This window comes from Rhinopithecus roxellana, chromosome 16, assembly GCF_007565055.1.
Source record: "Rhinopithecus roxellana isolate Shanxi Qingling chromosome 16, ASM756505v1, whole genome shotgun sequence".
Lineage (NCBI taxonomy): Eukaryota > Metazoa > Chordata > Mammalia > Primates > Cercopithecidae > Rhinopithecus > Rhinopithecus roxellana.
Genome location: NC_044564.1, coordinates 12,156,425 through 12,413,494, shown reverse-complemented (window position 1 = coordinate 12,413,494; position 257,070 = coordinate 12,156,425). Strand labels below are relative to the sequence as shown.

The following is a 257,070-nucleotide window of genomic DNA, read 5'->3' as shown; positions in this document are numbered from 1 at the left end:
ATCCCTCCCGTGTTTGGGGAGAGGCCCGGGAGCCACTGGCTCTTTTACTGCGCAGTACGTAGGCCCCAGGGCAGGGATTCCAGCCTCCAGTGACTGTTGGGGACAGCAGTGCTCAGGGAGGGGGCCACACAGCAAGCTGGTGGGGGAGGCAGACTGGATGCTGCAGCCTGACTCTGGGCTGGGGCAAGTTAGCCATTCCCAGGCAGAAGTGGACACCCAGAAGAGGGGTGCGGAGGAAATCCAGAAAGAAATCCAGAAAGAATACACCTCTGGGCCGGGCTCGGTGGCTCACGCCTGTAATCCCAGCACTTTGGGAGGCCGAGACGGGCGGATCACAAGGTCAGGAGATCGAGACCATCCTGGCTAACACAGTGAAACCCCGTCTCTACTAAAAAATACAAAAAACTAGCCGGGAGCGGTGGCGGGCGCCTGTAGTCCCAGCTACTCAGGAGGCTGAGGCAGGAGAATGGTGTAAACCCGGGAGGCGGAGCTTGCAGTGAGCTGAGATCCGGCCACTGCACTCCAGCCTGGGGACAGAGGGAGACTCCGTCTCAAAAAAAAAAAAAAAAAAAAGAATATACCTCTGGATGCCCAAAGAATCAGAACAGGTGCTGATGTAAAGTAAGATCACCTCCTCGCACCGGATCAAAGACAGGGGTATTTCAATGGCAGTCTGTTAACACTATAGTGATGCCAGCTGCCAATACTGGAAGTGATCATATACTAAACCGCTGTAATTAATACCAATCCAATCGGTGTGTTCTTATTCGCACCGAGGATGCCCGACTGTCTTGCTGCCAGCTTGTCTATCCTCTACATTTACTGAATGCCTAATGTTTACAAAGCACTGCTGGGAAACCGATAGTGACATCTAAGATCCAGCCCCTGCCCTCAAGGGGCTCAGGGTTCACGAAGCAGACAGATTCAGGGAGAGGCACAACACCACGAGGCTGGCTTCCTTCCACCAGGGAATCCAGGAGGACCTCTTAGAGAAGGGGGCCTGGGCTCTGGGCCTGACCACATGCTGACACCATTCTCAGTCCCTGCCTCAAAGGCAAAGGGCCCACTGGCTTAGGCCCCTGGCTGCCTAGTGGAAAGCTGGCCCCACCAGTTGGAGGCTTGCCTGGGGTGGTGTGGGGGTCCTGGGGCAGAGGACCTCCCCTTCAGATGGTGTGGCTTGCCCAGCAGCCTGAGCTAGGGCTGTGCTCACCCAACAGGGTGACAAATGAGCTCAAGAGGTCAAGGAAGGAGCATGGCCCAAGTTCTCCCAGGAGCCCTGGACGTGCAGGTGCATGGGAGAGAGACACAGCAGACACCGCAGCCCCAGGGCAGTGGCCAGGTAGCCCACACCTCTCCTGTCCCTGCCCTCAAAGACAAGTGGCAGCTGTTGCAAAATTGTTACAAGCCAAGAGGGCAGCAGAGTGACCCTGCACTTTGGACAAGGGGTGGTGGCTGGGGGCTGGCCCTGACCTGTTAGCTGTCTATTAGCATCGTAGGATTTTCATCCAGCAGGACCTGTTAGCACCCAGCTCAGGTCTGGGAGAGGCAGAAAAGCTGTCTCCCCCCAGGCACTAGTAGTCACAGCTCTGGAGGGGCCAGGGTCGGGACAAGGAGGCCAAGACAGGGTCCGGTATGATCTCGGGCTGGTCTCATCACCTCTCCCTTTGCTGAGACTTAGTTTTCCCATCTTGGAACCAGAGGTTGGAAGCCCTGCCATGTCAGTTTCACAGAAGCCTTGTAAATTTCCCTGAGTAAATTTCCTTCAGTCTGGCTCTAGACCACACCAACAGAGGGGCTGCCACCTCAAAGAAGTCACCTCCACCAGGGATAAAATCCACTTGATCATGGTGCATGATCTTTTAAATGTGCTGTTGAATTTGGTTTGCTAATTTTTTTTGAGACAGAGTCTCGCTCTGTCGCCCAGGCTGGAGTGCGGTGGCGCAATCTCGGCTCACTGCAACCTCTGCCTCCCCATTTCAAGCAATTCTTCTGCTTCAGCCTCCCAAGTAGCTAGGATTACAGGCACGCACCACCATACCCAGCTAATTTTTTGTATTTTTAGTAGAGATGGGGTTTCACTATGAATGGCCAAGCTGGTTTCGAATTCCTGACCTCAAGTGAGCCCCCCATCTCGGCCTCCCAAAGTGTTAGGATTACAGACGTAAGTCACCGCGCCCAGCCGGTTTGCTATTTTGATGAGTATTTTTGCATCTATGTTCATCAAGGATATCGGTCTATAATTTTCTTTCTTGTAATGTTATCTGGCTTTGGTATCAGGGTAATGCTGGCCTCGTAAAATGAGTACGACTCTCTGTTTAGTGCACTCTGAAGAAAACTGTGGTGCAAATCAAAGTCACAGTTGACACTACATTCAGGAGTGAGGGGCTGCCTTCAGGTCCACTGCCCTCCCCAGCCTCCCTGCCACCGCTCCGGTGGGGACTGTGATGGACTTGTTCCTCTGCCCTCATGGCCTGGACATACTTGGGCCAACCCCAAGACTCTTCCTCTGGCTCAGGCTGGCCCTCTCTGTAGGCCCCCACTAGCCCTTGGTTCCTACTTGCTGGCCAGGCTTCCAGGACAGAGGGAGGAGGTACCTGCAGGCTGCCCTCTGATGGGTCAGAAGTCCAGGGAGGAAGAAGCAGAGGCACTGGGGTAGGAGGCTCCTCCACCAAGCTCTGTGTGTAGCCCTTTGAAAGAGGACATGAGCAACAGTACCCCAACCCAAACTATAACAGCCAACATCACCACTGACCGGGAGGAAGGCAGTGCCCCTGTCACCTCTGAGGGCCTCCTGGGAGTCAGGCGGTGTGCTAAAGGCTTCACACGTGTCATCTCAAATGAGACAGCAACAACTGCTACCCATTGTGGAGCTGGGGAAACTGAGGGAGAACACAGCCAACAGGTGCCAGACCCAGGTGATTCATGGGCCAGGGAAATTTCCAGAACAATTTTCAAGGGCTGAATTTACACTGCCAAGATTTTATTTTTTCAATAAGAACCTCAAAAAGAAAACTACCACTGAATATCCTCTGTTTTCTATCCTCTGTCAAAGTAGAAGAGATGCCCTCCCAGGGTAAGGGTGGCCCTTCCTGAGAAGCAGGAGGCTGCCCCCATCTGCCTGACACCGACGCACAGGGGCAGGTGGAAATGGCTCCAGGTCTGAAGCCATCTGGGCACAGGCATTCCCAGGAATGAGCTACTGAAGTGACCCCCACCTGGCAGTTGCGGGCCGGGCAGTTGCGGGCCGGGCAGTTGTAGGCTGGCGCTCCTGAGGGCCTGAATGCAGACCCACATTCCCCGGAGCACCCTCTCCACTCCATGGCCTAACATTGTTTGTGAGTGAAAGAAACGTGATGGATGGAATCCGCGGTGGAATCCATGGAAACATGGTGGATCCCGGCGGCTAAGCCTGTGCCAGGCAGGTGCCAGGAGTGCTTCAAAAATCATCTCAGGGCCGGGTGCAGTGGCTCACGCCTGTAATCCCAGCACTTTGGGAAGCCAAGGTGGGCAGATCATGAGGTCAGGAGATCAAGACCATCCTGGCTAACATGGTGAACCCCAGTCTCTACTAAAAAAAAAAAAAAAATCAGCTGGGTGTGGTGGCTGGTGCCTGTAGTCCCAGCTACTTGGGAGGCTGAGGCAGGAGAATGGCATGAACCCAGGAGGTGGAGGCTGCAGTGAGCCGAGATTGTGCCACTGCACTCTAGCCTGAGACTAGACCTAGACTCCGTCTCAAAAAAAAGAAATCATCTCGGGACACTGTGTCCTCGGCCGCAGGCACCCCCACCATCTGATGGGGACACAGGCCATGGAGCTTCAGAAAGACTTCCTGTGCACAGTGGGGCAGGTGTAGGGCCCCAGTCTGCACTGGGGGTTTGGAGAGAAGGATGGAGAAGCAAGAGTGAGGGCAGAAGCTGGAAGCCTGGGCTCAGCCAGGGTCTGAAATCCACAAGCACCACCCAGACCCCTCGGCGGGTCAGCCAGACCTTCCAGGGCTCTCATGCCGCCTGCCCAGGAACAGGGGACTCCTGGCATGACCCATGCTGTGCTTTGTGTCTTTGAATGTGTTGCACTAGAAACTTCCTGTAAAAATCCAGATTTCCAAACTTCAATCTTGAAAAGCTGGCCACATGGGGCCCAAAATCCATTGGACACACTTAGGTGGGTCACTCCTAGTCCAGCTGGCCACAGTTCTTACCCTGCATTTTGCCCTTTTGCATTTTCCGCTGGCATCTGGGAGCTTTGCCTTTCCAGCACTGACCAGGACTCTCCATCCGGCTGGAGGAGCAAGAGCAACCCTCAAAGGAGATCCTGGTGTTGGCTGGGCAGCCAGGGAACTGTGGGTCTTGCACAGAACGGAGGGTGGGAGGACTGTGCAGTGCTCTCTTGGGCCCCAGAATCTGAATGCCCTTCCAGATACTCAGGTGAGGGCAGCAGCCCACCACTGGTCACCTCCAGGCTGTCAGGAAACACCGCCCCTGGTGGCCATATGTGAGTATTACAACCTGGGGGAGCTGGACCCAGGCTCAGAAGGGGACTAGCAGGCAGATAGGGGCTGATCTCACACTGGCTGGGAATGACAGCCTAAGGTCATCTGGCTCTTATCTTCCAGACCACACCAGCAGAGAGGCTGCCACCTCAAAGAAGTCACCTCCGCCAAGGATAAAATCCACTTGATCACGATGCATGATCTTTTTAATGTGCTGTTGAATTTGGTTTGCTAATATTTTGGTGAGGATTTTTGCATCTCTGTTCATCAAGGATATTGGCACAAAATTTTCTTTTCTTGTAATGTCCTTGTCTGGCTTTGGTATGAGGGTAATTCTGGTTTCATGAAATGAGTTTGGAAGTGTTCCTTCCTCTTGAATTTTTTGGAAGAATTTGAGAAGAATCAGCATTAATTCTTTCTTAAATGCTTGGCAGAATTCACCAGCAAAGGCATCAGATATCTTGGGCTATTATTTTTTGGGAGGCGTTTGATTACCAATTCAATCTCCTTACTCATTATTAGTCTGTTCAGATTTTCTAGTTTTTGTTTGTTTGTTTTGTTTTTGTGTGTGATTTTTTTTTTTTTTTTTTTTTTTTTTTTTTTTTTTTTTGAGGTGGAGTCTTGCTCCCATCACGCAGGCTGGATCTCAGCTCACTGCAACCTCCACCTCCCAAGTTCAAGTGATTCTCCTTCCTCAGCCTCCTGAGTAGCTAGGATTACAGGTTGCACCACCATGCTTGGCTTATTTTTGTATTTTTAGTAGAGACGGGGTTTTGCCATGTTAGCCAGGCTGGTCTCCTGACTTCTGGTGATCCACCCGCCTTGGCCTCCCAAAGTGGTAGGATTACAGGCGTGAGTCACCATGCCCCGTCCAATTTTCTAGTTTTTTTGTGAATCAATCTTGGTTGGCTGTCTGCTTCCAGCAATTTATTCATTTCTAGGTTATCCAATTTGTAGGCATAGTTGTCTATTATAATCTCGTATATTTCTTTGGTATCAGTTGTAATCTTTCCTCTTTCACTTATAATTTTATTATTTATTTGAGTTTTTTGGTTTTTTTTTTTTTTTTAGTCTAGCCTAGGGTTTGTGGGTTTTTACCTTTTCAAAAAAACTCAACTCTTAGCTGTGTTGATCCTGTCTCTTGTTTCTTAAGTCTGTATTTCATTTATTTCTGCTCTGATCTTTCTTTCTTTCCTTCTGCTAACTTTGGGCTTCATTCGTTCCTCATTTTATAGTTCCTTGAGGTGTGAAGTTAGGTTGTTTATTTGAGATCATTCTTAATGTAGGCATTTATTGCTCTAAACTTCCCATCTAGAATCACTTTTGCTGCATTCTATGAGGTTTGGTTGTTGTTTCCATTTTCATTTGCCTCAAGATATTATTTTATTTCCCTTTTGATTTCATATTCCACTCATTAGTTGTTCAGGAGTGTGTTGTTAAATTTGCACATATGTGTAAAATTTCCACTTTTCCTCCTGTTATTGATTTCTAGTTTTATACCATTGTGGTTGGAAACGATACGTGATATGATTTCAGTCTTCTTAAATGTGTTAAGACTTGTTTTGTGAGCTAACATATGATCTTTCCTGGAGAATGCTCCATGTGCACTTTACAAGAATGTGTGTTCTGCTGCCATTGGATGGAATGTTCTGAATCTATCTGTTAGGGCCATTTGGTCTGTAATGTTGCTCAAGTCTGCTGTTTTCTTATTGATTTTCCAGCTGGATAATCTGTCCACTGTTTAAAGTGTTGAAATCCTCTACTATCGTAATCTATTTTCCCTTCAGTTATGTTAATATTTGCTTTACATAGTTGGGTGCTCCCATGTTGGGTATATATATTATATATGTGTGTGTATATATATATGTATATATGTGCGTATATGTGTGTATGTGTGTGTGTGTATATATATATATATATATATATATATATTTTTTTTTTTTTGAGACAGAGTCTTGCTCTGTCACCCAAGCTGGAGTGTCATGGCATGATCTCGGCTCACTGCAACTTCTGCCTCTCTGATTCAAGTGATTCTTCTGTCTCAGCCTCCTGAGTAGCTGGGACTACAGGTGCGTCACACCACACCCAGCTAATTTTTGTATTTTTTTAGTAGAGACGGAGTTTCACCACATCGACCAGTCTGGTCTCAAGCTCCTGACTTTGTGATCCACCTGCCTCGCCCTCCCAAAGTGCTGGGATTATAGGCGTAAGCCACCGCGCCTGGCCTAGTATGTATATTTTTTGAATTGTTATATCCTCTTGATGAATTGATCCATTTATCATTATATAACAACTGTCTTTGTCTCTTGGGACAGTTTTGATTTAAAGTGTATTTTGTCTGATGTAAGCATAGCCACTTATGTTCTCTTTTGCTTCCCATTTGGATAGAATAACATTTTTCAGCTTATCTATGTCCTTAAAGCTAAACCAAGTGTCTTGTAAGCAGCATATAGTTGGATTTTGTTTTGTTCTTTAATCCATTCAGCTGCTTAGTGGCTTCTGAGTAGATAATTTAATCCATTTAAAGTAATTATTAATAGGTAGGGACTTACTACTGCCATTTTGTTAATTGTTTTCTGATTGTTTTGTAGTCTCGGTCCTTTATTCCTCTCTCACTGTCTTTGTGAGATTTTTTTTTGGTAGTGGCATCTTTGATTCCCTTTTATCTTCTGTGGGTCTACTACAGTTATTTTTCTTTGTGGTTACCAGGAGGTTTACCTACAACATTTTATAGGTGTAACAGTTTATTTTAAGCTGATAACAACTAAACTTTAGCCACATACAAAAACTCTACACTTTAATTTCTCCTCTCTCACATTTTGTGTTATTGGGGTCATCCTTTACATCTTTTATATAGTGTGTATCCCTTAACAAATTATTGCTGTAATTATTTTTAAATTTTTTATCTTTTAATTTTATACTAGAGTTAAAAATAACTAAAGGCCGGGCGCGGTGGCTCAAGCCTGTAATCCCAGCACTTTGGGAGGCCGAGACGGGCGGATCACGAGGTCAGGAGATCGAGACCATCCTGGCTAACACGGTGAAACCCCGTCTCTACTAAAAATACAAAAAAAAAACTAGCCGGGCGAGGTGGCGGCGCCTGTAGTCCCAGCTACTCGGGAGGCTGAGGCAGGAGAATGGCGTGAACCCGGGAGGCGGAGCTTGCAGTGAGCTGAGATCTGGCCACTGTACTCCAGCCTGGGTGACAGAGCGAGACTCCGTCTCAAAAAAAAAAAAAAACTTATGTGTCACCATTACAATATGCTATGCTTTGGATGTTTTTGTCTTCTACAAAATTCATATTAAAATTGAATCCCCAATGCAACTGTATTGGGAAGTGTGTCCTCTGGGGTTGTTTAGGCCATGATGATTCTGCCATTATAAAAGGGCTTGATGGAAGAAGTTTGTCCTCTTTTGCTCTTCTACCCTCTGCCTCTGCCATGTGAGACTGTGGCAAGAAGGCCCTCACCAGACACCAGATGCTGATGCCTTGATCTGGGACTCCCCAGTTTCCAAAACTGTGAGAGATACATTTTTATTCTTTATAGATTACCCAGTCCGTGTCATCCTGTTACGGCAGTGCAAAATGGACTAAGACACAGTGGCAGCGTACTCCCAATTGGACTATATTTTTGTCTATACAGAGATTTTATACTTTCGTGTCTTCATGTTGTCACTGTTCTTTCATTTCAACTTGAAAAACTCCCTTTAGCATTTCTTCTAAGGCAGTGATAATGAACCCCCACCGTTTTTGTTTATTTGGGAACGTGTTTCTCTCTCCTTCATTGCTGGACATCTTTCCCAAGGTTGACAGTTTTATCCTTTCAGCCCTGTGACTATATTTCCCTCACTACTTCCAAAGTTATCTGTCTTTGACTTTTGAGAATTTCTCTTTTTTGAAGATTTCTTTTATTTTTAATTTCTGTGGGTACACGGTAAGTGTATATATTTATGGGGTACATGAGCTGCTTTGATACAGTTATGCAATATGAAATAGGCACATCATGGAGAATGGGGTATAAATCCCCTCAAGTATTTATTCTTTGAGTTACCAACAATCTAATTACACTAAGTTATTTTAAAGTGTACAACTAAGTTAATTTGACTTCTACCTTTCCCATGTGGATACCCTTTACATCTTTCTCTTGTCTGATTGTTCTAGCTATGACTTCTAGTACTACATTGAATAAGAGTGGTGACAGTGGCATCCTTGTCATGTTTCAAATTTTAGAGGAAAGGGTTTCAGTTTTTCCCCATTCAGTATAATCCTAGCTGTGTGTCTTTTGTATATGGCTTTTATTATGTTGAAGTGTGTTCCTTCTATCCCCAGTTTTTTTGTTTGTTTGTTTGTTTGTTTGTTTGTTTTTTGAAATGGAGTCTCGCTCTGTAGCCCAGGCTGGACTGCAGTGGTGCAATCTTGGCTCACTGCAAATTCTGCCTCCTGGGTTCACGCCATTCCCCTGCCTCAACCTCCTGAGTAGCTGGGACTACAGGCACCCACCACCACACCTGGCAAATTTTTTGTATTTTTAGTAGAGACGGGGTTTCACCATGTAGCCAGGGTGGTCTCGATTTCCTGACCTCATGATCCACCCACCTCAGCCTCCCGAAGTGCTGGGATTACAGGCATAAGCCACCAAGCCCGGCCCTTCTATCCCCAGTTTTTTTACTTTTATTTTTAATTATGAAAGACGTTGAATTTTATTAAATGCTTTTTCAGCAGCAGTTGAAATGATCATGTGGTTTATATTCTTCATTCAATGTATCACGTTGACTGATTTGCATATGTCGAACCATTTGCATATGATGTATCCCACTTTGTTGTGATGAATGATCTTTCTAATGTATTGCTGAATTTGGTTTTAGTATTTTACTGAAGACTGTTACATCAATATTCATCAGAGATACTGGCCTGTAGTTTTCTTTTTATGACGTGTCTTTGTCTAGTTTCAGTATCAGGGTAATACTGGCCTCATAGAATGACTCTGAAAGTATGCTCTTACTGAATTGGCCCCTTTATCATTATATAGTGACCTTCTTTGTCTCTTGTCTCTTATTACAGTTTTTGTCTTGAAATCTATTTTGTCTGATATAAGTATAGCAACTCCTGCTCTTTGGTTTCCATGGAATATCTTTTTCCATCCATTTATTTTAAATCTATGTGTGTCTTTATAGGTGAAGTATGTTTCTTGTAGGCAACAGATCAATGGTCTTGTTTGTTCATCCATTCAGCCAGTCTATGTCTTTTGATCGGAGAGTTTAGTCCATTTACATTTAATGTTATTATTGATAAGTAAGGGCTTATTCCTGCCATTTTGATTTATTTTCTGGTTGTTTTGTGGTCTTCTCCTTCTATTTTTACTCTCTGTCTTCCTCTAGTGAAAGTGATTTTCTCTGGTGATATGATTTATTTCTTGCTTTTTATATGTTGTGTATCCATTGTATGTTTTTTGGTTTGAGGTTACCATGAGACTTGCAAATACTATCTTAATCTTATAACCCATGATTTTAACCTGATAACAACTTAACACTATCTGCATAAACGAGCAAACAAAAAGAAAACTAATAAAAACTCTGTGCCTCAACTTTGTCCCCGTTTTTTTTTTTTTAACTTTTTGTTGTTTCTGTTTCTGTTTTATTATACTAAGTATGTCCTGAAAAGTTGTTGTAGTTATTATTTTTGATGGGTTGTTTCATCTTTCTACTTAGGGTAAGAGTAGTTTACACACCACAGTTAACAGTGTTATAATATTCTGTGTTCTTCTGTGTACTTACTATCACCAGTGAGTTTTGTACCTTCCAGTGATCATTTATTGCTTATTAATGTCCTTTTCCTTCTGATCAAATTACTCCCTTTAGCATTTCTTGTAGGACAAGTCTGGTGTTGGTGAAATCCCTAAGCTTTTGTTTGTCTGGGAAAGTCTTTCTCCTTCATGTTTGAAGGATATTTTCACTGGATATATTATTCTAGGGTAAAAGGTTTTTTTTTTTTTTTTTTTTTTTTTTTTCTTTCACCACTTTAAATATGTCATGCCACTGTCTCCTGGCCTGTAAAGTTTCTACTGAAAAGTCTGCCACCAGACGTATTGGAGCCCCATTGTATGTTATGTGTTTCCTTTCTCTTGCAGCTTTTAGGATCTTTTCTTTATCCTTGACCTTTGGGAGTTTGATTATTAAATGCCTTGAGGTAGTTTTCTTTGGATTAAATCTGCTTGGTGTTCTATAACTTTCTTGTACTTGGATATTGATCTCCTTCTCTAGGTTTGAGAAGTTCTCTATCATCCCTTTCAATAACTTTCTACCCCTATATGTTTCTCTACCTCCTCTTTAAGGCTAATAACTCGTAGATTTGCCCCCTTTGAGGTTATTTTCTAGATCCTGTATGTGTGTTTCATTGCTTTTATTCTTTTTTGTCTCCTCTGATTGTGTATTTTCAAATAGCCTATCTTCGAGCTCACTAAGGCTTTCTTCTGCTTGATCAATTCTGATGTTAAAGGACCCTGGTGCATTCTTCGGTACACCAACTGCATTTTTCAGCTTCAGAATTTCTGCTTGATTCTTTTAAATTATTTCAGTATCTTTGTTAAATTTTTCTGATATAATTCTGAATTCCTTCTCTGTGTTTATCGTGAGTTTCTTTAAGTTTCCTCAACACAGCTATTTTGAACTGTCTGAAAGGTCACATATCTCTGTTTTTTCAGAATTGGTTCCTGGTGCCTTATACTTAGTTCATTTGGTGAGGTCATGTTTTCCTGGATGGGGTTGATGCTAGCAGATATTTTTTGGCATCTGGGCATTGAAGAGTTATTTATTATAGTCTTCTTTGTCTGGGCTTATTTGTAGCCACCCTTCTTGGGAAGGCTTTCCAGATTTTGAAAAGACTTGGATGTCATGATCTAAGCTGTATCTGCTTTAGGGGACACCCCAAGCTTACTAACTCTGTGGTTCTTGCAGACTCGTAGAGGTACTGCCTTGATGGTCTTGGAAAAGATCCAGAAGAATTCTCTGGATTATCAGGCAGAGACTCTTGTTCTCTTCCCACTCTTTCTCCCAAACAGAGTCTTTCTCTCTCTGTTCTGAGTCACCTAAAGCTGGGGATGGAGTGGCAAAAGCACCCCTGTGACCACCACCACTATGACTGCACTGGGTCAGACCTGAAGCCAGTACAGCACTGAGTCTTGCCCAAGGCCTGCTATAGACTCCATGGCTATTGCCTATGTTCACTCAAGGCCCTGAGGCTCTATAATCGGCAGGTGGAAAAGCCAGCTAGGCCTGTGTCTTTCCCTTCAGGGCAGCAAGGTCCCCTAGGTCTCAGGTGGGTCCAGAGGTGCCATCTGGGAGTCAGGGACTAGCATTAAAAAGTTTAGAAGTCTACTTGGTGTTCTACTGTGTTGTGGCTAAGCTTGCACTCAAACCACAAGAAGCAGTCCTTCCCACTCTTCCCTCTCCTTTCCAAAGGCAGAGGAGCCTCACCCCATAGTCACCACGACCCCAGGCCATGAGGACTACCAGCCAGTGTTCCCTTAAGACCCAAGGTCTCTTAAGTCAGCTTGTGGTGAATGCTACCTGGCCTGGGACTCACCGTTCAAGGCAATGGGCTCTCCTCTGGCCCAAAGCACATCCAGAAATGCTGTCCAAGAGTCAAGTCCTGGAATTGAGCACTCCAATAGCCCACTTGGTGCTCTACCCCACTGTGGCCATGCTGGTACCAGAAGCCAGCAAGTCTCAGAGGCTCGCCCAAGGCCCTCAACATAGTACCTGGGTATCACTGCTGGTTATTCAGGGCCCAAGGGCTCTTCAGTTAGCAGGTGATTGAGAATGCTTCCAGGACTGGGTCCTTTACTTCAAAGTAGCAGGTTCCCTTCTGACCCAGGGTGTGTCTAGAAATGTCATCTGGGAACTTGGCCTGGAACAGGGGCCTCATGACTCTGACCAGTGCCCTATCTTGCTGTGGCTGAGCTGGTATCCAAGATGCAAGACAAAGTCCTCCCCACTCTTCCTTGTCCTCTCCTCAAGTGGAAGAAAGGGGTCTCTTTTAGACCTACAAGGTGTGCAGCCTAGGGTTAGGGGAGGGCTGATGCCAAAACCCTCTTGGCTGCCCCAGCTGGTGTCTCAGTATGTTGTATGCTCCCCTGCCCCTGCCCCTGTCCCACGAGTGCACTGTCTCTGGGCCTAGTTCAGCACTGGGACTCACCTAAGAGTTGCAGTCCTTACGTTGAAGACCTAGATTACCTCTCAAGTTTACTTGCAGACACAAACCCCAGTGTCTCTTCAAATATTGCTTCTCATCCATTCTACTTTCTCATCCCTTTTACTTTCTTCTTCTGGAATTTGTCTAAATTATATGTACGTTGGAACTTCTCCTTCCATCTCCATCTTCATTAGTTTCATCTCTACATCGACAGGGATGTCATTAGAACTATTTTCCAGTTCACTGATTCTTTCTTGTCTAATCTGAGGTTAAACCCATACATTGTGATATAAATATCTGTGGTACAAAAGGGCTGCTTGACCTGAGACTTCACTGTGATGAACAGCAAGACACCAAGGGCCATTTTCCTTCTCTCAGAGAGACTGCTCCAAAATCCAGCTTCCTCCAGGACCAATAACTTCCTTCTTTTAGCAAAGGGAGGTACAAGTTCCCCTGCACTCCAAGGTCCTGGGGGGCTGGGCAGCAGGCATTTTTTGAAAACTCCCAGAAGCCACTGGAACTCAAGTCATTTCCATGTTTCCTCCACCTGACAAGCCATTTTCTCATGCTTCCACTATAAGAAGGTAGTCACGGGGTGGGGGCGACAGCATCTTTCTCTGGAATGCAAACCCACTGTGTGTCTAGCAGTGGCATTGGCCTTCCTGCGCACCTTGTAAATGTCCCCCCAACTGCACCTCTTCCTTGGGTCACACCATATGATGTAGTGTCCATTCCAAATCCAATTTCCTGCCAGTTCCAACCCAGATTTTGCAGCACTTGAAGTTCTGCTTGATCTTTTCCCAACTGACTTGGTTATTTTCAGTTTCTTGCTCTTTACACATATTTCCAATCCCTTCTATTCTACATTACACACAACTACTTTGTATTCTGCTTCTGTGGATCTGATTCTGCACCCCGTGGTTTTTGCTGCCTCTGTGCAATGCATCTTGTTTCCTTGTGTGATCTATGCTTTTTGACAGTTAATGTGTATTTCTTAGAACATTACCCCTGGGGATTATTGGAGGCTGAAAGTGGATTTGCATTTCCTTTTTCCAGGCACCCAGGAGAGCCAAAATCCCCGTATTCTACTTTAAACTCTGAGCTCCAGGTTTTTCAGAACCAAAGGAAGTGTAATTTCAGGCTGGAACCTTCTTAGGTGTCAAATCAGAGTTGCACATCGTATTACTGGCGTGGTGCAAAGTACCACACACTCCACAGCCGGAACAATTTGTTGTCTTATAGTTCTGGAGGCCAGAAGTCCAAGATACAAGCGTCGGCTGGGTGGGTTCCTTCTGGAGGCTCTAGGGGAGAATCTGTTCCATGTTGCTCCCCTAGTGCCTGGTGGTTGCCGGCAATCTTTGATGTTCCTTAGCTTGTAGATATGTCACCCCAATCTCTGTCCCCATCTTCACATGGTGTTTTGTGTGCAGGTCTCTGTGTCCAACTTTCCCCTTTCTACAAGGACCCCGGTCATACTGGATTGGAGTCCACCCTAATGACCTCATCTTAAACTGATTACATCTGTAAAGACCCTATTCCCAAAGAAGGTCACATTCACAGGTATTGAGAGTTGGAAGTTTCAAGATGGTGGGGGCACAATGCAATCTGTAACACGTACTCTCAGGTTAGTTCTGTTTCCACCTACTGTCAAGGTACAAGAAAGAGAATTTCCTTTGCAATCCCTTGGTGGTGGTGGTGGCGGCAGTGTGTGTATGCGGGTGGGTATATTACTACTCTTCCTGACATTGGGGGTGAGGCCTGTTGGGGGTCCCGGCTTTAAAGAGGGGCTTGCCTTGGGCAGGCCCTGGGTTTTGTCTTGCTCGCACACCCACTCAGGTGATAGAGATTGGCCCTTAAGCTCACCCAGCTGGGCAGACACCCATAAGGAGGAAGCCAGCCCGCGTGTCTGAATTCCTGCCTTTACTTCAGCATCTGTTTTTTGTTTCTTTATCACCAGCTCATTGATGGAATTACAAATACGTTCCCAGTGTTTTCGTTGTCTTGTCAGAAGGGTTGATCACGATATGTACCCTACTGCAGAAGACAGAGTAATGGTCCCCCTCCCCACCAAAGATATCCAGGTTCCAGACTATGTCACAGTCTGGAACCTGTCAATGTTACCTTTCACTGCAAAAGAGACTTTGCAGGTGTGACTCAGGGAGATTGTCCTGGATAATCTGGGTGGGTGAATCTAATTATATAAGTCCTGAAAAGTGGAGACCCCTTCCCAGCTGTAACCAGAGGGAGACAGATGTGACTTTGAAAGAGCGGTCAGAGATGTCACTATGCTGCCTTTGAAGATGGAGCAGGGGGCCATGATTCAACAGATGCAGCAGTTTCTAGAAGCTGCAAAAGGGAAGGTAATGGTTTCCCCCTGGAGCCTCCAGGAAGGAACGTAACTCTGCTGATGCCTCCATTTTAGTCCAGTGAGACCTAGGCTGGGCTTCTATGACCTACAGAACCATACAGCGATAGCAAAATAAATGCACTCACACACTGCTGGAAGCAGAAGGCAAGCCTCTGGAGACAGCATGCATTGCTCCTTCCGTGTGCGGAAACTGTATCATCATTAATTTTTTTTATCTTCCTCACCCTTCCTTTCGTTTGTCTTCATCCAACTTTAATTCATTATCTTTCTTGATGTTTCTATTTGTGCTGTGAAGTCTACTTATGCCTCCATCACGTGATTTTCCAGGTAAAAGTCAAGAAATATCATTGAACCCCGACAAACCGAGGAAACCAGTGCCCCGTCCTCCCCCACCCGCTCCTATTTCCCTTCCCCACTGTTTTTATGTCTTTTTGTCTTGCTTTCCTCTAATTTAGTCTTGAGGCCTCTCTCTGGAGAGGTCATATCCATGTCATCCACCTTCCAGGAGAGGCTGGACCCAGAGGAGAGTGAGGCTGGGGCATGTGGCTCAGGTGGACACAGAGGAGGCAGTGGCACAGGACACATGGAATCAAAGCAGTGCGCTCCTTCCAGATCCAGAGAGAAAGGGCTGTGCCTCTCGGGGCTGATAACGGTGGATGGTCCAGGACACCCACACTCCCACCGGTGAGGAGCGGGGGCGGAGAGGGAGAGAGGGAGGGGGAGAGAGAGAGAGAGAGAGACCAACCCATGACCAAAGCCTTTATTGGGGTCCAGGGTGTTACAGCTTTCCCACAAGGGTTCTAATTGGTGGGGATAGGACAGGCAGCCTCATGATCCGTGGTCGCCGACTATGACTGAGAGGCCATCACTGTGGCCTATTTGCACGGCCACACAGGGGGTGCCTCGGTCCGGCAGGTTGTTCCGGCTGTCCCACAGCGAGGTGGTCACCAGGAGGCGGTAGCACAAGACAGATGTCTGGATTGAGACACTGAGGAACTGGGGGAGTGCTGCGGGTGCAGAACCATCAACTGTGTCCAGGCACAGTGGCTCACGCCTGTAACACCAATACTTTGGGAGGCCGAGGCGGGTGGATCACTTGAGCTCAGGAGTTTGAGACTAGCCTGGCCAACATGGTGAAACCCCATCTCTACTAAAAATACAAAAATTAGCTGGGTGTGGTGGCGGACGTCTGTAATCCCAGTCACTTGGGAGGCTGTTCAGGAGAATCACTTAACCCAGGAGGCGGAGGTTGCACTGAGCCAAGATTGTGCCACTGCACTCCAGTCCGGGCAACAAAGCGAGACTCCGTTTCAAAAACAGAAACAAAAACAACAATAAAAAAAAAACTGTCAACTGTGCCAAGGGTGACCAAGCTCTGCTTCTGGTGTGAGAGAGTTAAACTTATATTCAAAATGGACATCAAAGCAACATACAGGTATAAGAGCTCACTATACTTCTTTACATTAGTGATTGCCTTCTGCAGGGCTTATCACAGTTGCCTAGCAGCACTACCTCTTCCACCGTGTTTAAGACTTGTTTCTGTGCTTTCTCCAATTTCTTTCTTTCAAGTCTGGTATTGAAGACATGGAATGCTCAAATACACAGAGGAGGCTGCACAGCCCGTTCAAGAACCAGAGCATCCAGAAGTAATTCACATGCTGTGAACTGGCTTTTCTTTTCTTCCTTTTCTTTTGACTTTTTTCTCCTTTGCTATTTGAAGTGTTTTAGTTTCACGAGAGTCTTGCAGGGTAGAAGTAATCTAAATACCTATGTGTCCGGAAAACATCATCTTTTTTTATAAAAATAAATGTTCTGTACAATTTATTAAAGGTTGATTTCCGAAACTTTAAAATCTTCAGGTTATACTTTTTTTTTTTTTTTTTTTTTTTTTTTGAGACGGAGTCTCGCTCTGTCGCCCAGGCTGGAGTGCAGTGGCCGGATCTCAGCTCACTGCAAGCTCCGCCTCCCGGGTTTACGCCATTCTCCTGCCTCAGCCTCCCGAGTAGCTGGGACTACAGGCGCCCGCCACCTCGCCCGGCTAGCTTTTAGTATTTTTTTAGTAGAGACGGGGTTTCACCGTGTTAGCCAGGATGGTCTTGATCTCCTGACCTCGTGATCCGCCCGTCTCGGCCTCCCAAAGTGCTGGGATTACAGGCTTGAGCCACCGCGCCCGGCCCAGGTTATACTTCTTATTCCAAGCTGTCTGTTTTCAAGGTTTTGGAGTGCTACTATAAGTTTGGAAAACTACTATGATGGCTGGGGGTGGTGGCTCACGCCTGTAATCCCAGCACTTTGGGATTTGGAGGCCGAGGCGTGCAGATCACGAGGTTAGGAGTTCAAGACCAGCCTGGCCAAGATGGTAAAACCCCGTCTCTACTAAAAATACAAAAATTAGCCAGGCGTGGTGGCGGGTGCCTGTAATCCGAGCTACTTGGGAGGCTGAGGGAGGAGAATCACTTGAACCCGGGAGGCGGAAGCTGCAGTGAACTGAGATCGCGCCACTGCACTCCGACCTGGGTGACACAGCGAGACTCCGTCTCAAAGAAAAAAAAGGAAACTATTATGACATATACTTTTCTAATCATTGTACATTTCCCAGAGTAGATAAAAATGTTTGACAAAGTCCTCACTTTTAAGGAAATGCAAAAAACTTAGAAATCTCTTTTGTTTGATTAAAAGAAAAAAAAAAAAGGACTTGTTTCCAGAGATTCCAGTTCCACACTCTCCCCCAGTCCTTAGGGCAGCTTCCCAGTCATCCAGCCGGAGTTTGCCCCCGGTCATTGTTCTAACAAGTTCTCCCCTGAGCAACAGCCCCTGAGCCTTTTTTTTTTTTTTTTTGAGATGGAGTCTCACTCTGTCACCCAGGCTGGAGTGCAGTGGCATACTCTCAGCTCACTGCAACCTCTGCCTCCTGGGTTCAAGCGATTCTCCCGCCTCAGCCTCGGAGTAGCCCGGATTACAGATGCCCGCCACCACATCTGGCTAATTTTTGTATTTTTAATAGAGAAGGGGTTTTGCTACGTTGGTCAGGCTGGTCTCGAACTCCTGACCTCAAGTGATTCACCTGCCTTGGCCTCCCAAAGTGCTGGGATTACAGGCGTGAGCCACCCCACCAGACAGCCCCTGAGTCTTTACATGCGGCAGTGCCTTACTTGCTACCTGACAAGTAAGCAACTATTTGAGCATCAAACCCTTGGGTCTCGCTTGCCATGAAGACCACGTGCGAATCGTTCATTGCCTTTTAGCGTTGAGTGTTAACTGGGGTAATGTCTAAAGCAAACCTGATGTTTTTTTTTTCCCCGTCCTTTCTGCTTGGATGCCCAGCAGATTACTTTTTATCTTTGAACTCCAAGGTTAACCATTCTTGGTTCATTTGGCATGGGGTATGGTGTGCCTGTTTATTCTGTTTCTGTAAACTTTAAAAAATGTTTTAAAACATTTATCCTGCTCCATGCTTTTGGCTTTGTTTTGCAGACACTCCCAGCTATCCATGTGTGTCAGTCGCCTCTGCACGACGGGGGTTCTCTGAGAGTTTAACTTTATGCAGGGGGTCCAGTGCTGGCTTCTGGCCTCGGGGGATCTGCAACGGTGGCTCCCAATGCCAGGAGAGTGTTGGAAGCGGTCCCAGGCCCAGAGGGGCCAAGACCCTGGAGACTGCCCTGGGGTTAGCTCCCAGTATCTCCTCGGGCTTCGAGTTCTTTTTCTCTGGAATGGGCCCTGCTTTCCAGCTCAGATACGCCTTATGCATGTTTTTTTTTCAAGGATTTCTGTGTTGGCAGTGGAGGGAGAGAGGCCTCCATGTCAGCTCAGCCTGATATGTCACTAGAAACTGGCTGGGACCTTGTTGGTCTTGTTCAATGTTGAATCTCAGGTAAGGAATCAATAAAAATTGACTGGATAAATGAGAGAATTTAGCACAAAATTCATGTTTTTGCAACACTTAATAGATAAAAGAAAACACCTAGGCTGGGTGTGATGGCTCACACCCATAATCTCGGCTTTTTGGGAGGCCGAGAAAATCATTTGAGGCCAGGAGTTCAAGACCAGGCTGGGCCAAGTAGCAAGACCCGTACACAAAAAGTAAAAATTAGCTGGGCAGGGTGGCACGTGCCTGTAGTCTCAACTACTTGGGAGGCTGAGGCGGGAGGATTGCTTGAGTCCAGGACTGTGAGGCTGCACTGAGCTAGGACTGGGCCACTGCACTCCAGCCTGGGTGACAGAGTGAGACCCTATCTCTTAAAAAAAAGAGAGAAAAGAAAACAGCCAAAGTGGGTCAAGTAGAAATTGTATGAGTCCTGTAGAAAATTGCAACACATTCAGGGAAGGAGGGGGAGAGGGACAAGCACCGGGAAAGAGAAAAGGAGCAGAAAAAAAAAACCAATCCAGAGCTTCCTCAATTCTGCCCCTACCCCTCCCCACTCCCCACATATCAGCTTCCTAGGGCCATGGCTTTTCCACTTGGTTTCCTCCTGGGTATCAAAAAGACACAGAGTAGGCCCTTGCTAGGACTGTGGAGTGAGTGGAAGTGATTCTTACTGCAAAGCTATCATGGAGAACCTGCTGCAAATGTGACTCTGAGAAGGACTCTGAAGAGGTGAGGTGACACGAGGCCCTGAGGGTGGCCTCTAATCCAAGAGGACGGGGTCCCCAAGGAGAAGAGGGAGAGACCTCTGGGATGAGCGTGCAGAGGCCTCAGGAGGAACCAATGACCTCCAGCACTATATCTCCAACTTCCAGACTCAGAACCATGAGAAAGGAGATTTCAGTTGAGGCAGCCGGGTCTGGGGCCTGAGCCACAGTGCTCATGGCAGCCTGAGCCAACCAGGACAGAGACAGAGCAGGGCAGGGACTGAACAAGGGGAGGAATGGAGCGAGGGGAGGGACAGAACAAGGGGAGGAATGGAGCAAGGGGAGGAACAGAGCAAGGGGAGGAACAGAGCAAGGGGAGGAATGGAGCAAGGGGAGGAACAGAGCAAGGGGAGGAATGGAGCAAGGGGAGGAACGGAGCGAGGGGAGGGACAGAGGGAGGGCAGAGACCGAGGGAGGGCAGAGACCGAGGGAGGGCAGAGACCGAGGGGGGGGAGGGATGTGCTCGCCCAGAGCCCCCATGCCTGGTAGAAGAAAACAGTCAGTAAACAGGAGCTATTTTATTGTCTCTCAGAATGCAGGGCCCCATCACTTCTCCCTGACTCAGCCTCTGATCACCAGCCTGGGACGCCCGCTCTACGGTCAGCTGTCCAGGGGCCGCCCTGCACCTACACCTGCCTGCCACCCCCAGGGGGCCAGAAGCAGCAGGGAGGGCTGTGTGAGGAGGGTGGGGCCGGGTCAGGCAAGGGGTCCCTCCTGGGGACTCGGCTGTCATACCAGTGAATGGGGGCAAGGCCAGGAGAGATGGGCATGGTCCAGCCTGCACGTTTGGGAGAAGAAGGCTCGGCCCAAGGGAGAGGTTCCCAGTGTTGGAAGCTCCTGGAGAAGGGGGTATTTTCACCCTGCCCATTGGGTCTGCCTCCCAGCAGCCTCAGTGGGGGCGAAGGCTGGCCAGGGTCCAGTCTGCAGGAAGGGTGGGAGACCCAGGGGCTGGCCTGAGAAGCAGAAAGTCATTGCTTAGGAGCTGGGTGCTGCCCGAACAGAAACGTGGACTCTGGCATCAGACCGAGCTGTGCAGGGGTCACGTGTGGCCTTGGACGAGTCACTTCACGTATTGCAGCCTCAGTTTCCACCTCTAGAAAATGGGCTGTTTCCTGACTGGGCACTGGCCAGAGCTGTAAGGGGATTTCTGTTCTCTCTCATGGTTCTGTGGCAGGAGCTCCAGCAGCCACTGTGGACCATGAGGCGGCCACAAGGAGGGAAGGGCATGCTGAGGACGGGAGATCAGGGAGGAAGAGCCTATGAGGACGAGGGATCAGAAAGGAGGAGCCTCTGAGGATGGGGGATCAGGGAGGATCCGCCTCTGAGGACGGGGGATCAGGGAGGAGGAGCCTCTGAGGATGAAGGATCAGGGAGGAGCATCTGAAGATGGGGGATCAGGAAGGAGGAGCCTCTGAGGACGGCAGATCAGGAAGGAGGAGCCTCTGAGGATGAGGGATCAGAAAGGAGGAGCCTCTGAGAATGGGGGATCAGGAAGGAGGAGCCTCTGAGGACGAGGGATCAGGAAGGAGGAGCCTCTGAGGATGAGGGATCGGGAAAGAGGAGCCTCTGAGGACGGAAAATCAGGGAGGAGCCTCTGAGGACGAGAGATCGAGAAGGAGGAGCCTCTGAGGACGGGGAATCAGGGAGAAGCCTCTGAGGATGGGGGATCGGGAAGGAGGAGCCTCTGAGGACGGGAGATCGGGAAGGAGGAGCCTCTGAGGATGAGGGATCAGAAAGGAGGAGCCTCTGAGGACAGGGGATCAGGAAGGAGCCTTGAGGATGGGGGATCGGGAAGGAGGAGCCTCTGAGGATGGGAGATCGGGAAGGAGGAGCCTCTGAGGACAGGGGATCAGGAAGGAGAAGCCTCTGAGGACGAAGGATCAGGGAGGAGCCTCTGAGGACGGGGGATCAGGGAGGAAGATTCCCCCTGAGGCAGGGGAGCAGGGAGGGGGGAGCCAGGGTTCCTGATGACTCAGGGACCAGGGCAAGGCAAAGGAGCCTAGTGCTGCTGCCTCTGGACGGTCCTCCATGAGGGGAAGGAGAAATAAATCTCTCATTTTCTATTTTGGTTTTCTCTATCATACACCACAGAACCCACCAAAATGGAGGTTTTTTTTGTTTTTTGGTTTTTTTTACATTCAGGGTCTTGCTCTGTTGCCCAGGCTGGAGTACAGTGGTGCAATCACAGCTCACTGCTGCAGCTTCGACCTCCTGGGCTCAAGTCATCCTCCCACCTCACCCTCCTGAGAAGCTGGGACCAGAGATGTGCACCACCATGCCCAACTATTAAAAAAAAAAAGTGTCGTAGAGACAGTGTCTCACTATGTTGCCCTGGCTGGTCTCAACTCCCTGGGCTCAAGCCATCTTTCCACCTCAGCTTCCCACCTCAGCCTACCAAAGTGCTAGAATGACAGATGTGTGCCACTGCACTGAGGCTATTTTTATCTTCAATATACGTGTAAAGAAACAGGGGCTCAGGAGGTACCCAAGTGATGGGGCAGGAATTCCAGTCCCATTTGTATGCCCGATGCCACCTGGAGAATTCCAGGGCACCGCATGGGAAACCCGTGGTGCTGTGCCAGCCGGGAGGTGGCCATGGCACCATTACCTCCTTCTCTCTCAGACCCTGCTGAGGTTGGGCCATGCTGAGATCCAAGCAACCCAGTCAGACAGACCCTGCTGGACTTAGGTGGAGGAATCCAGCCATCCCCTCCTCCCCTGGCATGAAAGGCTGACCACTCCTGCAGAAAAGAACTCAGGTTTATTTGCAAGTAAAAACCATGGTCTGAAAAAAACCCATTGGTAAATGTACAGTTTGTGTCCATTTGGGGTTGCCACCAGCGTGGGGGGAGGGGGGCCCAGATCCCTGACCCGCATGCATCGGGCTCCCACATGTTCACAGCTAATCTCAGGCCTCTGCAGTTTAGCCCCCGGCAGAGGACACCCCGTCTCCTGCTGAAAACCATCGGACTTCCCGGCTGCACTCAGCCCTCCAACCCTCCTGCCTTTGTGCAGTGCAAAAACCAAACCAAACCAAATACAAATCTCAAAACAAACAAACACAAAACAAAAAAAATTCACGAAAGGTCAGGGTTCTAAATTATTTTTTCTCAGTGTCCTTTGTGATCATGATGACTTATTTGTCAACAAACTAAAATATACATCATTTTCTTGCGATTATAAAATCTCTTATTATTCACAGATATATAACGGGAGATTTGGATGAAATAATTACAAACTTTTTTCCCCTTAAAAAAACAAACAAGCCAAAAAAACACAACACAACAAAAACCCCAAAACCAAAACACAAGACCTTTCTGACGACAGTCAACACAGGGGCTACTGGCTTCCTCCCCTCCATCCTCGACGCCTGCTGGGCCGTGGGGCACAAAGTGCTAGGTGTACCCTGACACGCAGGCCCCAGGGTGCTCTCTCCCAGGCCGACTCCTCGCTTCCCCTGCCCTGCCTCCACCTCCCCTCATTTCCCAAGCCTTTGTCGAGGGCCACTCTCATCCTGCCGCTCCCCATCCCCGTGACTCCTCCCACCTCTTCCCTACGCCCCAGAAGCATAAGGCTCAGAGGTCACAAGGCCAAACTCAGAAGAAGCCCGCAGGTCCCCAGCGCCACCCACAGCAGGGATCAGCCTCCCCCATACCCAACCTGGGCCAGGCACCTCCCATAGGCTGTGCAGCTGGCCAGAGGGATAAGGGGCTACAGGAAGCCCAGGTCTCAACAGAGGCTTTGGCAAGGAGCTGGGAGGGAGACACTGCTGCCAGGTAGAGAAACCAGGATCTGGCTAACCCAGCCGGAGGTCAAAGGCCAGGAGTTGTGGCTGGGGGAGGTAATGGGGTAGAACCACTCCCAAGAGCACTTACTCTTGAGTTGCCCAAGGCCCAGTTTGAAGGCTGCAGGGACCCTTGGAAGGAAGCCCTGCCAGGGGCTAGAACCAACCTCTCATGCCAAGGCTGGGCAGACCCTCAGGGACCACCCTGCAGGACAGCAGAGGGGCCTCCTGGAGAAGGACCTGGCAGGAATCTAGAGAGGAGAAATCCCTGTTTTCTTCCCTGCCCATTTCAGGGTTTTTACAAAAGATGTACTGACCTGGCAGCAGGGCCGGGGCCAGGCAAACACCTTCCCGGGACTCCAAAAAGGGTCTCTCAGAGAGAAGGCAGGAAACAGTACCACTGACCAGGGAGCAGGGTTGGAATTTCATCCTCCTAAAGGCTCCTCCCAAGAGAGGGGCCTGCCCTGTGGGGTCTGGGTGTGCCCCTGCCATGGAGGGGAGTGGGGGAGTCAGGGAAGTCTGGGGAGCCAGAGTGGCTGCAGAGGGCCACTGTAGTGCTCTCTCCTCCTGCGCCCTAGCACAGTGGGACAAGTGGGCCCACAGTGAACAGCCTGGCTCTGGTCCCATCTGCCTCCCGAGGCCTGACACCTCCCCCTGGGAGCAGCAGGAAAAGACAGGCAAGGCTGAGTCCAGGGGCTAAGCAGAGGGGCTGGGGGCAGGTCCCCTCTGCTGTCCCTAGCCCTTCCTGGGACAGCATCTGCTGTTCAAACCTAGGCTCCTGACCGCCATCTCAGTTGGACGGGGGCAGGCGATGGGCTTCCGGCCTCAACTGCTACCCAGAGCCTGGCTTGCAGTGCTGCTGGTGCCCCCTCCTCTGTGCTCTGGGTGGGGCGAGCCCAGGTTTCCTCTATGTACAATAGCATACCCAGTGATGGGTCGCCAAGGGCAGGCTGACAGTGAAACGGTTCGAGTTTAGGATTCTCAACACCCTTCCCATCCCTGTGGGTGGTGGAAGACTGGGAGGTTGGTATTTCCCCTCTGAGTCACAGAGGAGCTAGAGACAGACTTCAGGGCTGGAGTGACTCTCCCAAGAAAATCTGTGTGTCTTGTCCACGTTCCTGCCGTCACTGGATGCCCTCCTCTTCTACGTACGTTGAAGGAAACCAGCCAATCTGAAAAAGATGGCAGGATCGTGTCTGTGTGTGTGTGTGTGTGTGTGTGTGTGTGTAAGCAGGTGTGTGCATGTCTGTGTTGGGGTAGGGGCAAGTAGAGACTCATAAAGATAGGGGGTCCTTGGGAAGTCCAGAGTTCTCCGCAAGGCCTGCAATTCAGAAGCACCTGATGGAACCATTGCCCAGGAATAAAAGGAACCCAGAAAACCACCACCCTTGGCCAATTTAAGATGTTCTGCCCACCCTCCACCTGCCAGTCAGAAAAAAAATAAATTCTCCTGAGGAAAAGAACATCACCCAGAACAGCTACAGTTTTTTTCTTAATACACAAGCTTGGCATTCAGTCAGGACCAAATGACAAAAACCAACAGAAAAAGCAGGCAGTAGAAATTATAACCACAGGTATTGAGGTCATCTGTCAGGGGAGATAAATAACTCTAATTTGTACGTTTAAGAAAATGGATGAAAAGGCAGATAATTTTACCAGAGAACCTAAATCAGAAGTCAAATAGAAATCCTAGAACTGAAAAATATAATGAATGAAATGAAGAATCCAATAGAGGGATTTAGACAAAGCAGAAGAGAAGATGCATAAACGGTAAGATAGGTCACTAGAAAGTGACTAAATAGAACAGATAAAATTCATCAAGGGAAGATAAAACTAGTACATTAAAGTTTGAAGAGGAACAGGACATTTACTTAACTTCAAAGTGTTACCCTCCACATTTCTTGCTAATGACAGGCAACAGTTAACTTCACAGTAGAAGAACATAGCAAATATAATCTTAAACACATGATCAAAGTTAATGTCACAAATAATGAGACAAACTGGTATAACTCATCTCCTAACAGGACACTACAGCATTGAGAAAGTGCCAACGTCCCCATTGTGGTGTTCCCAATGCAACCTCAATCTAATCATGAAGAAACATCAAACCCAAATGGAGAGATATACTACAAAAATAGGTGGCTGAAATGCTTCAAAAATGTACAAGTCATGTAAGGCAGAGAAAGGCTGAGGAATATTTTAGATTAAAGAGAGTTAAGGATCACAGCAGTTCATGATCCCGGATTGGATCCAGGACCAGGAGAAAAGAGCTAGAGAAGACATGATTGGGATGACTGGTAAGATTTGAATCGGGACAGTGGATTAGATAATTGTATTATATCAAAGGGGAATGTCCTTGGTCTTAGGAAATACTTAGGGGTAAAGAAATACGATTTCTGCAATTTACTCTCTAATGAGTTAGAGAGAAATAGACACACACACACACACACAGTGCAAATGATAAAGCAAAGGGGGCAAAACATTCACAATTGGTAAATCTGGGCAGGTTACTCTCACTTTTAAGAGGAAATTTTGAAATTTTATGTTTGAAATTTTGTTTCAAAATTATAAGTTACAAACATTTTACAATGTGAATATTTAAAAAGAAAGTGAAATAAGGATGATTTTAGATTCAACAGAAACTGAGACTTCGTTAATAGCAGATAAACTTTAAAAAATATGAAAGAGAGGGGAGGTCAGCCAGCAGAGAAATGGTCTTGGGTGGAAATACAATAATGCAAGAGGAAATGGGGAGCCCTGGGAAAGGTAAACACGGGGTAAATCTAAATGAGCACAACTGCCTAAAACAAAAACAATGTCTTCTAAGGTTTGAACATATATAGAATTAAGATACATGATGACACTTGCACAAAAGTTGGAAGGAAAATGGATACAATCAAAAGTTGCAAGGTCCTTCCTTGCATTGCCTGGGAAATAGTAAAAAAGTACTCATTTAAGGGAACCTCTGGTGTAAGGTTACCACTTAAGAAAAAAAGTATGTAACTAACAAACCAATGTAGGCCAGGGGAAGTAGAATTAAAAATACGTTAATTCAAAAGTAGGCAAGAGAGAAGAAAAAAGGAGTAGATGTGACAAATAGAAAATAAAGTTAGATTACTTACTTAAACCCAAATAGCTCAGTAATTACACTAAATGTAAATGGACTACACATGCCTATTAAAAGTCAAAGACTGTCAGATCAGACTGGCTTCCCCAACTATTTATAAGAGACCCATTTTAAATATAAGGAAAAAGACAAGTTTAAGTAGTATGAGAGAAAATAATATGCCACACAAAGCGCTAATCCCAAGAAAGCTGGTGTCACTACAACAGCAGATAAAGGAGATTACAGCAAGAATAACTGCCAGAGAAAAGAAGAGATGTTTCATAATGATAACAGGGTCAAATTGACAGGAATTATCCAGTAATACTCAAACTAGTTGTTCTAAAACTTAATGCTGTATAGAAAATACCTGGATCTGGGAAAGGGCCCAGGTATGTGCTTATTATATTACAGCTTCAGGCACTTTTAATGCCAATCACACAAGGACCACTTTGAGAACAAGTGGTCCCAGCCCTCTAGGTGGGCTACCTACGCCTCAGTACCCTTGACACTTCTGCAAGGCAGTTGGGTAAAAACTGGATCAGACTTGAGCGCCTCCAAGGGGCAGACTGCCTGATAGGTGAAGGCAGAGCGAGCGGCTCCTGCCACTGGACAATGGAAGGGACAGCACTGGGAGCCAAGGTTAACTGGCCCTCTGCAGCCCCATGCACTTGCCCTGTGCACCTGCAGTTCAAAGAGGAAGCTGGGCATTTTCTAATTGGTGGCACGCGGAACTCTGGTGCTTGGATGGATACGTACTGAGAGACATGGGTCAAAGCTAGAGGTAGAGATGGGGTGTTGGGATAAAGAGGCCATGGACTTATGCAGAATCTTAGGGTGCCCGGGGCGCTCTTAAGCCCACCTGGCACTTGGGAAAGTGTGAAGGGATGGAGGTGGGTAGGGACACAATGTGTCCTACTGTCTCACCAGGGCATAGATGGGGCCTTAGAGAATGGCAGGAGGAGCCCAGAAAGGACACCGTGTCCTCCTCAGTCCTGTGACCTCCCTTCCTGCAAACAGAGCTTGGGGACTTACAAGTAATTTGAAGAGTGCAGCTGTGAGGGCAGCCCAGAATAAAAATGGAACAGGGTGGAGGGTCCTAGGAGCTTGGATCCAGATCAGACCTCTGTAGCCAATTCCTGGGCTATGAGACCTTGGGTTCGTGGTAAACATCTGGAGCCTCAGTTTCCCCTGTGAACGCCAGCCTTCTGGGCTGCTGTGAGGATGAAGGAGATTGCAGAGGGTGCCTGGGACAGGGCCAGGGATGTGGACATAGCTGTGGTGCTAGTCTGCCTGAGTCACCAGGTGGGGGCTGCAGCGAGGCCAGCCCCGCACCCTCAGGGTAAGGCCACTCACCCGTCCATTGGTCTCGCCCTTCCACCAGCCCTGGTCCCCGCCGATGCGGCTGTAGATCCTCACCACGTCACCCTCCCGCAGCGAAAGCTCTCTCATGTCTCGGGCGGCAAAGTTGTACCTGGCCACAGCCGTGCCAATGACGCGGGGCGTGAACACTGTGGAGAAAGATGGGCGGCATCACACGGCGGCAGTAGGGGCCCAACCAGGGATCGAGGAGGCCCTTGGGCCAAGCTGGGTCTCTCCCCTGGTGCCCAGCACCTTGCTCTGTACCCAGAGAGGAAGGATGTCAAGCATCCAGGCTCTGGAGGGACACACTGGCCTCCAATCCCAGGCCCTCTTGCCCCCTGGGTCTGGGGACACAGCACATCCAAGTCCCTGCAATGAGGATGTTCTTAGGGACACGAGCAGGTGCCCAGGCTTTGACCATCATCATTCCAGCGGTCCCCCAATTCCAGAGCCCAAATCCAACCAGCAACCCAGGGGAACCAGCTTGGCCCAGACACAGAATCCTGATAGACAGGTGACATGACCATGGCTGAGGGTGAAACACACACAGCTGCTGGGAAGGGACTTTGACTCTGGCAGCTGAAAGCCATGAGGTCAGGGCTGACTAAAACCCCCACCTCCCTGCACCCAAGTCCCACAGCGCCTCCTCGTGGCCACCTGTTTTCTGTTACCAGAGGCAAAGCTCTTGATGAACAAGGAGGAATGACAGTGGACGGGGCTGGGGAAGTGGCCATCAGGGTGGGCGTGTCCACAGGAGGTGGGTGGTGACAAGGGTGGGACCAAGCCTGACGTGTCCTCAGGTGCCTGCAGCAGCCTCTGCCCAGGCTCCCCAGCCCCTTCCTCCCCGCCACCCTGCGCCAGACTGCGGACAACTGTGGCCATGTCAGGCAGGGCTGTGGGGCCAGCGGGCAGCTCCGTGCTGGGTCTCCCAAGGCAGCTGCCACAGGCCTGGTCCCCCCACGCCCTGGGGAGCAGCGGTACCTGACCAGAAGGGAGCGGAGGGGCCCTGAGAAGCAAAGCTGAGGCCCTGAGGACCGAGAAAAGAAAAGTTGTAGGAAGCACAGGAAGCTGCAAAGAGGCGAGAGAGAACGTGAGGCGGGCAGCAGGGCATCCATGCACAGTCACGGTGGGCACAGCTACAGGCTGGGGGGCATGGGGCGGGGCAGGCCCTTTGGCAGGAAAGGCCCTATAGGGGGCAAAGGAGGCAGGGGGCAGCGTGGGTTGTCAAGCCCCACCCAGGCACAGGCGTCGCTCAGCCACACCTGAGCTACCCCTGGAGCCAATCTCTGCACCTGCGTCCTCGAGAGCAAATGGGGACCACCTCCTCTCATGCCCTCGTCTGGCACACAGCAGGTGCTCATTAAGCCCAGCTGTTCCTTTCCTGTCCAGCTCAGCCTGTGTGGGACCCATGGCCCTGCAGGTCCCTGCGGGCTGGAGGATGTAGGGTGACTCTGGACAGAGTCCTGAGCGGGAAGCCGCATGCTCTGGGCCTGCCCCTGCCCCTGATTCCATGTGGCCTTCCCTGTTCTGGGTTGAGGAGTCCAATCTGCAAACAGGCTGCCCCTCACAGAGGAGGCCCAGGGGCTGGGCACAGACAGGGATCTGGGAATGGGTGGGCCTGCCCTTTTCTCTCCCACCAGTGATAGCTCCATGCACAGGGGTCTCTGCCTGGACCTGGCCCCTCCAACCCCCACTGGTCTCTGGATGAGGGAGCCAAGACAGAGCAGCAATTCTGAGCAGGTGCAGAGCCCCGCCTGTCACGTGGCCCAGGAGATGCCACACGATAGCATCTGTGACAGCTGGGGGCGCAGGCGGGGGACCGGGGCTATGTTCCCAGGGGTGGGACTCCTGGCCTGGGTACGTGAGGGCAGGATCTGGGTCCTGAGAAATGGGCTAGGGCAGACCCCTCTGAGGAGTGCTGGTGTGCTGGCTGGGCTGGGGCGTTACCTGGGGACCGGCTGGAGGCCCTGGAGGCCGAGCGTTCCCGGGACTTGTAGGGGTACTTGAGTGTGGTGTCCAGCTGCTTGAAGCTCTCCTTGAGTGAGTGGCACTGGTAGTACTCCACCAACTCCTGCAGGGCATACACGCTCACTGACAGCTGCCACCTCCAGAAGTCCTCCCGCAGTGACCTGGCCTCCCTCTCCCACCTCCTGGTTCATGTGGGGGAGACTAGCTTCCTGGACTCCTCAGAACTCCCCACTGCCCCCCCAGCCCATGGTGGGTGGTCAGTACCTCGAAGGTACCAGCAACTCCCCCAAAAACTTTCTAGAAAAAATAATCTGCAAAAGATGCCGAAAGACGGACCAGCACGGATGCTGATTGCCAACAGCTTTTATAATGGAAAAACGGAAACTCTGTATCCAGCACTTGGGGCAAGCTTCTAGAAATAACAGGATCTCCAAGTGACAGAGAGCCATGCGGCCATCAGTCAGGGAAAGATTCATTGATGGTCAGTGTGTGTGGCCTTGAAAAGTCCACTAACAATCAGCTGGGGTATTGCCAGCATTATTATGTATATAATATAAAGCACACCTAAGCTGCGTGTAGAGAGGTCCTGAGGACTCACTGAAGTGCAAACACTCGTTTCCACTTTTGTTTTTTCTGGAGGTGGGGATGGGATATTATGGATTTTTTTTTTTTTTTTTTTTTTTTTTTTTGAGACGGAGTCTCACTCTGTCACCCAGGCTGAAGTGCGGTGGCGCGATCTCGGCTCACTGCAACCTCCACCTCCTGGGTTCAAACAATTTTCGTGCCTCAGCTTCCCAAGTAGTGGGGACTACAAGCATGTGCCACCATGCCCAGCTAATTTTCGTATTACTTGGGGTTTTGCGATGTTGGCCAGGCTGGTCTCGAACTCCTGACCTCAAGTGATTCACTCACCTCAGCCTCCCAAAGTGCTGGGATTATAGGCATAGGCCACCACGCCCAGCCGGAGATTATGGATTTCTGCCTGACCTTGTGCTTTTCTGTGGCCACAGTGGGGAAGCTAAGAGCTTGGGGGCCTCTAGTCAGGAGTTTTCAATATACACAACTTTTGTAATTAAGAAAACAAAATGTAGGCATAACTTTAAAATCATTTCAAGGACTATGCCTCTAACTGCATTCCGGCTGGGACGGAGGGTGGGGGTGAGTCAGGGAAGGAGTTGTTTGAAGCCATACATGTATAACGAGGCTACCCAGCCAGGCCCCAGCTGGAAGCCCTACTGGGCGTCAGTTTCTGCTCTCGCAGGAGGATGGGCACGAAAGGAATCTGGGGATGCTGGTGGCCTGGGCTGTCCTCACCCCACCCCTGCACTGTCCACCAGGGTCAACCACCTTGCCCAGGCTTTGGGGGTCAGAAGTCCCAATTCAGGAGGCTGTGACACAGCTCTAGCTGTCCGAGTGCCTTAAAAACTAGTTCCCTAAACCTTTCCCACACTGGAAAGAATCAATCCTCACAGGAAACATGGCCACTTGCTCAGGGCCGGGAGGAAGCACCTGTTCCCTGTGGCTGGGGATGGGAGCCGGCTGGAGCCGCGAGTCACCTACCAGGAGGCTGTCGAATTTCTTGGCTTCTGTGATGTGGATCCAGTTGTCCTTCTCCACCACCTTGATGTGCTTCACTTCATCATTGAACCTGGGCAAACACATGGCCCCGGTGGTCACTGCATGAGGGCCACGTGGCACCGGCCCCCTCGGCAGCCAGGCTCATTCTGTGTTTGCTGCAGCAAAGCCCCTCGTCCCCAGCCCCTAGGGCCACTCCCTGTCAGCTCTGTCCTACCCCAGCCCTTCGGGCTACCTGCCTGCCTGCCCTCCTTGCTCATTTGGGGCCCAGAATCCCTGGCTGCTCAACTCCCCGCCTCTCCTGGCCTCCAGCCCTGCTAAGGCCTCCTGTCCTGGGCTTCTGCTCATTTGCTTTTCGGCACCAGGAGCCTCTCCTCCTCCCTGTGGAGCAGCTGGGCCCAGGCCTGACATCTCCTGACATCCTTCCCTGCACGTCCACTTGGCCAGCCAGGCCTCGGGCCTGCTTCTCAGAGGTGCCAAGCACAAGCCTGTCTGGGCCTCGGCACCGGCTGCTGCCCCTGCCAGACACTCACCTCCTTCTGTTCTCAAGGCCCCTTTATGTTCTCAGGTCTCAATTCAAATGTGACCTTACAGAACAGCCCCCATACCCCTCCCCTGAATGCCACCCACCCCCTTGCCAGACACAGACATTACAAGAAAACTACAGCCCAATGTCCCTAATGACTATGGAGGCAGAAATCCTTAGCAAGCAGTTGGCAAACCAAATCTCTCTCCCATACCGTCAGGCGGTGCTTAACCACAGAGACCTGTTCTGAGAGATGCAGGCAGGCACTTCTATCACTGTACGAACGCCACGGAGTGCACTTATATAAGCCTGGATGGCAGAGCCTACTGCACACCCCACACCTAGGCTGGATGGCAGAGCCTACTGCACACCCCACACCTAGGCTGGATGGCAGAGCCTACTGCACACCCCACACCTAGGCTGGACGGCAGAGCCTACTGCACACCCCACACCTAGGCTGGACGGCAGAGCCTACTGCACACCCCACACCTAGGCTGGACGGCAGAGCCTACTGCACACCCCACACCTAGGCTGGACGGCAGAGCCTACTGCACACTCCACACCTAGGCTGGATGGCAGAGCCTACTGCACACCCACACCTAGGCTGGATGGCAGAGCCTACTGCACACCCCACACCTAGGCTGGATGGCAGAGCCTACTGCACACCCCACACCTAGGCTGGATGGCAGAGCCTACTGCACACCCTATACCTAGGCTGGACAGCAGAGCCTACTGCACACTCCACACCTAGGCTGGATGGCAGAGCCTACTGCACACCCCACACCTAGGCTGGATGACACAGTCTATTGCTCCCAAGCTAACAGACCTACTGAATACCATAGGCAGTTGTAACATGAGGTCAGCATAGAAAAGGTATGGTAAAAACACAGTAGAAAAGATTAAAAAAAAAAAAAGGACAGCTGTATGGGGCGCTTATCAAGACTGGAGCTTGCAGGACTGGAAGTTGCTCTGGGTGAGCTGGAGAGTGGTGAGTGAATGTGAAGCCCTAGGACATTGCTGTGCACCACTGTAGACTTTATCAACGCTGGACACTGAGGCTACACTACATTTATTTTTAAAATGTTCTTTCTGGCTGGGTGCAGTGGCTCACGCCTGAAATCCCAGCACTCAGGGAGGCCGAGATGGGTGGATCACAAGGTCAGGCAATCAAGACCATCCTGGCAAACACGGTGAAACCCCACCTCTACTAAAAATACAAAAATTAGCCAGGCGTGGTGGTGGGCGCCTGTAGTCCCAGCTACACTGGCAGCTGAGGCAGGAGAATGGCGTGAACCCGGGAGGCGGAGCTTGCAGTGAGTGGAGATCGCGCCACTGCACTCCAGCCTGGGCAACAGAGTGAGACTCCGTCTCAAAATAAATAAATAAATAAAAAATAAATAAATAAATAAAATGTTCTTTCTTCAATCGTAAATTAACCTTAGCTTACTGTCACTCTTTTACTTTACAAACTTTCTAATTTTTGTTAACTTTTTGACTCTTGGGTAATAATACTTAGCTTAAAACACAAATATATTGTACAGCTGTACAAAAATATTTTATTTCTTTGTATCCTTATTCTATAAGCTTTCTTCTGTTTTTTTTCTTTGTTGTTGTTGTTTTTACTCCTATGATAACAATGCCTTCTTCTGGAATGTCTACTGAAGGACTTGCCTGAGGCTGTTTTACAATTAAGTATTTTTTTGATGAGTAGAAGGAGTACGCTCTAAAAGAAAAAGTATTGTATAGTGAATCCATAAACCAATAACACAGTCAGGTATTACAATGATCACATACTATGTATGTGCAGAATTGTTTCTGCTATGCTTCTATATGACTGGCAGCACTGTAGGTTTGTTCACAACAGCATAATCACACTCACATGAGTAATGGGCTGATCTGTGATGTTACCAGGCCATGGGAACTTTTCAGCTCCGTTATAATCTTATGAGACCACCACTACATATGGGGTCCCTCACAGACTGGAATGTCATTATGTGGCCCATGACTGTATTTATCTATATAAACCAGACACATAGCAAGGACCCCACACCACAACCAAGTGGGACATTCCAGGAATGCAAGGTTGGTTTAACATCTGGAAATCAGCTAATGTAATAAACAGTTGTTAAACAAATGGTGGCCTGGCTGCCTGGTCCTCTGTGAGGCCTACATAAAGCACCCATCTTGTTTCTCCCTGGATTTAATGTGTACCATGAGTGTGTGTGACCCACCTCCAGCTCCCAGTCGGCAAGGCCCATCTTAGCCTCCTGCAGGCCAGGCATACAGAAGGCTTTCTGAGAATTTTCTTTCAGGTGAGCAATGTCCCACCAGCTCAGTGCTTGGTGGGCTCCAGCCCATCAGGGTCTGTCTCTTGCAGAGTTAACTACAGCCCCAGGGAGAGGACATAGGGCAAGAGGAGGCAGCTCCCAGGGAGAGGGCATAGGGCAAGAGGATGCCCAGACTGTGCCAAAGCTGCAAGGCAGCAGTAGTCACAGGAAACACCCTCCTAGGCCCCTGGCTGCCTCAGAGCAGTGTGACAGGTCCACTGTCTCAACCTGTGGGGCTGCTGGGAAATCCCTGAGCTCACACAGCATTTCACCCACCCACTTGTACCTGAGCTTATCTTGTTCCTATAACCCAGAAATGTCCAACCTAGCCCACAGGGCAGCCAGGAGTGATGTAAACTTGGACCATCTGTGCATGCCACACAGGGCTTCAGGCCCTGCCCAGCACACCTGTAGAGACCCCCTGAGTCCTCAGCACCACTTTCATCTCAATAATGTCCTCACTTGGGCAACAGATGACATGTCCACCCCAACCCCACAAGCTCAGGACGTGGAGAGGACAGTGGTCTCCACTTCAGAACGGCACTGGGGGATGGGTCTCCTCGAGCCCAGAGCCACCACTTACTTGATGCTTATTGCAAAGCGCTCAGCCTCAGCAGGCCGCTCCCTGATTAGGTAGGTCCCGCTGGCGTGGGACTTGAGCAGGTTGTCCGTCTGCTGCCTCTCCATGTTACCTGCAAACCTACAGGAGGGGGCCAGGAGGAAACGAGACACAGTGAGGACAGCGTCTGAGGGGCGCCCAGCCCTCCGTGCGTGGCAGGCCACATGAAGTACTCTGCAGTCCTCATCTGAGAGCTCACCTCCTAATGAACCCAAGAGAACAGGCTGGGTCCCTATGAGTGGGGCACCACTGTGGGTGGGGTCTGGCATCTGACCCTGCCTACAGTGGGATACAGTGAGGCTCAGGACGGATCTTGAGAGGGGTGAAAGAGAGGGGTGACTGTGGCCGCCAGCCAGTCCCATGCTCTGTCTTCTGCTCTACAGACCCCGAGGGCCTGCCAGAGGAGTACAGAGTATTCAGTAGATCCAATTTCCTTCCTAAAATATATTTTCACTATTTCAAAAGCAGTAAAGGCGTAACTGCTTATGTGGATTTTTTTGGTAACACCTTGGAGATTGCCAACATCTATGCCAGTTGAATTTTGAACAGACTTTGAAACGAAGCTCTTCCTGCCACCTGTACGTCTGGGGGGCATTGAAGCCCACCCTGGGAAGACGAGTGCCCTCCCAGAATCTGCTGCCACACTGTCAGGAGAGTTGGGACTTGTGTGATTTCAAACAGCCTCACTGTTCCCATCAAGCAACTGTATTAAGTCAGTAAGTGGATTACACCTGTGACCTTAAATATACCACTTTTACATAGTGCACATAAAATTTTAAAAGGGTTTCATTCCCTGAAATATCTGAGCCAGCTGAGCTGTTTTAGAGAGGGTTAACAGCCACCTACAGGAGGGGGACTCCCCCAGGCTCCTGGCAAGGATAGGCCAGGAGGGAGAAGGCATTTGGGAGCCACTGGGCTCAGTGCCCTGGAGACAGCAAGAGGCAGCCTGGGGCCTCCACCCTGCCGGGCCACTCACAGGCATCACCCAGACCCGGCGGGCATGCCTCCATAACAAAGAGGCCACCAGATGCCCACATACGCAGCTCACAATCCACTCACCAGGGGTATGCAGTGTAGTCGATCTCCCGGGACGGCGGCCGGCTGATGGGTGGCTGGTGGCAAAGCACAAGAGTGTTAACGTCCCCTCAGGGCCACCCAGAGAGCAGGGCTCAGAGGGGGTCGCTGTCGGTGACCCAACCCCCAGGCCCAGCATTGGCTGCCCTGGATGGGACCATCTGTGGACTTAGCCCCAGTGCTCCTGCCCTGGGAGGTGCCCAAGGGCAGTGGCCGGGACAACCTCATCTCTGGGTAGATGCCCCACAGGTCTGATGGAACAGATGCCGGCATAGCCACCAGCTAACACTGAGATGGTCCCCTGGGAGGGCAAGGACCGAACGTGTGGGGAGTTCCCAGCCAGTGGACGTGAGCACACCCACAGCCAAAGCTCCCTGCTCCAGAGGTCCCGAAGCCCTGGGGTGGGGGTCTGGTGGTGGCCACACTCAGGTGGGTGCTGCCGCTCCAGTGAGCAGGTAGGGCTCCTTCCCTAGCTACAGCCCCCGACCCTGGCCTCACTGGGCCACAGGCTGGGCACAGTCTCAGAGACTACCTCTTCCCTCGCACCCTATTCACCATGCAGATGGGATAACTGAGGCCTGGGGAAGGGAAGGGACCTGCCCCAGGCCACCTAGTGAGTTCGTGACCCTTGTCCTCCCTGGTGCCTGGTCCCCTTGGTCATCCAAAGCACCCTAAGTGCTGAGCACTTGCCCTTTCAGCAGAGGTGGCACAAAGGCTGACAGGACCGGGGCTGGGGTGGGGGGCACTGGGGCTGCCACACTGGGGTTGGGCACCCACCCCCTGCACCTTCAGAGGTTTCACACTTTCACTCTGACCTGTCCTTTTGGGGGTGGAGGTGGGGTAACTCATTTTACTCAAGGCTGACTGCTGCCTTTCGTCACACAGCTGAGAATTTGCTCCATACCCCTGAGATGAAAGCAATACCATATTGCCTTTGTTTTAAATAGCATAAAGTCTAGCTTTGAATCCATATGGTTGAGAGGAGCCTTTTTTTTCTTCTAAGGCTGCATAATAGTCCAAGAGAACTTATAGAGTCCCCGAAATCTGGTGAAAGGCAGCTGGCTGGTCTTCATCCCATTACAGCTGCTGCAGAGATGCCCGTTTTGGTGTTCTAAAACCACAACGAGATGCCACCCGATGGGCTGAGCCCTTTACACACAGGAGAGCGTGCAGCCCCGCAGCCCCCACCCATCTTCTCTCTGGGCTCCGGCTCCAGGAAGCAGCTCACAGCAGCCTAAATTTAGCAAGGACGTCCCGAAGAAGCCAAAAATGTCCACGTGAGAAGACAGCTCCCAGGACCCTCGGCACCCAGGCCACTGTGCTCCGGAAGCTTCTGTGGGAAAGGACTCACCCTTCCATCCACAGGGCAGGGCTTCACAGATGAGCTGGGGAAATACCCTGACTTCCTGGTTTGCACCAGACGACCCTGGCAGAGGAAACAGATGGTTAGGACAAGGGGGCTGAGCCTGGCCTATGGGAGTGTGGGGCCATTGAGATGGACTCAATCCCGGTCCTGGAGGGCAGCAGACCCAACATCTTCCTTCCCGACCTCAGCTGACCTGAGAGCCAGTTAAGGCAGGGAGGTGCCGGGCGTCCCACCCTAGACATGAGAGCACTAAGGCCTGGCAAATCGGCAAAGCACCTCTGCAAGGCCCTCCAAGAAGCTGGCAGTCCTGTTCATACCCAGGGAAGGACAGAGCAGGACTGAGACTCTGCACAGCACAGATGGCCTTTTGCGCCCTCTGAACCTCCTGTTACATGAATGTAGGGTCTGGGACAAGAAATTCATCACCGAGTATGGACTGAGAATGACCATGACAAAATGACCACAGCATCATTGTAACCTGAACATTGATACACATTCGGCTCTAACGTCAGCTCCCACGGGAGGCTGCCTTGCTGGGCTAAGTGCCATCAAGGTCCTGTGGTGCTCTGCTGACCTGCGGGTCTTGGGGCTCCCTTGAGCACTGGGGCTTGGTAGAGGGGCCCAGGAGCACGTGTCTGAGTCCTTGGCTCAGACGCCCCAGTGCCAGCATGCTCAAGGACATGGGGTCTCAGTGTGTCAGGAGGAAGGCAAATGCTCCCAGAACCCTTTACAACCCAGCCATCGGCTGAAGGTGGGGATGAACACCCACAGAGGTCTCCACTCTGCGCACCTTGGAAACAGAGCAGCACATTCCTGGCTCAAAACCATAAACCACATCACGATGACGCCATCTGTGCCCACCTGGGGAAGGAGTGAACCTGCCCACTCACCCCATGATCGCATGAAGGTTGCTGACCTGAACTGAGGTAGGTGTGGGGAGGAGGGTGGGCATGGCATGGCCAGGGCAGAAGCCTGAGGCGGGCCTATGGGACACAACAGAGGCAGGAAGGACAGGGGCCAATGGAGAAAGGCTTGGGTGCCAGGGCAGGAGGGCCTCTCCCGGGAAGGGACGCTGCATCCCCTACCATGTGAAAGCAAACACCCGGGGGAAGACCAGGTTAAGGTTCCCAAGAACGCATGCCATGGTGCAGAACGGGGGCACTGAGGCAGGAGAGGCCTTGCTAGCCACCCTGTGCCTCCTCCTCCCTGGTGATCTCTCGCCCCTCTGCCTCTGCCTGGGGATGTGCAGGACTTTATGCTTCTGCCCCAGGGAACAGGCAGGAGCCGGAGCTGGGGACCCTCGACCCTCCCAGGCCCTAGGACCCACCTCCCACCACGGAGACTCAGGGTCACCCCTCAGCAGCTCAAGCACGTCGCCCGTCTGGAAGGTCAGTACAGGCTTCCCGGGAGGGGCTGGGTTGCCATGGTAATTCTGCATGGCCACCATCTTGGGACCTGCAAAGGACAGGACAGCTCACTCGGTGACTCAGCAGCTCGCTCGGTGACTGACTTGGCCCCAGCCCGCAGCCCACCCCATCACCGAGCTCGGCCTCCCCCGGCACACACAGCCCTGTGCCTGCATCTCCCCTCCCTAAATCCTTCCCATAAGCCTCGTGTCTTTTTGATAAATATCATAAGCAAATTATTGATGCAATAAACAGACTCAGGGGTCATCACGGAACAGCAACTTATTTTCAGATGGCACTTCGTGCTTTCTTCCAACACCCTTGAGATCTGTGGCCCACAGGCAGCTGTGCGGGGCAGAAGACGAGGGATCCCTCGTGACAGAGACGGGCGATGGGTCAGCAGGCCCAGCACCTTGCCCAAGGCCACAGAGCTCAAAGAGGAGCTCTGGGCCTGAAATGGGGATCCTGACTGTGCCCCCAGGGAATCTGGAGGCTGCTCTTAGACAAGCCTTGCTCCGACCCAGCCCTGCCTGTAGCTCTCAAAGAGCCCACATGTCTCCCAGCCCAGTTCCTGCCTGGTCCCAGCAGTAGCAGTGTTTTTCATCTTTTGTCTTCTGCTAATGAGGGTGAGGCTGTACTGAGCACTGCACTCAAGTTTGCAGATAACACGATGCTTTCTATGCTGTGTCTAAAAGCATGTTTCCATTAAGCAACCCACGGCAAGGCAGGAAGGGGATGGAGGACGTAGTGGGAAGACGGCAGCACCTTTTGGTCTCAAGTCTCTGGCTGCAGCTCAGTGCCCCTCCCTGGGCAGAAGGCCCTTGCCCCTCTGCAGGCTGGGTCCTGTCCCCACAGCCTGTTGCTGCCTTATCAGAAACAGAGCCAACTCCCAAGGAGGTGCCACGGAGGCCAGAGAGGCAGGAGGGAGGGGCCCCAGGCGGCGGCATCCAGGAGCCTGGAGCAGCTGGTGGCTGGGCAGACCCGGCCATCACCACACCTGGGCCTTGGCTCAGCTCCCAGGTGACGGCTGACATGGGTGACAGCAGAGGGCCCAAGACCAGATGACTCACCTGGTCCTGCTCCGGAGGCGTCCTGTGAGGACAAGGACAGAACACAGTGATGAGAGAAAGCTGCTCCTTGACTGTGGCCAATGCACTGACCCACCCCCTCCTCCCTGTCCCCACTTGTTCCCAGATAGAGGGATCAAGGCAGGAGCAGGGGAGGAGAGGGACACTATGTGACTCCCACCCTGGCAATATACTCCACCTCTGTGCACCTCCATTCCTGAAGGTCTGTGCCCTTCCCTCTCCCACTCCTTACCACGAGCCCCCACCTCCTCCAGGAAGCCTGCCCTGACCACCTGCTCTGAGCCTGAGCTTTGTGGTCTCCATCTAGGACACACAATGCCAAATACAACGAAGTTTCCCTCCTCCATGAAGGCTGGTTCATGTGGACCTCATAGCTCAAGGGGTACATGAAGCCCCCAAAGTGATTCCATCCCCACATCAGCTAAAGAGAGGGCTCTGAGCCAACCGGGGGACTCAGGGACAGGAGGGCTGGCGCGCAGGACCCAGAGCTGTACCCACAGCTGCAAGCAGCCAGTGGGCAAGGGAATGGTAGGGGGGGCAGCTGGGATAGGAAGACACCGCTGGGGCCCCTAGGAGGACTCTACTGACACCCACCAAGGAAAGCAGAGGCCTCTTGTGACTGAAAGTGGCTCATCCAAGCCGGTGTGGCTCCAGGAGTGGTGAGAGGCAGACAATTGGGTATTTCTGGCTCTGGGCACACAGGGCTGTGGCGGGGGCGGGAGCAGAGGGAGGGGAAACAGTTTGCGGACTTACCAGATCTGCAGGAGAAGCTGGAAAGGAAGCAGGTCCGGTGTTAGAGGGGAGGCCACCGATGCCAAGGCCCCGTGCGGCTCTCACTCACACCGACCCAAGCCTCTGGGACAAGCTGAAGATGGTTAGTGAGCCAAGCTACAAAGTGGTCTGTTTTGGACATGGATCATGGACACGCAGGTCCAAAGTCATGGCTGTGAAAGCCTCTTGGTTACTTCTGGCAGCAAATTCTGAGCTCTGGCTTTAGGGGGCCCAGGGGAGAACTCGGACCGGATAATAGACCTAAGCTGGTGAAAAGGTTGTCCCGCCTGGGCCACCTCTTTTGAATGGCAGCAGCTGCCTGGATCACTGGGTGGTACCTGGCATGCAATGGGGAGATTTCCACAATCGCTTAGTGATGCCTGCTGGGGCAAGTGATGAGGAGGTACTGGTACGCATGCTACCCGCTTGCCGTCCTCAGCTCAGACACCCAGGTGCCAACATGCTCAAGGACACAAGACCTCAGCGTGTCAGGAGAGCCAATGTTCCCAAGACGTTTTAGGGCCCAGCCATCTGGCAAGCTGGCTGCCACCCACCACCAGAGGAGGCAAGGAGCCCAACAGCTTACACACATGGCTGACGTGACCTCCACCCCACCCAGCACTCACAGTGCAGACAGCCCTGGACAGACAGGTATCCATAGACACCAGAGAACAGGTTCCAGCTTAGTGGGCAGGGGTCAGGGGAGCCAGCTGGACAGCAGCTATGACTGTGCCTGATGAAGGCTTCCCACAGGAAAGGCTCTCAGGAGAGGCCAGTATCTCTCTGGAACATCTCAGCCCCCATGGGCAGCAAACAGCTAAACCAGCCTGGGCACAGCCCAGAGGTGAAAGCTACAATGGTCAAAGGAACACTGCCCAGAGCCAAACCACGGAGCAAAGATAGAAGCCTGGACCAGAGGGAAGGCAGCTTGGACATTCTTAAGGGAAAATGGCTACAAGTGGCAAGGACAGTGTCCCCCGGCAGAGGGATGAGGAGGGGGGCAAGGACACAGGGGAGTCCCAGGTCCCTGAGAATGGAGCTGGTGCCAGCCAGGGCACTGCCAGGACATGGGAGAATGCAGACAGCAACGCTGGCTTCCAAAAGACCTGCAGTTGCCTCTCTGGTGGAACCCTAACTACACATACTAGGAAAAACTGAAAACCGTACAGAGGTGGGGTGGGCGGGCGCGCACGTCCGCAGAAAGCAGGACAGTGCCCGGGGCCTCGTGGCAGCTGGCTTTGCCTGGGGATAGCAGGAGTAGTTTTTCTCTCCTCCTTTACACTTCTCTACATTTTCCAAATTTTCTATGGAAAATCAGTAATTAATAATCAGGGGCAAAACAGAAAAATCACAGAAAAAGAAAACTTGGCAGGAAATATACCAAAATCCTGCCTTTCAATATTTCTAAGTAAGTTCACAGGTGATGCTTTTTCTTTAAAATTTCATTTCTTTTTTTCTTTTTCTCCAAATTTTTGGTAAGTAAATGTATTACTTTTAGAATCAGAAAAAGAAAAAAAAGGTTCTAAGTGGCTGCAGCCCGTCGTCTGGGAGAGGGACATGCGGCCACAAGAGGGCAGTATTGATGGACACAGCTGAAAAGCCGTGTTCAGCCCACAGGCTGCCTGCAGAATCCTCCAGTACTAACTCCAGGGGCTGCAGGATCCTGCACACAGCTGGGGGACTGCATTGGGCCTGTGGTGGGGACAAGGGGGTCTGGGCTGACCTTCTGGGCCTCTCCTCCGGTTAGGGTACTGGGCTGGCACTCACAGTAAATGGTGAATTAACTATTGATCTAAAGTCACAGCTCAAAATGTATTCCGGGCGCTGGCGTCTCCAGGTGACAAGCTGGCTTTTTCTGTCTTAAAACACTTCCAGGAGGCCCAAGGAGACAAGACCCAGATACTCGGCCTGGGGCCACCGGGGGCTCTTTGTTGAATGGAAGCTCCGCTAATAGGTGTAGACATTGCCGAAAGTTTCAAGCCTCAGTTTCTGGGGCTGATGATGGAGGTGACATCCTGATGTCTGCAACTTCTCTGTAAAGAGCCATCTCAGGCTTTGCACCGCTGTCCAGCTGCCCTGAGCTGGGCACAACTCCAAATGTATGCCCCCCAACCCAAGATGCTTCAGGGGAGCCTCCAGGGCGCATCTCTGCCTCTGCCCACTGCCAGCCTGGCTCAACCCTCTCCCTTCCCTGAGCCTCAAGCCTCCCTAGAGGGGCATGAACAGAAAGGAACCACTGTAAGTGCCATGTGTGTACACGTGCATGTGCGTGTGTCTGAACCATTTACTGACATGGCTACAGCTACTGATGGCCAGACCTCACCCGCTGGGAGAAGCCAGGATGACCAGTGTTTCTGTGATGAGAAACCTCCATGCACCTATCGAGAACGTTCTGTGCCAGGTTTGGGGGTGGAGATTCCAGAAGCTTCCTCCTGGAGCGGGGCAGGGGATGTAGGAGATGGGGAGGGGTCTTCAAGTACCCATTAGGAGAGAGGGCTTGGAATGGAATTCATCCCGGCTGTGTCTACTGATAAGTGTGTGACGTGTGGCAGGTGGCTGCCCCAGGGCACATAAGCACCAGTGTCCTCATCTGGTCCCTGCCCCATGGGAGATGGTGTCTGAGACCTAGTACCCGGGTGGTAGGGGGCAGAAGTGAGTGGGCACAGTCAGGGACTCAGGGAGTACTCACTAAACTTGCAGGGAGGTATCACTTCCAGGCACTCCTTGTGTGCCCCGACGCCACACTTGGTGCACATGTATCCCTGGTAAAAGGTGCCCCTGCACAGGGGAGGGCGGGAGGTGAGGTCGAGGGTGGGGCCGGCTCCTCACGCCTCTCTGCCAAGGTCAAGGCCCTTGTTCCCACCCAGGCTCACCTGGCTGGCTCCCTCCCAGCACACACATCCCTCATAGCCCTGAGTATCCAGAACCCTCCTTTACCAGGCAGCCTGACACCTGCTTTCTCCTACTTACCCCAGCCTGCCTCTCCGCCCGACACAGCATCCCGGGCACCCAGGAACAATCACCCCCTGGCTAAATCTGAAACTCTAAGGGCTTGGCTGGGCCTCTTTTTTTTTTGAGACAGGGTCTTACTCTGTCACCCAGGCTGGAGCACAGTGGTGGCATCACAGCTTACTGGAGGCTCAATCTCCACGGCTTAATCAGTTCTCCCACATCAGCCTCCTTAGTAGCTGGGGCCACAGGTGCAGGCCAACACGCCCAGCTGACTTTTGTATTTTTTGTACAGACACAGTTTTGCCTTGTTGCCAGGCTGGTATTAAACTGCTGGGCTCAAGCAATTCGCCTGCCTCAGTCTCCCAAAGTGCTGGGACTTGAGCCACCATGCCTGGCACGGGCCTGACTCTTGTGGGATATGCTCCCTTAACCCCTCAAGGCCTCCCACGGGGAACACAGGACAGATAGAATACTAAGCTCCCTCGGGGACCTGGGGTGGGCGTGAGGGCTGAAGGACGGGGTTTCCTACCTGAGGAACATTTTGCAGGCTTTGCAGTTGGTGGTCTTGTCAAACGTGTACATCTGGAAACTGTGGTGATTGGCATTGGCTTTGTCCGGCTTGATGTTTGACCTGGCAGGAGGGAAAGAGAGCAGACGCTACACCCACCAGATTCCCCGAGCCCCGTCATGTGGCCATCCTGGGAACTAGCTGGGCTCCAGACCAAGGCTGTACAGAATCCGGGAGGGCCTGGACTCCAAGCCTGGCTCTGCCCCCAACACGGGGCAGACTCGGGGCCCAGACTCCCTGCTGGTAGAAGGCAGGTCAGAGAGGAAGCTTTAACACTGCTGCACTGGCCTGAGAGAACCTTCCAGGTGGGGGCGGTGGTCTAAGGTCCTGACTGGGATTGGATGTGGGCAGGTGTGGGCATTTGTTAAAACTCAGAAAACATATACTTAAGATTTGTTTGCCTCATTGGATATAAGCTTGAAATTTCAGAAGCTAAACAAATATTGGGCCCCTTGAGGTACATAGCGAGGCTGCACTGGTGTGCAATTTACTTTGACACAGACCCGCTGTTGGATGGCCAGGGGTAGGGTGGGGTGATGCGGATGGCGGCGGCGTGGTGAGAAGACGGCTATTCAACATCATGTTGCTTCAGTTTCCATGAACACTTGAACTTCTCCACAATAGGATGTTGGGGAGAAAATTACAGGCCAGGGAAAGCAAGTGGCCGAAGAGGAGATGCCCCAGGCCTCCCCCACAGAGCCTGGGTGCAAACCAGCTGGCTGCATCTATTCCCATGAGCCAGGCCCTGGCCCCGCTGTGTCCACTGGTTCCCTTTCGATCCTCCCAAGAAGTCCGGAACACAGGCCGTCCCCGCTCCAGTTCACCAGCGGAAACGGTCAGAGAGGCGAGCGCACCTGCCCGCAGAGCTCAAGCACAGACGACCCTGCTGGCCCTCCAGGGTCCGTGTTCTGGGAACCCACTCATCACCTTTCTCTGTTTCACATATCTAGGGGTACCTCTTGGATTTCATAGAAAAATAGTTCTGTGGCTTCAAAAACAGGTGTCAAGCCACCAGCCCATAAGACCCTGAAGACTGGGGTCACTAGGAATCCTCTGGCATCATGGCCACTCCCAGCCGGTCACTGTTCTGTGGGCCAAGCGTGCCAGGCTCAGCCTTAAGGGTGGGATGGCTCATTCCAGCAGGACAGCAGAGCCTGCCTGGGACAGGCTATGGCAGAGGGAGAGCCCTCTCACTCTGGATCGACTGTTAAAGAGGATGTCACCGAGGGAGGCTGGCGTCCCAGGGGTGATGGAGGTTGTCTGTGTCCCTGACATTCCAACTTTGCCTCCCTCCACCCCTGGTCTGACAGGAGTCACAGACACAATCCACCTGGGCTTCCACTCCCCATACAACTGATCTGTGTGGGACCTGGGGGCTGCCACCCTGGAACTCACATGGCCATCTCAAACTGCTCCATCCACTTCCTCTTCATATCTTCTGTTTTGCAGAAAAACTGGAAGCCCTGCTTTCCTTGAAGGTGAATTAGGTAGAAGCCGTAGGACCACTGCGGGGGAGAGGGGCCATGCTTGCAACGGACACGGCTTCAGACATCCTGGCACATGCCCACGTGTACTCTTGCCTATGCGGTATGTGCACGTGTGTATATGCATACACGCATGGGTGCCTGTGCCTGTGTGAACACATGTTCTCATGCGTATACCTGCACTCTTGCCCACGCTGTATGTGCACACGTGTCTCTGTATGTGTGCATGCATAGCTGTGTGCCCGCATCCTCACGTGAGAATACATATGCGCTTGTGCCTTCACCTGTGCATGCATACGAGTGTGCTGTGTGCATGGGTGTGCATCTGTGCCTGCACGCGTGTCTATGAGTGTGCACCTGTGCCTGAGTGTGCCCAGTGCTCCTGTGAGCATGTGTACACACACACTTGTGTCCTTCCCTGCAGGTACACACGCGTTCTAACATGTATGATGCATGTGCATCCATGCTGTGTGTGCTCTCCTGTGGTTGCACACACATGTGCATGGGCAGATCTGCACACCTGCCTGTGCCCGTGTGCGAGGATGCTCCACCGAGTGGATATGTAGATGTATGTTCAGTGCGGGCAGGACCCCAGGGAGGATGAGCTCAGGGCTCCACCCAGGGCCCCTCCACGAGGCCTGACCACCCACTTTCACTTCCTAAATGTGATGCTAAAAAAAACTCACTTCTCTGAAGTAGAACAATGACAACAAAAAGGCAGGGAACAGCCATGGGCCTGGGGCACCCTCTGCGAAGCCATTCCCCACTGAGCAACCCACACCTGCCTCCTTCCCTGCCACCCCACAGGCCTCGCCATCTCTCCAAGCTCTTGGACAAAGGGCTTTCAAAGTGGTTCAGAAAAAAGAGTTTGGCAAATAGGAGCCCACTGGGTTAGAAAAGATGGCGGGAAAGAGGAAGGAAGGGAGGGATGGAGAGAGGAAGGGCGGTGCGGGGATGGGAAGAGGAAAGAAAAAAGGAAAGAGAGAGGAAAAGGGGAGGAAGAGGGAGGGAGGAGGGAGAGAACAGAGAAAAACAAAAAGGATGATGGAGAGCTGAAGAGAGACCAAGAAACCCCAGCCTCTGGCCCGAGCTCCAGCGACTGAGGGTCATGGGGTTTTCCTTTCACACTGTCTTCCTGGGTCTTTCATCGTGAATACAAAACATTTCATCATTGGGAGAGGGGGAGAGGAGGACGGAGGACGAAGAAAACCAGGAGCCCGGGCCCTCAGGCCCCTGGGTTCCCTGGCTCCGGGCAGAAGTGCCAGCACCAGGCTGGGATGATTGAGGCAGGTGGGAGGACCTGGGCGCTAGGTGCTTACCATTTTCCCGTGAGACTAGGAAGCATGAGGAGAGGAGAGGAAGGGAGAGACAGTCAGTGAGAGGCTCAGCCCGGCCCTGTGGTGGGTGCTGCGGTGTGGGGGCACCAGGAGCCCTGGCAGGTGGGACATCCTCCAGTGCCCAGGCTGGGGGTGGGGCAGTCAGCAGGGAAAGGACTTTCTTCCCCGACTGTTGGGTGCTGGAGGCAGGGACTGCCTCGTGGGCCCATTATTTGTTTTGGGTAACAGGGCAGGGAGGGTCACCCTCAACGGCTCATCCAGCCTGCACTCGCTGGGTCTGGACCAGGGCTACACTGCTAGCCCTGGATGCCAGGGCCCGGACTTTCAGAACATGGGCTCCTGACCCCCCACCCCCCGCCCTACCAGGGCTGAACATGGTAGGTGCTCAAGTGCCATGGGCAAAAGCCTCAGCTGAAACAGGACTGAACCAGAGAGCCAGGCAGCAATAGCCCTGTAGCCAGGGTCCTGCCCCACAGCAGGTTTGGCCCCTCAGTCAACTTGCCATAGCCCTGGCCCCACCCCCTGGCAGTCACAGGCCCACCTCTGCAGTCCTGGCCCCGCCCTAGCAGCCACAGGCCCCACCCCTGCAGCCCTGGCCCCGCCCCAGCAGCCACAGGCCCCGGTCAGCTACATGTAGAGTCTTGGACAAGTCACAGCCAGACCTACCCATAGCCCTCCTCCAAGCACTGCAGGGTGGGACGGGAGAGGAAAGCCTGCTTGCTACAAGGGACAACATGGGCTAGAGTCAGGCTGGTCAGATGGAAAGCCAAGGTTGAAAACCCCACCCTCGCTAGAGGCCTTGGGCAGCCCTCTCCCCTCTGCTCCAGTCGCCTCACTGAAGTGGGAGTGGGATTCTGGTCTCGCTCACCCATCTCGCTGGGCCTGGCGAGGAGCAGGGGTCATGATGGTGAGGCAGTGACTCAGAGGGGAGGCTTCCTGCAGGGTGGGGACGCTCACCCCAACCCACCCGGCCAGCATCAGCGGCTGACTTCGAGTCCCCTTCCCTTGAGGTCTGGAACCCAGTGCCTCTCTCCAGGCCACCCCCACGTTCCTGGGTAGTGGGGGGCGGACCCGGAAGGCCCCACCTTCTTGACATCCTTGTTGTTCATGGGGTCGTCGGTCATCTTGTGGAAAAGCAGCTCGATGATCTCCTTGAGCTCATAGTTGTAACCCTTCCGCTTGCAGACGATGACCACCTTGTCAAACAGGAACAAGTACCTGGGCCAGGCAGCGCAGCGGGGCATCAGCACCCCAGCACTGTGTGCTCTGCTCCGAGGAGGCAGCAGGAGCTGAGCCTGAGGCTCTGGCACGCGGCTCCCTCTCCAGGCGAGCCCTGCCCTCACCTGGCTCACTAGGCTAATGCTGAGCCTCAGTCAGGTCTCGGCTGTTCCCACACTGCTTCTCCAGGAAGCTTTCCTTGGCTCCCTACCCTCGTGACTGAGGCTGTGTCAGGAGCCCTTCAAGGGGCTCCTGCATCCCCCCACGAGGGCTTCCTGTGCAGCACTGAGCCCTGACGGCCACTCCCAGTTGCTTCTGCACTGGACTGGGAGCCTTAAGAGGGCGGGACCCAGATCTGCTGTGACCCCTGCCCCAGCGCACAGTAGGTGCATAAGGAGGACCCTGGACAAGCCTGGGCCACCGTGGGCCTGGACACTCTCTGGCAGTCATTTGGCAAAGAGCTCATCCGGCCACTCTAGGCCTGTCTTGGGTCCCCGGAGGCTGAGCATTGGCAGTGAGAGGCCTGGCCCTCACCTTTGGCTGCCCCAGCCCAGCTTGGTGCCCGCCACAGGCACAAAAGCCCCACTGCTGTGGCGCCCGCTCGCTGACGAGAAGGAAGGAAGCAATTAAAACTGAACAGCACCAAGCCACCACCAGGCAGCTCTTTCCACAGGAAGGCCCGGCTTCCAGAGCCACTTAGGAGCGGCTCCCTGGCAGGGAGAGCCAGACCCTGGCGGGATGCCACCCAGCCCACAGCACGCCCCCCGCTCACCTGTCCTGCTTGGTGTGGTTGACTATGGACCGGACTTTCAGTTCCCCGTCAATCTTTGGTCTTCCAAATTCCTCCAGTTTCACTTGCTGGGAAGAAGGAGAGGGGGAGTCAGCCGGGGCTGGAACAGCCCCAGTTCTCCTGACCACACGGGCAGGGCAGACTATCGTGCACCGAAGGGAGCTCCCCACAGGCAGCAGAGGCGGGACAAAGGGAAACAGCCCCCGTGGCTCCCAGCTGGTGCTCAGGATCGACGAGGGAGGGTGCAGAAAACTGGGAAGGGACGGGGCCTGGCAGCTTCTGTCCTTTCCCTGGCCAGCCCCGCCAACGGGCTCCCTTCAGCTCTGGGGACAAAGGGCGATTGACGGCGCCAGTTCTGTTCACAGGCCGCCACTGTGTGGAGCCCCAAGCGGGACCCGGTCGGAAAAGCCAGACGCCCAAGCCCGAGAACCCACGTTCAGGAGAAAACAAACAGCGCCTATCTGCTGCAGGGCGGGTGGGGCCGGGGTCCTGCCAAGGGTGAGGCTTTGACTCAGACCCCCGTGTGGTTCGCTGAGGTTTCATTTTCGTTGTCTGTCTGGTTTTGTCTCTGACTCTTCTGGTTCAGAGACAGTTTCTCTTGACATGTCCCCTGCGTGGCTTTCAAAGTGTCCATGCAGACAGGAAAAGGTGGAGGAAAATGCTTGGGAGACGTGAACAGGGCCCTGCCTGGGGGGTGCTCGAGGCACGGGCTCAGCATTTCCTTCCAAGGTCTCAGCCCCAGAGGCCGCAAGGACAGCTTTGGTGCCACGCAGCCTCAGTCAACTTGCTCCAGGCCTCCGATCTCAGCTCTCACCACCTTCCTTGTGGTGATGGGATTTGGAGCCAGGACCGGATACAGGGACTGGCTCATGAGGACGCTTGGTGCCTGCTGGCCATGGCGCCTGCTGGCCATGCTGTTTGATTCTTGTTGTTGTCGACGTTTTTGAGACAGTCTCACTCAGTCACCCAGGCTGGAGTGCAGTGGCGCAATCATGGCTCACTGCAACCTCTGCCTCCGGGGTTCCAGAGATTCTCCTGCCTCAGTCTCCCGAGTAGCTAGGATTACAGGCACCCGCCACCACGTCTGGCTAATTTTTGTACTTTTAGTAGAGACAGGGTTTTACCATGTTGGCCAGGCTGGTCTCAAACTCCTGACCTCAAGTGATGCACCCACCTCAGCCTCCCAGAGTGCTGGGATTACAAGCATGAGCCACCGTGCCCGGCCTGTTCTTGTTGTTTAATGAACAAGTATTGCTCCTATGTAAAAACTTAAAAAACAAAACAAAATGAACTTTTCTCCTCACGTCCTGCTCACTGTACACATTTGCAAATGCCTTGCACAGGAGCTCATAGCAGCATGGACCCACCAGGTGCTGATGGCGCGGGGTGCGGCCATCCTCAGCCTCCTCTGCACCCACACACTTTAATTTCTTTCTTTCTTTTTTTTTTTTTTTTTTTGAGACGGAGTCTCGCTCTGTCACCCAGGCTGGAGTGCAGCGGCCGGATCTCAGCTCACTGCAAGCTCCGCCTCCCGGGTTCACGCCATTCTCCTGCCTCAGTCTCCCGAGTAGCTGGGACTACAGGCGCCGCCACCTCGCCCGGCTAGTTTTTTGTATTTTTAGTAGAGATGGGGTTTCACCATGTTAGCCAGGATGGTCTCAATCTCCTGACCTCGTGATCCGCCTGTCTCGGCCTCCCAAAGTGCTGGGATTACAGGCTTGAGCCACCGCGCCCGGCCCACTTTAATTTATTTCTAACATGAAAGATAAAGGGGGCAGTATCATAATGCCCTTCAGAAGCTTTTTTCTTTTTTCTTTCATTGCCGATGTATTGCGGGTGCTTTTTCATGCCCCGCGTTTGCGGAGGGCGTTCTCTTTGTGCTGCTAGCACCGGGTGGGTGTAGCCTGGGCATCAGGGACCTTCCCCCGCCGGCTTCATGCGAGTGAAATCACCAGGGTGAAATGTTTGTGATTCACAACCAGGGGGTAATCCTGCTACCCAAAGGACCCTCTGGCAATGTCCAGGGGCATATTTGGTTGGCATCAGTTGAGGGGGTGGGGGTGCTACTGGCATCTGGTGGGTGGCAGCCAGGGACATGGCTCCGCATCCCGTAATGCACAGGGCAGCTCCCACAGCCAAGAATGATCCGGCCCCAAACGCCAGCAATGCTGAGGGGGAGAATCCCGGGTTAGAACCGGCAGATCCTCGGCAAGTCCGTTCCGGTCAGTACAGACCAGGGAGCTTGCTTCCCGGGGTGGTGCATCCCCTCCCCAGGCAGGACGAGGTGACTGACTCAGCAGCCCAAGCCTGGCCTCTGCAGGGCCAGGCTTTGGGGAGTGTCCCGGGAGGTGGTACGCCTGCCTGATGGAGTCCGAGGAGCAGAGGCGACTGCCGGCCCCACCAAGCCTGGGCCCAAACCCTGTCCACTGCCCCTGGAGGGGAGAGTCAAGGTGAGGGTGGGCCAGGGGTCCAGGGACCGGGGCTGTCTCCTGCCCCTGGGAGCCACAGTTCTCCTCTTGGACTTGAAGGAGTCTTCTGTCTAGGCTGGGGGGAGAATGAATGAATGAATACAGTCCCTCCCCCGTCCCCTCCCCAACCCCTCCCCTGTCCCCTCCCCTGCCCCCTCCGCATCCCCTCCCCTGCCCCCTAAGTACAGGCCATCTTCAGGGCACAGGGCACTTGGGTTGGCCATGGTGGGCAAGGGAGGGTGGATGCTGGGGGGTCTGAGATCGAACTCAGAAGCTGCCGGGCGCCAGCCTCTCAACAGGCAGCCGTGGTGTGGCTGCCCATGGAGCTCACTCAATACTGCAGCTGTGAACGTGACTTTATAGGTACCGTCCTCATCAACCTTCCCTAGCCTGAAGAGTCAGTCCCACTCACCAAGTTTTCTATAGAACTCTGAAATTCGCTGATTTTCCTCAAGGTCTCCTTGTCCCGTTTAACTTCATTGATGTACATCGCCAAGTCCTTGAAGACAAGAGGCAGAGGGTGAGCGGGCTGTGCTGGGTGGGGAGTGTGTGTGTGAGCATGTGTGTGTGTGTGTGAGCGGGTTGTGCTGTGTGTATGTGAACGATTGAGAGCATGTGTGTGTGAGTGGGTTGTGCTGGGTGGGGTGTGTGTGTGTGTGAGTGAGCTGTGCTGGGTGGGGTGCGTGTGTGTGAGCATGTGTGACTGTGTGTGTGGACTGCTGTGGTGTGTGAGAGCATGTGTGTGTGAGCGGGTTGTGCTGGGTGGGGTGTGTGATTGTGTGCATGTGTGAGTGAGCTGTGCTGGGTGGGGTGTGTGTGTGTGAGCATGTGTGTGTGTGTGGGGGCTGTGCTGTGGTGTGTGTGTGAGTGATTGTGTGACAGCATGTGTGTACAAGCAGGCTGTACTGGCTGGGGTGTGTGAGCGGGTTGTGCTGGGTGGGGTGTGTGTGATTGTGTGCATGTGTGAGTGAGCTGTGCTGGTGGGGTGCGTGTGTGTGAGCATGTGTGTGTGTGTGGGGGGGCTGTGCTGTGGTGTGTGTATGAGTGATTGTGTGACAGTATGTGTGAGCGGGCTGTGCTGGCTGGGGTGTGTGTGTGTGTGTGAGCGGGTCGTGCTGAGTGGGATGTATGTGATTGTGTGTGTGAGAGGGTTGTGCTGGGTGGTGTGTGTGTGTATATGAGCAGGTTGTGCTGAGTGGGGTGTGTCGACGATTGTGTGTGTGAGCAAGCAGTGCTGTGCAGGGTGTGTGTGAGCGTGTGTGTGCACACATGCACATGCATGCAGGAGCCCAATCCTCAAGGACCTCCACCCACCCAGCATCCAGGCACTGGGCGTTTCTGGACCTCCTTCCTCCATCCTGCCGGGGAGGCCGCCCTCGAGACAGGAGGGCTGAAAAGCACCACCTCCACATGACAGATGAGGAAACTGAGGCAGGGAAGGGAACACACTGACCAAGAGCCACACCTCGTCAGTGAAGAACAATCCCAACAGCCCCAAACTCCTGGCTGGTGCTGCTTATTTCTACCCTACCATGTGGTCCCTCTTAAACATCCTAATAGAGGGAAGCAGCCCTGTGTGTTGGAGCCACATCAGGCCACAGAAGAGCCACCTAGGCTTGGGCTGACCTAGGTCCCCATTCTTGGGAAGCTTCCCCCTCCCCAACCTCTCCAAGCCACGGCCGCCCCTTGGAGCCTGAACACAATGAGGGGTCAGGAAGTCCCTCTCTCCATGGGTCTGGCCATCCCCAATCCAGCGCCTGTCTGCCATGCTGCAGTTCTTGTGCTGGCCACCAGGGAGCAGTGCCCACTTCAGTCCAGACAGAAAACGCAGTATCTCAACCTGGCCCGCGTGGGAACCCAAGGGAGCCGGCCACATGGGCGGTCCTGGCCCTGCCCACCCAGAGCAGCGGGCGGAATTCCCCAAAATGCAAGTGACCAGCCAGAGCCAGAGCCAGGTCGTCAGCAGGTTCCCATCCCTCCCGCCCTTCCTCGTTCCTAGAAGACTTCACAGTCGGCTCCCCACCCACCCCGCAGTGGGGAGCTTCCTGGGGAGGCTGCAGCACGCTGTCTGAAAGGGGTGTTTTGTTTTCTTGTCCACTTACCTTTAAAATGAGGAATAAATTCCCAGAGACAGGGACCCCAGTGGTGAGTCTAGAGCTCAGAACCACCCCTTCAACCCCAACAGCAGAAACATTACAAATCTGACCACCGTGGCCCCTGTGTGCACCTGGCCCAATGCCTGGCATGAAACAGGAACAGATGGAAGTTGCCCAAATGAATGAGCAGGTGAGGGAAATGTCTGTACTTTGATACAGAGGCAGGATTGCAGTCAGCTCATGGAGCTCAGACCTAAAACCACAATTCCCATGGAGACAGACCTCAGGCCCACCGAGGCACGGCAGCCGACTCTCAAAGACACTGCCTTACAAGGAGTGAGCTCTCAGTCCCAAGGGGAAATCAAGCCCAGGTACAGTGACGACTCCCATAGTGGCTGCATGAATGACTTCCTATATAAATTGGGAATCGATCCAAAGACTTCTAAAATCCCCCCTAGCCCTGAAGTCTCATGATGAGGTTCGGTGGCTCTCAGAAAGGCAGACGCACACCTGCAAGTCACAGAGTACTTCGTGCAGCACTGTGAGCTACACTCCTGCGAAACTGTCCCGTCGAGGGGCTCAGAGCCACCCGCCAGCCAGACACCAAGTGCTGAGAGTATGAAATGCAAGACCACACTCAGGGCCCGGGTGCACGGCCCACTGCACCTGCTGTCACTGTCTCAGAGGCCCCGAGGACACATCCGTGCTGGCTCACAAACCGTGGCTCACAGCAGACAGGCCAGAGCAGGTGTTGGAGAGGGGCGGCTTGGGGGCAGCAGAGCTGACACCAAGAAAGTTTTATCAGTCCGTCATGGCAGGAAGCTTTCCTGGAGCACTCCTCAGGGTGCTCGCTGCCCAGTGGAGCCGAGCGGCACAGGAGTTGAAGGTCTCTGGGACCACCTCCCGTGCTCACACATGAGTGCCCACAGGATTGGGAATAAATTTCTCCCAGAGGACAAGCCCTGCTCAGAGAACCTCCTAGCACCGGTGGCCAAGCATTGGTCTCCACTCCTGTCCCAGCCCAACAGCAGCTATAAACGGAGACAGATTACAGCCCCACCCCCGCCCAGAGGGCGCTCCTTAAATGAGGTACCTGGGAAAGGAAAAGGGGGCCCACAGCCCAGGGGGCTGCTCAGAGGGCAGGCGCCAGGTATCAGAGGGCAGGACTGCAGCCCTGAGGGGAGTTGGCAGAGGTGTCCCGTGTTCCCAACGAGGGAGATGCTGGGGGAGCCATCATCCCTCCATCCAGATGTGGCTGGAGGGGACCTACCCCATGCCGGGTGCCATGCCTGACCTGGGGACACAGGTGACCGTGGCTGACACAGGCCTGGCTGGGAAGGGGCTGGCATGAACAACTGTGTCCAGGAGTAAGAGTGCCACCCACGGGGAAGCCAGTTCCCTGAGGATGGAACCCAGTCAGGGGCGATCCTCCCTGGAAACCGTCCTGTCCATGGCGAAGGCAGGATGAGCAGGACGCAGCCAGGTGACGAGGAGGAGGGTGCACCTGAGACAACACGTGGACCCGGGGAAGTGCAGGGCATGTGCAGGAGCCTGGGAGGGATCCAATCTGCCTGGAACTGTGGTAAACACAGCTACAACGTTGGGGGCAAGCATCCTGCAGAAGGCCTGGAGTGCCAGAGTGAAGAGCCTATGCCTGCTTCATGGGCAGAGGGAGCCATGGAAGGTTTCTGAGCAAGGGAGTGACATGAGCTAAGCTCACTCGGACAAGGGGAGAAAGGGAGGCATGGCTGGCTTGATGCGGGAGGGGGGTGTCCTTGAAACAGCCAGGAGTGAAGGAGTTCCCCAGGCAGGTAGCAGAGAGATGGCCCTGAGGTAGCATTTTAGAAGCAGAAGGCTCAGAGCTGGGAGTGAGAAGCACTGGGCCAGAAAGCCCAGAATGGAGGCGAGTGCCTGGGGGGAAAGCAGGGGGAGGGGAGGTTCAAAGGAGGTCTTGTTGGACAGGTGACGTTAGGACCCGGGACACCTGAGGGGGCACCTGACCTGCAGTGCCCTTCCACCCGTCACCTCCACCTCCTGTGGGTCTCACCCCCTGCCCTGCCCCGCCCCAACTCCTGCTGTCCCAGGAAAATGTCTATAGTCACAATCACGGCTTGTTAATGAGCCCAGTTTCAGTCCAAGACCACACGGGCATGGTGTGCTAAGCTGCACGATGGCTTCTCCCCTGCCTCAGTTTACCCACTCACCTGCATAGCTTCCAGTGCTTCTTTGAGCTGCTGCCTCTCAGGCCGTTCTGCAGAATGGCTCAGAAGCTCCTGGAGGGGGGAGAAGAGTGTCATGTGTTACCACTCGGGGGTCCTGGCCTCTGCACTGACCCCTCCAGTGCAGGGGGTGAGCATAGAACAAAGTCCTCAGAAGAAAGCCACCCCACCTGCCAGCCCAGGCTGGGTTTGGCTGCCCACCACCAAAGGACAGAGAGTGACCCCTCCACAGGGGGACACCCCACATCTTGGTGGGGCACTCCCAGATCTTGTGGATAAAGGAAGGGAGTGACCGTGAGAAAGGACATGAAGGCAGCAAAAAGCAAGGCTCTGTGCCAGCAGTTCACGGGAAAAGGCCTCACAAGGTGGCTGGCAGAAACCACCGCCTTCCCTCCCAGGTCTGTCTCTCCTGAAGCCCTTCCATTTCCATTTCTGCTGTGGCCACCAGGAAGCTCAGAGATCAACCACAGTAGCTTTCTCTTTTTTTTTTTTTTTTTGAGACGGAGTCTCGCTCTGTCGCCCAGGCTGGAGTGCAGTGGCCGGATCTCAGCTCACTGCAAGTTCCGCCTCCCGGGTTTACGTCATTCTCCTGCCTCAGCCTCCTGAGTCGCTGGGACTACAGGCACCCACCACTATGCTCGGCTAGTTTTTTGTATTTTTTAGTAGAGACGGGGTTTCACTGTGTTAGCCAGGATGGTCTCGATCTCCTGACCTCGTGATCCGCCCGCCTCGGCCTCCCAAAGTGCTGGGATTACAGGCCTGAGCCACCGCACCCGGCCCACAGTAGCTTTCCTATTCCTGGTGTGAGGACACTTTTCTGTCTCCTTCAGTTTTCTGACCTCAATAGTGACTTGAGTTGTCTTCCCATGTATATTTACTGTGATAATCGTTCATCACACGCATTGAACAGTGATAATGAACTAAGCACGAACTGATTTGTTTATATTCAACTTAATCTGTCTGTGGGCTGCATCCCACACCCCCTGGAAGCTGCCAGCCCTCATCTAACTCTGGCAGTGATGACCCCACAGGCACCCGGGGCCCAGGGCCTCACCTTCAAGAGCAGGTGGTATTTGAGCACCCTCTGCATGGGGACCACCAGCAGGTCTTGTAGTTTAAATTTTCCATCCTGGACCTTCAGCGTGCACTCCTGGGAGGGCGACAGGGTGATGGGAGAGCCCTCCCTGAGGAAAGCCTGAATCCACCCACCTGTACCCTCGCCCACAGAAAGGGGAGACCTAAGCCCAGAACTCGGGCCCAGACGTTTGGTTCTTCTCTAGCCAGGCTCCCAGAACCAGCCCATGCACCCGGTGTATGCAGAGGAATGGGCTTCACAACACGTGGGTGGGGGCGCGCCACCTCTCCCACCCTGCCGTATCTGCACTGGCCAGGCCGGGACGCAGTGAGACACGTGCGATGCTACAGGAACCCTCCCAGAGCGCCTGCTGGGCCTGCCTGGATGTGGCTTTGACTCTTCTGCCAGGCCAGGTCCTTTGGAGAAGGGCAGCAGGGTATGCCCCGTTGACCAGCCCCTCTCTGGTCTGGCCTCTGGGAGAAGCAAGGTGGAGCGCCAGCTTGCACTGAGCTGTGGGGGCCACTCCCAGGAACCAGGGCATTCCCCCATTCATTGTCTGAACTTGGGGGGCATCAGGCATCTCCACTGGGGGGCCACACTGCCTCCACCACTGCTACAGCCAGAGGGCTCTACACCAGGCTCCACGCAGAAAATAGGGTGTACTGACCAGATGGAGCCTGGAAACTCCAGCTGGGAACAGGAGGGGCTGGGAGGGGCTCACGTGAGAAACTAGATGTTGATAGAGACTTGCCCTGGGCCTGGGGTGAGGATGCATGAGGGGTGGGTGGCCCCATGGTTCCCAGCAAATGTTACCCAGGGTTCCCTGGGGTCAGCAGAGGCCAGGGTCAGGGGTCAGTCAGAGCCCCCAGTTGATAGAGACTCGCCCTGGGCCTGGGGTGAGGATGCATGAGGGGTGGGTGGCCCCATGGTTCCCAGCAAATGTTACCCAGTGTTCCCTGGGGTCAGCAGAGGCCAGGGTCAGGGGTCAGTCAGAGCCCCCAGTTGATAGAGACTCGCCCTGGGCCTGGGGTGAGGATGCATGAGGGGTGGGTGGTCCTACAGTTCCCAGCAAATGTTACCCGGGGCTCCCTGGGGTCAGCAGAGGCCAGGGTCGGGGTCAGCCAGAGCCCCCTGCTGAGTTAGATTCAGTCCCAAGGCCCTATCTCCATGGGGAGTCTCGCTGTGTCCTGGCCTGGGATGGTGACCTCCACCCAACCCAATCCCCAACCCAACACAATGCAAAAAAGAAAAATCTACAAAAAACCATTATATCACCATCCCCGTCACCACCTTCCCAACAAATGGGCAAGAGAGAGGCTGGTACCTAATGAGCTCCGGCCTGCAAGCTGCAACCTTAGAGCCAAGGCCAGGGCCAGTGCCTGGCAGGACTTACCTCGACTTTCTGCCTGAAGTCCTCCCGGCTGGCCAGGAGCTGGTTCAGAGTGTTCTGGGCATGCTCCATGTGGCTGCAGTACTCCCCGTAGATCAGGAGCCTGGACATTGCACACACACGCACACACACACACAGGTTTAATGAGCTGCTCGGGGCTGCAGTGAGCCCGTCCATTTTTCCCAGCAGGCTGTAGGTGCGCAACCAACAGTCCCCTCCCCTGACAGCTCCCTGCGCGTGGACATATGCGACGGCCAGGAGGCTGCTTTACCCTTCCTGAAATGCTACCGGGCCGCAGGACGGCTGCCGGCGTGCTGGGAGAGGGGGTGCCCCGCTCTTCCTGAGTCCCAGGTGGTTCTAGGTCAGGTCCCGGCTGGGGATTCAGGGTGGAGCTCTCAACCCCCCACCCCACCCCTGAAAAGGGCCAACGCTGGAGGAAAGGATTCCTTCCTGGCATCGCCCCAGGAAGGAAGACCCCAGGAGGGCTCAGACTCTTGTCCCTAGGCCCTGAGCACCGAGGCCTGTGCTGGCTCAGGGCTCACCCTGGTGCTGTGCCAGCTGGGAAACCCCCAAGTGTCACCCTTGGTGCTTCTACATGGTGCCCGGATTCCACAAGCAGGGGACAACAGCAGTCAGTGACGGCCCCCTCCTCACCAGGGATGCAGGCAATCATGTGGCCCCCGGACCTGGGAGGACCAGCAAGGTCCCGGGAAGATGCCCAGGAGGACGGCCCTCGTGTCCTGCCCACCACCTCCTCCTGGCCCCGGCATCGCTCTCCCAGCCACTCTGCTTCCCAGTTCAGTGCCTTGTGCTGGTCTCTTCAGCCACAGCACCTTCTCCGTTGCCCTGCACTGGGCCCCCATCTCTACAAACTGGAACCCAGGGTTCCCGGCCTCTGGAGCCTCAGGGTCTTAGGTTACCAGCCTGAAATTTCATCTTGAAAACCCTGTCACCCCACTGACAGGGCAGTCCCAAAGAAGAAGAACCACGCCAGGTGACCATGTTGGTGACAAGGATGACAAGAGCCACCACTCGCCGAGGCAGCTGCTGCCAGGTGCTTTGCCAACAAGCCTGACGACTTTTTCTGCCCATTTGTAAAGATGGGTGTGATCAGCCTCACCCTTCAGGCAGGGCGACTGAGGCCTCCATGAACTTGCTAGGAGCTGACAGTCTGGCCTGCAGGGCTAGGCCGGACCCAGCGTCCTGGTGATGTGCTCTCTGGCAGGGCTGCGTGTTAGCGTCTGGAGCCTTCCCTGGCCCGGGAAGCCCAGTGCAGGTTCTCGGGACCAGGTCACCATGGCCTCTGGGCCATTTCTTTTTCCATCATGAGAGCTGCTTTGCCGTAGGGCACCCGGCCTGGGGCTCAGGGCAGGCAGCTGGGCCTGTAGCTTGGCTTTTGTGGAGGGCCGCCCTCGGGAAGAAGCGTCCTGATCATGGAGTCTTGATGCAGGGACAGGTTTCCATCCAGGTGGCTCTGCCACATGGGCCCTAGACAGGCCCCACTCCCCACACCTATGGGGTTTTGGACCACACAATGCTCACTTTCTTCCCAACTCTGGAGTTCTGGGCTCATAAGAACACAACCGTGGCTGGGAACACATTTTCTGCCTAGGGAGCACGTCCCTTTGTTGCTGGCTCAGGCACACGGACAGGCATCTTGACACACTTCCCACTCCCAACAAATGCTCAAGAGGCTGTCCTCACCGCGGCCAGGGGCGACAGAGGCCCTGACACCCTCCGAGCGCTGCACGTGGGGTCCAGTGGCTGGCACCTCTTCAGGCCGCCCGAGAATCCTCCCTCACAAGCCTGCAGGGACACTTCTGGCACTCAAGGCTGACGGTCCATGACTCTGATAAAGGACCTGAACCTGCTCGATGCTCACCTGGCCCAGCCACAGTCAAGCAAAGCACCCGTGGCCGGTCCCACAGGGCCCACATGTGGGGTCTGTACGGGTGTGTCCCGTGTCCACAGATCTGGGCGGTCTGTACAGAAGCATCACCATCATTGCAAAGGGCCTGCCTCCTGCCTGGTGCTGGGGCCGTGTGTTGACCGGGACCCACTTTAAATAGGAACCTGCTCCCTGGTTTCCACCTAAATGAGTCTGTTATTATACTGATCATTTTCATATAAAAGTTGGTGAAAACCTATCATCTCTGGAAGCAATCGAGAAAAAGGTTTTTCCCCTTAAAAAAAAAAAAAAAAAAGAACAAAAGCTTCAGAAGCCCCCGGTAGAGTAGGAGGGGGGAGAAGGAACAGAGGGACATTAAAGAGACCACCAGACAGCCTGAAAAGTGAGCAGACAAGACACCGAGCCCTAGCGGCTGCCTGCACCTGCCCCGCTCCAGATCGGTGTTTTCTCCACCGTAAGAGAATGATCAGAGCCAGGCACAGAAGACATGCCACACACACTGGGCATCAGTTGGTGCCAGGACCCGGGCTGGAAGCTCTGGGGCTGTGATTGTCACCGTTCTACCCATGGGGACACTGAGGCTCAGAGAGGCCCGTAGCTGAGAAGGGAATCACCAGCAGTCACCGACCCCAAAGCCCAGGTCCTTGGGCTGCACCCCTGCCTCCAGGCTGTGCCTCCCATCTGATGATGACACCAGACCAGAAGCACGGCAGGAGGTCCCGGAACCCTAATGCCCCCAGTCCACCCCTGTGGCCCCTTTGAAAAGTGCCCCTGACCTGACCTAAGGACTCCAGGTGGGGAAACCAGGGCAGGTGATGAACCTCGAGGCTTTCAGGGACAGGCCAGCGTGGGTTGAGGGCCACAGGCCATGGGCTCAGGTATGGACCAAGGATGCAGGAACAAGCGGGTCCACGGCTGAGCTGCCAGCTCTGGCCTCCGTTTCCCCATCTGGGAAGTGGGGGTTAGACAGAGCGAGAGCTAAGGCTTCTTGACTTCAGAGGTTCCCAAAGGCAGCCCTGCCAGAGGAGGTGGCCAAGCCAACCCCTACTGGGGGTTTTGAGGCCAGGGACTCTCCCTGCAGGTAGCACCCCGGAACCACCCAGCCTTGGACTTCGGGTAGGAACCATCCACAGGGCAGCCTCACTCGTTCCAGGATTCCGAGCAGAAGTCTCGGTGCACCAAAGCGCTCGCCTGTCTTGGATCCTTCATCTCCAAACGCACAAGGAAATCCCACACAGCCCCAGGGGAGGAGGGCATGGCCTTCATCTTGTTCTGTTCTGCTTTTCTCCCAAAAGTGCTTGTGCAAAGCTCCACAGAGAGCTCCTCTTGAAAGCCAGTCCGTGGCCTTCCTGCGGGGCTGCCAGCTCCCTGAGGCCGTTCCCTTTGTAGCTCTCCTGCCTCCACGTCCCCGTATGCCCCCACTCCCCCAGCATGACTCACTGCCTCACTCAAGGAAGCCACCAGGGGCTGGACTCCAGGCTCAGCCTGGCCAGCCCCAGCCACAGAGAAAAACCACATGGCTCTGTCTACATCCAGAGCTGCAGAATGCAAACTCCTTCCCAAGGCCCAGTGTCCCTCTGGGTGGGAGATGCCCCTTTTTAGGCCTACAGGGAAAGGCTAAGAGGAGCTCCTGCCTTGTCTGAGGACCAAGGCTACATTCATAAAGGCATAACGTCAAAAAGAGGGAGGTGACTGTCCCCTGCCATTCAGGGCTGGTCACGCCACACGGGGACGCTACTCCACCCTTCACCCCTGACGAGCTGCCAGAACCCTGTCACAAAGCCCCTCAGCAGCTTCCTCATGCCCTCGCTTTAAAAAAGAAAAATTCTAAATCCTTCCCTTGACCTGGAAGCCCCTGCAGAACCCTCCAGAGTCCTTCCCTGAAAGCTCCTGCAGGACCCTGCAGTCCTTCCCTGGAGAGCTGCCCAGTAGGAAACTACTGAGCTCCTGCCTCTCACCTTCCCCCAAGCTTCTGCTCCCCCACCCGCCTCACCCCACCCCTGCAGGACTGTGCTCAAGGGGACCCGTCCTCGGCTTAGCAGCCCTCACGGGTCTCCTGGGCTCTCCAGCAATGCCACAGCGCCCCCGAGCTCCTCTGTCTTGTCTTGGTTCTCATCCCTCCCAACCAGTGAGAGGCCAGTAGCTCTGTTCACTGCATATCCTCGGTCCAGAGCTCAGTGGCCATACACAGCAGGCACCCTATGAAAGCTTCAGGACTCATCCAGCAAGCGAGAACCAGGACCTTGGGGCCGACTCCAAAATGAGAGGAATGGGGCAGAAAAGCTGGATGCTGGGATGGAACCACGATGACTTGGTGATGAGCTTTGATGAAACGCTGCCAGCCCCTTCCCCAAACAGACCCTGACTAACGGGTCTGGCCACAGGCCTTGCTCCCACGGATGAAGCCACCTGTCCACAGAGCTCTCGGGCCGGGCCTGTGACTGGATGCGCTGCCCACACTGCAGTGGCACTCCAAGGCAGAGATGCCCGCTGTTCCTGGGCAGGAGCCACGCATGCAAGGTCCTGCTGGTAGGATGGGGCCAGGGGTGTCACAGGGCAGCCTGACTGCGAAGGGAGGCTCCCGGGAGAGGGCAGGTTATCCACCCTGTCACTCCACCTCACAGCCAGCCATTCCTGCTCCGGGGCTTCAGCCTTTAATGGGCCTCAAAGTAAACCATGCTTCATCCGTGGTTCCCTCCCTTCCTGGCCGAGGGACAGCATGAACAAGGCACTGAGAAGGTCCGCTGTACCCCACACCTGCCAGGGACTGAGCCGCCAGCCAGTGCGACCCGCCAGCTGGGCTCTATCGGCTCACCCGCAGATGAAGGGAACACCTTGCTGGGGCAGGTTAGGGAGCTGTCCTCCCCCGACCCCTGCCCACTCTTACGCCTCCGGGGCTGGCCAGTGTGCTCACACCTGCTGGGCCTCGTCAGCTCTCCTGGTCACCTCTGCCACCTGACCACAAGCACTGCCTGCTCCACTGCGTCTCCGGGAACCCCCCAAGCCATGGCCCCTGGAGAGCAGGTTCCGGGACCCTCCTCACAGGGGACGGGGGAGCACCTTTCCTGGAGCTACGGAGCACACGGGGAAGCACCTGCAGGGTTTCCCAGGCAACGTGCCTGAGAATCCAGCCCTGGGCCTGTCCCCGGCTGCCTGGACAGGGAGGGGTGTGAGCTATGCTGACAGTCACCTGGCGGATGATGCAGGGGACCCTCCTACAGATGAGGGAGAGATGGACCTGGGCATCCAATGCCTGGCCCAGGGCCGCGTGGTCAGACGCGCCTGTGGGGTCTTGTACAACTCCCCAGGCCCCACAGCAGACCCTTCCAAGAGTGGACCCCGGACATGGTATTTGTAACAAGCTCCCCAGTGGCTCTAGTGAGCAGCCAGGTTCAGGAAGCATTAGCATAGACCCCTTCGGGCACCTCCAAAGGATCTCCAAGGGACAGAGAGCTTGGTACCGTCCCCTGATGGGGCTCTCTCGCGACTTCCATGGCTGGAAACGCCATCTCCCTGGCCTCCGACAGCCTGGGCATTGTCTAACCCCCAGAAACGCCATCTCCCCGGCCTCCAACAGGCTGGGCATCGTCTAACCCCCAGAAACACCATCTCCCCAGCCTCTGACAGCCTGGGCATCGGCTAAGCCCCAGAAACGCCATCTCCCCGGCCTCCAACAGCCTGGGCATCGTCTAAGCTTCACGTGCCACCTCCTTTCATCCTTGTCCGCATCCTAACTTTAAAGAACCAGCCACAAAGGCACAGAAGGGAGAAGCAGGGGCCCAAGATCTCCACTGGGACAGCCAAGCCACTTGGATGGCGACCCCTCACAGCTAGGTAGAAACGTCCAGAATCTGGATCCTGCCCCTGCCGAGCTCCCACAGGATAGGAGGCTCCACATCCTCTCCATCATCCAGGCTGTGGCTCGGGGTGGGCGGCATCCTCAACAAGGGAGGATGGGGTCCAGAGGAGGCGGCCCCTGTCTCGGGACACCCCAAAACCCAAGAGTTCCACTTGTGTAAACTCTTCCACAGACAGGGAGGGGCCAAGGAGCCCCAGAGGGCCAGCAGCCACTCACCTTTCCTTGAAATCGAGAAAGACCTTGGCCAGCGTGCTGCCCCCCACCATCATGGACACGTCGATGGCCCTCAGGAAGCTGTGATGCACCTTGATCAGGTCCTGGGTTGAAAAAGAGCTGTGAGTGCCTGGCCAGGCCCACCCAAGGCTAGACGGGAGCGCCACCCTTAAGGCACCCCTGTGGTTCTGTGGTTCCTGTCAAGGGGGTGAGGGGCCCGGGTGCTGGGCCTGCACCCCACATATCTGTGCATGCCACGGTGTGATTCCGGTAGAAGATTCTATGGCAATGGTGCACAGAAGAGCCAGTATGTGCGGGAGGGAAGTCGCCCTCAGCCAGCATCAGCCCATCTGACACACAGCGGCCGACTCAGGGCAGGCTCTACAGACAGAGTGGGGCGGCACAGTGCAGTACCCCTGTGCCCAGGCCGCACCCCAGGACCCCCATCCCCACCCCAGGCCCCTTTCTGTCTGCCGTCCTCCATCCGGACCACAGCTCAAGGCCAGATGAACTCTGGGTCAGAGGCACAGACTACAGGAAGCTCTGGGGTCCAAGCCAGCCTTATCCAGGGCAGTGACCAGAGCCCACCCTTGCAGCTAATGAGACACCCAGGGAGGCAGGACACAGCCACTGCATGAGCTGCTGGCACCTGTGGCCACCAGGCCAGGAGGAAGGGCCAGGAGCAGCGTGTCCCTGGAGGAAGCCCACCCACACGTGGCCGCCGGAGCCTGGTGCCAGCGCCCTGCTCTGCTAACCATATCAAGGTGACTCTGCATGGGGAACTGCCTTTCTATGACAGCGTTCAGACACCCGCAGGGCAGGCAAGGAGGTCTGCTCAAAGGGATGGAGGGACACGCTTCTCTCTGGCCGCTGACAAAAACTTCATTTACATTCTCAGGGTCATCCGTGCCTCCAGCCATGCATGTCAGTGCCGCCCTCACCCCGCAGACAAGGGGAGCCCAGAAACCTGCTACCCTGGCTCCTAAATCCAAAGACCGTGGAGAGAGGGGTGGGGGCTCCTCCTTCTGGCCAGCACGAGCCACAACGGAGCTGCAGGGGTGCAGCTCTCCAAGGCCCTGGGGACAGCAGGACATGTGTGGCCAGTGCCGAGTTAGAGCCCAGAGCCCGGCATGAGTGAGGGGTGCCAGGACCCTTACCTCCAGGTTAATGAAGACAGCTGCCATGTCTGCTGGGCTCAGCACCAGCCGCAGGGGGCTCATGTAGTTCTGGAAGAGAGAAGTCCGCCAGCTGCTGTCGCCCACCCTCTCAAGGTCACAGCTGCTGGGGAGGGTCCCTGGGGCAGCTCCGAGGCAGGCACACTGGGGTGCTCCATGCTGACTGGGGTACACCTGTGTTCTGGCCACATCGGGCTCCATTCTCTGGGGATGAGTTCAGGGCGGGGAAGTGTGTGGGGGTAAAGATTCTAATGCTCCCAGCATGACAGGGGCAGAGTCCTGTGGTGGCCACTCATACACAGGGTGGACGTGGGTGCTATGGCTGCCCTGAGTTGGGCGTTGGGGTTGTGGCTTGCAGTGAGGGACTGAGACCCAGGAAGCAGGGCCATCACCCCGGGGACTCTCTGGATGGACAGGGCTGTGGTCCCCACCCAGCACTCAAACACTGAGCTTGTGCTCCTGAGCACGACCCCAAAACTGTCATCAAAAGGGATGCTTTCCATCTGGAGAAGTGCCGGCAGGGGTGCAGCCTGGGACCAGAGTCCTCCAGTCCCAGCCTCAGGCAGGATGTGAAGTGAAAATGAGGACGTGTGAGGCTGCCGACCCTGCTCTGGAGGCCTGGGGAGGCCCTGCCACCCTCTCCTCTCCTGCTCCCCGAGTGGCTTCTGGTCAGGGTGGCCAGCAGCTCTGCAGGCATCCTCTGGGCCCAGCTGCGGGACCACTCCTTGGCCACCCCATGACGCAGAGAGCATTGTCCAAGCAAACACACCCAGGTGGCGGCCCCAGGCAGGGTGCAGACAGACCCCAAGAGCCCTCCTGCTTTCTGAGGCAGCACTCAGCCACAGAGGGATGCAGAGGCCAGCAGGACCCCAGCAGAGGCCGACCTCAGAGCCAGGATTCTCGGAAGGGGCGGGACTCTGCCAGGGCATGAGCAGGGCTTCAAGGGAGCTGGAAGGACCTGGGCCAGGATGTACAGATGTGAGTGCAGAAAGGCCGCTGGCCAGGGACCAGAGGATGGGGCAGCAGGAGGGGGCCCGGCCGGAGCAAAGCCAGCCTGGGTCCAAGGGGGCAGACCAGGTCTCCTGGCTGGAGGCACCATGGCCACCCTGGACCCCACACCACAACCGGAGGATAGAAATGAGACTCCAGCTTTAAAACAAGGTTGGTTTTTCTCCCCAGTAAACACTAGCAGTTGGCAATGAAGACTCAGAAGTGCCGGGGAAATGTCCCAGAGCCAGGCCGATCAGGTGCCTACAGGAGGCCCGAATTGGGTAGGGCAGGTGAAGGCGCATCCTCAGCCCTCTAGGAGCTCAGCAGGCCAGCGGGAGAGGACTCAGATGCACCAGAGTGGAACAGCTGGAGTCTGCAGCTCTGGCCACCAGGCCCGACCATGCCTTGTGCAGGACACTCCCAGCTCCCCATGGGAGCTTTCTTCCCTTTTCCAGAGGCAGAGGCTGAGGGTGGAGAGGCTGGGGAGCAGCTCTAGGTGGGATGGGGGGGAATACATGAGGAGCTAGCTCAGCGCCTGCCTTAGAGCAACGTTCAGGAGCTGAAGCCGTAATCCCACCCCGACTAGGCTCGGAGGAGAGGCAGGGACAGGCGCAGGCTGGGGCTTCAGGGGTTGCAGAGGAAAGGAGAGGGCACCCTCCTTTTGGGTAGGGGATACCCGGAGGCAGAGCTGGGAGGGCCACCAAATCTCCTTCGCCTGTCAGAGAGGCCCTGCGGCCCTGCCTCCGGAATGCACTCCCAGGGGATGGACGGGATGCACTCCCAGGGGATGGATGACCACAGTGGCTGCTGCGATTTTCCAGCAGCCACCGCCCGCCCTCACCTTCTCTATGTCCTCCAGGGTGCGGTAGTACTTGGCCTCGGTCTCCTGGATCTCCAGCAGGCAGCAATTCCTTTTGTCATCCTCAGTCATGCTCATTTTCTAGAGAAGGGAAGGGGGTGTCAACAGGACCCCATGGGCCCAGCCACCTGCCACCTGCACATCTGCACCGTGACACCCGGACACCACCGCACACGAGGACACCTCCTCGGGTTTGGCCACGAGGTCACTGAGTGTGCAGTGCTGCAGCCGGAGGGGTGACAGAGAGGGCCAACCCCTTCGCATCCATTTTGCAGATGAAGAAACTGAGGCACGGGGAGGGGCCATGACATGGGGACAGTGCCAAGGAAGGCTTGGAGGCAGAGGCTTCTACAATCCCAGGCTCCTACTCCTCTGATTCTGAATCTCAATTCTTTGCCAGACTGGGGTGAGGGCCGCGGAAGCTATCCCCTCCCACACAGGAGCAGGAGTGAGTTGCTAAAGCACCTACTGCGTGCATAAGTCCTCCCTATACAGCAGACTGTGTGCTCAACTCCATGCAGACCACATCCACTGAGACATTGCATGTCTCAGTACCAGCCACCTGCAGGCTGGACTCTTCCCCCAAGTGTCCACTGGTTTCTAGCCAGGGGGCCTGAGATGACCCCACCTCCACCAGCAGGGTCCCTGGGGCCTCCTCCAGAGCAGGGCCTGCCCCCACCTCTGGTGGAATGTGGCCGGGGCAGGACTGTTCAGAGGTTGCCTGGCCAGTGGTCCAGGGTGAGGTGACAGGTGGGGGTCACTGTGGGGCAGTGGGGGATTTTCCCAACACTATCTTGAAGGTTCTGTTAGGCTGGGTGAACCACATCTGTCAGAAGGCTCTGGAGAAATGGTGCTGAGACCCACAGCACTTGTGTCAGCCCTAAGACCATCAACATCCTCCAAGAAATCCCCAAGGCTCCCCTTGGGTCTGCCAGGCTGCAGATCTCTAAGGCAACATGCAAGATGGGATACAGGACCACGGGGGTGCTAAGGGTCTGTGATGCCTGAAGTCACGTGTGTCTGACCATGTCTCCAGGGTCTTGAGTTTTCTCAGAGAGGTCTGAGCCCTCCCTGAAAGGTCAAGAAGATGGTGCAGGCAGGACGTCCCCAGCCTCCCCTTCCAGGCCACTCACCTGCATGTATCTAATCTGCAAGCGTGGAGAAAGAAACCAGAAACAGCACCAGTTAGCAGGGCCCACACTGTCCTTGCAACCTGGGCCTGGGACATCAGGAACACCACCCCACAACCAGCCAACAGACCTGAAGCCACATCACAGCCCCTCGTGCTGCCCAGCTGGGCAGGGTGACAGCTCAGGGGCCAGAGCCTCCACAACAGACCCCTACTCAGGCTCTGGAAGTGGCACCTGCCATCCTCTGGCTTTACCTTCCTTTGGGGAAGTCACCATCTCTATTACCTTCTACTGGGGCTGTTCAGAGAGCTCCAGACATGACAGGGAAGGACATGGAAGCAGCTGTTTTATCTCAGAGGACCCTGGTAGGAAGCAGGAACTGCCCCTTGCCCCCAGCCCTTGCCTGGATAGACTGGACAGCTCGAGACCAGCAGGACCAGCGCTGGGCACGAGGACACTATGCAGAGCTTGACAGCAGGGTGCATTCCACCCCAGACACAGGCAACGCTGTTACCCAGCCTGGCAGGTTCTGTGGACGCTCCACGTCCCTTCACATGTTTTCTCAAAGAGGTCAGACCTCTTCAGAACCAGGGACAGCAGTGGGCTCCAGGGAGCACCCACTCTCGCCAGGCATGGATGGGGGTCTTGAGAGAGAGGGGCTGCATGATCCAGGGCCAGGATCCCCCACAAAACCTCACAGGCAATGCACCCACCTGCTGAAGTTTACCTGCAGGATGCCCAGCTTTCTTTTCTTTTTTTTTTCTTTTTTTTTTTTTTTGAGACAGAGTCTTGCTCTGTCGCCCAGGCTGGAGTGCAGTGGTGCGATCTCAGCTCACTGCAAGCTCCGCTGCCCGGGTTCACACCATTCTCCTGCCTCAGCCTCCCGAGTAGCTGGGACTACAGGTGCCTGCCACCTCACCTGGCTAGGTTTTTTTTTTGTATTTTTTAGTAGAAACGGGGTTTCACTGTGTTAGCCAGGATGGTCTCGATCTTCCAACCTCATGATCCGTCCGTCTCGGCCTCCCAAAGTGCTGGGATTACAGGCTTGAGCCACCATGCCAGGCCAAGGATGCCCAGCTTTCAAACGACCTGGGGAGTGAACTGGCCTTGACCAGTCAGAGCTCATTCCCAAGTCCAGACAGCTCGCCGGCCACCTTGGGACCTCTCAGGCCAGCTCTGGGGAGGTGAGGGGAGCCCCCAGCAGCAGGGCCATGGGTCAGCCTTCCAGCCCAAACAGCTGCCCAGCCAGGCTCCCCAGGAAGGCAAACTGGAGGCCCTGCTGCCTCCACAAAGGGCCATCATCCCTGTGGGGAGACCCCCCGGTAATGGCGGGGAACAAAATTCAGCTCAAGACCCTTCAGGGACAAGCAGAGAAACCTGCTCTTAAGAGTCAGTTTGGGCCGGGCGCGGTGGCTCAAGCCTGTAATCCCAGCACTTTGGGAGGCCGAGACGGGCGGATCACGAGGTCAGGAGATCGAGACCATCCTGGCTAACATGATGAAACCCCGTCTGTACTAAAAAATACAAAAAACTAGCTGGGCGACGTGGCGGGCGCCTGTAGTCCCAGCTGCTTGGGAGGCTGAGGCAGGAGAATGGCGTAAACCCAGGAGGCGGAGCTTGCAGTGAGCTGAGACCCGGCCACTGCACTCCAGCCTGGGCGGCAGAGCGAGACTCCGTCTCAAAAAAAAAAAAAAAAAAAGAGTCAGTTTGGGGGCTGTGAGACCCCCAGCCCTGCACCTGCCTGTCTCTCCCAGCAGGATGCCAGCAGAGCGGGCAAGGCCTCCGGGCAAGGTCTCTTTAGGGACTGGTTTCCCCAGCTTTCTGCCTCTCCACCACCAGCTGGTTCCTCCCACACTAAAAGAAAACACTGAGATCAGCTTTTTGAGAAATTTCCCATTTCTTCGGGGAAAGACAGTGGCATCAAAAGCCTCCACGGTTGGCAAGTAGCATCTTGCCCACTCTCGGGAGCCTGGGGGTCCGAGGGCCTGTGACCTGCCCCACCAGGTCCCTGTCTCCCCATTCCAGCTTTGCTGGATCCCCACCTTCCACACAGCAGCTGCTGGCAATAAACCCACGCGGAGCAAACTGGTATCCGAGAGATGATTCGCCACTGCCTGCATGGAAATAAATATCCTCCAAACATAAAAGACGCACAGCTGGCTAATTGGGCCAATATTGGTCTCATCACTCTCCACACAAAGGGGGAAAATGATGTGTGCTTTAGACTGTGAGCCAAGTTACTATCTTAAGGCTCCCTGGGCAGGAAGGACTGAGGGTCCTGCAAACCCTTGGAAGAAGAATCCCATGCCAACACGGGCGGGGGTCACGACAGTGGTGGTGTCACCTCTGGGGCACCTGAGAACATCTCCATAGAGAGGAAGGGCACAGAGCGGACCAGGACTCGGTGAGGGTTTCCAAGGTTGCTCCTTGGAGGAGCCCCGAGGGGACTGGGAAGGACCAAGGGGTGGACTCTCTGGACATCCCCCTGCAACCAGAGGAGCTCCCCCTCGGTGGCTCAGACATGGGGATGGCTCAGTATTGTGTTAAGCAAGGGCCAGGCTGCTCTGCAAGGGAAGGGAGTGGAGAGGAGAGGAGGGGAGGGGAGAGCAAGAGAGGGGAGAGGACCGAAGGGAAAGGAAGGGGAGAAGAGAGGAGCAGGGGAGGGGAGGGGAGGTGAGGGGGTGGAGGGGACGGGAGGGAAGAGGAGGGGAGGGGAGGGAAAGGAAGGGGACAGGAGGGGAGGGGAGGGAAAGGAAGGGGACAGGAGGGGAGGGAAAGGAAGGGGACAGGAGAGGAAGGGAGGGGAGAGGAGGAAAGGGGAGGGGAGAGGAGGAAAGGGGAGGGGAGAGGAGGAAAGGGGAGGGGAGAGGAGGAAAGGGGAGGGGAGAGGAGGAAAGGGGAGGGGAGAGGAGGAAAGGGGAGGGGAGAGGAGGAAAGGGGAGGGGAGAGGAGGAAAGGGGAGGGGAGAGGAGGAAAGGGGAGGGGAGAGGAGGAAAGGGGAGGGGAGGGGAGAAGAGGGAAGGAGAAGGAAGGGAAGAAGAGAGGAGGGGAGGGGAGGGGAGAAGAGGGAAGGGGAAGGGAGGGAAGAGGAGGGGAGGGGAGAAGAGGGAAGGGGAAGGGAGGGAAGAGGAGGGAAGGGGAAGGGAGGGAAGAGGAGGGGAGGGGAGAAGAGGGAAGGGGAAGGGAGGGAAGAGAGGAGGGGAGGGGAGTGGAGGGGAGGGGAGAGGAGGGAAGGGGAGAGGAGGGGAGGGGAAGGGGAGGGGAGAGGAGGGGAGGGGAAGGGGAGGTGAGAGGAGGGGAAGGGGAGGTGAGAGGAGGGGAAGGGGAGGTGAGAGGAGGGGAAGGGGAGGTGAGAGGAGGGGAAGGGGAGGTGAGAGGAGGGGAGGGGAGGGAAGGAGCGGAGCAGGGCTCACCATGGGCTGCTGCACCTCCACCTTGATGATGTCCTCGTAGATGTCGTCCCCTCCATCCTCACACGGGACGCAGTCATAGATGTCCTCCCCCAGGTCATGCTCGCTGTACAGGAGGAGGCAGGTTAGAGGGGAGGGGAGGCTCCCACCACCCTGACCAGGAAGCCGCAGAGGACGAGGGTCCATGAGGGACGCAGGCAGCTGGGGCCACAGTGAGGTCACCTGCCCAGGGCCTCAGTCTACAAAGTGGGGTGGGCCCCACCTGCAGGGCTTCTGTGGGAGTGAACCGGGCAGCGCAGGGAGCATCCCCCAGGGCTCTGCCTGCTGCCTCCACAACGTGCATTTCAGAGGGATCTGCCAGGACAAAGCTCCCACTTCTCCAGCCCTTTGGTAAATACTGGGGACATAGGCCAGAGGTCCAGGGGCGGGACCCCTGCCCTCACCAGAATCTTCCCAACCCTACCCGACGGGAGCACCCGGCTCCTGCCTCCAGACCAGAAGCCTCTCTCCCCCAGCCCAAGGCTGTGACCTGGAGCCCGGAGTGCTCCCAGCTCAGCCCTGGCTCTTCCAGTCCTTGGAGCCAAGGTGCAAAGGTTCCAGGTACATGGAGGGTGACCCGGAGTTTATCATTTGCCTTCTGAAACCAGAGCCAAAGAAATTCCCACCAAAGTCTAATACGATAAAGCTTTGTTTTAGCTCACGGTCCTACTCCAACAAGCCACCCGTCCACCTGCAGGACTCAGTTCGCGGGCTGCCTCCTCCAAGACACCCACCAGGATCGCCACTTGGCCTGTGATCTGGACTGTTGCAGGCACCCGTGGACTAGATGCAGCTCCTTGGCTACGTTTGCAGTGACTCTGTGAGTGGCAGCAGATGAGCCTGGCCCCTCCCCACACTGGGCTTCCTCACCCCTCCTGACGCTCCACACCTGACCTGCTGGGGCTCGGGAAGTCTCTCATTGAATCAGCACCTGAGCCAATCTAACCACCCCCCCCCCCCCGGCCCCGTTTCCACAGGACCCGCTGGGGGCTCACTGCACCTGGGGGCGGAGGGGCAGGAGTCATCCCAGGTCCAGACCGGTGGTGTATTCAGCCCTGCAAGCCCTCACCCCTGCACAAGGACGCATCTCACAGCCTGGGCTCAAAGTGGGTGGCAAAGTTCAATGGGAGAAGGATGGAAATAAATGCAGAGCACCCCCTTCCACTGCCACCATGACCAGCACGCAGGGAGGCGAGGCAGGGACAGAAGCCGGGGCAGGAACCATCCCTGCGGCACTCAGGAACAGGCTCCCCAGCCACGCTGTATGCCATGGCCTCATCCCGAACCTGGTCTTTGAATATCAGCTGTCGCCTTTTAAGGCTTGGGTTGGGGAGGACCATTCGAGGTCTACTTGAGAGAGGGAGGGCACGTGTGCATTCGAGGAAGGCCCTCAGCACCTTCCCTGGAGGACACGCTGCAATGCACCTGCCACACGGCCTCTGTCTGTGGGCGAAGCATCTGTGCCTCTCTTAGAGGGGAAGCTGGGGGCGAGCCCAGCTCCTGCCTTGTGGAGCCTCCTGCAGGCAGGCGGGCAAAGGAGGAGGAGGAAGCTGTCACTCCGAGTACTTCATTTTCTGCACCACTACAGGTGTGAGTGAGGCGGCTGAAAGCCGGCCAGAGGAGCAAAGCTGGCAGCGAGCGGACGGCCCTGGGACAGACCAGGCTGATGGAACCCTCCAACCAGCATTCAAAGAGCCACCCACGCATGGGCAAGCCCTTCTGTGTGCTAGCACCTGTAGAAAAAGTTATTCTTTTGGGCCTCACAGAATCCTTGGAGGTAGACAGCACTGTGGCCATTGTGCAAATTAAAACAAACACACTGAGGTTAAATGGTCAGCAAGGGGCAGGGCTGTGGCATGCGCTCACTGTCCTCTCCCCTCCCTGCCCACCCTCCACCGTGAGAGGTCCGTCTGGGTGCTGCTCAGCTGTGCGGGAGAACTGAAGCCAGGGCAAAGGCAGCCGTCAGACGGGCTGGGCCCACAATCTGGTGACAGACGCTGCCCTGGGAACAGACATGAAGGCAGGAAGGGTGTTTGTGAGCTCATAGGTTTTCTTACTAACCCATATCAAAGGTCCGTCCCCAGCCAGGTCCAGCAACTGCCTTAGAAACTGTCACCTGTGATGACACAAATTACCTCCCCTACTCTCCAGATGCTGTCCCCAAGGAAACAGCCCCCACTGCTCTGCCTGCCAGGCTACCAGGGACGCAGGCAAAAGTGACGGCAGGGGTTGTTCTCAGCGGCTGCCAGCCACCCCACGTTTCCGTCACACGGCAGAGTGAGGCTGGCGGCAAAGCGTCTGTGGAGAACTCTTGACAGTTGGAGGCGAGGCGAGACGGGGAAGCTTCCAGGCTGCTGAACGAGACAACTCAAGGGCAGATGAGGCCACTCAGACTGTCTAGAGAAAGACGTCGGCTTTTCTCCAACAAGCCAGGTGGAAGGAGGGGGGTTGGCTGTGAAATGTTGCAAGAGCTGATGACATGGATCAAAAAAGGCTGCAAGCCGGACCTGGACAGGGGCCTGGAGGACATCCCGTGCAGGGATGGCAAATGGCCACACGGTGGGGCGTTCCAACAGAGCCCAGGGCTCCCCTCAACCACTCAGGAGCCTGTTCATAAAGGACCCTGTGCCACCTCCATCACAGGTCGACCAGAACCGGCTGCTGACGACATGCAACGTGTTTCCTCTCCCGCAGGAGCCCCAGGCTTGTCACGGTGCAGATGGGAAACCCAGCCCAAGCTGCTGCAGGTCTCTCAGATGTCATGGACACACATCCTTCGCTCGTGCCTCCCACCGCACTGGCCTAGCACTGCCATTTACTGAGTTCTCGATGACGTGCCTGGCTCTGACAAGGCCTGAGCGTATTCTGGGAAATACAGGATACAATCCACTGATCCCGGGATGCAGGAGGCACGAGCTCCATCCCGAGCCCAAACATATTAAGGAGGGAGAGGACAGGGAAGGCTGGGATGGTCAGAATCTTCCTGAACAGATGAGACTCAAAAGATGCTTTGAAGCCCGGGTGGACCTAGAAAAGGGGTGTGAAAGGCAGAGTCCCCCGCCCACCTGCTTCTTCCCTGGCCCAGTCAGAACTGTCACGCTGGGATCTAGGTACAAGTCCACATCTATGTAGCACCTGCTGCATCTCAAGCTTGGTAAGAAATGGCAGGCATAGGGTTTTCACAATATTTTTGTTAAGCTTTTTAAGGATCAAAATACATCCTTAGTGGTAACTTTCTGACAAGTGGATACACCTGGGTCACTCATGCCCTCCCACATCAGAGAGCACTTTCTTTTCATTTTATTTTTTTTGAGACGGAGTCTGGCTCTGTCGCCCAGGCTGGAGCGCAGTGGCCGGATCTCAGCTCACTGCAAGCTCCGCCTCCCGGGTTCACGCCATTCTCCTGCCTCAGCCTCCCGAGTAGCTGGGACTACAGACACCCGCCAACTCGCCCGGCTAGTTTTTTGTATCTTTTTTAGTAGAGACGGGTTTTCACCGTGTTAGCCAGGATGGTCTTGATCTCCTGACCTCGTGATCCTCCTGTCTCGGCCTCCCAAAGTGCTGGGATTACAGGCTTGAGCCACTGCGCCTGGCCAGAGAGCACTTTCATCTGACCAGAGCTCCTGCCCTTCTCCATCAATCTCCTTCCTGACCCCAGCAACCACCCTTCCGACTGTTCTTCACCACAGACGAGCCTTGTCTGCAGTAGAATGTCAATGGCATTGTGCATTAGTTTTCACGCCTGGCTTCTTTCCCTCAACATCAGGTCTCTGAGACATCCATTCCGACTTGCCCACATCTGCAGCTCATTCCTGTTTACTGCCGAGTAATAATCCACGGCATGAATAACAGCAGGTTACCCATTCTCCTTCTTGACAGACATTTGGGTTGCCTCCAAGTTTTTGGTTATTGTGAATGAGATCTGTTATATGAGCATTCAAGTTGTGTGTGTGTGTGTGTGTGTGTGTGTGTGTGCGCCTGTGCACGCATGTGTGGTGGGTGGGGGGGGTTACACAGGCTTTCTTTTCCTTTGGAAACTAAATTCCACTAGGAGTGGAACTGCTGGTCAACGAGAAGGTCTAGACTTAACCTCATAAGCAGCTGACAAATGCTTTTCTAAAGTGGGTGCATTCCACACCCCCAGCCAGCAGCGCTCACCAGCCCCAGCTGCTCCGCATCCTTGTCAGCTTCTGCTGTTGCCAGTCTTTTTCCATCCAGCCCCCAGAGTGCCTGTGGAGTGAAACAGAACTGTGGTTCTATTTGGCACTTTCCTGATGGCTAACGCTGCCGAAGGGTCTTCTGTGTCCTTACTGTCTACCTTCCTTTGTGAAGGATCTGTTCAAGACTTTTGTCCATTTCTAAAATTTGGTTGTCTGTCTTCTTACTGAATTCAGTGAGTTCTTTACATATTCTGGATACAGATATGTTTTATGATTCTTCCCCCAGTCTCTAGCTTGGCTTTTCATTTTCTTAATGATATTCAAGCATTCACCTTTAATTTAATAAAACCTAATTTATCACATCTTTCTTCAGTCACATCCTGGCTCTGTCCTGTGTCCAAAGAAATCCTTGCATCTTATCTAAGAAATCTTTGCTGTCTTTCAATCACGGTATATTTTCTTACAGGAGCTGCATAGTTTTTAGCCATTATGTTTAGGTCTCTGATTCATCTCCAGTTAATTTGTGTGCGTGATATGAAGTAGGGTTCACTTTTTTCCCATAGGAATAACCACATGTTCCAGAACAATTTCTCAAAACTTCTCTTTTTCAAGCAGGGCATGGTGGCTCATGCCTGTTCTCCCAGCTACTAAGGAGGCTGAGGAAGGAGGATTGCTTGAGTCCAGGAGTTTGAGGCTGCAGTAAGTTATGATCGTGCCACTGCACTCCAACCTGGGCGACAGAGTAAGACCCTGACTCTCAGAAAACAAACAAACAAAAACCTTGCTATTGGATTGCTTAGATCTCTGTCAAAAACCAATTAGCCAAATAAGGGTGAGTCTATTTTGGAAAAACTACTCTATTCCATCAGTCTATTTGTCTATCTCTACGCTAACACCTCTGTCTTGAGAGGTTTCATAGAAACTCTTGAAACCAGGTAACGTCAATCTCCTGACTTTGTTCTTCTACAAGACCGATTAAGCTATTCCAAGGTCCTCTGCATTTCCACGTAAACTGTACAACCGTCTTCTCAATTTTTTAAAAATGTCTGCTGGGATCATGACAGACACTGTACTGAGTCTGCAGTTTAATTTGGGGAGAACTGACATCTTAACAATAACACCTTCCAATCCACAAACATAGTATATACTTTATTTAAGTCTTCCTTAATTTCTCTCAGAGACATTTTGTAGTATTACGACAGAGGCTTTGGAATTTAGGAAGTATTGGGCCTTTTCTTTTTCAGCGTTTATTCTGCTTCCTTCATTCTTCCTCTTCTGAGACTGAGACCAGTGTTAGACGTCCTGACATCATCCCACATGTCTCAGGCTCTGTCTCTTCTCTCCAGGCTTCTTTCCTCCCTGTTATTCAAAGTGTGTAATTTCCAGCCTGGCGTGGTGGTGCACGCCCGTAATCCCAGCAGTTTGGGAGGCTGAGATGGGACGATCACCTGAAGTCAGGAGTTTGAGGCCAGCCTAGCCAACGTGGTGAAACCCCATCTCTACTAAGAATAAAAACTTAGCTGGGCGTAGTGGTGAGCTCCTGTAATCCCAGCTACTTGGGAGACTGAGACAGGAGAATTGCTTGAGCCTGGGAGGAGGAGGTTGCAGTGAGCCGAGATTGCACCATTGCACTCCAGCCTGGGAGACAAGAGCAAAACTCTGTTTCAAAAAAATAAAAAATAGGCCAGGTACGGTGGCTCATGCCTGTAATCCCAGCACTTTGGGAGGCTGAGGCAGGCGGATCACAATGTCAGGAGATCGAGACCATGGTGAAACCCCGTCTTTACTAAAAATACAAAAAAATCAGCCAGCAGGGTGGCGGGTGCCTGCAGTCCCAGCTACTCGAGAGGCTGAGGCAGGAGAATGGCGTGAACCTGGGAGGCGGAGCTTGCAGTGAGCCGAGATCCCACCACTGCACTCCAGCCTGGGTGACAGAGCGAGACTCTGTCTCAAAAAAATTATAATAAAATGAAATTTTAAAAATAAAATAAATAAAAAATAATAAAGTGCGTAACTTCCACTGGACTATCTTCAAGTTAAACAACTTCTCCCTGTGCCGTGTGCAGCAATTGTTCATTTCAGATATCGTGCTTTTCAGTTTGAGAATTTCCATTTGCCAGTTTTCGGTAGTTTCTATTTCCCTGCTGAGGCTCCTCATCTGTTCATTCATTCGTCGCACATTTTCCTCTAAGTCCTTGACTGTATTTGTAACAGCTGCTGTGATGGCTGATTTTGTATGTGAATTTGACTGGGCTAAGGACTCCCCAGAGAGCTGGTGAAGCGTTATTTCTAGGTGTGTCTGTGAAGGGGTTTCCTGAAGAGATTGACATTTGAATCAGAAGACCAAGTAAAGATTCACCCTCACCAATGCAGATGGGTGTCATCCACTCCATTGAGGGCACAAGTAGAACAAAAAAGGCAGAGGGCGGCCGGGCACGGTGGCTCACGCCTGTAATTTCAGGAATTTGGGAGGCCGAGGTGGGCGGATCACGAGGTCAGGAGATCGAGACCATCCTGGCTAACACGGTGAAACTCCATCTCTACTAAAAACACAAAAAATTAGCCGGGCGTGGTGGCGGGCACCTGTAGTCCCAGCTACTCGGGAGGCTGAGGCAGGAGAATGGCGTGAACCCGGGAGGCGGAGCTTGCAGTGAGCTGAGATCGCGCCACTGCACTCCAGCCTGGGCGATAGAGCGAGACTTTGTCTCAAAAAAAAAAAAAAAAAAAAAGGCAGAAGGCAACGAACTTGCTCTCTTCTGAAGTTAAGACATCCATCGTCTCCTGCCCTCAGACGTCAGAACTCCTCCTGGTTGTCAGATCTTCAGACTCCAGAACACACACCAGCGCCTGCCCACCCCGTACCAGGACCCAGGCCTTTGGCCCTGGGTTGACACATCACTGGCTCCCTGGTTCTCTGACCTTTGGACTCAGACTTAAGCTTCCCTGGATCTCCAGCTTGCAGGCAGCATATGGCGGGACTTTCTGGCCTCCGTAATTGCGAAAGCCAATTCCCATAATAAATCCCCTCAGCCATCTACAGAGATCCCACTGGTTATGCTTCTTGGAAGCCGCCAATTGCAACATCTGGGTCATCTGAAGGTTGGCTTCCATTGACTCTTCTTTTCTGAGCATGACTCACTTTCTTCTGTTTCTTGCGTTTGGTGATTTCTTTCTTGGACCCGAGATGCTATGAGCGATATTCAGCCTCCTGAGTAGCAGGGATTACAGGCACTCACCACGATGCCCAGCTGATTGTTTTCTTTTTCTTTTTTTTTTTTTTTTTGAGATGGAGTCTCGCTCTGTCGCCTGGGCTGGAGTGCAGTGGTGCGATCTCAGCTCACTGCAAGCTCTGCCTCCCGGGTTCCCGCCATTCTCCTGCCTCAGCCTCCTAAGTAGCTGGGACTACAGGCGCCCGCCACCTCGCCCGGCTAGTTTTTTGTCGTTTTTAGTAGAGACGGGATTTCACCGTGTTAGCCAGGGTGGTCTCGATCTCCTGACCTCGTGATCCGCCCGTCTCGGCCTCCCAAAGTGCTGGGATTACAGGCTTGAGCCACCGCACCCGGCCTGTTTTATTTTTCATAGAGGACGGGGTTTCACCATGTTGGTCAGGCTGGTGTCAAACTCCCGGCCTCAAGCACTGCGCCCACCTTGGCCTCCAAAAGTGCTGGGATTACAGGCGTGAGCCACCGCGCCCAGCCACACCTGTGTTGTTTTCCTTTCTTTAATCCATGACTACGAGGAACATTCCTTCATACAGGCTCATTCTTCATGCACCACTTTCCATTAACCTCGTCATTCGCCAAGGTTAAAAGTGAGCAACCTCACGCCTGTAATCCCAGCACTTTGGGAGGCGGAGGCGGGCAGATCACGAGGTCAGGAGATCCAGACCATCCTGGCTAACGCGGTGAAACCACGTCTCTATTAAAAAACACCAAAAAATGAGCTGGGCGTGGTGGTGGGCACCTGTAGTCTCAGCTACTCAGGAGGCTGAGGCAGGAGAATGGCGTGAACCCGGGAGGCGGAGCTTGCAGGAAGCTGAGATCGCACCACTGCACTCCAGCTTGGGCGACGGAGCGAGACTCCATCTCAAATAAAAAAAAGAGTGAGCAACCAAAAACACTAGAGGAGAAGCTGTATTTGCGAATCTTTGTCTGGGACAGAATCATCTTAAACATGCAGACAACATCCCTTCTCTCCCTTCCGTCCAATGTCAGTTATCCGAAGCCTGTTGATACTGGGGGCGTGGAACTTGGGGTCACCCAGTTCTGCCTGTCACACCCTTAGGCTCCCTTCCTACCAGGCCCTCCTTGTGGAGCCAGAGCACTGGCCGTCGGCCTGGCTACACGGATGGTACTTTTCATTCGTCAGAAGTACTCTCCCAACCATCTGTATTCAATGAACACTGGGAGAGACAGGTTCCTGCGTGTCATTTGAAATTCTAAAACAGTGGAACTGAAATTTCATGACACACATATTCTAAATTATGAGAGAGGGAGAAATAAAGGGAACAGTACAGACGTGGTTTTTTAAAAATAAAATTAAATTAGGAAAATAAAATCAAACGTATTTGATAAAAAAAGTTAATAATATATAAACTTAGTAATTAAGATAAAAATCTACCAGATTTAATGGGTTTAACCAATATTTCTCCTATGACCAATTCTGCATCAGAAACAGGTTGGGTCCTTGGGACAGAGGGGACAATGGCCATCTGTCCCAATGACCTCACAGTCTAAGTGGGGAGACTGACCGGGCAGCAGCTGCATCTGAATCCTGGCACCAGGAAATCTCCCAGGTACGGAACAGATCCTAGCGGCAGATGCTACTGGGGTGTAACAAGCTCTGCCCCCCAATAGCTCCTTTCCTTTGGCCATCACTGACGTGGAAATGCCACTGCTACCTGGCTTCTTGGCAAAGGTGCCATCTCCATAAACAAATTTCTGGCACAGGGAGGTGACACATGACCAGTCTTAGTCACCTGGAAGGCAGGTTCACTTACGTCATGACCAGCAGGCCCAGTGCACCTGAGGGCCACAGCCGTCCACTGGGAGGAAGAGGGAACCCTCAGGGTCTGGGTTGGGAGAGGGGTACACCATGAATGGGCCCTTCAGATCCACTGAGGAGTGTGAAGTCTCCTAGGAGTACGGGACAGTGACAGGGGAGGGGGTCCCATCGTGCAAGGACCCTCACCTCGGCGTTCTCACTAGACATGAGCTTGACGAAGGCCCAGCTAAGACCTGGCACACGGAGCCAGCCCCAGCCCCACATGACCCTCCACGCAATCCCAGAGGAGGGGCCGGGCCGTTGTGGCTTCTCTCTGGACCCAGCCCACTCTCCCACAGTTCTTGAAAAGCGCCCCAAGGCCCTGCCATGTCTGCAAGTGGCTCTGGAATCTCCGTGGCACAATTACATCACCTCCCGTAGCTGTGTGGCCGGTGGCCATGTCACACACTGATCCTTTTCACATCAGTGTCTCGGCTAGAAAGAAGTGTGTGTGGAGGCTCCGTGTCATCAGAGGCTACGCTTCATGGAAAAACTCCACGCCCATGCCGCACCAGAGTCTGGTCCACAGAGCTGGCCCATCCTCATCACTTCGGAACAGGTGGGCTGCAGTGGGTCTCTTGTTGGCAGGAACTCGACTCTCGCTCCTGAGCCCCTGGAGGGGAGGCGGTGAGGCAAACTAGGGTTGTCTTTGTAGACCTTCCTGTTTCTAGCTGTGTCACTGTGGGCAGGATAACCTAAGCTTCAGTTCCCCCATCTGCAACAGGAGGGGGACAGTTGCAAGGACCAGCCATCACGTACAAGACCAGTAGAGGCTGAGCATACAGTAGGTGCTCAGTAAGTGGGAGCGTGGCCTATCACCCCAGAGGGCGGAAGGAGGCGCTCATTCAATGAGACGGCATTGAGCACAGCGGCCGCGGTTCAACACACAGAGTGGCCAGCATTAAAAATGACAGATTTTTTTAAAACCTGGGAGACTAGAAAGTTGGACGGGGGGGTTGGTGCTGCTTTAATTTCTGCTCAGCCACTTTAATTCCATGGGTTTCAGGGGTGATTCTTCTCTGACCAGTGGCCCATGAGGAGGCCCGACATGGCCAGGCAGGAATGTGGAAGCCCAGATGTGAACGGACCTCCAAGGTCAGACCCGAGCCCAAGCCCAGCTCCCTCCACCCCGGGCCAGTGACCACCCCTCCTTCCTTCCTGCCCCGTCTCATCCTCTCGCTACTGCTGTTTTCCGGGAGTCAGCTGCGCTGACAGATGCTAAATCCCGACCATTATTTTTGTCCTCACAATAGCCTGAAATCTTCCAGCAGGGGCCCTGCACACGGCTGCGGTCCTCCAGGGACAGCAAAACCTGCCACCTTCACCTTCTGCCCGAGACCCTGAGGCCCCAGCCCAACAGCCTCGCCCGCCTGCCCCGATTCTGTTACAGAAAGGCAGCTGCTCAGAGGCCATCGCCCCCGCCGCCCACAGAAAATTAAAGAAAACCAACAAACTCTGCTTTCTGCCCCTGGTGAGCCTGGTGTTTACGACGGACATAAAATAGTGCTGCTGACAGGCTCGGATGCGCCGCACTGGCCCCGGGCTGTCTGATGCCGCCAAGCAGGGTACCAAGCTGCCATTAGTGTGTTACTAGGAAACCAAGTCGGACATTTCCTGACCTCAGTCCACACCACGGGGTGCTTCATCCCCAGGGGGCTGGAGTGGGGGCGGCAGAGAGAGGGCGCATCAAGCCTCTGAAGAAGCCGGCTGGGAACTGGATGGTGTGCATGTGGGGAAGGACGGATGGACAGATAGACAGACAGGCAAGAACCACTTTACACATCAGGGAGCTCGTTCTCACACGCCCTGGCAGACCCTCACCATGACCCATGAGGGAGGGAGGCCCTGCTTTTTCTACAGGTGGGGAAACCAGGACTCAAAGAGGGCATGGGAGTCACCCAGCTCGCCAAGCCATGTAGGCGCGCACCTGCACAGGCCTCGGCTACTGGATTCCCGGAAGGAGACCCGTCCACCGGACTGTCCCTCCTGGCCGTAACTCCCTCTTTTGGGGGGATTCTTTCTAAGCAGTAAAAGAGCCTCCCACCATCTAAAAATACTCAGGAGCCAAAAAAGAACAGCCCCTGGGGCCAGGTCACAAGGACTGGGCCCAGGGGAATGTCCCGGGCCACAACACACGGTTTCAATTCCTCCTTTGCCATGTGAAGCATGCTGTGTGACCTCCGGCAAGTCACCTACCCTCTCTGAGCCTTAATTTGTGCAACTGCAAAATGGGGGCTGGAGCACCGACCCGGAAGTGTTGTGAGGGCTGAGATGAAGTGGCAAAGCCCAGGGCCTGGCTCTCAGGGGACAGGAGCGGGGACCGTCGAACAGCGTATGGACCTATGGCTCAGATCCTCCAGTACAGGAATCATGAATGCTCTCAGGACCTCATTACCCCCAGCCCTTCCTCCTACCACAGTGCACCAGGCCCAGGCCTAGTTAGGCGTCCTCTCTGTGCTCCGCTCCCTCACAAATGACCCTTATGTTGCGTTTATCTCGGCAGTGAGAAACAAAAGCAGGAAGTCAAGGGAAAGTTGGTGGCAGAGACTGTCCTGCTGTCCTTTCTAAGCATCTGGTGAGGGTAAACTTCAATTCAGCCTGGTAGGGTTGGGGGCTACTTCTTAGAGAAGGTGACCTGTGGGCTGGGTTTTGTAGAATGAATAGGAGTTGGGCAGTCAATATAGGAGATACTATGTACATGATGGGACTTGTACAGTAAAACCCAGCATGTGACGCTTGTTCATTTTAGAGCAGTATTTGTTAAGTGCCACTGTGTGTCACTCAGGTCGATGCTGAATACAAGGAAAATAATGTCAAAAGGGAGAAGTCTTCCTCTTCCAGGAGAGTACCAGGAATGCGATTTAGTCGGGGCGGGACCTTCATCAGACACAACGCAGCCCCTTCATTCGGGCTGCAGCCCAGCTGTCTACTCCTTCCTGGAAAATGGCAAGATGAATGTGTATGTCTTTAAAGCCGCCTCTTCTGTGCCTGTCCCCTCCATCTGCAGAGACTACATTACATGAGACTGGAGAGTTGGTGTGACCGCATCGGTCCTGACAGCACTCGAGTTTAACGAGGTAATAAAAATGAAAGCCCCCGGAAGTCCCAGGCCATACCTGCTCTCACACCCACGGGAATGTGGAGCGGGTGGGGTGGTCACGCGTGCCTGCTCTGCGTGCGTCAGAGGGCTCCCCTGCCATCTCCCACTGAGAAGGAACAAATGGCCTCTCCCTCAGTGCTGGGGGTGGGGGAGCAGGGTTGCGAGGTCACTGAAGCCCCCAGACACATGGCAGCAGGGCCTCTGGAGACAGCTGGGGCCCACTGTGGTGCCAGAGTACCAAGGGGCCAACAGGACGTCCGAGGGGGGCAGGGAGAGCCCCTGAAAGCACGGCGCTCTCATCCCAACCAGCTGCGGCCTCCACAGCCAGCCCCACAGGGAAGTGCTGATGGCTCCGTTAACACGGAAAGTGAGGACAGGGAGCCCCTGCCCAGCAGTCCCGCAGCCACCTCCTGACAGGGACCGGGCTTGTCTAGACCACAAGAGTGAGAAAGGCTGGACTGTGTCCACAGGATCACCTCCGAGCCAGGCCCATTGGCCCTCAGTTCCTGAGAACAGACACAGCAGAGACCCAGACACTCCTAAAATCCCAGCCCAAAGCAAGGCAGTGGCTGGCCTGGCACAGGGGGCAAGAGCAGGTTTCCTAAATCACACTTTGGCAAATCCTATGCACTCTTCAAAATGAACACCTCCTCCAGGAAGCCTTCCTGCCCTCCTGGCTTGTCAGGGTCTGCCCCCAGAGGCTGCTGCCTGGATAGCACACGTGGGAGGTAGAGGAGCCTCAGGAGTGAGAAGTGCAGGGGCTCACAAAAGTCCCAGGTCCCAGGTCTGTGGGACAGGGCTCTTTTAGCCACCCCTGGGGTTAGGGAGGGGTGGTCTGACAATGACCCTCGGAGAGACAGAGCTGAGCTCAAATTGCAGCTCTGCACCCTAGTTCTGTGTGACCCTGACCAGGCGCCTGCCTCTCTCAGAGCCCAGTCTGCTTCCTGTCCAGGCAGAGGGCTCAGGGCCCCGCTTGCAGGGCTCAGTGAGATACAACTGGAAGCATCTTGACAGAGGCACCCTCCGGGGATGCTGGCTTCATTCACTCCATTCAACCAATCCCCACAGCCAGGCCTGGCCTCACAGTCACACCGAGCAGCAAGAGACCCTCGGCAGCATTTGAGGGAGCCACATGCTGCCAAGGAGAAGCCCGGGTGGGGCCAAGCATGCAGTCTTAAAGGGTCTGTTGTGCAAATGAGGTACCACGGCCAGCGGGGAGGCAGCTCCAAGCAGATGATGCCACATTCCAGCCACGGGGGTCCTTGTCGATGAAGGACCTGGCGGGGCAAAGGCCTTTCTGTCCCAGCCGTCACCCGCCTTAAGAAACCCCACCTGTCTTCCGTCCCTCCAGCCTCCCCTCCATCCCCGCACGAGCCTCGGGCCACCAGGGAGGGACAGGAGGACACCTGTCAACACCTCCGTTGGGGCAGGGGGCTTCATTCTGGCCTCCTTCAGACCACTGCAGGGTTTACGTGTGCCTGGGGCCGGGGGCTGTCTAACAGTGCTGGATTCATTTGCTTATTTGTCGTGGGGCCGTTTTCGTGGCGTCTGCTTTCAAACTTGTCCCCTTTGGAAAAACAATCCTCTGGGGTGGACATAAAGCATCCCAGACCCAGCCTCTCCCAGCTCAACTTAGGCTCCACACGCAGGCGTCCTCCACAACGTGGACCTCCCAGCGTGAAGATGAATGTACGTGAGCTCAGGAGATGGCATCTAAACAAACCTCCTTTGGGAGAAGTGGGCAGGGTGAGGACAGCAGCGGGGAGGGTGGGCCACAGAAGACAGTGATTTGTTCCTCACTCCCTGTCCCCCTGCAGACAAACGGCACAGCAAAGAGTGGTCAAGGCCCCAGGGCAGGATCCAGTGGGAGAAGCGTGGCCTCTCCCCTCCCAGGTCACCGCCAGCAGGCAGCTCCCACTCCCTCCCCGGGTAGAAAGAAGACATCCAAACCGCCTCAACACCAGAAACTCCTTCTACATTTTATGCAACCTAAAAAATTATCCCAACGATGCTAACATGACACATTTAAAGCTGCACAGTCATTTTATGATGCAATAAAGCATGCAGCTCTACATTCGCGGATAAATTACACTCCCTGCCGTGTCACCATCACATTTGTTTAAGCCTGAAAATCACTTCAGCTCCCAGGAAAGTGAAACCAGTGTTATGCAAAGCAGGCTCCTAAATCATAAAATTGTAGATTCGTCAAGCTCAGAGGGATTCACAGACCCTCCGGGCAGACGCTTTCGTTTCAGAGACCGGGAAACTGAGGCCCTGAGTGGCATTTAACCCGCCTACAGCAGCAGCCCCTTGAAAGGAAAGGAAAGGCCAGCTAGACGTCGGGCCCTGGCGACTCGCCACACTAAAGCAGCCAGCAGCCCCGGCCTCACATCCACGCCCTCGCCCAGAGCCCTGGCCCCAGAATCTCCCTCCCCGCTGGCACTCAGGGGCCGCTCTCCCTTCAAGGATGCTCCCGCTCAGAGGCTCTCTGGGGAGAAGCCAGGAGGGCAAGTGGTTCCCGACAGAGCCTGGCTGTGTCTGGGATCACTCCCTCCTCATGCAGCCACTGGAGTGGTGGGGTGCCTTCCCACAGCAGCCTCTGGGGTCACAGGACCCCGCTCTGCAGACAAGGATGCTCCTGGTGAGGCATGTTTACCAGCTGGCCGTCAAACATCTAGCAGCACACCCCGGGAAGAGGATCCAGGTCCAACCACCCCTCCCCCAGCCACACAGGATCAAGCGGTTGGCTAAATAAAGCTCAGTCTCATGTCCACGTCCTTCCTCTGGCCTCTCATCTGCCCCGAGTGAGAGCTTTCAGATTTCTCCCATGTCCCTTCAATTCCCCCAAGAATTCTCAGGGGCTTCTAACCTGCTGGCACCACAGGAGGGAGGGCAGAGGCAGGCGGCCTGGCCCTGCTGGGGACTGGGGTGTGCAGCCTACTTCACAGGCAAGGGCCGCCCTGCCACAGTGGCACCAGTGTCCTCACAAGACACACTCATCATGGCACTCTGTGGCACCCAATCCGGGTGCCCTTTCCAAATCCTCCTCCATCGAGACCTGGAAGCATTCCCAGGGCCTCCCACAGACTGCAGTGGACCATGTTCAGCCTCAGTGAACAGAAAATAGGAACGAGGAATGGCTGGCTGCAGTGCCAGGAGGGAGACAGAGGGCCCTGGAACTCCAGGCCAGAGCGATCAGAGGGATGTTTCTCGAAGCTGGAAGGAAGAAGCCACTGTGCCAGCTACCGCTGTGCCCACTGAGGCTGACCACTGAGTAAGATCATCGCCACCTACTGCTGTGCCCACTGGGGCTGACCACTGAGCACGGGCATCGCTGGCATGCAGCCACCTTCCTGGATGCCCAGCAGCGCTGCCCCCTGCAGCCAGCACAGGCTGACCCAAGGTGTCCTTCTACTGCGCGGAGAAGCACTGTCACTGCAGTGCCACCAGGTTGGGGTCACAGCAGGCATTTGGATGTGAGCCCTGTGCCTTCCTGGGGGAAGGGTGGTCCTCCCTATGAGTCCCCAGGGAACTTCTAGAATTCCCATACCTTGCAAACACCAAGCCTTGTCCCACAATAGCACAATATACCAGACTTGCACAGGAACAACCCTCAGCCACGCCTCCAGATGGGGAGCCTCACCTTGCCCTCCAGCCTCGCCTTCCACACCCTGCCCAGCTCCTCGTGCTGGGATACTGCCCAGGTCTTCAGCAAGCTCCTCCTTGGGTGCTGAGGTCCGGCTGTCCCCTCTTCTGAGAAGCCTTTCTTTCTTTCTGACCTAGCACTCCGCCAGCCCCACTCTGCTCCCACAGCCAACCATCTTGTGTCTGTCACTCTTCTGTGTACAAACCTGCCTCTGGACCCCAGGCTGGGAGCCCCCCAGTGCAGGCATCTAGCCCAGGGCCCCCAAGACTTGGGCAGGAACGAGAAGGGAAGCACAGTGCCTGCTAAGGAAAAGCCATTATGCAAACGCAAGGTACTGATTATTAGAGCAATTTAAAAACAGGCCGTCCATTTGGGCTTATTTTGCTCGATAAAGCATTTTTAAGTGGCAATATTTTGTGTTAATTTTTTCAACCAGCTGCTCTTATTATTTGATTATGCATTATTCAAAGCTCTCAAAAGCGAGCTTAGAGCACTTGAGAAAGTAACTTCAGTGTTATACGTGCCCACGCAGGGGACTGGTTCCAGCTCCCATTAAGACGTTCTGGATCCAAGACCCGTGCGACCCGGCACACAGCCACTGGCCACGTGCCATGTGTGGCTGCCCGGCTCACAACATAACAAGCTGTAGTGATCTGCACCCAAGTGCAAGCTCCATGCCAGATCAGAGGACTCAGTGCAACAACCACAAAACGTACGCTGCCCAAGGATGATCTGTGAAACTGATCACAAGGTGACCCAGATAATATTTTGAATATGCTGGAATATGCTGGGTTAAACATAAGACACTTTTTTTTTTCTTTTTTTTGAGAGATGAGGTCTTGCTCTGTTGCTCAGGCTGGAGTGCAGTGACACAATCTATGTTGCCCAGGCTGGTCTCAAACTTCTGGCCTCAAGCAATCCCAAAGTGAACTGCTGGGATTACAAGTGTAAGCCACTATGCCCAGCCTATAAAATACATTCTTAAGATTAGTTTCATTTGTCTCTTCTTATTTTTTGACGTGACTCCGCTGTAATCCCACCACACTGCCCTGAAACTGTCCTTCGGTTTCCACACTCCCCATGGGGCCTAGGTCTTGGGAGGCAGGAAATGTGTCTTCATCTTAATGTGTTTCCAGCTCCTGTCCCAAGACTGACACACAGAGAGTGTTTAGGAACCAGCTGACGATGGAATTAAGGATGATTGTGTGAATGAATGAAAGTATAAGGCCGGGCGCGGTGGCTCAAGCCTGTAATCCCAGCACTTTGGGAGGCCGAGGCGGGTGGATCACGAGGTCAGGAGATTGAGACCATCCTGGCTAACACGGTGAAACCCCGTCTCTACTAAAAAATACAAAAAACTAGCTGGGCGAGGTGGCGAGCGCCTGTAGTCCCAGCTACTCGGGAGGCTGAGGTGGGAGAATGGCGTAAACCCGGGAGGCGGAGCTTGCAGTGAGCTGAGATCCGGCCACTGCATTCCAGCCCGGGCGACAGAGCGAGACTCCATCTCAAAAAAAAAAAAAAAAAAAAAAAAAAAGAAAGTATACAGGCACTCACACGGTGCCCCTCGCTGGTCTCCTAAAACCACATTTCCAGGTTCCCTGGGAGACAGATGCATCTGTGAGCCAGTGTTTGACTTTCCCCAAACAGTTGCAGAGTGTCTGGGGTCTGGGTAGCCAGGGGAGTCCTTTAGACATTCAAAGTGACTCTCATGTTGGGCATTTGGCTATGGGCCCAAAGCAAAGAACAGGTGCGTTCTGCTCCAAACGTCCCTTCCCTCTCCTCACTTCTGTGCCTGCTGATATGGTCTGGCTGTGCCCCCACCCAAATCTCATCTTGAATTGTAGTTCCCATAATCCCCGTGTGTTGTAGGAGGGACCTGGTGGGAGGTCATTGAATCATGGAGGCGGTGACCCTCATATCCCTCATACTGTTCTCGTGATAGTGATCTGACGGTTTTATAAGGGGCTTTCTGCACTGCTCCTTGCTGCTGCCATGTGAAGAAGGGCATGTTTGCTTCCCCTTCCACCATGACTGTAAAGTTTCCTGGGGCCTCCCCAGCCTGTGAGTCAACTAAACCTCTTTCCTTTCTAATTCAAGGAATCTTTCAACTATAATACTAATGCACCTGGCTTCTGATTAGACCATTTCCCCAGCTCTAGCCTTGAAAATTAACAATTACATTCTCTCCCCAAGTAGGATCCAAGTAAGAAATGGCATGCGTTTGTGTCTTGTAAATTGCCGTAATGGCTAAATATCCACACCAAGTCCACAGAGAAAGGATAGGACATCTTGCCTTTCAGTGAAAGAAGGAGGGGGGAAAACAACATAAAAAATTTATTAAACTCGAGCCACCGGGACCAAATCGCAAGTTAAAGATTCAGATGCATTCCCCTTCCTTAGAACTGATGATTTACGTTTGCAATAACTGCAGTCATAAAGAGCTCATTGGATTAAGGAGGCTCAGTCTTAATGTCAGGGAATAACATTACTGGACGATGTAAAGCCACATGTTGCCGGAGTTGCTTTTCTGGGTGAGAGGAACTCCACCTTGCATTTTGGTTCAAGAGATCAGTCACAATCAGGATGGGCAGAGAAAGATGGAAAATGGGCAACCCAGCCAGGTGCGGTGGCTCACGCCTGTAATCCCAGCACTTTGGGAGGCCGAGGTGGGTGGATCAACTGAGGTCAGGAGCCCAAGACCAGCCTGGCCAACATGGTGAAACTTTGTCTCTACTAAAAATATAAAAACTAGCCGGGTGTGGTGGCGCATGCCTGTAATCCCAGCTACTCGGGAGGCTGAGGCAGGAGGTGGAGATTGTAGGGAGCTGAGATCGCACCACTGCACTCCAGCCTGGGTGACAAGAGCAAAACTCCATCTCAAAAAAAGAAATAAAAAAAAAAAAAAGAAAAAGAAAATGGGCAACCTGGGATCTAGCCTGACTCTCCAGATGAAAATCCTTGAAATTGAATGTGCTCTATAAACCAGCAGGGGCAGGCCTGGCCATGTGGGGGCTTAGTTCAGGGAGTGTCCAGGGCTTAACACCCAGGAGGCTCCTATGGAGTGGGCATTTCATGCCAGTCCCTGGCCACACAAGGCCAATGTGGTCCCCATCATCCCGAAGCCCTCCTGTGCTGACTGTCCAGAAACACTGAGGGATGTTTCTGGAGAGCACAGAACCCCAACCTCAGGCTGGTAACTTAGGAGAAACAGCAGGTCAGGAACTTGCCCTCACACCGGCCAGGAGCTCCCCAGGCTCTGCGGGGCACAGGCTCCGTGTGGTGGGGGGTTAGGGTCAAATCGTGGCTCTGCCACTTACTAGCTGGGTGACATGGGCCAGTGGTGTCCCCTCTCTGGGCCTCAGTTTCCTATCTGTAAAATGAGGACAACCACAGAACAGACCTCACAGAGCAACTGAGGTTGGGGGACGCGAGGGAATGAAGCCCAGCAGTGCCCAGCCCCAAAAAAGCTCGTAAGCACCATCCACTGTTGCTGTCATTGTCATGTGGGTACAGGCGTCCTACCACGTGCAGAAGGCTTGCCCTGCTAGGGCTGGACCAGGAGAAGACAGAAAGAAGACACAGGGTCTGACCCTCTGATAGGCAGGGGACAGGCATTTAACTCCCTAATCATGGTGCACCCCTTGGGCAGCCCAGAGGCCCAACAGAGGCATGGGTGCTGAGGGGGCGCTGGCCAGGATGGCACACAAGAGGCTTCACACAGTGGGAGACACCTTGGCCTGGACGTGGCAGAGAAGGATTTCCAAGGCACGGAATGCCGGGAAGGGTACGGGAGGTATGGTTCCAACTCTGTGCATAGCAAGTAGGGTGGCTGCAGACTCTGCTGGAGGCTGGGGTTTATCCTTCAGGGACTTCCCTCTGGCTATGCCACCAGCCAGAAGCCCTGTCCCATCTGAGCCTCAGTTTCCTCCCCCCTTACACGGTTGAGATGGACAGTCCCTCAGTCAGTCTCAGGAGCCTGCCTGCTGCAGTGAGCAGTTTTGGGAATTTTTTTTTTCCCCCAGACGGAGTTTCACTCTTGTCGCCCAGGCTGGAGTGCGGTGGTGCGATCTTGGCTCACTGTAACCTCTGCCTCCTGAGTTCAAGTGACTCTCCTGCCTCAGCCTCCCAAGTAGCTGGGATTACAGGTGTCCACCATGACACCTGGCTAATTTTTGTATTTTTAGTATAGACAGGGTTTCACCACGTTAGCCAGACTGGTCTCCGACTCCTGACCTCAGGTGATCCGCCCGCCTCGGCCTCCCAAAAAAGTGCTGGGATTCCAGGAGTGAGCAGCTGCTTTTGGGAATTTTCGAAGTCTCCCTCAGATTCCTGAGGCTGATCAGGGTGGACAGTGGCCTCCAGTGGGCGCCCCAGGCCTGGCTGTGACCTGCATGGCCCCTGTGCCCACCTCTCCCCTTCAGGATGCTCTACAACCCTCAGACCCACGTGGGGCCGACTGGATGTCTGGAGGAGCTCTGGGAGTCTGACCAGTGGGATTTCCCCAGGACCCCGTGGCCAGCCCAGCATCAAAGGGACGGGCTGATGGCAGCTACTCCAGCTGGTGGGTGAGGAATTTCTTCACAGAAGTGCATGAGACTGGGCCACCAGCGTGGCGCTGCGTGCTGATCTGGGGATGACTTGAATTGTGTCTACAGACAGGGATCCTGTGGGAATTATTTTCCTGGGCCCTGCAACGTAAAGGCAGCTCTGGACGTGGGCTGAGCAGTAAGACAGGCAAAGCTCCAGCCTACACAGCAGGTGCGCAGTACACGCGGCTCTCCCCCTTACTCCTCTCTTGGTTGCCATTCTCAGTCTGTGCTCCAAGATGAAAGGAGAGAGAAACCCTAAGAGTCTTCCCAGAAGAAACTGTGGTTGAGCTAAGAACACAGAAGCTGCTGTCAAACAGTTCCAGACGCCCCCAGGCAGCAAGGAAGCCTGAAGGCACCATGTCCCGGTGGCCTGGGAGGGCGGTGGATGAGCCAGGCTGTGAGCCCCCAGCAAGGACGCTAGGTCTCAGCCTGGGTCCCTCACCTGCAGGTGAGGCCCCTTCCTCCTACCCTCCTACCTCCCTCCTCCCGGAGCGGGTCATGTGATCCCACCCTGGTCACAGATTCCCATGGGTCCTGGTGGGGCTGTAGCCCTGGCGCAGTGGCCAGGCTTGGGCAGTGCCTGGGTGGAGCAGAGGCCTCTCAGAGGGAGGAATGAGGTGGACACAGAGAAGAGCAGAGGCGGGTCCACTGAGGCAGGGCAGTGCCTGCTGGGCCACGTGTCAACCCCGAGCCCACATACTCCTGTGCCCTGAGCCTGCGCTCCAGGGGCCTCTGCTTCTGGTAGCACCGCTCCCTCCTCACGACACGGCATCCCAAGACCCGGCTTGGGGAGCATGGCCAAGCCCCCTCTCTGCCCCACAGCTTCGCAGAGACAAGCCCTCTTGGAGGACCCTGGTAGGGCAACAGGCCAACACCTGGGCCAGCCATTAGACTGGCTTGGCAGCCTTCTAGAATGTACAAGGGGTGTGAAGATCTGCTCATCTCTGAGGCCTCTCAGATGCATGCCTTCCCACTCAGCATGGCAGCCCACGCCATGATCCATCATGAGGAGACACCCCGGTGGGAAGAGCCAGGGCCAGCTCTGCCTGCACTGTGGCTGCCATGTTTCCTGTTGACTCCCTGGACACCACCAGGAACCCCCCTGCCCCTCCCTCCTTCCCTCCTCCCCTCTTCCCATCCCTCCTCCCATCCCCCCGCCTTACTCAGCCAGCTCCTCCAGGCTTCGGTAGACGTCATCGTCATTCTCTGCGGTCTCCTCTGAGGGAAAAGGCCTGCGGAAGAGAAGGCGAGAGGGAGGTGAGCAGGTCCCGGCACTGCCAGCCAGTGGGACCCCAGCCGGACCCCACAGCAGAGCCCAGTGTGGCCCAGCCAGGAGCAAAGGGGCTCTTGTCCACTCTCTGGAAGGACACGGGGTGCGCGGACAGTGATCCGAGTCACAGAATGAGCCAACTGGGCCGTAGGGCAAGAGGAGACCCATGCCCAGCTCACCAGGGGACAAGGAATGTGTCACGGGCACTCTGGCCTCTGGGTGTCCAGTGGGCAGATGAGAGGCCCAGGTCAGGGCTGCAGAAGGCGTTCATCTGCCCAGTGACCTGCCTTCCCCTTTACCCGCACTCCCACTTCCAGGGGGTTCACAGTGGAGAGGAGGCTCCTCGCACACCTCCTGGTGGGCAGGTGGGAGGGCTGCCAGCTCAGTCCCTGCAGGAGAGGAAGCAGGAGGGGACTCCAGAAGGGAGGGGTGAGTTCTGAGGTACCGATGGTAGGGGCTCACCTACCCCACCCACCAGCCCCTGGCTTGAGGTCAGGAAGAGAGTCCCGAAAATGAAAAGCCCTCGGAACCTTCTGCACGGATCTGCAGCCTCCCCTCCTACAAAGGGAGCAGGAGCCCCATGGGCACTCCCCAGAAGGAACGTGGCACTGATCTCCCTCCCCCTCCGCCCCCAAGACGCCCCAACCCTGGTGCCTTTCTTCAGTTCAGGATGGTATATAAATATATTTATATATATAAACTTTCATCATCTGAGCTTGTCTTGAGTCTCATTTTTGTGGAACTCTCATGCATATGTATATAATTATAATTGTTTTTCTCCTGTTCATCTGTCTTATGTCAATTCAATTCATAAACCCGCCCAAGAACCTGGAGGGGTGGAAGGAAGCGGTTTTCCTCCCCCAGGACCCAAAGCATCGCTCTGCTCTGTCCTCTGCAGACAGACAGATGGGTGTAGCCCCGAGTCTACAGGCCTCCCTGCACAAGGCAAGCCTGGGCCAGCACAGGCCAACCACTCAGAGCTGAAATGCCGGGCCAGCCTCGGGGAGGGGGCAGAGGCGGAGGGGAGGGAGGGGTGGGATGGAGGAGAGGCAGGAGAGGTAGATCAAACACCCAGAAGAGGGGGCTGCAGCTGGTTCAACGCTATGGGCCAAATCCACTCATCTCTACAGGAGACCTGAAAGGCCCCTTAATTAAACCAAGCATCCCCTTGTAGCCCCCGGGTGCGTGTTCTGGTAGGAAACCTGTCACTAAGGATGGGACGGGAGATCCCAGCGGGGGGCTGCCTGGGCCCAGATGCCAGCTGGGATTGCTTCCTTGCCTGGGGTCAGGCTGACATTTGCTCAGCCCGAGATCCAGCAGGGACGCAGTCCATCCTGGCAGCCCTGCCCCACCTGGAGGCTGGGGGCCTGTGCTCCTGCGAGAGGGGCAGGGGGGAGTCCACTGAGCTGTGAGCTGGAGGCCTGGGTCCTACCTGGCTCTGTCACAGACCTGCAGGGACTAGGTCTCAGGTTGGAGGTCCCCAAGCCAGACCCACCAGGCCATTGGTCAGCATGCCCCTGTGGCTTCCTGGTAAAAGCCCGTGTCCAAGAGGGCAGCATGGCCAGGCCTGACCTCTGCATGGATGAGCTCGGCTCTCTCCTCCAGCCACTCTCCCTCCTTCCACCCATCACCATACAGCCACATTCCCCAGTGGAGGTGCGTGTCCCGGGTCACGGGCAGAGCTGAGGCTGCCACGACATCCTCCCCACCAGGGCTCTGTTGCTGACACAGCACCATTCACGGCCAAGAAGCCCCTCAAGGAATCCATCTCCTCCTGTGACATGCAGAGCCCCAGGCTGACACAGACCCCGTGCAGCTGATGGGGGTGGGGCTGAGAAGCCACAACCTGGAGGGACCGGCCCACAAGCGGGTGACCCTGGAAAGCACAGGAGCAGGTGGGGGGCCACGAGCCAGGGAGGCTCTGCCAGGCTGAGATGTGGCTTCAGGACCCAGAGGTGGAGGCTTCTTTTCCTTCAACATGAAGCCCCGCTGCCAGGACCAGCCCTGGGCCGTCGCCGCTCCCACACCAGCCCCTCGCTTACGTCCAGCCATCCCTGTCTCCGACCTCATCAGTCATTTCTGCTTTTTCTACATTTTCAGCGATGATTGGTACGACTTCCATAATAAAGAAAAACAGAATCAAAATTCTCATTATGAAAACGTGTCCTCATCGTAAGTAAATATTTTAAACCCCACTCATCTCCTATAAAAGTATGTTACGTAAAAAATGACATCGTGGCAAAGTATGAACGTGCTTTCTCACGCAGAATGTAGAGAGGGAAGAGAAAATACCAAACTCCTGAGGTTGTGCTCTTGTTCAAATCTGATCACAGAGTGTGGGCGACAGTTTAGGGAAATGGGGCAACCCATGGAATCCTGGATTATCAACAGGACGGCCATTCGGGGACTGCACTTCCAGAACCCGCCCTGCTAAGCCAACCGAGAGATGCATTCACACTTGGAAGGAAACGCACCCTAACGGTAAGTAAGCACACACACCTGCCTCTCACTCTTCCTGTGCCTAGGCAGACATCACTCATCAATCAAAGCTCTCCTATCCCTGAAGCACAGCGTTCTTAACACAGGGCTCTACTCCTCCATCAGTCCTGGGACTCAGACGGAACCCACCTGCCCTGCCAGGAGAGCTGAGCCCGGGGCAGTGAAGGAGAGGAAAAGCTTTGGAGCTGGGCTAACCCAGGTGTGAACCCCAGGTCCATCCCCTGCTCCCTGGGACCTTGGACAAGCTACTAAACCTCTCTGAGTGTCCGCCTTCTCCCCGTGGAAAATGGAAGTAATAGTGTCTTCTCAGAGGACTGCTGGGAAGAGCACCTGTAGGACGGCAGAATGCACTGGACTTAGTGGGGTCCAACAACGGCAGCTGTGATTTAGCGTTTCTAGTATCATCCTCACTCAGGGCACTTTCCGCTGTCCAAGAAAACTGCCTTCGGAAGCCTCGTGAGGAAGCCCCACTCGCCATGATGATTTCGGATTCTTGTTTCCTAACACAGAAAGTGAGAGCCCACTAAAATAAGGCACAACAGTCATTTCAAAACCTTTTGTCGGCCAGGTGCAGGGGCTCACACCTGTAATCCCAGGACTTTGGGAGGCCCGAGGCGGGTGGATCATTTGAGGTCTGGAGTTCGAGACCAACCTGACCACTATGGTGAAACCCCATCTCTACTAAAAATACAAAAAAATTAGCCAGGCGTGGTGGTGCGCACCTGTAATCCCAGCTACTCAGGAGGCTGAGGCAGGAGAATCACTTGAACCCGGGAGGCGAAGGTTGCAGTGAGTCGAGATTGCACCACTTCACTCCGGCCTGGGTGACAGAGTGAGACTCCATCTCAAAAAAATAAATTAAAAAAAAAAAAAAACCTTTTGTCTTTTAAAAAACCTGACCTTGAGCTGTGGTTGTTATAAATTTCCCTTCCCTGCATTTCATTTGGTGTCTTGTTCAACCCCTCCTGTCATCTCCTTTACCTGCCCGACCCAGAGGAGATAAAGCAGGAATGTTAAAGTCCAAAGAATTATACTGCTGCCCGTAAAATCTTTACTACTTTTATTCTAAGATCCCTATTTGAGGCCACAAATCCCCTTGAGAATGGAGCTGCAAATCCAATTAATTTCTGCCACAGCCCAACAAAGGCTCTGCCAGGAGGGGAAGAGCAGGAGAGGGAGGCAGCCTGTCAGGGACCATGCGGGGCCTCAGTGCCCGGCCGCTGGGGCAGGAATACGCGGGAGACTAGAGGAGGTTTCACCAGGTCCCGGTCCCCTTTCACTCCACTCCCCCCACACCCCTCACACCCACGCTGACTCTGGCCTTTGCACCTGCTCTGCTGTCTGCCTTCAGTCCCCTGCCCTCCCACCATTCACCCAAGTGCTAGCATCCTTCAGAGCTGAATCCAAGCCCTACCGCATGTGGGAAGACTCGATCAGTCTCTCAGCCTGGGTTGGCCTCTGCCTAGCACAGTGCCCGGCGCTAGAAAGGCATGGATGAGTACATGGATGGATGGGTGGATGGGTGGATAGATGGGGGGGATGGATGGTTGGCTGGCTGGCTGAGTGGGTGCCTGGGTGTGTGGGTGGATGGGTGGGTGGACGGGTGGGTGGGTAAGTGGGTGGGTGGGTGGGTAGATGGATGAATGGATGGGTGGGTGAGTGGGTGGATGGGTGGGTGAGTGGGTGGATGGATGGGTGAGTAGATGGATGAATGGATGGGTGGGTGGGTGGGTGGATAGATGGATAAATGGATGGGTGGGTGGGTGGGTGGGTGGATGAATGGATGAATGAACAGATGCATGAATGGATGGATGGGCGGGTGGTTGGATGAACTGATGCATGGGTGCATGGATGGATGGATGGATGGATGGATGGATGGATGGATGAGTAGCTAGATGGGTAAATGGCTAGATTGGTGGGATGGGTGGATAAGTGATAGATGGGTGGGTGGATAAGTAAGTGGGTGGAAAGACAGATAAATGGGTTGTCGGGTGGCTGGATTCATGAGTGCATGGATGGATGTCTGGGAGGACAGGTGGATGAGAGAGTAGTTGGACTTTGTGGGTTGATAAGACGGATGAGTGGATGGATGAACAAATGAGAGGGTTGGTGGATGGGATTAGTGGGTGATGGATAAGTAGACAGAAAGGTGGGTGTCAGATATTCTCAGGCTGCTCTTTAACCCCTGAAATGGCAGCCTCAAATTAGATCCAAGGAAGCACTTTTAAAAATTTTTATTTATTTATTTATTTTGTTTTTGAGATGGAGTCTCGCTCTGTCACCCAGGCTGGAGTGCAACGGTGCGATCTCGGCTCACTGCAACCTCTACCTCCTGGGTTCATCCCATTCTCCTCCCTCAGCCTCCTGAGTAACTGGGACTACAGGCGCTTGCCACCACACCTGGCTAATTTTTTGTATTTTTAGTAGAGACGGGGTTTCACTGTGTTAGTCAGGATGGTCGCGATCTCCTGGCCTCATGATTCACCTGCCTCGGCCTCCCAAAATGCTGAGATTACAGGCATGAGCCACTGCACCCGGCCCCTTCTTTTTTTTTTTTTTTTTTTTTGAGATGGAGTCTCACACTGTTGCCCAGGCTGGAGTGCAATGGCATGATCTCAGCTCACTGCAACCTCTGCCTCCCAGGTTCAAGCGATTCTCCTGCCTCGGCCTCGCAAGTAGCTGGGAATACAGGTGCCCACTAGCACGCCCAGCTAATTTTTTGTATTTTTAGTAGAGATGGGGTTTCACTATGTTGTCCAGGCTGGTCTCAAACTCCTGACCTCGTGCTCCGCCTGCCTCGGCCTCGGAAAGTGCTGGGATTACAGGTGTGAGCCATTGCGCCCAGCCTATACAAGGAGGCATTTTCATGGAAAGCTTGTAAGAGATCACAGAGGTATTCAAGTCACCCCTCAGTAGGGACTTTGTAACACTGACCTTGATTAAACAGTGGGACACACATTTGCACAGAGAATGTCTGAGCAGAGTTTCTGGGGCCACATCCTAGTTGTAACTTAAAGCCCAGTGGGGGTGGGTCGGGTGGAGACTGTGATCATTTTGCAACAAGGCCTAGCTCCACCCCACAACTCCCCTCCCGACCCCCAAGGCCATCTTCAGGCACCAGCTGATTTTCCTTCCCGCAGTTCCCCAGTGTCCCTTACCCACACCTTGCCCTGTGGTGTTGCCTTTAAGAGCAGGGAATGAGAAGCAGACAAGGCCAACTCGAGCCTATCCAGAAGTTGTCCTGAGAGCAATCATCCTGGTTCGCCAGGAGTGGCTGCATCCCTCTCCTCCCACCAGAGCCTTCCTGAGCCTGCATTTCCTCGTGCCTGGCTTTGGGAAGCGGCGTTTCCCACTGCACCGCGGAGGGGACGAAGCGGATGTCCGCACAGGAAGCAGAGAAGCCTCAAGTGCTGAGTGCAGAGAAATCCCCAGCAGAGCCTGCCGTTGGGCAGCAGCCGCTCCTCCCAAACAACCCGTCCAATCCCACTCCCCAAGCTTCCTCAGCACCCACTCCCCACTCCTGCCCCTGAGCCACTGCTTGCTCAAGGAGCTCCCCCAGCCCCCAGTTGGCCTCCCCAGTTAGCTCAATTCTGGGCAGGACAATCACAGTCCCAGTGCTACGGCCAGATGAGTCACCAGCCAGAGGACACAGACCGGGAAACAGAACACCCCACGGGGTGCCCAAATCCAAACCCCGAAGTAAGAGCAGAGGAAACATAGCTCCTGCTTCCAAAGGGCTCCTTCACTCCCCTCCTGTCCTTCCCCCGGGATTTACGGGGCACCCGCGTGGGGCTGGCCTGGGTGGCCATTTGTCACTGATTCAGGGAGAAGGAGTAGCTTGAATTTCGCTTTGGGATAATAAATCAGGCTCCTATTCTTGCCTTCAGGACTTCTGGGAAAAGATGACCTCTGCAGAGCACCACCTGTGCCACTGTGCCAATAGCTGCCTGGCGGCCCCACAGTCTGAAGGGAGGGGCACACTGGACACTCAGGGGTCTCCAAACTGAGGGTAGCAAGCACAGGTCTGTGTCAGCACAGACCCTCAGGATCTCAGCTAGAGGGAGGACAGCTTGGGTTTGCTTTCTTGGAAGGCCCTGAGGAGCCGGCAGCCAGATTTGTTTTTAAGACAAAGACCAGAGTAGCCGAAGAGAGGACCCTAAACACAGCTGCCCTCCTTCCCAGGCAGGTGGCAGGTGCCTGAGTTCTAGGGGATGAGCCCAGACACCTCACGTCTTACTGTGCTTCCATGAGGACTGTGGGGCCTCAAATGTGGGGTTCGATGGGGAACACATCCCCTTGTTGGCGCTGATCTAAGATTCCATAACAGCAGCGGTTACAGGGAGAGAAGGCTGGGCCCCCACAACACCACCGCCCCAGGTTCTACTCAAGCGCTTCAAAACCAGCTTGGATGCAGCACAGGGCCTGCTGACCTCATCTAGCAGCGGCCTCCTCTGCATATTGAGCGGACTCCGGGGCTCCATCATGCAGGTTTCGTGGCCACTCCTGCACCCCTGGAGTCCCGGCCCTGTTTCCCTAGGGGCTACTGCCACCTCAGAGCAGGGAAGCCCCTCTTGCCTCTTAAAGAGCGAATCCACCCAGCAGGTGTGCGTCTCATCCTGGAGTGAGTGTCCACAGACAGCCCTGCCTGGGGCCAAGATGCAGCTCCCAGGCTCCGTCCCCAAACACCCAGAGATAACATCAGGGAGAAGCCACAGCACAGACCCCAGCACCTCAACTGTGCTCACTTGAGGGGAGACCTTGTGGGGAAAGCTAAGAGCAAGGCCTCTGCAGGTAATGGGTCTGGGTTCAAGCCCTGGCTCTGCCCATCTCTGAGCCTCAGTTTCCCCCACTGCAGAATGGGGGCGGGTAGTAGCAATTGCTAAGACCAAGGGAGATGGTGCATAAGCCTTCTAGTGAGCATCCTGCATGTACTAGCGCGGGTCTCTCCCCTTCCGCTTTCCACCAGCTCAGCCTCTGAACCCACTCTGCCTCCAGAGCCAGCCGCAGCGGCACCAATTCCTAGATCACAGTTGGAAAAGTGCCCGCTCCCCACAGATGGTCCACCCGGCCCTGCCATGGCTCAGGCAGGGCACCCCACCGAGCCCTTCCTCCCACAGTACATCTGAACAAGAACGCAGCCCTAAATGAATGTTTGGATCCTGGGAGGTACTGAAGATTCCAGAAGGTACAGAAATCAGTGTTTGGCTCATCCAGCCGTCATGCACAGAGTCTGGGACACGGTTTTTGTTTCCCATACTCTGCTGGCATCTCGGGTGAAGGATCCAATGCTTGAGACAGTCCCTAATGCCTCCACTTGGCCGGTACAGAAAGAAAGTAGGACCCGACTAACAGAAAAAAAGGCCCTGCACGGTGACTGCCAAGGACCGTGTGCACCAGCAGTGCATCAGGGAAGCTGCTCCACCTGACCCTGGTGCTCCTCGCCCAGCCGGAGCCCTCCGAGAGAACAGGCAGAGCCTTGAGTTACATCCTGGAGGGTGAGACCCTCTCATGGCCCCAAGGGAGTGCCCTCGGCCTCTGAGGCCAGGTGTGACCAGCACTGACATCCACTGTCCTCGTTTGCCCGGGACAGGGATTTCTTAGGATGCGGGACTTTGGGTGCTTAAACTGGGACAAGTTGGCCGCTTTAGTCCTGCAGATGGCAGACAACAGTGTTTGCATTTACGTGCTGACACTATGCGGGGGAGTGGGGCTGGCTAACCCTCAGTTTCCAATTCTGAAACCAGCTTCCGAATCAGGCTTCGGGAGGGCCAGGCGCCGGCCTGGCACTGGAACACCACCAGGTGCAGTGGCATCTCACCCAGGCAGAGGCCATGGTGAGGAGAAAGAGAACAGCGCGGGTGGGGGGACCGTGGGACCCCACGCCCAGGGCATGGGAGCCGGGCCATAGCCCTTTTCGCACTGTGTGCCAGGGAACCAGCAGCCAGGCAAACTTAAAAGGCACATCAGGCAGAGCAGCCCGGAGGGCCCGCCAGGCCCGTTGAATTATTGAGGGAGTCACCTGGGTGCTGCCTTCTAATTGGCAGGGAGGCCTTGGGGGCTTCGCTTATTAGAAACGGTTCTCCTGCTAAACGGCTCCAACTGTCAAAACAAGCCTACGGATCGCGTTTCTTTTCTCGGCGCAGCATCCCACCCAGCCCAGAAGCGCTATCACGATGGGAGGAGGCCAGGTCGAACCTGGCATCCCACCCATGGCCACACCCGGCTCGGGGATGCCAGTGTCGGAGATGAGCCTGACACGCCCAGCATGAAGGCAGCACAGGGCCGAGGGGTGCAGGGAGCACACAGAGACACCTCGGGTGGCAGGGAGTCTGAACCTGGGGAAACCAGGAAGGGCTTCTCACAGGAGGCGGCAAGAGAGCTGGTGTGAAGAGTAAAGTCTAATTTTGAGTTCAGAGTTCTGACTTTGTTTGGGTTTTTTGGTATTTTTTTGTAGATATAGGGTCTTGCTATATTGTCCAGGCTGGTCTCAAGCGATCCTCCCACCTTGGCCTCCCAGTGTTGGGATTACAGGTGTGAGGCACTGTACCTGGCCCAGAGTTCCAGCTTTGTTTAAGACAGGCTGGGGTAGGAACCCTGGCCACAAACCTCCTAGCTGGGAGCTTACTAAGGGCCCTACATCCCCTGGACTCAGCTCACTCACTGTAATATTCAGACAAGCCACCTGCCTCAGATGCGATATGTGAAGGAAGGAGGGGGAATGTGATGATGGACATGGGCATGGTTTAAGGGCTGGAGGAGGCAGCCTGGGCAGAGGGTAGATGAGGACTCAAGTGCCAGGTGGGGCAGGAGTCTCATGGGGCTGGAGTCGAGAGTGACCAATGGGCTGGCCCGGTGTGGTTACCAGGATCTGAAACCAAAGTCAGGATGGAAGTAGGAGGGTCTGTCCCCCATGCGGTGGCAGGTTGGAAGGTGGGGGCACTGAGGCACAGCCACTGTCATAGCCCCGGCAGTGACCTTGACGTCTGCCATGGCAGGTCCAGCAAGGCGGGGGTGTGGCCAGCTCCAAGGTCACCAGGGGAGATGGTGAATATACCACAGCCCTAGAGGAGAGACCCCCCATGACCCCCAAATCCAGCTAGGCTGCTTCTGCCCTTGTTTCCAGAACCCCAGCAAGGCAGAGGAAGACACAGATCTCCCAGGCGGAAAGAAATGCTTGGTTCTCTGCCCACGCTACTTTGTCTGGGAGAGGAAGGGGCCTGACGTGGCTGCTGATGACACAGGAATGTGACTTCTCAGCAGCTGTAAAGCATAATATATATTTTTATTTTCCAACACGCTTCTCGTAAGGGAATCTTGGCTGGCACCGGTTTGGAAGGAAATGGCCAGCGGCCCACGGGGCGTCCTTCCCCGGCGAGCACGCAGAGCCTGCAAAGCCACTCTGCCTTTCACTCCATGCCAGGCCTCTTCCCAGGGGACACCTGCCCAGGCTTGGCAGGAAGCACCCTGGACAAACACTTAGGATTTGTCCATCAGGGAATGGGGCTGAGGGAGGAGACTCTGGGACAGGGGTGTTGCAGCCCACAGGCCGGCAGGGGTTTTCCAGGGCTGAGGCCTGCACCCCCAGGCCCCGGCACGGCTGCTCCACCCAGCTGTGGGTCAGGCCTCCGTGCATCTCACTTCTGCAAACCGAAAACTATGGTACACTCCCTGCAGACGCAGGACGGGGATCAGGACGCTTCCAAACTGGGCACTGATGGGCCAGAGCCCCAGCTGTCCCCCTGGCCTTGGCCTGAGGACCCTCGACCGAGCTCAGTCATGCTGGGCAGAGAAAGGTGGACAGAGTGACTGATGAGGACTATGGCACAGGAACTCAGACACAACAGGTCTGATTCATGAGGAGGAAACAGGCAAGGCTTGGGCCTGCCCACGCTTCCAGACTCCAGGCCTGCAGGTCAACACTCTGTGCCAAAAGGTGCCCATGAGGGCCCCAGACGGCTCCTCGGTTCTTCAGCAGCCCCCGACCAGGACAGCTCTGAGCTCCTCCTGTGAACATGGAACGCTCTGTCAGCTACTGGAAACACCATTCCTTTTCTTCCCTCTCCCTGAACACAGCAGTTTCCTGCCTTGGGCCAGTGGGGGTCTGTTGCGGGAGGGCAGCACACAAATGGCTTCCTGAGCTTCCCCGGCTCTCACGTCTGATGCAGTCGCCAGATCACACAAGCCAGGCTGGGCAGTTTTGGGTGGGTGGACACGAGCCACAGCGGCTTGTCTGCACGTGTGTCCCACCCTGGCCAGAGGCAGAAGGGTGGACACGCTGGGCCAGGCTGGGAACTGAATCCACGGGCTGCATGGCAGGGGCTCTGATCCGAGACCCAGGAGGAGGAGCCCACATGGCATGCCCAAGGCAACAAGCTTAAAATGCAGACCTTCCTCCAGCAAACACTCGGAAGCTGGGAGCTGCATGCAGGACCCCTACTTGGAGAGCTGGGGTGGGAGGGCCAGAGTGGGCGGCCACACTGGGGGTTCTCTGCAACTACCACTCTGCTGTGTCACCTCAGGCAAGATCCCTCTCTTCTCTAGGCTGCCAAGGGGGACTGGGCGACACAGCAGCTGAAGGCCCTCTTCCCCCTCCCCGCACTTCCTGCTGACTTGTCTGTTGGGAAATGAAGGGTCAGCTGGGTGGCCAAGCCTTGGCAGTCTCCCTAGTGAGAGAGGGCCTCGCGTTGGAGGATCGGCTGTGACAGGGACAGCAACCCCAGGGCCTGTCAAGGAGCAGCCACTACCCTTCCAGCCCCTGCCCATGGCAGGCATCACTAGTCAATCACGGTGTACTCTCTGAGCCCAGCTGGGAGGGACACTGGGATGGACACACTCCAGGTGGCCGATACATTTATCAGCCCTGGTGAGATAGTTAGGGATGCCAGTCCCAGCAGAGAGCAAGTTTCCGGGAGAGCCTTGGACAACCCTCCATTGTGGCAGCAACTGCCCGAGGTGGGGCCAGTCTCGGGAGTCCCAGGACAGCCTGGTCAAGCTGCTCCACAGACACCAGCCTCTGTCCACTGGTGGAGTCTTAGAGCAGGGATGGGGGCACACCTACCCAGCTGAAAGGGCACAGTGGGGACCCAATCTTTCCTTTGCATTCACAGAGCAGGGAAAAGGGAAGTCCTCACGGGACGGAAGCTGTGCTGATGCTCCCGACAGCACCACAACATGGGGTTCTGTCTCCATCCCAAAGAGGACACTGAGGCCCAGAGAGATGAAGGAAGCTGCCCAAGGAGGCCAGCCAGAAAGTGGCAGAGCTGGGCTGGCAGCCAGGACCTCACACCACCTGGCCATGTCTCGGACAGCAGCCCCGGGTCATCATAAGGGACGGACCACACCAAAGGGTCTGGGTGTCACCCCTGGCACCTCCTGTTGGCTACCAGCCCCACTCACCCTCTTCCTGCTACCTTGCCCCACAACCCTCCACCACTCCCACCTGGGCGTCCACAGCAGCCCCTCAGTGGCCCTGGCCTCCACCCTGGAGCCCCTCGAGGCCAGGCAGGGCTAGAGGAAGGCTCCGGACAAAATCTCAGAGGCCACTGCCCTGCTGGAACCCCCAGGGCTCCCCTCGCACGCTGCTCCCTCCCCTGTCCAGTCCTGTCCCTGGCTGCCCTGGCCCCGGCCCCTCTCTATCCAGGGCCACCAAGCACAGTTCCCCAGGGCTTCTGCCTGGGCCTCCCTGCCCCAGAACTCTCCATGGCCGTCAGGGCCCAGGCAGGGCATGGCTTCCTCAGTGAGGCGCACAGACCACTGCATCCGAGGGCTCCCACCTCGCCCCATCCCTCCGCTGCCACCCTGAGACCATGTCCCCAGGAACTCTGGGCCTTGGAGGGGCTGCACACAGTAGGTGAACATGACTGGCTGATGGGCGGCAGGGATGAGAGGGCACGACTTGTCCGCCCCAGTGATCGGGTCATCAGGCCACTGGGCAGGGGCTCCCAGCAAGCATGAGGAGGATGACGGAGCTCAGCTCTCCCACAGTAACCCTGAGGGGATGGACTTGGCTGGGCTCCTTTGCAGCAGAGAACAGGGCTTTGACCCCTGTGGGTGGTGCCAGCCCTGGGCCTGAAGGCGGCCCTGGGTGAGGAGGGGCTGGGCGAGGGCCAGCTATCCAGGTTCCCAACTACCCACCTTGGAGCCTCAGGCCTACAGCCTTAAGTTCCAACCAGAACTGGCCACACCTCATCTCTGCCTCCCTGAGATACCTGTTCCATCCAAACCCTCCTTGCTCCCAGAATGCCAGATCCCTAACCTGGAGCGACATACAGGGTTCCCATCCTGTAGCTGCCCCCTCCCACCAAGTGGGTGCTCAGGGAAGGGAGGAGGATCTAATAACAAAATTCTCCAAATAGCAGAAAACCCAGGACTCGGGAGTTACCAACCCTAGCTGGGACCTCGGGCCAAAGCCAGCAACGTGCCTCAGCGTGAGCAGCCCACCTCCCAGAGGGCTGGAACCTCGGTGCTGGACGGGGTCGAGACCCGCGTCAGTCTCCCCACCAGCAACCCTAAGGGGCAGTGGAGTGTCTCCTGTCCCCAGGGTCAGCAGGTGAGGCCTGAGGCTGGTTTTCCCAGCTGTCAGAGGCCAGTTCTACCAAGAACCAAGCGGGAAGAGCCCGGACACCCTGGGCCAGGGGCTCCATGCCTGGATCAATGCTGGGCCCGGAACCCTGGCCCCCTGACTCCCAGGCAGATCCCAATTGAGGACGTCAGATAAAGTTCCAGCCCCATGCTGCCCAGCGGGTTGGCCCTGGGCTAGAGGTGACCTCTCTGAGTCTCAGCTTCCTCCTCTGCAAAATGGCGGCAAAAATCTCTGACTCCCAGGATCAAGGGGAACATTTAATGAGCTGGCGCCTGGGAGGTTCACAGCCCCGTGCCGCCTGGTCACTGCTGCTATGATGGCGGGTGGACGGGGCAGCTCCAGAGGGGCCCCCGTGACAGACGGGACACAGAGTGGCTTGCCACACTTGTGCTGATCGCTAACAGGGAGGAAGAGAAGCAGGTCCCAGGAGTCCACTTCAACAGGGGTGGGTCTCTTCATGTAAAGATTCAAAGCAATGAAGATGAAACAAAACTGTATTTGAATTTTGATAAAAGTAAAGGGTAAACCCAAAATTCAGGATGGTGGCTACTTCCCAACGGGCGCTGGAGTGGCCGCAGCTCCTTTGTGTCCTAAGAGCTAGAAACTTCAAGCTTCTTGTCCTTGGATAGACTGGCCAGCTTGTGAGTGTTCAAAGTAATTACAAGTTAAATCAATGCATCAATAAAGATAAGGGAATGAGCGGAACAAAAGGCTGGAGAAAGCGACAAGCGAGGGAGCCAGATGGCCGATCCCAGGGTTCCTTCCTCTCTGTTGAAACGCTCCTAAGTGCTGCCTTCAAAACCAGGCCATGTGCTGGCGGGCACGGGCCCCTGGGAACGTGCCTCGCATGGGGCTGGGCATCTTTGGGGAAAGAAAGCCATGAGCCGGGGGTGAGGCAGACAGCTCTGGGCTCAGGCAGGCTCCTGCGTTGTTCAGGCTCCCCTGAAATCCTGGCTCCATCCCATGGCAGCCTGGCACTGGCTCTGCAGTCACCCAGGCCCATGTTTAGGTTTATTTCCATAACACCCTGAATGCATGACCACAGGCTTATCAGCCTCAGTTTCCTCAGCTGTAAAAAGGGGACAATCGGTCCCTCCTCTCAGGAATGAGCAGTGTCAAGTGGTGTGTGCCAGGCTGAACGCCTAGTGCCAAATATTCTGGTTTCACCCCTGCGGGAAGGTGATAATCCTGCCCTGCCCCTGCCTCCAGGTGAGGTCCAAGGACTCAGTTTGACCAAAGAGATGTGGGCGGAAGTGATCTATGAGACTCCGAGCAGCAGCTACAGCAGCCAGCACAGGAGCTGCCCTGTCTACTCCGCCCTGCCAAGACAACCCGCCCTGTTCCCGCTGGACACTATCTGTCAGTCTAGCTCCAGGACAAACGGCAGGGAGCAGAGCACAGCCCGACCTCTGACCGCTGTTGGCTAGTGCTGTGAGCGAGACACATTTGCTGCCATAAGTCACCAAGACTCGGGAGTTATTTGCTCCCGCTGCAGAGCCTTCTTTCCATCCTGAAACAAGCAGCCAGTGCCTGGGACACGATACACAAGGGCCACAGTGAGGCCACTGCAGGGGACGTTCAGGGGACTGTCCTGTTATTACTAAAGACTCTGCTCCAGTGGCGAGAGGAGCTGACACAGGAGCAGAACACTCGGGGCTACTGGGAGCATGAGGCTGCAGGGAGCACGGGGCCGCTGGGAGCATGGGGTTGCAGGGCGCACGGCGCTGCAGGGAGCACAGTGGGCGGGAAGGGGCTCGCTTCCGACCCACTTCCCGGACCACAGTCTCCCAAGACACCACCAAGATGCCAAGACGTCATCTTCTGTTCCTGGATATTTTTAATGACCGCACGTCTCATCTGCTTATGTATAAATCCCACCACAAAACATGATGCGTCGTTTCTTCTCAGTCTCTGAAAACGAGCCGATAATGTTACCCAGCTGCCCAGATAAATTTTTAATGGTGACAGTTGCTGAGGAGGCGGCCTTGGTTTATTTTGCTTGTTACAGAATAAAACCATCTTCGCTCCCTAGAGGGAAGGACAGGAATTGGAAAGGGCTTCACCTCATGCCAATGACCAGGCACAGGACAGTCCTCCTGCCCCAAACACACCGTGTTATTATACTTGGGACAGGACACCGGGAAGGAGGAGGACACTGTCCCCGAAGGCTCACATCTCATCCCTGCTACCTGGAGGGGGGCCCCTGAACCCCAAACCTCCCTCCCAGCTGCAAGCCTCCTCCTGGCCCAGGAGGTCTTGTGGATGCCAGGGCTACATTAAGAAGCACTGGTTAGCGGCCGGGCGCGGTGGCTCAAGCCTGTAATCCCAGCACTTTGGGAGGCCGAGATGACTGGATCACGAGGTCAGGAGATCGAGACCATCCTGGCTAACATGGTGAAACCCCGTCTCTACTAAAAATACAAAAAAACTAGCCGGGCGAGGTGGCAGGCACCTGTAGTCCCAGCTACTCGGGAGGCTGAGGCAGGAGAATGACATAAACCCAGGAGGCGGAGCTTGCAGTGAGCTGAGATCCGGCCACTGCACTCCAGCCTGGGCGACAGAGCCAGACTCCGTCTCAAAAAAAAAAAGAAAAGAAGCCCTGGTTAGGGCTCGTGAGGGTGCTGGTCCGGCCTCCAGGGAGTGCAGGCCTCTGCCCCACAGGCAGGCTAGGCTGAGGAGGCGTGGCTGAGGGACCCGCTCCTGGACCCTGCACCCCAGAGCCAGCCTTGCAGCAAAACCCATGTCCCTGCTATGTTTGTGTCCCGGGGCTGCGTAACCAAGCACCATCAAATGGGGGGCTTAAACCAACAGAAACTTCTTCTCTCCAGTTCTCTCAGTTCTGGAGGCCAGAAGCCTGAGATCCAGGTGCTGCAGAGCTGCGCTCCCTCTGGAGGCACTAGGGAAGGGTCCCTCCTGCCTCTTCCAGCTCGGGTGGGCTCCACGTGTTCCCTGGCCTATGGCTACATGGCTCTAACCTCTGCCTCCCTCTTCACATGACCTTCTCCTCTTCTCCCTGTGTCTCTCCTCTGGGTGGTTCTTATAAGGATACTCGTCATTGGATTTAGGGCCCAAGCAGATAATTCAGGATGATCTCATCTAGAGGTCCCTAATTTAATTACATTTGTGAAGACTCCTTTATCCAATACAGTCCCATTCACAGGTTCTGGGGGATATAGCTTTTGGGGGGCCACCATTCACCCCATACACCCGCTTCCCCCAGGCTTATCTGGGATCTACATGGAAAGCCAGGGGGCCCAGACGCACAGTCCTCAGCCCTTACTTTGAGAACCACTGCTTGGGGCTGCGCCTCACGGGCTGGGTCCCTCAGCACCAGCTCTGCCCATCGGGCCCACATGGGCCTCCATTTGTAGACGAGGGAACAAGCTCAGGTCTAAGGAACCTGCTGAGGGTCACACCAACAGCAAGGATCCCAGCTGGGCCTCGAACCCGAGTCTCTCAACCTCAGGCCAGGCCCTTAAACCTGAGCCTCCAGGTCTGGAACCCACCACGCCCTGCCCTGCTCTGCCCTGACCCAGGTACGGCTGCAGTGTGTTCACCTGCACATGACCAGTGGCCTGGTGTTCACTCCCCACAGAACCAGGCACATCCCAAGGCTGGCCAGCTCCTGCTATGTCCCAACGCCTGGCCCTGGGCCCAGCAGAACAAGGCACCAATAGAATGAGGAATGAATGAGGGAATAAGGGAACAAACGAATAAAGAAACAAATGGACTGCAATGGACTCCCTGGGCTAAGTATCAACATCATGAGACCTCAGGAAAGTGATGTTCCCTGGGCCTCAGTTTCCCCATCTGTAACGGGAGGGAATGAAAGATCCTTCTGATGTGAATGGGCCAGGCTCTAGGAGCTGGACACAGGCTCTGAAATGTGAGCCAGCAGGGCCCCGTGAGTCCACTGGCGTCACCTGGAGACACCTGCCAGGTCCCAGGACTTGCCCTGAATCCCTTTGTTTTCCCATCTCACTGCCCTGTTGTGCCTCAGCCCAGGAGGAAGCTCACACCCTTGGGCTCTTCCTCAAACAGAGGGTTCTCTCATCTTGACACAAGGGACATTCATCCACGAGGACCAGCCAGTGGTGGGCAAGGTACCACCCTGCTGTCGACTGGCACACCTAGGATGTCCTCCCCCACCACGGTGCCATGAAGAACAATCCCAAATTCCAGGCACCTGAGCTGCCCGAGTAGGCGTAGGGCAGGTGTGATGCTCGGGAGCTGAAAACTAGAGCAGACGCACAACTGCTCATGTACATTTTACTCCAGCATCTTCTAAAACCACTTCATGGACAGTCATGCCCCTGGAGCTCTGCGGGCTTTAGGGGATTCCTGAGTTCCGCTGCAGATGGAGAGCCACATGCCCTCCACCGTGCACTCAGGAGACAACGTTGCTGCCATGTGCCACATGGAAAGTCTGGTCACACGGCCTCCTTTAATTCTTGCAGCCTTCCAGGTGAGTGCTGGGAGATCCTCATTTGCAGATGAGGAACCTGAGGCACAGAGTGGCAGCTCCTCCTCCTCCTGACTCTCAGCTTTTGGACCCACTGTGTGCCAAGTACTATACTAAGACCTTTACAGACATATCCTCTGAATCCTCATAACCCAGTAACTCCAACCGACTGGTGAGGACACTGAGGTTCAGGGGCAAGAAACTGATCCAGCATCACATCACCACCTGAGTGAACCAAGTCAGCTCATTCATCCACCCACATCATATTATTCGGTGCCTACTATGTGCTGGGGAGCAGATGGGTCCTAACCTTATTACTCTTAGCCAACAAAGGTTGTGGCCTTAATGACTCTAGAGTACCACACTGAGACCAATTCATGTGAAATAGGGCAAAGGGAAATGGACAGAAGGGTGGGTGGATGGATGGATGGATGGATGGATGGATGGATGGATGGATGGATAAATGAATGGATGAACAGAAGGGTGTTGAATGGGTGGATGAGTGTATGGGTGGATGGATGGATGGATGGGTGGGTGAATAAATGGATGGATGGATGGATGGATGGATGGATGGATGGATGCATGGATGCATGGATGGATGGATGGATGGATGGATGGATGGATGGATGGATGGATGCATGCATGCATGCATGCATGGATAAATGAATGGATGAACAGAAGGGTGAATGAATAGGTGGATGAGTGTATGGGTGGATGGATGGGTGGATGGGTGGGTGAATAAATGGACGGATGGATGGATGGATGGATGGATGGATGGATGGATGGATGGATGCATGCATGCATGCATGCATGCATCAATGGGTGGATGGATGGGTGGATGGATGGATGGATGGATGCATGGATGGATGGATGGACGAGTGAATGGATGGATGGATGGATACATGGATGGGTACATGGATGGATGGATGGGTGGTGGAAGGATGTATGGAAGGAAGGAAGGAAGGAAGGAAGGAAGGAAGGATAAATGAGTGAACGGATGGACTGATGAGTGGACAGATGGACAAACTGAAGAAGGGACGGGTGGATGGGTGCTTGATGGGTTGTAGGGTGCTTGAATGATGGATGGGTGGGTAGATGTATGGATGTGTGGACAGATGGACAGACTGATGAATGGACTGGGAGATGGGTGGCTTGGTGTGTGCGTGGATGGGTTGTAGGGTACCTGGATGGGTGGATGGATGAAAGAATGGACAGGCAGATGGGTAGATATATACATGGATAGATGATGAATGAGTGGTAGATGGGTAGCTAAGTGGGTAGATAGAAGAATAAAAAGAAGGAAGGAAAGAAGGCAGAACAGAAGGCGGGGAGTGGGGGGTGGATGGGAAGGAGGGAATGAGACGAGAAGAGAAGTAATAATAAAATCCATTAGAGGAGCCGGAGAAGTATTCTCAGTGGGGAGAAGTATTCTCAGTGGGCAAACTGGCAGCTCAGCAAGTTCATCTGACAATAGCTGCGATGATCTCGGAGCTGAGCAAAGAGAGAAACTCAGCTGCATTTTGTCTTTGAAAGACAGACACAGGCAGATCCCTGCCCCACTGCAGAAGCTCAGGCTGGCTGTTCACGGCCCCCTGCCAGGCTGCCAGCCCTGCTTCTCCTGACCGTCTCCAGCATGAGGGAGCTCATCTACACCAGCCATGCAGTAAACAGCCAGTTACTGTATTTCTGAACAAATGTGTCTCCTTCACACCATCATCCTCATGGTGGCAACCGCAGAGAGGACACACCAGTGTTCCCTAGCCCTGCTGCTCGGTTAGGGGTGCAGGGTGGGGGCACAGCCCCCGTTGACCCATTGGGCCCCCCTCGCCATTTCTGTGCTGGACATAGACTCACCCAAGGTCGTACTGGCCAATGTGTGCCATGCACTTCCCATGTGCCAGACCCAGAGAGTCACCCGATTCTCCCACTCAGTCCTTATGAAAACCCCACACACAAGATGCCATAGTCACCCTATTCACAGACGACATCCCAGGTCTTGTAGGTGGCAAGACTGGATTCCAGCCGCCAACCACTCAGCTGTCAGGTAAAATCCGCGGCAGGCCCTGGACAGCGGGAATGGTTTCAAAGCCTTCTCTGTGGGGCCAGGTGCACACTTCTGGTGGCCAGTGGGCCAGGCTGTGACTTTAGTACAGCAAAGGTCAGTATTTGCTGTCTCTGCAGATGTGGCCTCCCTCTACCCCAGGGCCACTCACTCCTTCCCAAGTGTGGGTCTCTGGTCAGCAAGCATGGGGAGGGGGTCGTCGGCCAAGAGAGGGTGGAAGGCTTGGTGCAGAGCTGCCCCCATGCTGAGCAGCAGAACTGGACACTAGGCCAGATCTAGTGCATGGAAAGGGAATCCCTCAGGCACTGGGGAGGCCCTGCCCCAGCGGCCTCTGCTGACATCACCCCTTGCTTGTCCCCTCTCTGCACTCTGAGTACCACCCACCAGCAGCAGCTCCCACAGGTGTGGCAGGTTCCAACTGACAAGCACCCAAAAGGCTGGAGCGGGCCAGGGAGCGGCCGAGCACAGTCTGCATCACCCTGCACTATGGCCAACCCACACATGCCACGCCCCTTTGCTACACCAAAGCGCTTGCCCACCGACGGTCAGCTCTGTCACTAGCCTTGGCTGCCACATCAGCATTGGCATCCCTATATCAAAGAAACCAAGCCAGGCCTGAGTGCCCTGGGCTCTCCCTCCCCGTGCCAACACTGCCCAGACAGGACAGCCGAGCACCCTCCCTTCACCCGTCCTCACATGAGAAGCACCAGCCCTTGAGAACCTGCAACAAAGCCCCAGGGAGGATCCAAAACACTCTGGGTGCCTGCTGCTCCTGCTGGCATGATCCCTACATTCAGACTCAACTGCTGGAGATACTGGGATACAGAATGAGCAAGATCCAGGCCTGCTGGGAGCTCCCAGTGCAGAGATATGTGTGGGCACGTCAGCATATATACACACACACGTGCACACACACATACACCCATCTGCACATAGACACTCCATGAACCTGCACACACATCCCCATCTGCACATGCACACACACACCCCATACACCTGCACACACACACACTCCATGCACCTGTACACACAAACACATCTGCATGTGCACACATACCCCATGCACCTGCACACACACACCCCAAACACCTGCACACACACACTCCATGCACCCGTACACACACACATCTACATATGCACACATACCCCATGCACCTGCACTTACACACACATCTGCATATGCACACACACTCCATGCACCTGTACACACAAACACATCTGCATATGCACACATACCCCATGCACCTGCACACACACACACTCCATGCACCTGTACACACACACCCATCTGCACATGCACACACATACCCATGTGCACCTGCATACACACCCCCATCATGCATGTATACATACACACATGCACACACCCATACACACGCACCATCTAACACAGTTTGTTCTGCCTAAACTTGGAGGCTCCAGCCATGGTTGGACAAATGCAGAGGAGAGTGGTGCGAATGAGGCAGCGACCACGCCAGGCCAGAGTGCTGGGCCTGCCCAGTGCTATTCTTCACTGAGTTGCCGCTGGCTTGTGCTACTGACCAGGGCAACAAGGGTGTGGAACAGGTGCCAGATTGATGGAGCAAGCCAGCTGGTGACTTGAGCCTACCCTTCAGAGAGCTGGCTGCTGTGACCAGAAGCAGGCTGGAGGGGGCCGGACCCCAGCCTCGAAGCCCAGCAATCCAAAGGTGGCCTCTTCTGACCTCCCCTCTCCAGGAAGGAGTTTAATATCTTCCAATTACTCCCCTCCCACTCCCTATGCAGAGGAGGTTGAATCCATTATTGTAATGAAAGGAAAGAAAAAGAAAAAAAGACTCTCCAATTAGGCCGGCCCAGGGACTCACATGTCATCCTGTCCCCTCACAGCAGACCCACTGAGGACAGGTGGCCAGGATGTTTGATGTCACCAGGTGGGACAATTAAACCCATCTTGCTGGCGGGATGAGCTGCTAAGCATATAATGACTGCCACTTCCCGTCCCCATCTCCTCTCAGCCCAATTACCTGGAATTAAGCAGGCAGCACCAGATGGGAAAAGGGACACCAGCTCGGATGGAAGAAAGCGTTGAGAGCCGGGGATGCTGTACCCAAGAGAGAAGGCTACAGGAGCCACAGCAATGTCTTCAAACATACCAAAGACTCCGGGGAGAAGAGGCCGGGACTCTCGGGGCAGGACAAGGTGTTGGCGTGCTTATCCTTCACCTCGGATAACAGTGTGCACAGAGGGTAGCACATTCGTTCACGGAGGTGTAGGAACTGCAGAGTCTGCCAAGGTCCACTCACGGAGCCTCTGGCTGAGATGTCTCACTTGAGAGGTATTTGGTACCTAGTAGGTGATCCGGGAAGGCAAAACCAGGTTTGGGAGTGGAAGTCAAGGATGCAGCCCTCACCACTGCATAGACTTTCTCATTATCTGGGCCACCCAGCAAGGAACGGGGTTCTAGTGCCCTCCCGGCCACTGCAGGAGCAGAGGCTGAAAGGAAAGAACTCAGCAAGAGGCCGTCTCTGCAAGCTGCCTCTATATCCTGGGAAGGCACCCAGCCTCTCCCTACATGAGCCACATCTTAGGTCTGGTTGCTCAGTGCTCCGGGATAAAGCTCGCCACCAGCTCCCCCTGCACATGGGAAGACCAAAAGGCGGGTCCTCAAAGCCATAAGAAAATGCGAGGTCACCGCTTACAGTTCCTAAGGTTTTGTTGTGCTTAGATTCGACACGGGTATGTCCGATATTCTAAGAATTCACTTCATATTAAAACAGGAAGTTCCAGCTTACGTCCATTTCTCTCACTCCAACCTCAGCCTGACCCCTGTCCCCTGTCTTGCAGCTGTCACAGCAATGCTATTCACAGGAGCCAAAAGGTGGAAACAGGCCAAAGGTTCATCACGTGATAAATGGATATGCAAAATACGGCCCGGCCACACAATGGAATGTGACACGGCCATAAAGAGCAACGGCGCACTGACCGGCTATGGCTGAGTGAACCTTGAAAACAAGATGCGGAGTGGGAGAAGCCACGTGTGAAAGGCGCGCACGGTATGATTCCGGGGACACAAAACATCCAGAGCAGGCAGACAGAAAGCAGGCTGGGGGCTGCCCGAGGCTGGGGAGGGCGGTGACTACTCACGATAACGGGTTTCTTTCTGGGGTGTGAAGATGTTTTGAAAGCAGATAGAGGCGGTGGTTGCACAATACTGTGAACGTACTAAATGCCACTGAATTGCATACTTTAAAAGGGTTACATTTATGTGATATGAATGTATTTGAATTTTTAAAAGTCAGAAGCAGAAGAAAGGGTGGCAGGGCTGGGCCAGCATGAGACAATCAAAGCCAGGAGCCCAGCCCAGCAAGGAGCCAGGGCTGAGTCCCTCCATCCGGACTCCATGCTGGTATGTGCCCCCCACCGGGACCTCATGCTGGTATGTGCCCCCCACCGGGACCTCATGCTGGTATGTGCTCCCGACCAGGACCCCATGCTGGTATATGCCCAGACATGCCACATACTTGGGCCTTCAGACAGCCTCCCAGCCAATCCAGGGGCGTTTGCTGCTGCTCTAACAGGTCACCAGAGAGTTGAAGAGTTGGTGGCTACAAGCAACATAGACTCTTACAGTTCAGGGGGTCAGAAATCTGAAGTGGGCTCTAGGGGCTGGCATCAAGGTATTGAGGGTCTGGTCCCTTTCAGGAGGCACCGGGGAGAATGTGTCCCTTACCTTTTCCAGCTTCTGAAGAGGCCGCCTACATTCCTTGGCCCACAGCCCCATCACGCTAACTCCGCCTCTGCCATCACATCTCCTCCTTCCGACTCTGACCTTCCTGCCTCCCTCTTAAAATTATGTGTATTTACATCTGCGAAAACCCTTTTCCTTGTCACACTCTCAGGGTTTGGGGGTTAGGACATCCACCTAGCAGCCATGGGCCTTCACCAAGGACCAGGTGCTGGGCTGTACGGTGCACAGACACACAGCAGCCGCACGAGGCAGGGCCATGCTCCCAGCCTACAGAAGAAGAGACAAAGTTTCCAAGAGAATCCCTGCCCAAGGTTGTTTGGCTGATGGAAGTTTCCTTCATGGGTCCTGACCTCGTAGGCTGAGGGCACCTTTCGGCTTCCTTCTCAGGAAGTCCTACCCTTTACCATCTCCTCCCTCCCAGCTGTTCAGAGCTGTCATGACCCCAAATTAGGACACCCCCAATCTGGAGAGTTCGCTCTGACCACAGCAAGATCCACATCCCCACACGCCTCGCTGGGTGCCTTCCACAAACCCCTCTCCTACTCTACAACCACAATCCTCCCCCTCGCCCCACTTCCCCAACACGTTTGATCCCCCAGCCGGTACCAGGGTGGGATTCTTAGATTAAGTCTCCATCAGCCTCTGAGAAGTATAATTGGGGCTTTTATGGAAAATCAGCTCATTATGCAAAGTGCAAGGGTTGTGAAAATGATTTTTTTGAAGGAGCACGTTGGGCTCCTATCCAGCCATAAAACGAGGGAGAGATTCCTCAGGGCTGTGGGCTTGGTTTGCGGGTTTTCAAGAAGGAAGGGGTTGTGCTAAATTAGAACCTTTTGCTAATCACTAACACTACAAAACGCTCGAAACGAAACACTTAGTGTCTTGTGAAGTGCTGGCGGCTGACCCCAGAAGGTTCAATTCCCCACGGAAATCTCAGCCCATTCGGAGCAAGGTGGGACATTGCTCAGACTCAGCCACCAAGTAGGGCTGCCTGGGAGGGTTGCCTGTCACCTGTCTCCTGAACTCTCGGGTGAGTGTGTGAACCAGTGGAGGTCTGCGCTCAATCCCAAGGGCTGCAGAGGGAAAGGACCCAGGAAAAGTCCCAGAGTGGGGCTCAGAGGAGGGAGGGTGGAGGAGAAGGGCAGGAAAGCCAGGCCTCAGGGAGAAGGGCCTGCAGAGGTCTTCCTGTGAAGCCTCGCTGTGCACTCAGGCGGCCCTTTCCTTTGGCCTGCAAATACCTCCCCTTCGTCTTTCACATCTGCCTGTCCTGTGTGCAGAAAGGGGTAACTCAGCAGACGTGGGGTGCTCAACCCCTCTACATGCCAAAGAAAAGACTGGCTCTTGCCCAGCTCCTAGGAGATGACCTCTAACCTCTAAGTCCTGGAGTGTCCGCTGGATAAGCCCTCTGGATAAGAGCGTCTTTGTACAGCTGAGGCCTTGGGCCACACAGTGTACGCTCACGATGTGGTTTATGGCAGGGCTGTGGGCAATGCAGGATCAGTGTGGCCTTGGGAGGGGCTGGGGATGGAGTAACTAAGGTCGGTCTCACAGGCATGCCCAACCCCACCGACCACCAGTGAGGACCCCCACTCCAGGGCTTGGGTGGGCTTCCGTGGCTGGCAATGTTCTGTGGCTGTTGCCACACGTGCCTACTGTCACACACCGTTGCCGGGAGAACTAAGCACTATGCAGAAGGCTCCATGGGGAGGGGACAAATGCAAACCCACGCCCGATGTATCCTGGCTCCACCCCGGGGCCTTTTCCATTTGCTGATTTGAGTCTAGACCTTTCTCCGCAGCCATAATGGCTTCTCCTGGTGAATCCGAGAACCCGGGGATGGTCTTGGGGACCCCACACATACCCTGCTACTGTCACTGAGAACATTTAGTGAGCCCTTCTCTGGGCCAGGCCCTGTGCCCTGGGATTTACAGGTCTCATCTCAATAAATCCGAGACACCCCCAGTGTTGACCTCATCTTGTAGATATAAAAAGGGAGGCTCGGGGAGATATCTCCAGCACGAGCCCCACAGCTAACCAGGACACAGGCTTCAGAGCTGGGTCCACCGACACGCAGCCCTGGCTCATCATGCCTCCACTCAGGTCTCCCGTGGGGTGGCAGCCTCCAGGGCTGGGGTCTGTGTTCCCAGTCCCAGGGGCCAGTGTGCCCACACGCTGCCTAGGCAGTTCCCCGACCTGAGAGGGAAGAGGGCAGGTTTCCCACTACATCTGCCAGCCCCAGGGCCAGGGCCAGCAAGCAGGGCCAACCGACTGCTCCGCCCATCCTGGGAGGAGCGGCATGAAGCACCAGCATCGTCCTCTGGGGTTGGCTGGGTGGAGGGGCCAGAGAGGTGGTGGAGGGAGGGAGGGAGTGGCCCGGAGGGAGTGGGGGAGGGAGGGTCCCCACCCCGGGCCTCAAAGGGCCTCCCCATTCATCAGACAGCAGGACAGACATGCAGGATAGATGCAGGGCCAGCCCTTTCCACTGTCCTCACCATCCCCGAAGCCACCAGTGGGCTCCCGTTGCCACCTGTAAACCCCAAGGGACACAGGCCCTCGGAGCTTCAGACGGAGCACCTCAGCCTTAGGAGGGGCAGGGGCATCCAGAGCCTGACGCAGACACAGCTGTGACCCAGGACTGTGACCACGGACTGTCTGTAGCAGGAGAGGGGATATGGCTGTGGGCACCTGTGGCAGGACCGCGCCAATGCCAAGCCGGGCCACCAGCCTTCCCAGGAACAGAATCAGGTCACTCGTCTGACGTGGGGTCTGCAGCACCAGGCCTCCAGTTTGGGAGAATGTCTAATGGATTTGGAGAAGAGATAAAAAGTCTAGTATTTTGTGCAGGAGCAATTAAAATGACTGATTTTTTGTTGCTTGACTCTCTTTCCTTCCTAATAATATGTTAAAAAAAAAAAAACAAAACAAGAAAAAACAGGCTAGGGAGTATAACCACACCACTGACAGTATTGTATGTCACGGGCTGGTGGAAGGAAGAAGGAACCATCATTTCTGGAAACAAAAACGAACAACACATAGTCTTTGTATCCAGAAATGATACTTTAAAAAAAATTAACGTGTTTTAAATGGTGCCTATTACAAACTTTGCACCAGTTGGGAAACAGCCTACACATCTGGTGGAGGGACTGGTGGGGCCCCAGAAGTGTTAGTTATCCTCTAGAAAGTACTCAGGGCGCTGGGCACCAGGGTTTTGACTGTTATTCTTTATGCCCCAAATGTGTTCTAAATATTCTTTTGTATGTGATTAATATGGAATTTTAAGAGTCTATCCTATATTTCATATTTTCAAAAAACCTCAATTCAAAGGCATTTCCGAGTCCTCTGAGAATCCAACATCGGAAGTCCCCATGGGTTTAGGAACATTTAGCCCTGCCCAGAGTCTCTGTGAACCTGAACAAATGGCCCCCACCAAGGGGCAACTGTGCCACCAAATGCTCCAGCACCCTCGTTCTGGGACCCCCCCAGCCTGCAGTCACACATGGCGTCCCTCACGGATCACATCAGGGTGAGGCCCCTTCCCAAAATGAGGGCACCCTCATGATGTCACCTGTGCCCAGATGTGACCCCATCCTCTCTGCTCTCAGGCCAGGCTCTCTCTGCCATCCCAGCCTCTCCTTCTCACTCTGCTGCCCCTGTCCTCCCAAGGGTCTCCCAGACACACGTCCCCACCCCATCAGGAACCTGGTCTCCCTGACCTCAATCTGTGGGTCAGAATCCACAGTGCCCAGTTCTTATCTGGGGCCATTCCCTCCTCTCACAGATGCCCAAGTGCCATCCAAGTGTCAGAAGCAGAAGGCAAGATCACAGGGGTCAGGGGACCCTCTGAGGCTGAAGTCTGCAGTCCAAGCAGAATAAACGGAGAGTGGAGAAATTCCTTGGCTTGACTTGTCCAGATGCCCTGCACAGAGACCTGCAGCCCCTAAGCCAGGCAAGTCCACCCTGCTCCGGCCCCATCCCTGCAAACAGACCCCAGCTACCTCATTCTCGGCAGAGCCCCCGGTTCTGATGTGTGGAGAGTACATTTAGGTAGGCAATGATCTGTGAAAGGATTAATTTACTGATCTTATTACCTAAATCGAAAGAGATTTTGCAGCCGTCAGTAACATGCTTGCAAGATTTCTCCGGTGTGAGCTGAAGCCTCCCTCCCCCGCCAACAAGTTACTCGACAACACGCTGCAAATGTGTGATAAAGACACAGGCAGAGGGAGGGCATCTGCTTCCCACCCCAGTATCTGTGACAAGGCACGCCGGTGTCAACAGAGATGAAAGGACCTGGCCTCGGCAGCGCACTCCAGAGAGCTCACCTGATTCCTTTGTTCTGCGCAATGCTGTGCAGCGAGAGCCTTGACACCGCGGAGATGACCTGTGAGAGACAAGAAAAGACTCTCCTGTAATTTCACAAGAGACCAGAAAAGGCATCACAGAACTGGGGACAGTGTTTTGCAGGACATCGAGAACTGTTAACTAAGTACATCACATCTGGGTAAGAAACACATCTACAGTTTCAGAGATGGGGAAATGGGAGCCCAGAGAGGTCAAGCAACCCGCCCAAAGTCACCCAGCAGCCAGGGTACCATGCACATGCAAATATCCCAGGGTTCTGCTTGCTTCCCTTCAAGCCCTCCCCTGCGTGACATTTAACCAGATGCCTGGCTCCATGGAGGGTTCGGGACACAGAAGGACAAGAGCTCCAGGTGCACAGCGGCATGACGGGATCTCTCCTTGTCTCCCCTGACCAACAGATTGGTCAAGAGGAAGGTTTGGCGAGGAGCAGTAGCCGCTCCTCCTCCCTCTGCTGCCCCTAACCAGCCTGCCCTGTGATGTGGGCCTCCTATGGATAGGCAGGACCCACCTGTCTCCTGGCATTGAAAGCCCCAACACAGCTACTCCACAGATCTCCAAAGGGACGGGTGGCAAGCAGGCCGGAGAGAGGACAAGAGGCTCTGCAGATGAATATGAGGAACCTGGGGCAGAGGACAGGAGATGGCTGGCCCAGGGATACAGGTTGTCACACACATGAGATGGCCAAGAAGCTGTCACAATTCACAGGGTGAATGGAGCTCCTGCATGCCAGACTCAGGCCCTGAGGAGGCAGGTGCGGCCTCGATGTTGAAACTGCACCGAGTGTGAGTCCATGTGTGTGCACAAGTTCGCGTGTGTGGTCGTGTGTGCATGTTGCTTGCGTGTGCTCCAAGTCTGTGTGTGCACTGAATGGCTAGGTGGCTGTGTGTGCGTGTATGTACACGTGTGTCTGGGGGTGGGCAACCGGAAAAGGCCCACGACGGCCACGTGCTGAATTCATAAACACCCTCCACTGGGTGCTGGCGTCATAGGAATGGAGCCCAGAGGGCGCTCTGTGTGCCGCACACCACACCAGGGAACCCCACGAGGCCACCCTGCGGTGCACATTTGCTAGACAGGAAAACTGAGGCTCGGTCACTTGGCCAAAGCCCCCCAGCCGGATGTACCCCCCAGGCTTCCTTTCAGGCTGTTCCACTTCCAGCAGCAATTTTCAAAAGGGGGAGAGGAAAGAAAATGAACTATGGAGACGGCAGGTTCGACCCATGAGCCAGCGGCTGCATGCTGCCTTCCTGTAGGTGCTTGTGGTTAGGGGCCAGGGCCAGGGAAGCTGGGGTCGTGGAAGGACAGGGTTCTTCTGTGCTTCCTCAGACAACACTCAATGGGCCGATTATGCAGCCGGCCCAGCCGCACTCCCATGCTGATGCTACAAGGGGCCTTTCACAAATAATCAGGAACTTGGCTCTGCGAGTGTTTTTGGCTTTTAAGAGCTCTAAGCATTTACGGAAAACAAAAATTAAAGCAATATTGCTGTATGTCCTTACAGTTATTTGGAAGAATGTTAGATCTCAAAGGGTTTGGCAACTACAGGGCACCCAAGCCCCCCTCACACACCTCCCACAGCAGACGTGGCTGATCAACTCCTCCGACGAGCCGGGCACAGGCCCAGAGTCCTCCTCCATGGAGTCTAAGGAGGCACCAGCATTCGGTCAGCACTGACACACAAGAACATGTTTGTCAACCTGGAGTCAGCGCAAAGGCCCCAGGTCGGGTCGTACAGATGGAACCAGAGACAGAGAGGAGGCATGGTGGGTGAGCCAGCCAAGGCCAGAACATGGGTCTCCAGCGTCCGTGCATCTGTGGCTCCTGTGGACAATTTCTACAGCTGCTGTGACCACAGCAGCCTCAGCCCCGACCTTGGGGCGCTTTGCCCCAGGATGAACATGTCATGAGTGGCGTATGAAGGGCTCTGGAGGGCCTGCAGCATTGATGGGCAGCTCCTTCCATGGGTTCAGCATGACCAGCTATGCTAGAGGAGCCCTGTCCTTCCATCTGCCTGAATTTCAGGCTTCCTGGCTGGCACTGGGGACAGGGGGAAGCTCAGGGGCCCACCATGGGGGACCACACTCCAGTGACCCAAAACCCAGGGCAGGCGCTGCTGGAGCAGACACCGGACCACTGAGATAGCCATGCGGTCAGATGGGGCAGAGGCGGCCCCGTATGAAACCCACTGGCCTGAAAGGTTGGGAACAGAAGTACCTCCCTGCAGGAAGAGGGATGCCCCACAGTAGCTCCCCAGGGCAACTCTGGCTATGCCCGCCCCACTCCCAGGACAGAAAGCTGGTGTCCCCAGGGGCCTGGCTCTCAGGCAATGATCAAACACCTCTTAGCCCACAGCCCCAGCCAACTCTTCCGATATCGCAAATGTCAAAGGATGACATTTTCCCTACTTTCATTACCTCGTCTGTTCCGAGTGCCGGTTAACAAACGAATGAAGACGCACAGCCGCACTTCCCTTCCTCCTTCCCTCCCTCTCCTGAAGACAGCGCCGGGGCAAGAGGAAAGGAGCGTGTGTGCTGGGGACAAGGAACAGGGAGGAAGGACAAGGGGAAAGATGTGCCACTCGAAAGGACCAGGCCTGCTGGGGAGTCCACCTGCACTGCCAGCTCCCAAAGCTTCAGGCCTCTGTGCCATTCACCAATGTCCAGGCCTCACCGGGCTGTGCTCAGTGAGACTCACTGAGGAACGAGGTGGGGACTGGAGAGCTCAGAGGACAGGCTGTGGTGGTTGAGTCCAGATCCTGGATGGCAGCCCTAGCTCCATCCCCACCCAACCATGGCCTGTTCTGACCTAAAGGTTCTCAGACATCGGCAGCCCGTCAGCCACCACACAGCCGCAGTACAACCTTTTCAAGATGGCGCTTTAAAGGACAGACCCTAGGTCCTATCCCCCACCCCAGAGGCTCTGGGGCCTGGGAATCTGCATTTATAGTTCAAGGCCCACATGGCTGGATATGCAGCCCACTGGGGCCCTCTGTCCCCTAGGGACTGGCCAGATGGGTAACGCCACAGATTGAGTCAAAGCCTGCGGGAAGCCAGGAGCATGTCCCAATTGTCCACTTGTGGATGCCTCACAGAGGCAGCGTCCCTGAAGCCCCTACACACTGGACGGGGAAGCAGAGGGACCAGGAAGGACGTAGGGAAGGGGATGTGGTCTGTGAGCTCTTCCAGGGTAGGAACTAAGTTGGCTTTGCTGAATGATTTATCTCCAACGTCTTCACATGGTAAGCCCTTCAGCTACAACTCCACCTGAGAAACCTTTAGATCCCAGTGACCATAAATGTAAAGCTCTATGCTGCAGTTTCAGCAGAGGATAGGAAGCCTCAGTGACCCCAGAGCTCAGGCACCGAAAACTCCACTTGACGGTTCCTTCCACAAAAACACTTCAGCATCTTTACTTTACTGCATCGAGTTTCCAAACCGAGGACAGAGGTGCTGTGCTCACCGTACTTGCAACTTAAACATCCACAGTCAAAACTCAAGACAGGGCCATGAAGAAAAAGGAAACGTAGACTGTGGATTCACTGTTGGACAATCCCCAATTTTGCATGGCCTTCTGGAAAGAACCCAGATGTCTAGCTATTCACACGTGACCTCATCCCAGTCTCCACTGCACCTCTGCACCTTCTCTCTGCATCGTCTGCCTCACTTCTTTTTCACACCTCCTGTAACTTCATCCTTCTGTGCTGTATTCTTAGTGACTTCCTCGGTTCTATCTTCTGATTCATTAATTCTCCCTTCGGCTCCACCTAGACTACTGCTTAAGACACATATTGAGTTTTTCGTGTCAACAACCTCAATTTTCATTTTGAGAATTTCTATTTAGTTCTTTTCTCAAAGTCCATCTGTTCTTTTTGTCCTGCTTGTTTGCTCGTCATTTTCTCTTCTTTTCTTTTGCATTCTGTTCCTTTTTTCCGAGAATAGAAACTCTCTCTTATCAATTGCATCTGCTAGTCCCCTCCCCGATGCTGATCTGTTCTTTTTCAGCACCAGCTGGCTAGTCTGGTAAACATACATATATTCACAGATTACATGTATTGTGTATAAACACACGTCTATATCGTTCTATGCTGTAAGTGCATCCTCAGTGGGAATTGTTTTCAGTGGGTGGAGGGAGCCCCCAAGCTCTGAGAGGCATAACTGTGAGGCTCTCCTGGTTTCCCCCTGGCTTTCAGGCCCCACCTCGGGCCTGGTGCCAATGCAGGATGGATCCTGCCAGACACTGTTTCCCTGCCCAGCCTGGGATGGTCAGCTGCTTCTATGTGCCAGAGTACAGCTCTCTGGTCCCCACTGCATGGCCCTCTCGGCCTTCCTGGCTCAGCTCTCTGCACTGCATCCATTCCATCTCCCTCACCTCCACCATGACGCAACCCCAGCTGTTGGGGCCCAGGCCCTAGGGGGGGCCTGGTTCCAGGCCTCCCAGGGGGTGGGTGGGGAGCCAGGCTGGCCTGGCTTCTCTTTCTGTCTTTGACATTCCTCTTGGTTTCTGACAATTGAGGATTTCCCTTTCTAGTTCTAAGCCTAGTAATCATGTTTTAGTTTGCATTATTTCATTTAAAGAGGGACTCTATGTGTTGAGGGGAGGGGAGGAGCCCATGCTCACTGGACCACTGTGTTTCGTAGAAATCCCTACGCCTTCCACAGAGCAGGAACTCACAAAAACCTCCAAGCAAAACAGCCGTCAAATCCCCGTGAGCCTGGGGCCCATCGGTGGGAGTGAGGACACGTCTACTCAACATCAGTCAGTGCGGGGCAACTACACTGCGATGATTTTAAAGAGGAGCCTGGTCAGGCGTGGTGGCTCATGTCTATAATCCCAGCACTTTGGGAGGCCGAGGTGGGTGGATCACTTGAGGTTAGGAGTTCGAGACCAGCCTGGCCAGCCTGGTGAAACCCCATCTCTACCAAAACTACAAAAAAATTAGCCAGGCGTGGTGGCACACGCCTGTAGTCCCAGTTACCTGGGAGGCTGAGGCAGGAGAATGGCTTGAACCCAGGAGGCGGAGGTTCCAGAGGGCCGAGATTGCGCCACTGCACTCCAACCTGGGCAACAGAGCAAGATTCCGTCTCAAAAAAAAAAAAAAAAAAAAAAGAGGAGCCTGCCAATTTTGCCATTACGATGATAGATGATGGGGTGGTGTTTGTTTAGCACACATCACAGGGTGGCAGCGTGGGGCAGTGACATGGAAGCAGGAACTCCCGGCCACACAGGTTGAGGTTCGAATGTCAGCTTCCCCCTCAGAGCTGGGGTGACTCTCAGCCTCCCTGAGCCTGTCTCCTCAACTATAAAACATGGTCCTAACAGAGGTCTCATCACAAGGCTGCTGGGTCCTGCAGGAGGACACACCCCTAGACGGGATGCAACACTGCCCATGAGTGCCAAGTGAGGACAAGGCCATGGGTCTGCTGGTGGTCCCAGCACTCCCTGCAGAGTCAGAGCAGGCGTCCACCCACACAGGGGACCATGGGGTCCTCAAAGCAGGTCTGCAGCTGGGCAAGCCAAGGCCAGCATCAAGGCTCAACACCCAGTGCCCATCAGGCCTCCCTCCAGGAAGCCCATCTCGCCAGGCGGTGCGTGCGCAACTCTAGCTTTCTCCTTCTGGCGCCTCAGAGAGATGGAAGCCAAAAAAGTGACCCAATCACCCTGCACTTGAGCCAGTGAAGCCACTGAGGGCCCCCCATGGTGGGGCCGCCTGGGGCCCTAGGGAAGGGCGCCACGTGCTCTGACAAGGTTTACAAGTTCCCGGCACCCTGCAGGCCCCTCTCTGACCCTCGTCAAGCCTCCAGGAGTACTGGTTTTGCTTAGGGCCTCTGGAGGGAATCCCCCTTTCCATGACTCTCTGGCAGGGCCAGCCATACCCTCCTGGCCACCACCTACAGACCCCAATGCACCGGGTGAAGACAAGAGTAGCAGTGGCCAACAGTTTCCAGTGCCCCCCACACCCTGTGCAGTGCTAGACCCAAGATGTCCCATCCCAACTCTCGCCACCTGGAGCTGGAAAACACATGCACCTTCTCCCAGAAGCAAGGCTCTGTCGCATCCAGCGACTCATCCACGGTCCTCTAGCTGGACAGCCGAGGATGCTGACAGCTGCCAGGAGAAATGGTCCAGTGTGGGGCGGTCCACCTGGCCCCAACTCAGCTGAGTGCTGGGCTCAGAGTAGCCTCCAGCATCATTTCCTAAACCAATGGAAATAAGCGACTCCTCCCATACTGCCTACAGGAATTGCTCAGACAGGGATCTGAGGTCTCAGGAAGACCTCCCAGCTGTTCCCCACCCAAGGCCCCAAGTGCACCTCAGACAGACAGACCAGGAGACTTGGAATGAGGCAGCCACTGGCTTCTCCTTACGATTGTTAACTGTCTTGTTCCACGTTTAAAAGTCCCTTCGTCTTGAGGAAACTTCCCAAGGTGGCCACGGGCATCCTCGCTGCCCTCCGTGCTTCTTGATCTGAAGTGACAGTAGGGTCCTGATTCAACCCGACTGCAGTGAGCTGCCCGGGGCACAGGTCTGTGGGGCAACATGAGGCACAACCTGCCCACAGCACAGCAGGTGCCACAGGTGCCACATCCCCATGAGGTGGTGGGGCGCGGCAGGGAGAAGGAAGAGAAATGAGTCTTCTGGCTCTGGCCAGGAGATGCTCTGCAAAGAGGGAAGAGCCCAGACCGCCCTTGGTTCAAATCCGCCCTTCCCGGGCACCGTGCTGAGGCTCCCTGAGGCTGGGTTGACTCATCTGTGAGATGGGGATAATAGTGTCTACCCATGTGGCTGTAGGTGAATGAGACGGAGCCTGGCCCAAAGCAGGGACTCGCACGCTCTCAGCTTGTGGAAAGGGGACTGTGCCCGATCAGGAAGGCCCACGGAGGGACTCATGGCTACACTCCATCCTCCACTTGCTTGAATGAAGAAACGAAAACAGAGCAAAGTACTAGGCTCAGGGCCAGAAGCGCGCATGTTTGTTATGACTTTATAAGACACCCATGGCCGCTGAAGTGTCCCTCCATCTCCTGGGAATGCCGCTCTGGACCGTCCTATCCCTACAGCCTCACAGCTTCCCCTGGTACTTGGGATGTGAACCTGAGCACATGGTTCCTCCGGCCAAACCTCAGTCAAGACACTCAAGCCAGGCAACGGTGACCCAGAACCACCACCCAGGTGGATGCATGTGTGCCCTACAAAGGGAAATCGAGCTAGGTGCAGTGGCTCATGCCTGTTATCCCAGCTACAGTCTCACTTGAGATGAGGAGTTGAAGACCAGCCTCGGCAACACGGTGAGTCCCCATCTATTTTTTTTTTGAGACAGAGTTTCATTCTTGTCACCCAGGCTGGAGTGCAATGGCACCATCTCCGCCCACTGCAACCTCTGCCTCCCGGGCTCAAGCGATTCTCCTGCCTTAGCCTCCTGAGTAGCTGGGGATTACAGACAAGTGTTGCCACACCTAGCTAATCTTGTATTTTTAGTAGAGATGGGGTTTCAGCATGTTGGTCAGGTTGGTCTAACCTCAGGTGATCCACCCACTTCAGCCTCCCAAAGTGCTGGGATTACAGGCATAAGCTACCACACCCAGCCTCCATCTCTTAAACAACAACAACAAAAAAGTCTTTAGGGCCAGGTGCAGTGGCTCACACATGCAGTCTCAGCACTTTGGGACGCTGAGACAGGAAGATTGCTGGAAGCCAGAAGTCTGAGGCCAGCCTGAGCAATACAACGAGACTCCATCTCTACAAAAACTAAAAAAATAAAAATAACCAGACGTGGTGGCATGCACCTGTGGTCCTGGCTACTCGGGAGGCTGAGGTGGGAGGATCACTTAAGCCCAGGTGGTCGAAGCTGTAATGAGCCAGGATCATGCCACTGCACTCCAGGCTGGGTGACACAGTGAAACCCTATCTCAAAAAATAAATAAAAATTAAAAAGAAGGCCGGGCGCGGTGGCTCAAGCCTGTAATCCCAGCATTTTGGGAGGCCGAGACGGGCGGATCACGAGGTCAGGAGATCGAGACCATCCTGGCTAACCCGGTGAAACTCCGTCTCTACTAAAAAATATAAAAAAAAAAAAACTAGCCGGGCGAGGTGGCGGGCGCTTGTAGTCCCAGCTACTCGGGAGGCTGAGGCAGGAGAATGGCATAAACCCGGGAGGCGGAGCTTGCAGTGAGCTGAGATCTGGCCACTGCACTCCAGCCTGGGCGACAGAGGGAGACTCCGTCTCAAAAAAAAAAAAAAAAAAAAAAAAAGAAATTGGAGCCCTGAGCCGTGCTGGCGACCACGTGATGACGAGCCATCCGCCGACCCAGCCTGCTCTCAGAGGCTCTGCTGATCAGAAGAGCTGTCTGGCCCCGACCCTCCTGCTGTCATTAGCAATCAGTAAGCAGGAACTGCACAGACCTGGCCCCAGCCGCAGACCTTCCTTATCAGCCATTACCACGCATCTGGAAACACACACACACGCAGCCCAACGGAGCCAAATGGCAAGATTATCAAACTCATTTAAATATGTTGCCCCGGAAACTCACCTATCTGCCTTGGAAATCTACAGCTCCTATTGCAGCGTATTCAGAAGCAAATCATTATAAATTACTTTTTCTAGCTCAGCCTGTGTTATCCTTCATTTTTTTTTCTTTTTTCACATGGAAAGCAAGGTCAGAAAAACTTGGGGTTCTTGCCTTCAGAATGACAAGCGACCATCGAGCAGTGATAATTACAAAACATGTGCAATCACAGCTTCACATTCAGGTTTTGCCACCAGGAAGAGGCTGGAAAAACAAAAGCAAGCAGGAAAGGCACTTCTCAGCCATTGCATTGGGCAATGGCAGGGCTGTGGGGCCCGACATCAATAGTTTCTTCTTGGGAGCCAGCAGAGTGCAGAAAGAGAGGTGGGGGCCGCCCCAAGGCCCCTGAGCGGCAAAATGAAAAATGTCATTCACTCAGCCAGGTGACTGGCAGCAACTCTGAAGGGGAATGCATGAAAGGAGGGTCTGGTTGTCCTTACAAAGAAGATCAGGGCTCGAAAGTCATTTAGAAGGAAAGAAAAACGTGAGAACGTCTTCTCCGTAAATAAATAGCTCAGAATTGCCCCACTCCTCCTGGAGCTTTCAACAAAATGATACCCAAATATATGCTTCCTTACTCTCAGTGGGTCTGGTTCAACACCCTCAAATGCAGGAGTCTGAGAGACCACCTGAGCCTTGGGGACCAGCAGCCCAAATCTTTGTGCCTTACACTCTGTGGGTGCTCCTTGTCTACAACATAGATGGATAAGTGGGCTGGTGGGTGGATGGATAAGTGCCTTACACTCTGTGGGTGTGTGAACAGATGGATGGATGAGTAGATGAGTGGACAGGTGGGTGGGTAGGTGGAAAGACGGATGGATAGACGGATGGATGGATAAGGGTGTGTGGGTGGATAAGTGGGTGGGTGGGTGGGTGGGTAAATGAATGGAAGGATGGAAGGATGCATGGATGGGTAGATGGGTGGGTGGGTGGGTGGATGGACAGATAAGTGGGTAGGTGGGTGGGTGGATGGATAAGTGTATGAGTGGGTGAACAGATGGATGGATGGATGGGCAGATGGGTAAACAGATGGGTGGGTGGATGGATGGATGGATGGATGGATGGATAACTGGGTGGGTGGGTGAACAGATGGATGAATGGATGGGCAGATGGGTGGACAGATGAGTGGGTGGGTGGATGGGTGGATAAATGGGTGGGTGGGTGGATGGATGGATGGATAAGTGGGTGGGTGAACAGATGGATGGATGGATGGGCAGATGGATGGATAGATGAGTGGGTGGATGAATGGATGGCTGGAGGGATGGATAAGTGGGTGCGTAGGTGGGTGGGTAGGTGGGTGGATGGATAAGTGGGTGGGTGGGTGAACAGGTAGATGGATGGTTGGATGGACAGATAGATGGATAAGTGGGTGGGTGGGTGGGTGGATGGATAAGTGGGTGGGTGGATGGATGAATCGGGGGTGGATGGATGAATGGAGGGGCAGGTGGACAGATGGTAAGTGGGTGGGTGCGTGGATGGATGGATGAATGGATGAATAGATGGACGGATGGGTAGGCGGATGGATGGATGGATGGATGGATGGATGGATGGATGGATGGGTGGATGGGTGGATGGACAGATGAACAGATGGTGGGTAGATGGATGCTGACTCAGAGGGATCCCTTTGCCCCAGTCCCTTCTGATGAAGTAAGGAGAGAAGAGAGAGAAGAGCCCCTGATGGCCAGCCTCATACCTATCTCCCTGAGTCCCTAATACACCTTTGACATTTTCTGTACAAATGTCCTCCCTCATGGTGGGGGTCACAACTACCCACCATGGAGGCACCACTGACCCCGTTTTGCAACTGAGAAAACCCAAGTTCAGAGAGGTAACATGACTCGACCAAGGTCTCATTGCTGTGGAAGGCTGAAGCCTGGGTCTGACTCAAAGTCCAGCTCCTAACAGTAAGGTACCTGAGAGCCACCCCCTGCCCAGGAGCGGGGGCCAACCCTGCCCCTTCTGAGCCCTCAGCAGGTGGTTTGGGGACAGATCCTCCAGCTAGATCATGGCTCCATGGGGTCCTCGCTCCACCCTTCCTCTGAGTGTCTGCCCCACTGGGAATGAAAGGGTGGGATTCTAGTCTGGAAGGTTCTCCCAGCTGGAATCACATCCAGGACTCTCAGGCACTGGCACAGAGGGCAGACCTGAAGATTCTTGTGAGCTCCTCAAGGGGGTGGCTGAGCAGAAGCCCCCAGGGATGGCCCAGCTGTGAACGGGACACTGGCCAGGGCCAGGGATGTGGGGAGACTGATCGTCTGTGAACCAGGGCCTCAGTGACCTGGCCAACCCCAAGAGGGAAGAGAAGAAAGGGGCAGGGCCCAGCCCCAAAGAAAACTGCAAGCCCTGGCTTCCTCCCTGCATGCTTGGCTCCCAGCACCCACATCCTCCATGTTTCCATGGCTGTGCTGGATGGGTGATTGCAAGTCTAACTTCCCCCTCTTCTCTGCCATGATGTGGCCAGGCTAGAGGAAAAGGGCTGATGGCATCCTTACCCCACGCACCGTCCTTTCCCCACTGCAGTCAGTTACACTGGCCCAGCTGCCCCAACCAGCATGTCTCTCCTTGGCTTGAAGGGGACGGGGTCCTAGGCCCAGTTCCTGACACCTCTAGAGGAAACCCAAGGCCTAGAGCAGAGGCAGGAAGGCTGGCAGGGAAGCCCCGGGCGTCAACGTCGCTTTGTGCACCTTGGGACCCAGGGAAAAAAGAGGCTGGAGGGGAGAAGTGGGCCCAGATGGCCTCCTAGAGCACTGGAGGAGGCGTGTGCTGGTGGAGTATCCAGAGCAGTACGTCCTCTCCAGGCGGCCACTCCAACCATGGGGCTCTGGAAGCTTCTTGACTAAGACAGAGTCTACCACTCACGAAGAGGGGCAGACGGGTAGACAGAAAAGCACGCAAGGGGGTGGTTCATGCCTGTAATCCTAGCACTTTGGGAGGCAGAGGTGGACAGATCACTTGAAGCTAGTTCTAGACCAGTCTGGGCAACATGGTGAAACCCCATATCTTCTAAAAATACAAAAATTAGCCAGGCGTGGTGGTGTGCACCTGTAATCTCAGCTACTTGGGAGGCTGGGGCAGAAGAATCGCTTGAACCCAGGAGGTGGAGGCTGCAGTGAGCCAAGCCTGCACCATTGTACTCCAGCCTGGGCGACAGAGGGAGGTGGCGGGGTGGTAGGGGACGGAGGAAGGAAGACAGGAAAATACACAACAGCAATCGGACTCACATGTTAGCTGAGTGCCTGCTCTGTGCTGGGCATGTGAGGGAAGCTACAATTTAATCTGAGATGCCGAGCAAAACAGTACAGAAGCTCAGACCAGGACATTATGCCACAGCTGGGATCAAGTCCTAAGCCTGCCATGGATGATCTCAGCCACTCCTCTCTGGGCCTCGGTTCCCCTGTGTGTGGAATAAGGAAACTACAAGACATACAGATGGCAAGGGGCGTCCTGCCATCTCCCACTCCCACTGTGCTCACAGTGGAGTCACTAACCGGTCACCGTGCCCTCCTGAACACACTGGCCTCTGCAGCTATCTCTGCACAGTGCTCTGGGCAGATGCTGCCCATGAAAGTGATCAGCACCCAATAAGGGAGTGGCACTGCCCTGGGAAACACCTGCATCAATAGCCTCGGGTCCCCTGAGCGCTGACTGCCCACTGTCCCCAGTTCCTAATGCCAGCATGGAAGTCCTGTGTCCCAGTGCAAGCACAGACGAGGCATCAGGCGGCAGCTGCTCCCCACCAGGAAACTCTACAGGAATCAGTCGGGGGTCGGGGCTGTTGGGGGGAATTCCCCGTCCTTCGTGGAAGCAGCTTAGCAGCCATCTGGTCCAAATTCTCCAGTTGTGAGGTGGGAAACCTAAAACCCAGCTGGGGAGATGCAAGAGCTTCACAAGCCCACCCAGCAACTTCCAGGCAGAGCCCGGCCTAGAAGCAGGGGTTCCCGTTTGGAGCCTGAGGCTCTTCTCTCCCAGACATGGTGTCCTCCATGACAGCTAACCACCGTCTAGGCCTCCTGCCTGCCAGATCTTTCCCAGGTTTATTTCATTTTATTCCCTCGAAACCCCCATGAGACGGTTCTGTGGCTCTCCCGTTTCTGAGGAGGAGTCACTGGGGCTGGGGCAGACGGCTGGTGCCTCCGGCAGCAGAGCCCAGCTCTCCACGCCACCCTGTCCCGGAGGGCCGGCTATCCATCCTGGATTTGAAGCTGAGGGACAAACCATAGCCTCCAGGCATGAAAGCAAGGTTTCTGAGTGGGGCCCTGCAGCCTGCGAGGCCAGTAAACCTGTCCCAGCACGACTGGCTGGGTAGGCCTGGCCACTCACTGTCTGCGAATGCTGCTCACTCATTCCCAGAGACACGCCCCGGCCCCTCCCTGGGCATCACTCAGCGCTTCTGTGGCTGCAGGAGCCAGGCAGAGACGGCGCCTCCCTCCCCTGTCCACCAGGAAAAAGGGGGGATAAAGGTGGGTTCCAGTGTGGCAGGCATCCCAGACCCAGGCTGCAGACAAGCCGCATTAGTCCCTCTTTACTCAGAGGCAAGGCCAGAGACTATGACACAGATCTGCTGCCCAGCGTGTGAGTTACTGCCTCCAAGGTACACGAATTCCACAGGAAGCTCAAAGTACCCGCCCAGATGTGAGGCCAACGCGGGGTTACAGGAGCAGCACCGCAAGGGCAGGAGGGAGGGGTTCTGGCCTCCCCCCCGCCCCCCTCTCTACACGGATGTCTCGCCCCAAGAGCCTCCCGCACTGCTTCTTCCTTGGACCCTTCCCTCTTCCCAGAGGTGGACACAGTGAACCAAGGGGCTGGAACGCAGGCGTCTACACAGGCGGATTCCCATGTGGGACCCCAGGATCCATCTCCCTCCCCACCCCACCCCTGCAGAAGAGCTGTCCAGGCAGGGAGTGGGCCGTGGAGGCCTCTAGTTCCCTCTAGTACAAGAGGCGATAAAATGAATTGAGGTTTATGATGGCGAATGCTATGGCGCCATCCTGCCCGGGCTAAGGGGTGCCCAGAGGGCAGTAGGACATTATCTCCGGAGTGGCTGGGCAGGGATTCTAGAAGAGACAAGCATCTGACTCGGTAGCCGAGTACAGCAGACGCCTCCCATGCCCTGGGGCCTCACCCAACTGCGGGGGCCCAAACAGGGCAAGATGGCAGAGGAAGGGCACATTCACTCACTGCCCAGCGGACACAGCCATCACCTCCTGCCCTCAGACATCAGTGCTCCTGGTTCTCAGGCCTTTGGGCTCAGACTGGGACTCACGCCATCGGGGCCCTCGGGTCTCGGGCCTTCAGATCAGGACCGGAGCTGCACCACCAGCCTTCCTGACCTCCAGCTTCTCAGCAGCTGATTTCAGGACTTCTCAGCTCTCCGGATTGTATGAGCCAGTCCCTGGTATTAAATCTTCCTATCTAGGCCGGGCGCGGTGGCTCAAGCCTGTAATCCCAGCACTTTGGGAGGCCGAGATGGGCGGATCACGAGGTCAGGAGATCGAGACCATCCTGGCTAACACAGTGAAACCCCGTCTCTACTAAAAAAATACAAAAAACTAGGCGGGCGAGGTGGCGGGCGCCTGTAGTCCCAGCTACTCGGGAGGCTGAGGCAGGAGAATGCCGTGAACCCAGGAGGCGGAGCTTGCAGTGAGCTGAGATCTGGCCACTGCACTGCAGCCTGGGTGACAGAGCGAGACTCCGTCTCAAAAAAAAAAAAAAAATCTTCCTATCTATCCATATGCTATTAGCTCTGCTGCTCTGGAGAACCCTGACTGATACAATATTGGTAAGGAGCACACCTCTCCCCTGGGATGGCCCCATTCAAGCACGCCCTGCTCCCACTCCTACCCCCACACCCAGCACCACTGACTGCAGCCAGCAGAGGTGCTGTGGAGACAACAGTGGTAGGGCGACAAGGGACAGGGTGGGTGTGGAGCAAAGACAATTCCCCTAAGGCAGGCAGGCCCGCTGGGACTGAGGGAGAGCAGCCAGTCAGCCAAAGCAAGCAGAACATGCAGGGGGAGGGCCCACACACAGGCCCGGACAGCGGCTGTGGCCACACGGGGGACCAGAGAGCGGAGGCCTGTCGGATACAGAGCCAAGGAGCTGGCCTCACCTAGGGCAGTGGGAGTACAGGGTCAGGCTGGTGTTTGAGAGATGGTTCCAGCTGCAAAGAGGAGACTGGGTGGAGGGAGGGCAGGACTGTGGGAGGGGAGCGGCCCCAAGGAGTCTTCTGACCAGGCCAGGTGCAAGACGATGGCGGGAGGGCCCGGGCAGGAGGCCACAGGGATGGCCACGGCCAGACAGGACATAGCCAGAACTGTTTAAGAGGCTGATCAAAGCTGCCTGGGTGCAGGGATGAGGCAGGGAAGAGAGAAACCATCTCTGTCCTTTCTGCCAGGAGACACAGAAACAGCTGGCCTGAAGAAGGGGGACAATGGGGGAGGCTGGCCCCCTGGGTCTGGATGCACAGTGGCCAGCTATGGAGGGAGGGGCAGGGGATGCCAGGGCTGGCGTCTGGGCCAGGCTGAGCTTAAACCCTTGGTGCGGCCTTGAGCAAGTTGCTGCCTGCCCCGAGTCTCCCTCCCCACCCACCTGGGGAAAGGGGAGGCTGAGAGGTACGTGGTTATCTGAGCCACCGCCACCCCATTTCTGCCTCCCACAGAACCCCTGCCCGGCCTGCTAGACTCCCTTCTGCCACCTTCCTCTGGCCCCGGGATGCCCTGGCTGTATGAGGAGAGGCTCCCTCTGCCCTCAAACGGTTGCCAGCAGCTTTTCTTCCCAGCAGGTAATTGGCACCCTCCACACTCTGCACAACGATGCCACAACACAGCCCACAAAGCTGGGACCCACACCCCAGACACAGCTATCCACAGGCCAGGTGGACAAGCCCAAAATCAGCCACTGCCCACAAGCAGGGTGGGAGTCTCACACTGCCAGGAATCTTCTTGGAACAGCCAACGCTCGTGTTCTGGGTGACGCATTCGGCTCTGGGCTCAGAAGTTACCCCACTGCCTCCATGAATCCTCAGCCACCCAGTGAAGTCAGTGTTACTATGCCCCTTGTCAAATGATGAAACTGAGGGTCAGAGTGGTCACCTGCACACATCAGCTTGATGGTCTGATGCTGCAGAGGAGAAAGCAGTGCCTTGTGCTCTTTTAAAGGGAAAGCATCCAGAAGGAACAGCCTCAGCCTCCCGACTGAGCCTCGCCCCAGAACCCCTCTCTCATGGCCTGGTCATCCACTGTACGTTCCCAGTCTGCTAATGGGGACAGGTGACGGCAGCCGTCACCTGGAGGGGCTGATGAGTTTCCAGTGGCTTCACCAGCCTCCTTAATTAATGGCCATTTTAATGGGAAGGGGATCAACAACTGTATCTTTAACACTACGGCAATAACTTTCCAATATCGGCCGGGCACGGTGGCTCCAGCCTGTAATCCCAGCACTTTGGGAGGCCGAGACGGGCGGATCACGAGGTCAGGAGATCGAGACCATCCTGGCTAATACGGTGAAACCCCGTCTCTACTAAAAAGTACAAAAAACTAGCCGGGTGAGGTGGCGGGCGCCTGTAGTCCCAGCTACTCGGGAGGCTGAGGCAGGAGAATGGCGTAAACCCGGGGGGCGGAGCTTGCAGTGAGCTGAGATCTGGCCACTGCACTCCAGCCTGGGCGACAGAGCAAGACTCCGTCTCAAAAAAAAAAAAAAAAAAACTTTCCAATATCTACCCTTATGTCTGAAACGATGACTGAGTAACGTGGTTATTAAGTGCAAGCTTAACACGGGACATGGAGGTGCGTGAATCTCCTCTGCGACGTCAACTCCACACCTGCTCCTGCTCTGAACTCCCGCAGGAGCGCCTGGGAGGGCCTGGGAAAGCACTTGGCCCCCCGACACCCCCAGTATTTCTTCCCTAGGCTGTCTAAAGATGGCAACGGAGGGTGTGGGGCCCACCCAGGCCCTTAGGCTCAGCAGACAAAGGCCTCTTTGACCAGTCTCTTAGCGTAGGGCTGAGCTCAGCACTCTCCACCGGCCTGCGTCTCACGGATGCTCCAGGTGTACCACAGGGCGGGCACCTCTGCGGACATGTGGCAGCCGGGGGAGGCTCAGGGGCCAGGGACAGGTTGCTGGCACCACCACCGCCATAGGAGCCACACAAGGAAGGCCTCGGGCAAACCACACGCACTCTAGAGCCAACTGCGATCCAAGCACGATCGAGGCTGGGTGGGTGTTTCCGAAAGGACCTGACGGAACTAAGCACTAAGATTGTTTGGAGTCTGGCCGACGCAGCTCCCCATCCATCGCCAGCCAGGTGGCCCATGGTGAGCGAGGTGGACTCTTGGTGTCCTCAGCTGTGAGATGGGGGCAGCCGCACCCGCGAGAGTAAGGGAGACAACACACCGCCCACGGCTGCTCAGCTGCCATCACCATCATCGTTGCTGCCCCTCCTGCAGATGCAAGCCCCCACCTCCACCAGTCCAAGTCCTCTGTGCACGTCTGTCACAGGACAGAGCTAAACCTTAGAGAGGCCATCCCTGCTGACCTCACCTGCCGCCCGTCTCAGGAGGAGGACTCCCAGGAAGTCACCACCGCAGGGGGATCCCCCAAGCAGCAGCCACCTCCCCGCCACCCACACCAGAGGGTCCCCATACAGCTAGTGGGTTTCCAATGGGTGTGCAGAGCTGTGGGCAGTGGGGGCAGAGGCCAGGGACAGTGGCTGAGCACTTGGTGTGGAAGCGCCTTCGGCCCAGGCAGCCTGGCCTTCCTTGCACATATGCAGGGCTCCTCCACGAGGGCAGACACCCTTTCCCCAGGGACCGGGTCGTCCCATTCGAGAGATCCACAAATCCAGCCTTTGACTCCATGGAGCAGGAGCATGGCGGGGCAGGGGCAGGGAGGTGTCTACTTGGGGTTCCTCCAGGCATCATCTGCCCCCATCCCAGGCATCCTGTGACACAGCCTTCCAGAGGGGACCGGGCCAGGTTTGTGCTGCTGAACCTGGCTCTGGACCCTGTCTCCGCTGCAGACTCGCAGCAGTGCCGAAGCTCTCTGCGCCCCAGGCCCTCCTCTGTAACGAGGACCCTTAGGGGCTCTTGCTTCCTCACTCAGGTGTGCAACCCACTTTGAGCAGCTGCTGCGTCCCAAGCACTGTGCGAGGGTGACCTCTGGAGCTCCAAGGAACCAGCAGGGTGTGATCAATGCCGCAGGGTAAAGAACAGAGCAGCTGGGAAGCACGGAGTCCAGCACAGTCCCTAACCAAGCAGAGCAAGGGGCAGGAGCTGTCCAGGAATCAGAGAGGGTCCCCTGGAGGAGGTGCTGTCACCCTGAGGCCTGTGAGATGAGCAGGAGTTAGCTGGGTGATGGACAAGTGTGTGTCAGAGGCTCACCATAAATGTGGGCAAGCCTCCTGTAAGAAGGCATCGATCAGTAGGTGGCCCCAGGGCACTGCCACGGCCTTGAGTACCTGACATTACAGACCCACAGGGCAACCAAGTGCACATCTGAGTCCTCTGCCAAATGCAAATCTAAGTAACAAGCCGCACACACCAGGACGAACAGCACTGCTGGCTCAGATGAACCACCAAGAACCTGCTCTCCTTTCCAAAGCAGAACCGATCCGAGAATCCCTGTCGCCTCGCGAGCTGCAAGTCCGATCTGTGCAATATGAGCCCCTGCAGGAAAAAAGTCTAAAGTGATCTTTCCTCCCCTGTGCTTTGTGTTTATGGAAACAGATGGAAACCGGCCGCAGACGAAGCTCTGGCGTCCAGATTTGCTTCCAAGCGGTTTTACCTTGATGACTACTTAATCCTGGCCCATCAAGGGACTTCACAAAACGGCCACTTTATGGATTTTTCTTTTCCTGTCTAAGGGTAGGATTCAAAAATGAACGTTTTCCAGAATAGATTATCTAAGACCACGAGGGTGAGGACACAGATAAGAACAAGGCCATCTGGAAGTGGAGGAGAAAGAAGAGACGCTGCGTGGGGAAGACAGGCCAAGGAAGGGCCCACCTGGAACCATCTGCGCTGTCTGCAGGAGAAAGGGCTAGGCATCCCTCCACCAGCCCCTTGCCCACCTGGCACTCACGAGCAGCCCCGGACACCAGGGTACAAGGTGTGTCCCCAAGAAGCTCTGTGTGCCCCACTGGAGGAAGGAGCCGGCAGGCAGCGAAGGGAGGGAGAGTGGGCAGGAAGCAGCTGAGCTGAGAGGGAGCCACTGAACCAGGCAGGTGGTGAGGGACCTGTCAGCCAGGCTCAGGGACTCATGAAATGATAAAGGAGAGCATGGAAGGACAATGGCCTTAGGGGCAGCCGTGGGGAACTCCCAGGTCAGATAAGGCTGGATCTGACCAATGGTTTTATAAAAGATGCCTTTTATACAAAGCGAAAGGGACAGCTTCTCCAGTAAGAATCTTGTATATAAAGAAGGGGTGGGTGCGGGGGGCACTGCCAATGCCACCGCCCAGGAGACCAAGAGATGGCCAGGTGAATGTGATGTGCGGTCCCTGATGAGTCTTGGGACAGAGGACATAAGGGGGAAACTGAGGAAACCAGAGTCACTTCAGTTAGCGACAATTGGTCCACACAGGTTCATTCATTGTAACCAAAGCACTAACTACTGTAAGGTGTGGATGGGGACCCGGGTGTGGAATACAATCTTCTTCTGCACTAGCTCCTCAATTTTGCTGAGTCTAAAACTGCTCTAAAATATCTAGGTAAAGTGGGGGCTGCCCCTTTGGCGGGTCAGGTGGGCAGCAGGTCAGCTTCTGCGGTCGGCCCTCCAGGACACTGGCCGTGGCTCAGGATGGAGGCAGGTGAGGCGCACAAGGATCCCTGAGCACAAGCCTAGGTGTCGCCTTCGGTGGCTACAGCACAACCCCCCACTGTCAGGTGCTCCCAGGGGCAGCAACACCCCACTCTCCACAGGGCAGGTCCCGGCGAGGGGCCAGCAGCCCAGAGCTGGGAGCCATGGCTCACCCATGTCCCAGAGTGGCTGGGCAGGGAGACAGGCCCTGCCGGCCCAGGGTCTGGGGTGGCGGAGCCAGGACTATCGCTCAGGCTGCTGGGCTTCCCACCACACAGCCCAGAGAACGTGTCCCCAGAAAAAGCTTCCTTGGAGACATGGGCTCCAGACACAGAGAGATGTAGCCTTTCCACAGGCATGATGCTACCTGCAGATAGCAGAGCGCAGACGTGGGACAAGGCCCTCTGGAATGTGTCTGGGGTTGCCCGCAAGTTTCCTCCCCATGAGACAGGGCTTGTGAACAGGACTGAGGAGGAGCTGCCCAGATCTCCTGCATCCCATCACAGGGCCTGGGTGATGGGAGGGGAGGCCCTGCACGAAGGCTGCAAAGGAGTCTCCAGGCCGAGCTCTGACGGATTCCTAGGCAGCTCCAGCCTCCAGCAGAGGCAGCAGGTGGAGACAAGAAACTGACAAGGCCCTGGGCCCCTGAACCGCATCCTGCAGCCTCCCCAGCCCACAGCCGGGAATATGAGGAAGGGGGAAGGTGCAGAGAAAGGGCTGAGATCCAGGCTGGGCCTGGCAGCCAGCCACTGGAAACCGCCGAGGTCCCAGACGTCCTCGAGGGTGGCCTACAAGTGATCGGGAACTTTGAGAGGCTCTCTCATGTGTCTGATACCAAATGTATAATTTAATATTCTATATTTTCAGCTCAGACAGGAATTAATTATTTAATGTCCTATCAAAACCAATTCCGTCCTTCATACTACTCTGGGCAGCATGTGGGGGTGGAAGAGTTCGGTGACCCCGGCTGGCATCACGGCAATACTGGGGAGGGTGCAGATCAGACACGCAGCAAGTATGTGCTGAGAACCTGCCAGGGCGCCTGGCACAGGATCCCAGCATGACGCCTCCTGCTTGGCAGGTGCCCAGGGGGTGTGCGGGGCTACAAAGGAGGGCATCAAGGTTTCAACCTAGTCTCCACTGACTCTCCAGAAGGCTCCTCCCCCAAAAGATACGGTGCCAAAAACAAGAGAGGCAAGAGGCAGCCATCCCAGACAGCTGTGTGGCAGGCCCCAGGCTGTACGGGACACAGTGGACAGATAGGCCCAGCCATGCCCTGCAGAGCTCTTGGAGATTTCAGGGCAGGAAGCAGACTGTCCATAAACAGAAAGCAAGGCAAAGAACATGCTGGGTCCAGACTGAATCCTGCAATGAAGGAGGTGAAGCACGCAGGCCCCCAAGGGCACAGACCCTGTCTCCTTAGGCTTCACAGCCCCAAAGGGGCGGCCCTGCTGTGCCTGGCCCGAATATGCTGCCGTCACAGCCAACCGACACCTGTACGGGGCTGGATAGCATCCCCTATGGCTCATGTCCTTCCTGGAACCTCAGAATGCCAACTTCTTTGGAAATAGGATCACTGCGGATGTAATGAGTGAAGATGAGGTCACCCCGGAGTAAGGTGTGCCCTCAATCCACGGTGACCAGGGCCCTCAAAAGAAGAGAAAAGACATGGGGAGAAAGGGGAGGCCACGTGAAGTCAGACGCTGCCGCCGGGACCTCTGGAAGGAGCATGGCCCTGCCGACAACACCTTGAGGTTGGAATTCTGGCCTCCAGGAGAGGGCAGAATAAATCCCCCTTGTTTTGCGGCACCAGGCCTGTGATACTTTGTTACGGCAGACAGTGGACGCCAGAACAAGGACAAATGTCACAAATGCAGTGCTCAGCCCTTCAGAGCAGATAGGCTTAGGGATACAAATGCCATAAGGTGACTCCCAGGGCGCCTGAACCCCTGCAGCAGAGGCAGCCAGCCACTGAGACAGGACCCCTGGGGAGTGGGGGGCGACAGCTGAGAGGCCCAGGAGGACAAGAGGGACTCTGCCATGCCAAGAAGTCAGGGATGGTGTGCTGTGACTGCAGGGACAGGGGGTCCACCTTCCCCAGAGAGCCCTGGCACCCCGGGTTCGGGATGTGAGCCCCACACCCACCCCATACCAGGCTTGGCCCCCTAATGGCCCTCCTTCCCAGGGAACAACCTCCCCAGGCTCCATTTCTGTGCCCCCACCCCCTGCTGCTCTCTCTGGATCCTTCCCTCCTAATTGGCATGGAAAAGTCAAGTCCCTGAGCCTGCAAAAGGCTTGGATTTCCCCACACACCACTCCTGGAGCAGATGGGCCCTTCATCATTTGCTCATTTTATGTTCCCCTAATCATGCGAAGAGCCCTGGTAATTGACAACGATTCTCTGCACAAATGGTGGACCCACAAAGGAGCGAAGGCACGGAGACCCACCCGCTGAGACAGCCTCCCTACCAGGGTGTGCCAGGTGAGTGTGGGGCCACAGGGGGCAGTCGGGGCCAGGGAGAGGAACAGAGCCGAGTCAGCTACTGACCTACTGCAGAAGCTCAGGCACTTCAAAATTCATCGGAACATGTTGAAACAATGAGGGGATAGAACAACCACTCACCCTGCAGACTCCCAAGTCATCCCCAGCCACGGAAGGCAGGCGGCCCAGCAGACACTCCCAAGTCATCCCCAGCCACAGCAGGCAGGCGACCCAGCAGAGACTCCCAAGTCATCCCAGCCACGGCAGGCAGGCGGCCCAGCAGAGACTCCCAAGTCATCCCCAGCCACGGCAGGCAGGCGGCCCAGCAGAGACTCCCAAGTCATCCCCAGCCACGGCAGGCAGGCGGCCCAGCAGCAGGCAGGTTTCGGCTCGGCCAGAGCAGGCCCCCAGGCACTGGACCTGGGGAGGCTTCCAGTCACCCGTGCAATACCACCAGCAGCTTCCTGCACGCCTCCCCTGACAGGGAGCTCACTATCCAAGGCGGCAGACGAGAAGCCTCCCCGGGATCCAGTGCCACTGTGAGGCTCAAGTACACCCCAAAACTCTCACTTGAGGTCCACAGGTGACTAGCAACTTTGCTTAAATTGATTCTAGTAGGCTGGGTGTGGTGGCTCACACCTGTAATCCCAGCACTTTGGGAAGCTGAGGTGGGCAGATCATGAGGATCAGGAGATCGAAACCATCCTGACCAACATGGTGAAATCCCGTCTCTACCAAAATACAAAAAATTAGCCGGGCATGGTGGCGCGCACCTGTAGTCCCAGCTACTTGGGAGGCTGCGGCAGGGGAATCGCTTGAACCCAGGAGGCGGAGGTTGCAGTGAAGCAGAGGTTGCAGTGAACTGAGACTGCGCCACTGCATTCCAGCCTGGCAACAGAGCGAGACTGTCTCAACAACTACAACAAAAAAAATTGATTCTAGCAACTCATGAACAAAGAGAGGGAATCCAGAATAAATGGTAATCAACCCCCACGCACACACGTGCAATGAAGCCGCCTAGATGAGCAGCATGGGAGCACATCGAATGAACATGTGATCTTTTTTTTTTTTTTTTTTTTTTTTGAGACGGAGTCTCGCTTTGCCACCCAGGCTGGAGTGCAGTGGCGGGATCTCAGCTCACTGCAAGCTCCGCCTCCCGGGTTCACACCATTCTCCTGCCTCAGCCTCCCGAGTAGCTGGGACTACAAGCGCCCGCCACTGCGTCCGGCTAACTTTTTGTGTATTTTTAGTAGAGACGGGGTTTCACCATGTTAGCCAGGATGGTCTCCATCTCCTGACCTCGTGATCCACTGGCCTCGGCCTCCCAAAGTGCTGGGATTACAGGCGTGAGCCACCGCGCCCGGCCAAACATGTGATCATTAATTACCCACCACCACCACGCGCCCTGCCTCTCGCTCTTACGCGGGTGCCGGCGCTGCTCCCTCCGCTGGGATGCCCTTGCCCTGCTTCCCAGCTGGACCTCAGTCTTCTCCAAAGTACAACTCAAAGGGCGCTCATCAAAGCAGTGCTTCCTTAGGCACTTGGGTGTGCACTGCAGTGGGCCGGCCGCCCTTCTCAACTCCAGCCACACTTTATTGATTAGGGAGGGGGGTGCTAGCCTGGGGGGCGTGGTGGGAACCCTGTAAGCACTCAACAGATGCTGGCCCACCCAGGCCAACCTCTCCACCCAGGCTGGTCCTGGGCTGTTACTTTATGGAACATCACCACGCTGTCCGCTTAGCACAGCTGCCTTTTTCTATATGCGTAAGATGCTTCAATAAGAAGTTTGCAAAAAAAAAAAAAAAAATCCTCTGGCTTTAAACATGTTTTAACTCCAAAGACTTTTAATTAGCTTTATTCACTCAAAACACATGGATAAGCTTGATGGCTCCATGAGAATGCTGGTATGGAGCAGAACCAAACATCCAGGGAAGGAAGGACTACTGAGCAGGCAGCTCTATCAGGGACCGCAGGTGCACACCAGCATCCCCTCCCACTCAGCCAGAGGGGCGCAGCACTGTCCACAACTCACACCCTCAGCCCCACTTCTAGCCTGATGACCCCACCTGAGCAAGCCACAATGACAGGCACAGCCTAGATCATTCCAAAGACTTCAAAGATAATTCCAAAGGCTCCACTTCCAGGCTGACGACCCCATCTGAGCCAGCCACAGTGACAGACAGAGCCTAGATAAGTTGGGCCCTTCCGGAGGGTTCTCTCCAGCGGACTGGAAAGCACAGCCAATATTCATCAAAATGCACGAATCGTCTCTGAACCAGTGACTTCATCTGCTCCACAGTGTCCTGCAACTGATTCTTCTGAACCTGTAAGCCCACTCAACCAAGGGCGGCCCAGCTAGGGGCATGCATGTAGCCCCCGCGGCTGTCTACTTGGTCCAAGTCCAGCTGCAGTGGGAGCGCCTGCCCCGCCCAGCCACACTGTCTGCCTCTGCTTCTTCCCCACAAGTTCAAGGTCGGTGTGCTCAGGCATCCCTGTCCCATCGATGAGCAAACACAGCCCGGCGACTCGTGTTTCTCAGAGCCCTCTCATTCCAAAACAAGTCTTGCTCCAAGGGCACAGCGGTGGCCAATACTTCCTGAGGGCCTGCCACTGTGGACTCCGCAAGTGCCGTATTTATTAATAATTGTGCACCACCAGTAGCGTGCAATTGTCATTCAGATTTTACACAAGCAAGGTGCTCAGGCTGCAGGTGAGATGTGACCCCAGGATGGACCCCTCCCAAGGCATGGTGTTCTGCTGGGCCCCCGCCTCGAATTTCCATCTAATGGCTCTGAAACGACTGGACTCTGCATCTGGCCTCACCTGGTGATGCTCAGCTGCCCCAAGGTGGAGGTGGGCACATGCTCCATGCCACATCCCTGACCTCGCAAACCCACCACAGTGCCGGCACAAAGCCTTCACAAAGCACTCACCCACTTACCCTTGGGCTGGAAGGAACCACAGGCCCATTTGGTGACAACCAAACTCAGGTGTTCCTGAGAACCAAAGTTCTCAGCTACCTATACACCCACCATTAAGGGGACTGTGCTAGACAACCAAGTTTAAACTTGTTACAAATCCCAGAGAGAGAAGCACGTGGAGGAGACTGATCTGGTCCCATCTCCGTACTGACAGGTGGGGGGCGGGAAGGTCCAGCCGGGCCCAGAGACACCCTGGGAGGCTGGGATGCAGCTCAGAAACCGGGGTGAAGGGGCTGACACAGGCGGGAAGGGAAAGACAGGAAGGAGCACCCATATGGGACCTAGGGTCCCAGGCAACCCCAAAGCTTCCTGCAGGTGGGAAGCCTCCGTCACGTGCAAGAAACTCCACGAGATCAGCACATGAGGGCTGGGCCTTGTCTGATGCTTACCTCAGCCCAGAGGCATCTCCATCCTGAAGGAGGAGTCTCAGAGCCTACCCTGTGCCTAACCCTGCCACAGGGAGGTCCATTATAATTCAGAAACCTGCTGAAGGTTGCCCAGCTCGAAGGACTCAAACCCACGTCCGTCTGACGCCAGTCTGAGCTCTGGCCAGGGTCCGTCTCCAACCCCGTCCCAGACAAGGAGAAGCCCCAGACTTGAGAGTACCACACACCTGAGCTCAGGCCCCGTGTCGGAGTCAGTGAGGCCCACGTGTTTGCGCCTGTGTCTGGGGGATGCAAATCCCCAATCTCCTACTGGAGACAAGAAAACAAGACAGGCCCAGAGACAGCACGGAGCCCACTCGGCCCCGCTCCGCAGGGCACCTGCACACATTATTTACTCCGGCAAGACCTTCCTCTTCTGCTGGCAACACCCACGTCCGCAACCCCCGTGGCTGCACACAGAGGGTCAGAGCTCTGTTACCAGGAGAGCAGGCGAATTCTGCAAGCGCAAAAACCTGTGTTCATATCCGTACTCCAGGGGTCTGCTGGGCTCACGGAGCGCAGCGACCCAGCCTGGGGCAGGTGGGCAGGAAAAGGTGTGCTCCACTCTTCCAAGACGCCCGGGGGGCACAGGGGCTGAGGCTGCCCTTCAGACAGGACTTTCCCAGTCACACAGGGGAGGGAAGCCAGACAAGGCAGGTGCCAAGCTCCCCCCCGCCCCGCCCTCCTACTCTCCCTCAGCAGTAGTGGTTCCCAGAGGGGTTCCCTGGGGCTCAGCCCAACTCAGAGGAGGGCCTAGGCAGCAGGCCCCACGCAGAAGTCGCACCTCCTTTGGGGCAGGGTGGGGTAGGGGCCATCTGCCGGCCCACTCAGCGGGAAGGGGCCTCTTCACACCCACCTTCCTCAGAGACTCACCATGGAAACTCATTGCCTTGAAGCATAAAACTACCCCAGGATGGGGGAGGGGGAAGGGGCAGTGAGGCCCCCAGACCCCCTTGGATGGGAAACAAAGCTGAACACAGCTGCTCTAAGCCCACCCACCTGCCACTCCAGGGAGGGCATGCCCCAGAAGCTGGATTTTCAGAGGCGTGGATATCTGGCCCCAGGGAATTCACAGGGCCTGAGATCCTGCCCTAACTCTAAAAACAGCAAGGGCAGCCCCAGGGCCACGTGGATCCCACCCCACCGCACCCCCCGACTCTCCACAAAATGTAACTTCTTAACCATTTTCTTTTTTTTTTTTTTTTGAGACGGAGTCCCACTCTGTTGCCCAGGCTGGAGTGCAGTGGCCGGATCTCAGCTCACTGCAAGCTCCGCCTCCCGGGTTTATGCCATTCTCCTGCCTCAGCCTCCCGAGTAGCTGGGACTACAGGCACCCGCCACCTCGCCTGGCTAGTTTTTTTCGTATTTTTTTAGTAGAGATGGGGTTTCACCGCGTTCGCCAGGATGGTCTCGATCTCCTGACCTCGTGATCCGCCCGTCTCGGCCTCCCAAAGTGCTGGGATTACAGGCTTGAGCCACCGCACCCGGCCTACTTCTTAACCATTTTCAAACGCGCAAGTCAGCAGCACCGACCAGCACTCATAACTGTGCAGCCATCACCACAGTCACACACACATTCCCCACGCACCTCCCTGGAGACACCATGGACTCCACTTACCCCCAGCAGAGACCCTCCCCGACCCCAGCACCCCAAGGACATCAGAGGCTGAGGGATGAGATCATAGCAGCCAGGACACAGACCAGAGGGCTGATGGCCGGCCAGACACTGCGATCAGCGAGGCCAGGAGCCACCCCTGCCCCTGCCTCTGCCTCTGTCTCCCATCCCACGCCCCCACCCAGGGTCTGCTTCTGCATCTTCACGGCTTCTCACCTTCAGTGCCCATTACATCCCCATGAGAACCGGGGGTGGGTGGGATGAGCCCCCATTGCAAGATGAGGGAACTATGGCCCGAGGAGGGAAATCACTGCCCAAGGCCACACTGCAGGTGGAGGTGACAGAGCTGGACCGGCCTAGGGCTCTCCTGTGGCCCCGGCTGCCTCCACTTCTCCCGGGGACTTCCAGCTCCCCACGTGCCCAGGACAGGCCTCCGGACGCAGAGGGAGAGAAGGTAAGGATCCTGCACGGCCAGCCTCCTCACCACCAGCCCTGAAGGAAAGACGAGGCGCGTTCACAGCGACCGTCCTCCACGCAGAGCAACGCAACGTCCACAGGAGGCAGCCACTCCTTGCTGCTTCCCACCGGGAACCCCCAGTTCCCAAACCTGAGCTCAGGGTGAAGGGGCAGACCCTGCCCAGGAGCACCCCTTGGATGAGCCTTGAGGGCCTTGTGCTAAGGGAAATAAGTCAGTCACAAAGGACCAATACCACGGGATTCCCCACAGGAGGTCCCTGCAGGACTCCCTTACACGAAGCCCCTGGAGCCGGCAGACTTATGCAGACAGCAAGCAGAAGTGGGGAGCCAGGGGCCAGGGAGGCGGGGTGAGCGCTGAATGGGGGCAGAAGGACGAAGCAGTTGTGGAGATGGACGGTGGTGACGGCTACACAGCAATGTGACTGTGTTCAGAGCCACCGACCTGTGCCCTGGAAAATGGTTAAGAAGCTACATACTGTGTTCTGTGTGTTTTACCACAGTCAATAAAACAAAACAAAGCAGCAGCTGCATGTGGGGGCCACGCACACCTGGACCTTCCAGGCCACCAGCTCTTTTGAACCCAAGTCCAAACAGGGCCAGGCGGGTCCAGACACGTCTGTCCCTGCACCACCGGCCCTGGGTCATGGGGCAGTTTCCATAGAAACCACGGTGTCCAGGAGCCACGTCACTCTCAAGGACAGACGGTCAGACGGACGCAGCTCTGGGAAGGGCTCTTCCAGCTTCCACATCTCCAAGTCTCAGCCTCACCATGGACACGATGAGACCAACGTCCCCCAAACAGGGTCAGAGTGAGACAAACACCAGACTCCACCCCAATTAGTATCACGAGCCTGAGCTGACTGATCTGTTCCAAAGGGCGTCATCCCAGCGGCTGGCTTCAAGATACTTAACATTTAATTTCCAGATCCAGGGAGGCTGCCATTAGCAAGATTAATTGTGTGCACACACAATTTAATTTCCCCCACCGCAGAAACAAAAGTGACACTTACCCCAATTACAGGACGCCGGGCCCTGGCGGACGGCCCGTCATTCGCAAGGAGACGACACAAACAGCATTGAAATGAAGCGCCCCTGCCGGGGGGCTGGGACAACACGTCCCAGGGAAGCCCTCCCCTCTGAGGAGCTCTTTGCTGAGATCAGGGCAGCCTGAGGCAGGCCCAGCAGGGATCTGGAGCTGAGCTGAAAGGGGTCTCAGTGACACCTGCTCTTCTGCCCTCGGGGTGGGAAACCGAGGCCCAGCAAACCACAGGCTAGGGGTCGGATGCCGGGGGACCCCAGACAAGCCTCCCCACTCCCATGTCTTGGCCTGGGTTCCTCGTCCAGGAAATTAGAGTCATCACAGTGTTTCTCTTACAGGGAGCGCTGAAGAGTGGGGCTCAGGGGCACGAGCCTAGAACGTGCCTGCGCCTGTGTGGGAGATGGCACGCCCACTCTGGGTGCTAGCTGCTGGCTTTCTAGACTGGCCTGACACCTCCTAAGAGCCTGGGAGTCAAGGGGGTGGGTGAAGGTGGCTATGGGCACGGTTATCTGTGACCCTTGGTTCCCTTCTCTCCCCAGGGCCACCCTGACACCGCTGGAAAGACTGAGAGATGCTTGGGAGGGAAAGGCACTGGGTCCAGGGCCTTGGGGAGCACACAGCTTTCCTTGGGACAGATGCGGGCAGCCCACAGCCCCGCAGCCAGGACCACCCCAGTCCCACACTGCAACTGCACAAACACGTCAAGCCAGCCGGCCCGTCGGCACCTGCTTCTGCAGCGACCGAGTGCGTCATGAAATCCGAGGAAACTCCCCAGGACACCCAACGAGGCTTGGCTGTTTGTTCGTTAGACATTTCATTTACAAAAAAAAAAAAAAAAATTTTCTTTCTTCTCTGTCCCCTGTTAAACCTAATCAGACTTTCCCGATGTGATGGTGGTTTATTCATGTTTCAACTGTTAATAGCGATACAAGGCTGACGACTCCACGGCTTCCACGAAGAAAGAACTCCAGGCTGGAATATTACTGTTTCCCATGAATAATACATGACCCCGCAGGGCCACTCCTGGGATGACCCCACAAATTACTGTCCCTGCAGTGGAAGGACCCGTCATCCTGGCTGGGAAAATTAGCTAGTAACTAACAGGATTCGGGCACAATCTGGGAGGCTGTGGTGCCAGGGTGTGGGAGGGTGACCCGCAGGGGCTGAGGCAGGTCCCCAGGCAGGAGTGGCAGCCAGGGCACGGGCAGCATGTATCGTGCCAGCCTGGCACATCCACAGGGCACAGAGCCCTCCACACAGCTGACACTCCAGGGGTGGAACCAGGGAGCCCAGGCCAGGAGTCTGCGCAGTGGTTTCTTCTGAGGAGCCAGAACTCAGCTTCACCGTGACCACACGGAGCCATGTGCCTGTCACAGAGGGGCTGACGGCGCGCCTCACGCAGGCCGTGGGGAATCCAGGAGGAATCGTGGCCATAAGCCCAGGAGTGAGCACGGACTGCAGACTCCCAGCCCCGGACTACATTTCTTCCTTCCAAGAGGTACAGCAAGAAACCACTTGGGAGGACAGAAATGGGAAAAGTGCCAAGGGTCAAGGGGCCACGGCTCTCCCCAGCTGGGGCAAAGACTACTGCCCCCCACCACCCCCTATAGTCCTTCTCCCCTTCTTCCACGAGAGGTGGATGCTTGATGGCTCAGGGCTGCCTGCTAAAGACAGCGCTCCCCACCCTCCCTTGCAGAAAGGAATGGCCCCAGAACCACATTCTGGACACTGTAAGAAAGGAAGGGGAGGTGAGGAAGGAAGGGTCATGCACTTAGAAGGAAACAGCCGCCTCCCCTGCTTCTTTCCTGCTGCATGGAACATGGACGAGATGGCAGGAGCTCAGCAGCCACCTTGCCGCACACTGGTGACAGCAGAGTGAGATACTCAGCATGCCTGAGCTGCTTGTGGGGACGATGGCACTGCCTGGGATGTGGGCACTATGGAGGAGCATCTCTCTTGCTACCTCACTGCCAGCTACCCATCCCTGCAAACTGGCAAGGACCTGCACCTTTCACACCTGATGAACAAAAATACTTTAAGGTCTTCCAGTATCTATCTGGGCATTTTCTGGTCTGAAGTGAGGAAGTTAAACGAAATAAGGTAAAAGAGTGAAAAAAGTAAAAAAGCCAAAGAGGATTTTCTCTCCAAGGCTCTTGCAAAGAAGCACCGGAACCCTCCTCAAGGTGCTCAGCAAGCAGAGGCACGGGGGACAAGGGTGCAGGGGGCTAACAGGGCCCAGCACTCATGCCACCCTTGGGAACACAGTCTCCAGCTCCAGCTTCTCCTCCCTCCCTCCCCCACCAACTCCCAGCATGAGGGATTGGGGGGAGGATGGGAGGAGGATGGTTGGGAGGGATGGAGGGAAGGGATGGAGGGTGAGGGATGGGGGGATGGAGGGGGAGAGAGAGAGAGGAGGAATAGAAGGGGAGGGGTGGAGGGGGAGGGATGAAGGGGAGGGATGGGGGATGGAGGGGGAGGGATGAAGAGGAGGGATGGAGGGGAGGCATGGAGGAGAGGCATGGAGGCAGAGGGATGGAGAGGTATGGAAAGAGAGGTATGGAGGGAAAGGATGCAGGGGAGAGAGGGAGGGGAGGGAGGGAGAGGGATGGAGGGGAGGGATGGAGAGGGATGGAGAGGGAGGGATGGAGGGGGGATGGAGGGGGAGGGATGGAAGAGGATGGAGGGAAAAGATGGAGGGGGAGGCATGGGGATGGAGTTGGGAGAGATGGGGATAGAGGGCGTGGAGTGAGAACGGAGGAGAGGGGTAGAGGAAGTGGGTGAGTGGACCAAGGCAGTCGGGGGAGACATGGAGAGAGAGGGAGAGAGGAAAGGGAGATGGAGAGGATGGAGGAGAGGGACAAAGGATGGGATGCCAGGGGCTGTGGGGAGGAAAGGGATGAAAGAGGTGGGGTGTGGGGAGGAGGGGGAAGGAGAGAGATGGGAGTATAGGGTAGGGGGTGGAGGGGACCCAAGGGCAGGGTGGGGGATGAGGGAACAGAGGCCAGTGGTGCCGGGGAGGGGTAGAGGGGGATAAAGGGGACATGCAGGGGAGGGGTAGAGGGGGATAAAAGGAGATGCAGGGGAGGGGTAGAGGGGGATAAAGGGAGATGCAGGGGAGGGGTAGAGGGGGATAAAGGGAGATGCAGGGGAGGGGTGGGGATCAGCAAGAGGCTGCTCAGGTGCCAGGTGGAACAGGTGGCCCGGGTTGGCTCCATGGGGCTGTGCTGCTTGGAAGTGAGGCCTCCTGGTGCCTCCGCGGGGCTGCAGGGCTTTGTGAGCCAGGAGCGTCCTTTGAACACAAACAGGCCTCTGTCTATTTTGGAAATGTGGTGGCTGAGGAGGTGGGGAGTGAAAGCCGACACTCGTTAGAGCACCCTTACTGGTGCATACACTTCTGTCTATAAGCACACTGGGGAGGAGACGGAATTAAGCCACTTGGCCAAGGTTATCCCAGGGGTCAGCAAAAATCAATCTGCATCGATCCCTGGGCCCCATGCAGGGCTCGGCCAAAGGGCAGCCGAGCACCTAACCTGCCTGGCCGTCCCTCGTGGGTCTCTGTGCCTGAATCGGGCATCAGAGTCCAGCAGGGACAACTGTCCTTAGGCTCCAACAAGGGACATGGGGGCACACGGAGCCCGGGAGGGCAGGGCAGGCTGAGCTGCCGGGCTGGAGGGAGGAGAAGATTCACAGGCCAGAGATGCAAGAAGAGGGGCGAATCCGAGCCAGGCTTCGGCTCAGAGGCCATTGCAGATGAGAAAAGTGGACCTGGCCCAGCCTGGACAATAAAAAGCATTCCAGGTTCTTATATGGGGAACAGAAAGAGCCAAGCAGTTTCTATCCACGGAGCTTGCCCAAGCCCACCCCCAGAATTATCATCAGGACAATGTCTCACAAAAAGACTTCAAAGTGAGCCCAGGAACACCTCCTTCCTGGTCATGAGGTGCAGGTTTTGCTGGGCGGTGAAGGGCCCTGGCCCTTGGACACACAGTAACGCGGACTCAGCTGCCCATTCTGTCAGAGGACAGCACGGTCCAAGATCTGAGTCCAATGTGGGCACTTACCAGACAACCTGAGTCCCACCTCCCCGACAGACTCCTCTCGCCACCCTCCCAAATCCATAGGCCTCTAAAGGTGGGAGTCTGACAGCCAGGTCCCTTCAGGCTGTGGAGGGGTCACACAAAGGCCCCACAGCTGCAGGGTGGAGGGTGGAGAGGGCTGAAGAGGAAGGGAAGAAGGAGAAAGGAAAGGAGGAAAGAAGGTAGGAGGCTCGGGTGGCAGGGGCAGCAGCGACAGCAGCTGGGCCCCAGCTGGTCTTCGGTCCCACAGTCGGGCAGCGCCGTGGAGGGGCAGGATGGAGGAGAAGGCCCTAGTGACAACTCTGGGGTCCTCAGGCGGCAAAGGACCTGCCCCGCACGTCCGCCTACCAGCGGCGAGCCCTCCCTCCCCGGCCTTCATAAAAGCAAAATCCACTGCCCCTGAAACCCACCGCACCTGACCCACACGGCAGCCACGAGGGTCAGGTGCCCACATGTACCGCACACACAGCTGAATGCTTTACAGGACCTCACGGACCCTCATAGTGTTCTGGAAAGTTCTATTGTAATCTCCACCTTACATCTGCAGAAACTGAGGCTCGCAGAGAAGGAAGAGAGTAACAGGCCCAAGGCCACCCTGCCAAGCAGCACGACATCCACCCCACAGCCCACGGCTGAGGATCCATCCCTGACCCCCCGCCTCCACTGCCGGTCAGGGAAGCTGGGTGGGTGAGACCCCAGAGGTCACCTCGCTGGATCCCCCACAGTACCCACTGCCACCACCACGCCCGCTCTAAAGTGCATTGTGAGGGCTCCAGGGACCGTGGACACACAGGGTCTCACCCCTTCCCAAGGATAGAGGAACCGGGGCCCGGCCTGGCCAGGCATGGTGCCGGCCATCAACACCAGCTGCAGCAAGGCCCAGACCTGGTGCAACTGACCCAAGGAGACCTAAGCTCCTTCAACAAAGGCCGGCGACAGGAGAGGCGGCTGGGCACGTCCATCCACGAAACCAACAGGAACGCTGTGGCCATAGGGACCACAGGGGCCACAGGGGCCACAGGGACCAGCAAAGGCGGAAACTGCCTTTAAGCCCTCTGAGCCCAAAGGAGAGGCCCCCAAAAATCTCCAGAACCCCATGGGTGACCCTGCACAAGGCAGCTGTTGGGAGATTTTGCCATAGTTGCCCTCTGTCCAGGGAGGCCTGAGGCCCCAGCAGGGCTCACAGGCTCCCAGGAGGAGGAGGGGCCAGCACTCTCCCCACTGTCTCAGGCAGATCCTTAACCCCAAGGGGACCACAAACCCCTCCAGGAATCTAAGGAAGGCTGTGGGCCTCTCCCCAGAACACAGGGCACCCCAGGAGGCTCTGGATCCTGGCACCCACCCTGGACACCCAGGGAAAGAAGCCCAGACCTGAGCCCCCTGAGGAGAAACAGCAGCCTGTCCCCCAGCAGGGCCTGCCATGACCCAGGCAGGGTCCAGAGCTGAGCACTCTGCTAGCCTTCACCTGCCCTAGACCCTGGGGCAAAGGATGGGAGACAGCACAGGCGGAACACAGAGCCCTTGCCATCGGCATCACCGCTGTTGACGCGGGAGGCAGGAGGAAGGGCAGGGGTCGATGTTCTGAAGATCGCGTGGGGGCGTCAGGAGATGGCATGGGACAGGGCGGCAAGAAAGAGGGAATTAAGCTCCAAGCCAAAGTGCGAAGGGCCGCCCGCAGGAGAATGAACATCAGCACAAGGGGCAGGGGAGGGGGACGGGGACTCATCTCCTACAGCAAAGAATCAACAGGTGTTGAAAGCAGGGAATCAAGTGCTGGGCTCTATGCAGATCCCTGAGGCCTCCAAAGGTGACTGCAGGAGAATTAAAGACACAGTTGCAGGTGCAGTTCCTGGGGGAGGCCTGGCAGGGCTGGGGTTGGGGAGGCAGGAGGCCACCATTCATTTCAAGCCCGTCTGTAACGTGACTCTTTCTGCCTTGTGCATCTATAATTACCTTGGCAAAAAAATAAAATAAACATTTAAATGAACAACTCGAATGTCCGTCAACAGATGAATGGATAAAGAAATTGCAGTGGAGCCACTATGGACTATCATTCTGACATGAAAAGGAGAGAAGCTCTGATTCTTGCCGCAACGTGCCGGGGGTGCCAGCCATGCACAGGGACAATCTATTGTGACATTCCATTGATAGGAAGTTTCCAGACCAGGCAAATCCACAGAAATTTGACTTAGTGGCTGCCAGGGGCTGGGGAAAGTTGGGGGAATGAAGACTTACTGCTAATGGGTTCGGGGTTGCTTTTTGGGGGTAATGAAAATGTTTTAAAATTAATGGTGGATACATGGCCTTGTGAAGACACTGAAAACCCCTGAACTCACACTTCACACGGGTGAACCTCATGGTGTGTGAACTGCATCTCAACGATGCTACTACTTGAAAAAGAGCAAGAACATCAGCTTTCTACACATTGGCAAAAGACTGTCTTGTAAGGCCAGAGTTGTCTGGTTCTCGGCCTTCTTAATTGGTGGCCACACTAAAATCTTTATTAACGTTAGTAGGCCGGGCCGGGTGACTTACGCCTATAATCCCAGCACTTTGGGAGCATGAGGCATGTGGATCACATGAGGTCAGGAGTTCACACCAGCCTGGCCAACACAGTGAAACCTCGTCTCTACTAAAAGTACAAAACTTAGATGGGCATGGTGGCGGGCGCCTGTAATCCCAGCTACTCGGGAGGCTGAGACAGGAGAATCACGTGCACCCGGGAGGCAAAGGTAGAAAGGAGCCAAGATCGCGCCATTGCACTCCAGCCTGGGCAACAGAGTGAGACTCGGTCTCAAAAATAAATAAATAAAAATTTAAAAGAATAAAATCTTTATAAACGTGAGAGCAGGTCTAAATGTGGGGATGACAGCCACTCTCACGGTATTAGGTCTAGGCGACGCTCATCATCGGCTCCACTAGGTGAAACTTTCAAACTGGTGTTAAGGTCACTCTCAGAGGGTAGTTGCTCATTTAATTGGATCTGTGACCACTTTATTCACATAGCCACACTGTAATTCCACTCTGGTTTGATTTCACAACTTCTACCAGCTGTGTCTAGAATTGCGTTTAGGAGGAAATGTCGCTATTAATATAAATGACATTTTCTTTTCTTTTCTTTTGCTTAGAAACTTTAAAAAAAAAATCCGACCAGGCTGGGCGCGGTGGCTCACGTCTGTAATCCCAGCACTTTGGAAGGCCGAGGCGGATGGATCACGAGATCAGGAGATCGAGACCATCCTGACTAACACGGTGAAAACGCATCTCTACTAAAAACACAAAAAACTGGCCAGGCGAGGTGACGGCGCCTGTTGTCCCGGCTACTCTGGAGGCTGAGGCAGGAGAATGGTGTGAACCCGGGAGGCGCAGCTTGCAGTGAGCCGAGATGGCGCCACTGCACTCCAGCCTGGGCGACAGGGCAAGACTCTTTCTCAAGAACAGTAACAAAACAAATCCAACCAAAACAAATGTTGGGCTTGTGAGAACGTGGCACTAGGAAGCGACTCGGGAGCCTATCAGCACATGCTGGTTATTGCTGAAGGACACAGGAAAATGAGCGGACAGGAAGAAAGCCTCTCCTTTGAGCAGCAACAAGAGACTAAGTCCCCCTCCTTCCGCCCAAGTGGCAGAGGTGTCCAGGCAGGTGCCAGCCTCAGCCTCTCGCTGGGTCAGGAGCCCAGCACAGGGCACACCCAGGTGGGGAACCGGACATCTGGGCTCACCCTCACCGCCCTGCTCTGCCTCTCTGTAATCCACCGTCTGGCCCGTCCCTCAAGACAACTTCCACCCTTGCCTCCCATCCATCACCTGTTACCCAGGTGGCTGGGCTGTGTCTCCTTGAATAAAACTGCGTCCCAGGAGGGCGAGGTCCTTCCTGTCTCCCCCAGCCCAGAGCTGAGCCCAGCTTCATCCACGGTGGTCAAGCCAGAGAGCTCTGCTCTCTCCCCACCTCCGCAGCAACATGGGCCCACCTCTGGGTGGCCACAAGGTGTGGCTCTAAGCTCTCAATTTCCAGATCGTCCCTGATTGCTCTTCTATGCCTCGTTGAGTGAAGGCCAAATACGGAATTTCAAAGTCGCCTAAGGTCAAGATAATGCCAGACCATGACCATGCAGATGCCTGAAATGTCTGTATTTAATTAACGCTGGAGGCAAAAAGGTCACTGCTATTAATGGAGTGAAGAAAAAACAACCCACCCCCAGGCCTCTAGAATGTCTCCCTACCAGGGAGACGGCAGCCTCTGCCAATCAAAACTCCTCTTCAGAAGTCTCCAGCACCCACCACCTATAGAAACTCTGGGAAGGCAGAGACAGGCAGCAGGCTTGCTGGTGGTTGGAAGCAGCCTTACAGGGCTTAGGGACACTCTGCCCAGTCAGACCACCCAAAGGTTCCTACCAGGGAAGTCCACGATCACTTCCCCCTTTGAAAATCCCAAATTCTTCCAACATACTGCATCCAGGTACCCTGAGGCTGGGAGGGACCAGGGAAATGGGCCTGCCCCACATCCTTCTCACAGAGAAGGAAACTGAGACCAGGGAGACACAGACTGACCTAGTGTCACCCAGGAGCCGGCAGGGTGGCCAGAGGGGCTCCAAGGCTGAGTCCAGCACTCTCTCCACAATGCCAGACCCTCAACAGAAAGAGCCTTTTTAGGGCAGGAGTGGTGGTTCACCCCCATAATCCCAGCACTTTGGGAGGCTGAGGGGGGGTGGATCACCTGACATCAGGAGTTCAAGACCAGCCTGGCCAATATAGCAAAACCTTATCTCTACTAAAAATATATATATATATGTATATGTATATGTATATACACATACAAAAATCAGCCGGGTGTGGTGGCAGGCACCTGTAATCCCAGCTACTCAGGAGCCTGAGGCAGGAGAATCACTTGAATCCGGAAGGCAGAGGTTGCAGTGAGCCGAGATCGTGCCACTGTACTCCAGCCTGGATGACAGAGCGAGACTCTGCCTCAAAAAAATAAAAAATAAATTAAAAGACCATTTTTAATCCCCTTAACTGGTATTTAAAACCATCAGTTGAGTGGCGAGGTAGCTGGACTTTTTATGTGGTGCCGAGGGAAGCTTCCAGGCCTCGTGAGGCCGGGCCCGAGCTGGTGCCGTGGCTCTCCCAACAGGTTCCCCTGGTCAGAGCCACCATAGGTCATCTCAGATCCGGGGAGGACACTGGCCCTGCCTCTGGATGGGAGGAGTCACAGAGAGTGCGCAGGTATTTTCAGTCTGCCTCAGGGTCCTCATCACAAACGGGGAATAACAGTGTCTCCTCCAAGGCCTGGGAGGAGATGACCTGAGGAAACCCACGGGGAGTTGGGACTCCTCAGACCGGGTACAGTGGTCCACGCCTGTAATCCCAGCACTTTGAGAGGCCAAGGTGGGTGGATCACTCGAGCCCAGGAGTTTGAGACCAGTCTGGGCAACATAGTGAGACCCCATTGCTACCAAAAATTTAATTTATTTTATTTATTTATTTGTGAGACGGAGTCTTGCTGTTGCCCAGGCTGGAGTTGCCACGATCTCAGCTCACCGCAACCTCCGCCTCCTGTGTTCAGGCGATTCTCATGCCTCAGCCTCCCAAGTAGCAAGTAGCTGGGATTATAGGCGCCCATCACCACACGCAGCTAATTTTTGTATTTTTAGTAGAGAAGGCATTTCACCATGTTGACTAGGCTGGTCTCAAACTCCTGACCTCAGGTGATCCGCCCACCTCGGCCTCCCAAAGTGCTGGGATCACAGGCATGAGCCACCATGCCTGGCCTCTATGCCTGTGGTCCCAGCTACTCGGGAGGCTAAGGCAGAAGGATCACTGTAACCCAGAGATGAAGGCAGCAGTGGGCCATGATTACACCACTGCACTCCAGCCTGGAGTAAGACCCTGTCTCAATAAAAAAAGGAAGGAAGGAAGGAAGGAAGGAAGGAAGGAAGGGAGGGAGGGAGGGAGGGAGGGAGGGAGGGAGGGAGGGAGGGAGGGAGGAGGGAGGGAGGGGGGGGGGGGGAGGGAGGGAGGGAGGGAGGGAGGGAGGGAGGGAGGGAAGGAAGGAAGGAAGGAAGGAAGGAAGGAAGGAAGGAAGGAAGGAAGGAAGGAAGGAAGGAAGGAAGGAAAGGGGGGAAAGGAGGGAAGGAAGGAAAGGGAAGGGAGGGGAGGGGGAAGGGAGGGGAGGGAGGGAGGGACGGAAAGAAATGAAAAGAAAAAAGAAAAACCATGGGTCAATTTGAGGAACATTTCATGAAAAAAGCCACTGCTGAGGCCCCATGGTAATACTGGGGCTCCGAAAACACCCCAACATGAAGGCCCTCCTGTCACTAGTTCCATTCTCCTCCAGAGCCGGCCATAGAAACCAGAATGCCTCTTCCCCCAAGCAGGTCTTAGAAACCACAACCCCTTTCCCCTAAAGCCAGCCATCAAACCTAAAAATAACACTCTAACTGTCCCTCCGCCCTATCTGTGTAAAAACTGGCCGTAAAGAAATTCCCTGACCTACCCTGTTTGACTGTAGATCATAAGACTCACCATTCCAGGGAGGATCCTGCCCCACACCCAGAAGGAAGGAGCGTGGCTCAGAGAGGCCAGGAAGAATCCAGGCTCATCTGCCTGCCCATACTTTGTGGAACCTACGCATAAAAATGAGCAATTTCCCCTATCTTTGGGACTTTATTTAGAAGGTTCCCCTGTATAAATGTTCAATCTTCTTGCCTTTTCTCCAATTAATCAATCCACCTCCTATCTGATTTTATTTATTTACGTATTTATTTATTTTTGAGACAGGGTCTTGCTCTATCGCCCAGGCTGGAGTGCAGTGGGCAGGATCTCAACTCACTGCAACCTCCGCCTCCCAGGTTCATGCAGTTCTCCCGTCTCAGCCTCCCCAGAGGAGCTGGGATTACAGGTACGTGTCATCACGTCCGGCTAATTTTTGCATTTTTAGTAGAGACGGGGTTTCACCATTTTGGCCAGGCTGGTCTCCAACTCCTGACCTCAGGTGATCTGCCCTCCTCGGCCTCCCAAAGTGCTGGCATTATAGGCATGAACCACCGTGCCCAGCCCCTCCTGTGGGATTTTTCAGTGAACCTTTAGGGGGCCGAGAGCCTTACCCCCCACACTCTCAACTGATATTTAAAACCACGGCCCAGTTTTAGGAACATTTCATGTAAAAGCACCACTCCAGGGGCCCAGTGGTCACAGTGGTGACCGTTTATTAGGCATTTGCCACTCGACAAGCTGGCTACCCAGTCCCTATGGGTCTCCTCAGCTCGTCTCCTCCCTGGCCTCAGAAGAGGCATGGTGATTCCCTGTCTGCGACAGGGACCCTGATGCAGAGTAAAGATGGCGGCACACTCTCTGAGACTCCCCCTGTCAAGAGGCAGGGTCTGTGTCCTCCCTGGATCCAGGATGGTCTGTGATGGCTCTGACCAGGGGAGCCTGTCAAGACAGCCATGGCACCAGCTCGGGCCTGGCCTCATGAAGCTCCCGTGGGCGCCACATAAAAAAGTCCAACTACCTCGCCAGAGAGCCCACAAAGGGAGGCCGGCCCTGAGCCGCAGGGGCCTCTCCCGCCCTCCAGCAAAGGCCCAGAGCTGCCCTGAGGGGCTCTTCCGGCCCAGCCTGGTGACTCTGCCTAGGTCTGTAGGCACTGGGCTGGGCCCAGCCCTCCTGGAGTATTTATTTCCCCACTGTTCTGACACCAGGCCCTCCCGCAAGCACAGAGAGCCCCGCTGTCCCTGACTCTGGAACCCCAGCACCCACTGCCAGAGTCTACCTTTTCCCAGGAAACAGGCTGATGGGGTCGGTGGCAATGTGCCGCCACCATCGAAGGGGGCTTGGGGTGGGGAGGACAGCTGCGCCCCAGAGGCCAAAGGAGATGGGCCGACGTCCCTACCATGCATCTCCTCCTACCACACATCTTTGCCCGCCTTAGCGGTCTGCATGTCAGGAGAGTCTGTGGATGCTCCGAGCCTCCATGTCCTGAAAGTCGGACCAGAACCTCCCACCCCCACCTTTCTGGGCCAAAAGTGACACAATTTCGTCAGAACCATGGAGATCACAGACTTGGACCCAGGGAGACCCAGTTTAAGGCCAGGCCCATCAGCTCCCCCTGCAACTGGCCTCCCTGATTCCGAACTTCGTTGTCTACACACTGGGATAGAAACGGGCACTTGCTTCGGACGGATGAGGACCACGCAGGACAATCCACACAACACGCACGGGGCCTGGGACATGTCAGGAGCCTCTGCTGCAGGACACAGGACACCCAGCCCCGTGAAAACAGACCCCTCTGAATTTGACCAAACCTTCTCCATGCAGACACAGCTGCGGCCTCGGGGCTACCACATCCCCAGGTTTGAGGAGCCTGAAATGCACCAGCACTGGAAGCAGGGAGAAGTCCCACACTGAGATGTTTCTGTTTTCCCAGAGCTCCAGCAGAGAAACTGTTCACCCACAAACCCCCCCCTGGGATATCCAGAGGCCAGGGGTGCTGGGGTGCAGGCTGCGGAGAGGTTCCCACATTTGGTGCAGGGGAAGACACACAGTTGCTCAAAAGAAAAATGAGGGAGTGTTTCGGGTTGAACTGTGTCCCCTCAAAAAAGATGCATGGGGTGCTAACCCCCAGGACCTCAGAATTTAACCTTACTTGTACAGAGACTTCTAAGAGAAATCAAGTTAAAATGTTGTCACTGGGGTGGGCCCTGATAGAATATGACCCATGTCCTTACAAAAAGAGGAAGTTTGCCAGGCGCAGTGGCTCACGCCTGTAATTCCAGCACTTTGGGAGGCCGAGACAGGTGGATCACTTGAGGTCAGGAGTTCAAGACTAGCCTGGCCAACATGGTGAAACCCCATCTCTACTAAAAATACAAAATCAGCCGGGCGTGGTGACGCACACCTGTAATCCCAACTACTAAGGAGGCTGAGGCAAGAGAATTGCTTGAACCCGGGAGACAGAGCTTGCAGTGAGCCGAGATGACGCCATTGCACTCCAGCCTGGCCAACAAGAGTGAAACCCCGTCTCAAAAAAACGAGGTAGTTTGGACACAGAGATAGGCACAGAGGAAAGATGACGAGAATACAAAAAGAGAAGACGCTGTCTGCAAGCCAAGGAGAGTGCCCCAGGTTACAGTCTCCCTTTGCCCCAGAAGTCACCAGCCCCGCCGCCACCCTGATCTCAGACTTGCAGCCTCATTTTGGTTCCAGTACATTTCGGTTGTTTCACTGGGCTCCCTCCCTCCCCGCCGCACTGTCCCTCAGGCCCCTTCCTCTACCCCACGCTGGGTGGTGCTCCCGGCTCAGGGTCCCATGCCCACCTGCGCCAGGATTCCCTCTATGAGGGTGTGCCAGGTCCGCCCTGTCCCCTGGAGCCCCACATCGGGCTCAAAGGGAGAGGTTTTGTATCACTTAGAAAATATGGGGGTGGGGGTTGCATATAAGTCCTGTCTGGGGTTCTCAGGACACAAAATCAGACACAGCCTCAGCTAGCCTCGGGTCTGGTGACTCACTTGGTTTTGAACCATAAAGAAATTCAGCAAAGGTCTACCCCCGCTTCTAGGGCTCTGATCTCACAAGCGTGGGCATCACTGAAAAACAGCGTCAGGAAAAACTCTCACCAGGGGGATGCTGGCGAGGGAAAAGGGGTCCCTGGAGGGCACACAAATCCACTTCGTCAGGTCCACACCGAGACCTGGAAAGGGCGGGGGGAGGCAGAGACCCTGAGCCTGAAAGCCAGGGGAAGAGTTTGAAGAAACCCATTTCTCACACCGTGAGTAAAAAAGGGCAACTCTACAAGAACGCGTTATTTTTATGTTTTTAAAAATCTAAACAAATGAGCAAATCAAATATTTAAGTAAATGTTTAACTACTTCATCTATTCCTAAAAGCTTATAAAATCATGTTGACCAAGAAACTCCAAATCCTCTTACTGGGAAAGGGGTGGAATCAGCTTGTATTTTGAGCTGCTTCCTATCCCGCATATTCTGTGGCCCAAATCACAAATGAGCGAATGGGGCTCCAGCCCGTGCCCCGGCGGGCCGGCCCCAGCCCAAGCGCCAGGCTGTCCCCGAGAGCTCGCATTCTAAAAAGAACCACTCTGCCACACGCAGCTTTGTTCTTCTGGAAACCCCTCTAGAGAACTGAAGAGCACATGCTTTTTCTAGACGCTCTAAGACATTAAAAAGGCAGAGGAGAATCCCAAGCCCTCCCTTTCAAAACCTCAATGCATCTAATATACCAATAAAAGCGACGATCAATGCCTCATTTTCTGAGTTCCTGTCCTCGAGGGTCCTGTGAAATTCAAACCAGGAAGCACCTGCAATCGCTCCTAGACGAGCACGTGGAATTCGATGAGTGCCCAGGCTCACGACAGCAAATGCACTTGCAGGAAAGCAGCCCCTGCAACAAAACACATGCCCAGCCCAGCCCGAATGTGGGTACCAGGCACATGGGCACAAGCATGCAGGCATGTAGCACACCCTCTCCCAGTGGAGTCGGACGACATGCCCACTCCTCCCAGGCCACGGCAACCGGTCATGGGGCCGTCGGGTGCCAGGTGTGCAGCCAGGGCTCCGTCCTCCCCACAAGCTTCTCAATGCACCTCTTACTGTCCAAGCTGCTGAGTCAGTGCTGAGGACTCCGTGAAGCTCACCTCCCCAAGAAGGCCCCAGATTATCGGGGTGTAGACAGAAGCCCTCTCTGGGCCTCCGAGCACAAAATACTCTTTCACCTGAGTAAATGATGGTGTTTTTGGCCCTTGTCCAGCATCTAGGGCCATAGCACCAGCACTGCTGCACTGGGCAGTCAGACTTGGGGCCCTGGCAGGAAAGGGATGTAGGAAGCGTTCAGGGCACCGGTGAAGGGAGAGGGTGCATCTTGTGGCTTGGGCAGTGCCACAGGCAGCACCACACATGGAGGTTTCTCCAAGGGCGGGGGCTCTGAGCAGCTGCCCTGTGCAAAGTCACTCACCAAGCCCCGGCCCACACTTCACAGCACCACAGCAAGAGCAGTGGCTTGGCTGGGCATGATTGCTCACGCCTGTAATCCCAGCACTTCGGAGGGCCAAGGCGGGTGGATGACCTGAGGTCAGGAGATCGAGACCAGCCTGGCCAACACAGTGAAACCCCATCTCTACTAAAACACAATACAAAAAAGTAGCCGGGCATGGTGGCGGGCGCCTGTAGTCCCAGTTACTCGGGAGGCTGAGGCAGGAGAATGGCGTGAACCTGGGAGGCAGAGCTTGCGGTGAGCCAAGATTGCGCCACTGCACTCCAGCCTGGGTGACACAGCGAGACTCCGTCTCAAAAAAAAAAAAAGAAGAAGAACAGCAGCTCTGAGTTGGGGAGGGGCCTACCAAGGACATGATGCCATCCTGAGTCCAACATGCCCATCCCTTCTCCCCAGGTCCAGCTGCCTGGGCCCTGCCGCCTACCATGGCCGTTCCTGCCAGCCTGGAGACTGAAGCAGCACAGAGGTGACCTGGAAGACCCTCAGGGCCCCGTGAAGTCTGGGGAGCTGATGGACAATGGGGCCGGAATACCAGCCCTGGGGGGGTAGCCACCTCTGTAGTGGGTCAATGGGGCTGCAGCACAGATGAGGCTCCTGTAGCTGGGCGAGGTGACTCACACACCTGTAATCCCAGCACTTTGGAAGGCTAAGACAAGAGGATCACTTGAGTCCCGGAGTTCAAAACCAGCCTGGATAACATGGCGAAACCCCAACTCCACAAAAAAAATACAAAAATTAGCTGGGCGTGGTGGTGTCGGTGTAGGTGTAGATGGTGTCAGAGGGTGGTGGCCCTCTCTTCTGACATGCGGAGCCCCGTGGCTCTATACTGGGGGCCTACTCAAGTCACTGCAGCTGGGACACTTTGGGGACCCTCGCCCCGTCCCATCCCTTCACAACAGACAGACATAGAGACCTGCAGAAGCAGGGACCCCTGGCCTACCACTGGGTCAAGTGAGCCCCTCCGTGAGTGATGGCCACTGTGCTGCTCAGCCCCCTCAGGCCTGCCTCAGCCTGGCTGGCCGGTGGCAAGGGGTGGGGCAAGGACCTGGTGTGGCTCTCCGGTATCCACACTCCATTGTCCATAACTCCTTCAGCCAAGGCCCCAAACATGTTGCCAAGAGCAGTGACGACAGGGAGATGACTGCCGGTGCCAGCCCACGCTGGACACACGGATACATGGGCCCCAGCACCTCAAATGCATCCTCGCTCCCTACAGAACATTGAACCCGGGAAGCCCTGCCCTGCCCAGGCCAAGGAGCCCACCAGGCCAGCTCAGAGCCCACAGGCCACACCGGAGGAAGGCCACTGCTCCCCCAGGCAGCTCCCGGATGCCAGTCACTCCATCCCATCACAGTTCGAGCCCAGGCCGATCCTGGCTGGGCACTTGTCACTCATACAAAAGACAGAAGGAATCTCACAGCCACGCCCCAGCTGACCTTGGTGGCCTGGAGACAGGATGGGGAGAAGGATCTTTAACCCAGCTGGCTCAGCAAACCCAAGAGACTAGCTCCTCGACTGCCTAAATTTAAGCTCCACAAAGTTGGGGAGACCCCTGGCAGCTGACTTAGGGGATGGGAGAAGGCCTCGCCAGAATCCAAACTGATTTATAGACTCTGGAGGGAAGGCTGACATTTCCTAGATCCACCACCATCCTTGTAAATCAATTCCTGCTCTCCGCTCAGCTCGGGCCATGCCAGCCTTTATAAATAAATGCCAAGCCTAATGAGTTTTGAAACAACCGGGCTGAAAGTAACAAAGAGAATGCCAGTCACTGGCAGTCCCAACTGCAGTGGCACAGACGGCACAGTGGGGAAGGCCGGGGGCACCCCTCCCACCCTACCCCCCTTCCTTCTCTGCTATCCCCCAGAGAGTGGAGGGAGGGTCTGGGGGTGCCCCTCCCACCATGTCCCCCTTCCTTCACTGTCCTCCCCCGAAGAGTGGAGGGAAGGTCTGGGGGCACCCCTCCCACCACGCCCCCTTCCTTCACTGGCCCCGCAAAGAGTGGAAGTGGGTGGATGCTAAAATGAGGGGCAGCCCTCCCCTTTGAACTGGCACCACAGTCCTTGTGGCCTCTTAAAGCATAAGCTCCAAGGGGCCAGGAGATGGGCGGAGAGGGGGTGAGCCTGGACCCACAGCAGGAAAAGACAGAGGGAAAATGCCACCCTAAAAACCGAGACTTTGTCCCCCAGCATTGCCACACCCAAAGCTGACACTCCCCATGCAAGGCCGGTGGGCACCCCATCCTTCCCCAATGGGGGCCCTCGGTCACTCAACCTCACACCCTCTTCCCTGGAAATCTTCCCTCACCTCTCAGACCCTTCCCTGATGCCCTCAAGCCAGACAAGGACCCGCCCCCCAACTGCAGTGACCACCCCAACCCTGGTGTCCACCCCCAGCCCATCCTAGGCCCCCACAACACCACCTGGTACACAAGGGCACCCTGCACCAAGCCCAGAGCTTCCTTGGAAGTCTGGAATCTTTGAACCCAACGGCCCAGGAAGACTTGGGGAGGTGAAGGCAGCAGGCTGCGGTGGATGTGTGCTCCTACTAAGGCAACTGCTGGGAAGGCATCCCCACGCCCTTGCCAGCGCTGCACCTCTCTGAGGCAGATGCAGCTACAAACCGGGCACCAGGAGCAGGCCTCCTCGGGAGCGGACTTTCAACCACTTGCCTGGTTTGGTTTTGCAGCCCCTGCAGTTCTGAAAACAACCTGCGGGGACCCAGGCACCCGCAATCTGGTGAGGGCAAAGCCATTGTGGGCCCAGCGGGCATGCAGGCAGCTGCGCTCCCAAAATCTCCACACAGAACTCACACCTTCCACGAAAATGGGCAGGGACCCAGGAGGAATGATTGGGAAGGAACGTGATCTGGTAAGAACATCGAACCCTAAAAGAAATGAACTGTAAGTTACAAAACTGCAAAGCAGGGACCCAACTCCAGGCACCCCCAGCAATCACAAGGAAGGATGGATTTGGCCAGCCCAGCCACACAGAGGAAGCATTTGATGAAGATGGTTATTGACTCATTCCGAGAAACTGTCTCCCGGTGGAGACAAATCTGGACACCGGGAGGTTGGGTTGGGTGTTTTGGTCTCATTGCCTCCTCGGAATGGGGTGAAGATGTGAGCTGCCTCCCCCAAGTCCCTGGTCTGGAAGCCACTCCCAGAGCTGAGTTTGAGTCCTGGAGCTCAGCAACAGGTTCAAAACTCGGTTCTCACACTGCTAACTGTGGGAGCAACTAACAATCTCTCTCTGCCTCTGTTTCTCCATCTGCAAAATGAGTCAGGGTAGCTCAACTGCTGTAGCAAACAAACCCTGGATCTAAACAGCATCCAGCTATGGGGCCCACCTCAATGAGCCACAGAGAGTGCTCAGAACAGTGCCTAGCACAAATCCATGCTCACTGCAGGTTTGCGAGGGTGGAAGGCTGTGCCATCCACAAGCCCAGCCAGCGGCTATCTCTTCCTCCTGGTCACTTACAACATGAAGCCAGAGCTTGCAGACCAGATGGTCTGACTGGGCAAAGAGGGGGAGACAGCCTTACAGAAGATGACAGACACACAGTGTGTGAGGCCAGAGGAAACACTCTGCCTTGTCTCCTCTCCTCTGTTTGGAAACTGTGCCTGAGGATTGTATTAATATTTCCATTGATTAACATGCCCTCTTACATCCCAAAACACATGTATTAACTTCAGATTCTTTGTGTGTGCTAAGAGGGATGAGCCTGCCACTTACTCTCTCCCTCCTTCACTCAGCTGCTCACAGGACAAGGACAGAGCTGCTGGTCTCCCATCCTCCATCCTCCCCTGCGTCCTTACCAGCTATGCCAGCGCTCCATCAGACAGCCCCCTACGGGCCACACAAGCTACATGAGGCCATGTGACTAGAATCTGGCCAGTAAAGAGGAATTAACACCGTGACTGGAGCTTCTGAAAAGTCGGCTTCAATGAATCAGCTTCCCCCACCCCAGCCCTCTCTATAGCTTAGAATGAAGAAGTGATGGCTGGAGCTCTTGCAGCCATTGTGAACCATGACCCCGAGGATGGAAGCTGGTGCTAAAGAGGCAGAACAAGAAGCTGGGTACACCTGGGTCCCTGAGACTATGGCACTGTCACCCCTACCCTACACTGCCTACCTGCAACCCTCCAAGAGAGAACAAACCCTTGTGAGTTTTGGCTCCTGATGTACTGGGGTTTTTGTTAGAAGCAGTCAAGCCTATTCGAACTGGCGCAGGCTGCGAGTTCAGACCTTCTGGGTGGAGACGCCAGACTCAAGGGGGAACCAAGCAGTGGGCTCTCTCACGTAACCAGCACTGAGCCCACTTGACAGAGGAGGGGCCAAGGTTCAGGGAGTCACTTCCCCAGAGTCACACGGCTAGAAAATCAGGGACAGAAGGCTGGCTGCGGTGGCTCATGCCTGTAATCCCAGCACTTTGGGAGGCTGAGGTAGACGCATCACAAGGTCAGGAGATCGAGACCATCCTGGCCAACATGGTGAAACCCGTCTCTACTGAAAAAAGAAAAAATACAAAAAATTAGCCAGGCGTGGTGGCGGGCGCCTGTAGTCCCAGCTACTCAGGAGGCTGAGGCAGGAGAATGGCGTGAACCCGAGAGGTGGAGCCTTCAGTGAGCCAAGACTGTGCCACTGCACTCCAGCCTGGGCGACAGTACGAGACTCCAACTCAAAGAAAAAGAAAAAGAAAAAGAAAATCGGGGACAGAAGTGCAGCCACAGCTGTCTGCACCAGTGCAGAGGCAGGCACAGGAGTGTAACCCAGTCCTGCAGAGGGCAAGCCCATCCCAACACACTGTCTATGGGTCATGGCAGTGATGGGACAGAGCCAGAGACGAAGCTACATCTGGGAGTGCCGTCATCTCCTGAGCACCCCAGCTCCTGGCAGAGGCTACACGGGGTGCGTGAAGCAGGGCCGGGTGCACCACTTCTCGGGAGCACAGGTCTGATCTCTACCGTTTCATGTTCACTGAAAGGAATGTATTCACGCATGCGCTGGGGACCGGAAGCACATTTTTAATAAAAACTAAAAAGGAAAGAGCCTGCCTCACTCACTAAGCAGGTCCCACCGGGAACACCCGTTCCCCAGCCCTTCGCCCTGGAGCATGCCGCCCGGGAGAACTTTCCGTGAAGAGAGAAACGCCGTGTCTGTGCTGCGGATGCGTGGGCCGCCAGCCACATGCAGCCTGCACACGTGAACTACGGCTGGTGACACTAAGGCCTTGAGGTTCAACTGTATTGAATTTACCAGCTCTATGGGGGAAAGATCCACAGGGATAAGCTGCACACGCTCCAGAGCGTGTCACGTCCTTATTTTTACGTATGTACGCACCCGTGACACTGTCAACACGGTCAAGATGGTAAACATATTCACCAGCCCCAAAATGTTTTCCAGTGCCCACTGGTGACCCCCCACTGTATGGCCAGCGTCACTCCTGAGGCCTAAGCCAGGGTGGCAGGCACTTTAGCTGAACATCAGGTAATTCATCTTTCCTGCTCCCCCATCAACCTCCTGACCTCTGCATCACGCACACACTAAAGACGCCATGTCCAAAAGTGAGTGCATTAAACAAGGTCCGCCTGGGCAGAGAGGGCTGCTCGTCAGCACAGGCCTCCAGCAAGAGCCTCAGGGGTGCCGGTTACCAACCACACGCCGAACGTCCTCCAAACCCACTCTCAGGTGGCCCAGAACCCCACAGGTCAGGACTGCCCAGGCCGAGAAAGTAAGTCAGAGTTTCTTTCTTTTTTTATTTCCAACTTTTATTTTAAGTTCCGGGGCACATGTGCAGGATGTGCAGGTTGGTTCCATAGGTAAACATGTGCCATGGTGGTCTGCTGCACAGATCAACCCATCACCTAGGTATTAGGCCTGGCATCCATTAGCTTTTCTTCCTGATCCCCTCTCTGCCCTCCGAAGACACCTGATTTTCAAAGATGAGGTGTCAGCCGAGCTCAGGACAGCCACCAGCTCCCGCTGGTCAACTTGGGTAAGCTACGGCTACAGTCCCGGCCTCCAGCACACGTGGGAGAAGGGCTGGCAACCAGGAGTGTTTTAGTACAAAACAGACACACCAGAAACCTACGGCATCAGGACACCATCACAGAAGGACCGTCCGAGAAGGTGGGAATGGCTTCCGGGCCTGGGAACACGAGGCCCAGGCTGAACACGAGGCTGTGTCCAAATCCCCATAGTCCTGCCATGCAAATGAGCCAGAGGTTTCCGGAGGATGGTGTGCCTACATGATGGAACTAGGACAGGAGTGACGCTTTTCCTTTTGTACCCCAGCATGTCAGGATATATCAACACCCATATGTCACTGGTGCTGGGTCCGAGCATGGGAGCTGCAGTCAAATTCTGGGGGTGGGGGCACACAGGGAGAGGCTCCTGTACCTTCATGTGTTGCTTCTCTACCCATTTCAATCGCGGAACACAAATTACATGTGTGATGCTGTTCTCCACGCGTGCACAGCAGTCCCGAGGCGCTCCCAAGCTGCCAGGCAGCTGTCCTCAGGGGCTGCAGTCACCGGTGGTTGACTATTAGGGGGGATAGTTGTGTTCTTTTATTTCTGCATTAAGCTAATAAGTACTAGTTCAGGCCCCTCTAAAATCACAGTCGTCCTGTGAGCCAGTGACCACTCGTTCCAGACACAGCTTCCATTCATCAGAATCGGGGCTCCTGATCCTGGTGACTTTAAGGAGGAAAATCCAACTTCAGCCATAACAGTCCACGGGATGCCATTTGGAACCGGGTTTGGGAGGCAGGCATTGTCTCCTCTGAAGGCCCAGCCTGACCCCGCACACTCAGGGCTATTCGCAGACCATGCAAACCTCACCTCACTTCCAAGACAAACGTCACCTTTGGGTGGAGCCCTTTGCCCCTCTTCCTCTCCAGGGAGCTGGCACTCTGCGAGGGGTGCCCCCAACACCCACCTCTGGTGAGACAATGTCCCAGAGCCCAGTGTTTTGGTGACTCTGGGCTGGAACGCCCCCTGTGCTCTCAAACAACGGCTCACAGCTGGCGCTGAAGGACAATGAAAACACACATTGCCACCACACAGAGCAGGAGACGCAAAAGGTAAGAGGAAGGTGGGAACGATCGCAGGCACCAGCCACCTGGCAGTCAGCACAGAAGGGACCTCACTTCACCAGCAAGAAGAAGAAACCAAAGCCCTTGTCAGGGGTGGTGTGCACTTTGCTGGTGCCCCAATCCGGATGCTTCTCTGCCAGGGACACCAATCAGAATCTTCACGGGCAGTTTCTCCAAAAAGTGCAGAAATGACCGATCCTTTGCTCCATCTGCTCTGGTAAAAAACCGAAGGTGGAGCCTGCACACGTGGATCATGGGAGGCAAGGGACCAGATGCCCACACAGTAGGTGCACAATCAACACTCATCATGGAACCTGCCAGTTTTCTGAAGACCTACAGGGAGGCAGCAAAGTCAGGGCAAACAGCAGGGCCACGGCTGAGAAGATCCAACCCCACGGAGATGCTCAGATGCCAGGCCTGGGGCACCGTGCCCGGGTCAGTGAGCCTCGGGGCCGGCTGTATGCTTGTGGGAGCTGACACTACCTCCTAGAAAAACTGGTGCTAATCTCACAGACAAGGCACACACACACACACTCCCACACAATGCACACATAATACACACAGGCACACGCACACGATGTACATGTACACACGATGCACACATGCACACGTACACACTCACAATGATGCACACATGATATACATGTGCACACGTGCACAGAATGCACACGAGGCACACATGCACTCACGATGCACACGTGCACACGCAATGCACACACATGCACACGATGTACATGTACACATGACATGCACATGCACACTCACACGATGCACACGTGCACACACATGCACACATACACACACAATGCACACATGATATACATGTACACACATGCACAAAATGCACACGATGCACCCATACACACACACAATGCATATGCATACCAGATACACACTGCACACATAATGCACACGTGCACACACACGATGTACATGTACACGCGACGCACACATGCACACACACGCACACGTACACACTCATATGATGCACACATGATACACATGTGCACACCTGCACGGAATGCACATGAGGTACCCATGCACACTCACACACAACGCACATGCACACAAGATACACACGTGCACACATGCACCTTCCCTTCCGAAGGAAGCCTGGCAGGAAACGGACACAGGCCATGGCTGCTCCCCCAGGGAGAATGGAGGGAAGGAGGGGCTTTGCTCAAACACTGCCTCTCTGCTCCTAGCCAGTGGGGTTATCCAAGGCTCCATGGAGGAGGCGGACAGGCGACACCGAGCTGGGCTTGGTCCCACTCGATAAGAAGGAAGAAAGGCGCAAGATGAATTGCCAGCCAAGCCTGTGACTTGCGCTGAATGCTAACTGACAGTGATTCATTTGGAAAGTTTCTCTCCGCGGGATAAAGCCCTCTTTGTAGAAAGGGAAGGTGGTGGGCGCTAACGAGGGCCCGGGCACACAGGCCCAGGACTAACAAAAGTGTCCACGTCACCGTCCCAGAGCCTGGCTCTCTGCCACCCTGGGAAGTGCTGGGACTCTTGCTGGGGAGCCAGGCACTTTGAGGATGTAGGGCTGGGTGAGTGGGGGTCTCACTGGCGATATGGATAGACCAGGGGAAAGGAGGGGGTGAACAGAGAAAGGGAGAGAGAAGAGCCGGGAGTCCCTGGGTGTTGATTCCAGAAGCTGCGCTGGAAGGAAGCGTTGGCTCGAGGCTCCGCGCTGGGCCTCCAGGACCAGCACAACTTTGTCGGTTCCCCTGCAAAGCACACCCCAGATGCCTCCAGCCATGCTAAAAGCATTAAGTACCTTCTGAATGCGGACGTTAGGACCGTTAGGACCATTTAGGTCAAGGGGTGGGAAGGAAGATGCTGGCATGGCAGAGCTGAGGAGAATGTCCTAGCTCTGCCATTGGCTGTGTGACCCGGAGTCAGTCACCCAACCCTCTCTAAGCCTCAGTGCCCTCGTCCATCAAACGTGAGGATTAAATGAGACACACATACAGAGAAGCCCAGAGCTTTGTGAACACTCAGCATGGACTAATAAGCATGAGGTTGCCACTGTCACAGGGTCCTGTCCCCTGTACATCCCACCTGGCCTTTCCTCTTTGTCTGCTGCAAATCTCTTTGCACAAAAAGCCCACCCAGGAGGCCCCAGACCCACTCCCCACCCAGGGGCCTATGGACGGCCCAGTCCTAGAGCTCACTAAATCATCTCCCTTCCCTGAGGGGCCCTATCCCCACCCTCCTCTTCCAAGGGCCAAGTTCTTTATCTGTTCCTGATCGGAACCCATTTTCAGGACAGGAGGTGACAAACTCAGCACTCCAAAGGCAATGGTGGAGCCTAATGGATTGCCTGTGCCAACAGGGACAAACTCTTAAGTCAAAGGAATGATTCTCTAATGGTGGAATGTCAAGCTGACTATTTTTTATGACTTAACAGAGAGCTGGGAACCCACCATGAGAAAAACAGAAAACTTTTTTTTTTTTTTTTTTGGCTAGAAGGGTTTTATTTGTTTATCATTTCTAGTGAAGACGCATAACCTCCAAAGGGAATACTTATGCCACTGAAAATGTCAACACAGCACAGAGGAGCCCTGCCCATCCCACACAGGTCACGCAGCTGGGACTCTGCCTGCCCCCTTTGGGCCTCAATCCCTGCCCCAGCCTGCCTGAGCGAGTGCCATCTTCCCCTTTATTGACGGGGAAACCGAGGCTTAGGGAGGAAAGCAACTGACCCAGGCCAGGCATCCGGTTGAAGGACTGAGCTGGTTCCATCTGACACTGACCTATGCTGGGCCCCCAAGGACAGGACCGAACAAATCCCAGAGAGAGAAACCTGGGGACAGAAAAGGCTGGCTAGACCCACACCCTCCAGACGGAGACCGGGACAGTGGGAGAGAGAATTGACATAGCCTCCTGGAGACCCTGGTCCCCAGCCCTGGTCCAGACAGCCCCACCCTCCCGGCTGAACCCCCAGGCCCCTAGTCCCGGCCCATCGCTACTTCCATGAGCACAACTTCCAGATTCTCCTTCACTGACCTCCTTCCAAAGGACGTCAGCAATTTCTCATTTCCCTGCTTCACCAACTCCATTCTCCAAAGTGATTGAGACTCTAACACCATTAAACATGATTTAATTTGCTTTTCCTAATGATATGCCCACAGTATGAGGACAGCTCTCCTTTTCCACTTGAAAGGTATCTCGGGGTGGTTTCCTCCAGTGACATTAATAGGGAAACCATCGGAAATGCTAAAGAGGACAGGGTGCCTCCAGCTCGGCTAGAAACTATTTTTAAACAAAGGAGCGCAGTCTCAGCTGCGGCAGAAAAGCAAACCAGAGAGGAGGAAGGCGGCGTTGGCTCTGAGCCTTGTGTCTGCACTTCCCGCACTTCTATCTTCTGGTCCGGACCCCGGCCCAGCGGCTAGCCCTGGCTATCACCACCACCAGGAAACACTCAGAAATCCAGGCCAGAGGCACTGGAAAGGCGGCAGCTCCTTCTCGGTGGCACCCATTGTAAGAGTCAGCTTGGAATCTCTGAGCCCCCACCAGTGCCAGGACAGTGCCAAGTCCTTTACAACAGCTCACTCGTTCCTGCCTCACAACTCCACGTGGCTGATACTGTTATGTCCATTTCTCAGTAAGAAAACCGAGGCTCACAGAGTCCTGTAGCATGCCCGAGGTCGCGCCTTTAATAAACACACAGGCAGACCTCAAATCCAGGGCTGTCTGAGTCCAAAGTCCCGTTCTCAACCCCTGAGACCCTAAGCTTCCCAAGGAGCAGCCGCCGTGGTTTTGTTTGTTTTGAGACAAAGTCTTGCTCTATTGCCAGGCTGGAGTGCAATGGCGTGATCTCAGCTCACTACAACCTCTGCCTCCTGGGTTCAAGCGATTCTCCAACCTTCGCCTCCCAAGTAGCTGGGATTACAGGTGTGTGCCACCACACCAGGCTAATTTTGTATTTTTAGTAGAGATGGCATTTCACCACATTGGCCAGGCTGATCTTGAACTCCTGACCTCGTGATCCGCTCACCTCGGTCTCCCAAAGTGCCGGGACTACAGGCGTGAGCTACCACCCCTGGCCACCAGGCTGTGTTTTTAAAGACTTCCCCACCTCCCAGCCTCACACTATCTTCACTGACCTAGCTCTGCCCTCTCCATCAGGCCTGGCTCTGCCCACAGCCTCTCCATGCACCGCCCTCACTGCCATGCCCTGGCATCTCTGACTGACCACTGAAAGGTAAAATCACAACTGCCTGCTGTCCTGGAACCTTCTCTGCGGCTGGCACCTGAGCTTCACAGCAATCCTGCTAAGCTGCACTTACGGGAAAATAGAAGCTCAGAAAGGCTGGAGACTCTTAGAGCCCCGCCGGGCTTTGAAACCAGATCCTAGGAGCTGCAGGCCACAATCTGCTTCACTGGGTGGGGCCTCCTCATTGGACCTGCCCGGAGGCACAGCCCTGGGTGAGGGGTTCCAGGAGCCCAGGTGTCCCGGCTCCCAGCCTAGGGCCTCGCTGTCCCCCAGGGCCAGGTCGGCTGGCAATTTCCAGGCCGTTCTAAGCCACAGGTCAAGGGCTGCCCACTCAGTAAGGGAAGCTGCCAGGACACCAGGTTTTTCCTGAACATTCCTCCCATCTTGGGAGAGAGAAAAGATGCTCAGTCACTTTTGCCACCAGCTCAGATATTTCAGTCTCAGACCAGAGACGAACACAAGCCAGAAACAGCGCAGAGCGCGGGGCCCGACGGACGTGGCCAGTCTCAGAGGAGCAGCACAAACAGTACATTCTTGGCATCTGTGCGGCAGAGACATGGAAGATGGAAGGTCCCCAACCCCCCGGCTGCCCCCGCCACCCCTGCCTCACCCACCGCCCCACCGCATGTCCCCCACGGAGCCCAGAGGCAGTTCTGCTGCACGTACAGTGGCAGGCCCAAGGCCGCTTTCCACGTTGCCCAGTCCTGCTCTGCCGGGCCCCAGGCGTCAGTCAGCACCTGTTCTTTGTGCTGAGCCACGTGCCAGGAGGCCAGACAGGCCCAGGCAAGGGTCCCAGTGTCGACCACATCCTCCAGCTGCACGGGGAACTGACAGGTACTTCCTCCTACCACACACCAAGAACCAGGCCTCGCTCACTCCTGCACGTGCGGCCGCCAGATAGCTCAGCACGTAAAGGGATCTGCCATCAGAGGCAGAGCCAAGAGCCTCCTTCTAGTCAGCCCCAGAAAGGTCCAGATGGAGGCCAGAGGCCAGGAGAGAGACAGCCTGGGCTCTGCCTCCAGTCTAGAGGACCACGAAGCAGCCCTGGCCCTCACCAGGCCTCAGTGTCCCCACTGCACAGCAGGGGCTCAGGCTGCAGGACAGCTGAGAGATCTTTTCGCTAGCCATGTGAGCACCTATGCCTCTCCCTGCAGGCTGGGGCAATCCAGGGTGGCTTCACAGAGGAGGCAGTGCTGGGCTGGCCCAGAACCATGCCACTAAGTCACTCATCAAAAGCCCATGGTCATTGGGCAGATGTGTCCAGTGGCCCCTCCATGTGCCCAGCTGACCTGGGAGGCCTGAGCACTGAGGTCCATGAGGCCACATGGGGAAGCGTCACTGATACCAGCAGGGGAGGTGCCCCCTCCCCAGGTATCCCACCCTCTGAGCACCCTGCAGACCCGTCAAGGACCAGGTCCTGCCCGCCCTAGGCCCCATTACACAGAGGAGCCTTGGCTCAGCTGCTCGGCTCAAGGCGGGGGGCGCGGCCTGTCACCATCGGCATTCCCTCCGCTGTCTCCCCATAGCAGGCCAGCGCCGGACAACATACTGGCCACCTACCGCTGTGGCTACCTGACGACAGAGGGCCGCACCTCCACTAGTGAAAGGGGCCCCAACCGAGGTCCCTGAAGGTCATGTTCCAGGAGTCTCCAAGCACCCTGAACATCCCCAAAAGTCTAACTCATACCTGTCTGCCCACCCTCTTCCCGGCTGGCCCTGAGTGCCCTCCGTGGGGGGCCCTGCCATCGTGCGGGATCAGAAACTCTAATTGGGGATATAGCTCATAATTAGTCTTTGATTAATTAAAAAATGAGAAACCCAATTACTTAATAAATGTCGTTGGTTTAATACGCATAATCTCCGAAGCTGTGCGGCCCTGAGGGGAAGGGAGGCTATTCAGAGGGGTCTTTGGAGAGGAGATGGCGGGGGATGCAGAGTCAGCCCACTTCCCTCCGCCTGCTGTCTCAGACACCTGAGAGTTCCCACCAGACGACAGCTGTGCGTGCAGGGCTGTGGGCTCTGCTCCCTTACCACTGCACCCCTGCACGTGGCCATGGCAGAAGCACCATGTTTGCTGAATGAATGAATGAATGAATGAATGAACGAATGAACACATGAGTGAATGAATGGCTTCTTCTTCAGATCACTGAACGTCCAAAGGGAAAGCTGTGTCTAGGCCAGGTATGGTGGCTCCCATCTGTCATCTCAGCACTTCGGGAGGCAGAGATAAGATGGAAGGACCGACTGGGGCCAGGAGACCAACCTGGGCAACATAGCAAGACCCCATCTCTATTTTTTTTAAAAAACAATTAAAAAAAGGAAAGAAAGTTGTGTCTCACTTGAAGAAACCCAGCTTCCCAGTGCCTCTCCCTGCAGGCTGGGGAAAGAAACTCTAACTGGGGATATAGCTCATAATTAGTCTTTGATTAAATCATGTCTCTTATAAGGGGTTAATATCCACAATATATAAAGAACTCCTACAATAAGCCCATATACGGCCCAGGCCCTGCTCCCCTGACCAAATGCTCTCAGCAGCCTCTGCGGCGCTGAGGGGCTCGGTCACGCACAAGGACCCCTGGCCTGAGCAAGAACAAGAAATCAACTGCAGATGAACCTGAGTTTCAGCAGAGCCCCATCCGTCATGGAAATGAACCGACACGGTGGTTCTAATCGGGCTGGAGGCGAGTGTGGTTCTCATCGTGATGGGACTGGAAGCGAGGGTGGTTCTAATCCTGTTGGTGGGCAGTAGTCAGCCTGCCTGCTTCCAGGCCCTGTCAGGGCAAGCAGGCCAGCTAGTGGCACACAGGTGTGCTTGGCTGGTGCAGACGCCTGCATACAGGCATGGAATGGGCCCCACCTGCTGGACCCCAAGCCCTGTGCTTCAGGGGGGACCCAGCTCCCTCTGCTTTGTTTGCCTGGTGGTAGTGGGAAGCTTCTCCAGCCTAGTCTTGGGAGGCAGTGGGGCAGCACCCACCTGCTATGCCTGGCTGGGCTAGAAGAAGGAACCCCGCCCTGCAGAAGTCCTCCCTCTGGCTCTATCATAGCTGTGACCCCAGAGTGTCTAACTGCCTGGGCTTCACACACCCAGGAAGGGGCTTGACACCCACAGGGAAGCAGATGTGCCCAGTGGACCAAGCGGCCTGGCAGTAACAATGCCGGGGTAGGGGAATTTAAATGTAGGGACACAGGGCAGAGAAGAACTGGCCTTGGCAGGGCAGCCCCTTCATGGTGAGCAGCTGAAATGGTCATTGGTGAGCATTTACATTCATGCCCATCAGGTGATGGCTTCTGGCTGCCAACCCACAGGTTCTGTATTACGAACCAAACATCTGTCCTCAGGTACATGGCTGAGTGACTTCTAACAAGGATTCCAAGGCCATTCAATGGGAAAGAATCATCGTTCCAACACACGGAGCTGGGAAAACTGGATACCTATATGTAAAAGAATGCAGGTGGATCCCTACCTTACACCATATACAAAAATTAAATTAAGGCAAAATGGATCAAAGACCTAAACATAAGAGCTAAAACTATAAAACTCTTAGACAAAAACATAGGGGAAAAGTTTCATGACATTGGATCTGGCAATGATTTATTGATATAACCCCAAAGCCCAGGCCACAAAAGTGAAAACAGAAAAATGAGACTATATGAGACTTTAAAATTCTGCCCAGCAAAAGAACTCATCCAGAGGGTGAAAGGCAATCTACTGAAGAGAAGCAAATATTTGCACACCATGTCTCTCATAAGGGGTTAATATCCACAATATGTAAAGAACTCCCGGCCGGGCGCGGTGGCTCAAGCCTGTAATCCCAGCACTTTGGGAGGCCGAGACGGGCGGATCACAAGGTCAGGAGATTGAGACCATCCTGGCTAACATGGTGAAACCCTGTCTCTACTAAAAAAATATATATAAAAAACTAGCCGGGCGAGGTGGCGGCGCTTGTAGCCCCAGCTACTCGGGAGGCTGAGGCAGGAGAATGGCGTAAACCCGGGAGGCGGAGCTTGCAGTGAGCTGAGATCCGGCCACTGCACTCCAGCCTGGGTGACAGAGCAAGACTCCGTCTCAAAAAAAAAAAAAAAAAAAAAAAAAGAACTCCTACAACTCAACAACAAAATCTGATTTTAAAATGGACAGAAGACTTGAATAGATATTTCTCCAAAGATGATGTAAACGTGGTCAACGAGCACATGAAAAGGTGCTCAACATCACTAATCATTAGGGTATAGAAAGCAAAACCACAATGAGCTTCAGACCTAGGCAGTAAGATGGCTATTACCAAACAAACAAAAAGACACGTGTTGGTGAGGATGTGGAGAAACGGGAGCCCCGCTTACAGTTGGTGGGCATGGAAAATGGTGATGCCACTGCACAGAACAGTACAGAGGTTCCTCAAAAAATTAAACATAGAACTATATGTGATGTGATCCACCAATTCCACTTCCAGGTATATAGCCAAAAGAATTCAAAGCAATGCAGCCAATAGACGCATGAAAAAATGCTCATCACCACTGGTCATGAGAGAAATGAAAATCAAAACCACAATGAGATACCATCTCACACTAGTTAGAGTGGTGATCATTAAAAAGTCAGGAAACAATAGAGGATGTGGAGAAACAGGAATGTTTTTACACTGTTGGTGGGAGTGTAATTTGGTTCAAACATTGTGGAAGACAGTGTGGCGATGCCTCAAGGATCTAGAACTAGAAATACCATTTGACCCAGCAATCCCATTACTGGGTATATACCCAAAGGATTATAAATCATGCTACTATAAAGACATGTGCACACGTATATTATTGTGGCACTATTCACAATAGCAAGGACTTGGAACCAACCCAAATGTCCATCACTGATAGACTGGATTAAGAAAATATGGCAAGGCCGGGCACGGTGGCTCAAGCCTGTAATCCCAGCACTTTGGGAGGCTGAGACGGGCGGATCACAAGGTCAGGAGATCGAGACCATCCTGGCTAACATGGTGAAACCCCGTCTCTACTAAAAATACAAAAAACTAGCCGGGCGAGGTGGCAGCGCCTGTAGTCCCAGCTACTCGGGAGGCTGAGGCAGGAGAATGGCGTGAACCCGGGAGGCGGAGCTTGCAGTGAGCTGAGATCTGGCCACTGCACTCCAGCCTGGGTGACAGAGCGAGACTCCATCTCAGAAAAAAAAAAAAAAAAGAAAATATGGCACATAGCAGGGCACGGTGGCTCACGCCTGTAATCCCAGCACTTTGGGAGGCCGAGGCAGGCAGATCACGAGATCAGGACACCGAGACCATCCTGGCTAACACGGTGAAACCCTGTCTCTACTAAAAATACAAAAAAAAATTAGCCAGGCATGGTGGCGGGCGCCTGTAGTCCCAGCTACTCGGGAGGCTGAGGCAGAAGAATGGCTAAGTAAACCCGGGAGGCAGAGGTTGCAGTGAGCCGAGATCACACCACTGCACTCCAGCCTGGGCAACAGAGCAAGACTCCATCTCAAAAAACAAAAAGAGGCCGGGCGCGGTGGCTCAAGCCTGTAATCCTGGCACTTTGGGAGGCCGAGATGGGCGGATCACAAGGTCGGGAGATCGAGACCATCCTGGCTAACACGGTGAAACCCCGTCTCTACTAAAAAATACAAAAAACGGCCGGGCGCGGTGGCTCAAGCCTGTAATCCCAGCACTTTGGGAGGCCGAGACGGGCGGATCACGAGGTCAGGAGATCGAGACCATCCTGGCTAACACAGTGAAACCCCGTCTCTACTAAAAAAAAAAAAATACAAAAACTAGCCGGGCGAGGTGGCGGGCGCCTGCAGTCCCAGCTACTCGGGAGGCTGAGGCAGGAGAATGGCGTAAACCCGGGAGGCGGAGCTTGCAGTGAGCTGAGATCTGGCCACTGCACCAGACCGGGCGACAGAGCGAGACTCCGCCTCAAAAAAAAAAAAAAAATACAAAAAACTAGCCAGGCGCGGTGGCGGGCGTCTGTAGTCCCAGCTACTCGGGAGGCTGAGGCAGGAGAATGGCGTGAACCCAGGAGGCAGCGCTTGCAGTGAGCCGAGATCACACCACTGCACTCCAGCCTGGGCAACAGAGTAAGACTCCATCTCAAAAAAAAAAAAAAGAAAGAAAGAAAGAAAGAAAGAAAATATGGCACATATATACCATGGAATACTATGCAGCCATAAAAAAGGATGAGTTCATGTCCTTTGCAGGGACATGGATGAAGCTGGAAACCATCATTCTCAGCAAACTATTACAAAGACAGAAAACCAAACACCGCATGTTCTCACTCATGGGTGGGAACTGAACAATGAGATCACTTGGACACAGGGTGGGGAACATGACACACCTCCGCCTGTTGGTGGGTGGGGGGCTGGGAGAGGGATAGCATTAGGAGAAATACACCTAATGTAAATAACGAGTTAATGGGTGCACCAAACCAACATGGCACATGTATACCTATGTATCAAACCTGCACGTTGTGCACATGTACCCTAAAACTTAAAGTATAATAATAATAACAATAAAAAAGAATTCAAAGCAGGGTCTTGAAGGCATTATTTATTTTTATTTTTATTTTTTTGAGACAGCCTCGCTCTGTCACCCAGGCTGGTAGCGCAGTGGTGCATCTCTGCTGGCTGCAACCTCCAATTCCTGGGTTCAAGCCATCCTCCTGCCTTAGCCTCCCGAGTAGTTGGGGTAGACTACAGTTATGTGCCATCATACCCAGCTAATTTTTGTATTTTTAGTAGAGATGGGGTTTTGCCACGTTGGCCAGGCTGGTCTCAAACTCCTGGCCTCAAGTGATCCACTGGCCTCGGCCTCCCAACAAAGTGCCGCGATTACAGGCTTGAGCCAACACTGAGCCCAGCCCTTATTATTTGTGTGACGTTAACAACAGCACTAATCACAACAGCCCCCAGCCTTGCCTTACCCACGGCTCCAATCTGTACCCTAAGCCTCCGGCACTGCAGCAGGCCTGCCCCTGAGCTCGGACAAGAACACGTCCACTAGGAGGCTGGTATCACCAGCTCTTCCCTCAAGAACAACAGTCTTCAGGGTCCAAGGAGCAATGTCACCTCCTGGGCTCCTGGTGGTGATGGTCTCCTGAGCCCTGGAAGGGAGGCGGGCTGTGGGCCAGAGGGCTCAGGACTAAATGACCATGAATATTCACAGGAGCCGAAGGTGAAAAGAGCCCAGGGTCCACCAACAGGTGCATGGATGAACAAGCTGTGGTCGATCCAAACAGTAAAATATGATTTAGCCACAAAAAGGAATGAGCCACTGGCAGTTCTATAGAGCAGGTGAAAGCTGAAACTTCACGCTCAGTGCAAGAAGCGGACGCTACAGGCCACATATTGTAGGATGCCATTTACATGAAATGTCCAGAACAGGCAAATCCACAGAAACAGAACATACATTAGTCGTTACCAGGAACTGGTAGGATGGGGCAGGAGGAAATGGGATTTTGTTTCAGGGTGAGGGAAAAATTCCAGAACAAGACAGAGGGGATGGTTGTACAACACTGCGAGTCTGTTCGATGCTGCTGAATGGCACACTTGAAAATGGCAACTTTTATGTGATGTTATTTTATCACAATAATTTTATCTCCCCCCCTCCCCCCGCCGGAGACAGGGTCACGCTCCGTTGCCCTGGCTGGAGTGCAGTGGCACAATCTTGGGTCACTGCAACCTCTGCCTCCCGGGCTCAAGCAATTCTCCTGCCTCAGCCTCCCATGTAGCTGGGATTATAGGTGGGCGCCACTACATCCCACTCATTTTTTGTGTTTTTAGTACAGACAGGTTTCACCATGTTGCTCAGTCTGGTCTCAAACCCCTGAGCTCAGGCAATCCACCTGCCTCGGCTTCCCAAAGTGCTGGAATTCCAGGCGTGAGCCACCGCACCTGGCCACAATAATTTTTTTTAAAGATTGAGAATCAAAAGGATCACCCAGGGCTCCAGCGCCGAAGTCCCCAGGGCAGAGTGGCCAAGGAATCTGCATGCTTCTCCGTGGCCCTTGCTGCTGGGGAAGTGGGAAGCCCAGCAAGTTCACAGCCACATACTTTTGTCATTCCAGAGCCGCTGCCTTCCCCAACCCTAAGGGCCTGACCCCACGGCTGATGCCTGAGTCCCAGGCTGGCCACCCGCTCCTATCTACCTTCAAAAAACCAGTACTCTTGGAGAAAGGTCTTCCAGGGTGCCAAGAAATGATACTTTGTTCTAATTAATTATTTACACTTTGCTATTTTTTTTTTCTCCTTCTTGGTCTCACTCAGCTTTTTTACTGCAAACATCAAATTGTCAGGCTCCAACAGACACAATTAATGTCTTGGGGGCACTGGGAGGAACAATTAGCCAATTAAAACTTAATTAACTGTGGACATGGACCAAAAAAAAAAAAAAAAAAAAAAAAAAAGGAAGTATGCACCAGTTGCACCAGGACCAGCTAAGAAAATACGAGCTCTCAGCCAACGGGGTGGGGACTCACAGGAAAGAGAAGTCACAAAGACCCACCCAAGAGGTCATCCAGCCAGTCCAATCAAATGGATTGATTCCCAGATGGGGAAACTGAGGCCCAGGGAGGACAGCAGTGACCAGTCCACGTACAATGAGGAACAATGGTAAGGCCTGAGCACACCTCCTCTGCTCCTGGCACCTCCTCAAGCATGGGCTGCTGCCACCACAGCCACCCAGAGGCCCCTCTTCCCAGAGCCAAGTCCTAAGAGGGAAGGGAGACAACATGTGTGCATCACTCCCCAGGGCGCCGCACCTGGCAGCCCAAGCAGGTGCTAAGTTACTATCACTAATTCTAACAACCCGGTTTGCAGCTTTGTAGAACGTGGGTCTCCCTTCTGAAAACCCCAGGATAGCACCCCAAATCTCTCTGGTAGGGCTCCCTGGCACTGCCCTAGCTCCTGCCCCTCCCAGTCTCCTACTCCAAGCAGACCTCCCTTCTAAACCTGAGCAGGCCAGGCCACTGCCACCCACCTCTGGACCTTTGCACATGCTGCCCCTAAGCCCTCCCACACCACCACCTTCACCTGGTGAACTGCAGCTCAGATCTCGAACCCCAGCACCTCCTCCAGGAAGCCCTCCTTGAGCAGCTCAACTGTCTAACATGCCTCTGCCCACCACGGTCCCTGTCACTCTGCACAGTAGGCAGTGGCCCCTGGCTCCCTGTCTTCCCAGGCTCCAATAATCTGAGGCTGCATGTCCTGGCACCAGCTGAGCTGAGCAGAGGACACAGAAGCAGAGAGGGCCACCTCCTAGCAACAGCCCCACTGCAGAGGGATGGGGAGGCCCAACACCAGCCCTGGCCACAACTATAGCAATTCCCCAAACCTCAGCCATCTCAGAAAAATCAATGTAACTCTGTAGACACTAGGCAGCCTGTCACAGACACCTGTGGCACCTCTGCAGGTGCCCACCTAGCATCCAGCCCTCGCTTTACTCAGGCTGAGTCCTCCCGACACATGCTTTTATCAGGACCTACCTTATCAGTGGTGGCAAGAACAAGGCAGGCTTCTGGAAAGCACCCTTCAGCTATTGTGCTCTCTCCCCTCTCTGGGGACACAAAACCTGAGACCAGTTAGCCCAGGAGTGGGAAACCCCTGGCACATGTACCCAGGCCATCACACCACACCCATGGCAGACAACGCTAATCAATGGCTGAGCCTCGGGACCCTTCTCAGCTGAGCCCTCCAGTCAGCCACTACCAATCGATCAGGATTAACCAAGTCTTCAATTAGGATCCTACCTCTACTGATGTAGTAAGCACAGGGAAGAGATGGGAGGCCACCCACAGTCACAGAACACAGCAGAGGCTCAGCCCAGAGGCTCTTGTCCCGATTCCATGGGACAGTCTTTTCAACAAATGGGGCTGGGAAAACTGGATATCCACGTGCTGGGTGGCCCGTGGGGCCTGGCATTCGCTGAAACACTGTTCCAGAGGTCTTGGCCACACACTCACACCCAGCACCCCAACTCACCCCCTGCACCTCTGCCTTTCTGTCTGGAGTCGGCCCCACTCCAACCAGCCCCCAAATCCTTCCCTCTGCATTTATCCCTCTGGTTTCTATTCCTTCACCCCACCCCCCCCCCAGCCTTCTATAAAAAGCCAACAGTAATGACCCTCAAGCAGGTACAAGTTCCCAACCTGGCACCGTATTTCCTGGCACAGGAGCAAGAATCCCTACCTCACACCACTGGCATGGAGATCAAGGGATCCACTCCTTGGCCAAGGCCACTCCCAGAGTTTGAACTCAGGTCTGGAAATCACAGCCTCCTAGGACCCTGTGAGCAGGGTTGATGCAAAGACCCATAGGCTTCCTGGCCTGGCGTGCCAGGCTCAGCCACCTCACATGAAACACAGCGGGCTGAGCCTGATCTCCAGGCACGTAGCTCATCAGACCTATAGGGACTTGGCTACCAAAACTGACCCACCCTCCACCCTTGTCCAGTGTGAAGGTAATGATGGGCATGGCTCCCGCCTGGAAAAGGAAGAAGAGAAAAACCTTTCCCATCACCAGTTATAAAACGGTGAGTCAGTATCCGATGGGCTTACCAACTCCGTATGTGTGTGTGTGCGCGTGTGTGTGTGTGTGCGTGTGTGTGTGCGTGCATGTGTGTGTCTGTGCCCACATGCAGCATATCTGGTTGTCAAGTTCACCGGAAAGTGGGTGAGTGAATAATGTCCTGAAATGACAAAAACTAGCATATAAAAGAGGAAACGTTTTCAAGCAGAAACTCAGAAGGCCTTTGCCAACAGTCCCTGCACTGGGCTCTGCTGGGAGCCCGAGGCGGCTCCCCTCCCCAGCAAGGAGTGACTGCATTTTAATAAGTAATTAGTGCGAAGTGGATGCTGCTGAAAAGACCAGCGCATCTCACCACCAGCATTAAGGCAGGGAGTGCAAATGAACTCACCGCAGCATCAGCATCTGAGAGTCATCGGACCGACTGGCAGAAAGGCCTCGGGTGAGCACAAAGTCTTCTGCACTCAGCAAATTAATGAACAAACACGAAGAGGAAATGAACAAACACGTGGAGCCTCGGGGCCTGGGTGTGGAGATAAGGGGTGCTGGATCGATACCCCAAGGTTACTGCTGCATTCTCCCCTGGCCACACAGGGCCTGGGGGACACATTCATCAATGCAGATGTAAAATGGAGAAATCAATGACACGGCTGAGACAGCATCTGGATATACTTGTCCAGCCCCAGACGCAGGGCAGGTGGATGGCAGGTGTGGGGCAGGACGCACTGGCCGGGTGAGGCTGGTACTTCAGGCCACTGGAATGGCCAACAGATGCACCCCTGCCCACTGCCAGGGCCATCACTCACATGCTCAAACGCGGCTGGTACAATCACAGTACCACTCCCGAGAGCTTCCATAGGAGACCCGCCCCAAACAGACACACAGCGGCACCATCTGGAATCTCCCTCCCGCAGCCCTCGGCATGGGGGAGGCAAATCTTTAGACCCATTTTACAGATGAGGAAACAACAGCCGTGAGACCTGAGGCAACCTGTGGGACAAACTGGGTCCCGATGACGGCCTGATCTTCAGCATCACAATCTGTCCCAGCCCTCAGTGGTGTTTCCACAGGTCCACTCACCTGGCCCCAGAAGCATTAGCAGTCTCCAGCCTGAACCCTCAAGGTCAAGTCCGGACAGTGGTGGGTGGGTGTTTGTGGGCGGGAAGGGGTAATGCCAGGGGTTGTGGCAACAACCGGGGAGTGGATGAGAAGTCTGGGGTGACAAACTGGGGTCCTCCCTCATGCCAGCTGCCAGTGACTGCCAGGTGCTGGGGTGCTGGGGTACTATGCTGACAGGCGGGAGGTACCAGGATGGATTCAAGGTGCCTGCCCTGGCTCAGGGGAAGAGAGTGGCAGCGCATGCCAGGCGCTTCCATGGGGGCATGGGGACCCAAGGCTGATGGAAGAGGGTCCCAGGCAGAAGAGGAGGGGAACAGAGGTGGAGAGGGAGGGGTCTTAATCCGGCAAGGAGGAAGGGCCCCTTTGCCTGCACGCAAAAGCCAAGAGGCCTGTCAGCTGCTGACAAGCCCAGGGCCAGAGGGACCGGGATGACGGCTGCTGCCTGTCCCTTATCTGCAGCAGGTGCACAGCCGACTCCCATCATCCTGGATGTAGTGATGTGGCCTGTCCCCACCACCAGTGGCCCCAGGCCCAACTCAAAGGAGGCAAGTTTCCTCAGCTGTGATGGACCGATGGTTTCCAGCTATGATTTTAGCCTCTTTAGAACCCTTTCTTTAAGCAAAATGTCAGCAAAATGCCATATAAAAAACAGATAAAAGTGGAACTGCTCTGATTCAGCTGGGCCCTGCCCTCCCTGCCTCCTCCTAGCCTCCTGAGAAGGCCCAAAGTGGTCTGAGATTCTCAGCTGAAGGCAACGATCTGGGTCTGAAGGTCAGGGTCTGAACTGACGCCGTCAGCACAGACACCGGTGGTCATTGCACTGAGTCCTCTAAAGACTGCTGGTCAGCGCCCTCCCCTCCAGGGTCAGACCTTTTACTTCCTCTCCCCAGACAGCCTCACCAGCCTCCACTCTGCCTCCTGGCCTCCTCTCTGCCTCCCGGCATCCTCACTGCCTCCTGGCCTCTTCACTACCCTCCCTGCCTCCTTGCTGCCTCCTGGCCTCCACCCTGCCTCCTGGCATCCACAGTGGCTCCTGGCATTCTCACTGCCCTCCAGCATCCTCACGGCCTCTTGGTCTCTTTACTGCCACCTGGCCTCCTCTCTGCCTCCCGGCACCGTGGCTGTCTTCCGTGTGCCTTCCATACAGCCAACTGCGCTGTGTGCAAACAGTTGCCTTGGTAGTCGGAGAGAAGAGGGCACAGCTGAGCAGATAAAAACGGGGCCTCTGCCATCAGCAGGACCTGAGGATGCCCCCAGCTCCACTGTACTGCAGAGATGCATCTTCTCTGTGCCTGTTTCCTTCCTCACTTCTTAAGGTCCCTGCAGGGTGCAGGTGCTCGTGGACACAAAGGTCCAGCAGCCACAAGTGATTACGTCCATGGAGGAGGGAGGGAGGGACAGCAGGAGAGGCCGGCACTCAGGTGACCAGTGGTGTGTGTCCAGCGTCGCCAGCTGGCACTTGAGAATCCGTAAGCAGCCATGGAGCCACCTCCAGACGGTGCTGAGAGCCAGTTTTAACTGCTTCAGAAGTCTCTGAACCTCCCAAAATGTTTTAATGAATAATAAATAGGAGAATTAAGCCCGTTTATTGGAAGGTGCGCACTGCTCTTTAACTCAAGCGAGAGAAGCGGCCTAGCGATTTCCTCTGGGAAGGTTCATTCCGCCCCGAGTGAAGCTGGAGTGAAGTGCACTGCCCAGCCAGCGCTGCGGGTGCCTGGGGCTGGGCAGGGTGGCCTGGGCTGGGTGGCCTGGGCTGGGACACCAGAGAAGCAGCATCAGACTTCGCTCCTAAACCTGTCCCTGCACAGGACAAGGTGCCGTCAGGGCAGGCCCCGCTGGGCCAGAGCTGAGCAAGCGCCTGCAGGAGGGTGGGAAGGCACCTCTGGGGAGGGTAGGAAGCAGGAGGGTGGGAAGGCACCTCTGGGGAGGGTGGGAAGCAGGAGGGTGGGAAGGCACCTCTGGGGAGGGTGGGAAGGCACCTCTGGGGAGGGTGGGAAGCAGGAGGGTGGGAAGGCACCTCTGGGGAGGGTGGGAAGCAGGAGCGTGGGAAGGCACCTCTGGGGAGGGTGGGAAGCAGGACGGTGGGAAGGCACCAGCACCTCTGGGGAGAACCTCCAGACAGGGGGCAGCCAGAGAGCCCAGCGGCAGGAGAGGCTGCAGCAGCTCTACAGCAGTGAGGAGAAGCAGGGGACAGGGCCCAGGCAGGACAGAGCTTTCCCTCCAACAACCAGAAGGAGCTGCACCCAGGGGGCCTCAGAGCACCCCTCCTGCAGGCAGGGAGCACCCTGTGCTGCTCAGGAGAAGCACGCCCTTCCCTCTTCCCTCCTCCCCTCCTTTCTTCCCTCCCTTCTCCCTCCCTCCTGCCCACCTGCCTTCCCTGCCCTCACCTCCTGAAAGAATCCGTCCCTTTGTCCCCTGACCTAGGGTGCAAGTGCACACCGTCAATGGCGACTGTCCCCACAAAGGGAGACAGCCACAGCACCCTCATCACTCTCTGCTCACCCTGCTCCGGCCCTACACAAAGAGCTGCCTGTGACCCGGCGCCCAGGAGCCTCCAATCAACAGGGGAAGCGGGACTACTGTCCTCACGTCACAGGCGAGGACATCAGGCTCAGAGAAAGCCACGTGCCCACGGCCCCGCGAAGGAGCTGGATGGATCCCAACGACAATGCCATGACCAGGCACCTGGGGGAGGGAGAGCGGCGAGGGTTTGAGGACCCAAGACACCCACAGCCACGTGACCGTGCACCAGTTGCTTAGGTGGGGATAAGAGAGGCAACGCCACGACGCATGGTAAACAGTGAGTGTGCTGCCAGGGTGCCTGCCTGCCCACCCGCAGGGCTGTGCTCAGCCCCGGCTCGCAATAAGGAGATCAGGGTCCCTACGGTCAGAATTATTATGATCTGCAGAGTCCAGGGACCAGAATCTCAGAAGCAAGCCACAGAAACCCTGCAGCCTCACCAGAATTCTCCCTCCAAATGCCCAACCGGATTCCAAGCTGAGGCAAGCCAATCCCTGGAAGAACCCGCCAGAGCTGGCGGCCCATGGACTTCTCCACACTCCTCCCCAGCCAGGCAACTGGACAAACCACCCAGACACAGAGCACAGAGGAAAACAGGAAAGGATCTACGGGCCGCGGAGCAGCGCCAACGGCTCCCATCAGCAAGGGCTGCGGACTCACTCTTCACGCTTGGCCATAACCCGGCCCCGAGCACGCCCACCCCGGGCAGCACAGGAAGCTGGACACAACTTATTTGAGCCAAAACCTCATCGCTTTAATGCAACCTTTTGAAAAAAAAATACCAGGAGAGGCAGCCAGAAGAGAAACACTTCCGGAATAAACTTTCTGGATCCTTTAGTTCCTACTGGAACTTGTGGGGTGAGTGAAGAGGAAGAAAATGCTAATAAAAATGACTAGGACCTGCTGTTCATTTTTTTCAGAGTCCTTTACAGCAACACCTCCAAGGAGACAGTCTCGAGCTTCATTTGACCCCTGCAGAAACAAAGGCTCAACGAGACCAAGTATCTGCAGAGTCCAACTTGCGTCCAGGTCTGACTGAAGGGAAGCTTTGCTCTCGCCCACCTCCTCCAGGGCCCACCTGGCTCCACGGAGCCTGGATGAGAGGAGGCACCAGAAGGCAGGTGCAGTGGACCGCCTGGTGGGTTTCCCAGGGCTCTGAAACCAGGAAGGTTTCCAAGGGTCCATCTGGCTGCTGCCCAGGTCTCCCCAGGTGCCAGGGGCCAAGAGCAGAGGGAACCTGGCTGACTCAGGGGGGGTCCCCTCCCAGAGCTCCTCCTGGGTTAAGGAAACCCTCTGGCCCTGTCCCAAAGGGAAGGCAAAAGAAAAAACCCAAGGGCCAGGGAGTGGAGACCGCCCTTAAGCAGCAGCTAAGGGCCATGAGCAGGGAAAATGTTGGCCAAACCAGCTCCGCCTCCACATGGGGCCATCCCTGGGAGAGGGAGAGAGTCTCACTCACAATAGCGTCCCTTTAACACACAGAGTGATCCTTTCCATGATTAAATCACAGAGAAAAGACTCCAGTGTTCAGTGCTGAATGCGGGCCAGAGCCAGCAGGCCTCGGGGCCAAAGCACCAGAGTTTTCACTTTCTCACTCCTCTCTCCTACTATTAATTGCTCAGCAGCTAATCTGCGGGTCCCTGTGAGGGCAAAGACTATGTGAGTCTCTTCATTTTATCTCCAGCATAGTGAGTGCTTACTAAATACTTGGTAAATTATATGCTTAACAGAATGATAGATGGGTGGGTGAATGAATGAATGAATGGATGGATGGATGGGTAGATGAATGGTGGATGGATGGATGGATGGATGGGTGGATGGATGGATGGGTGGATGGATGGATGGATGATGGATGAATGGATGAATGGGTAGGTGGGTGGATGGATGGGTGGAAGGATGGGTGAATGGGTGGGTGGATGGATGGATGAATGATGGATGGATGGATAGATGGATGGATGGATGGACGGATGGGTAGATGGGTAGATGGATGGATGAATGATTGATGGATGGATGGATGGATGGATGGATGGATGGATGGATGGTGAGTGGGTGGATGGATGGATGAATGGATGGACAGATGGGTAGATGCGTAAATGGATGGATAGATGAATGATTGATGGATGGATAGATGTATGATTGATGGATGGATGGTGAGTGGGTGGATGGATGGATGGATAGATGGACAGATGGGTGGATGCATAGATGGATGGATAGATGAATGATTGATGGATGGATGGAGGGATGACTGGTGGATGGATGGGTGGAAGGATGGGTGAATGGGTGGGTGGATGGACAGATGGATGAATGATGGATGGATGGATAGATGGATGGATGGACCGACGGATGGGTAGATGGGTAGATGGATGGATAGATGGACTGACGGATGGGTAGATGGGTAGATGGATGGATAGATGAATGACTGATGAATGGATGGATAGATGGATGGTAAGGGGGTAGATGGATGGATGGATGAATGGGTGGATGCGTAGATGGATGGACAGATGAATGATGGATGGATGGATGAATGGTGGATGGATGGGTGAATGGGTGGGTGGATGGACGGATGGATGAATGATGGATGGATGGATGGATGGATGGATGGACGGACGTATGGGTAGATGGATAGATAGATGAATGATTGATGGATGGATGGATGGATGGAGAGTGAGTGGGTGGATGGATGGATGGATGGACAGATGGGTGGATGCATAGATGGATGGATAGATGAATGATTGATGGATGGATGGATGGCAAGTGGATGGATGGATGGACGGATGGATGGGTAGATGGATGGATAGATGAATGATGGATGGATGGTGAGTGGGTGGATGGATGAATGATGGATGAATGATTGATGGATGGATGGATGATGGATGGATGGATGGATGGATGAATGGATGAATGGATGGGTGGATGGATGGGTGGATGGATGGGTGAATTGGTGGGTGGATGGATGGATGAATGATGGATGGATGGATGGATGATGGATGGATGGATGGATGGATGGATGGGTAGATGGATGGATAGATGAATGATTGATGGATGGATGGATGGATGATGGATAGATGGATGGATGGATGGGTACATGAATGGATAGATGAATGGTGGATGGATGGATGGATGGATGATGGATAGATGAATGATGGATGGATGGATGGACGGCAAGTGGATGGATGGATGGACAGATGGATGGGTAGATGGATGGATAGATGAATGACGGATGGATGGTGAGTGGGTGGATGGATGAATGATGGATGAATGATTGATGGATGGATGGATGGATGGATGGATGGATGGATGGATGGATGATGGATGAATGGATGGGTGGATGGATGGGTGGATGGATGGGTGAATTGGTGGGTGGATGGATGGATGAATGATGGATGGATGGATGGATGATGGATGGATGGATGGATGGGTAGATGGATGGATAGATGAATGATTGATGGATGGATGGATGGATGATGGATAGATGGATGGATGGATGGGTAGATGAATGGATAGATGAATGGTGGATGGAGGGATGGACGGATGATGGATGGATGGATGATGGATAGATGAATGATGGATGGATGGATGAATGATTGATGAATGGATGGGTGGATGGATGGGTGGATGGATGGGTGAATTGGTGGGTGGATGGATGGATAGATGGATGGATGATGGATAGATGAATGATGGATGGATGGATGAATGATGGATAGATGAATGATGGATGGGTGGGTGGATCGATGATGGTTGGGTGGATGGATGGATGGATGAATGATGGATAGATGGATGGATGGATACATGGATGGAGGAGTGAATGAATGAATAAATGAATGGCTTTTGTCTTCCCAAGGAATGACTCCCACAACATGAGAGACTTGGGGAGCCGGGAGGCAGCTGTTTAGAAAATGAATGACAACAAACCAGAGCCTAGACAAGACCTGAAACACCACAAACCTCCTTAATAGGGGAAATGGCATTTCCTAAACCAACCAGAGATACCAGCCAGCTGTGATGGTGAATTTTAGGTGTCAGCTTGACTGGATGAAGGAATACCTGGAGAACCAGGGAAGCACTGTTTCTGGGTGTGGCTATGGGGGTGTTTCCAGACGAGACGGGCGTGTGAGCGGGTGACGAGATGCCCTTCCTGTGGGTGGCACCATCCAAGCGGCTAGGGGCTCAGACAGAACAAAAAGCCAGAGAAAATGTGACTCCCTCCTCCTCTCCTGGAGCTGGGACTCTTTGCCTCCTGCCCCTGGACATCAGAACTTCAGGTTTTGGTCTCCAAGACTTGCCCCACAGGTTCTCAGGCCTTTGGCCTTAGACTGAAGATCTCACCATTGCTTCCCCAGTTCTGAGGCTTTGGGACTGGGGCCAAGCCCTGTCACCCCCATTCCTGGGTCTCCAGCTCGCAGAAAGCCTGCTGGGGGCCCCTGGGCCTCCACAGTCCCAAGAGCCGATGCTCCCAGTCGGTCCCTCTTGTCTGCCTCTACCCAGCTGCTTCTCTCTGGTCTCTGGAGGACCCTGATGAACGCCAGTCCGTCAGGCTCCTTTCAGCCCTGAATGCTGTGAATATAACTAGGAATCGATCAACAAGGAGTAAGAGAGTTAGCTCTGCCCCTGGTAGCCCTGGAGTCCCCAGCCCCACACCCCTCAGCTACCCCTGACCAGCCCCAGCCATCCCAGACAACAGTCAGTTCTGACTGCAGAGCCTTGTGTTCTGGGGAGAAACAGCTGCCATCCTGCTCCTGGGCAGGCCACGGGTGGGAGGAACAGGGGGTGGGCGCACAGCCACCTCTTTGTGGTCTGAGGTTGCTGAAGGCCGCCAAGCTCATTTGGAATGGCCAGGGTGTCCCTACTGGGCAGAGCTCATGAACAACAAAAGATGAATCTGGACATGTGGGAAATGCTCAGTAAACGCCCCAAATAAATGAAAGGGGCATTCGCTCTTCACCTCTGTGGTGAGAAGAACACATCAGCCTCGCCCCTCCACACCCGCTCCTTGTGGTCAACAAGCTGGGAGTCCGGGAGGCCAGAGACCAGCAGCCTTGGCAAGTCCCCTCCATGCTCAGACCCTTCCTCCCCTCTGTCCATGGCAGGGGCTGGAACAAAATGCCCCGGCCCAGCAAGAGGTCCCCAGGAGTCTGAGCACTTGGGCAGACCAGGCCGCAGGGCGAAGCTGGGCTTTTGCTTGTGTTTTGTTTTTCCAGAGCACCTGTCCCAGAGAAGCCAGGAGGCACTGGCAGAGCAGAACTGTCAGGCTCCGGACTGTGGTGAATGTCCCAGCACCCCAGCCTCCACTGGCCCCAGGCCAGCCTCCACTTGGAAGTGCTGACCACAGCTTGACCATGGTAGGAAAAACATCCAGGGAAGGAAGAAAGCACCGTCACAGGCCGGGCGCGGTGGCTCACGCCTGTAATCCCAGCACTTTGGGAGGCCGAGATGGGCGGATCACGAGGTTAGGAGATCGAGACCATCCTGGCTAACATGGTGAAACCCCGTCTCTACTAAAAAAAATAAAAATAAATAAAAAAAACTAGCCGGACGAGGTGGCAGGTGCCTGTAGTCCCAGCTACTCAGGAGGCTGAGGCAGGAGAATGGCGTAAACCCGGGAGGCGGAGCTTGCAGTGAGCTGAGATCCGGCCACTGCACTCCAGCCTGGGCGACAGAGCGAGACTCCGTCTCAAAAAAAAAGAAAAAGAAAGCACCGCCACGGAGAATAGGGCTGGCGGGGCCGAGGCCAGGCCCACTCTGGAGGGCAAGTGTGGGCTCCGGCTCCATTGCTCCCAAGGGCACCAGCACCCAGCACACGGTCCCAGGGGGTCCGGTCCCCAGCCAGCTGTCCCTGACACACCACAGGCCACATTCACGCGGCCTCCAGGAGGCAAAGGGCGTGGCTCAGATGCGGAGACCAGAGTGGCAGGGCCCCGGGGCACATGCAGTGCTGAGACCCTGCACACATGGCTTGACCCACTCAAGGGACCTTTGAGGGTGGTAGTGTCACCGCCATTTTACAAATGGGACTTAGAGAAGCTAACTCACTTGGCCGAGGCCGCACCCTGGAGATGGCAGGGCTGGGACTCAAAGCCAGCCAGCCGAGGTCCAAGTCCACGTGCTCAGCCACCTGCTCTGTCTCCAAAAGGTGCGGCCATTGTGTCTTTTTTTTTTTTTTTTTTTTTTTTTTTAAGACAGTCTCACTCTCACTCAGGCTAAAGTGCAGTGGTATGATCTCTGCTCACTCCAACCTTCACCTCCTGGGCTCAAGCAACTCTCCTGCCTCAGTCTCCCAAGTAGCTGGGATTACATACGCCCACCACCACACCCAGCTGATTTTTGTATTTTTATTAGAGACAGGGTTTCACCATGTTGACCAGACTGGTTTCAAACTCCTAACTTCAAATGATCCACCCACCTCAGCCTTCCAAAGTGCTGAGATTATAGGCGTGAGCCACCACGCCCGGCCCAGCCATTGCATCTTTACAAATAAAATAATGGAAAGAAAAACGGTAAGCGCTGCCATCTCTGTGTGGAAGTCTGGACATGTTTCAAGCGACCAGTGGGGGCAGCAGCAACAGTGACCTGTGCTTCACGAACACCTCCTGTGGGCCTCACCCAGGCTCCTCAGCTCAGCCCGGGGGTCTGCACGGTGACATCACCTCCATTCCCAGCACTCCACACCATGACTCATGGTCCAAACCCGCCGTCTACTCCCAGCTCCCCACAAGAAATGCCACAGCTTGGCCAGCACCACCACTGACCGCCACGGTGAGACATGGGGAGACGAGAGGCCGGCGCGAGAAGCCCCCTCTGCGGCCCCTCAGAGCTGCAGCCGCCTCACTGGAAACCACGGACGATGGCAAGGGCTGCCCATTTGCAAACTGCTTGGCCACACAGCTGGCAAAGTGAATAATGAGAGTTTAATCCAAATTTATGTACGTCTTACATCACTGCGTTCCGCCATAGCAAATTAAAAGCAAAATGAAATTATATACTGAATATGCTACATTTTAACTGTTGGCCAAGAATTAGGTTTGGCCAGGGTTCTCCTGTATTTTTCTCTCTACAGTTATTATAAAAACCAGTTGCGTGTGTAAGTACGTGTGTACATGCGAGACTATGTGTGTGTGAAGGTGTGTGATACGTCTGTGCTGTGGGGCTGTCCGTGGATGTCTGTGTGAACATGTATGGGTGACGATACGTCTATGAATGTGTGTAAGTTGTGTGTGTCTGGGTGTGGGTGTGAATATGGAAGATGGGTTCAAATGTGTGTATGTGCGTTTGCGTGTGGTGTGTCCATGGGTGTCTGTGTGAATGTGTGTGTGTGAGACTGTATGTCTGTGAATGAGTGTATGTGTGCATGTGAGCTGTGTGTGTCTGAGCCTGAGTGTGAACATGTATGGGGTTGGTGCAAGAGTGTGTGTGCGCGCATGTGTGTGTGTGTGTGTTCTGAAGGCTCTTCTCTAAGTCCAGAACCATCAGCCTCTCCATTACCCAGGGCCCTGCAGGCAAATTCATCTCTGCTGTTTGCAAGGAAGGAGTGGGAGAGAGTTCCAAACCATTTCAAAACAAATCTGTAATAATTGAGAAGCCACTTACAGGAAAGGAAACCAGCCCAGGCCATTTAAGCCTCCCTGACTCTAGGCCAGCAGGCAAGCCCTGGACAGCAGGACCCACGGGCCTCCACCAGGCATCAAACTCCCAGGCACGTGCGTTGCTGCAGGGGGGCCTCAGTGAGTCATTTAAGAGAGACAATCTTCTAAGAACTGGATGATTACACAGAGATGTGCTCATGAAGAGGTCCCCGGATCTCACGTCTAGAGAATTCCAGGAGCGAGAAAGGGGAGTGCCAGGTCCAGTGGCTCCTGGAATGCCCTTGTTCCAGGTCCTCACCTGAGGCCGAGCAGCACTTCCACACGCTCCTCTTGGAACTGACTTCTCAGCACGCGCCACTGCAAACCCGAATTCCCTCTGCACCTCACAAATCACGCATTCACAGAGCATTTCCTTAGTCACCAAGTCCCTGATAATGATGTGCAAATAAACCAGGCAGTAAATATCTTGTTATTTCCCATCGGCAGGTGGAAATTCACTCTCCTGGTGGTCCAGGAAGCAGTGTCTCCTAGAAGCAGCCCAACAGCAGGCAGGGGCCTGGGGCCTCGTCGGTCACTGTCAGCACCTCCGGCGTCCAGCCCCCGATCCACCAGGAAGCGATCGCGGCCCTGATCCCATCCATTTAAAAAGAGTAACCGTGGGCCGGGCGCGGTGGCTCAAGCCTGTAATCCCAGCACTTTGGGAGGCCGAGACGGGTGGATCACGAGGTCAGGAGATCAAGACCATCCTGGCTAACACGGTGAAACCCCGTCTCTACTAAAAATACAAAAAAACTGGCTGGGTGAGGTGGCGGGTGCCTGTAGTCCCAGCTACTTGGGAGGCTGAGGCAGGAGAATGGCGTGAACCTGGGAGGCGGAGCTTGCAGTGAGCTGAGATCCGGCCACTGCACTCCAGCCTGGGCGACAGAGCCAGACTCCGTTTCAAAAAAAAAAAAAAAAAAAGAGTAACCGTGGAGCTGCTGGGCTCCGGAAGGCAGGTGGCCCCTGAGTCCCTCTGTGCCCAGGCTCACAAGTGTCAGGCCTCTGAGCCCAAGCCAAGCCATCACATCCCCTGTGACTTGCACGTATATGACCAGATGGCCTGAAGTAACTGAGGAATGGCAAAAGAAGTGAAAATGCCCTGCCCCTGCCTTAACTGATGACATTTCACCACAAAAGAAGTGAAAATGGCCGGTCCTTGCCTTAAGTGATGACATTACCTTGTGGAAGTCCTTTTCCTGGCTCATCCTGGCTCAGAAAACTCCCCCACTGAGCAGCTTGTGACCTCCACTCCTGCCCGCCAGAGAACAACCCCCTTTGACTGTAATTTTCCTTTACCTACCCAAATCCTATAAAACGGCCCCACCCCTATCTCCCTTCGCTGACTCTATTCGGACTCAGCCCGCCTGCACCCAGGTGATTAAAAAGCTTTCTTGCTCACTCAAAGCCTGTTTGGTGGTCTCTTCACACGGACGCGCATGACAACCAGGAGGCCACCAATGAACTACAGCCTCCCGGGCCCTTTGCACCTGCCAGCCTCAGGGTCCCGTCATGTGCATCAGCCGGGCTCCTGCAGGACTGGTACCACGTGAGGCTTCCTGAGAACACAGACACTTCCCGGGGTCACCACTGGAGAATCACCCCCTCTTTGCCCAACACCTGCGTGGAGTCAGAAACAGCTCTGCTTGTCCCGGGATAACCGAGAGAATCCATTCACAGAGCACAAAGTAGACGCTTTTCCCAGCGTCCCTGAGATGGCCCATTCTCAGAGGAAGAATAGAGATTCGGGGCAGGAGGTAAATGCTCAGGGTCCTCTGGCTAGAACCGAAGGGCCAGGGTTGTCTGCACTCTGCTCTTCCCCCACCCGCCTGAATTCACCACGCCTGGCCTCACCCTGACTGGAGAGAGAAACGGGCCATCCCACTGTTCCAGCCCTGACACACACAAATCTGGCTTCCACACCTTCCTGTTTGTAACACAACCTGCCTGCACCTCCCGGACACGAGGATGCAGAAATCCACTGACTCTGTGCTGGAGCCAGTCAGGCTGCTCCATGGATCTGCCCCACCTGCCACTGAGCCGGCAAATCGGCCACCACGGCTGGGCAACTGGGGCTGGAGAAAGTGACTGCTCACCTTTCCAAAGTCTCGCACATCGAAGAGGTCAAAGGGGTCAAACAGCTCGCTGTTCCTTAATCCGAATTTATCATGGCAGACTTTCAGGAAGGTCCGTATGTTCTTCAAACACAGGAACTAGAGAGAGAAAACAAAGGGTAGGGAAAAACTTATTAAAACCGTAAGCTCTGTAAAAAACCATAACAGCAACAGCAGCAAGCTCTGGCTTCCATGTGCCAGCACATCCAAGCTCATTCCTGTTTTCTCAAGGAGGAAATGGGCTCAGAGAGACGACGAAACCCCCCCATCCCAAGGCTGTCGGGTGGGAAGCCAGGCCTGGATGGAAGCAGACAGCCCGGCCCCACGTCCAAGTGTGTAACCACCACTGCCCCCGGCCTCCTCACCACACAGCTGCAAAACCCCCAAGGCCTTTGCATTCAGAAGACACGCCACTCCCCATAACGGTTGGTCAGGGCGGCAAGGCAGCACCCTCCATGCCATCCAACCCAGCCCTCCCAAGCACACCCAGCACACGTCAAGGCCGACAGTCACGGCTGAAGCAGAATATGGCAGCCTTGAGTCAACAAGAATGGCTGGTGCATGCTCACGTGGGCACGTGCACAGGCGTGTGCGCACACACGAGGCTTCTGACAACACCAACACATCCTTCCTACTCACGGGTGACAAAGCCAACAGCCAGGGGCCACCCCCAGGAAGCCGTGGAGGACCCAGAGAGTGGCAGGTGCCAACCACAGTGGAAGGGTGGAGGGAGCACAAAAGCCAGAAATCCCAAACCAACGCGTGGGCCATCTCCTCTCGGCCCACTGCCAACCAGTGAGCTCTCGGCCCTCACCGCGCCTGACGTGCCACAAGGACGGCAGGCTTGGCGGGGCGGAATGGCCATCTGCCCAGTCTTCGTGGAGAAATAGCTGGTAAGCAAACTTACAAGGGAGCAGGTGAGATGGCCCGGGGGGGGCAGGCTGTGGAGTCACTCAGGCCCGGGTTGGAATCCTGTCTGCTGACTCCAGCAGGGAGACCAGGGAGAGTGGCCAGACCAGGCCTGGTTTCCCACCGCCACCTGCCTCACAGGGTTAATCACGTGCCCTGATGACCAGAGTGGGCAGTGGGGTGTGGGAGCTGTCAGCCCCCCAGTCCAGCTCAGCATAGGGATGCACAAGGGGAAGCCGCGGCACACATGGCCCAAGAAGAGCCCGGGATTGTCATCCTCATCAGTAACCGTCCCCTACCGACAAACTACCCAGCTCCAAGAGAAGTTCAGAGAGCCTGCCCCTGCTCACTGGAAATTGAGAGGAATGGACAGATTTAGATATAGTGCAGGTCAGAATCAGAGCCTAAGAGCGTGAAGTAAGCAGCACTGAGAATGCCCTGGGAGTGCAGGGTCTCTCAGCCAGGACACACGCCCCTGCCAGCCCCTTCCTCTGCCTCACAGCAGGCAGTGCTCACCCCAGCCCCCTCTGCCTCAGGCCACTCCTCCCATCCTGGCAGGGGTCGGCGGCTATTCATAGACAACAGATTCATTTGTTTTATCCTATAGTGTGTGTGTGTGTGTGTGTGTGTGTGTGTGTGTGTTTCTGAACACTCGAGATTAACTGCAGTAATGGTACACCTTCATCCCTAAATACTGAGTGTGTATTTCCTAAGAACAAGGACATCCTCTTCCATAATCACAGTACCTATGGCAAAACCAGGAAACTAACATGGACCCCACATGGTTATCTTATCTATAGACCTTACTTGCATTTCCTTAATACATAAAGCACAACCAAAACGTCCTTTATAGTTAAAAGAAAAAAAAAAAAACTGGCCCACGTTCCAATCTGGGTTCACACACAGTGTACGCTGCCATGCCTCTTCAGTCTCCATTAATCTGGTACAATCTTCTCCAACAGGATTTTCTGGAACGATAGGAATGTTCTATCCATGTGCCGTCCAGTGGGGCAGCCACTAGATGCCTGTGCCCACCGAAAACTTGAAATGTGGCTAGTAAGGCCGGGTGCAGTGGCTCACACCTGTAACCTCAGCACTTTGGGAGGCTGAGGCAGGAGGATCACCTGAGGTCAGGAGTTCAAGACTAGCCTTCCCAACATGGTGAAACCTCGTCTCTACTAAAAATACAAAAATTACCCAGGCACGGTGGCTCATGCCTGTAGTCCCAGCTACTCGGGAGGCTGCGACAAGAGAATCACTTGCACCCAGGAGGTGGAGGTTGCAGTAAGCCAAGATCGCACCACTGCACTCCAGCCTGGGTGACAGAGCGAGACTCTGTCTCAAAAAAAAAAAAAAAAAAAAAAAAAAAGGTGGCTACTGAAAAACTGGATTGCTAATTTTAAATTAAATTTTAAAGCTACATGTGGCTAGTAACTGCTAGTTTAGACAATGTGGATCTAAAACACTCCATGATCTTTGTTTTTCACGACCTGTTCATTCTTTTTTTTTTTTTTTTTTTGAGACGGAGTCTTGCTCTCTCGCCCGGGCTGGAGTGCAGTGGCCGGATCTCAGCTCACTGCAAGCTCCGCCTCCCGGGTTTACGCCATTCTCCTGCCTCAGCCTCCCGAGTAGCTGGGACTACAGGCGCCCGCCACCCCGCCCGGCTAGTTTTTTGTATTTTTTAGTAGAGACGGGTTTTCACCGTGTTAGCCAGGATGGTCTCGATCTCCTGACCTCGTGATCCGCCCGTCTCAGCCTCCCAAAGTGCTGGGATTACAGGCTTGAGCCACCGCGCCCGGCCACGACCTGTTAATTCTGAACAATATAGACACGAAAGGACAAATCCCGTGTGATTATTTTTTTTGAGACGGAATTTCACCCTTGTTGCCCAGGCTGGAGTGTAATGGCGCGATCTCGGCTCACCACAACCTCTGCCTCCTGGGTTCAAGCAATTCTCCTGCCTGAGGTTCCTGAGTAGCTGGGATTACAGGCATGTGCCACCAAGCCCGGCTAATTTTTGTATTTTTAGTAGAGATGGAGTTTCTCCATGTTGGTCAGGCTGGTCTCCAACTCTCGACCTCAGGTGATCCGCCTGCCTCGGCCTCCCAAAGTGCTGGGATTAGAGGCATGAGCCACCGTGCCCGGCCATGGTTCCACTTTCATGAGGCCCCGGGAGTCGTCAGATCCACAGAGAGAGAAAGCAGAATGGCGGGCGCCCTCGAAGGGCTGGGCAACAGGGTGTTGTGGTTTTGTGGGGAACAGAGCTCTCACTTGGGGAGATGAGAGAGTCCTGTGGATGGTGGTGGTGGCGCCTGCCAACAAAGTGAATGTGTTTGATGCTACTGGACAGTGGCCTAGAGAAAAACTGGAGAAGATGCCGAGTTTTATGTTATGTGTATTTTACCACAATAAAAAGATTAATTAGAAGAGAGACAGAGAGACATGGAGACACAGACCCACAAGGAGGGCATGTGACGATGGGCCCCTTTCCTTAGCAACTGGGAGTGATGCAGCTGTGGGCCAGCCACACCAAGGGTGGCCACTGCTGACAGAAGCAGGAGAGGGCGTGGGACGGGTTCTCCCTGGAGGCCCCAGAAGGAACTGTTGCTGCTGCACACAGTTAATTCAGGCTTCTGGTCTGCAGCCCTAGGAATAATAAGGTTCTGCTGCTTAAAGCCACCACGTCCATGGCGCTTGGTGAGGGCAGCGCCAGACACTGGAGCTGGGAGTGGGCCTGCGCCGGGGAAGGAGCTGCACCCTCTCGCTCGTCTGTACTGCCGCGTGCGCTGCGGCTTCCAGCCCGGCGCGACTATTTTTTGCATATGGCTCGTCTGTAATTTCCACGAAGCATTTATTTTCATTCTTCCTCAGCCTCCCAAGTTTAGAGTTAATTACACAGATCCCAACCATAATCACAGCCGGCCAGGCCCAGGCTTCCTTTCGGGCGCAGGATGGGGCCAGAGCACCCCTTTCCCGTGGGCCCAGCAACTGCTGTGCCTGGCCCGGCCCCACTCGTGGCCACTCTGGTCACCCTAACCTTTAAGAAGTCCTCCTGGTGCAGCTCTGGGCCCAACCCAGGGTGGTCTCTGCAAAACTGAGCCACACAGGCTGATGCAGATGGCAGGAACAGGGACCATATGGACAGGGATGACAGAGACCGGGACGAAGCCTGGGCACCACGTCAGCCTCCACCTCGAAGGAGGCCGCACAGGGCCCGGCCTCCCTTCAGTGAGCGTTTCCTGTGCTTTCTACAGTTCATCCCATTTTCCACGAAGGGAAACTGAGGCACAGAGCGTTAAGGACGCGGGCACCTGATCAGAGGGCAGCAGCGCCAAGAATGAAGCTACGTCGGCATTGGCCAGGGCCAAGGCCCTCTGAGAGGACGGGTGTGTGAGCAGGCACCAGGTCCCTCCTGCCATCCCTGAGCCCCTTTCCTCGGTGGCCCAGTCTGCAAGGTCTGTAGTCGCCCTGGAGCCAATCAGAACCTCAAGGTCCAGGTTCTAGACAGAGACCCCGACGGTTGGCAGGGACTGGACCCAAGGCTGAGGTTGCCGCAAGTGCGTCTTGGCCACAGGGGCCCATTGAGGACACAGGCCGAGGGACAGTGGGTAAGGGAGGCCCAGATGGTGGTCAGCGCCAGGTGAAAAGTCCCCTGTCCATGCTCAAGCTGTGGGGGCTGGCTTCAGCTGTCACCTGTGGCTGCAGGAGCAAGTGGCATTCTCTCTCATTGATCCAACCTGGTCTTCGGGACCCCCCCCCCCCCCCCCACAAAGGCAGCCACTGCTTGCCCCAGCATCCTGGACTGTAAGTCCAGCTGAGTGGTCACAGCAAGGGTCTGTCCCCAGAAAACAAGCCCTGTGACAAGGGTCCCAGGGTGAGTGGCCTCTCCCCCAGGCTGGCGGCTATGGGGTCCCCACTGTGTTTGCTTAGGACACTCTGAGCGGGCATGGGCTACCCCACCTCCCACTGTCCACAGCCCCAGACTGCAGGGAGGGCTCCTGCCCCTGGGCCCTAAGAATCCCTTGTCCAGGCCCTGCCGCTGCAACGAGAGGCGGCGTGTACTGTGCCCTGGAAACGTCAGCCCCTTTCTCTCCAGCCCATTCACCGGCAGCCGCGGACCTAATCAGGCTGAAATCGGATTAGTGTGGTGACACAGGCTCCATGCCCAGCCGCCCACCTCCCCAGGCTCAGCTGCACTGTCCTTCAGCTCTTGCAAGGCGCCAGGGCGGGGCGTCACAGACAGGACAGGCAGGGCAGGGCCAGAGAGCCAAGACCCCAGAGCCAGGACCCAGGGTCTGAGCCACAGATGAGGCCCGAGGGCACCCTGGAGGGCAAGTTTCATGGCCACGCTCACATGCTCACAGGACGGTCACGTCTCTTTAGGGTCTCTGAAACAATCTACCGTGATGGGGACATAATGGCAGGGACAGGCCTGTCTGCCCTGCAGAACCCACGGCAGCCCACCAAGAGCAGGGGTGCCCTTCAGCCTATGTGAGCCCTTCCACTGCCCCTTACTGGCAACGAGTCACCGGCAGTGCTGGAGTGGGACACAGGACAGGCCTGCCCCGCCCTCCAGAGCTGGCATCTAGCTGGCATGCCCTGAGAGGGCTACAAAAGGGGAAACTAAGCCAGGGGAGGCAAATCTACTTGCCTGAGTCACACAGCCAGCAGGCCTCAGCTGGGGAGTTGCAGTTTGGACACAGGTGGCTTGGGCATCAACCCCTGGGCGATGGGGATGGAGTAATGGCAGAGCTTGATGATGACCACAGGCAGGGTGGATGCCAACGTGCACCAACAGCCAATGCACTCACCACCTGCAGCCAACTCACTCACCACCTGCACAGCCTGCGAGGTGTGCACGGGCCCATTGCACAGACAGACAACCAAGGCTCCAAGCAGTGAGCTCATGGGTAGGCCCAGGATTCCGGGGCAAAAGGAGTGGCCAGGATGCGAAAGGGCAGCAGGTCCCTGCCTAAGGAGATGCGAGAAAGTCCTGTCTCACCAAGGATGGTGGCACAAGGCCTGCATCTTCAAGGCAGGTGCCACACAGTCTCAGGAGCTGACTCCCCGGCCCCAGCTGGACCACGCAGGAGGAAGGTGGGGCCGGGCTGACCTTTATGAGAGGTGACCCTCGCTGCTCCCTCCTCCCAGGAGAGCTCAGGCAAGTCTCCTCATCTGCACAGTGAGGCTCTGGCACAGAGCTCCAGGTCCTTCTGGCCATGACTGGCTGCGCATCAGGCTCTGGCACAGAGCTCCAGGTCCTTCCGGCCACGACTGGCTGCGCATCTCAGTGCGCTGACTCACAGTGATCACAGGCGCTCCACGGTCGCCAGGTTTTCCAGAAGGCCAGGCACTTGACTAAGAGCTCCCGTGCGTCACCGCAGCAATTCCTAATTTATAGATGAGGAAACTGAGGTTTCAGGAGGTCACCTGGCCTGCCCAAGGTCACTAGCAAGGATGTAACCGAGCTAACAACAGATCTGGGATGGTTTGACCCCCAAGGCCAGACTGCTGGCCTTATCCCATCTGTGGGTTTCTGGGCAGGGAAATCTCGTTATTTTTTTTCCTTTTTTAAGATGACTTTGAGGAACAGCACTTTGAGGAAAACCCGGTCTGTTCAGAGGAGATGGGGAGGTGCTGAGTGTAGGAGCCTGGCCTTTGGGCTTGAGGGGCAGGCCCCACCCACAGAAACCAAGGCTTGGGAATGAGGCCAGAGAGGAGGGGGCTGAACTGGTTGATCGGCATACAATAACTAACTAGCATGAATGCCCCGTTTCACAGCCCGCTAGCACTTTCACATCCACATTTGCTCCGTCCCCACAAACAACTTGTATTTTGAGCCCCCTCGTTTGCAGATGTGGAAAAGGAGGCACCAGAAGGCAGGCGACCCACAATCTGAACCCAGGCCTAGTACCTCTCAGGATGCCCCCAGCCTCTGGCAGGCCCATCCCCGGGAAAATCCCTTCAGCTGCCCCACCAGGAAGGTCAGGGGCCCGGGTGTCCTTAGTCCCAGGAGTGACACTCAGCTGGAGGTGGGGTCCCACAGGGAAAGCCCCAAGCTGGGGTCTCCAGATCGCCTGGCCCAACCTTCCCCATCCATGTAGATTGTCACCAACAGGCAGGACTTCTCCCAGGCCTCTGGCTGGCATCCCTGAACCACCCACTCCTGTCCCGTACAGTCCCACCTCCCCGACCCGGCCTCTTGCACACAGCCACATTCCAGTGCAGACCCCACAGCAGGTGCTGCAGGTGGGGACAACCCAGGCCTGCTCCTCCTCAACAGCCACACAGCTTCTCTGTACCTCAGTTTCTCAATCTGTAAAATGGGCAAGGAGAACCCTGCCCTCTGATTTCCACGATGCTGGAACTCTCACTCAAAATAAAAAGAGACTGTACTGAGGCCATCTCACTGGGGAAGTCCAGAAATCCCCTGAGACATTGGTCACTGGAAGAGCCGGCAGGGGGTTGGGGGGACACAGTTGGCTGGAGCTGAGGAGCACCCACACCGCACGAGAACCTGGGCCCTTCATCACCATGGTCCCACCCTGGAGCTGTTAGCCCACCACCCCGCTGGCCTTTAGTTCGTAGCAGAGCTCCTCAAGGCAGGTGCCAGGGACTAGGGGAGGGACACAGGCCGACAAGGGACTTCAAGGGCCCGGCCTCAGGCTCTTTGCTCATGGCCAGAGCAGCCCAGCAACTGGGAGGTGAAGACTCCCGCCCCATGTGCCCCTTGCTGCAAAAGGGAATCTGGGCACTACACCCCCCAAAGAAACAGGACACCACAGCTTTTGGGCCTCAGGAGAACAGGCACTCTCTTTTCAAGCCCTTGGGTCTTTCTGAGCAAGTCGGGGTCTCCGTGTGCGGCCTCCACGCTCTGCAGCAAAGGCTCCAGGAAGTACTCACAGACATAGTGCGATTTCTTGAAATACTTCAACAAGTGTTACTAACACTGTGCTTAGCAGAGACTGACTGCACGCCCGGCTGCTCTGCTTCCGGCTGGAGTGGCACTGACTCCCTGGGGCCACGCTGCTGCGCCGTGCTCATCAGAAGCTCTGACTGGCAGCTGAGGATGTCTTTGATCAATAAAAAATGGGGAAACAAATTAATTTCCTGTTTTATTTATGCCAAGCTCATTCCAAAAGCCACTTAAAATAGCTTGATTACTATTCAACAGATGCAGCTTGATGGAATGGATCAAATTTGGGGCCCATCAGGTAGATAAACAGGTGACCCTGGGTGACAGGCTGGCCAGGGGCTCACGGGGACAGGAGTTGAGGCCGTTTGCACCCTCTGGGTCCCAAATACCCTGGACAATGCCTAGCCCATCGCAGGGGCTCAGTATCTGGTAGACGAACAAATGAACCAATGAATTAATGAATGAACAAATGAATGAATGTCTAGGAAGCGCCCTTAGGTGCCCTCTGACTGCTGACACCTCTCAAAGGGCCCTGCTTTCCCATCAAGCAGCAGAGAGTCCACGAAGCCTTCCAAGGTGTCCGGGGTCTCCAAGGACAGTCACTGCTGCTTAGGTGGCAACCCTCACTTCCAGAGGCATCTCTTCCAAAAACAAGCATGCAGGTGGAACTTAGCATCTGGCCTCGACCCCTTATTCCTGCACACATCAATGTCACCTGCATAACTCTACACACCAGTCCACCAGGGACCCATTAGCTGGTCAGATCCAATAACCATTCTAGCGGGATGGTGGTCCTTTATTGCCCATTTTACAGATGAGGAGACCGAGACTCAGGGACGTCTGCATCTGCATTAAAACTGGTCTGTCTGTTCCCAGCACTTTGGGAGGCCGAGACGGGCAGATCACAAGGTCAGGAGATCGAGACCATCCTGGCTAACCCGGTGAAACCCCATCTCTACTAAAATATACAAAAAACTAGCCGGGCAAGGTGGCGGGCACCTGTAGTCCCAGCTACTCGGGAGGCTGAGGCAGGAGAATGGCGTGAACCCGAAAGGCGGAGCTTGCAGTGAGCTGAGATCCGGCCACTGCACTCCAGTTTGGGCGACAGAGCGAGACTCCGTCTCAAAAAAAAAACAAAAACAAAAAACTGGTCTGTCGTCGGGCACGGTGGCTCACACCTATAATCCTGGCACTTTGAGAGGCTGAGGCGGGTGGATCACCTGAGGTCGGAAGTTTGAGACTAGCCTGACCAACATGGTGAAACCCCATCTCTACTAAAAATACAAAATTAGCTGGGTGTGGTGGTACAGGCCTGTAATCCCAGCTACTCAGGAGGCTGAGGCAGGAGAATCGCTTGAACTCGGGAGGTGGAGGTTGCAGTGAGCGGAGATCGTGCCATTGCACTCCAGCCTGGGCAACAATAGTGAAACTCCATCTCAAAAAAAAAAAAAAAACTGGTCTAACTTGACGGTCATCATCAACACTGAGAGGCTTCCCAGGCCATCACCAGGGCCCCTGCACCGAGGTCTTTGTGTGTGTGTGTGAGAGACAGTCTCAGTGCATCAACCAGGCTGGAGTACAGTGACGTGATCTCAGCTCACTGCAACCTTCGCTTCCCAGGTTCAAGCGATCCTCCCACCTCAGCCTCCCAAGCAGCTGGGACTACAGGCCTGTGCTACCATGACGAGCTAATTTTTCTATTTTTAGTAGAGATGGGGTTTCCCCACGTTGGCCAGGCTGGTCTCAAACTCCTGGCCTCAACTGATCCACCTGCCTTGGCCTCCCAAAGTGCTGGGATTATAGGCAAGAGCAGCTATGCCCAGACCGCACTGAGCCCTTAAAGAGACACTGCAGTGCAGGGCTCCCAAGGCAGATGTCCAAGGCCACTCCAGCTCATTCGCTGCTCCAAGCAGGGAAAGCACAGCTCAGCCAGGGATTGACTGAGGAGTGTCGCGAGTCGATTTTGTCTGGACGATTGAACATGAACACTTCCTTCGCTCGGGCCCATTTCCTCAGCTGCGCATGCACCAGGGCCAAGGCACCAGGCCAGCAGGCTGAGTGATGAACCCGACCCGCCTTTGCCCATGCCCCGAAGCCCTCCAAGGACCCACCTCTGCTGCTGACGGTGGGTTTAAGTCAAGGCGGGAGGTATAAAGAGTGGCCCACATAATCAGGACTTCAATGTCAGGGTCAAACCACAGGTTTTCTATAAAGCTAGCAGGAAATTGCTTTTCTAGTATTTCTCTTTATAACCATCTTCCCTGAGCCAGCTTCTGAGTGCCGGAGGGTTCAAATCCTACTCTCCTGCCGCCTGGCTCTGAGCGATTAGCCCAGACGCACGCCTGCGCCTCGGCCTTCCGGGTTGCTCTCACAGGACCTCAGCCCCTCCTCTCTGCTGCAGCTCACAAGCCGTCTGTGAAACAGGCTCTTGTCTCCGCCGCCTCATTTTCTCCATTTCTTCCCTCTTCCGGAAAGTAGCCTCCAAGGTCAACACCAGGGCACGCGCACGCTCTCCGGGGCACCCTCTCTCCAGCGCAATTGGGCAATCCAACTCCAGACGGACCCAAGCAGAGCGCGCGATTCTTCCCATTCCCCCACCGCCCACTAAAATTAAAGCCAAGTGGATCCCTTCGCAGCCAGCAGACACCGGATGATCGCTCTCCAGTCTGAAGGAACGATTCTCGCTATGATCCCTTCCTGCTGGGCTAAAAATATTGAAGGAAAAATGCAACTGCAGCACCAGAAAGCTTCCCAAGCCCGAGGGTGAAAATGAGCCTCCTCCTATGATTGGAAACCAAAGGCAGGCACGGCCCTTGGCTATGGAGGCAGCAAGGTGGGAGGCGGCCTCTTCCCCTGCCGAAGGCCACAAGCCAGCCACACGACAGCAAAGTGTCAAAAACTCTTCTTAGCCAATTGCCAAACGGGCAACTATGGGGGCTGGAGACAAGAGCTGGCACCCAGCAGGATCAGAGCAGGAGTGGGCCAGGCACTGTGGGGCTTTCAGCCTGAAAAAGTCCCTCACGCCCGCCATGTCCCCATTTGGAGCTCCTGCTGGAGCCTCTCCTGCAGGTGCCTACAAAGCCCCACCCACCGGGGAGTGGCTGTCACCTGCCAGGCAACCCCAGCTGGACCCAATGTGGCACCTGCACCCCAGCAGTCCCTGTGCTTCATGAGGCCCATATGTGGGCACTGGGACTGCTAGACTGGAGCCCCTCTCAGCCTGGACCCCTGGGACCTGCCCTTCACCTCTCAGAGCCTCAGTCTCCTCACCTGTCAAGCAGAGGTGGCAGTCATACCCACAGCAGCTGACACCAGACCATGGCTGGGTCACTCACCTTGTGCTGGGGACAGGGCTTTTAGGCTGCTGGGCTCTGCTACAGGAACATGATCCCCAAAGCAGAGGCGTTTTCCCCATTTTACAGACAAGCAGCGTGCGGCTTCAGGAAGTGTAGTGATCTGCCCAGAGTCTTAGGCAGCAGCTCAGGATGCTATAGCAAAATCCCATAGCCCGGGAAGCTCATAAACCACAGGGACAGTTTCTTTCTTGCAGTTCCAGAGCCTGGAAGCCTAGTGCCAGCATGGTCAGGTTCCAGTGGCTTCTCCTATGTACCCTTACATAGCAGAGTGTAGAGAGAAGCAGTCCCTCCTGGTACTCTTAAAAGAGACCATCCTATTCACGAAGGGTCCCCTCTTACAACCTCATCTAAACCCAATTACCTCAAAAGGCCCCAGCTCCTAATAATATCACATTTTGGGGTAGGGTTTCAGCACAGGAATTTTGGGGAGACACAAACATTCAGTCCATAACAGCAAGTGTAGTGGGTTGAATGGGTGGGTTCCAAAGAGGCAGGCCTGCATCCAGACGCTGAGAAGCCTATTTGTGACCGTATTTGGAAAAACAGTCTTTGCAGGTAAAATTAAATTGATGCTCTCAAGCCTGGGCGCAGTGGCTCACGCCTATAGTCCCATCACTTTAGGAGGCCGAGGCAAGCAGATCATGAGGTCAGGAGTTCGAGACCAGCCTGACCAACGTGGTGAAACCCTGTCTCTACTAAAGATACAAAAAATTAGCCAGGCATGGTGGCAGGCACCTGTAATCCTAGTTACTCAGGAGGCTGAAGCAGGAGAATCACTTGAACCCCGGAGGTGGAGATTGCAGTGAGCCAAGATCTCACCACTGCACTCCAGCCTGGGCAACAGAGCGAGACTCCATCTCAAAAAAAAAAAAAAAAACAACAACAACAACAACAAAAAACACCTGTGGCTCTTGAGATAAGATTATCCCAGATTACCCGGTGGGCCCTAAATCCAAGTGTCCCTAGAAGAGAAGACAGAAGACAAGAGGTCGTGTGACGACAGAGGCACAGATTGGGATGATGCGGCCACAAGCCAAAGAGTGCCTGGGGCCATCAGAATCTTGAAGAGGCAGGATGGATCCTCCCCTAGAGCCTGTGGAGCTAGCACAGTCCCACTGACACCTAGAACCTGGAGGGAGCACAGCCCCCACTGACACCCAGAACCTGGAGGGAGCATGGGCCCCACTGACACCTAGAACGTGGAGGGAGCACAGCCCCCGCTGACACCCAGAACCTGGAGGGAGCACGCGCCCCGCTGACACCTAGAACCTGGAGGGAGCACGGCCCCCGCTGACACCTAGAACCTGGAGGGAGCACGGCCCCCGCTGACACCTGCACAACCTGGAGGGAGCACGGCCCCCGCTGACACCCAGAACCTGGAGGGAGCACGGCCCCCGCTGACACCTAGAACCTGGAGGGAGCATGGCCCCCGCTGACACCTAGAACCTGGAGGGAGCACGGCCCCCGCTGACACCTAGAACCTGGAGGGAGCACCGCCCCACTGACACCTGTACAACCTGGAGGGAGCACGGCCCCCGCTGACACCTAGAACCTGGAGGGAGCACTGCCCCACTGACACCTGTACAACCTGGAGGGAGCACGGCCCCCGCTGACACCTAGAACCTGGAGGGAGCACCGCCCCATTGACACCTGTACAACCTGGAGGGAGCACGGCCCCCGCTGACACCTAGAACCTGGAGGGAGCACAGCCCCAATGACACCTACAACCTGGAGGGAGCATGGCTCCACTGACACCTAGAACCTGCAGAAGGAGCACAGCCTGCCAACATCTAGAACCTCTGGAGACAGCACAGCCCCGCCAACACCTAGAGGTTCCAGAGGGAGCACAGCCCTGCTGACACCTTGGTTTCAGACTTGTGGCCTCCAGAGCTGCTGCTGGAAGGCAGTGGTCTCTGGTTCTTTGTTGGGCAACTCTGGTGGCCAGCTGGTGGCAGGCAGTCCTGTGCCCTTGGCGTTGTGCCCCCCAAGCCCACCACAACAGGCACTTGGAAAGGCTGTGGGATGAATGGGCACACAATGGAATGAATAGGGCTTGGATGAGAAACTGAGGCAGGAGTTCTCCTGGTTTCTTCCGCCCTTTGTCCTTGTTCATGCCAGCATGGGTTCCACAATGCCCTGCACCCCTGGCTCAGAGTTGGGAGACCCTAGACCCTGGGCCTGGCACACTGGGGCCCTCTGAAAATGTGGTTTTGACCCGCAGGCCCAATTCAGGGCTCTTTGGGAAGCAAAGTCCCCAGAGGGATTCTGGGAAGTCAGTGAGCACCTGTGTGGGACCTCAGACCCAGCTCCCTCTAACCACCATGGGGCCCAGCTTCAGACACCCTTGAGTGGGGACAGGGGGCTCAGGCAAAGGGTGGGGCACCTTTCCCGCAGGGAGACGCAGGTTCAAATCCTGAAGGACCCCCACACCCACCCTGGGAAACCCAGCTCCCACGACCCCCGCTCCAGGCTAACCACACGTCTCACACTCCTGGGCCTACCTGTCCAACAGCTGCCTCCCTGTCTCCGCAGAAGGCACCTAGCCCGAGTTCCCCAAAACCAAGACCTATGTGCCTCCACCCCTAGGTGTCCTCCCTCTGCAGAAGCACCCACTACTTGCCAGAGGCTGCAGCCAGCACCTGACAGGCAGCGCCTCCCACCACCCCTTGTACAGGCAGGGGGCCCCCACATGTGGGACAACACAAGCACAGGTGTGACATTCTGAAGATCCCAGCACCATAATCGTCAAGGGATCTAAAACGCCCTTCTCAACGTGCAACAAACACGGCCAATGCCACCACTGAGAGCACCGCGCCTCTCAGCTGCTGGGGAGACACTCCATGGTGAGCACCCACCATTTCGAAAAGATAAGAGTCAATTGTTATGTTCTGTTACCATCCCAGTCGTTTCTAGGGATTTCTAGAAGCGGAGTGTGCCTGGTGTTAAGAGGCTGTCCCCACGGGCACACACCACAGCTAATGTCCCTCCGTCCATCTGTCTATCTGCCCACCAGCACCTGCTGAGGGCCTGTGGCCCCACACGCATGGCCCAGGCTGCCAAATCAGTTCTGTCACCGTGGGGCGGCAAGGCACAAAGAGGACAAAGTGCGTGCGAGACGCCCACCAGGAAGGTGCCTGTACTTCAGGGAGTTTTCTCGCCTGGTGCTGGGAAGGACCCAAAGTGCCCAGGGCCGCAGCAGCACATCACAGGTGCACAGTGAAACTGAGCGAAATCCACGCGTGCCTGAAGGCTTCCAGAGGCGACATCCCAGGTCCAGCCATGGAAGACTGGGGGAAGCAGGAGCCGTGGCACTGCCGCCAAGCACTTACATGTGCCGCACACCTGCGGGGGGAGCGGGCGATGCTGCTGACACTCGAGCAGGGCAGGGTCCGTGATGTGCCTGTCCTCATGTGCATGCATGTGGGGCATCCATGCACATACACGTGGGGGTATGCAGGTGCTTAGGGGTGTACAGGCGTGCGTGCATTCATGTGTGTGCACATGTGAGTATGTGTGCATGCTCGTGATGTGTGTATGTACCAGTGTATGTATGTGTGGTGTGTGTGTCTGCATTATGATAAATAAAGCTAAGCAAAAATACATCTGCAGGAGGGCAAGGACCGAGATAAATCATTCTGAACTCCAAACAGGTGGAGAGTAAGATGTAAACAGATTTTTCCTGTTGTTTAAACGTACTTCGTTTTCATTATACTGCTGTTTGCGTGCAATGAACGCAAGTGTAGTGAGGTGAGGAAAAAGGAAGGCAGACACTCCTTCCTCCGGCTACCCCACAGACACCCACACTATGAGAAACTAGGGCGCCCCTGCAGGTGGGAGGCAGCGGTGAAGTCACCTCCAGGCTCGGCCGGGGGTGTAGGCAGGGCAGAACCTGACCAGGCCATTTCCAGCCAGACTTTGCTTCCTGTGGGGTGCTCCTGCCCCTTCAGGTCCTAACCCTTCAATCACTCAGGTTCTGGGGACCCCACGGGGAGCAACACAGCCATGCCACCCTCCACAAGCCCAGCCAGGGAGTGTGGCTCCATGCCCGACGCCAAGGCGAGGCTCCTGGCTGCTGAAGCTGAGTCAGAAGCATGGCCCCCACACTCCTCCTCGCTCCCCCCCATGCTCGTCCCCACTCCCCCCCTCCTCCCCACCCCCTTTCTCCCCACTACCCCCATACTCCTCCCCACTCCCCGTGCCACACTCCCTCCACTCCCCCAACGCTCCTCAGTCCCCCCACACCCCCCACACTCCTCCCCATTCCCCCCATGCTCCTCCACACTCCCCACAGTCCTCCTCACCCCCACGCTCCTTCCCACTCCCCCCACTCCTCTCCACTCCTCCTCACTCCCCATGGTACACCCCACCCCCTTGCTTCTCCCCACTCCCCCCATGCTCCTCCCCACACCCCCACTCCTCCCCACTCCCCCCACCACGCTCCTCCCCACTACCTCCCACTCCCCCCACACTGCTTACCACCCCAACACCCCCCACGCTCCTCCCCACTCCCCTCCACTTCCACTCCACTCCACTCCCGCCCCTACTCCTCCCCACTGCTCCCCACAGCTCTGGCCTCTGCCAGCCTGAGGGAGGCCTCTAAACCCTCCAGCTCAGGCTGCTCAGTGAAGCTCAGTTCCCGCCTTTTCTGTTCAGCACAAGGGCACGGCCCCAGCTGGAGGCCCTTGCTCCGGGGAACTCTCGGACGGGCAGCAAGCACCTCACTGCCCATCTGCTCCTTTCCTGCTTACTCAGAGTCAAGACCTGGAGCCCACGGGGCCGAGAGGCACAAAGCACAGCTTCCTGGGTGACCTTGGACAAGTCACTGACCCTCCTGGAGCCTCAGTTTCCCCAACCCAGTGGCTCTGAAAGAATTCCCTGGATTCCTGAAGAGGAGGGAGCCTCCTCACTAGGTCACAGGCAGGAACTCAACGATCTCCGGAGGTGCCGTGATCCCCTCGTCCACCTGGGCCCCGCAGCCCCTCCCCACCCTGTGACCCTCAGCCCAAGCCCCTGGGGAGGGTCTCTGGTTCTCAGGCGTGGGGTTGGGCCCAGCGGGTCTGGAGGCCTGGGGGAGGATGGGAGTCTGGGGTACTGTGCCTTTCTACTGTTTTGAGTTGTTTCTTCTTTTGCTTTGTTTTGTTTTGTTTTTTACCAACGAGTAGACATTACTTTTAGAATTTCTTAAAAAGTTATCTCAGCTTTGGTTTGGGTTGGAGGAGGGAGTCCTGTGAATGTATAAAAAGAACACAGCCAGCTAGTTTCTGAGAAGTCAGAAAATGCGAAGATCAACTGAGAAGCTGTGCTTTCTGGAAACTCCAGATCCAGGCAAACCAGCATCAGGCCCCTCGGCTGGCGGGCAGAGCACCGGGGGTTGAGGGAGCGGCAGGGGGATTCCCTGCTGCCAGGCCAACAGCTGGGCCTGCCGAGGTCAGGAATGCTGCAGCTGCAGCCTCGCCTTCCATCCCCACCCAGGCGGGAGCCCAGTGGGAGGGAGGCTGCCCCTGCCAGGGCCTGGGACAGAGACCTCTGTGGGGGACAGGCCAGGCAGGAAACCCAGCCATCCTCAAGAAGGAAAGCTGAGCCAGAGCTGGTACTTCAGCAGGGAGCTGAACTCCAGTCCTGGGCACACCTGCTCGCAGTCACAAAAAGGGCAGACTGCAGTCTGCCCAGCTCCCCGCCCAGCTCCCTGCCTTTCCCCCCGCCCACCCACCTGCCTGCGGTACCCAGGACTCTCTCCAACACCACTGGTGTCTCTCTGGTTCCTCACTCTGTGCAGGCCTACCCTCTGGTGCTCTCTGGGTTGGGATAACCGTCCCTGCTTTACCAGGTGGGGAAACTGAGGCTCGGCCTGGCAGTTAGGGGCCTCCCCTGTCCCAGCTGCTGCAGGTCCGGTCTCACTTCACCAGGGAAGGAGGTGTGCCCAGGACACCTCTCCCTGGGATGAAACGGGTTTGTTTTTTCTCCCAGTATAGAAATAACCCCGCCTGCATAAGGGCAGGGAAGTAGAATAACATGAAACCGACAAGAACTCCCATCCTAAAACACCACTAACCACTGGGGGCGTTTCTCTGTCGTCTCTTGACTCTGGGTTTTTAGGGGTTTTTTGTCGTGTGTGTGGTGTTTTCTACATATTTGACTACTGGGAACAATACGGCATGTTGAGTCTTGGCACCCCCTCGCTGACAGCACAGGTGTCCTAGCTCCCTGCCTCCCCAAGCTGCAGGGCAGGGCGAGGAGGGGAGGTCAGGGACAGGCAGTCCCTGAGAGGCCTGGTACCTTCCAGGACAAGAGGGACGTCATCTCCGTGGGCAGAGCAGGAAACGAAGGAGTGTTGAGTTCCCTGCACCTGCTGTCACTGTCACAGCTGGCCCCACCTCAGCTGGGACACCCTGCCCAGGCCACTCCAAGTGACTGTCACCACCCCAGAGCCTATGGCCAAGATGAGCTCCACCAAGTAAAAACGGTGGAGCCAACAAGGATGCCGCAGAGCACGGTTCTATCACTACCTACATTCATCCTTCATTCATCCATTCCTCAATCTTGTGACTGGTCCTATTTTGTGCCAGGCTCCAGGTACCAGGAAGAGAGCCCTGGGCCCTGCCCACAGGAAGAGACAGTCACAACCCAAGTTTCCCAGGCCAGGCCTGCGAGGTGCTCCCCGCCCTGCCCCAGGTGTTATTTTTGGAGGAGGGGGTGGGGGCCTCCCAGGGAAGTGAGAGGTGCTGAGAAACTGAGCACAGGCCACTGCACAGGCCACCGCACCCGCCACTGCACAGGCCACCGCCCCAGGGGCCCAGGACCAGGGCAGGGATTGCAGCAGAGACAGCCCCAGACGATGGGGTTCCTGACCAAGCTCTTCTCCGTGCTGACAGCTACTGAAAATGGCAAATCCATAGGCACTAAAGATGGTCCCACTGCCACCAACAGTCCTCACCCCCAGGCTGCAGGAGAGATGCTCAGAACTTGCCTGGCCAAGCCCCTGGCTGTCACCTGGGACAGCTGCTGCATGGAAGCCACAAGAGAGGCACAGCTGGGAGGCACAGACCCAGGCCCTGCACCCTGACCCGCCCCACTCAGGCTTACTGGACGGTGACCTCCCCAAGCTCCTGCCCGCTCTCTGCGTCAGACTCCTCGCTCCCAGGGTGCCCACCCCTCAAACTGTTCCTCTCACCACCCCCTTCACACCCCATTCTGCTGCAGGCCTGAGCTTTCAGGGCAGGCTCTGACCCCTGCCCCTCCCTACCAGGGAGCCCAGGGCACAGAGGCACCACACGCCCTGTAAGCGTCTGGACGGAAGAAAGAGTAAGCAGTGTAGGGGCTGGACTGTGCACCACGCCCCCCACCTTGTCCTGACTCCCAGAACCTCCAAACATGACCGATTTAGGAAAAGGGTCTTTGCAGATGTAACTGAGGCAAGGACCTCAAGAAGAAGCCATCCCAGGTTAAGGTGGGCCCCGAATCCAATGACCAGCATCCTCTTAAGAGACAGAAGAGGAGACAGACAGAGAGACGAAGCTCTGAGAAGACGAAGGCAGAGGCTGGCCAGCCAAGGAAGGCCCTGAGCCGAGAGAGGTGGAGGAGGCAGGAGGACCCTCCCCTAGTGCCTCCGGAGGGAGGGGCTGCGGCCCTGATGTCCCTGAGAATTCGGACCTCTGGCCTCCGGAACTGGAGGAGAATGCGCGTTTGTTGTCTGAACCTCCTAAGTTTGTGGTCATTTGCTGTGGCAGCCACAAAGCACACACTGAGAGCCGGGAACACCGGTGCCCCGAAACCTTACAACCGCCAGGCCCTCGTCTCTGAGGCATCCTCTTTGCCATCACCCCTGCCCCGGGGCTACTGCTCATTGTTCCACTCTCTATTGAGAGAAAGAACTGCGAAAAAGCAGCAAACAACCAAGCTAGGGCCGACAGTCCAGCGGATCCCAGCAAGACGACGCATTCCAACAGGCATCGCTGCAGGTGCACTGTGAGGTCAGGGCACCCTCCAGGACCAAGCGGGGCCAGAAAGTTCTTATCCATGGGGGTTTTCATCATCTCTCAGTTTAAATTCTCAGTCTTCCTGCCTGCCCCGGCCTCCTGCTCCTTGGTCTCTGGCAAGGTCTCCACACTGGACAGAGGCCCAGGGGAGCTGGCGGACCCCACTGGAGCCTCACACCCTGCAGGCTGACCCTGAGTGCCCGCCACGGGAGCCTCTGACTCCCACATGCATGAGAGGTGTCATGAAAGTGGCTCCTTGAAGCCTCTCTCCCAAATCGTGTCTCCGCTTAATAGCAACCGCCAATTATTTCCCAAGCCAGGGGATCAAGGACTTATCTGCGGAGAAAACGGGAAGTTAAGTGCATTCTTTTCCTGTTCACCAGGAGTCAGTGAACGCCCTGCTGACTGGCACAGAAAAGGGAGGTACCCAGCATCCGGGCCAGGCTCTTTCCTCCCCCAGCCCTGACATGTGGCGCTTTGTCTGCCTGACTCTGTAACACCTCTTGCGGAACGCTGGGGTCCCGAACCCAGAGAGAAGCTGCAGCGTCCCTGAGGGAAGAAGGACTCTCATCAGTAAAGCTCAGGGGCCACCTACTCCACGGTGGCTGGTGCCAGGCTCCCCGGGGACAGAGCCAACAGGGCAGGAGGCCGTCATGGGAAGGGTGCTCGAGCTGGCCTTGGAGAAGCCCAGGAGGACGGTAAGCACAGAGACAGGACAGGGCGTGCTTGGAGAGGAACGGTGATCACAGGCCCGCCTTGCAATGCGACGCCTCCCTGGAAGGGCAGGTGAAAGAGCAGGGGCCTCCACTGGCCCATACCTGGCACACATCACGGGTGGCCCTGAGCTCTCCAGGCAGGAGCTGCTGAGTACTTTTAGCTGGCCCAACATGGACCAAGGCCACCTTGGCTTCATTCACCAAGTGGTCCCCAAAAAACGATCACCGCGGTCCAACAGAATAGTCAACCTTTTGATCTTGGAGGAGTGTCCAGTAAGAGTAGAGTCCCTCACTCTCACAGCAGGCCTCCCAGGGACCCAGGCCAGGACTCGAGCCAGCCAATGAGGGCTTGTGACCAAGACGCCATGGACAGTGGAATGAGCAATGTGCGGTTTTGCACCCAGAAACCGGTCGGGCTTCTTCTGATGGGAACCAGGGTCGGGGAACACCAGCATCTGGGACTACAGACCACAGAGGGCCCTGGAATCCCCTTCTCCAACCCAGTCGGGTTTCAGTGACCTAAGGTCAGAGGCTTGGAGGGAGCCCTTTCCCACCCCCCACTCAACAGGAGCACAGCTGCTTCACCTCTCCGGGGTCTGACCTCACATACACCCATGGGGCTGGCTTGGGAGGCCCAGCCCAGGTGCCTCTGAATGCCAGCTGCCCACAGCCCCCAGAGCACGCACAAGCCTCAGCCGGTTTTACTTCCTATTGCAAACCCCTCGCTGGTTTGCCTGCGAACTCCTGAGCCAGCTGCAGAAGACACAGGACAAAACCACAGGCCAGTGTCTCAGGGAGAAGACCCGGGCTTGCATGGCATATACCAGGGAGCCCGCAGGAGCAGAGCGGCCCCTTGTTCTGGTGGCCACCCAGGCCTAGGCTGGGAACTGGGAGACCCTCACCATGTGCCTCATCCACCCAGAGGGTGCCCCCACCCTGACTCCTCACCCCACAGCGGCCCCTGCCGGAACCCAGCATCATCCCGCATGCAGGGTGCCGGGGACCCTCTTCCTGAATGGTCCTCAGCCACCAGCATCCCCACCTGGATGGCCTCATGGAAGCCAAAGGCTTGGCACTGACACAGCAAAGCCAGCTGGCTCAGCACTGGAGGTGGAGGGAATGAGCAGACAGAACCCACAGGAGTTCCAACCCCACCCTACCCACCAGCTCCTCTATGGGACCCTCCTGGGCACAGAGGGGGATGAAGAAGGGGTAACAGGTAAGGATCTCAAGATGAGGCCACCCAGGATCAGGGTGGACCCCAGATTCAATGACTAGTGTCTTTTGAAGGCAGGAGGGAGATGTAGGGAAAGCCCCAGCTTCTAGGAGGGCCTGGACTTGAGTTCCACACTCAAGTCAGCCAGCAGAGTCCAGCCATGCCCACAGGCAGCTCTCAAAGTGGCAGTCCCTGTCAGCTGGGATAACCAAGGGAGGCTTTCTACCCAGAGGCAGAGGGGCGCTGCTGTCCCTGCAGAGAGGAGCTGGTAGGAGCAGCTGGGTCCTCCCTGCTCCCCTGGGTCTTGAGGGGTTGCTCATCCCCCAACCCGGGGCACCTGGGCTGCTGCGGGGGTCCTGCAGATCAGGGTACCCTGGGACGCCCGCCCAGGCCCGGCTCCAGCTCTCCAAGCACAGTTAGCAGAAGCCCCGCCCCTGCCCCGCCCCCCGCAAAACTCCAGACTCAAGGCTGTGAACACCAACATTTTAGTGATAATTTCATCAACATTAAGGGAATTGAAAGCACCATTTGATTTGGGCTCCACTGAGTCCATTAATTCATTGAACGTTTTTCTAGACATCATTGTTGAATTTTGTAGGTTTCAACTTTCCCTTTTATGTTATTAAGAGTATCGTTTCTGCTTCAAAACCACATTGAGGTCTTGGCTCCATCCCTGGGTTTTCCCCAGACCTCTTACCTCCTCCCTCCTGAAGTTCCTTCATGGCTGCTAAAAGTCTTCTTTTTCCAGAGCAAATTTTGCAAATCTCAATTTCGCCAAGAGGTTTGACTTTTCATCCACTTTAGTCAATAACGTGATTGGCTACAGCTTTATTAACAGTCACTTTTATTTTGGACTATTTCTACCAATAAGCATCTTAGAACTTAATAAAGGCAGTAATTATGTCTTGGAGCAAAGGCCGTTTGCACAGAAACCAGGATGGTGCCTGGCAGAACTCGGGATCGAAGCTACAAGAGCTTCCCCAGGACCCAGCACCAGGAGGTTCTGTGAAAACAGCATTCCTCTAATAAGTATCAATTAATGATCAATCAATCAGGGATCCAAGCCCTCAGCAGAGTCAGCAGCCCAGGGTTACTAGCACAGCCAGGAAGACCCAGGAAACACCACTGACCAGAACCAAGGGAGAGAGGGCACAGAGGCCACCAAGTGGGGAGGGCTGGGGGCACCCAGGGTGGGCAGAGATGGCACAGCCCATCCTCATGAGCCAGCTCGCCAAGGGTGCGTGTCAACAGAGAGCCCACACATGAGCTCCACACTCCAAGTTGGCCAGCAGGGTCCAGTCATACCCACAGGCAGCTCTCAGGGTGGCTGTCCCTGTGTTGGGAGTAACCAAGGTAGGCTTTCTACACAGCAGGGCTGTGGGCGTCCAATCACAAGGGCTTGATCTGGTCAACTCCAGAACTTCCAAGCACCAGAAAGACATTAAAACAAGAATATAAAATGCCACCTTGTAGCAGATCCAAGGACTGTCACATGTGAAACACGGCATGATTGTATGTATCGCCAGGGGATAAAACGCTGGTGAAACTCTGATTATGCCTCTGATTACAAGGCTTCCATGACCCACTCTGGCTTCAGAGATGTCAGCACGTGCATGGAAAACGATGTCATCTTGGAATCAATGAAATAAAGTACACAGAAAACCATTTAGGATAGGCAAGGATATGAGAAAAGCTGAGTCCTAATGGAAAGTATAGCACAGCCCAGTTCTGTAAATCAAACAGGGGTGCCCACAATTAAATGTAAATAGCTCTCCTCTAGGTAGTAAGAAGACTAACAAACTTTAAAAAAAAAATTTATATATATTTGAATAGGCCAGGCCCATTGGCTCACGCCTGTAGTCCCAGCACTTTGGGAGTCCAAAGTGCAGATTGCGTGAACCCAGGAGTTCAAGACCAGCATGGGCAACATGGCAAAACCCTGTCTGTACAAAACATACAAAAATTGGCCAGGTATGGCAGCACACGCCTGTAGTCCCAGCTACTCAGGAGGCTGAGGCAGGAAAATGGCTTGAGCCTGGGAGGTCAAGGCTGCAGTGAGCCCTAATATATATATATATATATATGTATATGTGTGTGTGTGTGTGTGTGTATATATGTATATACACACATACACACAAATACATGTATTTATATTTATACGAATACATATACACACATACATGTATTTACGTTTGCATAAATATATATACCTACACATATTTATGTATATATTATATAATACATAATTTTGCATGTGTATGCTTTTTATAATGAATGTCATATATGTATAATGAAAAATACATTTTAGCACAACATAAAAAGAAAATTATAGGCCAATACCCTAATGAACATAGATGCAAAAATCATCCACAAAATCCTAGCAAACCAAATCCAACAACACAGTATAAAGATCTCTTACCATGATCAAATGGGATTTATCCCAGGAATGCAAGGATGGCTCAACATACAGAAATCAATCAACATGACATATTACAGCAACAGAATGAAGGACAAAAACCACATGATCATCTCCACAGATGCAGAAAAAGCATTTGATAAAATTCAATATCCCTTTGCGATAAAAACCCTCAAAAATCTAGGTACAGAAGGAGCACTCCTCCATACAATAAAGGTCATATATGAGAAACCTGTAGCTAACATTATACTGAATGGGGAGAACCTGAAAGCTTTTTCTCTAAGAACTGGAATAAAATAAGGATGCCCACTCTCACCACTCTTATTAAACATAGTACTGAAAGTCCTAGCCAGAGCAACTAAGCACAGGAAAGAAATAGAGAGCCTCCAAATTGGAAAGGAGGAAGTCAAACTGTACCTGTATGCAGACATGATCTGAGATATAGAAAACCCTAAAAGCTCCACCAAAAATACCCAGAACTGATAACTAATTCAGTAACGTTGCAGGATACAAAATTAACATATAGAAAGCAGTAGCATTTCCATACGCCGACAATGGACTAGCAGAATTTTAAAAATCAGTCCGGGCGCGGTGGCTCATGCCTGTAATCCCAGCACTTTGGGAGGCCGAGACGGGCGGATCACAAGGTCAGGAGATCAAGACCATCCTGGCCAACACGGTGAAACTCCATCTCTACTAAAAATACGAAAAATTAGCCGGGCATGGTGGCGAACGCCTGTAGTCCCAGCTACTCGGGAGGCTGAGGCAGGAGAATGGTATGAACCCGGGAGGCAGAGCTTGCAGTGAGCTGAGATCCGGCCACTGCACTCCAGCCTGGGTGACAGAGCAAGACTGTCTCAATAAGAAAAAAAAAGAAAAGTCAAGAAAGCAATACCATTTATAACAGCTACAAAATAACTGACATTTCTAGGAATAAATTTAACCAAGGAGGTGAAAGATCCCTACAAGGGAAACTGTAAAACACTGATTAAAAAAAAATTCAAGCAGTCACCAAAAAATGAAAGACATCCCATGTTCATGCATTGGAAGAATTAATAATTTGAAAATGACCATACTACCGAAATACCTACAGATTAAATGTAATTCCTATCAAAATAACCAATGAGATCCTTCACAGAAATAGAAAAAACAATCCTAAAATACATATCGAAAACACAGAAGACCCTGAAAAGCCAAAGCAATCCTGAGCAAAAACAACAAAGCTGTAGGCATCACACGACCTGACTTTAAAACATACTACAAAGCTATAGCAACAAAAACAGCATGACACTAGCATGAAAACAAATGCATACCTAGACCAGTGGAACAAATAAAGAACCCAGATATGAATCCACACATTTACAGTCAACTCATTTTCAACAAAGGCACCAAGAACATTCAGTGGGGAAAGAATAATCTCTAATAAATGGTGATAGGTAAACTGGATATCCATATGCAGAAAAATGAAACTAGACCCCCATGTCTCCCCATATGCAAGAAACAAATCAAAAGTGATTAAGGACTTACACATAAGACCCAAAACCATAAAACAACTGAAAGAAAACATTGGGGAAACGCTTCCAGACATGGGTCTGGGCAAACAATTTTTGGGTGAGACCTCAAAAGCAGACAGAACAAAACCAAAAATAGACAAATGGGATTACATCAAGCTAAAAACTTCCACACAGCAAAGCAAACAATCAACAAAGTGAAGAGAAAACCTACAGGATAGGGGAACATATCTGCAAACTGTTCATCCAACAAGGGATTAATAACCAGAATACATAAAGAACTCAGCCCAGCAAAGTGGTTCACGCCTATAATCCCAACACTCTTGAGAGGGCGAGGCGGGAAGATTGAGGCCAGGAGTTCGAGACTGGCCTGTGCAATATGGCAAGACCCCGTCGCTACAAAACACACAAAAATTAGCCAGGCATGGTGGCACGCACCTATTGTGCCGGCTACTTGGGGGCTGAGGTGGGAGGATCACTTGAGCCTAAGAGGTAGAGGCTGCAGTGAGCTGTGATCATACCATTGCACTCCAGCCAGGTGACAGAGCAAGACCCTGCCTCAAAAAACATAAAAAATTTAAAACATAAAAAAAAAAAGAAGTCAACTTAATAACAGGGCTGAGCATGGTGGCTCATGCCTGTAATCCAAGCACTTTGGGGGGCCGAGGCAGGTAGATCACTTGAGGTCAGGAGTTTGAGACCAGCCTGGTCAACATGGCAAAACCCCGTCTCTACTAAAAATATAAACAATTAGCTGGGTGTGGTGGTGCGCACCTGTAATCCTAGCTACTTGGGAGGCTGAGGCAGGAGAATCGCTTGAACCCAGGAGGCGGAGGTTGCAGTGAGCCAAGATCGCACCACTGCACTCCAGCCTGGGCAACCGAGCAAGGCTCTGTCTCCAAAAAAAAAAAAAAGTAATAATAATAATAATCATCTGATTTTTAAACGGGCAAATAATCTGTTATTAACAATAAGACATTTCTCAAAAGACATACAAATGGCCAATGGGCATGTGAAAAAATGCTCAACATCACTAATCATCACAGGAATGCAAGTCAAAACCACAATGAGATACCATCTCACCCCAGTTACAATAGCTTTATCAACAAGAAACCAACAGGCGCTGGCAAGGATGTGGAGAAACGGAAACACTAGTGCATTGCTGGTCAGAATGTAGATTAGTACAGCCACTACAGGAAACAGTACAGAGGGTCCTGAAAAAACTAAAAATAGATCTGCCTGATCCAGCAATCCCACTGCCAGGCATATAACCAAAAGAAAGGAAATCAGTATTTGAGATACATCTGCACTCCCATTTTTACCGTAGCACTATTCACAATCAACCTAAGTATCTATCAGTGAATGAATGGGTAAAGAAAATGTGACATATATACACAATGGAATACTATTCAGCCATGAAAAAGGAAAAAGAATAAAATCCTGTCATTGCAGCAACGTGGATGGAACTAGAAGTCATGTTAAGTGAAAAAAGCCAGACACAGAAAGCTAAATGTCATATGGGCCGGGTGCAGTGGTTCACACCTATAATCCCAGCACTTTGGGAGGCCTAGGCTGGTGGATCACTTGAGGCCAGGAGTTTGAGACCAGCCTGCCCAACGTGGTGAAACCCTATCTCTACTAAAAATACAAAAATGAGCCGGGCGTGGTGGCGGGCGCCTGTAGTCCCAGCTACTCAGGAGGCTGAGGCAGGAGAATGGCCTGAACCTATGAGGCAGAGGTTGCAGTGAGCCAAGATCACACCACTGCACTCCAGCCTGGGCAACAGAGTGAGACTCTGTCTCACACACACACACACACACACACACACACACACACACACAAGCTAAATATCGTATGATCTCTCTCTCATATGTGGAAGCTAAAAAAATTGATCTCATGGAGGGAGGGAGTGGAATGATGGACATCAGAGGCCGGGTGGAGCGACAGGAAGGTGAAGAGAGGTTGGTTAATGGGGGCAAACATGCAATCAGACAGGAGTGAGTCCTAGTGCTGAGAAGCACAGGAGAAGGATTATAGTTAACAATAACTTACTGTATATTTCAAAATAACTAGAAGAGAGGCCGTGAAATGTTCCCAACACAAAGAAATGCCCCATGTTTGAGATCATGGTCATCCTAATGACCCTCATTTCATCATTACACATGGTGTACATGGATTAAAGTGTCACACATACCCCATAAACAATGGTGTATGTGTAACCAAGTGTCACACGTACCCCATAAACAACATACAATTATTATGTACCAATTAAATAAATAAATAATACATTTTAAAAGGTCATTGCGGGGGGAACCACCAAAAGGCAAGAGAAGCTCAGAGATGCGCTGGCAAAGCTCTGGTGTCACCCATGTGCCGGGCAACATGAAGAGGAAGAGAAACGTGCTCAGGGCCAGTCCCACGGTCCTCAGGGTCCCTACCCCTGGGGTCATCCCGGGGGGCCTGGATGAAGCTACTGGTTGTCTAGAGAACAAAGCCTACGCTACCCGCGCTCTGGGGCCGCCCAGGGACACCCTCCGGCCACACAGTGTCCCATCACAGAGCCTGGCAGTCGGGAGAGAGAGCCACCCTCGGCCTCTGCCTCTCATGCAGCTTCAGACCATGGCACTGTCCTTTGTCAGCCGTGGGCTCACTCCTGGCAGGGCCCTGTCCCCAGCTCAGATCTGGAGGGCGAGACCCCCGGCTGACTGGCTCACCGGCTCGCGACAGCACAGCCACCCTTAGTTGCAGCAAACGCGCCTCACTGAGAACCACTGCAAGGCTATTTCCTGATTAAAGCTTTAACGGATCAATAGCAATAAGTGAGTCCCCCAAAAATCAATCTAAGGCAGTGCCCTTTTGTAAGAAAAACCACTCTTTCCACAGGCAAAAACCACTTTAAAATAAGAGACAACTGTTTTGGGTTTTGAGGCAGTTTGGCCGGGTGTCGGTGAAAGCCGTCTCGTTGCCTGAGATGAATCCCACATGCCGGGATTCACACTTCCCTAGAGAGCTGGATTCCACCGTGCCCGCCAGGCCTGCGAGTACAAGCATCTGCACCTGCTTCCCTCCTGCCGGATGAACTGCGGCTTCTCACCGCTGCGCTGTTTGCCTGGTAGAGAATACAAGGAACCAGGAAGGAGGGAGAACCTGGAATTCAGTCTGTGCCAAAGACATCTCTCTCCATGGATCTGGCTATACCAGAGGCTGCTAAGTTTGGTCACTCCCTGGCTGGGGCTAGATCCACCAGCACCACTGACCTCCCACCTTCAAGTCCAGCAAACCTGGGCACCAACCAGCATCAGCGCCACTGAAAGGAGAAGCCCGGGACCAACCAGGGAACCTCAGGGGCGGAGCTGAAACACCCCTAACTCTGCTCAGGGCAGATATCAGGTAGGCCGCTGGGAGAGCCCAGACATCCCTGCAACCTTGGCCAATGGGGGACTTGAACCCCTAGGGCCAACTCCAGATGGGCCCCACTGCCCACTGCCCTGCTCAAGCCTGACCCCAGAGCACCTTCTTCATCACCCAAGTCCAGTCCATCCCAAGCCCACCCACTCCTCCTGCGCTCCAGCGGGGCCGTCTGTCTCTCTCCATTCCTACTTCTCTCCCCACCCCCGAGCCTGGACACCCCCATCTGCCTCTGCCACAGCCTCTGGGACTCCAGGCCTCCTCCTCCAGCAGTCCCTGTAGTACGGACACTGTGGAGCTTTCCAAAGCTAAATCTGAGCACACCACGCCCGCACCAACCCTGCCCAGGGCTCCCTGGCACCCCCAGGATGAAGCCGGCCCTGCCTCCCTGCAGCCTTCAAGGCAGTGGCTCAGAGCTCCTGCCACCCCCGTAGACATGCAGGGTGGTCTGCACCCCCGGCCTCAGCACCCGCTGCTCTGCTGTCCTGCCCCTCCACCCTCCCTGCCCACTCAACAGCTCCCACAATGGCCACACTCCTCCTGCTCCCCACAGACTCTGCAGGACTCCTTGAAGGACAGACCAGGTCTCAACCATCTCCCTCTTGCCCCAAGGGCTAATCACTCACAAATGCCAGGTCCTCAGCTCCCTGGGCACAGGAAAGCCTGGGGAAGGGCCCCACCCGACGACCCCACACAGCCAGCGACACAATGAAAACCCCCACCTGCCATGTCTCGAAAACACAGACTCGTAAAAAGGTAGTTTCCCAAGTGGAGGCTGGGGGACGGCCCCACATTCGGTGCTCGCTGGGAGCCAGGGACCTTGGCCCACACAAGGCCACCGAGGCTCACGGGACCTCGCCAAACCTCACCTGACCACCCCCGCAGCCCATTCTACAGAGGAGCCCAAAGAGGCATGGCGGTGGCGATCACGAGGCTGTCCACGGCACACACAGCCTGTGATTGGGGCGCCTGGGCCCTTTGACAGACATGTGGGGCTGCAGAAATGGGGATGGCTCCTTCCCTGAGCCCAGCCTTGCTGGCCCAGCACCTCCAACGTCAGAGCCCAGCCCCAGCCTCCGGCCCAGCCACCAACAAGAAAACTGCCTCTCCTCAGGCCCCAAGGGCAGGCAGCAGAAAGCCTCGGGCCTGTCACCTGCCCCACAGCCTCTGGTGTCAAATGGTCTCGTCCGTCCGCAGGGCAGCCCCTGACCTAGCAGGCCACTGCTCGATCATGGTAAATGCAAACGGCTTCTGTACTCCTGCTTCAATCTACAGCCTGGCTCTCCCTGCTTCACAGATGTTTCATTTAAGCAGCTAAATGACCACAAAATACACCCAAAGAGATGACAGGCCAATTTCTCCCAAGGTTCATTTGCATGAGAAGGGAATGGTGTGTGAAAATTCTATCTTTTCCTTTTTGAAAAAAAAAATATACATTACAGGTGCAAGTCGCAGTATCTCAGGAGCCTACGATGCCTCCTGCGAGAAGCAGGGTCACCAAGGTCTGGACCGGGAAGCCCTGGGTTCCACTACCACCATCGCTCCCCCCGGCGAATTCAGGCAGAGTCTGTGTGCCCTCTGAGCCTCAGTCTCCAAAGCTTGCAGATGGAACAATCGTAACTGCTGCTGTGAGGGGCTGTCACGGGGCAGGGAAAGCCCTCTGGGGGCCGGGCCCACTTGGCCCCTCAGCGTTTAACTGATCACCATCTGGGTCGCCGCAACAGCCCAGGAGCAGCTGCAAGCAGGCACTGTGGGACCGGTGACTCCACTGTGCCCCAGGAACCCGAGAGGCAGCCACATGTTCTAGGCCAATGACTCTCTAGCCTACAAACCGTCCTGGCCAGACCCACGGCCCACCCACACACAGAGGGGCAGCCCAGGAGCCAGCCCACCCCTCCCAGGCCACCAGACGGCAATGCCAGAGAAAGGCTGGGGGGCCCCCACCACTCCACTGGGGAGGCGAGTCGTGACTGTGACACTGGCCTCCTGCCCAGGCCACCCATTTCATGCTGCAAAGGACAACCATGGCCAGCGTGTGGAGGCTGCTGACATGCTGGGCCAAGGCCAGTGCGGGAAGGAGCAGGGCAGGACAGGGGCCCCAGGAGCCAGTCCAGGGTGTGGGCTGAGCCAGTCATGGGTCCCCAGCTGTCAACAAAACCCACAGCCTGGGGCCACCTGCAGCACCCAGGTCCTGACTCACGATGGGGAGGCAGCCAGGGCTTCCCCCAACAGAAACGGCAACTCCTGGTCCAACGGCATCCCGACAGAGTGCACAGACCTCTGCAGGCAAAAAAAGCCTCCTGGGACTGTGGATCCCCTTGGTCACTTCAAAGGGCAGAAAACAACCTTGAGGAAGTGGACAGCACGGCCCGGATTCACCAGAGACGCAGACAGGCACAGAAGAGGAGTCTTCCGCCCCAGGTCACACAGCGCAGATGCAGACCAAGCCCCAGTTCCTGTCCCCAAAGGCCATTCGGAATCACCCATAGCCACACACACCCACACACACATCGAAGTCCCGAGAATTCATGCTGCCAAGAAGTCACCGCACAGATCAGCCACCCCATAAAACACACACGACTGCTTCAAAAGGTGAGGTTTATGGCCTGGATTTATTGACTCGGTTATTCACTCCCAGGTAAGGCATCTGTCCTCACGGGCAACCCCCTCGGCTCCCGCTAACTAAACAGTCAGGAATTGCTGGGTACCCGTCCGTCTGAGCCTTCTCTAAGAACATCTCCAGGCTGGCAGCCCAGGCGCCCCGATGCTGGGGCAGGGCGGGGGTCGGGGAGGCTCCAGGAACACACTGCATCATTAGCTAATGTAGAAAAATGGAGATTCACCCAAAGAAAACAGTGGAAAACCCAAGTCATTATTAAAAGCAGACATCGTCCCTGCCGCTGGCTCCTGCAGACACGAGTAGCCAAGGGGCGGCCCGCCTCCTGCAAGCCTGAGCCACCCTGAGAAACATCTCCTTAAGAAACACCAGAAGACGGAACTTGTCACCCAGAGCACGGAGCACAGACAGTCGGAGTCGTCCGCAGGGCCTCCCTCAAGAGTCATCACACATGCAGATCCGAAGGCAGCGGCGGCTTTTGCTAGTCACTCCAGCGAGGGGGACCTGACTGCAGACACCTGCCCAAACCCTCCTCCCACCCACTCCTGGAGGCATCAGGCAGAAATGATGGCCCCATTCTACAGATGAGGCAGCCAAGGCCCACGCATCATGCAAGTGGCCCAAGATCTCATGTGCCCACTGGACCCATCTTCCTTCTTCACTTAACCTGCGTTAGGCACTGGCTACTTGCACGATGAGGGGTCTCTCACAAGTCCATGGAGAAGCTCCCCATCACCACCTAGAAGATGCCAAGGGAAGGGTGGGAGGCGGAGGAGGCGGGCACTGGGGAAGCCATTGCCTGGCTCACCAACCAGCCTCCCTCCTGGAGAGAGAAGGCAACAGTAAGGAATCCCCAGGGAGCCCTGCCTTGGTACCCTGAGTCAGCGGGCAGTGAAGACCCAGTGCCACGGAGGGCCCAAGGAAGGCCCATGGGCACAGGGGATCTGGACAAGCTCCCCCGTCTGCACACAGACGCAGAGACCTCAATGCGACCATCTGTCCAGCATCCGCCCCGCCTGGTTGAGCGCTTAGCACGCCCAAGGCGTCACCTCCCTGCATCCTCACACCCACTCCGTGCAGGAAAAACTGGTGCTGTACCATGAAACTCAAGAGTTCAGAAATTTGTCAAAGTCCCACGACCACAAAAGAACAGGCTTCTGGTGTATAGTAACACCAGCCGCCCTCCCATGCCCCCCAGGCGGGACTGGAGAGTTATCCTGTCACCCCGGCATCCCTATGCCACTGGCCTCTGGTCCTGACCCTGGAGGTGGGCCCTCCCCGGAAGGCCATCTGCAAAGGGCAGCGGTGCAGAAGACCATCCCCGGAGAGGAAGAAGACCCAAAGAAGCCAGGGCGGACGAGCTGACAGCGCCCAACCCACGCATGCCCTACAGAGAAGGATGATGAGCTCACAATAGCACAACGTTCTCCCTGCCAATTCCAGTGATCAAAGTGGTAGGTGAGGAACCCCAGACACCCGCACAAGGGTGACGCCCTCGCCCTTTGTCCCTGGGACATTGCCAATGTGCGGCTGGTGAGACGCCTACCCACCCATCAACACCCCCATCAAGAGAAAGGACACCTGCGTGTCCCTAAAGAGGAAGACGAAAGGCGGGCCCCGCCCCCCCCAGGCCTTAGTATAAGCATCGAATTCCCACTCAGCTGACTGCTGGGAAAGAACCACGGGGCAGAAAAACAACATGGCAATTCAGGAGGGAAATGAGGATGCGGAAGCAGGATCCAGCAGGTCAGAGTCCTGACCTCAGATCACCAGGCCAGGAAGGTGGAGGTTGGGGTGTTGTGAACCTGTTCCAGAACGTTCTCTTCACGCTCACCTGGTGCACTCCGATCGTCGTGCAGGGCTCAGCTAAAAGGCCACTTCCTCCAGGAAGCCCCAGACCCTGCCCCACCCAGGCAGAAATGATGGCCCCATTCTACAGATGAGGCAGCCAAGGCCCAGGCATCATGCAAGTGGCCCAAGATCTCATGTGCCCACTGGACCCATCTTCCTTCTTCACTTAACCTGAGTTAGGCACTGGCTACTTGCACGATGAGGGGTCTCTCACAAGTCCACGGAGAAGCTCCCCATCACCACCTTGAAGATGCCAAGGGAAGGGTGGGAGGCGGAGGAGGCGGGCACTGGGTAAACCTGTGGAAGGATGACCCTGGATGACCTGGGCCCAGCACCTCCTCACACTCCCTCCGCACTGCCTCTGCAGTATCTGCCTGTGTCCTCCTGGGCCGTGAGCAGGGCTGCCCGTCTGCCCAGAGCCAGGCACAGGGTAGCGGTCAGTAAACGCTTGCTGGGTGGGTGAATACCCAGGCCCACTGCAACTCCGGCTCCCTTGCACAAGGGCCTAGACAGGGAGGTGGTCCCAGAATGGCCCACAGTGCCCCTCCAACCTCCAGCCCCCCCTTAAGGCAGCCACTCGCCAGATGGGAGTGAACGTCAGGGGAGGTGACCAGGGCACAGGGCAGGAGTGGTCACATTGGCAGCGGCCTCCGTGTGCTGCCTGCTTTTGCGCTAGGTTAAGCACACACCTGTACCCTGTGTCGGGTATGACCACTCCACATCCACCTGGAGGACAGGGAGTGCACCACCCCTTCCTACTGTGTAAATGGGTAAACTGAGGCTCAGAAAGGTTGAGCAAGTTGCCCAAGGGCAAACATGAGCAAGCTACAGTTTCCGGGCTGGACTTGCAAACAGCTTCCTTAACACGGTCCTCTTCCTCACTGTACCATTCACCCACTCAGAAAATCCACACACGCCCTGCATCTTGTGCCCTGCGCCCAGCACTGCGTTGTGGACAGGTCACACCCTGCACCCAGCACTGTGCCACAGACAGACAGGTCACACCCTGCGCCCAGCACTGTGCCACAGACAGACAGGTCACACCCTGCACCCAGCACTGCACCACAGACAGACAGGTCACACCCTGCGCCCGGCACTGTGCCACAGACAGGTCACACCCTGCGCCCAGCACTGTGCCACAGACAGGTCATACCCTGCGCCCAGCACTGCATCACTGACAGACGAGTCACACCCTGCGCCCAGCACTGCACCACAGACAGACAGGTCACGCCCTGCGCCCGGCGCTGTGCCACAGACAGGTCACACCCTGCGCCCAGCACTATGCTGCAGACAGGTCATGCCCTGCGCCCAGCACTGTGCTGTGGACAGACAGGTCACACCTTGCACCCAGCACTGTGCTGCGGACACACAGGTCACGCCCTGCACCCAGCACTGCGCCCAGCACTGCACCATGGACAGACAGGTCAGCACACAAGGCTTCTGCTTCCAGGACTTCCAGACAGGACACTCACTTTTCTGACTAGCCCCCGAAGTCTTCCAAGAACCTCCAGTCTCTCAGGCCAACAGTTTCCCTCAAGGTCTGCACCCTGTGTTACCGTGGGGAGCAGGCCTCACCCACCCTCCTGCAAGGCCTTCGATGTGATTCATGCCCCTCAGAACCCAACGTGTGTCACGGCCCAGAGCGGGTGTGATCCACCTCAAGGCCCTTTCTCCAGCCTTTTCCTGCTGACGCCAACCAAGGCAGGTGACAGCACCAACAGGCCGTTCCATAGAATGAAGGGAATGAAGGTCTCATTTCATCAACTCCTACCCTAAGGCAGAACCCATCCCCTTACTAGGAGCGGCAGGCACCCCAACCTGCCCCAGCACCCCTCCATGTCCATGGCTTCCCTCACCAGGAGCCAGGAGGGCTGGACACAAACCCCACATCCTCGCTCAGCGCTCAGTGGGCCAAGCCTGTCGCCCACCGCAGCAACCTGCTGGGTCAATGTTATCTGCCTCTCTCCTTCCCTACCTGGCCTCCCACACTTGGCTCACCTCCCATCTCAGGGTCTGTTTCTGGGGGGCGCAGCCTCAGAGCCCTACAAAACAGGATTAAATAAAACCTGCCAACTCTGGGCAGAGACTGCCACTCACATGAACCCCTCAACTCTGTCGCCCAGGCTGGAGTGCCGTGGCGGGATCTCGGCTCACTACAAGCTCCGCCTCTCCTGGCCTCACCCTCGAAGGAGGAGGAGACAGTGAGACCCTAGATTGGAGCCCCAGTAAGGAGATGGGCTCTGCCTCTGGGTGGGAGTTGATGAAATGAGACCTTCATTCCCCACAAGGGAGAGGCTATTTTAATTGTGGTAAAGTATACATAACACAAACCTCACTGTTAGTGACATTTAGTGTCATCCATTCACAATACCACGAACCCTCCACACTGTGGAGTTGCGGAACTTTTTCACGCCCCCAAACAGACCCCCAAGCCCATGGGCACTCTCCCCAGCGCCTTCTCCCGGCAGCCGCGCATCTGCTTTCTGTTCTGCGACAGGAGTTGCTATTCTGGACATTTTAAGGGAATCATGCAGGACTTGTCTTTCAGGCCTGGCTTCCTCCCCTTAGCATCACGTTTTCCAGGTTCATCTACACATATTCCACTGCATGGACGGACTCCGGGTGTATGCCCCACTCATCCACTGAGGAAACCATTCTTTTTATCCCCATCCTACAGAGAAGGAAGCTGAGGCTCCAGGAAGGTCAAGTTCAAAAACCCGCAGTGTCAGCAGCTCCAGGACTCCAGCCCTAGGTCCCAACCACACTGCGCTGTGCCTGGACACCCCAGGGATGAAGGGTGTGCCTCTCCTACAGCCAGGGACTCCGGCCAGAGGGGAGTGACAATGCAGCGAGGCTCAGGTGCTGGGAGTCGACGAGCCCAGCCGGCCCAACTCCAGGCCCGGGCCACGCCCAGCTGCCCTGCCCCAAGCCTGCCTCCTTCCAGCTCTGGAATGAAAACAGATAAAACCAAGAGGGACTTGAGGCAGAGTGAGGCCCCCACAGCATCCCACGAGGACCTCCAGCATCCAATGGGTGCCTGGTGTCCGTCTGAGGAGCAGCCCAGCCGTTGTACATGGAACAGCTCAGATCTGAAGGGGGTCTTGGCTTTCACCAAAATGACTGTGGGATCGTTTCTCTCTCCTGTCCCAGCAGAAAGATGAGCTGGGGCCTGGGGGAGGGACGCACAGATGGCCCAGTCACAGGGGGCAGGAGGGTCTCAGGATGTGGCGCTCATGAGCATGAGGGACCAGAACCTTCCGCCACTCCAGGGGGCCTGGGACACAGAATGTTGCTAGACAAGGACTGCCTAGGCACCTTGTGCACCGGGGACACGTGGCAACGGCCCTGGGGCCAGTCACCCTCCATGCATGACAGCTGTCACTCACCCAGGCAAATGACATGACAGGCGGTCCATCTCCATCCATGACAGCTGTCACTCACCCAGCACCTCTGGTTCCTGACAACGGTCGGAGGTGGGACACTGGAGCTGCAGGCAAGTGTCCAGAGCTCACCCCTCAACACGCAGCCTGCAGCCCCTGCCAGACGCCAACCACAGACACACCGGAGGACAGAATAAGCCAGAAAAACTAAAACATAGCCCTCAAACTCGGGGGAGTAGCCAAGGTCAAGGGGGCAGCGCCTGAGTCAGGAAGGCCACGCCTTCTGCCCCTCAGCTGGCAAAGGGGATGGATTGTCCACCTGCCCTGGGAAACACAGCTCCCACGCCCCCTGCCTCTGGAGATGTCCTACGTGTCTCTCCAAGAAACGTAGCTGAAAACTGGACGTATGTCCAAAATCAGGGGCGGGGAGGCACACGGCATTTGAGGGTAAGGCCAGGAGAGGCAGGGCTGGGCAGGGCTGGGGAAACTGTCCTCCCTGGCCTGCCTGCCAGAGGATGCTGGTCCCAGGGTCCCCTAGGAGGATCTCACCGCCACCTCCTCCACTGGGGGGTTGGGGGACCCCCTCCGACTCCAGCCACTGCAGAAAGGATCTCCCTGTGGAAGGATGACCCTGGAGGCAGCCAACACAGCATTTTTTTTTTTTTTTTTTTTTTGAGACGGAGTCTCACTCTGTCGCCCAGGCTGGAGTGCAGTGGCCGGATCTCAGCTCACTGCAAGCTCCGCCTCCTGGGTTTACACCATTCTCCTGCCTCAGCCTCCTGAGTAGCTGGGACTACAGGCGCCCGCTACCTCACCCAGCTAGTTTTTTTTTTTTTTTTTTTTTGCATTTTTTAGTAGAGACGGGGTTTCACCGTGTTAGCCGGGATGGTCTCGATCTCCTGATCTCGTGATCTGCCCGTCTCAGCCTCCCAAAGTGCTGGGATTACAGGCTTGAGCCACCGCGCCCGGCCCAACACAGCATTTTTTAAAGTCCCTGACAACAGATGACAGACAGGCACCCCCTTCCCACCCCATGCAGATTTCAAAGAACACAGGGCTCGGAGGCCTTGAGCAAACTTAGAGACAGGCTCCTCGATCCTGGGAAGGCCACGGCCGACAAGCACCTGGTGGGGAACGGAAAGATACCGTGTTTTCGCGCTGCCTTTGAAACCAAAAGTACAAAACAAACCAACAGAAATATTGATGACTTCAAGGCCAAGCTGGCCCAGGGGGACAAGGAGTGGGTCTGTTAAAATGATTTTTCTTCACCCTTATACAAACTTTTTAAAGACTGACAAATGAGCCAGGTGCGGTGACTCACGCCTGTAATCCCAGCACTGTGGGAGGCCAGGGCGGGCGGATCACAAGGTCAGGAGATCAAGACCATCCTGGCTAACACGGTGAAACCCCGTCTCTACTAAAAATACAAAAAATTAGCCGGGCGAGGTAGCGGGCGCCTGTAGTCCCAGCTACTCGGGAGGCTGAGGCAGGAGAATGGCGTGAACCCAGGAGGCGGAGCTTGCAATGAGCTGAGATCCAGCCACTGCACTCCAGCCCGGGCGACAGAGCAAGACTCCGTCTCAAAAAAGAAAAAAAGACTGACAAATGAACCCCACAAAACAGAAACACGTGTTTCTAGCAGCATCAGGATTGCAAAACCTGCAGCTGCCATGCACCGGGAGGAGACCTAACTCAGGGGTACGGCCGCTCAGTCTGGCCCGAAATTCAAGCTCCCACTGCCCAGACCATCCCCTCCGCGGCCCTGGGTTTGTTATTCTTGTTTATCTTTTGGATTCAGAAGCCAAACAGTGTCCGCAGCGCCAGGCAAAGAGTCCTTCAGAGCACAAAGCTTCAGGGGACCAAAAACCAGGCACCTGAGCATGGGGCTTGCCCCAGTGAAGGGGGCGCATCAGAGCTGATGGGGGCAGGGCGGGGGAGTTTGCTGGGTTTAGGGTCTCCTCCAGCCAGCTCCTGACCCCATTGTGAGAGCAGGTCTGCAGGTCCCGGAGCACCCACCCCAGAGGTGTCAAGTGAGCACGTGGGGAGGGGCACTAAGGCTTCAGAAGAGCTTCCATGCCAGGGGTGGGGGCGTCGGAGAGGTGAGCTCATGGCTCCACCCTGCAGGGGTAGGGGGACATGTCAGCCAAGCACTTCCCACTTGCCAGGCACCAGGCTGAGGGCCGGGTCCTCAGCCAACCCCTGGGAGGGGCTCCTAAAATAGCCCCTTTGACAGAGCAGGATACAGGGCCCAGAGAGGCGCCATGGGACAGCCACGAGGTGCCGAGGCAGGATCTGAAAGCGGGTGTCAGAGGCTCAACACTGTGCCGTCTCCATCCTAGGAATGTGTCGGCCGCCCAGTGCCCAACCACACACGAGGCCAGGCCCGGAGGAGATGGGTCCCCAGGCAGGGGCTGCATGAGGACAGCTGGGCTCCCAGGGCAGCAGGAAGGAGCGGACGCCGCAGCCATCCGGAACTCGGACAAAGGATGTTGACAGGGCAGGAGGATGAGCCAATGGAGACTTCCTGCAGCAGAGACACAGAGCCCGGAGCCATAGCCACCGGCAGGACAGGCAGCCAGGCAATGACCTGAGCCCAGGCACGCCTCCGGCCATGTCCCAGAACCCCACCACTGACCTGTGGCCCACGAGGACCTCCTGCTGTCAGCCTGCTGACTTTGCCAGGGCCTCACGCTCCCCAGCAGGCCCCAGCTGAACTCACTCAGCTGAAAAAGCATTCGGGGAGCACAGGTGCTAGTGGTGAGGGGAAGGCAGCGCCAGCTGCACACCCCACCGCCTTGCCACCTCATCAGGGAGCCTGCCAGAGTCACCTGAAGGCGGCCCTGCCTCCTGCCTGCCTTGTCTCTCATCTGAAAGTACCATCTTCCTCTCTCCATTCATCCTTATTCTGCCCCTTCCAGAAAGTCAGGAACACAAGCACAGGGTTTCTGCGTCTGCTGCCCAATGCCACAAGCTGGTGCGCGGCAAGCAGAGTGGAGTGGAGGACAGCTGGGCCGCCAGCCACCCGGGAGCAGGAGGATCAGGAGGCCGGGAGCCGTGTGGCCAGAGGACAGAGCCAGTCAGCCCTGGGGCCATCTCTGGACTCAGGCACCTCGTTCTCTGTCTCCCAACCTCCCAGCAACCCAATGGGCCGTTTTGCTGGTGGAGGGGGGTGCTCCAGAGGCAAGAGACCTGCATGGGCTGGCACGAGGCCTCAGCCCCCACACAGCGGCGTGATCTCAGACTGGCCCATTACCTGTCCCCTCCTTCATCCATTAACCGGGGCAGAGCTGCCCCCACCTGGTGCTGCGCAGGGTCTTCCGAGGACCAGGGGAGGTGCCGGTGCTGGGCGGTCCTGAAACAAACCCATCCAGAATAGAGAAAGGGAGTGTGTCAGGGCAGAGGGGCCCTGGCAACAAGATCTTTCCCCAGGACACTGGGGTGCTGCCCCCAACCCTGACACCACAGAGGCTGATCACCACCCAGCTGCCCCGCCAGCCATGGGGCACGGCCACCTCTCTGGAACCTTCTATCACGCATCTCTCTGGGTCTCAGACTCATCACTGCTGCAGGGAAACACCATCCCCTGCAAGGCGGAGGGAAGGACACCAAGCAGGTGGCCCGGTGCCAGCCAGGTCGAGCTCTGCAGTGAGCGGCGGCCGTTGCCTTATGTCTCCAATCGTCAGAGCTGCTGGCATGCAGCGTCCTCTGTCCCAACTGCTGCTGGAACATGGATTTCAGAAACGGCAACACCCCTTCCAGCAATGATCCAGGATGAAGCAGTGTGGTGGCACCTCCAGCCTGTGGCCACCCAGAGCCTGTCTCCAACCACCTGTCTCCAACCCTTAGCTACCAAAATCTACTTTTCAGAGCATCTCAAGTACCACCTCCTCCAGGAAGCTTTCCACCATCACCCTGCCCCCAGGAATCTACATACCGCATTTGCTCAGGAGTGGCACAGCCTGCTATTGACCCTGCCAACAGCAAAGCCTGCACGTGCCCCACCTTCTACCCAGTCCAACCCAGGAGGCCCTGGGGAGAAGCAAGAGATGGGGTGAGGCCCCTTCTTCAGCGTCCCACGTCGCCGGCAGCTTCTTCCTCACCCATGGTCCTCATGTGACAATTAACAGCTCCCTTCCCCATCTCAGACTTAGGTGTTGCAGGACCATCTGGCTCACCTGATTCTGCCTGCCCCAGAATGCCTCCTTCTGCAGACAGGCACTAGTGACCACAACCACACCCCACTACACCAGTGCGGTGTCCAGGTGCACCCAGCAGCACACCCAGGGCTTTAGCTTCCACTTGGCAGCCAGAGGGGAGGGGAGGAGAGGTGGGTGGTAAGGCAGCAGCCCCAGGAGGAGAGCCGCTCCCTCAGGCCGTCCGCTGCCCCCAGCTCTGATGCTGAGGGAGGGCAGGCAGCGGGCGAGGGCCAGTGCCCTTCACTGGGAGTGAGCCACCAGGTTCGGGGTGAGGGTGCCATGTCCTGAGGCTCAGTGGGGCCTGCCGTGGGGTAGAAACTATGCTGGGTGCCAGGCACACACTTTTTGCATCAAATCTTTCCAAGAGTCTGCAAGGTGGCCAAAGTCATCCCATTTCAGACAACGAGGCCGAGCTCGAGGGACACGGCCCCCGTTAAGATGCTAAGTGTGGCCGAGCAGGCCAGTGCGGTCCCCACTGCCGCCCCTGCGGGCCACTCTTCATGTCTCCAAGCATTTCCAGTGATCTCTTTCTGGCAGTGTCATTCCAGATATGAGGAGCCCGGCCTCCATCAGGAAAATGGGGCTGAGAGCTAAGTCCCCTCTAGACCGCCCAAGGGTGGGGGTTGCGGTCATGGAGGCGCTCAGTCCGCTTCCTGGCACAACAAGGGCCTGGGAGAAAGCTCTGCTCTTACTGATCACTTCCTGTTTGACCAGCCCCTGCCAAAAGCTTTAGATACAAATGGAACAGTAAACATGACAAACGGTGCGACCTGGAAGGGGAAAGTCCGGGAGACCAAGAGCCCTTGCCAGGGGGCCCGAGCGGGCCTGGGGGCAGGAAAGGTTTTCCAGGACAGGCCTCTAAGCAGACGGCAGCAGTGAGCCAGGCAAGAGGGTTCCCCTTCAGGGAACTGCAGGGGAAAGGCCCTGAACTGGGAGGCACAGGAAGGCAGTCACTGTGCCTGAAACTGGGGTACGGAAGGCCAGGGAGACTCGGTGGGGGTGACACTAGGCAGGGGGGTGCCTCCAGGGTAGCAGCGCCAAACCATGCGTGGCTGCAGCACACGTGGCCGCAGACCAGGCTGGTGGGGCAGGAGGCCTAAAGAGGGGCACATGGGACTGGGCGCAGCAGACTCTAGCTAGCGGGGCAGGAGGCTGCAAGGGGGACACCTGGGATAGGGTGCGGCAGACCAGGCTGGCAGGGCAGGAGACGGCAAGAGGGGACCTAGGACAGGGCGTGGCAGATTCTGGCTGCTGCCTGGTTTTAGAGGGCCCGCCTCCTGGTTTTGGAGGGCCCACTGCCTGATTCCATAGGGCCCACTGCCTGATTTTGTACATCCTGCAAGCCAAGAAAGGTTTTTATGTTTTTGTTTGTTGTTGTTTTTGTTTTTGAGATGGAGTCTTGCTCTGTCCCCCAGGCTGGAATGCAGTGGCGCTATCTCCGCTCACTGCAAGCTCCGCCTCCTGGGTTCATGCCATTCTCCTGCCTCAGCCTCCTGAGTAGCTGGGACTACAGGCACCCGCCACCACACCCGGCTAATTTTTTGTATTTTTTTTAGTAGAGATGGGGTTTCACCGTATTAGCCAGGATGGTCTCGATCTCCTGACCTCGTGATTCGCCCGCCTCGGCCTCCCAAAGTGCTGGGATTACAGGCTTGAGCCACCGCGCCGGGCCAAGATTTTTATGTTTTTAAATGGTTGAGCAGGTTGGTGGGGGAAGCATAAGAATAATATTTCATGATATGTGAAAATGATATACATTTCAAATTTCATTCTACAAAAACAAATTTCACGGGAGCATCGTCACACTCCTCCATTTGCAGACCACCCAGGGCTGCTGTCGTGCTACAAGGGCAGACCTGCATAGTCGTGACAGAGACCGTCTGGCTCACAAAACCTAAAATATTTACCAACCAGCCCTGCACTGAAACATCTGCCACCACCTGCTCTAGGAGAGAGACAGCAATGGCTGGGATGGGACACTGGGAGAGACCTCTGCCTGCTTTAGGAGAGAGACGGCAGCGGCCAGGCTGGGACACCGGGAGAGAAGAAGGTGACTTCAGGGGCAGTCAGGAGGGAGGCCTGCTGGAGCCTCAGCTGGGGGCTCGGGTCTGGGCATCTGCGTAAAGCCAGGGTCTTCCACACTGGCCCCACCAGATTGCCAACGCTGTCCTTGTCCTGGGAATCCCACCTCTCAAACTGGGAAGCCACAGCCCACAGACATGGCCTGGACACAGGGATGAACATGTGTCCTCACAAGTCACCTCGAAAGAGGCCACCACACTGCCCACCACCCAGGCCAGAACCCAGTGTCCTTCCAGGAAGACCAGAAAGATTTCCTCCAGGGAGGAGACATCCTATGACCTGGGCCTCAGAGCAAGAAAAGGCTCAACAGAGGCACGTGGGTGGGGCGGATGCTCACCCACGCCAGACCCCCAACAAGGTCCTGCCTCCAGAAGTCCACCGCCCTGACGCCAGGGCCCCAACTAATCTCCAAGGCCCAAACCGCAGGCAGATGCAGGTCACTCTCACAGCGGCCTCCACACCTCACATCCAGCATTCCTCCCGGTCTCATCCTGCCCCACACCAAAGCCAGGGTTTTTGCAATCGCAACACTCGGCAGAAATCTCTTATTTTCGCCAATGCCAGGTTATACCCTCCTTGCGGCCTGGGGTCCTTCCTGCTGACCCCAGGCCTGAGCCTGGATCCTGCTCAACATAGCCTTCAAGTCCCACTCCCGGTGAATCCCTGTCACTAACAGTCAGGGCTCCCACCCCACCCCACCCCATGCTCCCGGGCTCCTGCCCAGCGGGAATGCCAGTGCTCGCAAGATGAAAGTTTCTCACCCTCATTTTCATTACTGTCCCTCCAAGGAGCCTTTTCAGATATTTTTTCTAATCTCCCTCCCTGCATGAAATTTTAATGCTGCAGATGCACTATTTCTGTGGGTTTTTTGTTTTGTTTTTTTCTTTTGAGACGGAGTCTCGCTCTGTCACCCAGGCTGGAGTGCAATGGCGTGATCTCGGCTCACTGCAACCTCCACCTCCCGGTTCAAGCGATTCTCCTGCCTCAGCCTCCCAAGTAGCTGGAACTACAGGTGACTGCCACCATGCCCGGCTAATTTTTGCATTTTTAGTAGAGACAGGGGTTTCAGCACGTTGGCCAGGCTGGTCTCAAACTCCTGATCTCAAATGATCTGCCTGTCTCAGCCTCCCAAAGTGCTGGGACTGCAGGAATGAGCCACCATGCCCAGCCCTGATCTTGCCTTCTTTTTTTTTTTTTGAGACGGAGTCTCGCTCTGTTGCCCAGGCTGGAGTGCAGTGGTGCGATCTCAGCTCACTGCAAGCTCCGCCTCCCGGGTTCCCGCCATTCTCCTGCCTCAGCCTCCCGAGTAGCTGGGACTACAGGCGCCCACCACCACGCCCGGCTAATATTTTTATTTTGTATTTTTAGTAGAGACGGGGTTTCACTGTGGTCTAGATCTCCTGACCTCATGATCCGCCCGCCTCGGCCTCCCAAAGTGCTGGGATTACAAGCGTGAGCCACCGCGCCTGGCCTATCTTGCCTTCTAAATAACCCTCTCCACTACCAAGGAGCCAGAGCTCCTTGAACAAACAGCTGGTTCCTAAGCTGGGACGATGGAAATGCAAAGTGAGCCTGGAACATCTTGTGCCAGGAAGTCAGGCACGGTATTCACATGTCCTCTGCAATCGAAGAATGATGAGGACGAATCAAAAGACACAGGGAAGCAAAAGCCGGTGTAACACGGTTCTCACTGGCCAAACCTGAGACTGTGTGAGCATCAGTATAAATAATGATGGTAACAGGTTATATGCATGGAATAAAACAGGAAACCATAACCCAAACTGGAGACATGGCAGGCAGGGACAGAATGAGGGAGGGAGAGAGGAAAAAGAAAAGCAGAGATGGATGAGAAGAAAAAGAAGAAAAGAGTGAGAGAGATGAGCAGAGAAGAATGAGAGGAAGGAAAGGAGAGAGAAAAGAAGAAGCAAATAGCAAGATATTTATATTGACTCAAAGTATCTTCTTTAAGTATGTGTTAAGGGCAAAGAGAAGCAAAGTAACTTTACAGTGAAATCAAGCAATCTCCACCTTAACAGAGTAATTAAACACAACATCACCCGCAATGGGGCACATCCAAGCCCCACAATGGGGCACATCCAAGCCCCGTGCCAACTGCTAGGAGGAAGCAGGAAGGATGCAGCAGGGAGGCTGAGCTAGGCCCCTACAGGTGCCTGACCCTGCTGATGGGGGAACATTCTGTAACCAAAGGAGGCTGTAACCTTCCAAAGAGTCAAGGTCATGAACATCAAAGAAAGGCTGAGGAGTGGGCCCAGGTTGACAGAGAGGGACACAGCCACCGGCAGCCCAGGGTCCTGAGGCAGCTCTATGCCGTGAAGGGCATTTGCTGGGACAACTGTGGAGAAGCGGACGGGTCACGGATTGCTGCTGTTGGCTGGATGGAGACAGTGGTGCTGTGGTTACAGAGGAGCATGACCTTGTTTGTAGGAAACGCACTGATGCATTTGGGGTGCAGGGCATCGAGCCCCATACTTCCCCTCAAATGGTTCAAGAAAAAGTTACCTGTGCTGTACTTGTAACTTTCCTACGACTGAGATATTTTCAAATTTTTTTAGAAAATACAATCTATCCCCTAAAAAAGAAAAGACGTCCTTGTCTTCCTCACAGCCAGCATCCCCTCCTCTGCTCCCGGCAGCCCAGTGCCCCAGCTACACCAGCCAAGCTCCTTCTGCTGGCACCGGGGGCCCTTCGGGTATTTCCCTGTCGCTTTTCAGTTACCAAGCTCCTCATCAACATCTACTGGGGTCCTTGTGTGACGAGAAGCCTCATGAGAGTGGGGACAGCCCTGGCCTGTTCTCCTCCCTCCCCTCACAGGCACAAAGCCCGCGTGGCATGCGGTAGGGTTTTATTATTACTTATTTATTTATTATTTAATTATATATTATTTATTTATTTATTTATTATTCCTCGAATGAAGGCACAAGGTTCTGAGGGACCCAGAGAGGAGCGAGCCCAGCCATGGCCCTGCCTTGGAGGGGCTCAGACCTGGAAGGGAGGCAGCCACACAAAGGTGCTCCAGACACAGTCAGTCTCTCGTTAGGATCACCCTTCACACTCTCCAGCTGTCCAGCTGCTGAGTTTTGCAGAACGAGCAGCAAGGGTACTGTGTAATGACACAAAAAGCGGAGAGGATGAGGCCAGAGGGACACCTGGAACAGTGAAGGAGTGAGATGGAGGTTCGAAGCACGTGCAGGACAGGGTCGGGAGAGGGTGAAACCCAAGGAGGCTGCGAAGGGGAGGGAGCCCCCATACCAGCTCCCACAGGAAGAACCAAGCTAGAAGGAGACAAGGTCTTCCAGCAAGCGCACAGCTTATGATGGCACACATCAAAAAGGCCCTGGAGGGGGGGTGCCAAAAACATCGCCAGGCTGGTGTGTCTGGGAAGAGGCAGGGAGCACAGGGAGTTGAGGTGGAGGTTGGGGACAGACTCTGGCAGGCCTGGGGCCAAGCCTTTGCGTGGTGTTCCAGCAATGGCTGCCTGATCTGTTTTACTGGAAAGAGGTCACCAGGGCGATGTGTGCAAGTCAGAGACTGGGCGGGTGGTGCCCTAAGGGTGCAATCTGGAGATGCTGGCACAGGCAACCTCGGGACCTCCCAACCGAAGCTGCTCCAGACATACTCAGTCTCTTGTGAGGGTCAGCAGATTGTGGCCATACCCAATTAGCTTAATTAAACCCATGGGGCTTCCAGGCACTTTGGATAAAAAATAAAATAAAATCAAGTAGATCCTGCCAGCTTCAGAAGAAATGACCAGGTGGGCCACTGGGATCCCTGTGACCACCTCCTAGCACCCGGTTCTGTGCACAGCAGGTGCTGCATAAATGCACATTGCTATGATGATCCATTAGGGCAAATAACCCAGCCTAGATTAAACTCAAAGTGGGAGGGGCGCTCCAAGTCCTCTGAAAATAGGATGTCACCATGAGAAGCCAGGGGAAATTCTGGAAGGAGGGAACATGATAGAGGCCTCCGGGCTAGACGGCCCCATATGCCATGACTGGCAGGGAGGTGGGAGACTGCCCAGCATGTGCCCTCAAGGGGCCCTGCAACTCACTAGCCAGGGATCACAGGCACCCACCCCCCATCCCAGCCACCCCTTGAAAACAGACACACACCGTGACAACCCAAGAACGAGGCCAGGGACATCCCTCAGAAAGTCCGCAAGACAGCAAGCCAGCTTAGGAAAGTCTGCAGTCATCATTTATTTAAACAGTCTTGGCCGGGCGCGGTGGCTCAAGCCTGTAATCCCAGCACTTTGGGAGGCTGAGACGGGCGGATCACGAGGTCAGGAGATCGAGACCATCCTGGCTAACATGGTGAAACCCCGTCTCTACTAAAAATACAAAAAACTAGCCGGGCGACCTGGCGGGCGCCTGTAGTCCCAGCTACTCGGGAGGCTGAGGCAGGAGAATGGCGGGAACCCGGGAGGCGGAGCTTGCAGTGAGCTGAGATCCGGCCACTGCACTCCAGCCTGGGCGCCAGAGCGAGACTCCGTCTCAAAAAAAAAATAAAAATAAAAAAATAAACAGTCTTGGGAGGGAGACTGCAATCCCTATGTTGGTTTTGCCACTTACTGATCTGGGCAGGAGTGGTGGCGTGGTGAGGAGTCACTCAAGCTCTCCGAACCTTGACGGCCTCACCTATTAAACACAGGCGGCAACCCCCACCTAAGGTTGTGCTTAGGCCACAGCAGGGCAGGTAAGAAAGGGCAGATGTGATTTTTCTATGACCCAACCACCAAGGGTGGAGATGACCTCTTCCCCCTCCCATCCCCACCCCTTAAGAAATATGAGTTTCAGCCAGGCGCCGGGGCTCACGTCTGTAATCCCAGCACTTTGGGAGGCTGAGGTGAGCAGATCACGAGGTCAGGAGTTCGAGACAAGCCTGGCCAACACAGTGAAACCCCATCTCTACTAAAAATACAAAAAATAGCTGGGCATGGGTGTGGCGCTGTGGCTCACGCCTGTAATCCCAACACTTTGGGAGGCCAAGGCGGGCGGATCACGAGGTCAGGAGTTCGAGATCTGTCTGGCCAACATAGTGAAACATCGTCTCTACTAAAAATACAAAAAATAGCTGGGTGTGGGCCGGGCACGGTGGCTCACATCTGTAATCCCAACACTTTGGGAGGCCGAGGCAGGTGGATCACGAGGTCAGGAGTTTGAGACCAGCCTGGCCAACATGGTGAAACCCCATCTCTACTAAAAATACAGGCTGGGTGCAGTGGCTCATGCCTGTAATCCCAACACTTTGGGAAGCTGACGCGGGTAGATCACCTGAGGTCGGAAGTTCGAGACCAGCCTGACCAACATAGAGAAACCCCATCTCTACCAAAAGTACAAAATTAGCTGAGTGAGGTGGCACATGCCTGTAATCCCAGCTACTCAGGAGGCTGACACAGGAGAATCACTTGAACCCGGGAGGCGGAGGTTGTGGTGAGCCGACATTGCACCACTGCACTCCAGCCTCGGCGACAGAGCAAGACTTCATCTCCAAAAAGACAAAAAAAAAAAAAAGTGAGTTTCCCAGATAACAAACACCAGCCATACAGAGAAATGAAGTCCCTCTCCCAGCTCCTGTGTGCAGCCAGATGCAGTAAAGGGGTTTCTCCACGTGTGAACGTACAGATGGGGCCGTCATAGCCAACGTGAGGGTTAAGGGACCACCTGCAGCCATCCCTGTGCAGGCAACAGTCGTACAAAGGTGGCCCACCCTCCACGGGACAGAGGAGTGGAGGGCAAGGTCAGCCTCAGCTACACAGGGCCATCCATACATGCCAGTGTCCAGGTGATGGTCATTTCATGGGCACTGTGCTAAGGGTGTGCCTTCTGTGCCTGCCCTTAGCAAATCCTCACAGCATGGCTAAGAGGGGGCTGCTGTGACTATTCTCATGACACAGATGGGGAAACTGAGGCTCTGGAGGTCGTTGCCTACCTGGGAGGGGACAGTGCCAGGATTCAATCAGAGCAGAGAGCCACACAGACACACACCCATCTGGTCCTCCTACCGCCCAGGCCCCTACACACCCTCCACCCACCCAGCAGCAGGGCCCTTATGACACCCCTCCACCAGTCAGGCAGCAGGGCCCGTAGACAACCCTCCACCGGCTCAGCAGTGGGACCCCCAGACGCCCCTCCACCGGCCCAGCAGCAGGGCTCAAGGGGCCTGTGTCAGGGTTCATATTGCTGCCTGGCCAATGGCTCCAGAGACCCCAGGAAGTCTCTGGCTTGAACTTCCAGTGCAAAGGCTGAGCCAAGCCACCTGCCACAGCCAGGGCCCCCTCTTCTTCCCATCTTCCCAAACCACAGCTGGGGAGGGGCAGCCCGGAGACCCAGCGACTCCACGACGCAAGGCTGGGTTCCTCCCAAGCCTCCTCTGTGCTGACCCAGCTGCCCTGCCTCTGCCCTGAGCCCCAGCCTGCAAGCAGCCGGAAATCCTGCCCCAGCAAGTCAGCGCTGGGCAGCCCCTGGAACTCACATCAAAGGCAGCCGCCTTGGTTCCAGGCCCAGCCCTGCTCCCTCACAGCTACCCTTCTCCTCAGTTTCTCCAGCCATAAAATGGAGTCCAGACTTCCCAGTCCCCGTGGGGCTCTGAGAACACATCTGGGGAAGCCCTCTGCAGCGGTGACCGCCACCTGCACCTGACCACTGACACCCTGCGGGAAGAAGGGCTGGCTCCCAGGGAGGCTCCTGAGGGCTCCTACTAAGCCGGTCCAAGGCGGTGCTGGGTAATCATTACCCAGTGGGAAGGCGGCCCCTTCCCCTCAGGGCTTGCCTTTGTCAGCACGCCCCCCCAACCCAGCCCAGAAGGGCCCGGTCTCCTAGGGAACGCAGTCACCACCAAAGGGCAGAGGCCTCGGCAGCCCAGCCTGGAATCGCTAGTGACTCACTCTCTCTCCTTCCCAGGAACCACGTCCTAAGTCCCACTGGTGAATGGTCCCTCTCCACATGGAGTTGCCACTGCGCGCCGTGAGGGGCTGCTGAGCTGGCTGGAAGGTGGCGCCTCGTCGGTGCTGGTTGGTCCGAGCTGGCACCCCCTCTGCCTCCCCCGACCTCTTCTAAGCTGCTCCCAGTAAGGATTCCGCGACCCCCGGAGAAGAGGATGGAAGCCTCTATTCTGCTCAAGTCTTAGCCAAGTTCCCTTTAAGAGGCCAAGAAAAGCAGCTCCGTTCGGCGGGGCAGGCATTTTCCTGCCTGGCCCTGCGGCCGCACGCGTGTCTCCGCCGCGACAAAGGCCACACTCAGCGCCCGAAGGAGGGGTGGGGGTGTTAGGAAAGCGATGGGGGCCAGGACCGGCGCCAAGTGGCCCTGGGGATCCTCGAGGCGGCTCGACCCGGGCCCGGGTCCTGGAAGAGGCGGAGGCCGGAGAGGGGGCGGTGCCCGGGGCGAACCCAGCTCCCTCCGGCCCCGAGGGCTCCCGCCCCGCGCCCCTCCCGGGCCCTCAAGCCGCGCCCCGGGCCGGCACAGCGACCGCGCCCGCTCTTCCACCGGCGTCCGGCCAGGAGGCGCGAGGCCCGAGGATACGACCCACGACGCTTACACCCGGCTCGGCAGGCTCCCTGGGCACTGAGGGGCCACTCGCAGGGCCCCGCAGAGCAAGCGCAGCGCGGCAGCCTCCCCCATCCCAGGCGGCGCAGACCGCGGAACCGCCGCACCGGAGCAGTGCCCGGGGGCGGGGAGGACGGCGGTGCGACCCAGGCTGGAGGGACTTTGGCCAACTTCGCGCCTCCTGAGGTCGCGGCTCGGAGGGCCGGGGCGCGCCCTCCCGTCGCCCGCCCGCGTCCCAGAGCACGGCCGCCACAGCCAGGGCGCCTGGGCCGCCGCCGCTGCGAGCCCCCGCGGTCCGTCCGCGCGTCGGGCAGCTCGAACGCCGGAGCCCTGGGGCCCTCCCGCCGCGCCGGGCGCTCACCTGGGACATCTGCGGCCGGAAGTTGATGTCCTTGAGGTCGATGGAGCCGGGGGAGAGGTTGTGCAGCAGCTGGCACAGGAGTACCCCGTCGCGCAGCGCCTGCGCCAAGTCGAAGACCACGGCCGAGGGCCACACCACCCGGTGGTTGGGCGGCAGGACCTTGCAGTCGATGAGCCAGCGGCCGCACTGCCGCCACTGCTCCATGGCGCCTGCGGGCCCGACCGGCTCAGGGCAGCGCTTGAGCCAAAGTGCAGCGGCCGCGGGGCATCCCGCCCGCGCGCGCGGGGCTCAGGACCGGGGCGGGGCTTCGCGCGGGCTGCCCCAGGTCCCCCGCTGCGCCGCCGCGCGTCCCCTCCTCTTCCTCCTCCTCCTCCTCCTCCTCGGGCTCCTCTCGGGCCGCCGCTCCCGCCCACGTGCAGCCGCCGGGCGGGCAACGGGCAGCGCGCCGGATCTCCCCGCTTCACACACGCAAGTGCTCGCGGGCCCCGGGCCGAACTCCACGCAGCCAGTCGCCGCAGCGCTCCCCGATCCGCGCCGCCGGGCGCCGCATTCTGCGCTCCGGGCGCCCCGCGGCCGCCGCCGCTCCTGCCCCGCCCGAGACAAAGGCCCGGTGGGGTCGCTCGCTCCGCGCGTCCCGGGCCTGGGCCGACCGCGTCGCAGCCGCTTTGTTCGCCCCTCCCGCAGGACCCACGCCCGGCGCTGCGACTCGACTACTCCGCGGCTCAGCGGCTCCGGGGCGCTGGGGGCGCAGGGGGCGCGGCCACGGCCGGGCGGGGCAGGGGCGGGGCCGGAGCACTCGTCTGGCACCTCCCCGCGTCCCAAGCGCCGCCCCCGCCCCCGCCCCCCCACTTCCTGCCCCGCTACCGCCCGCGAAAGTTGCGGTGGGCGGGGGTTGAGGCGAAGGCCCAGGTCCAGGCGACTTTCTCCAAGGGCGCTCGGACTTTGGGGGGGCCCTTCTCCATGGGGGAGCGACCTCGCCCTTGGAGTGATGGCCGGGCGTCCCTCCTGGATGTCTTTGGGCCTCCGTGGAGGTCAGGAGGTGGTCCCTGTCGCGCTGGGCGCCCTCGCATGGCCGTTCGGAAATGACAGACTCGGGAGGGGGCACCGGGGTGGGCCGAAGCTTCCTGAGCCCCCTTGGCCCATCAAGCCGCCCCAGCGGGATACCCGAGGCTGAGGCCGAAGGCGCACGGACCCAGGACTCCCAGAGCCCTCTTCCTGTCCTCCGCCCTGGCCGGGGGCCCACAGGAAGACCCCCAACGCTGCATAAAGGCCAGGATTCCCCAGCTTTTGGCCCAGAGTCCTGGCCACTCGCAGCTGCCCAGCGGGCAGTTCCTGGCGTCCAGGACGGAATGCGTGACATAAGTGAGCGCAGGAAAGTGCTCTCCGGCCCAGGGTCGCAGCCGGCCCCCATGCTGATCCGCCCTGATCTCCCTTCTGGGCCACACCCTGGGTGGTGGGGGCGCGTTCTGTCCAGCTGGCAACGTGTGACGGTGGGAGGGGCTTCAAGGACAAACAGATTCTGCAATTGAAATTATATTGATCCTGGCTCAGCTGCCAGGAACCGCGGGTTTTCACTGCTGATTCACTGGGGGACCCCGGGCAAGTCCAAGCCCTTCTCTAAGACTAGTTCAGCCCCGGAGGCTGGGGTGCAGTTTCTGAGGGCTCCCACCCTGGACTCTGGTGGAATCCTGGGCCTGTACGAGCTGGGGCAGCACTGGGCAGCCCCCGGACCCCTTACCCCTTGGCTTCCCTGTGCAGGGGCCGGAACAGGGGGATGCTAGGAGGGAGCCCAGAGAGGGTCTCCTGGGCCCAGGGCCTCCGATGGAGCTTCTGTCCTGGAAATTGGCCTCTGCAGAGAGTCAGACTCGCCCCTTCTCCACTTGAAGTGGAAGCAAGGGGTCCCCGCTTAGGTTCTGGCCTGCAGCGGTAAACTCAGGCCAGGTGACAGGTAAGCCGGCGGCTCCCGTCTCTTGCCCTTCCCCGAGGAAGCAGCAGTGGGCACCTTTAGGGCAAGGGGGAGAGCCTTGCTCACCGGAGGAAGATGGGGCAGCAGGTTGGACCCGTCAGCATCTTCCTGAGAAATCGGAAAGCCAGGAGTGAAACCTGATCCGGCCCCTCCAGCCCCATCTGAGAGCCTGCGCCCATGCCTCCTCGTGCAAAACCTCGACCCCTCGGCTCTAGAGTGGGGAGACACCGCTCCCACCCGACTTGCTTGTGAAGAATGGACGGATAAATTATCCAGAGGCTTCCCACGGTGGTGGGACAGAAAGGGCTGAGAGAGGAAGAACTACCCACTCTCCCAACCCCTCGCCTGGAGCACGGGGCATTAATGCACTAAATGTCTCTTTCCCCAGGTGGCTCCCTCAGCAAGAAGGGGGCCTCTGTCCTCACTGCCATTGGCCTGCCTGCTCTGGCCAACAGGACCGGCCAGGTCTGGGACCCAGGCAGCCGCCCGCCAATAATGCCATGGGTACCTGCTGCCCCCTGGTGGTGCTGTCACCACCAGGCACCTGGCTGCACCCAGGAGGGGCTGCACAGAAAATCTGGGGTTGACCCTGGAGAAGACCCAAGTCAGGAGACACAGACCTCACCACAGTGGCCCTGAGCCACTCAGGCCTCCCTGGTTCCCAGGTCCTGATCTGCATAATGGGGACATTCACCGGCCCTGTGCACCTCCCAGAATCCTTGGAGGTTCTGAGGGCAGGATGGATGTAAATCAATGAATAAAAGCTTGGTTGGGCTGGGTGCAGCAGCTCATGCCTGTAATCCCAGCACTTTGGGAGGCTCAGGCAGGCAGATGGCTTGAGTCCAGGAGTTCAAGACCAGCCTGGGCAACACAGTGGGGCCCTGTCTCAAAAATAAAATAGAAGGTAAAAAAAACAGGGCAGGAGTTCCCTTCGTAATCTTTAGTGTGGGTGTATGAGCAGGTTGAGATTGTGTGGACTCAAGGCACATGCTGGGAAGACTAATAGAGGGGACACTGTTCCGGAAAATCCTACTACCATCCATGTCTGCTTGGACTCAGGGCTGTTCGCCAGGACTGCCTGCTGCACAACTCCGGGGGTGAGAGTCCCATCACACCTTGGAGATGGGCTCCAGGGGAAGCTGCTTACACAGACTGCCAGTGAGCAGCTGCCAGTCCAGCCGAGTAGATGAAACCAGGGAGTGAGAAGTGCCAGCACGAGCCACATACCCCAAGTATGGGGGAGGGTCACAGGTGGCGGAGGAGGGCATGAGGCAGGGCACCCCCAGGGAGGGGGCAGCAAAGCTTCCAGGAGAAACTGAGGTTTGAGTTGACAACCAGGGATTGATCACGGTTGCAGTGACTAGGAGAGGGTGACATGGAGCATGGAGGGACAAGCACGGGAGAACTACGTCTGCCTGGAGTGGGGCTTGGGCAGGAGTTGATTTTTTTTTTTTTTTTTTTTTCCCGAGATGGAGTCTCGCTCTGTCGCCCAGGCTGGAGTGCAGTGGCCGGATCTCGGCTCACTACAAGCTCGGTCTGCCGGGTTTACACCATTCTCCTGCCTCAGCCTCCCGAGTAGCTGGGACTACAGGCATCCACCACCTCGCCCGGCTAGTTTTTTTGTATTTTTTAGTAGAGACGGTGTTTCACCGTGTTAGCCAGGATTGTCTCGATCTCCTGACCTCGTGATCCACCCGTCTCGGCCTCCCAAAGTGCTGGGATTACAGGCTTGAGCCACTGGGCCCGGCCGCAGGAGTTGATTTTTAAACCACAAAGGAATTGAGCATCACCATGATCTCAGGCATTGAACAATAAACCGCAGTGTCCTCCTGAGCTCCTGTCTCATTGTCCCCAGCAGCTATGCGGGCAGCAAGTCCCAGCAGTTCACCTTCGTGCTCTGTCCAGCATCTGCCTCCTCCTGGTCCACCCCCACCAAGCCCCAGGCCCCCTCTCCTTGGACCCGCTTCCACCCTTCCACCTGTCCTCCACAGCCAGCAAGGACCCAGCCAGCCCTCAGTGACACCCTGTCTCTCTTCTGCACAGATGGGCACCCTCTGGGCTCCCACCTCACTGGAGGTAAAATCTAGCAAATCACTGTAACTGATTTTTTTTTTTTTTTTTTGAGATGGAGTCTTGCTCCGTCACCCAGGCTGGAGTGCAGTGGCGCCATCTCGGCTCACTGCAACCTCCGCCTCCCAGGCTCACGTCATTCTCCTGCCTCAGCCTCCCGAGTAGCTGGGACTACAGGTACCCGCCATCATGCCTGGCTAATTTTTTTTTTCTTTTTTTGTATTTTAGTAGAGATGGGGTTTCACCATGTTAGCCAGGATGGGCTCGATCTCCTGACCTCGTGATCCACCCGCCTCGGCCTCCCAAAGTGCTGGGATTATAGGCGTGAGCCACCGTGCCCAGCCGTAACTGTGATTTTTAAATGCAATATATTCTTCCACGGAAGCCACAGATGCGTTAATCTGATCCAAAAGCAGCTTATAAAAGGCAATGTAATCGGAGGCTGGACATGGTGACCCATGCCTGTAATCCCAGCACTTTGGGAGGCTGAGGTAGGCGGATTCCTTGAGTCCAGGAGCTCAAGACCAGCCTGGGCAACATGGTGAAATGCTGTCTCCACCAAAATGCAAAAATTAACCTGGCATGGTGGTGCACGCCTATAGTCCCAGCTACTTGGGAGGCTGAGGTGAGAGGATCACTTGAGCCCAGGAGGCAAAGGTTGCATTGAGTCGAGATCGTACCACTGCACTCCAGCGTGGGTGAGAGAGTGAGACCTCATCTCAAAAAAATTAAAAAAATAAAAATAAAAGGCAATATAATCTTATTTATTGACTTGTGGTATATTTTAACACTATCGCTATGTGAACTAACCTTACACTACATAAGATTGCACTTACATCGCACATTGTCACTTTCAAGTCGTTATATTTTAACAGCATTTATAGTTGCAGTAACCAATCCTGTGTCTTGAATCTGAGTGGCTGGCCTAGGTGATAGTCACCTCCTTTAAGCCACAAGCCACTCCATCACTTCTAGTCACTGTTATTGTGCTGAGTGGTCCAACATAAAAACCAGCTCGCAAAGCACATTGGTGAGCTGCCCAAGGTCACCCAGCAACACAGGAAAAAGCCAAGTCCAAATGCCAGGCCTTATTGATGCCTGTGTGCACCCCCAAATAGATGCTGCTGCTTAAAAGGCTTTCCATGCCTCGAACTTTCTGCTGTCCCTTGATGCACTGATTTGGGTGGGGAGGTGACGAGGGAGGGAAAATGATCTGATGTCTAGAACACACGGATACTGAGTCAGCAACAGAGCGCAGTGCTTGGAACCCACATGCACACACCCCCCACCGTGGTACTGAAATAAGCCCTTAGTACAGGCAGGAGTAGCAACGCTGAGGAACGGGAGCCAAAGGGTCCGAGTCTGACTTAAAGGAGGGAAGGGCAGCTGGAAGTGTCTCCGCACATCCTGGAGGTCCTGGAATCCTGGTGACTCTTGGATCCTCGGGGTCCCAGAGAGGAGACCTTTGGAGGAAGGAGTGGGTAGACAGGTGGCCGCCCTTGTGTGGGCAGCGTGGCCGGGCTTCTCCTCTGGCTTCTCTGCCCAGACAGTCACTCACACCACGAGTGATTCTCCAGCTACCACGTCCTCCCTGTACCCAGGCCCTGAGCCGGGACCACCCACACCCTAGGAGGCGAGGACTGTCATTGTACTGTGCTACCAATGAGGTCGGCTCACATAGCTTGAGTGATTTGGCCAAGGTTATGCAACTGGCAGAGTTCACATTCGAACTCAGGTCCACCTTCTCCCATGCCTCCAGCTGAGAGGTTTGCTTTTGTTTTCTGCTGATAAATAATGATTTCAATGGCAGTGGCACAAGACAATCTGAGTCCACAACCGGCCCAGCGCCCCCCTCCTGGGTTTCTGCAGAGCTGCCATCATCAAATTGGTGTCCTCATTCGCTGGGCAGCCCCAGGGTCTGGTTTCTGAACAGGAATACATGTGTCCCTTAGCGTGTTACATGCCACAGTGGAAGGGCTTGAGAGTTTACCTCTCACTCAAGACTGTTTCTTTCCATACCAGCCTCCCCAGAGAACCGCCATACAGCCAGACTGGGCACTTTCTCAGTCCAGTTTCCCCCAACAAAACACCAAACCTGCTGCAAGGTCTCAGTACTTTTCATCAAAAGGTCCAAGACAGGCCGGGCGCGGTGGCTCAAGCCTGTAATCCCAGCACTTTGGGAGGCCGAGACGGGCGGATCACGAGGTCAGGAGATCGAGACCATCCTGGCTAACACGGTGAAACCCCGTCTCTACTAAAAAATACAAAAAACTAGCCGGGCGAGGTGGTGGCGCCTGTAGTCCCAGCTACTCAGGAGGCTGAGGCAGGAGAATGGCGTGAACCCGGGAGGCGGAGCTTGCAGTGAGCTGAGATCCGGCCACTGCACTCCAGCCTGGGTGACAGAGCGAGACTCCGTCTCAAAAAAAAAAAAAAAAAAAAAAAGGTCCAAGACTCAGGGGACCCTTGTTCCACAGCCAGCATCCCAGGGATAGACTGAAGCTTCTTCAAAGGAGCTCTGCCCAAGGTTGGAGTCTGTCCATCACCCCTCCACCTGTCCCTCCATCCATCT

At 55.2% G+C, this 257,070-nt stretch overlaps 1 protein-coding gene across 1 annotated transcript; it reads right to left on the bottom strand.

Moving 5' to 3' along the window:
* Nucleotides 1–22,419: 22,419 nt before the first annotated feature.
* VAV2 (vav guanine nucleotide exchange factor 2) lies at nt 22,420–250,763 on the bottom strand. Its single transcript, XM_030919729.1, has 27 exons — nt 250,466–250,763; nt 199,972–200,088; nt 121,290–121,348; nt 93,529–93,597; nt 71,792–71,894; nt 67,231–67,329; nt 65,382–65,450; nt 64,228–64,328; nt 58,247–58,346; nt 56,833–56,928; nt 55,764–55,832; nt 51,876–51,962; nt 48,978–49,063; nt 48,073–48,205; nt 45,562–45,671; nt 44,128–44,229; nt 43,336–43,424; nt 40,629–40,645; nt 39,858–39,879; nt 38,709–38,836; nt 37,367–37,441; nt 36,001–36,053; nt 34,906–35,022; nt 31,455–31,542; nt 29,874–29,997; nt 27,921–28,075; nt 22,420–24,633 (listed from the first exon to the last, which is right to left on the bottom strand). Exons 1-27 carry the CDS (start codon nt 250,667–250,669, stop codon nt 24,586–24,588), a joined length of 2,520 nt encoding a protein of 839 aa, XP_030775589.1. The 5' UTR covers nt 250,670–250,763; the 3' UTR covers nt 22,420–24,585.
* Between the last annotated feature and the right edge of the window lie 6,307 nt (nt 250,764–257,070).

Bases quoted from the DNA above. Each gene is read 5' to 3' on its own strand.
- VAV2 (XM_030919729.1), bottom strand. From the start codon at position 250,669: ATGGAGCAGTGGCGGCAGTGCGGCCGCTGGCTCATCGACTGCAAGGTC. The intron at 56,929-58,246 runs GTAAGTCCTGCC...TCGCCCTCCCAG, and splicing joins ACTTCAGGCAGAAAGTCGAG to GAGTGCACGCTGAAGGTCCA. The intron at 44,230-45,561 runs GTGAGTTCCAGG...CCCTCCTGCCAG, and splicing joins GAGCAGTTTGAGATGGCCAT to GTCAAACATCAAGCCGGACA.